This window comes from Fusarium phalaenopsidis (assembly GCF_050370095.1).
Source record: "Fusarium phalaenopsidis strain FUZ10S chromosome Unknown contig_32302, whole genome shotgun sequence".
In the NCBI taxonomy this organism is placed as follows: Eukaryota; Fungi; Ascomycota; class Sordariomycetes; order Hypocreales; family Nectriaceae; genus Fusarium; species Fusarium phalaenopsidis.
In genome coordinates this window covers 442,591-686,383 of record NW_028145405.1, presented here as the reverse complement: position 1 = coordinate 686,383, position 243,793 = coordinate 442,591, and the positions used below count along the sequence as shown (strand labels likewise).

At 53.3% G+C, this 243,793-nt stretch overlaps 74 protein-coding genes and 7 non-coding genes across 81 annotated transcripts; 37 read left to right on the top strand and 44 right to left on the bottom strand.

Moving 5' to 3' along the window:
• Positions 1-2,211: 2,211 nt before the first annotated feature.
• On the bottom strand, positions 2,212-3,289 carry LRP88_07603 (GPR1/FUN34/yaaH family-domain-containing protein; the record flags this gene model as incomplete). Its single annotated transcript, XM_083244125.1, has 5 exons — positions 2,212-2,364; positions 2,415-2,599; positions 2,654-2,880; positions 2,933-3,022; positions 3,075-3,289. 5 exons carry the CDS (start codon positions 3,287-3,289, stop codon positions 2,212-2,214), a joined length of 870 nt encoding a protein of 289 aa, XP_083098619.1.
• Positions 3,290-5,586: 2,297 nt separating this feature from the next.
• Positions 5,587-6,321, top strand: LRP88_07602 (uncharacterized protein; the record flags this gene model as incomplete). The annotated part of the gene is made up of 3 exons (XM_083244124.1): positions 5,587-5,942; positions 6,034-6,111; positions 6,174-6,321. The coding sequence occupies 3 exons, from the start codon at positions 5,587-5,589 to the stop codon at positions 6,319-6,321; spliced, it is 582 nt and encodes a 193-aa protein (XP_083098618.1).
• A 602-nt stretch (positions 6,322-6,923) lies between these two features.
• Positions 6,924-8,141, bottom strand: LRP88_07601 (uncharacterized protein; the record flags this gene model as incomplete). Its single annotated transcript, XM_083244123.1, has 3 exons — positions 6,924-7,131; positions 7,179-7,284; positions 7,430-8,141. 3 exons carry the CDS (start codon positions 8,139-8,141, stop codon positions 6,924-6,926), a joined length of 1,026 nt encoding a protein of 341 aa, XP_083098617.1.
• Positions 8,142-9,268: 1,127 nt separating this feature from the next.
• Positions 9,269-13,151, bottom strand: LRP88_07600 (RNA dependent RNA polymerase-domain-containing protein; the record flags this gene model as incomplete). The annotated part of the gene is made up of 3 exons (XM_083244122.1): positions 9,269-9,779; positions 9,831-10,148; positions 10,198-13,151. 3 exons carry the CDS (start codon positions 13,149-13,151, stop codon positions 9,269-9,271), a joined length of 3,783 nt encoding a protein of 1,260 aa, XP_083098616.1.
• An 881-nt stretch (positions 13,152-14,032) lies between these two features.
• On the top strand, positions 14,033-15,646 carry LRP88_07599 (Alpha/Beta hydrolase protein; the record flags this gene model as incomplete). Its single annotated transcript, XM_083244121.1, has 1 exon — positions 14,033-15,646. The coding sequence occupies one exon, from the start codon at positions 14,033-14,035 to the stop codon at positions 15,644-15,646; it is 1,614 nt and encodes a 537-aa protein (XP_083098615.1).
• A 284-nt stretch (positions 15,647-15,930) lies between these two features.
• On the bottom strand, positions 15,931-17,756 carry LRP88_07598 (major facilitator superfamily domain-containing protein; the record flags this gene model as incomplete). Its single annotated transcript, XM_083244120.1, has 3 exons — positions 15,931-17,013; positions 17,061-17,382; positions 17,434-17,756. The coding sequence occupies 3 exons, from the start codon at positions 17,754-17,756 to the stop codon at positions 15,931-15,933; spliced, it is 1,728 nt and encodes a 575-aa protein (XP_083098614.1).
• Positions 17,757-18,415: 659 nt separating this feature from the next.
• On the bottom strand, positions 18,416-18,497 carry LRP88_07597. Its single transcript has one exon. It is a non-coding gene; the product is annotated as a tRNA-Ser (tRNA).
• Positions 18,498-19,507: 1,010 nt separating this feature from the next.
• On the top strand, positions 19,508-20,782 carry LRP88_07596 (uncharacterized protein; the record flags this gene model as incomplete). The annotated part of the gene is made up of 1 exon (XM_083244119.1): positions 19,508-20,782. One exon carries the CDS (start codon positions 19,508-19,510, stop codon positions 20,780-20,782), a length of 1,275 nt encoding a protein of 424 aa, XP_083098613.1.
• Positions 20,783-21,052: 270 nt separating this feature from the next.
• Positions 21,053-22,252, top strand: LRP88_07595 (Zn(II)2Cys6 transcription factor domain-containing protein; the record flags this gene model as incomplete). Its single annotated transcript, XM_083244118.1, has 1 exon — positions 21,053-22,252. One exon carries the CDS (start codon positions 21,053-21,055, stop codon positions 22,250-22,252), a length of 1,200 nt encoding a protein of 399 aa, XP_083098612.1.
• A 298-nt stretch (positions 22,253-22,550) lies between these two features.
• LRP88_07594 (2EXR domain-containing protein) lies at positions 22,551-23,863 on the bottom strand (the record flags this gene model as incomplete). Its single annotated transcript, XM_083244117.1, has 2 exons — positions 22,551-22,993; positions 23,047-23,863. 2 exons carry the CDS (start codon positions 23,861-23,863, stop codon positions 22,551-22,553), a joined length of 1,260 nt encoding a protein of 419 aa, XP_083098611.1.
• Positions 23,864-28,041: 4,178 nt separating this feature from the next.
• LRP88_07593 (uncharacterized protein) lies at positions 28,042-28,414 on the top strand (the record flags this gene model as incomplete). The annotated part of the gene is made up of 2 exons (XM_083244116.1): positions 28,042-28,094; positions 28,147-28,414. The coding sequence occupies 2 exons, from the start codon at positions 28,042-28,044 to the stop codon at positions 28,412-28,414; spliced, it is 321 nt and encodes a 106-aa protein (XP_083098610.1).
• A 1,153-nt stretch (positions 28,415-29,567) lies between these two features.
• Positions 29,568-30,715, top strand: LRP88_07592 (uncharacterized protein; the record flags this gene model as incomplete). Its single annotated transcript, XM_083244115.1, has 4 exons — positions 29,568-30,041; positions 30,155-30,350; positions 30,407-30,520; positions 30,573-30,715. The coding sequence occupies 4 exons, from the start codon at positions 29,568-29,570 to the stop codon at positions 30,713-30,715; spliced, it is 927 nt and encodes a 308-aa protein (XP_083098609.1).
• Positions 30,716-30,989: 274 nt separating this feature from the next.
• LRP88_07591 (ankyrin repeat domain-containing protein) lies at positions 30,990-33,247 on the bottom strand (the record flags this gene model as incomplete). The annotated part of the gene is made up of 2 exons (XM_083244114.1): positions 30,990-32,976; positions 33,039-33,247. The coding sequence occupies 2 exons, from the start codon at positions 33,245-33,247 to the stop codon at positions 30,990-30,992; spliced, it is 2,196 nt and encodes a 731-aa protein (XP_083098608.1).
• Positions 33,248-35,847: 2,600 nt separating this feature from the next.
• On the bottom strand, positions 35,848-38,757 carry LRP88_07590 (uncharacterized protein; the record flags this gene model as incomplete). Its single annotated transcript, XM_083244113.1, has 1 exon — positions 35,848-38,757. One exon carries the CDS (start codon positions 38,755-38,757, stop codon positions 35,848-35,850), a length of 2,910 nt encoding a protein of 969 aa, XP_083098607.1.
• Positions 38,758-43,697: 4,940 nt separating this feature from the next.
• Positions 43,698-45,141, bottom strand: LRP88_07589 (NADP-dependent alcohol dehydrogenase; the record flags this gene model as incomplete). Its single annotated transcript, XM_083244112.1, has 4 exons — positions 43,698-43,793; positions 43,845-44,123; positions 44,306-44,914; positions 44,968-45,141. 4 exons carry the CDS (start codon positions 45,139-45,141, stop codon positions 43,698-43,700), a joined length of 1,158 nt encoding a protein of 385 aa, XP_083098606.1.
• A 3,538-nt stretch (positions 45,142-48,679) lies between these two features.
• On the top strand, positions 48,680-48,969 carry LRP88_07588 (uncharacterized protein; the record flags this gene model as incomplete). Its single annotated transcript, XM_083244111.1, has 2 exons — positions 48,680-48,702; positions 48,765-48,969. The coding sequence occupies 2 exons, from the start codon at positions 48,680-48,682 to the stop codon at positions 48,967-48,969; spliced, it is 228 nt and encodes a 75-aa protein (XP_083098605.1).
• Positions 48,970-49,636: 667 nt separating this feature from the next.
• LRP88_07587 (ankyrin repeat-containing domain protein) lies at positions 49,637-55,939 on the top strand (the record flags this gene model as incomplete). The annotated part of the gene is made up of 1 exon (XM_083244110.1): positions 49,637-55,939. One exon carries the CDS (start codon positions 49,637-49,639, stop codon positions 55,937-55,939), a length of 6,303 nt encoding a protein of 2,100 aa, XP_083098604.1.
• Positions 55,940-58,406: 2,467 nt separating this feature from the next.
• LRP88_07586 (mitochondrial carrier domain-containing protein) lies at positions 58,407-59,661 on the top strand (the record flags this gene model as incomplete). Its single annotated transcript, XM_083244109.1, has 4 exons — positions 58,407-58,576; positions 58,750-59,169; positions 59,223-59,568; positions 59,623-59,661. 4 exons carry the CDS (start codon positions 58,407-58,409, stop codon positions 59,659-59,661), a joined length of 975 nt encoding a protein of 324 aa, XP_083098603.1.
• Positions 59,662-62,660: 2,999 nt separating this feature from the next.
• LRP88_07585 (tRNA (adenine(58)-N(1))-methyltransferase non-catalytic subunit TRM6) lies at positions 62,661-64,460 on the bottom strand (the record flags this gene model as incomplete). Its single annotated transcript, XM_083244108.1, has 2 exons — positions 62,661-64,317; positions 64,372-64,460. 2 exons carry the CDS (start codon positions 64,458-64,460, stop codon positions 62,661-62,663), a joined length of 1,746 nt encoding a protein of 581 aa, XP_083098602.1.
• Positions 64,461-64,888: 428 nt separating this feature from the next.
• LRP88_07584 (uncharacterized protein) lies at positions 64,889-66,979 on the bottom strand (the record flags this gene model as incomplete). Its single annotated transcript, XM_083244107.1, has 6 exons — positions 64,889-65,043; positions 65,097-65,498; positions 65,546-65,923; positions 65,995-66,220; positions 66,317-66,760; positions 66,815-66,979. 6 exons carry the CDS (start codon positions 66,977-66,979, stop codon positions 64,889-64,891), a joined length of 1,770 nt encoding a protein of 589 aa, XP_083098601.1.
• A 2,229-nt stretch (positions 66,980-69,208) lies between these two features.
• On the top strand, positions 69,209-70,856 carry LRP88_07583 (uncharacterized protein; the record flags this gene model as incomplete). Its single annotated transcript, XM_083244106.1, has 3 exons — positions 69,209-69,843; positions 69,891-69,998; positions 70,073-70,856. 3 exons carry the CDS (start codon positions 69,209-69,211, stop codon positions 70,854-70,856), a joined length of 1,527 nt encoding a protein of 508 aa, XP_083098600.1.
• A 45-nt stretch (positions 70,857-70,901) lies between these two features.
• Positions 70,902-73,900, top strand: LRP88_07582 (uncharacterized protein; the record flags this gene model as incomplete). The annotated part of the gene is made up of 2 exons (XM_083244105.1): positions 70,902-72,005; positions 72,074-73,900. The coding sequence occupies 2 exons, from the start codon at positions 70,902-70,904 to the stop codon at positions 73,898-73,900; spliced, it is 2,931 nt and encodes a 976-aa protein (XP_083098599.1).
• Positions 73,901-74,407: 507 nt separating this feature from the next.
• LRP88_07581 (phosphate transporter) lies at positions 74,408-76,245 on the bottom strand (the record flags this gene model as incomplete). The annotated part of the gene is made up of 3 exons (XM_083244104.1): positions 74,408-74,601; positions 74,656-75,724; positions 75,781-76,245. The coding sequence occupies 3 exons, from the start codon at positions 76,243-76,245 to the stop codon at positions 74,408-74,410; spliced, it is 1,728 nt and encodes a 575-aa protein (XP_083098598.1).
• Positions 76,246-81,882: 5,637 nt separating this feature from the next.
• Positions 81,883-81,964, top strand: LRP88_07580. Its single transcript has one exon. It is a non-coding gene; the product is annotated as a tRNA-Gly (tRNA).
• Positions 81,965-81,989: 25 nt separating this feature from the next.
• LRP88_07579 lies at positions 81,990-82,071 on the top strand. The gene has a single exon. It is a non-coding gene; the product is annotated as a tRNA-Gly (tRNA).
• A 93-nt stretch (positions 82,072-82,164) lies between these two features.
• LRP88_07578 (major facilitator superfamily domain-containing protein) lies at positions 82,165-83,706 on the bottom strand (the record flags this gene model as incomplete). The annotated part of the gene is made up of 4 exons (XM_083244103.1): positions 82,165-82,883; positions 82,933-83,160; positions 83,306-83,424; positions 83,474-83,706. The coding sequence occupies 4 exons, from the start codon at positions 83,704-83,706 to the stop codon at positions 82,165-82,167; spliced, it is 1,299 nt and encodes a 432-aa protein (XP_083098597.1).
• A 2,699-nt stretch (positions 83,707-86,405) lies between these two features.
• Positions 86,406-88,734, bottom strand: LRP88_07577 (SDA1-domain-containing protein; the record flags this gene model as incomplete). Its single annotated transcript, XM_083244102.1, has 3 exons — positions 86,406-88,548; positions 88,602-88,637; positions 88,688-88,734. 3 exons carry the CDS (start codon positions 88,732-88,734, stop codon positions 86,406-86,408), a joined length of 2,226 nt encoding a protein of 741 aa, XP_083098596.1.
• An 837-nt stretch (positions 88,735-89,571) lies between these two features.
• Positions 89,572-89,961, bottom strand: LRP88_07576 (uncharacterized protein; the record flags this gene model as incomplete). Its single annotated transcript, XM_083244101.1, has 1 exon — positions 89,572-89,961. One exon carries the CDS (start codon positions 89,959-89,961, stop codon positions 89,572-89,574), a length of 390 nt encoding a protein of 129 aa, XP_083098595.1.
• Positions 89,962-90,381: 420 nt separating this feature from the next.
• LRP88_07575 (actin-related protein 2/3 complex subunit 3) lies at positions 90,382-91,164 on the bottom strand (the record flags this gene model as incomplete). Its single annotated transcript, XM_083244100.1, has 3 exons — positions 90,382-90,558; positions 90,627-91,022; positions 91,159-91,164. 3 exons carry the CDS (start codon positions 91,162-91,164, stop codon positions 90,382-90,384), a joined length of 579 nt encoding a protein of 192 aa, XP_083098594.1.
• Positions 91,165-92,250: 1,086 nt separating this feature from the next.
• Positions 92,251-93,609, top strand: LRP88_07574 (uncharacterized protein; the record flags this gene model as incomplete). The annotated part of the gene is made up of 1 exon (XM_083244099.1): positions 92,251-93,609. The coding sequence occupies one exon, from the start codon at positions 92,251-92,253 to the stop codon at positions 93,607-93,609; it is 1,359 nt and encodes a 452-aa protein (XP_083098593.1).
• A 2,338-nt stretch (positions 93,610-95,947) lies between these two features.
• LRP88_07573 (Alpha/Beta hydrolase protein) lies at positions 95,948-97,687 on the top strand (the record flags this gene model as incomplete). The annotated part of the gene is made up of 1 exon (XM_083244098.1): positions 95,948-97,687. One exon carries the CDS (start codon positions 95,948-95,950, stop codon positions 97,685-97,687), a length of 1,740 nt encoding a protein of 579 aa, XP_083098592.1.
• Positions 97,688-98,290: 603 nt separating this feature from the next.
• Positions 98,291-101,685, top strand: LRP88_07572 (peptidase family M1-domain-containing protein; the record flags this gene model as incomplete). Its single annotated transcript, XM_083244097.1, has 4 exons — positions 98,291-98,547; positions 98,875-99,045; positions 99,099-101,027; positions 101,076-101,685. The coding sequence occupies 4 exons, from the start codon at positions 98,291-98,293 to the stop codon at positions 101,683-101,685; spliced, it is 2,967 nt and encodes a 988-aa protein (XP_083098591.1).
• A 491-nt stretch (positions 101,686-102,176) lies between these two features.
• On the top strand, positions 102,177-102,268 carry LRP88_07571. The gene has a single exon. It is a non-coding gene; the product is annotated as a tRNA-Pro (tRNA).
• A 624-nt stretch (positions 102,269-102,892) lies between these two features.
• LRP88_07570 (T-complex protein 11-domain-containing protein) lies at positions 102,893-105,898 on the bottom strand (the record flags this gene model as incomplete). Its single annotated transcript, XM_083244096.1, has 1 exon — positions 102,893-105,898. One exon carries the CDS (start codon positions 105,896-105,898, stop codon positions 102,893-102,895), a length of 3,006 nt encoding a protein of 1,001 aa, XP_083098590.1.
• A 2,081-nt stretch (positions 105,899-107,979) lies between these two features.
• Positions 107,980-110,882, bottom strand: LRP88_07569 (uncharacterized protein; the record flags this gene model as incomplete). Its single annotated transcript, XM_083244095.1, has 2 exons — positions 107,980-109,002; positions 109,050-110,882. 2 exons carry the CDS (start codon positions 110,880-110,882, stop codon positions 107,980-107,982), a joined length of 2,856 nt encoding a protein of 951 aa, XP_083098589.1.
• A 6,894-nt stretch (positions 110,883-117,776) lies between these two features.
• On the bottom strand, positions 117,777-118,999 carry LRP88_07568 (proteasome regulatory particle base subunit RPT6; the record flags this gene model as incomplete). Its single annotated transcript, XM_083244094.1, has 2 exons — positions 117,777-118,711; positions 118,765-118,999. The coding sequence occupies 2 exons, from the start codon at positions 118,997-118,999 to the stop codon at positions 117,777-117,779; spliced, it is 1,170 nt and encodes a 389-aa protein (XP_083098588.1).
• Positions 119,000-120,413: 1,414 nt separating this feature from the next.
• On the top strand, positions 120,414-123,862 carry LRP88_07567 (calcium:hydrogen antiporter; the record flags this gene model as incomplete). Its single annotated transcript, XM_083244093.1, has 3 exons — positions 120,414-120,597; positions 120,650-123,381; positions 123,434-123,862. The coding sequence occupies 3 exons, from the start codon at positions 120,414-120,416 to the stop codon at positions 123,860-123,862; spliced, it is 3,345 nt and encodes a 1,114-aa protein (XP_083098587.1).
• A 497-nt stretch (positions 123,863-124,359) lies between these two features.
• LRP88_07566 (pectin lyase fold/virulence factor) lies at positions 124,360-125,490 on the bottom strand (the record flags this gene model as incomplete). The annotated part of the gene is made up of 1 exon (XM_083244092.1): positions 124,360-125,490. One exon carries the CDS (start codon positions 125,488-125,490, stop codon positions 124,360-124,362), a length of 1,131 nt encoding a protein of 376 aa, XP_083098586.1.
• An 867-nt stretch (positions 125,491-126,357) lies between these two features.
• Positions 126,358-127,899, top strand: LRP88_07565 (uncharacterized protein; the record flags this gene model as incomplete). Its single annotated transcript, XM_083244091.1, has 1 exon — positions 126,358-127,899. One exon carries the CDS (start codon positions 126,358-126,360, stop codon positions 127,897-127,899), a length of 1,542 nt encoding a protein of 513 aa, XP_083098585.1.
• Positions 127,900-128,703: 804 nt separating this feature from the next.
• On the top strand, positions 128,704-130,143 carry LRP88_07564 (uncharacterized protein; the record flags this gene model as incomplete). Its single annotated transcript, XM_083244090.1, has 2 exons — positions 128,704-129,092; positions 129,141-130,143. The coding sequence occupies 2 exons, from the start codon at positions 128,704-128,706 to the stop codon at positions 130,141-130,143; spliced, it is 1,392 nt and encodes a 463-aa protein (XP_083098584.1).
• A 1,259-nt stretch (positions 130,144-131,402) lies between these two features.
• On the top strand, positions 131,403-133,121 carry LRP88_07563 (uncharacterized protein; the record flags this gene model as incomplete). Its single annotated transcript, XM_083244089.1, has 1 exon — positions 131,403-133,121. One exon carries the CDS (start codon positions 131,403-131,405, stop codon positions 133,119-133,121), a length of 1,719 nt encoding a protein of 572 aa, XP_083098583.1.
• Positions 133,122-133,800: 679 nt separating this feature from the next.
• Positions 133,801-135,218, top strand: LRP88_07562 (S-adenosyl-L-methionine-dependent methyltransferase; the record flags this gene model as incomplete). Its single annotated transcript, XM_083244088.1, has 6 exons — positions 133,801-133,950; positions 134,027-134,070; positions 134,122-134,329; positions 134,386-134,426; positions 134,475-134,916; positions 134,982-135,218. The coding sequence occupies 6 exons, from the start codon at positions 133,801-133,803 to the stop codon at positions 135,216-135,218; spliced, it is 1,122 nt and encodes a 373-aa protein (XP_083098582.1).
• A 1,866-nt stretch (positions 135,219-137,084) lies between these two features.
• Positions 137,085-137,872, bottom strand: LRP88_07561 (nicotinamide-nucleotide adenylyltransferase; the record flags this gene model as incomplete). Its single annotated transcript, XM_083244087.1, has 2 exons — positions 137,085-137,092; positions 137,173-137,872. 2 exons carry the CDS (start codon positions 137,870-137,872, stop codon positions 137,085-137,087), a joined length of 708 nt encoding a protein of 235 aa, XP_083098581.1.
• A 286-nt stretch (positions 137,873-138,158) lies between these two features.
• On the bottom strand, positions 138,159-141,444 carry LRP88_07560 (VPS11 family protein; the record flags this gene model as incomplete). Its single annotated transcript, XM_083244086.1, has 7 exons — positions 138,159-139,478; positions 139,546-139,881; positions 139,939-140,160; positions 140,209-140,856; positions 140,909-141,046; positions 141,099-141,350; positions 141,433-141,444. The coding sequence occupies 7 exons, from the start codon at positions 141,442-141,444 to the stop codon at positions 138,159-138,161; spliced, it is 2,928 nt and encodes a 975-aa protein (XP_083098580.1).
• A 594-nt stretch (positions 141,445-142,038) lies between these two features.
• LRP88_07559 (uncharacterized protein) lies at positions 142,039-143,555 on the bottom strand (the record flags this gene model as incomplete). Its single annotated transcript, XM_083244085.1, has 3 exons — positions 142,039-143,165; positions 143,270-143,440; positions 143,528-143,555. 3 exons carry the CDS (start codon positions 143,553-143,555, stop codon positions 142,039-142,041), a joined length of 1,326 nt encoding a protein of 441 aa, XP_083098579.1.
• Positions 143,556-144,039: 484 nt separating this feature from the next.
• Positions 144,040-146,683, top strand: LRP88_07558 (uncharacterized protein; the record flags this gene model as incomplete). The annotated part of the gene is made up of 3 exons (XM_083244084.1): positions 144,040-144,190; positions 144,318-146,423; positions 146,472-146,683. 3 exons carry the CDS (start codon positions 144,040-144,042, stop codon positions 146,681-146,683), a joined length of 2,469 nt encoding a protein of 822 aa, XP_083098578.1.
• A 485-nt stretch (positions 146,684-147,168) lies between these two features.
• LRP88_07557 (LicD family-domain-containing protein) lies at positions 147,169-148,166 on the bottom strand (the record flags this gene model as incomplete). The annotated part of the gene is made up of 2 exons (XM_083244083.1): positions 147,169-147,304; positions 147,409-148,166. The coding sequence occupies 2 exons, from the start codon at positions 148,164-148,166 to the stop codon at positions 147,169-147,171; spliced, it is 894 nt and encodes a 297-aa protein (XP_083098577.1).
• Positions 148,167-149,566: 1,400 nt separating this feature from the next.
• Positions 149,567-149,648, bottom strand: LRP88_07556. The gene has a single exon. It is a non-coding gene; the product is annotated as a tRNA-Asp (tRNA).
• A 152-nt stretch (positions 149,649-149,800) lies between these two features.
• Positions 149,801-149,872, bottom strand: LRP88_07555. Its single transcript has one exon. It is a non-coding gene; the product is annotated as a tRNA-Asp (tRNA).
• A 951-nt stretch (positions 149,873-150,823) lies between these two features.
• On the top strand, positions 150,824-150,895 carry LRP88_07554. The gene has a single exon. It is a non-coding gene; the product is annotated as a tRNA-Asp (tRNA).
• Positions 150,896-151,310: 415 nt separating this feature from the next.
• On the bottom strand, positions 151,311-153,896 carry LRP88_07553 (WD40-repeat-containing domain protein; the record flags this gene model as incomplete). The annotated part of the gene is made up of 3 exons (XM_083244082.1): positions 151,311-151,570; positions 151,622-153,460; positions 153,518-153,896. The coding sequence occupies 3 exons, from the start codon at positions 153,894-153,896 to the stop codon at positions 151,311-151,313; spliced, it is 2,478 nt and encodes an 825-aa protein (XP_083098576.1).
• An 886-nt stretch (positions 153,897-154,782) lies between these two features.
• LRP88_07552 (DNA repair protein RAD14) lies at positions 154,783-156,042 on the bottom strand (the record flags this gene model as incomplete). The annotated part of the gene is made up of 3 exons (XM_083244081.1): positions 154,783-155,198; positions 155,251-155,899; positions 155,959-156,042. 3 exons carry the CDS (start codon positions 156,040-156,042, stop codon positions 154,783-154,785), a joined length of 1,149 nt encoding a protein of 382 aa, XP_083098575.1.
• Positions 156,043-156,592: 550 nt separating this feature from the next.
• LRP88_07551 (inorganic phosphate transporter Pho88) lies at positions 156,593-157,331 on the bottom strand (the record flags this gene model as incomplete). Its single annotated transcript, XM_083244080.1, has 3 exons — positions 156,593-156,987; positions 157,056-157,216; positions 157,312-157,331. The coding sequence occupies 3 exons, from the start codon at positions 157,329-157,331 to the stop codon at positions 156,593-156,595; spliced, it is 576 nt and encodes a 191-aa protein (XP_083098574.1).
• A 1,064-nt stretch (positions 157,332-158,395) lies between these two features.
• On the top strand, positions 158,396-159,232 carry LRP88_07550 (uncharacterized protein; the record flags this gene model as incomplete). The annotated part of the gene is made up of 1 exon (XM_083244079.1): positions 158,396-159,232. The coding sequence occupies one exon, from the start codon at positions 158,396-158,398 to the stop codon at positions 159,230-159,232; it is 837 nt and encodes a 278-aa protein (XP_083098573.1).
• A 1,658-nt stretch (positions 159,233-160,890) lies between these two features.
• On the top strand, positions 160,891-161,643 carry LRP88_07549 (Zn(II)2Cys6 transcription factor domain-containing protein; the record flags this gene model as incomplete). The annotated part of the gene is made up of 2 exons (XM_083244078.1): positions 160,891-161,013; positions 161,140-161,643. 2 exons carry the CDS (start codon positions 160,891-160,893, stop codon positions 161,641-161,643), a joined length of 627 nt encoding a protein of 208 aa, XP_083098572.1.
• A 720-nt stretch (positions 161,644-162,363) lies between these two features.
• Positions 162,364-162,924, top strand: LRP88_07548 (uncharacterized protein; the record flags this gene model as incomplete). The annotated part of the gene is made up of 2 exons (XM_083244077.1): positions 162,364-162,424; positions 162,563-162,924. The coding sequence occupies 2 exons, from the start codon at positions 162,364-162,366 to the stop codon at positions 162,922-162,924; spliced, it is 423 nt and encodes a 140-aa protein (XP_083098571.1).
• A 2,252-nt stretch (positions 162,925-165,176) lies between these two features.
• On the bottom strand, positions 165,177-166,196 carry LRP88_07547 (tyrosine phosphatase family-domain-containing protein; the record flags this gene model as incomplete). Its single annotated transcript, XM_083244076.1, has 4 exons — positions 165,177-165,672; positions 165,723-165,735; positions 165,794-165,848; positions 165,918-166,196. 4 exons carry the CDS (start codon positions 166,194-166,196, stop codon positions 165,177-165,179), a joined length of 843 nt encoding a protein of 280 aa, XP_083098570.1.
• Positions 166,197-171,921: 5,725 nt separating this feature from the next.
• Positions 171,922-173,045, top strand: LRP88_07546 (NMT1/THI5 like-domain-containing protein; the record flags this gene model as incomplete). The annotated part of the gene is made up of 3 exons (XM_083244075.1): positions 171,922-171,949; positions 172,001-172,101; positions 172,152-173,045. 3 exons carry the CDS (start codon positions 171,922-171,924, stop codon positions 173,043-173,045), a joined length of 1,023 nt encoding a protein of 340 aa, XP_083098569.1.
• A 705-nt stretch (positions 173,046-173,750) lies between these two features.
• Positions 173,751-174,857, bottom strand: LRP88_07545 (oxidase ustYa family protein; the record flags this gene model as incomplete). Its single annotated transcript, XM_083244074.1, has 6 exons — positions 173,751-173,828; positions 173,883-174,049; positions 174,098-174,197; positions 174,248-174,378; positions 174,434-174,556; positions 174,611-174,857. The coding sequence occupies 6 exons, from the start codon at positions 174,855-174,857 to the stop codon at positions 173,751-173,753; spliced, it is 846 nt and encodes a 281-aa protein (XP_083098568.1).
• Positions 174,858-176,785: 1,928 nt separating this feature from the next.
• LRP88_07544 (uncharacterized protein) lies at positions 176,786-177,679 on the top strand (the record flags this gene model as incomplete). Its single annotated transcript, XM_083244073.1, has 3 exons — positions 176,786-177,047; positions 177,256-177,549; positions 177,603-177,679. 3 exons carry the CDS (start codon positions 176,786-176,788, stop codon positions 177,677-177,679), a joined length of 633 nt encoding a protein of 210 aa, XP_083098567.1.
• A 1,724-nt stretch (positions 177,680-179,403) lies between these two features.
• LRP88_07543 (uncharacterized protein) lies at positions 179,404-180,210 on the top strand (the record flags this gene model as incomplete). The annotated part of the gene is made up of 2 exons (XM_083244072.1): positions 179,404-179,808; positions 179,860-180,210. The coding sequence occupies 2 exons, from the start codon at positions 179,404-179,406 to the stop codon at positions 180,208-180,210; spliced, it is 756 nt and encodes a 251-aa protein (XP_083098566.1).
• A 1,025-nt stretch (positions 180,211-181,235) lies between these two features.
• LRP88_07542 (uncharacterized protein) lies at positions 181,236-183,491 on the bottom strand (the record flags this gene model as incomplete). The annotated part of the gene is made up of 1 exon (XM_083244071.1): positions 181,236-183,491. One exon carries the CDS (start codon positions 183,489-183,491, stop codon positions 181,236-181,238), a length of 2,256 nt encoding a protein of 751 aa, XP_083098565.1.
• Positions 183,492-184,222: 731 nt separating this feature from the next.
• LRP88_07541 (Alpha/Beta hydrolase protein) lies at positions 184,223-185,208 on the bottom strand (the record flags this gene model as incomplete). The annotated part of the gene is made up of 3 exons (XM_083244070.1): positions 184,223-184,410; positions 184,459-185,045; positions 185,093-185,208. The coding sequence occupies 3 exons, from the start codon at positions 185,206-185,208 to the stop codon at positions 184,223-184,225; spliced, it is 891 nt and encodes a 296-aa protein (XP_083098564.1).
• Positions 185,209-185,592: 384 nt separating this feature from the next.
• LRP88_07540 (major facilitator superfamily domain-containing protein) lies at positions 185,593-187,578 on the bottom strand (the record flags this gene model as incomplete). Its single annotated transcript, XM_083244069.1, has 6 exons — positions 185,593-186,304; positions 186,356-186,541; positions 186,590-186,754; positions 186,803-186,996; positions 187,052-187,099; positions 187,303-187,578. 6 exons carry the CDS (start codon positions 187,576-187,578, stop codon positions 185,593-185,595), a joined length of 1,581 nt encoding a protein of 526 aa, XP_083098563.1.
• Positions 187,579-188,962: 1,384 nt separating this feature from the next.
• Positions 188,963-190,202, top strand: LRP88_07539 (TauD/TfdA dioxygenase family protein; the record flags this gene model as incomplete). The annotated part of the gene is made up of 3 exons (XM_083244068.1): positions 188,963-189,124; positions 189,174-189,906; positions 189,955-190,202. 3 exons carry the CDS (start codon positions 188,963-188,965, stop codon positions 190,200-190,202), a joined length of 1,143 nt encoding a protein of 380 aa, XP_083098562.1.
• A 314-nt stretch (positions 190,203-190,516) lies between these two features.
• On the bottom strand, positions 190,517-192,695 carry LRP88_07538 (Ima1 N-terminal domain-containing protein; the record flags this gene model as incomplete). The annotated part of the gene is made up of 3 exons (XM_083244067.1): positions 190,517-191,347; positions 191,697-192,518; positions 192,567-192,695. 3 exons carry the CDS (start codon positions 192,693-192,695, stop codon positions 190,517-190,519), a joined length of 1,782 nt encoding a protein of 593 aa, XP_083098561.1.
• A 399-nt stretch (positions 192,696-193,094) lies between these two features.
• On the top strand, positions 193,095-193,937 carry LRP88_07537 (DUF2407 C-terminal domain-containing protein; the record flags this gene model as incomplete). Its single annotated transcript, XM_083244066.1, has 1 exon — positions 193,095-193,937. One exon carries the CDS (start codon positions 193,095-193,097, stop codon positions 193,935-193,937), a length of 843 nt encoding a protein of 280 aa, XP_083098560.1.
• A 313-nt stretch (positions 193,938-194,250) lies between these two features.
• Positions 194,251-197,570, bottom strand: LRP88_07536 (ATP-dependent RNA helicase MTR4; the record flags this gene model as incomplete). The annotated part of the gene is made up of 2 exons (XM_083244065.1): positions 194,251-194,431; positions 194,479-197,570. 2 exons carry the CDS (start codon positions 197,568-197,570, stop codon positions 194,251-194,253), a joined length of 3,273 nt encoding a protein of 1,090 aa, XP_083098559.1.
• A 469-nt stretch (positions 197,571-198,039) lies between these two features.
• On the top strand, positions 198,040-198,493 carry LRP88_07535 (cytochrome c oxidase subunit VIII; the record flags this gene model as incomplete). The annotated part of the gene is made up of 2 exons (XM_083244064.1): positions 198,040-198,406; positions 198,468-198,493. 2 exons carry the CDS (start codon positions 198,040-198,042, stop codon positions 198,491-198,493), a joined length of 393 nt encoding a protein of 130 aa, XP_083098558.1.
• A 303-nt stretch (positions 198,494-198,796) lies between these two features.
• On the bottom strand, positions 198,797-200,605 carry LRP88_07534 (uncharacterized protein; the record flags this gene model as incomplete). Its single annotated transcript, XM_083244063.1, has 2 exons — positions 198,797-200,291; positions 200,436-200,605. 2 exons carry the CDS (start codon positions 200,603-200,605, stop codon positions 198,797-198,799), a joined length of 1,665 nt encoding a protein of 554 aa, XP_083098557.1.
• Positions 200,606-201,016: 411 nt separating this feature from the next.
• On the top strand, positions 201,017-201,813 carry LRP88_07533 (mitochondrial 37S ribosomal protein mS23; the record flags this gene model as incomplete). Its single annotated transcript, XM_083244062.1, has 2 exons — positions 201,017-201,396; positions 201,450-201,813. The coding sequence occupies 2 exons, from the start codon at positions 201,017-201,019 to the stop codon at positions 201,811-201,813; spliced, it is 744 nt and encodes a 247-aa protein (XP_083098556.1).
• Positions 201,814-202,004: 191 nt separating this feature from the next.
• Positions 202,005-202,924, bottom strand: LRP88_07532 (N-acetylglucosaminyldiphosphodolichol N-acetylglucosaminyltransferase anchoring subunit ALG14; the record flags this gene model as incomplete). The annotated part of the gene is made up of 2 exons (XM_083244061.1): positions 202,005-202,712; positions 202,775-202,924. The coding sequence occupies 2 exons, from the start codon at positions 202,922-202,924 to the stop codon at positions 202,005-202,007; spliced, it is 858 nt and encodes a 285-aa protein (XP_083098555.1).
• Positions 202,925-204,311: 1,387 nt separating this feature from the next.
• Positions 204,312-204,778, bottom strand: LRP88_07531 (P-loop containing nucleoside triphosphate hydrolase protein; the record flags this gene model as incomplete). The annotated part of the gene is made up of 2 exons (XM_083244060.1): positions 204,312-204,599; positions 204,653-204,778. 2 exons carry the CDS (start codon positions 204,776-204,778, stop codon positions 204,312-204,314), a joined length of 414 nt encoding a protein of 137 aa, XP_083098554.1.
• A 291-nt stretch (positions 204,779-205,069) lies between these two features.
• On the bottom strand, positions 205,070-206,645 carry LRP88_07530 (FAD dependent oxidoreductase-domain-containing protein; the record flags this gene model as incomplete). The annotated part of the gene is made up of 2 exons (XM_083244059.1): positions 205,070-205,966; positions 206,016-206,645. 2 exons carry the CDS (start codon positions 206,643-206,645, stop codon positions 205,070-205,072), a joined length of 1,527 nt encoding a protein of 508 aa, XP_083098553.1.
• Positions 206,646-207,567: 922 nt separating this feature from the next.
• On the bottom strand, positions 207,568-212,112 carry LRP88_07529 (inositol polyphosphate kinase KCS1; the record flags this gene model as incomplete). Its single annotated transcript, XM_083244058.1, has 2 exons — positions 207,568-209,527; positions 209,621-212,112. 2 exons carry the CDS (start codon positions 212,110-212,112, stop codon positions 207,568-207,570), a joined length of 4,452 nt encoding a protein of 1,483 aa, XP_083098552.1.
• Positions 212,113-218,157: 6,045 nt separating this feature from the next.
• Positions 218,158-221,580, bottom strand: LRP88_07528 (uncharacterized protein; the record flags this gene model as incomplete). Its single annotated transcript, XM_083244057.1, has 1 exon — positions 218,158-221,580. The coding sequence occupies one exon, from the start codon at positions 221,578-221,580 to the stop codon at positions 218,158-218,160; it is 3,423 nt and encodes a 1,140-aa protein (XP_083098551.1).
• A 1,013-nt stretch (positions 221,581-222,593) lies between these two features.
• LRP88_07527 (leucine-rich repeat domain-containing protein) lies at positions 222,594-228,080 on the top strand (the record flags this gene model as incomplete). Its single annotated transcript, XM_083244056.1, has 1 exon — positions 222,594-228,080. The coding sequence occupies one exon, from the start codon at positions 222,594-222,596 to the stop codon at positions 228,078-228,080; it is 5,487 nt and encodes a 1,828-aa protein (XP_083098550.1).
• Positions 228,081-229,986: 1,906 nt separating this feature from the next.
• On the top strand, positions 229,987-233,163 carry LRP88_07526 (rab-GTPase-TBC domain-containing protein; the record flags this gene model as incomplete). Its single annotated transcript, XM_083244055.1, has 1 exon — positions 229,987-233,163. The coding sequence occupies one exon, from the start codon at positions 229,987-229,989 to the stop codon at positions 233,161-233,163; it is 3,177 nt and encodes a 1,058-aa protein (XP_083098549.1).
• Positions 233,164-233,543: 380 nt separating this feature from the next.
• Positions 233,544-234,409, bottom strand: LRP88_07525 (ClpP/crotonase-like domain-containing protein; the record flags this gene model as incomplete). Its single annotated transcript, XM_083244054.1, has 2 exons — positions 233,544-234,054; positions 234,102-234,409. The coding sequence occupies 2 exons, from the start codon at positions 234,407-234,409 to the stop codon at positions 233,544-233,546; spliced, it is 819 nt and encodes a 272-aa protein (XP_083098548.1).
• Positions 234,410-234,924: 515 nt separating this feature from the next.
• On the top strand, positions 234,925-236,413 carry LRP88_07524 (GDP-Man:Man(1)GlcNAc(2)-PP-dolichol alpha-1,3-mannosyltransferase; the record flags this gene model as incomplete). Its single annotated transcript, XM_083244053.1, has 3 exons — positions 234,925-235,096; positions 235,150-235,758; positions 235,806-236,413. 3 exons carry the CDS (start codon positions 234,925-234,927, stop codon positions 236,411-236,413), a joined length of 1,389 nt encoding a protein of 462 aa, XP_083098547.1.
• A 1,103-nt stretch (positions 236,414-237,516) lies between these two features.
• On the bottom strand, positions 237,517-241,477 carry LRP88_07523 (uncharacterized protein; the record flags this gene model as incomplete). The annotated part of the gene is made up of 3 exons (XM_083244052.1): positions 237,517-238,245; positions 238,300-240,979; positions 241,140-241,477. 3 exons carry the CDS (start codon positions 241,475-241,477, stop codon positions 237,517-237,519), a joined length of 3,747 nt encoding a protein of 1,248 aa, XP_083098546.1.
• Positions 241,478-243,793: the final 2,316 nt, after the last annotated feature.

Sequence of the window (243,793 nt, the reverse complement as noted above, 5' to 3'; positions counted from 1 at the left end):
AGCGAAATCGTCGAAATTTCTCGCTTCTCGCATTGAAAATCAGTTGACACTGCTGGTGAAGTATTTGTTGACAGCTCCTGTGCAATATCTGCTCGCGGATAGACCAGTTCTGAGGCCAATCCGGTGGCATGTAAGCGACTTTTATCCACGCTCATTGATAGACCACTATGGTGAAATATAATTAGACGCAATTATCTATGCATAGTCAATTTCCATCTCCAGGTTAAGTGTCTACAAATATCACTAACCTCATTACTCTCGAGCCATTCAGGGCAGGTGTTGTGATACGCACTAGGAGATGAATCTAACGGACGTTTCTTTTCATATACAGACAAGAAAATGCGTGTTCATGTCATGTAGAAGCTCAGTCACTCGCTTTTGGATTGCAGCCACGCAAGTTGCTGGATAACAGCACGCGGATTCCCCCCTACCCCTGTCAAGGCGCCGCCAGGACACAGCGTGCAGAACAAGACTACAGTATCACGTTCGCCTACCAGCACTCAAATTATTCCAAACCTCTGAAAGCCTTGAACACCAGTGAAGAGATTTTCCGTCCCCCACGCCGAAGCCCCTTTTCTCTGGTGAGGCCTTCAGTGGGCGGTGGTGTGTTGTGGCCCCCAACACATAATTAAACTAGTACTTCAGCCGAGACCGAATAGATTCAGTGGATGAATATGTGGGCTTTGGGTCTCGTTTTAATATGGGATGAACTTGCTGCTGACGCGGAATTAGTTGAACATGCAGCTAGTGTTATTGCCAGGGATACCAGCACATGATATCAGCCACGTCAGGGGGCAACGAAAAGAATTGAACTCGTATTGTATATCAGGTTGAAAATAATGTGTCGGTATTGCCGTTGTGTCGAAATAAGTAAAGCTCCGTTATTTCCAGTCAAATGTGGTCATGTACGAGGAGTCGGTGATAGATTGTCCGTGAATCACACGGTCGCGCACTCTTATGTCCGAAACAACGCGACACAACGTGATATTCCCGTCAACTGCTTCTCCAACGTTTCAACGGGCTTAGATAAATCTAATAAATCCGGTAGTCTCGATGATCAAAGCTTATCTCCCTGATAAGCATCGCGCAACGGTCCAAGGTGATATTTCCGCGGGACTAAACACGCGTTGAAGCCCTCTTTTTCTCCAACCTTGAACAACCGCGTAGCAAACTGCGGGGGAAACGCGTGTTATTGGTTTCATTGTGGATCTGACATTCGGAGTTATCAAGAGATGTTGGCAGGTTCGCTTATCTCGTGTTGGTAGTAAAGAGGCAAATACGGCGCGCCAGCCAAACCTGAATCTGATGCTTTCTGCGTCACCAGTTTGCTGGCATCTCCCCCGCCTTTTTTGCAAGATCAGGATCCCATGAGAAGAGACAAGATGTTGGGTTGCGGATCCGGGGCAGACGGGGATAGTCCTTGCGCGTCGTGTGCCCAAAGCGGCCAACCCCGATCTCAGGGTTCAGGGGGTTGGCATGTTTTCTCTGTGCGGGGAAGAATGGCCAGTTTGTGCACCATCCAGAACACGAAGCCGGGGATCCGGAGGAGGAGATCTGCAGATGCCCAGCCGCCGTCTGCGCCCGCAGCGTCGAGCATTGAGTGTGGTTGCCTTGAAGGATGGGGTTTGCGCATACAATTCTTCTTGTCCAGTCGTGTTGACATCCAGCCCAGTTGTTTGCCCCCCTTACGTTCTCGAAGCCGTAAGCGATGGGTGCAACCTGCATGCACAAGCTAGCAACACATGGGGGACGGCCTAGACCGCCCAACACGTGTTGCAACGAGGTTAATGCTTGCTGTACAAAGCATCTCTGGCGCATTGGCTCTATGTGCAGCGTGGCTGGTTCAGTCTGTTCGTCCCGTGTGCACATCTCAGTCTCTCACCTCCGCCAGACACGCAATGAAAATTCCACACCAAGAAGAGAATAGTAATTAGAGCAAACACATCTGGGGACGTCCCTGATGCCGACTAGATTTTGTCCGCTGCAAGTAAAAGCTACATTGGTCAATGCCAAGTATCCGATAATCAAATATAGTTCAAACAGAAGCTCGCTAATGCCTCTGTTTCCCCAAGAGGCCCGAGATTCCCAACAACAATAAACCACCCAATCCAACCGTTGACTGGAGCAACGCCTTCGACAACGCCACAAGGAAACAGGCTCTCGTGGAGCCTCCCTTCACCTCCTTTTCGTCTTGTTCAGAGTGTAGTGTAATTAAGCCTGGCGCTCCTTCTCGCTCTTGCCCTTGATGACGGTCGACAGGTCGCCGACGGGGATCTGAATGGGGAAGTCGACGATGGCGAAGAGGACGGCGATGAGGATGTACCAGCCAGCCATGCAGGTGACGAAACCACAAGCACCACCAGCCTGTGACAAGTTAGTTTCTATTCTATCCATTAGAGTAGAGGGGCACGTACAATAGTCAGCTTCTGAGCAAGCTTGGCCTTGCCAGTAAAGTCCTGAGCCAGAGTCCAGAAAGCAGCAGTCAGGAGCATGAAGCAGAACCACAGGCTGAAGAAGATGGCGACGAAGACGAGGTTGGTTCGGAGCGAGCAGATGAGGAAGACAAAGGTCAAGACACCCATGAACAGCAGCCAGAAACCTTGAATCCTGTCAGTACACACTCGATAACAGTTTGATTTCTGCAGAAGCTTACCGAGACTAGCATTGAAGCCCGTGGTGGTGAGGCCCTCGGCGGCAGACTCAGCATCGGCGGGAGCATACGCGGCGTAGGTGCCAAAGGCAGGGATGAGGGTACCGCCATAGGAGAACCAGAAGCCACCGAAGGAGCAGAAGACGCAGGCGGGGAAGCTGTTTCCGAGAACCCACTCGAGGATACCGCCGACGAGCATGAGGAGACCGCCCATGAAGACGTAGACGGCGCTGGTGATGTTGTTAGTATGGTATATAGGAGAGGTGGAGGTGTAAGGCTCACTTGTCGGAAGCACCGCTGCCGCCGGCGCCTCGCCAGCCCATGAGACAGCAGGTCAGGGGAGTGAAGGCGAGAAGGAAGCCAACGAGGGCGCTGTATCTTTGTCAGTGACTTGATGCCATAATGGGAGCTCGATTGGGCGTACATGGGAGTAGGGTTGCCAAAGGTCTGTCGAAGGTTTCCCTTGACCTCGTTCATGGGCGAGAGGTAGAGCTTCTCGAACAGCTCAGGGCTCATCTGGACGCTGGCCGCGGAGCGGAACTGCTTGAGGGCATCCATGCGCTGGGCCTCGGGGTCATAGCTGCCGTTCATGCCGTTGTGCTTCTCGTGGAGCTGCTCGGTGTGCTCGGTGGTGGCCATTGTGGTGATGGTATCCAGAGTGATGGACCTCTCGTGGGTGAGGAAAAGGGACAAGAGAAAAGGGGAGGCGTCAAGAATCGATTTCCTCTTGGACGGGGATGGGTATCTTGATGTTGCTCGAGAAGAAGAAGAAAGAAGTTGATGAAACCAGTCAATGTCGAGACTCAATTCGAGAATGTCGAGGAGGAGGAACGAGGTGAACCCCAGACTTATATCAGGCCATTGGCATCTGCAGAAGAAAAGCCCTTCCAAGGACCAGGTCCCCCAGATTGGCACGGAACAAGGGGCGCCACCCTTTGATCCGGTCCCCCCCATGCATTAACAGGCCAGTCTTACTGACTCTCTGTGTGCTTTTTCCCCAGTTCTCATGGTGGTACCAAGAAAAAGCTAAGCCAGATCTCCACCACTAGGGGAAGAGGAGCCAAGACGATCTCTTGTGTCTCCTCCCCCAAGCGCCGCCTGTCCGTTCAGGCGTACTGTAACCATACAGCTTGCTACAAGGTGGCGCCGCCGGTCCAACCGTAACGAGTCAAGGGCAGCATGTGCCGGCCTGAGTCCAGTGTCTAGGATTCATCAGGGCAACGGACAGGGGGATACAGACTAACGATCTTCTCCATGAAAGGTACGTGCAGACTGTGTGGACCAACGCCTCTTCTTCCTCTGGTTGCGGGGGACGAACACTAGTCAAAAGTTGGAGTCCCCAGGAAATTCCCCACACGATCCCTTCGCCCGACGAGGATTCGACCAAGCAGAGGAGGTTAAACAGCCCTAAAGCCTCACCGTCGTTCTGGATGCGGAGGGGGGGAACAGGTTGCATGGTGGCCCATTGTTGGGGATCTGTCGTATGTGCAGAGAAGGAAAGGCGGAATCCATCCTCCGGCCAACCGAGAGCCTGGTCGTCTACACTACGCGCCGTTGATGGGGCTTTTCTGTGAGGGGATGTACAATGTGGAGGAGACATTCTAGACGTGGAGGAAGCCAAGAGAGAAGGACGCTTGCTTGGTGAAGCAGCTGACCTCGAAGCATGACCCCTTCAACAGCTCTAGATCAAAGGGGGGTCGCATCTGGGGAAGAGGATCTCCAGAAGACAAGACCAACCCCATGTTTTCTTGGGTCGTTGATCGGGGCCCCGGACTGATGCCAATTCCCCGGGCTTTTGATGTGGACATGGTGTTCCGTGGTCATGGTTGGCTCTCAACCAGAAGCAAACCTTCGGATCCGCATCTCGTTTTGTGGATATACATACACATTGAGAATCTCCTCGTGTGTGTACTACGTACGACGTGGCAGAGCTTCACTCTCTTGGAAAGATGTGCGTTGATGGGTCGATCATGGCGCGTGCCGGTTGCAGATTGATATGGGTAGCATTTGCGTGTACAGCCTCTCCAAATGGCTTGGAGCTTCTTCAATACGCCCGCCTGTAAATGAGATGCCAAGCCAAGACTGCACTTTACGTACTGGAAATACGCCTTCTCCAAATTCTCGACGGCCCGTTTTAGCACAAGCATGCCAGGGTATGTTTTGTTTTTCCTTCAGCCCTTCAAGGCCTTGACAGTATTAATACGAGAATTCGAAAGTTGTTAGCGTCCTCTATTCAAGAAACAAGTCTGCTTCCCATTCTGGAATCCCCATGACTTCACAATGAAGATCATGACCATCTTTCAACAACATCCTCAACTCCGTTTTCCCCATGCTTCTTGACCTCCCCTGCAAAACAGCCTAATGCACCAAGTGAGATGAGGGGAAAAAAAGAACCACCGTGCATTAGCTTGCGGCTCCGAAGCACCCGCTAGTATCCGCCAAAACGCGGCTCCGCCTTTTAGCACTGCAACCGGGGGGAATGCATGCATGAGAGTAGAACCAATGAGGTGCTTGCTCGGTACTTGCTTCTCCAAGGCCGGAGTAAAGAAGGACCGAGTCTCATCAAGGGTCTGGTCGAGCCGTCATGGATATTCGAGATGAGCATGTTCACCATGGGAACTCGATCAGAAGATGAACGGTTTAATCGCAATTTAACGCTCTCATCGTAATTACAATTTTTAAATGACTTGTTATTCACTTGAAGTTGAAAGAAACAACTAGGAAATCGGCTTATTGTCCGTTCCTGACGTTGCTGTTTCTGGGCCTGACTTACACGTCGATGTTGTCATGATGAGTAGACGACTCTATCGAAGACGTCACGAACAGAAGCAGTAGAAAACCTTTGAATATTCAGTCATGTCTAATTCTTGTTCTATCTGCTAAATCTCACAGTTCTAACAGTTCTAATAATTACTATAATCTCACCTATCTACATCATGAAGCAGGTCTTTGGCGCAAGCCAGCAACGTTCCGCCGCCGTCCCCATCGGCGCAGGAGTAGCCCTCCTCGGCGCCGGCATCTACTACAAGTCCAGGAGCAAGCCCCAGGTCAGCGAGGAGCAGGCGCGCAGGGACCGAGCCCAGGCCAAGAGGGACGAGGGCCTCTCGGGCGCCGGCGTCGGGGGTAACGCCGTAACTGGCGGCCACGAGCTGAGCCACGTCAACCCCCAGAGGAGTGAAGGGTCTACCGCGCCCCTGGAGAAGCTTCCCAGCGGGGGAGTAGGCGGGGGCGTCGGCGCCGGAGGTGCAAACGTCCGCTCCATCGAGATGACGGCTAAGCAGCGCGGGGGCACGTCGCCGAGCGGTGCATCCGGCAGTGCCATCCTGGGCAGCATATTTGGCACGGGGGCGACTGCAGAGTCGGGCACCGGGGACGAGACCAAGGACACGCGGGTGGCGAGCAACTATGACGGGACGCCCACGAGGAGGAACGCGACGCACCACGATCAGCACCAGCCTCGAGTGCCCAAGTCCGGCAACGCCGCCGGCAGTCAGGGGCACGACGATGGTGGTCAAGACGGCAGAAGCGGCCAGAGCTTGTCGCAGACTTTGCAGGGTGCCTTTGGTCAAGGAGGGAAGAGAGCTGCTGAGCCGGATGATCAGAACGCTGACTTTCACAACACCAAGATTGCGAGCAACCACGCTGAGACGCCAACCAAGAGGGCAGCCTAGGGGGGTGAGGTATCGATGCCTTGATGCCTTGTACGAGACACAAAAAGCCCGTAAAAGCAAACAAGATTGAACAGAGAGTTATCCAAAGCTGTTAATCTCCTCTTGTCCAAGGGTGCCCGAGATTGGACGCGCCTCGAGTGAAACAGCACCGCGCGTGAAGCTAAAGCACTTTGTTGAGTTCTGTGCTCTCGGCCTTACTGGACAGAGCAATCCTCAGCTCAGCAGGACGGAGATCAATCTCCCCTTGGGACGCCATAGTGTGTTGAGCTGAAGCTGACGGGGGAGAAAATCCTCCTAGCAACTTCCTTCCCACGAGTAGTGTTGCATTCCCAGGTTTTGCTAGATCTGATCCGTGCATTACCCCCTTGAATCCGAGATTCAGAGAGACTTGAAAGGAGATCCAAGATGTGCTGACAAGAGATTCGACTGTGATATGTCAGTTGGTTCCTCGAGCCAATCGACTCTCTGCTCAGCTTGGCCCTCCATGTCTCCGGCCACTACCCCAGAATCTCTCCCCCCTCCCCCTTGTCCAACATGCAAGATCTGCGTGTTCGGTCAACCCCCGGATTTTGTGACAGTTCTTTTCTCCGCTTAGTGTTTGATCAAACCTGCTGCAGCTCTCGCCTCGTCAACCACCATTTCCCCGGATACTTTTGCTCCACGCTCTGCGGGTACGTCCAGAAGACCAAGATGGCGGCCGTCTTGTTCAGGGCCCGTTGCACCAGCGACTGGTTCGGCCGGTGGCGCCGCCAGAGCTTGTACTCGGACATAAGGATTGCGTTGCCAAGGACGTTGACGACGCGGAACATGCTGTTCACAGGTTGGTACTTCTTCACAAGTTCCCAGCTTTGACTTACATGTTGCTGACGACAAAAAAGATGGTTGCGACGTCAGCTGGACACGGTCTCCCTGGTCTGTTCTGAGCACTCCCGAGTATCGTGAGCAGGGGAGGAATCCAGAGTCCTAGGATTCCAAGCTCTAGTATCAAGGTCCAGTGGTACGTCCTCAGCTCTACGTTTCTCAACAGCGTCAGGCAGAATACCCAAGACGCCATAAAGAAATTGACCTACTCCCGTCAGCACAACCTCTTGAAACAGAAGAAACCTACTTACAATCGTAGGCGCCAGAACCATCTTCTCCTTGTTATAAAAGCCCCAACACAGCGCCGACCCTATGATCGTAACGAAACCCTGCGCAATCCCCACGAGGAAAAAGTAAAAGAGCATCCAGTGAAACCTCCTGTAGCACACGCGGTGAAACTCTGGCTCGTTCCACGCCGCCCCGGATGTGACGGGATACCCGCAGTACCGGCACACCCAGACGCTCGCCCACGTCCCGAGGGTGTACCTGCGTCCGACCATGAAGCCTCCCCTCGCAGCGACGCAGTCGAGGCACTCGCTGGCCAAGGGATACCGGGCGTCCGACTCGTCGGCCCGGATGAGCGTATCCCTCAGAGGGTCGTAGCAGAGGCACCGGTAGCAAGTCGACAGGAGCTCAAACTTGATGCCCGGAAACACCTCGCGGATGACGGGCTTACTGATGCGGCCTCGGAGGGCTCGGCATGTCCGTCGCAGGGACTCAACCTGTCCAAAGGTAAGGTGTTCCATTATCATCATATGGAGCTCCGTCGGGAGCTTGATGAGGCCGTTGTTGGCATTGGCGACTGTCCACCGATGTGACAGATCCTCAGTTGCTGTGTGTCCAACCGCCCTCTTCTCGGGTTTTGTTGAGTCCGACCTCAACGCAGCCTCATCGTCGATGAGCACCGCGTCCCCAAATAACTGTTGACGTATTCGATGTATTGTCCTAAAAGACGGCATTGTTGATAATTCAAAACCTCGGTAGTTGTCCATGATTGCAAAAACAAAGTTAAAGAGACCAAGCGGTCGTTATATCAAGAGCAGACACTCTCTTGGCCTTGGCTCACGGGGCCTCATCTTTTGACCTTGTATACCCCAACCAACAAATCATACGAGCTCCTGTTGAGGCTCGCAAAAAAATAAAAAATAAAAAAAGGAATTGAACCTCGGGATGACGAAATGCGTTCCAGGTACACGGAAATGGCAAAATGTCTGCTCAAACATCCAACGCAGGCACAGTCAGACGACCTTTATCCAATGGGGACATGTCAAAGTGGTGTTGGAATTCGCTGGCAGGACCCATCTTTCCCAGGCCATGTAGCGCTGATGGGAAGCTTATTACTTCTAAAGAGAATTGCCAAGAAGCATGTGCAAGTAGAGGCTGAAACGACTTCACGTGGGAAAACAATGGGCGGTCAAATTGGGCGCGGGCTTGGACCTGCGAAAGATACGAACGAGGTAAAATCCCCGACGGAGAGTTGACCAAAAGGGGTTGCTCAATGCGCTTCTAGACCTAGACCCAATCGCCACGCGGCTCCCAGGCTGACTCGCTGACATGTAGGGTAAGGCTGACTGCTTGATTCAGGACCCTGAATATTGTAAAGGGAATAAAAGAGGATGATGCATCTGCATTGTAAGCCTTCGGTCCGAATATGTTGTTGCTGTTGTTAAAGACGCTGTGATGGAGTCGTTGTAAAGGGGGAGATTGGAAATGTCGTTACCTAGGCACCTGACTGAATCACTCACTTACAAACACCGTGACCAGCCACTTGCAACTTACGATGATTCGTAACATGACATTTTAAGAAAACGAGATAAGGATATTAATATGGATACGATTTTCCCTCTGCACGAGGCCAATCAGGCAATTTTACTTTGCCTTCAGCCCTACGAATAAGCATAATTCCGTCACCTGTTCATGTACTGATCTCTGCTAAAGGCATTGCCTTGACAACCTGAATTCACATGTCAACTTCTACCTGACAGGGTAACAAGACTCTTCCAGAAGCTGCATCCTTGCTTGTCCAAACTCCGATAGATAGAACATTCCCACTGTAAAATCATCGCTCTCCCATGAATAGTCTCAATCATCGCAGCGGAAGCGTCATCCGCTTACCGCCTCGTCCACCCCGTCCAACACCGACAAATCCCCCTCCGGAGCTAGCATCCATCTTGCTGGCTAGATTGTTCAGTTCCTTAAGAAGACAACACGCCGCCACCACGCGGAAACTCTGCAGCTGCCCAGTCCCGTGATACACAAACGGAGCATCTTCCTTTTTGATACAAGCAACGGCGACGCACGCCCAGCAAAGCTCCACCACGTCCTCTCTCCACCGGTTCGGAGCCGCGGCAGACGCCTCGGTAGCCGTGCTCAGGGTCTCGGCATCGTTACCAACGCCACGGTCGCGGATTTGCTTGACGATGAACGTCATGATGCGGTCGATTTCCTCCTTTAGCTTGATGGATGAGTCGCGTTGCCGTCGCGTCTGGCCACCTCTCTTGTTCAGGATGAATCCGCAAAAGACTTCAACCTCGGACAGACATGAGCGCGCATTCTCTGAAAAGCGCCACATGGTGTCAGAAATAGTCGACTCATAACTGGCGAGTCAGTCAGTATGGTTCATTTCCAGGCGCGTACTCACAACTTACACGTTGCGAATCTTCCAAGCCTCCTCAGTCCTGCGTTTCCAATCGATATCGAGCTTGAACTTGACAATCTCGTTCTCGACAATGGTCAGTAGCTGATCCCAAACCGATGGCCCACCCGTTTCAATCTTGCGATGAATATTCTCATGCCAGATTTTATTCTCATCAACGCTCCGGTATAGATGGCCGAGGATCTTTGTCGACTTGTAGTACTTTGGCTTCGCTCGAGCCATCATGTCATCCTCGTCGTACTCCTCAGGGTCTCCAATATGATCAATCTGGCCGAGGTCATAGAGCTTCAGTGGTGGCGCCACCGCCAGACTGGTGTCCTAGTTAGCAGGTGTGCCAATTGCTTCAACACTGCACTTACAAATCGGGCCGAAAGCGTGGTGGCTTTGGCAACTTCTTGACATCCACTGGGATACCCGTTTTTGAGAAATCGACAGCCGTGGAATGCATCTCTGCTAGTGAAACACACTCAGGATGAAGCGTTCCCAAGTCGTGAGAGTCGGCCAACATGACATGGCGTGTTGCAATCATGCCCAAGATGTCGGTTCTCATGAAATTGATGAAGAAATCGGCAATGTCCTTTGGAGTTACTGTGCGATCCAGTGGCTTAGGCGTGACTCGTGGATAGTCGGCTGGAGCAAAGACCTTCTCCGGCATGGCCCGTTCATCCCAGATGATATTGTACAAATCTCCATCGAGGTCGCCTCCGCTCAGTTGACTCGGTAGGTCGCGATCGCCCTTCTGACTGAAAACAATACAGTTTTGGAGGTTCGTGAGGGGATGCCCTTTGGGAGGCGTCACCATCTGGACGACTTGGATATCTCCTGGGTGTAGAGCTGGCGAGCGAGTGACCAAGATGATCCCATCCTCAAGCGTAGCGTTAATACGCCTGCCATTCTCCACACCATACGTCTTGTCGTAAGTGACATAGACTTGGCGCTCCTTGAGGAAACCCGTCTCATCCATGACACCAAAGAGAGTCACGCCCTTCTCAACCGGAATACGGGCCTTGTGCTTGAGAAGTCTCAGCTCCCGTAGGACGACATGCTCAACAGCCGATCTGAGAAACTTGTCCCTGCGGTAATCGATGCCCATCCTGTCCAGCTGTTTCACAAGCTTGGGAAGGCCCATGTTGACGCCAACCGTCTGGTATTCCAGGAATGTACTGGTGTTGTGCGCGCTCGCTGTGACGCCACGCAGCACGTTGAGCGCCTTGTTCTGCAAGTCAACGAACCAATCATTCTGGGTCCCCATGTCTTCTAGAATTTTGATCATTTGACGATTCAAGACAAGCCGCAGGGGTTTCGACGATGTATCACAGATTCCAAGCTCCGCCAGGTCGTTGCTTGGAAACTTCATCATCGATTCCTTTCGAATACAGAACGTCTTGCCCTCAAGCCTGGTGTCCAGCGAGAGCATCCCCTTGCAGCCGCCCCAGCGGATTTGAAGACAGGTTGGTGTGGCAGAGCGCATGGGAAGATACATCCAAACATCTTCCAGAGCGTCCTGGGAAATTGTCCCAACGCCGTCACTGAACACTCGTAAGCCATCGGCGGTCTTGATGTCTGGGATTTGTCGAGTCGTGATGCTGTTTTCGAAGAGCGGCACTGCGTATGGGGTCTCCGAGAACGCCTGGCCAATTCGTGCCGCGCACTTGGCTGGGACTCGAATATCCTGGAAGTCTCCTAGAGCCTCCAAAATCACAGAGATGGTCTGGCTCTGGTAGTTTCCATCGACAAAAGGAGACGCGAACCAAGCCGAGTGGGAACGCAACGATGAATGGGAGAACCCGAGAAAGGTATACTTCCTCCCGACAATGTCGATACCATCATTCATGACTTTTCGGTACCGACTGAAAGTGTCCTCGTTGTCGATGCGGGGGTTAAAATTCAAATCCTGACCATCCTCCTCGCAGAATATGACCCGTAGAAACGAGTCATTGTTTTCCGGAAACATTCTCAGCACTCTGTTCTTGCTCTCAGCATCGGGGCCGTGGAGAAGCACTCGTGTGGGCGTGACTAAAGCCTTGAGGACCCAAACCTGGTGATCTGGTAGTTTAGATCCGTAGATTCTGTCTCTCTGAGGATTCTCCTCCCGATACCCGTACTCTGCTTCCATGATCTCTGTCATGATGCTCACCACATCCAGCTCTGAAGGGTCGGTACCAGGACAAGGGTAAGGGATTCGTTGGAACAGCGTCTCCATCGCATCAGTCGTAACAGGAGTGGCAACCTTCTTCTCCTTGGCGTCGATTGCAACCTGTTCTAGAATATCGCAAAGCTGTATTCCACTAGAGGGGTTGATGTAGTTGTTCCATACGAGAGCCTGGACCTGGAACAAGATGGGGAACGGCACAAGTCCAGTTGAGAGAAGGCGCTTGGCCCTTTCGATCAGCTGATGTCTTCCTCGCACCGCGTCGATGCTCGCGTCTTCCATATAGCTCCATTGAACTGATGGAAGTTCATGGTTGGTGACGGCCAGGATGTCTCGTGATTTGATCAAGCGCAAAATGTTGTCAAAGTCGCCCGCATGCATCAAATAGACGCGATAGACGAGACAACTTGACGAGTACGCATGAAACAAGCCCCAATCGTTCATCTCCTGAGCTCGCTTCCACTTGACGTTCTTGTTGTCTGGTGCACTATGGGGGCGGTAGATACGAGGTGGTTCCTGTAGAACCAACGTGAATGAATTGTCACTGCGGCTGGCGATGAGATCCTGGATCGAGTCATTGTGAAAATCCAAGCGAGCACCAAAATCCACTTCGATAGTGAGCCACTGTGGTGTGAACTTGCCCTCGGTGAGACTGGGCAAGGTTAAGGCTGCCTGTTCAACAAAGGTGAGTGTCTTTGCAGGACCACGAAATGCATTGCCGCCGCAGCTGAGACCTGCAACCCAGAAGGCTTGTGTAGGTGCTTTCGGATCCCTCGCAGTCGACCGTGCTTTCTGTTCGCTATCATGTTTAAGGTGCGCGATAACATGCTTGTCAATAGGCCGAGTGCTCTTTTCCACATACACGGCGGTTTTGAGGATGTAGAGGCGGGCAATAGCGCGCGGCTTGATCCTTGGACGCAGTGGATTTCCTGGGGGCTCGTTCTCTTTTTGCTGATCTGCCTCGGCCATGTACTTACCATGCTTGTTCAAGAACTTCTGGCCGTCTGTGGCGCGGAGAAACTTGATCCAGCCTAGAGGTCTTCGTTTGGCTTTGTCGCATGTCCAGTCTGAGATGTTCAGGGCCGTCATAAAAGGAGTCAACTCCCGCTTGAAGCTCTCTTCTGACAAGTCCTGTGGGACACTTTTGCAGAAAAGTTCCATCTTGGCTGCTGAGGTTTTGAGCACGAAGCGCTCAGCTATGTGATGGTACTTTTAATGGTCTGACCACTCTGCCAAGTTGAAGAGTCACGTTGAATAGAGTCGTCAGGCCCCGATACTTGTAGGTCAAGAAGACCAGATCCCGCTCGAGGGCATCAAGTTGGGTGCATTTTCTGTATTTGGGTCAGTGCAGAGCTCTGCTTTTGACTGCGATAGCTTGCTCACTACAGCTTCTCTTCCAAAACGCTAAGCAGCAGAAATGACCCCTCTTCCACGTCAGCTGAGGCGGCACCTTGCAGACTGTGACGCCGCAAGACAGAAACAGATTGGGCGAGCGGGAAGCTTCATGCGGGAGGCCGACCGCGACGAGAGCCTGACATGTGCCGAATTAACACGGGAGGGAGATGAGAGGAGGAACCAGTAGAGAACAGGAGGTGTTGAAAGGGGAAAGCTCCAGAGAATGACAAAAATCAACTTCTCCCCTCTATCAACAGTAGACCACAATCTGTCACTGTCAAGACAGATGCATCTCCGCATGCACCCGTACTGCACGTACCTTCCAACGGCCCATTTGCAGGGGCCCTCGATCGGTATTTCGGTCAGCGGCCAAGGGTCCCTCTGTAGACCCCTGCAATTCTCGGTGAGTCTCGGTGGGCTCGGTGAGCTGCGGGGTAAACGTTTACACATTCCGCATCGACCACATCCCGATTCATTTGCCGAAGCCGAATCGCGTCGTTGCCGACGATACTCCACCTGCCGTCATGTAAATCACTCTTCCGGAGGCGCTGAAGGCGCTGTTATATGTATCGCGAATTCCCTTCCTCGGGCATTGACATCCTAGACCACGCTCCTTACCACTTCCCGCACCATCAAACCTAGCCACCATGTCGACGCCTGGTATGCTCTACGTTACCATGCAGCCCAAGCCGGGGCTGTCTCTGGATCAATTCCACGAGTGGTATAATAACGAGCACGGACCGACCCGCCTCCGTCTCCCCCAGATCTTCTCCAACGGTCTCCGATACAAGGCGACCGACGGCTTGGAGCCAACCTTTCTCGCCGCATACGACGTGACGTCAATGTCGCACCTCGAGACCGAGACCTACTTGACGTTGCGCGCGAACCGTTCCCCCAGAGAGGCCGAGACAATTGGTCAGGTGGATGTGAAGCGATACTTTTTTGATCTGGTGCATACCAAGGAGTCGCCGGACTTTGTCCCCCTCGAAAAGCTGTCTGATAAAGAGGCAGAGGGTATACAGACAACCGCCGTCGATATTCAGCTGAAAGACGTTGAAGAAGCTGGTGAACAATACGAAAAGTGGGTCATTGAGGAGCACATCGAGATGCTAGCCAAGGTCCCGGGTTGGTTGCGCTCGCGCATCTTCAAGACGTCTTATCTCGAGGGGGAGGGCAAGACGAGCTACTATGCGCTACACGACTATGCCAAGGTGAACGGCCAGGGTGGGAAGGAACACAAGGCGTCGATGGACACTCCCTGGCGCACTGAAGTCTTTGACAAGTATGTCGCTTCCAAGGGCCGCCGGACTTACTCGCTCTTCTACGTCTTTGGTCCGGCTCCCCGAGAGTTGTCTTCGCTTTCGAAGCTTCCTTCAACAGCTGCATTTATCTCTTCCGACTCCAAGACCAAGACAACACCTGGCCCCAATGCTGTTGTTGAGTCTTACATTACTACTTCTGACTCCCTCACTATTCCTTATCGACTAGAGGGAAACCCGGATCCCCATGCTCCAACAGTCGCTTTCAGCAACTCCCTGCTGACATCTCTGCACATGTGGGATCCCTTCATTGAGATTCTCAAGCGTGAGAGACCCGATCTTCGCATCCTGCGATATGATACCCGTGGTCGACATTCAGTACCTCAGCCTCCTGTTGCTGCCACCCTGGATAACCTGGCCGACGATCTTCTCACGGTGCTCGATGCCCTGCGCATCACCAAGCTTGACATCCTCATTGGAGTTTCCATGGGCGGAGCCACGACGCTCAACTTTGCCATCAAATACCCCGAGCGTGTTGGAAAGTTTGTCGCCTGTGACTTCAACACCACCTCAAGCCCCGCAAACACTCAAGCTTGGAAGGATCGCACAGCGATTGCCGAAGAGGACAATGGCAAGGGAATCAACAAGCTTGCCGGGCAGACCGTTTCACGATGGTTCCATCCTGCGACCGTGGAGAATAAGACCGAGACTGTCAAGTGGATGACAGACCTCGTGGCCACCAACAGCGTCGAGGGCTTCAAGTACAGCTGCACTGCGCTCTGGGACTACGATCTGAAGCCTAAGATGGGAGGCTGCAAGGTGCCTGGGTTGTTCGTCGTGGGCGAAGGTGACGCTAATGGTGCCTTAGTCAAGGCGATGGATGGGTTCAAGGGGTTGCTTGGTGATAAGGGAGCCAAACTCAACATTGTCCCCCAAACGGGCCATCTCCCCATGAGCGAAGATCCACAGGCCTTCTGGGAAGCCGTTAGAGAATTCCTGTAGATATTACATAGAGTTTCAAAAGAAATTAGAATGGGTTTCCCTCCGATACTTACGCGTGAACTTTCCTGTTCAACAGTTCAGACAATGCTGCCTCGTTATTAGTAGGCCTCTATCTAAACCTTCAAAGATTAAGAATAGATTGAATTATGTCTACCCAAAATTAGGACTAAGTGTTAGACAGAACTACCTAATTCTTGAGTGTAGAGTTAACCCACTACTGTATGATGCGAGGACCAAGATTCATCTAGGTGCCCATAATCAACAGACCTTCAGCGTATGAACACTCACTCTTTGCCCTTCAAATCATCCGGCGCCTTTTCCTCCAAGCCGTATTGCGTATCCAAGTCCTTGCGCAGAGGAATATCCTTCTCAAACAGAGCAAGCAAAAAGGCCAGTCCCCCAAATGCCACAGAGATGACATAGACCTTTCGGAGAGCTAGCATAAAAACGTGACGGATCTGGCCCCTGATGGGTTCCTCGAACTGCATAACAAAGGCCCTGGTCGCGCTGGCATATGCATCTCCGGAGCTGAGCACCTCCCGGGCCACTTCACTATCGATCATGTGCGCATACTGCTTCGTGTACGAATTGAACACGGTACCCGCGATGGCAACACCCCAAATCGTACCAAAGGTGCGCATAAAACACCAAGTTCCTGTCGCTGCGGCCTGGTCGATCTCATCCGCTGAGGCTTGGAAGGCAGGGAGCAGCGTGTTGAGCAAGAAGCCAGAACCGATGGCGGGGAGGAACTGGATGAGAATCCACGCTGCATCGGGGCTGTCCTCCTTGAGAATCGCAAGGAGGCCTACGCCGAGAGTCATGAGGAAGAAGCCGGCTATGTGTAGCGTCCTATATTTACCCCATTTTGAGAGCATAAAGGCAGATAGTGCGGCGCCGGGGATCGCAATGAGGGCCACAGGGAGCATCTGCACTCCGGATCGAGAAGGGGTGGACATTTGTACGGCCTGAAAGTACAGAGGTAGAAAGAAGTAGCACCAAAAGATCAGAACCATGTTGAGAAAGGTGTTGATGTAGATGATACGAGATGTGCGGTTAGGGAACAGCCGGATGGGCATGACGGGCTCGGAAGGGAAACCTGAACCTTCATAGACGACGAACCCAAGTAATCCAAACAGTCCAACGACCAACGGGACTAGGATACGAGCGTCGGACCAAGGGTAGACTGGGCCAGCCCAGGTGAGTGCTATCAGAATCGAGATGCTCGCCGCGATGAGGATAGCGTTGCCAATGTAATCGATACGACGGAGCTTGGCCATTGTAGACTCTTGACGGTTCCACTGCAAGTTGAGGAAGAGGTAACTGACAAGAATTGCAAGGCCCCCGATGGGAAGGTTGAGATAAAACACCTAGTAGGTGTTAGCAGAGCCGTTGGGAACATCTGGAGGACACTTACCCATCTCCAAGTAGTATTCTCAACAATCATACCGCCCAAGAAAGGCCCAACAGCAAATCCGATGGTTGCGACAAGCATAAGCATAGCAATGTAGTTTCCTCTGTATCGCAGGGGCACCAGGTCGGAGATGATGACATCGGCCGCCATGGTCACGCCGCCGCTGCCGATGCCTTGGATAGCACGGCCGGCGATGAGCATGGCGCCTCCATTAGCACCACCAGCAATGCCACTTCCAACAGTGTACGCTGAAAATATGAAGATCATGACCCTCTTGCGACCCCAGAGATTGCAGAGCTGGCCGAAGAGAGGCTGAACACAAGCACTGAAGGGAGTTAGGATAATGGGGCTAACTTTAGTTAAGCACCAGACTCACCTTGTCAGAAAGAAAATATTGGTAACCCAGATGTAGCTGCTTCCGAGGTGAAGATTCTCGACAATGGTAGGCAGAGAAGTAATGACGACAGTTGACTCGAGGGATGCGAGGAGAGTGGAAATGACGAGGGTAAGCATGATCATCCAGAACCGGTAGTCTCTGTTGAACGCCAGATCATCTCTTGGAGGCTCTGCTGCAGCATCCTGGGCTTCCTCATCGCTCTTTGGTCTAGCTGAAAGACTGGAAGAGTCAGGGGATGTGGTCGTCTGGTTGTCAGAGGGCCCAGACGGAGCCGTTTCGTCTTTGACTTGTTCAATAGCCATGCTGGATTAAGCTCAAGTTTCTCAAGTAAGTCAACGAAAAGTAACACCAAAGTAGTAGTTCCACATGGTGGACCAACGCAGACAATTATAACTTGACAAGAACAAGGCATCAAGAGCTTGGTCACCAGGGTGGAGATGACCATCGGAGGATTTGACCTGGTGAGACGACGAAAGCACACCTGCCTGGCCGACCCGGGAACCAAAATGCTTTCCGTAACCGAAACTCCGCAAATCCTTCAGACAAGAGTTTTATGCCAGTTTGGATGTTGCAAGGGTGAGGTCGCAGCATGTGGCTCCTTTGGTCTGGGCCGACCTAGTCAACTAGTTGAATCATCCCATCTTGTCGGAGGCGGGCTAAACTGATAGAGCGGAGGCTTACAGAAATGGTACATTAGGGTGGTGTTCCCAATTTTGCGAGCTCGCATTCGCATACGTTTATTGGGAAGAATACTACATCAGCACCCACGGAGGATTTCTCGAGTTGCGCACAACGCCAGCGCTCACAAATCGCCCAAGGAGCCCGCACTAACTGATGAATAGGGACAAAAAGCTGACATCTGGCTGAGGGATAATCAGCTTGTAAGCCTGCTCTCTCCATGCCCAGAGATGAGATAGCAAAAAGGAACTCAGATGGAAATCCGACAAAAAGAAATACCAATCGACGTGGGCCTGATTCGAACAGACGCCTCCGAAGAGAATAGATTTCTAGTCTATCGCATTAGACCACTCTGCCACCACGCCTTGTAATTGGATGGAAGAGATGACTCCAATTACACACTAGGGATGGTTGGCATGTGGGTGGAGTTGTTGACCAACACTTAGATCCTGGGCTGGCTTTGCCCATTCTCGGGGAACTCACAAGCAATTACCAGTATTTCTCCAGAGATCGATACGAAATAAGTTACTGGGGTGGGTGGTGTAAGTGGTTGAGTTAGCAACAGTCTGTTGCTCAATTTGTGAGAACCAACATATTAATCAACACTCTCACGCACAGCCAGTGTGAGTATGCTGTGTACTAGAATCATCACTTCAGCGCCTCCGCAGACACTAAAATCATCCATCTGATTCAAATTTCAGCTAAATACCTACTAAATATCAAGAGGGCCGTCACACATCGAGTCATGGCGGGTGCACCATCAAGAGTAGATCATAACTCCCACGATACAGGGTGAGCAGAGAACTGCTGTCTCTCAGCACTTACATCGCCGCATCCATCGAATTTAGATCATGATTCATCTGTTTGAGACGGTGGCTTACTCTAAGGCCGTAACTGCACCATAGGACGCGGATCTTTTGATTGGCAATATGCGATGGCTTTCACCCTCAGTCTCATGGAGAGCGATACCCGTATACGGATTTCTACTTCTTGAATTCCCCTCGACCCTGAGCTTCGTATGATCTAACTCATATTATCTCATTTATTTGTCTGCGGCTCTTTGTGTTGATTTGGTCGGGACCCACTGATGCACTCTCAACTCTTGGTCGCAAAGATGCACTGAGAGCCTCCTTCTCAAAAAATGTCAAGACGGCGCATAATAATGCAACAAGTTGAGCAAGGCAGAAAGATCAAGTGATTTAGATAATAATCATGGAAGGGATGACCGACCGGCATCCTTAGCAAGATCCTGCAATTTCAAGAGCCAACGCTTCATCTCAAGATTCCTCTCCAAGTATTATTCCACGTCTTGTTCTACCAACAGCTTAACCATTCAATACATCCATATGGGCAGTCGCAACGCTTCAATGAATCCATGGATCCCTTTATATCACTCTCGTCGGAGACCCGGACTCAGATTCTCATCCTGCTCCGTTCCGAGGATGACATGGGTCGACTGTGTCAGGCATCGCCCGTCATGCTGGAGCATTTTCTTCACTACAAAGCATACATTTCACGGGAACAGCTATCCACCGATCTCGACAATGACCTCCTTCAAGATGCCATGGCTATCGTTCACTTTCCTACGACCCGTGCCCCCCCTCACGACGAGTACGAGACTGCGGTTGCTCTCCACATGGCAAAGTGGTCGCGCAGACAATTCCCCAACCCCCTCGTGACTGAGAATAGGAAAGACATTGTCAAACTTGGCGGCCTCTTTCGTCGACTACACAAGTACATGAGCGACTACATGTCCAAGGCAACATCATCCAGTATCCCGAGAGCATACCTCTGCCTCGACAACGTGTCGAAAGGACGGAGTCATTCCAGATATACCCATAAGCCATTCAACTTGAGCAGGCTCAATTACGATGAAAAGAAGAGGCTCTTACAGGCGTTTCTGAGGTATGAGCTATTCTACAAGGTCGAACACCCGCGAGTCAAGGCAGAGGGTGTCACGAAAAGAAGCAGGTTTCTCGCGGTAAAAGGAGGCAACCGGCTACAGAAATGGGATTTGGAAGGAATACGTTGTGTTCACGAGTATGTCAGGTCTCTCTATGGAGCCGTGTTGGCGCACTGTAGCGGCGTCCATCGACCTGAGCCTGAGGTGCAGATTGCCACCCGAGCAAGTCACTGGCATTTCAACGCCGACCTGTATGGTTCTGACCTCGAGCTCCCTACAATGTACACTCACAACACGCCAATGCTGGCCGACTTTGGCTTCGAGCTCATCTCGACCTTGATCCATGTAGCGACTCGAGGGGAGAAGGGACGTCAAAAGGCGATAAAATGGTTCAAGTTGTTTGTCAATGAGACTGGACCTACGTTGAAAAGATCAATACCGTTTCCTGGAGGCTTGGCTCTTAATTTCGATCGCCCACGTACTCGAGAAAAGGACTTTGAAAAGACTCCCGGCGTGTGTCAGAAGCTCTTCGCTGCCATACGAAGCCAGGAGTGGCTTGGCTCCGCGTACGAACCCTCCGAGGCGGCCCTCCGTCGATCTGTGTTCCGGCAGCGAGCCTGGTTTCTATTGGATGATTCTCGTCTGTACCCACGACCTCGTCTCTCACATTTCCCTTTGAAGCAACATATGAAGAATCACAGCAGAAAGAAGTCGCTGTGCACCCAGTTCTCCCAGACACGGCTCTGACGTTTCCTCCGGTCCGCAAGGGGCGGGGAGATGGATACCCCGACCGATAACATGCCGCACATCCACTTACTTTAGCGCCAAAACCCGGAGCTCCGGCCTCGAATCCATACCGGCCGGCGAGCCTCCACTGGGAAACCTTCCGAGACCGCCCCACAAAAGCCTCCGAACGGACCAAGCCACCGGGACCCATCAATCTCCTCACCCTTCAGCCTCCGTTACCGCGATCTAACATTCCACTCTTACACACAACAAAGCTAATCACCTCAAACGATGCATCCGTCTCCCCATCCAAACCAGATCCGCTCCGCTTGTGAGCGATGTCGTCGCCAGAAGCTACGCTGCGCGCGTCCCGTCGGCCCATCAGCTTCATGCGCGCGCTGCACACGTCTCGATCTGCCGTGTCAGCCCGGCCTACAGCGGCGCGTCGGGAGGCCCCCCAAGAAAGACCTCGTGCTAGGGAAACCCTCCGAGGTTGCATTGAACCCGGTGGATTCCCGCAGCCAAGACCACTCTTCAGAGGATATGCAGTTCTTGCAGGGCCTACTCGACGATCCCATGTCTGGCTTCAACTGGAACCTCGACTCGTTTTGCTCCTACGACCCTGAGAATCTACCCTTTCCCATGGAGAACTGGCCTGCAGTGCGTCAACTTGATCCTCCAGGTATCGAGCAGCGCATCATTGTGCCGACCAAGCTACACTTTGAGACACTGTCAAAGCTCAACGTGGAGATTCACAAGGGCTGGGACCATGTGACGCACGTCAGGGAAAACACGCCCTTTGATGAATTTATCTGCGATTCCTATGCCTCCATCAGCGGTTATGAGAATCTTCAAATGGTTATGAAATCAGCCCAAGAGTTTCTCGTCGTCATCAAAGCGTTGCATCGACAACTTGGTACCCGAACAGTAACCCATCGAGGTCGCACAACACGTTCAGACTTGACAGCGCTGGTAATTGACCCTGCTCTATCTGGAACAACGTCGCCTTCATCAACTGGGTCGCCTCCTGGTGCAGCTGGCACTACACCCTGTCCCCCTCCTGTCTTTGACTCACCCACTATGTTCCTCGTCATATCCTGTTACGTCCAGCTCATCAAGCACTTTGAGTTTATCCTCAAGTGCATCTACGACTCTATAAGCGACACAAACCAGGATCTCATCCGGCCTGCCCCAATGGAATACGCACGCGTCCCTATTGTCGAAGCATCGACCCAGTTCATTCTCTTTTCCGAACTCGTGCGCCACGTCCTCAGTCAGATCAACATTGTTCTGGGCTTGCCGAGTATCTGGTCAAACCGCAGTGCATGGACTGGCCTGTTGACATGCCAACGGTACAGGGACATGGTAAACGTGGAGCTAGGGGCTATGGAAGGGATGTGGACAGCACGACCAGGCAGACTGATAGAGATGACGAGGTTGATCAAGGAGATGTTTGTTGAGTTTTCCATGATGGGCATTGATGCTTCGTGATGGAGAGGAGTGAAAGACCCCGGCAGCGAATTTCCCGAGCATAGCGTAAAACGGAATTCTAATTAGGAGTCATGAGGTCTTGAGAGTCTTGTTTGTGAATTGGGATAACTCTACTCTTCTAAGAGCGATTTAATACTGATTCCAATCCATCAGTTCGATTCATGCAGCTGCCAATACAGCCGAGGCTGCTTCGTCATTAAGAGAAAAAGCACGCCGAAATATCCTTAACTCCCTTTCCCTTTCCTTTCTTTCCCTACCAACTCCTCGCAATCGTAAAGGCCAAAGCGTCTCAAGGTCATTATAGGGGAATCGAAATCGTAAAGTCAAACTCATTGCTCGCCTCCTCCCGTGCGCCAAAAACAAATGCGAACCCGCGCGTCGCCTCCTGGGGCAGGTTCTGAGGTGGAGTGGCTGAAGCCCGTTGGATATTCAGACGTCGACTCCTCGACGGGCTGTGGTCCTCCGATAGTCTCCTCTTGTTGTGACCCTTCTTGACCGGTGTTATCGGTCCTCTCGTTGCCTCTGTTGGTGGCCCGACGGTCCATTCGCAGGCCAGAACTCCAAACTGGACCTTTTCGGGGTTTCGGTGCTTGCTGAGCTTGCTGGTTTTTGCGTACTTGACGAATTGTTCTTGCAGCCAGGATTTCATGTCCCAGACTACAGGTCGGACGTTCCAGTCATGGTCGTTGACTTCACAGTAGGTCCTGTTTCCGCCCTGAAATGTGCGCGACTGGGGATTCGCTGTTCCAGGGTCAGCCTCATTCAGCCACCATCTGTGTTCTGGTGTCACCTACCTCGAGGCTTTACCCCCAAGTCGTTGCCTTCCCCGGTAGGTTGTGTTGCAGTGTCGGTTTTTCGCAGGATAAAGTAGTCCACAAAGTAGAATTGCTCGAGGTTGGGGAGATATTGGGCCAGGAACCGGTAAATGTGGTTTGGGTGCTTGACGACATCTGGGGACGGGTGAAGCTGACCGCAATTTGGGCATCGCCGAGGCGTCCGCTGCTCGTTCCACTTGTGGCAGTACCGAACCGCAACTTTTCGAATCTGATCGAGGCCCTCGCAGTGAAGCGATCTGAAGAAGCGGAAACCACTCTCAAAAACATCAGGCGGAACATACTCAAGGTAGATGACGTCCGAAGAGCAGCCCAGGCTGATGATGCGACCGTTGTCTAGGCGGAATGTGTCGGATCGACCTGCCAGGCTCTTTGCAATAGCAGCAGCCTCGTTGCAGGTGACTGACAGTTTGGCAAGCTGTTGATGCAGGCTGGTGTAGTAGGAGATGTCGGCTTGGCGAGTAGGATAAAGCGGTCTCAGCGAGCCATACTGTACCGAAATCGGCCGTGACTCCCTCTTCACCTCGATCGCAACGGGGTCGGCATTCTCATCATCATCGTCCTCGATGATATCATGAGGAGAAGAAAAGTCTCTAATCCACCACCTCCCACGACCAGAAGATGGCTCATACTCGGTGTCAACCTTGAGGAAGTGCATCCCGGGCGTCGTCAAAGTAGCCTCCCATATCTGATGGCGGAGCTCCGGTGGAAGACGGGGGAAAGGCGAAAACGTGCGGCAGTTGTCGGGTATCTCGAATTTGATGGGAGGTTCCTCCATTCTCTCCGAAAAGACCTCTGCATCCACCGGTGGAGAGGCGGGAATCTGAAACGCGATGCCGTGCTGGGCGTCGTTATCACGGTCGGTCGTCGCCATGATATGACGTGGGGCACGAGCGTTATCGGTATCTCGTGATCATGAATGAGGGGGAGAAAACGAAAGAGACGCAACAGCAAGAGCAGCTGGGGGGAGGCGACCGAGGATCCAGAGAGCGAAGGAGGACCTGAAGATACAGAGAATGGATGGAGTTGGAGGTTTAAAGGCAAAAAAGAGAGGGTGAGGTCGGAGAAGGTAAACGACCCCGAAAGCCTCCCGGCGTGCATGTATGGCGGGGAAGCTCGCAGGCAGCGGGGTCACAGTGGCTGTGTGCCTAAGGAAGGTCCCCTGGAAGGACAAGCTTGAGCCGCCAAACAGGCAGCTCAGCGCCACGATAGCCACTATCCGCACCGGCTGGGCTGAATGGAGGACGTTCACAACGGCTACGTGATTCAGGCACAGTATTGATGATTTACGAACGGGGTATCCTTGTAATAGCTTCATTTTACACGAAATTTCTCGGCCAAGTAAATCTTCGTCCGTTATTATTCCGAAAATGCTGTGAGAGTTTACAATGACCCTTGTGAATTGCTTCCCAGGCAGCCACGTTTGCTCACGACAATCCTAACTTGCCCACACGTGGGCTCAGACGTACCTAATAAATATGCTCATAATTATGATGATAATTATGGTGAAATTACTTTAAATTTCACGTAATAGTTCTCCTATTACACCTAAATTTTACACATCTTTTGTCCTTATTTATTGACACATCTTCCAAAACTCGGGCAAAGGATGGTCAAGTTACCTCAATCTTAGACCGCCTCCATGCATCGGGTAGCCACGTCGACGCGCCCACCTCGGTACCTATCCTTGGAGCACGTCTTGCCACGAGGACAAATGAGTTGTGATGGGATTGATCTAGTCTTAGGTCGAACATGATATCCGGAGTAGATGTGACGTGACGTAGGCACCTGACTTGTTTGCGACTAACCTCACAATGCTTCAAACGGACTGGAAGTGACGACTGGCGGCTTTCTCGTTTGTTAGGTCCCTGCCAACTTCCGGCTCATGAGTGTTCGAGCGGGTAGAAATTGACGGGTGTGCTTGTTTTGTTGATGTATTTGGAGATTAGATTTAACTCCTCGGATGAGTAGTCGTTTATACTAACGAGGTGCCGAACATCCTCCATGAAGAATGCTGTTGCTTCCAGGAACCTGGCGCCAGTTGGTCACCTCAAGGGTGACCCAGATCGAGATGTTAGCATCTATCCCGGAGCCACACTATGGCTCCTCTTAGGAACCTGAAGTCTCGTCATGGTCGGAGTAGGTAGAACTCGGTGATAATTCTCGTGGAGCTTCCTAGAATGGATTGAATCTAGTCGCGAATGCGAGCATGCACATTGAAGAGTGCCTGAGAGTGGGATGCCGGCATCCTGGAGGGGACCTGCAACTCTTTTGAGCAATTTGAACTCTTGCCATGTTCGGAGCAGGTTGAGGTGAGTTGAGGTTGACAATGGCTGCCGCAGAAGTTCTCAGCTTGTCATGTTAAAAGAGCCGAAAGGTCATGGGCTTCGCAATGATGGATGGCGCGAGAGATAGGTCAAAGGTGAGGTGTGATGCCATGAATTCGGTAAAGTTGGCAGGACTCCTGGTTAAAGCAAATTCGAAGATGATATGGCGATGGGTTTGGGCTAAATAGTCTTGGTGGATGGCGTTGGAGTTGGCCATTTCAGCTGAGAACCGAACCCTCGAACTAGGTACCATCCGACATTAGTAACCTTGATATGGAGATGACTTGAGCACACAACTCTCCGTGAACCCGTGATTAGTAATTGATTCCTCTCACAAATGGATCAAGACATCCATTTGCGGATCGGTTGACTCGACATGGGACTCGGTGATTTCGTAGGGAGAGCGTGTTGTTCCTCTCTCGCAGAGATAGCCTTCCAAGAGCCTGCCCCCTCACAGACACCAAACACGAATCCAGCCCTTGAGAAAGATATGAATTAAACTAACCGCATTTTCCTAATTGCAAACTGTTTGTACTAATCTTTTCTCTTTCATTCACAACCAATTCGGCGTGAAGTGCCCTTTACTTAACCAGCAGTCTATCCATGTAAATTACCACACCGCATCGAATTTTCTCTCTCCGTCAGTCAACCTTCAACACCCCACGAGAACTCACTGGCACAAGAAACCTCCACTAGCAACGTGAGATGCGCAAGTGAAAACTTCACTCACCTCTTCTGCGCGGGTGCGTTTGCTGATCGACTTGGACACCTCCTTGCCACAGTACTGTCATACTCATCACCAGCAACTGCCTCTCAAAGACCTAGCCATGGATCCTGGTCGAAGCGCAAGAACCATTTGATCTGATCTTGATGGGTCCGGAGCGCTAAGGGGGGCCCGACATAAGCATCACAACAGTGGCTATGCTAAGCCTTAGTAAATATTAAAAGAGGCTGTCTAACAATTCTAACCAGCCTTATATACTCTTCAATATATCTTTGTATTACAATTAGATAGTTAAGATATGGAGATACTAAAGGTCTCGTAGTAATTGCCCGAGGGCTTGTGCTGGACAATTTGCCTCATCTCAGCTCCAAGATCGTCCTCTACTCCAGCATTCAGCCTGAGCTCAATGTCGTGTAACCCTGTGCAAGACTCATTTTTCAGGCCAGACGAAGAACTCGGGGCCTGGTTCATTGCATGAAGGTAGACAATGCCACATCCACACTGTGCTTCAAGCGAGCCGGAATGCCCAGCGGGAGAAGAGGGAACCCCGGTTAACAACTATATGCACGATTGACTTAGAGAAAAGCGCGTCTGAAAAGAAAGGCAACCAAGCGCCGATCACCGTGTTCAGCTTTTTCCCAAGAGGCTGCATCCAACTTGAGATGCTGACTCTTGCGCTTGCGCAGTGCCGCGCGGCAGTCGCTTACTGCATTCACACAAGGCGGACTCGACGCCGAGAGAATCCCATGATTGGGCGTCTCTGCCGCCAAAGGATTCCTGTGAGAGCCTGCCCGAAAAGATCGACGTCATCAGCAGTAGTCTGGGCTTGCACATTGGGCAGGGGCATTTCCAAGTTGAATGGCCCCTTGGGTTAGTGTGCGTTGGAGGCCGCGTGCCCCAGTGTCTGGCACATCGTCATCCCCCGAAAAAGGCCGCGGTCTAGACCTGCAGATCAGGGTCTTTGATCGGGGTTTGTGAGGGAATTCTATCTCGATGATCAATCTAGGGTCTCTTGGCCGTTGTTGTCACTATTCTCATTGGCCAATCTTGTTGATCAAGGGCATTCAACTCCGTCTCACAATCTCGAGTCCTGGACAACTCGGCAACTCAGTCCCACAGTGAGATTGAATGCACCGTGCGTATTCCGTAGGACTTGGACTCGAGATGAGACAAACCATCAACCAATATTCGACACATCAACACGGCTTCATCCGGCGAGGCCCAAAATCGTTAGAAAGTGACATCATTCCTCTCTACTGTAGAATGCCATCGTCAATGTGGTTGAAAGGAGAAGGGCACTTTCTGAATTGAGCCGTCAAAAGTCAGCCTAGCGGTCCCCCAGACACGAGCCGCCCCGTCGGCTACAAGCCAGTGACGTCATTCAGGACCCTGATTCGTATCCTTGCCCACACCACCCATGAGGCATACCGAACGGTGCGACTGCGTCCTTGGGGTCTAGAACGCATGATCTTCTCTGAGCGTTAGGGGCATGCGGCTGAAGTGAGCTTGTTGGGGCAAAGGGCGAACGCCTGTGTAGCTCCGTCATGTCATTGCTCTTGAGGAGTTGGGCTGTCAGCTCTCACTTTCTTTAAAAGAGGGCTGAATCCTTCTAATGTCTTCGATTCTTGGACCCTATTTTCCTCATCATCTCAATTGTTAGAACTTGTTTCTCTCTATTTCCTGCTCTGGAAATCCCCAAGACGGGATCTTCACTGATCTCCCCTTTCCGGGATTTCGGTTTTCAGGGTCCTTTCTTCAACAGCCGCACTCAGCCAATCACCGCTCTCACCCACTGTGGGATCAACACGCCGACCTTGTATCCTGGGTTTTGCACTTGTACCCGTCGCTTTATTCAATGGAAGCACCGTTTTCTGTTGAGCTAGTCGTACAAAAACCCTCGATATTATGGCGTCCAATACTTCGTCTACGGATGCTGTGTGCTACTTGAACCTCTCAGAGTGAGACATCCGCCAAGGTTTGGGAGGAAGTCACTAACACGAATCCACTCAGAAAAGCAGCATCGAACAACTCATCAACCAACGGCAATAATCACGATGCCGTTGCCCTTCCGGTAACCGTCCCAGAAGATCGCCAGTACTGCCTAAGCCGTTACCTCGCTCGATCGGACCAGCTCGCCCCAGACCACCCCGAGTATCGTCTCCGCGCTCCGATGGCCTTCAAACCTCAGGTCAGCAACCGAGAAAGCCGACGACAGAACAAGCGACGCATGGAAGCCATCCTGCACGCCGTCGAATCCAAGCTCAATTCCTCTGGATGAACGTCTTTCGTCTTTGACTTTGTACGGATTAACGATACGACACATGTCTACCTACCTGTGGTAAGTGACCTAGCTTCTCCGTCCAAGATGTTACTAATTGTTCCAAGACTGCTCCTCTAAACTCAGCGGACAGCAACACTTGTCTCATCAACAATATTTCACCCCATTTCTCCACGAATTTCAAAGATCCTCGCTCCCTACGATATCTCACACTCGACCATCAGCGTCGATTTGAGTTTACGATCGCCCCAAGCTAGCACCCACAGCGGGCTCCGTCCACTAAAAGCCTGCGCCAATAGCAACCTGGTCAGCAGCCTGATTTGGCAATGGCCTCTGACAGATGATCCAGGCGTGTTTCCTTGGGGTGAGGCTCACCTATTCTCATTTGTCCTTTTATACAAGGGTTTCCTATCATTTGGGTCCTTCCTATCCTTTCTTCACTGCTTGCGGTTTTGGGTGGCTGGCAAGCCATGGTGTTGTTCAGCACAGTCTTTTCAGCAGCCTTGTTAACGCGCTGCTTGTTTTCTAGAGTCGTTTTCGCGGGCGGATGGTTTCGGCAGCTTTATTCTTTGTCACTCTCTATTATACCCGCCTCCCTCATTCAAAAGGCGCTTCCTTTGTCTACTCTCGCCGTCCATCTCCTGTCCTCGCGAACCGTGCCATGCCGACTCGGAACGGCGAAATGTGGGTCATCCGATCGACCCCGTTGACTTGAACAATCATGCCCCGATGTGTCCTCCCCATCCTTGAAGATTGATGGTAAGTCCCATTATGACTCGAATGAACTCGCCCAACCCGTTCAAACAGTATTCTCGCTGTTTTCGGCCCCAATACTTACTTCCATGACGTGTTTCGGCGTTAACAAGGCTCCTTTAGACCTGACGCGATCACGGCCCCACAAAACCGGGTTTGGCTGACGCCAGCATCGCGACTTACACCAAAGGTTGCTGGCGTCAGCAAGAAACCATGAGTTTATCCACGAGGATCGAGTTTCGGACTTTAGAAATGGAGTCAAGTATAAAGATTTCAGGTCCTGCTCGCTTGATAATGCCAATCAACAAATTCTCAACCACATCTCACTTGATCCCAACACATCACAATCTCATCGCAACTCGGTCTTTGATCCATCTCCATCTCATCCAGAGCAATCACAATGGCCCCTTACACTTCTTCCACCCCCATCAGCGAGCTCGTCGCCGACTACGCCTCCATCATCAAGGGCAAAACAATCCTCACAACAGGCGTAACCCCCAAGGGCCTCGGCGCAACCTTTGTCGAAGCCACCGCCGCCGCATCCCCCGAACTCCTCATCCTCGCCGGCCGCACCGCCTCCAAGCTCCAAGAGCTCTCCGAGACCATCAGCGCAACTCATCCAGGTATCAAGACTCGTCACTTGATCGTCGACTTGAGCTCCATGGACTCGGTGCGCAAGGCTGCTGAAGAGGTCAATGGCTGGGGCGACGTGCCCGAGATTGATGTTGTTGTTAATAATGCGGGTGTCATGGCTATTCCTTATTCTGTGACGGCGGATGGATTTGAGACGCAGTTTGCTGCTGATCACCTTGGACACTTTCTCTTGACAAACCTCATCATGGACAAGATTCTCGCCTCCAAGTCTCCACGCGTCGTCAACGTTTCTAGCAACGGTCACAGCTTCAGCCCCGTCCGTCACTACGATCCTCACTTTAGCGCAAGTCCCCCCAACGACCGTCATCCAGCATGTCAGCTAACTTGACACAGAAGGGCGAGACGTATGACAGGTGGGCGGCTTACGGACAGGCCAAGACGGCAAACATGCTCTTCTCGCTATCCCTGGCTCAGAAGCTGGGAAGTCGAGGTCTCCAGGCGTACAGCGTGCACCCTGGCCTCATCATGACGACCAACTTGGGAAACCACCTGGACTTTGCATCCCCTGATAAGGATCTCAAGAGTTTTCGTATGTCTTTTTTTTCTCAATCCATCCCCAGAACGCCAATACTAACTGGCCTCTAGTCGAAGCCCATCGCTCGCGCGGCCACTCTGAAGGTTGGGAGTTCTTTGAAGCCGTCCCTGTAGAGGTCGGAGCAGCTACGCATGCCTTTGCTGCATTCGACCCCAACATCAAGGGTGAGCAAGCCTCTTTTTCAAAAAGTCTTGACACTGTACTAACTCTGAATAGCGAGCAACGGCGCTTACCTCCTTGAGTCCCGCGTCTCCGACCCCTACGTCGACACGGTCAAAGCCTGGGCGAGGGACACCATCGAGGCGGACAAGACGTGGAAGCTTAGCGAGGAGCTTGTCAAGCAAAAGTTTAGCTACTGAGAGAATGCTGATAGAGGGAACTGATTTAACACACAAACTTGTCTTTCCATAGATAGATCCAGGATTAAAGGAGGAGTAATTGGCCAATAGGATATACAACGCATGTTTTGCATGGATCAAATTGAAGAGATGATATTTCCAAGTCTATAACCACTACTTTTGCCTCTGAGATATACGTGGATATCCACCTCTAATCCAAAACGCCATAAATCAAGCACCCCTTCCCTACCCAGACCAGGAAACGTATATATACATCAACTCATCTATTCATCTCTCATGCCATAGTGACTCCCCACTCCTGCATCACCGTCGGGTTCTGCACAGCCTTGCCCGTCTGTCCGCTCAGCCACGCCCGGCAAGCCTCGAGGTGAGCATACTGCTCCGTGTCTTGTCCGCCCAGGCCTTTCATCTTGACGTCGGCCACGTCCAGAACACTTCTACCTGCCGCATCCCGGGCATGAACCGAAGCGCCGTCTTCGACGAGTTGCTTCACCGCGAGCTTCCGACCGCAGCGGACAGCCACGTGCAGTGCTGTCTCGCCAGACCGGTTGCGAGCGTTGATGTCTGCACCAGCTTCCACGAGCTTGTGCAAAATCTTGCCCCCGACCTTATAATCGTCGTCCTCTGGGAGCTGTGCGGCGAATGCCATAAGTGGAGTGTAGCCGTGGATATCGTAATGGTTCGGGTCAGCCTGCGCTTCGAGGAGACCTTCTAAAAGGCTTAGACGCAGGTTGTATCGCTCGGTGCAAGAATCCAGGTCCTTGGGCGCCCTGTCCTTTCTCCGTGGGCGATCGCTAGGCTCTCCCTGCTCATCCAGACCATGCTTGTGAAGGACGCTGGATTTGCTAAGCGTCGCTGCGGCGAGACAGTGCAATCCATTGCGGCCTTCTGAATCCTCTAAACTAGGATTGAGGGAGGCTTTGCCGATAAACTCGAGCAGCCGAGCCTCTTGTGTAACAGCACTAACATGGTACGGCTCAGCATCGTCATCCTCTTCAGGCACAGAGGCCGGTACCGGAGGGTCGAGGTCCATCGCTTGGGTGTAAGCCCTGTTGATGCCGGGCGTAGGCTCAGGCCGAAGGGCAAACGTGGGCGTCACGTTGAAGGCGTCCCTCTTAGTGCAGTTGTCACTCTGACAAATCCGAAGAAAAAAGTTGCGCACTTCAGGAGAAACATCCCTAGCGAGGAGGATGTGCGAAAAGGAACGTCCATAGTGATCGCGGGCGCCAAAGTCAAAGTTCCTCTGGGCCAGACTGCGCAGCAGCTCGCACAAAAAGGTCTCGTTGTCGAACCAGCTGCGGTGGAGGACATGCAGCAGAGTCTGGCCAGCCGTGTTTTGTGCGTTGAGAATGTGAGGGCTCGGGTTCAGCAGGATAGCCTGGAAAAGGTGGTCCTTCAATATCAAGCCTCGTGCCGCCATGAAATGAAGAATTGTGTTGCCAAAGGGGTCGCGATCTTCGACCTTCATACCCTCGTTGCTGTACTGGAGCATTCTGTGGACGCTGTTGGATACCTCGTGCACTGTCACCCAGGCCGGCTCTTGAATCTCTTCGTTGGGACGACACAAGCATGACTTCTTGATGTGCTGCTCCGTCTCTTTGAAGCACGGCGGCTGTTGTCCGAAAAGCTCATCGAGAAGTAGAAAGTCGCCGGGGAGATGATCAGGGCCGTTGGGCAGAGGAGGCGGCGAGTCGGGGTCGTTCATCCAGGTTGAATGAAAAGGCTCGTCGTCCGAGATGGGTGAAAGACTCGCTCCTCGATAATTGATGGGCGCGGTGTATCTCTTGACGAGCCTCTTGACGCTCTTGACGTATGCGTCAGAGTAGTCGTTGAGCAGACGGTGCAGGGTCCCAGTGGTGCGGTCTGTGGATGCCGACATGAAACTTGTGCTTCGGAGGAATCGCTGAAAGACACCATCATTGTTTTGTTGCTGATTCGGCGCCGCCCTAGCCTGCTGGAGAGGAACAGATCTATTCGGCGTATGTTGTTGAGTAGGAAATTGATTGAAAGGAGGAACCTCGAGCGTAGGGCTGGTGCCATTGTTCCTCATGAGATGCGGCGTGGGGTTCGGGTTGAGCGAGGGTATCGAGTTGTTAGGGATGCGAGCCTGCGAATTGATCGAGTTCCAACTAGAAGTCGTGCGAGTGGGTGATAGCGCGAGCTCGTCCAATCGTCGACCCATATCCTCCTCGTTTCGCGGGTGCAACCATCGAGGCTGCTTGTTGAGCAACGAATTGAGCTTCTTGTTGGCGGATTCAATACTGTGACGTCTCATCAGCACCAAAGTCTCACGAAGCTAGGCAGGCGGGGGAGGCAAACGCACCCAGGAACAGGATCGGGGGACTTGGCATGGACTACGGCCATGATCTTGTCGAGCGAGAGCGTCGTGTAGAGGTAAAGCCGCGACACCTTTCGCTGGGAAGAAGGCGTCCATAGCTGCGGTCGTCCAGTCGTGGTATTGTTGGAGCCGCTGGGCGAGGCAGACGACACTGGGGGTCTGAGACCCGAAGGCGATGCCCCGCCAAAATTCATCGTGTCGGCGATGGGTGCTGTACTGTAGATGCAAGGCAGATGCTTTTTGGAGGGGGAAGTTGTTTGCTGATCAGTTGAAATAGATCAAATTCGCAGCCTCGTGTGGATTTATGTCAAGAAGCAGACAAGGCGCCCATTATGCAGTCATCAGGGAAGCACACAAGCTTATAAGGCGGCGTCCTCATTGAATTGGGTCGCAAAAGACGGTCGCAGGGGGGAGGCGGAAGCTAGGATACGCGATGGCAGTGAGTAGATAGATAAAAAAGAGAGATGGCCAACACCAAAAGACCGTCTTTCCACTCTGGCCCCCAAAAACCAGGCCAGGGTGGGCATGAGATCCCAGTTATCCTTCCGGAAAGGGGTGCACACCACCATCTCAGCTGGCGGTTTGTCCGTAGGCAGAGTAGTGGAATGGACTGAGTTGGAGGTGGCATTCGGATGCCGCCTGTGGAGGTTGAAGCTGCTGCGCCTCGTGATCGCACAGGAGGCCTACTAGGCGAGGGTCATAGCCAGCCAATGCTCGTGTGAGACAAGATGCTGCACAACTGGATAATGGTGCAGCCATTAGGAGCTTGGTAGAAGCAAGAAATGCCGTGTGCCGGACGCTTTGACTGAATTGATCAAGATTGATCTGATTCATCTCGCCTTACTCTTATTACTGTCTCGCTGCAAGTTTGACAGCGGCTATTCCAGCCCACAGCGTTAACCGCCCAGCTACTGCACCATCACGATTCAATCACACTCTAGTCAACACTTTTCTGTCCAAAACTACTCAATCAAAGACTCGATTCCTTTTTCATTCAACTGCTCTCAATCACATCATTGACCAACTTCTCCAGCCCAGGAGGGAGCTCACATCGCTTGTCCGGCACACAGGTGGGAATGCAAACCGAGGCGCAGAGGGCTGTGCAAGATGTGGCTGACCACGCCAGGCACAACATGGGGCTGTGCCCACAAGGCACAGAACTAGGCTGGATTTTCAACATGGTGATCTGAACCAATCCCTCTGCTGCCTCTTTTCTCTTATGCGAGCCCTGGGCTATTGTCTCAATAGCTCACAAAAGATCCGTCGGACAACAGAAGACAGGTTTCTCCCTACCAACGGTGTCAATGCGAGATGCCTCTCAACCCCGCACTCTCAGACGAGGGACAGCCGCGCGGGGTTAACAGTGAGCCTCTTGGTTCTAGACTCGGATTCCTAGTAGACATAAAGCCACATGAGAACATCCAAAGCCTAGTTGTCATACTAAACAGATCTTTGGTTTCCAAGAAATCATCCAGCGCCTACCTCAGCCTGCCTATTCCGGCATCTTCAGTCTTCAGTTGTGAGTGCTAAACCCACATGCACGTCATTGGCCCTGGCATCCACAATCAGCCACTTTCCTGTGAAACACTCCGCCAACGTCCTCGTGCTCCCTCGACCGTTGTGCAATCCAGATTGTACTCGGTGGCAACAAAGAACAGCGCCAACTAAATCATCAATTCAGGAGGTGAAATCTATAAGGCGGTGAGAACCGTTGCGATTCTGGATCATCTCATCTCAGGGCTGGGAAAAAAAGCACGACGCCATCGGCGACACCACGTGAAGGTCAAGACATGACCAGCGGCGGTACGTACCTCCGAGATTATGTCATTGTCCGAATGCCGGCCTTGCCCTTGCATCCCGTCCGGGTTCCGCTGGACTTCCACAACATGGGATCAGGGAACGGAGAGGCGAGACATTTCAGCTGATTTCCACATGTGCATCCCTAGTGCCGCTGCTGTTTCTCTTTGTTTGTGATTAGTCTGCCAATCAAAGCTTGCTCTTCCGAGCTTTCCGGTTATTGTCCCCTGCAACCTTCAAGCCTGCCAACCTTGATCGCCAACCTCACGTCGAAACATATACCATCACCAGAAACTTCAACTTGATATTTACAACAATCCAACGTCTCTCTCCTCTTCCTTTCACCGACAATCAACCCTCACCGCAACAAAAGCCACATACCCCATCGTAGACGCCCCTAATCTTCCAGAACCCCCTTCCCGCATTCCAGTCTCTCTCAACGGCCTCTCCCCTTTTTTTACTTTCGTTTCTTTGACTTCCCGAGAACTTTCCAACAGCCCGGATCAAACGGTCCCCATTCACACACCCCTTCGTTCTAGCGTGTTTCAAAAAATTACAACGCCTTCTATCCCGTATTGAGCAGTGTTTCCTTTATTCACCCGCCCACATGGGAAATGAAAGAGGGAATAGAGTTTGGGGCCAGGACGAAATCCCACCTTGGGTTCCATAGCAGCCACAAGGGACCATGGAAGGGCCAGTGGATCTAAGTCAACGTCCTGTGACAGATTGACGAGAAGATAACCCAAGTGGAAGGGCGAACGCTACGTTCAGGGACAGTCAGGACAAGCATCAAAGTCACATGAGAAACACATCAAAGCTAGACAGATATGAAATTGGTATCTCTCAACAGTTAAGAAAAATACACAGTATTAACCAGAACTCGTAACCATTCTACACTATGGGCAGGGCCAAAGTCGTCTAATTCATACTATGTACATAGTGAAGCGTATTATGTTTGTAAGAATTAACAGCCAAGGAAAGTTTTTCCGAGATGCATTTACAGAAGGACGGCAAAGACACCGATGGCAGCGACGGCCATGGAGACACCAGCACGGCCAGCACCAGCGGTGACGGGGGTGATGGGAGCCTCACCAGTCTCGGTGGGCTGGCTGTAGGGGAGAGTGGCAGAGGGCTGGCCCTTGGAAGGCTCCTCGGGGCAGTTCTCACCACCAGGGCAGACGGGCTTGGAAGGCTCCTCGTGCTCAGGCTTGGCGGGAGTCTCGTAGCCAGGCTTAGAAGGAGTCTCGTAGCCGGGCTTAGCGGGCTGCTCGGGCTTGGAGGGAGTCTCGGGAGTCTCAGGGGTCTCAGGGGCCTCAGGAGTCTCGGGGGTCTCATAGCCGGGCTTGGAAGGCTGCTCGTGGCCGGGCTTCTCACCACCAGGAACAATGACAGTGGTGTAAGAAGGAACCTCAGCAGTGCCAGTGGGGTAGCAGGTGGTGGTGACCTTGCCGGGGTAGCAGTCCTCATCATCACCGACACACTTGGTGATAGTGTAGGTCTGGGTCTTGTAGAGAGTGGTGGCACCCTTGGGAGGAGAGTAGACGGTAGGCTTGGCGGGGTGCTCCTCGGTCACGGGGCAAACGGTGGTAGAGACAGGGACAGTCTCAGTAGTGACATAAGGACCGTTGGGGCCGTTGGGGCAGTCAGTGACGTAGGCAGGGCACTTGGTGATGGTGTAGACCTTGGTGCTGTAGATGGTCTTGGTGGTGTACTTCTCAGGGGGAGAGTAAGCAGTGGGCTTGGCAGGGTGCTCCTCAGTGATGGGGCAGACGGTGGTAGAGACGGGGTAGGTCTTGGTGGTGGTGTAAGGACCGTTGGGACCGTTGGGGCAGTCAGTGACATAGGCAGGGCACTTGGTAAGAGTGTAAACCTTGGTGCTGTAGATGGTCTTGGTGGTGTACTGCTCCTCGACAGGGCAGACAGTGGTGGAAACAGCAATGGTCTCAGTGGTGGTGTAGGGACCGTGAGGACCGTTGGGGCAGTCAGTGACGTAGGCGGGGCACTTGGTGTAGGTGTGAGTCTGAGTGGTGTAGATGGTCTTGGTGGTGTAAGGAGGCTCATAAGGGGTAGTCTGGGCCTTGGTGGGCTTGGACTCAGTCTCAGTGGTGCAAGTGGTGGTGGTGTGGCCCTTGCCAGTCTCAGTGGTCTTGCCGGTCTCAGTGCCAGTGGGCTCGGTAGCAGTGCCGGTAGGCTCAGTGGCAGTTCCGGTAGGCTCAGTAGCAGTGCCAGTGGGCTCGGTACCGGTCTCGGTGGAGGCAGTCTCGGTACCAGTGGGCTCAGTAGCGGTCTCAGTGCCAGTGGATGCGGTCTCAGTACCAGTGGGCTCAGTAGCGGTCTCGGTACCGGTGGAAGCGGTCTCGGTGCCAGTGGGCTCAGTGGCAGTCTCGGTACCAGTGGTCTGAGTGCCGGTCTCCGTAGAGGCAGTCTCGGTACCAGTGGGCTCAGTAGCGGTCTCAGTGCCAGTGGATGCGGTCTCAGTACCAGTGGGCTCAGTAGCGGTCTCGGTACCGGTGGAAGCGGTCTCGGTGCCAGTGGGCTCAGTGGCAGTCTCGGTACCAGTGGTCTGAGTGCCGGTCTCCGTAGAGGCAGTCTCGGTACCAGTGGGCTCAGTAGCGGTCTCAGTGCCAGTGGAGGCGGTCTCAGTACCGGTAGGCTCGGTAGCGGTCTCAGTACCGGTGGAGGCAGTCTCGGTGCCAGTGGGCTCAGTAGCAGTCTCAGTGCCGGTAGAGGCAGTCTCGGTACCAGTGGGCTCAGTAGCAGTCTCGGTGCCAGTGGATGCGGTCTCAGTACCAGTGGGCTCAGTAGCGGTCTCGGTACCGGTGGAAGCGGTCTCGGTGCCAGTGGGCTCAGTGGCAGTCTCGGTACCAGTGGTCTGAGTGCCGGTCTCCGTAGAGGCAGTCTCGGTACCAGTGGGCTCAGTAGCGGTCTCAGTGCCAGTGGAGGCGGTCTCAGTACCGGTAGGCTCGGTAGCGGTCTCAGTACCGGTGGAGGCAGTCTCGGTGCCAGTGGGCTCAGTGGCAGTCTCGGTACCAGTGGTCTGAGTGCCGGTCTCCGTAGAGGCGGTCTCAGTACCGGTAGGCTCAGTAGCAGTCTCGGTGCCGGTGCTCTGAGAAGCAGTCTCGGAGGTGGAACCGGAAGCGGAGGCAGTCTCGGTGGTGGAGACGGACTCGCTCACGGAAGCAGTGGCGGAGGTGGTAGCGGACTGAGTGGGAGCGGTGGTGGTCTTGGAGGTGCGGCAGTCACAAGCGTAGACAGCATCAACCTGGCTGTCGCAAGCATCGTTCAGGACGGAGAGATCGGCACCGGGCTGCTCAAGGGTGGCGCAGAACTCAGCGGCGGAGTCACCAAGACCAATAACAGCGACGACACACTTGTCCTCGTAGTCGCAGTCGCAGTCCTCAGTAGCGGTGCTGGTAGGGGCAGACTCGGTAGTGGAGGCAGAGCCAGTGACGGAGCCGGTAGTGGAAGCAGTCTCGGTGGTGGAAGCAGAGCCGGTGGCAGTCTCAGAAGTGGAGGCGGAGGCTGTCTCGGTGGTGGAAGCGGAAGCTGTCTCGGTGGTGGAAGCGGAAGCAGTCTCGGTGGTGGAAGCGGAGGCAGTCTCAGAAGTAGACTGGCTCACGGAGACGGTGCTGGAGGCAGTCTCGGAGGCAGAGGTGGTGCTGGCAGTCTCCTGGGGCACGCAGTCGCAGGCGTTCAGGGCATCTTGTCGGCTGCCGCAAACATCCTCGACGGGGGAGAGGTCGCAGCTGGGGAACTCGATCGAAGCGCAGAACGCGGCGCGGTCAGCGAGGTTCTTGACGCGAAGGTAGCAGGCATCGGTGAAATCGCAGATGCATTCCTCGGGGTTGGTTGGGGGGTAGGCGGTGACCACGGAGGCGACCGCAGCCAGAATGTACACGCTCTTCATGTTTATAAACGACAATGCAGGATATGTATTAACGAATGGCTGCGGAATGTACTCGCAAGAGTCACTTATAATCCGCCAAGTACTGGTTGAAGAGGGATATCGAGAAAGGAAGGTAAAGAAAACGATTCAAGCAGGTTGGATATGGCTGCTTAAATGTACAACGGGATGGGACGAGACGACCTCCGCTTGGAGGTCCCCTGCGTCTCCCTGTCTGCCTCTTGATCCGCTGCTGCTCATCCACTCTGCAGCCCTCTCGGGCGTGCGTTGTCGGGCGTGGGCCATGATACCTGGGGGTGTCCAAGATGCAGCGCCTGGGAGAACGTTAGCCTGGTGCGCTATCGATCGAGCCAGCCAAGCCCAAAGCGATGGCTCTAAACCGCAACGGGACAATAGGAGAGCTGTAAATAAACCGGTCTGTGCCGTGAGGCCGAGCAGGACCGCCCATCGCAACGGTAGGTTAGGTTGTTGTTGTTGGCTGTTGGTGCTGTGGTGGTGTTGGAAGTGAAAGGAAGCGCTGGTGGGTCGAGTGAAAAAAGACGTAGCCACTTGGCGCATGCTCGTTTAGCTCCCCACCCCCGAAAGCCCCTGGCCCCCCTGACTAGTCTATTAGCCTGCTTACCTATTCGGGTAGTAAGCGGGATCAGCTAGCGGGGTTACTGGCCACCTAGAAGCCGCCCAGCGAGACCAGCGCAGAATGGCACCCGCCGAGGCTGCAGCGGGCTTGCTGGGATTACCGGTCACTAGAGCGTGAATAGTCTCGCTCTCGCCTACGGTGCGCCTCAATATTCCGCTACTGCTACTGTTATCCATGCGAGCGAGATCAAGCATCCGGCGCCAACAGCCAGGAGAGTCGATCTTGGCTGGCGAGCTGGCTCTCGACGGGGCGCTCTAGCAGTTTGTCGGTTGCCGCACCAAGCCAAACCTGTCGCTGTGCTTGCTCCATACGGGCATCGGCCACTCTTGATCAGGTCCCACCTCAGCTGGGCTGCTGCGCTGTGGAGTTTTCCCAATGTTATCTCTGCTCTGTGCTCTGTGCGAGTTCATCCTTGCTCAGTAGCCAGGGCCAGAGCCAATCTGCTCCGGACTGCCCTGCCTTGTGGGCGGATGGTCGGCAATCCCAGCGTGTTGCTGGGGGTTCTGCCTTCTGGCGCACAATGACAACAGATGCGGACGCTCCAATGTGCATCTCAATCTCCGGTTTGCGGTCCCGACGTATTTCCCATCAGAGAAGATTCTCTGACCCGTATCTTTGATTATCTTTTTGTTCTAGGCTCATATTGCTTGCGTAGGGCTCTGTTTATTTTTAGAGATGCTTCACTTTCGGGGGTTTTTTCTGGCGGTTTGGTTTGCATCTCGATGGAGATTCGGGAGATTAAACGGGGACGGCAAATAAGTGGACAAGATGCCTCGTTGAGAGACATCTCCAGAACAAAAAGTTCCCGAAGCGTAAACTCACATGGCGATGGAGACGTTTTCTCTCGGATCTCCCGGCTTGCCGTTCTTGAAACAGACAATGATCGTCGTCTGTATCGTGAATGAATCACATCTACATCGATCGTCATCGATGTCCGAGAGTCTTTGACATCGTCAGCTAGTGTCTAGTGCCGCTTGGTTCCTTGATTTACAATGGAGACGTCAAAGAAGATGAGATCTCCCTCACGTCGACCTTGACGCCTCCAAGAGATGCTTCACGCCGCCAACGACTTCTGTGACGTACGGGGGTCCAGTGTTAAGGGTCGTTGATGGGACTCTTTGAGCCTTGTCTTTGTTACATCCATTCGCCCTGTTTTCTCCTCGTACCCGCATCTTGAGGATGTTTAAGGTTCATTCCTTTGACCGTTGGTCGTCTGTCATCCTTACGAAGCATATTGATCTTGCTCATTGGTTCCACATCTCGTGTTTCTCAGCAGCATTCCACTTCGGTACCTGCATCAAGCATGTGGTCATGTCTTCAACCCGACTCACCTTGGACACCGCCATTGGGCAACCCTCTGCAAACCCGCATTCACCTCGTAAAGCGTAATTAAAGCGCCGTGTCTCGCCGTCTTTTGCTCTGGCCAATCCCAAGCTCAGGCTTCTTCGGGTTCCTGCGTCGCTGGGCTGACACACGATTGACATGGCTTGCGGAGAACGCCTCAACAATGGGGACGCGAAAAAAAAAAATGGGACTGCAAATGATAATGCCCAATTGAAAATGCAGAGCGTCATCGTAAGAGGGGAATCTTTTTTGGTGTGTGAATACGTGTGCGCCTAAGCCAAGAGAAGAGGGCTCAACGGCAGAAAGAAGGGGGGAAATTAACACAGGGGTGCACATGAGAAGTCAATCGCCACGAAAAAAAACGGCAGCTGATGGGCCCGAGAAAATGGTCAAACAAGCGTGGCTTGCGCTACAAAGAAAAGGAAGCCCAGCGCCATTCGCCTTGTAATTTTGGAACAAACACGCTGTGGCGTCTTCTAAAGGCTTGGGCGTTGTCTGGCTCCATCCACTTGGGCTGAGTCAATCCTTTCTTCTCCCCCACTGGCTGTGCAAGAGTCATCACCTCATGGGCGGGCTCCATCCTCAACGGCTCCAGCGCCTGCGTCTGGGAGATGAACCACGGATGCTGCCTGTCCGCCTTTTTACGGGAGACGGGTCTTTCTGTATGCCTTCAGGGGTAAAAGGGGTTTATCGGTTTTGACAGAGGCTAGTGATTGAAATCTGTTGATGTCTACCAGCTACCCGGGAGACAGACAATAACAACATCACGGTTGTCAATTGTTGTGTTGTCAGGCAAAGTAAACTCTCTTAACAGACATCAGATATGATCCTCCCGCTCCTCTATAATGCCGCACTCTACAGGGCACCCTCGTTGACAACCAACGTCTTTTCCTCAGATAAAGCAAAATGCAACTGTCACGTTGTATCTCTCCCCCGCCTGCTCCCAGTCCAAAACGTGTGAACGAACCTTCAATGCCTCCACAGCCTTCGGAGTTTTGCCCAGGCTGTGTTCTTTTGGCCTCCGATCCTTGTAAACAAGTCATCTCATTGGTTGTATACGGTCCTCCTCTCCATTCTGCTGCTGTTATCCCTGCCCCTGATCACTGCCTTTCTCGTTCTTTGCCGAGAGGATCGCAAAATGCTAGGGCACAGAGACTCCAATGCCCTGGCTCGCCAGGCTCGTGCCGGCTGTGCCTCATTCCTCAAACAAGCTAACAGAGGAAAAAATGACAGGGACCTGAAGGTAACATCCCGTTTGTCGTGTTGCTGTCAGGTCCCCCTCAGCCTCCAAAAAAGCCCATTCACCACAGCCACCAACGCACGTCGAATTGCCGTGTTACCCTCTCTCCTCAATTGAAATTGATTCAGCGAACCCCAAGCCACTCCCACTGGTCTCTCCTCTCCCGCTCCGAGACAAGACATTGATTGAGAACGGATCACTGCATCCAAGACACGGCATGGCCCAACTTGCACATGGGGGACCATCCTTGCCCTGTCCCGCCATGGGGCCGGGCTCTATTAACTCACTAACTTGTAATTTATTTATTTTATCAATTCTTTTTATTCTCCCTGCCCACTTTTTTGTTTCTTGCTCTGCTCTGCCTTCTGCCAATGTCATCTCTTCCACCGTAGACGGTCTTGTTAGCGCATCTCGAATGTCGATAGTTCCATGCGGGCTTATCACTCCTCATCCGCGCCCGGCCATGTTTGCCGCCCGTCTCTGGGCTTTCCCTCTCCTGGAGACTCGTATGTCTTTGATTACCCAACTGGACGACAGACGCGTCCATCGTCTACCCCATTTTACTGAGGTCAACGACGTCCGAGTGTTTGCAGGCCATGATATCATCTAGTTGTAAACTATTGGGCTTCTACTGCCAATGCTTTGCCAGCACCGACCATACAGGCCTGGCATCCTTTCGGTCCAAACAAGCACCGCTCTTTGCATCGTGCTCCTCTTTCCCCTTGCAAGATGTATGCACTCAATAGCCCACAATCCAGGGCTGAGAGCAGTGGCAGACGGCCGCTCCTTGCCAACATCAGCCCATGATTGTCATCGCCGACCATCAAAGGCAAAGCAAGATCTGTGCCTGGACGCTTTCGCCCGGGTCCTTGCCACAACTGGAGCCGGACCTGGAGCTTTCTCGCCGGCGCGTCTTCTCCCCTGTCACTTCTGTTGATCCCCCTGGCCCATCGCCAGCTTCACCCCTGTTGCCTGCCTGGCCCCTGACTTGCTCGCCGATGGTCCCCGTCCGCTTAATCATCTCTCTCCTCACGGCCAGGTCCTCGGGTTGTGGGACAGCTGGCAAATCTTTGTTTCCTCCTCTCCCCCCATGTTGGTCCAGGCCCGGCCTGGGCCGAGCTGAGAACAAGGATTGGCTACCCTACGAGCTGAGCTATTGATCTTGGTTTTGATAGTTCTCAAGGCTACTGTTTTGGGCGCTTGCCTCTAGCTACAATCTCCTCTTCCTTTCCCAGCCATTTCCTTGAGTTAATGCACACCCTCAATGCTGGCGACAGCACTACTTTTGGAAAGCGGATATGATGCCACGAGATTAGAATATTCGTAAAAGGAGTTGATGGTGGGAGAGTGACAGCTTGTCTTTGTCATAGACTTTTGATGTGGGTGGTGATGTCAACAATAAAGAAGCTCTCTAGTCCATGATAACCCAAGAGTTGCTATCCTCCCTCTTGGTGGCACTACGGTTCAACAATGCCCAGAACTTGTCGTCAAAACGCGTGTGTATCTTTCCTTTATCTATTGACTATCATCGCCGATCTAGGAGTCCTCCAATTGCGCCCAGGAAATCCTCTGGTGGTCTATGCTATTGTTACACGCAAGTGTGTTGGCCCTGGGCTGAGCAACACTGTCGTTGGTTTCTGGACACCACCCAGGAAACGAGCCAAGAATGAAACAAAGAGTAAACGCCGCCCAACGCCTAGCTATCCCGTCCTTCAAGCAAGTTTATTCCTCGTCCTTGACCTTTTCGTCATCCTTCTCCTCGGACTTCTCTTCAGGCTTCTCTTCTGGCTCTTCGGTCTTCTCCTCAGCTTCGGCCTCCTTCTCGGGCTCTTGGACCTCGGTCTCCTTGGCGTCGTCAAAATGGTTGACGAGCACGTAGCGGAATCGGGGCTTGCCAGCTTCCATGTCGACAATGGCCTGGTTGGCATCAGACATGGGACGCTTCTCAACCCACGGGATGATGTGCTTGTCGGCAGCGAGCTGGAAGAGCTCCTCAATCTCCTTGGGGCTGCCGATCAGAGATCCGGCCAGCCTGCGTCGTGCGGGTACGAGCGCCCACGCACTCACGGGGATGGGCTCTTCCGGAATGCCCACCTGCACAAGTGTGCCGTCGAGGCCGAGCATGTCAAAGTACTCTTGCAGGGGCATCTGCGAGAGCATCATGTTAGCCATGTGATCCTGGATGCACAGAAGAGATTGGGTCCAGAGAATGGGCTGCGGCAAGCTCGGCATGTCCAGTGTAAGCAATGCTGTTGGTCATTGCTATGCTGCACGCCTTGACGCAGGTCCTCACGCATGATGAATCACAGGAACTGGAAATAACAACGTACCTTTGGTGATGAGACAGTGCAGATGATGAGGTCGAGGGTTCCAGCGTGCTTTTGAGACCAGTTCTCATCTTCGGCAGTTGCGATATACTCATCAGCTCCCAGTGCCAGGGCCTCTTCCCTCTTGTCTGATCGTCGAGAGATACCGATAACCTTGTCCGCGCCCATGGCCTTGGCGATCAGAACCGCAAAGTGACCGAGACCACCGACACCGACAACACCAACCCTCTTTCCGGGACCAGCACCGAAGACCTTGAGCGGGGAGTAGACGGTGACACCGCCGCAAAGCATCGGCGCCGCATGCTCCGGGAGCAGGCCATCGGGAATCTTGATGACAAAGTGCGAGGGACTTCGGTGGTAGAGGGCATATCCTCCGTAGGCCTTGCCTCCATTCCGGTATGAAGTGTTGTATGTCAGGTGCATATCATGGCAGTAGTTCTCGAGGTGAGTCTCGCAGGCCTGGCAAGGTCCATCGCGGGATCGGCACGAGTCCGTCTGAGCGCCGACACCGACCAGGTCGCCGACCTTGATGTTTCCCTCCGCCTCGGATCCGACTCGAACTGCGACACCGACGATTTCGTGGCCGACGACGCAGGGGAAGTCGGTTGGGCCCTATTGATGGTTAGTATGTGAGGTGTATCAGGAAGTCCCTGAGGAAAACGTACCCAGCCAGCTCGGAGGGTGTGGATGTCTGAGCCGCAGATGCCCGAGTGGGTGATTCTGATATCGACATCTGACTCTTCCCAAGGCTTGGGCTCGTACTCCTTCCAGACCATGTGGCCTTCAGCTGCTCTTGGGTCTTCACCCATCCAGCCTTCAAACTTGTAATCGGTCGCCATGTTGATGCTTCTCAGGGGGTATCGTTGTATGGAAGTTGTATGCAGTGTAATTGATGTGAGTGTATCCAATATTGGTTGTTGATGTCGGATTGTCTGGTTCTTCCATCTCTCATTTTGGGTATCATGGCTCCTTTATATATCTCCTTTCCCAGCATCTCCCGAATCCTCCGTCTCTATTTCCAGCCCATTTGGCAGACCACTGACTCCTGGAAACCGCATCGACTCCCCTTGCCCGTATCACAACGCAACCGCCCAACCGGCAGCGGACCGGCCTCCCGATCATGATACTGCCAAAACATGACAACTCCACTGGTCGATATGGCCCCTTCACCTTTGCTCACCTCACACCACACCATGTGGGACCAGAGACCCGGCAGAGCCTCCGTTTGCTGGCTCCCACCCCGGCGGCCGGGATGATCCACCGTGGTAAGGAGCTTCTAGGTGAGGGTAACGTCACCCGCCGATAGGACGTCTCGGTGAGCTCGTGGGGGTTCGATGGGTTATCGGCCGGTTGTCATTCGGTCGACGTTGCTTGTGGACCAGGGGTCAGATAGGGTTTCCATTCTTTCTAGAAGGTGGCTTGCGGCCGTTGGAATGCTGAGGCTCAAGTGCCGGTGCCATGTCGCCGAGGGTTTGAGGCTTCTGTAGTTTCCGCTTGAGGCTCTGCCATGACTCGTAGACGTCTTGGAGGATTAGCCTCGACAGCATTGATTCCCCATCGTCAACATCAGACTAAGATAATCGAGACCGAGATAGTAATCCATGAGTTGCATGCCCTGCCAGCTCATGGGCAGTTTTGGGAAACCCATGTCTCGGTAACTGTCCGATAGTTTTGTCCCATACGGAGAGGCCCCGTTCCAAACGTTCCTGCGGTGATCCGCTTCTCTCGGCTTGAGGTGAGACGGTGCCGAAGCCATTCGCAGACCGGGACTCTGGGCCGTGGAGTCGAGAACGGGCCGTGGTGAGGCATCAAGAATCCAGGCATGGGGGCTTGGAGCGACACCGCCCTGGACCTCACCTTTGGAGTGAGTCGATGGGCAGGTATATGAGTCGGTGAATCCCGTGATTCTCGGGCAAGTAATCTTCTTTCACCGACGACCTTCTCGGCGCTTCCGCATGAGAAGAAAAGGATGATCTGCAGCCAGCCCTATCTAGGGTGAGAAGGGGAGGCGAATGTCAGTAAGACCTCTCCCTTGTTTGACAACGTGGTTTGAGGTTCCAGAATAGGAGGAACTGCGCGTTTACCGGGACCGGATTCGTCGGGCCTCACAGGCCACCGCCCCTTGACGATGGAGCATAAGATGGCCCACGAAGATAAGCATTGTCGCGTGATTCTGCATTTGGCGTGCTCTGGTGTAGGGTAAGGGTTTGAGATGGAGGAGGTTGCATTTTCTGGAGGCAATTGGATCGGTCACATTGTTATAGGCTAGAAGCAAGATCTAGCGTCTGATAGACTCACGGTAAACCATCTCTCCTTGGTCAATTGATGCGTCTATCTGTTTGTTGCTGCGTTCTCATCCATTGCGATAATATCATCCACCCCACACATTGGGCACTGCTCAATCAAGTGCCATAGACGATAGTAGTATTGAAATTGTAACAAGAACAGACCAACTCGGGCCGGCAGCAAATCACATACTCCCAACCAGGCCCGTGAAGAGAGGTCCGTGTGAGGCATGGGCATCTAGGTGAAGCCGGGAACCGAGAAGCAGGGACCACGGCCTCAAGGATCACTCACCGATCAAACAGAAAAGAGGTTGACGGCGTAGCCTTCCGGTTCTTTTTCGTCGTATAGAAGAGGAAGCTGAGAGATCGGATCAAGTCGGAATGCAGCCCGGTGTAGAGCTTTGGCGTTGATGTCGTTGGAGTTGGTGAAGTTGAGGCCCTGGGCAAGCATCGTGACATCACGTGATACACATGAAGGGGGGAGAGATGGTGGCATGTTTGGATTGTGTTGGTTCTTTTGATGGGCAGACAGTCATGGAATCGAAAACTTCCTTGTCAGAGCCCAACTTGTCCCTGAAATTTTCAGCCTCCCTCACAGCAGACTTTTCACAGCAAAATGTGCGGACTGTCCTCTTCTGTGATGGTTGCACACTACAAGTTGGCTGCCTCACGAGCTGAACTGTCAGGCTGACAACCTGCCCTCCTCCCTCGTGTTTAGTTAGGTACTGCACATACTTGGTTGGTCTGGAATCTCAGCCGAAACATTAGAAAAGGCTTTGCTGTTTATTTCTACTTTTTCTCGCCTCATTTTTGAGGGAGGGAGATTGATCGTCCCTCATGTGTGTGACGTGCCTCCATGGTGACCGCCATGAAGTTGTGGCTGTTATCACGGCTGTGGAGATGGCCTGAGACAAGACCATCTTACACGGCCACACTTTTAATTTCACTCTTTCAACTCTTCTTCCCTGATTCTTGTGGCCTCACTAGACATGCAAGTATCGTCTTGATTTAAGGAACCATATTGGTTGTCCGAGCCACAATTGATTATTATCTTGCTTCCTGTCGTGATCGCCAACCCTTGGCATCGTGGCGCAGAAGGGTACCCGGCAAAGGCATGCCGGGGGGACTTTGGAACCGGGGAACAAAGAAAGGCTAAGCCAAAATCCAAAAAACCCTCGGCTGAGTATCCGTAAAACAAACAAGCATCGCCTCGATCAAGTTCGCTCGTTAAATTAGTCTGATCGATCAAGGCCAGGGCGGTCCGCAGCCACCATCACCGTTGAATCTCTAAAAAGGCGCAGATTGGCTCCAAATGGCGACAACGGCCAACGGTAGGCCCCGTCATCGTCTCCACGATCGGGTGCAAGCAATTGCACTTTTCACGATGAGTCAAGTCTTGGGTTGTCTTGGCTTTCGATGAGAGTGGCTTGTTCCTGCAGGGGATCTCCCCTTTGCGCATCCTCAATTGCGCTTGACACTCGATTCGCATCCGCGATCTTGAGGTTTCTCTAGTTTCCAGGCTATCCCGCGGCCGCAGTTCTAGCTTCGCCTCCGCCAAATGTCCACGGCGGTGGACCATCGAACATCACCGTCGTGGTCCATCACAGGTTTCAGACCACAGATGGGGGCGCCCCCAAAGATCCCAATCCCGCAGTTGGCAGCGGCCTCAATTCAACGGTGGCTGTCTTCCCACTCTCCGATGTGCTATCCAAAGTCCCATTGGCCTGGGGCCTTCGTTGCCTACCTCAACTGTGTGCAATGCTGGGGGCCATGAGTTGTTTCGCGCAGCGCGCATTGTCTGGAGCTTGATGTGCACCGTTGTGTGTTTTTCCAGTTTCCAGTTTGCTGTAGTCTCGTCTGCGAATCTGGCATGTTGAAAATATGTTTTAGAGGCTATTTAAATGCTTGATCTCCCATATTTGAAGCCATCTTGATCTTCTCTATCATCATCTGCATCTGCCTCTACACTCAAGATACCCATCACAGCCAACCATCGCCAACCCACGCAACACTGGTTCAAGCAAAGACGGACCAACACCAGCAATTCGCAAACCAACTGTCCAATAATCACAAACCAACAACAAGAACAAAAATGTCTTCTCCTGCCAGTGCCCAGTAAGAAGCCTTTCCGTCACTTCTCACGATGAGTTGGCCGCTAACAATGACCGCTCTCACAGGTTCAGCAGCTCCAGTGGCTCGGGTTCCGTTTACACGGGTGGCCAGGCCACATCCACTAACAGCACCATGCTCAGCCAGTGGGCCGCCACACCAGACCGATCTGAGCGCTTCTGGGCCACAGGAGAGAGGACGAGGAGGAGCGCGATGGAGAAGGCTGACACGATTGTGGCTTTCGACAGAGCCTTTACCGGAACGAGATCCTAGAGAGAGGATCTGATTGTGGCTGCGAATTATCTACCCATGGAAGCACGGCGTTTTGGTGTTGCGATTGGCTGGGGCCTCATTTGAGGCCTTGTACAACAGATGGATAACTATGGGTTGGGCATCATTTACCTCAGCATTTCCCCCTCGATTACTTTAGTATACGGATACGGATATCTGAATTGCAAACGAATTCTACAAAGTCATCAGACAAGCTGCAGCGCTACCAAGTGCCATTGTGATCTTCATGTACTCCGCAAGCTGGGTATTGGTTGGTTCAGCTGTGGCTGGCCCTGTGAGACTTGAAACGTGAGCAAACAGCTCAGCTCTTCGACCTGACCGCATCCTCGACTTTTCCATCTTACATTACTCGTTCCTTGGCGTTATCCATCGAAATTTAACCTCATTGCATCTTTTTCAAGAGAATCTATCATCAACCCTTGGACTGCGCCGCACGGACCCTGGCTGTTGCCTGCCAAACTTCTTGGCAGCTGGAGCTGAACAGAACATCCGGTATTCATTTCCGGCCGTTCACTTCTAGATTTCTTCATCATCTTTTAGAAGGAAGCATTCGTTGTGCTGTCTTTACTTTGACCGACAGTGTCTGGCAGACTAGACTTGTCTTGTTCGCCAGCTTTCATCGCATCAACGAACTTCCTACACATCCGGCATGCCTGGTCACGACGCTCCATCGTCGAGCGACGACAACAACGTCGTGGTTGTTGGCCGTGATGATGTCAGTAACTACAATCCCGACAATATCCTTCCTGAATCTGAAGACACCATTGCCAAGATCAGACAGTGGCTGCGGCCTACCGAGTATAATCTCGATGGCAGCGAGTATCGCAAGCATCTCGCCTCGCACCTTGCAAACACTGGAGAGTGGTTGACGCGCCTAGACAGATATAAAACCTGGCACAACAGTCCAGATAATGGCCTCTTGTGGATCAGGGGTGTTCCGGGTTCTGGCAAGTCTGTGATTGCTGCCACATTGGCACACAGGCTTTCTCAGGAAGATGTTCCAGTGCTCTACTTCTTCTTTCGTCAGATCATTGATGCCAATCACCGGCCTATCAATCTGCTCAGAGACTGGCTCGACCAAATTCTCCTCTACAGCCCTCCCTTGCAAGCAACCCTCAAGGAATACATCGACACCGATCGATCTCTGGACAGTGTTTCTATGGATGAGCTATGGCGCCATCTCCGTATGGCCCTGGCTTCGATACCACTGACCTATTGTGTTGTCGACGCACTGGACGAGATGGACCAATACAATGACGGCTTTGTCCGTTCTCTAGCTGACCTTGGCCATTGGCGCCCATCCAGTGTCAAGGTACTCATGACGAGCCGACCGGTTGTGAGTATTGAGACCCCCATGAGGGGCATCGGCTACATTGATATTCGGATGGAAGAGGATCTCATTGATATTGACATCGCAACCTATGTCAGGCATTGCCTGGATGGCACTTCCATCTCGGAGGATGACCGACAACGAATCAAGCAGGCTGTTCCAGGCCGAGCAAATGGACTGTTTCTCTACGCAAAGCTGGCCATGAAGGCGTTCCTGGAACCAAACGTCAACGTCTCCACCGCTCTGGAGATGCTACCACTCGACATGGAGGCCATGTATGTTAATCTTCTCCAAGAGCACGCCACGCGGTCTGGCATCTCCGAAACAACCCAGGTGCTCATCCTGCGATGGGTGACGCACGCAACCCGCCCTCTTAGACTCCTGGAGCTTGCCGACATGCTCAAATATGTGCTGGGCGGACAATCGACCGGCCTCAAAGATAACAAGAATCTTGTTCGGGCTGCCTGTGGGCCCTTGTTGGAGATTCTCCCCGATGAAACCGTCAGCGTTATTCATCACTCCCTGACCGAGTTTCTCACGGGGACCAAGAGACCAGTGCACTCTGTTTATCCTGTTTTGGACCAGATCTCATCCCACAGCCAACTTGCCGAGGTCTGCCTCAAGTATCTCCAATCTGGATGCTTGCAATGCACAAGTCCAGATTCGAAACGCTTCAATCAAAACCTCATGAACTTGAACTTCCCCTTCGCAGAATATGCCATCGACAATTGGCACGTTCATGTTGCCAGATCCGAATGGAATGGTCTTCCCGGGAACCCGATATCCCAGCAGCTGGAGTCTTTCTTATCTGATGACTCTACAAAGAACACGTGGTTGAGGATGTGTCTGGAAGAATCTCAGGGGATAATCGATGACGAGTACCTTGGCTCATTCTTAGATCTCCATGTGGCTGCGATATGTGGCCTTGACTCCTATATCACGACTCTGATCGACCAGAACAATCAGGCAAAGATCGACCAGGGAGACCTGGAGGAGCGAACACCATTGTGGTGGGCTGCTGACCGAGGACATGCCGGAGCCGTTCGAGTATTGTTACAAGCTGGGGCAGCACCTAACCAACCTGACCTAGGGGGTCAGAAGCCACTTCACAAAGCTGCCATGTTCGACCGTTTTGAGGTAGTCCAATTGCTTCTCGAGGAAGGAGTTGATCCATTGACACAAAAGGGCCGGGACGACACATATTCTGGAACGGGGTCACATCCTCGCCTTCTGACACCCGTGGAAATTGCCTGTTCTCACGGCCATCTGCGGAGCGTGGAAGCATTTCTCCCTTTCATCGATGCAGACACAAAGCAACTTGCTCTGTCCTGGGCAGCAGGAGGTGCTCAATCTCATATCCTCAAGCGACTTCTCCAGGAGCCTGGTATTGACCCCAATGCCAGGCATTTGGACGAAACGCCCCTGTCAGCTGCAGCCGCAATGGGAAATGTAGATGCGATGGAGGTTCTTATCGATGCTGGTGCTGATGCTTCGATCACATCCAAGGCTCGCGCTTGGGATGAGCCTATGATCGGTCACGTGGAGTTGTGGCGGACGCCGCTTGCCAGCTTTTGCCGCAGACAAGATCATACCCCAGCTCTGCGGTTTTATCAACGCCATGGCCACTATCGGCCTGGAAAAAATGCCCCCAAAACCAACAGAACGGATGACTTTCGGCGAGGTCTGTCACTCTTGGTCAGAGCTGGAGCCGACGTGAACGAGAGAGACTCACTTGGACGTGCTGGCATTCACGTTACCGGGGATCCTGAGGTAGTCAGGATCCTACTTGACGCTGGTGCCGATCCAAATGCGGAAACTCTATTGGGTGAAACCGTCCTTCATTCTTTACCGAGAGGAGCCGACGAGAAGTATCTACAACTTCTGGTCGAGGATGGAGGCGCTGACATCAACAAGAGAGAATTTCGAAGGGGGCAGACACCCCTGATGTCTGCTATTGTACGAGACTTGGATATTGCTCTCCGCATTCTCGATTACAGCCCAGACCTCGATGCCGTCGATAATGCAGGAAACGGGCCTCTTCACTATGCCGTATCCCAGTATGGCAAACCGTTATTTGATGAGCCCTTTGTTGAAAATGAGGAGTCAAAAAAGAGCAGTAGGCTACATATCTTGTTGTCGGCGCTGCTGGAGGCTGGCGCCGACCCAAGCTTGGCCAACGAAGAAGGACAGACACCCTTGCATCTGTTTGACGTGAGGTCCCTGTTACAATATCCAGAGTTGATTGAACTCCTGGTCAAGTCTGGCGCGAGCACCGAGGATCGAGACTTCATGGGCTACACTCCGCTGTTTCGCCAGATAGGCAGAGCACAGGACCTCCTGGAACAACACCGACTCATCAAGGTCTTCAGGAAAGCCTCTGCGCGCCTCCACGCCCGCGATAACAGGGGCCGTACCCTCCTCCATGAGGTTATTCGACGCGTTGACAAGTTCAACCGTGAGCAATGCAGCATCACCTCGGCGTTTCAAGAACTTATTGATGCGGGAGTATCGCCTTTTATAGTGGATTTCCAAGGCAACACGTTGTGCCATGAACTGGTCAAGGGCCCGAACCCCAGCTTCACCTCGGATCTTCTCGCTGCATTCTGGCCACTTTTTGAAAAGCTTGGGCTGGACACTGACCAGCCCGACTTTGAGGGGAGAACTCCCCTGCATCTTGCGTGCTTGCTAAACTTCCCTGATGAGCCTAGAGACCGGGGCGAACATGCGGCCCGGTGCGTTGAATGGTTCCTGGACCACTCATCCAACCCCAACGCCGAAGACAAGCAAGGGGTGCGGCCCATCCACCTCGCTGCCTCTACGTCAGACTATGCTGTTGATCAGTTGATAAGGGCTGGGGCGGACCCCTTTGCCTCGACTAACCAAGGTCTCAATGCTCTGTCAATCGCCTCACGCTGTAGGTTGAGTAATACGCTCGGTTTGGTGCTTGAGCGCATGAAGGATTTGGATCCTCAAGCCATGCTGAAGGCGGCAAACGCAAAGGACATAAGCCAACTCACGCCTCTTCACTACGCCAGTCGCTCTGGACGAATTGAATCGGTCTCGCTGCTGCTCGAGGCAGGGGCCGATGTTAACCCAACGTTCGATGCGTCATTCCTGTCAGAGGATGCGGAGCCTTGGTACCCTCCAGTGCTTCAGTGTGTCTTCTTCAAGCAAGAGAATGCCCTTTGGAGACAAGACGATCCACCGAGAGTTTCTGGAGGATATTCAAATCCGTTGTCCATAAGGAGTCGATTCGATAATGACGACCGTGGCAGGCCAGCTGCTGTGGCTTTTACGATTGAAGACACCAACCGCCCACGACCGAGATATCCCTCCTCGCCTCCTTCGAAGGTCTTTGATTCAGTCCTTGGTACTATACGGTATGATGAAATCGTCAAGACCTTGCTGGCGGCGGGCGCAAAAATGTACGACAATAGCCACTGGGATCACTCGGCGTTGTACAGTGCCATGCGATTTGCGGCACGCGAATGGGATGACTACGTCGTAAACCTCCTCTGGACTTTCCATGAAGAAATTGAAGGCCCAGAACTGCCGGAGGCCATCAAAGTCGCCGTCACCATGAGTAGGGCTCGGCGTCAGATGGACACGAAACTACTCGGCGAGGCAATCTTGCCATGCTCCAAGGAGGTGACGTGGGAGACGATCGAGGAACTGCTTAGTGACCGCGAATACTCGCTGATTCTCGAACTCCACAAGGCTGGTGCTGATTTCATGTCGGCTAGCCCCTCTGGACAATCCATTCTGCAGGAATTTGTCAAGCTTGGATTTGCCCAGCTGGTCGACGGCTGCTGCTCATCAGAGGAGGCATTGCGGTTCGACGATCCCGAGTGGCGTCAAGAACAAGAGGGCCGTCCTTCGGCTGACCCATTCGAACCCTTGGCTATCACGGCGTGTCTGCGTGTTGCTCCCAACATGGATGTGCTGCAGGTCTTGGTTGAGAAGAAGGGCGTCGACATCAATGCGCCCAGCACCATTCACCGCACCGGAATGTGTGCCCTTCATGCTGTTGCTGAGGGTGGTTCCTGGTGGCAAGTTGCCCAGGCAATGCCATACCTGGTGTCCAAGGGGGCCGACCTGGAAGCCCGCGACTACAAAGGCAACACACCGCTCCACTGTGCCCTTGCAAAGCACAATCCATTCCATGTAGCTGCAGCAAAGACTCTGATTGAACTCGGCGCCGATGTCAACGCGGTCGATTCGGCGGGCGAAGGGTGTCTTGAGAAAGCAGCCCATAGCCAAGACCTTGTTCGTCTCTTGGTCAACCATGGTGTGGAAGTCAGCCCGGCCGCCATCTCATCTGCAGCTAGGAACAAGGACCTGGGTGTTTTGAAGGCACTTCTATCTTCCGAAAAGACGCCTGCCCTCGTCAAGTGCTGGAACTTGGGCTTGAACGATGTAAGAGGATTGGATCCTAGCTCGCCCGAGGCCCGGATAGCTCGCCAGGGACATCCCTTGTATGTCGCGGGTACGATACTACCATTGAGAAGGACTTCTGAAGACACCGACGTCGGCGAAATGCGTGCTAAGAAGATGATGGAAGCGCTCCTGGAGGCAGGCGTGAGCCCTTACGACACACTCCTGATCCAGAGTGATTTCAGAGACAGGTCCAGAAGGCCCTCGTTACCGATGACTGTGGCGAATAGGAGATGGAGAACGGAGGATAAAGAGTCTGAGAAGATACCATTCCTCGAGGACAGCGAAGATGGGCTTGTGCCGGCTCTCCTGGCCGATAGACTGGTTTTCCACCAGCTACTGGCAGATCATGGCGTCTACGAGCCTATCCTCAAGCTGCCAGGACTTGACCTGGAGCGTCGAAACGCATCTGGCCAAACCCCCTTGTTGGCGGCTTGTCGGGGAGGGGCAGCTGCGTCGCCCCTCTATTACAAGCCAGTTCTGAAGGATCTGCTGGATAGAGGAGCGGACCCAACTGTCCTAGATGACTACGGCCGGAACTGCCTGCATCATTGTCTTAACCGCCACTCAACCATAGTGGTGATGAAGCAGCTGCAAGAGCTCGGCGACGCTGTCCCGGCGCTCGTCAACCAACCCGACACTTACGGTTACCACCCAATACATTATCGCTTGGCGGCGCTCGCGCAGGGAGTCTTCGGACCGCAAACTGACGAATGGCTGGACTACCTCATCGCGCAGGGGATGGACGTAACAGCTACAGATGGTGATGGGAACGGCCCTCTTCATTTTCTCGCTTCTGGTTTATTGTCTTCTTCAAGCCATCTGGACGCTGGTCGGCGTCTCTTCAAAAGATTTGTGGAGTTTGGGCTGGATGTGAATGCTCGCAACAAGGCAGGAGAAACACCGGTGTTTTCCCTCCATTCTACAGGCTTTGTCTTCGGGCAAGAGAATGAGGTGTTGGAGATGCTGGACGAGATGGGAGTTGACTGGCTGGTGAGGGATGACAAGGGGAGAACAGTGCTGCACGGGGTAGCGGTAGAATGTGATGGCGTCTTCAAGGGCATTATGGATAGGGGTGTTGATCCGCTACTGGAGGATGCTGATGGGCGGACCAGTCTGGATCTGGCAGCGGCGTACGGCAACGTTGGAGTGATGCGCCTGTTTGACAAGAAGAATGAAGGGGATTGAAATGTAGTTGTGGAAGATGGGGGTTGATCTCTTGCTTGTTTGACGGATGTAGCTCTGGCGATGGGTATACGAGTCCTGGCAGGTTTTGGAGATGAATGTACACTGCAACTCACGTACAAGCTCTCAGGGGTTTGATGGCATTTGGAGAGCAGGTCATGTCTTGCACTATTATTCTGATAATTGCATGCACACGACGTCAAGGCGCGAAAGGACCCGCAATGAGTCCCCATTGTCAAGATCTTTCTCTCAATCAACAACTATTACCACCTCATCAACTCGTCTCCATGTCAGGAGACATCTCGATAGGGCAGACACAGCCCCGGATACAGGTCCTGTCTGACCTGCATCTCGAGTTCGGGCAGCAGTATTCCTCTTACAGCTTCCCCGCGACAGCGCCTTATCTGCTCCTAGGGGGAGACGTAGGGCGGTTGATCGACTACGATGGATACTTATGTTTTATGGAGAAGCAGGCTTCCCGGTTTGAGAGGGTGTTTTTGGTGCTGGGCAACCATGAATTTTACGGCCTGGACTATGAAGCTGGGGTTGACATGGCTGGACGTCTCGTGTCTGAGGCTTCTCTGGCTGGCAGGGTTGTTCTGCTACATAGAACCAGATGGGATGATCCCAAGTCTGAGTTTACGATACTTGGTTGCACGCTGTGGTCTGCGATTCCAAAACAGGCGTATGATGTCGTGCAATCTAAGGTCAAGGACTTCAAAAACATCAAGCAGTGGAGCGTCGAGAAGCACAACACGCTCCACGCAGAAGAGCACCTCTGGTTTCGTGAGCAAGTCGCACAGGCAAGCACAAGACAGATACTAGTGGCAACACACCATGCGCCGCGGGTCGAGGGCACGTCAAGGCCGCAGCACGTTGGGAACCCGTGGACGTGCGCGTTTGCGACCGACTTGATGGATCAAACGTGGGACGGTGTAATGATCTGGGTTTTTGGGCATACACATTACTCGACCGAGGTTGTGCTTGAGAGCGGGATAAGATTGTTGGCGAACCAGAGGGGGTATGTGATGCCGGAGAGTGAGGGATCAAGAGGGAAGAGCGGTGATGGACATGTTTTTGACGATGGCTTGGCTATTTCCACGTCTTGGGAGGTTGAGAGGAGTAAATGATGGGTATAGACAGAGGTGGTGGCTCCGGAGTTGAGGTTTGACATGGGATATCGCGGCTATGAAGTCGAGTGCATGATAATGACGACAACTGAGCAACGGCCTCTGTTTGGCCAATGGCTCACAGCCCAGATCTAGCAGCTGTTGGCCGATATGATCTGAGATGAGCCAGGGTCCAAAGTGTGGGTTGCATTTGTCAGGGCCACGAGGCGTCCCGAGCTTGGCTGTCGGCAAAAGAAACGAGGCCGACAGCGTAGATATGGGTTGAGAGTAAGCAAGGCAGTTGTATGCGGTAATCGGGTTAAGCTGAGGGTAGATCATCAGTATCAGCTTCTTCTGTTCAAGCATTGAGCCAATTGACCGCTGTCTTGAAGTTAGGTGCGTGATAAAACATCAAGGCTCGCTAGCTCGGTCGTAGAGCCCGAGAGGCCGGTGGGAAGGGGGTTTGCTTATCAGGCACCAACCATTGGCCGAGCCGGCAATAAGAAACAAGAGAGACAAAAACAAGCACGCAAAGAAGAGAAGAAAAGACGGGCTTGGCCGTCGCCACCGTTAAAAAGAGAAAGATTCTCTTCCAGCCAATACCGCCACGTTGACGAGCGACGGTTGGTGAGTGGTGGGGCATGCCGAGGAAATCCCGGACAGTGTGAACCATGAGTGAAATGCAAGATCTGGCATTTGTTGGTGAGTGAGATGCGAGATTTGACCAGTTGCAAGGAATGGAAAGTTGCTGATAGTGGGACAGGCTGTTTCTACTGTATCAGGATAATGTCAGGTTATAGATTAACAATTCTCGACATGACCTGTAGCTATAGAGACTCTCGTTCAAAGAGTGAACCTCTATCTATCGCAAAGATATCTCCCCGAGATACGTACGTCACTCTGCTTGCTTCTTTGGCGGCTAACAAGGTCCATCCATCGCTACCCCGGGCTTCCCAGACGTCGGAGGAGCACCCGTAGTCAGTGGATATCCGCCACTGTAATCCGTACAGTAGACACCCTGTAATCTGTGAGGTCAAGCCTGTAACAGACCTGTTTTAAGCCCGGCTTTTACGTACTGTCCCCCGGCTTCTCTCCCCTTGGCCCGGTCCGTGCGGCGGTCGGCGCCGATTATCCGAGTCTTTCCGACCAAGCAGTGGGCGGCGGGCAGGAGGCATTATTTTTCCCCGGGGGGGGACCAGCCAAAACAAAAAAAAGATCTCAAGGCTCAAGTTTTTTTCCCTCCTCCTCCTTCTCACCTCAAGCTTCCTACTTCCCTCACCAGACCCCGTCCTAACAGCTCGGGCTCTTCCATCTCCTCTCAGTCCTTTGTTTGTCTGAATCCCCATACAACATCTTCCGCAATGGCTTCCGGCGCTGCTTCCACCGGCTCGACCAAGGTCGACGCCGTCGTCCAGACCATCAAGGCTGAGGAGCCCAAGAAGCTCACCGGCTTCGCCCTCTACTCGCGATTCGCCCTCGCCGGTGCTGCCTGCTGCTCCATCACCCACGGTGGTCTTACTCCCGTCGACGTGTACGTTTCTACCGCAAGCCTCTCGCTGTCAATTGCGCCTTTTGCTGCTCTGCTGCGAGCGGTTATCCCGGGGTCCTCAATTGGCCCGAGGCTGCCGCTCCGCCGTGTCGCAATTCCGAGCCTCAATGGCAGCGATACTCTCCTGAATCTCTAAAGCTAACACTCCCTCACAGCGTCAAGACCCGTATCCAGCTCGACCCCGTCACCTACAACCGCGGTCTGGTCGGTGGCTTCCGCCAGGTCGTCCAGAACGAGGGTGCTGGCGCTCTCCTCACCGGTGCCGGCCCCACCTTTGCCGGTTACTTCCTCCAGGGCGCCCTCAAGTTCGGAGGTTACGAGTTCTTCAAGCAGCAGTGGATTGACCAGCTCGGCTACGAGACTGCCTCCAGGAACCGCACTGCCGTCTACCTCGCCTCTTCTGCCACCGCCGAGTTCTTCGCCGATATTGCTCTCTGCCCCCTTGAGGCCACCCGTATCCGTCTCGTCTCTGAGCCTACCTACGCCAGCGGTCTCATCTCTGGTTTCGGCAAGATGCTCAAGAACGAGGGTATCGGTGCTTTCTACGCTGGTTTCGGTCCCATCCTCTTCAAGCAGTAAGTACCTCAGTTATCATGGGCCTTTCTTGGCAATATACTCACAACACCAGGATCCCCTACACCATGGCCAAGTTCGTCGTCTACGAGAAGGTTGCCGAGGCTGTCTACCGCCAGTTCCCCAAGAAGGACATGTCCGACGGCATGCAGACCGTTGTCAACCTGGGCTCTGGTCTGACCGCCGGTTTCGCCGCCGCCATTGTCTCTCAGCCCGCCGACACCATGCTCTCCAAGATCAACAAGACCAAGGGTCTCCCCGGTGAGGGCACTACCTCTCGTCTCATCAAGATCGGCAAGGAGCTCGGTCTCCGTGGCTCTTACACCGGTATCGGTGCTCGTCTCTTCATGGTCGGTACTCTCACCGCCGGTCAGTTCGCCATCTACGGTGACCTGAAGAAGGTATGTAAAGCCCAGTCCTCAGAAGTCTGATATATCAACTAACAACTCAACTAGGCCCTCGGCGCCGTCGGTGGTGTCGAGATCGCTGCTTAAACGATCCGCGATGTCGAAATGAAAAGGGGAAGCGAGGGAAAGTGTACGAGCTGTCTGGGAACCGTGGCCTGAGCAGTGCCCAAGAGCTGGGCCTGCTTTGAAACGCTCGCTGCTGTTTCTTTTACATGGATACCTTATCAATGGAAGTAAGGGGGCTGCACAAGGCTTGCGGTCAGCAGGCTCCTCGTCCAAGGAGGGACAAGAACGGGGAAGGGAAACAAAAAGTGAATCCTTTGGAAAAAGGGGGGTTACTCGTTTTTCGTCTCATGTGTGCTTATGATACCTCGAGCATAGAGTGGGTAGACGGGTGGTACCCTGCCGAAGGGTTGTATAATAGTCCTTTTTTTACGCTTCAATCATAGACTGGGAGTTTTTGGACTCTTCATCTGACTTCTCTAGCATCTCTGAATTACACTGTGAAACGAGATTGAACTTAACAATGTCACAACTTGAATGTCTATGAATGGCTATGGAATGTTCCTCAACAATCTTCCCTTGCCTACTATGTATAAGTGTGTAGAGGGGGTGAGTATCTTGTAAAGATAGCTAGCTGGCTTACATACAGTCTGGTAAACCTGCTCAAGTGTTTCTAGATACAATAGACGTCTTTAGTCGAACATGACCCGACGCCGCTGAGCCAGGGACTCAATCATGAGTGCTCTGTGTAAGTATCATTCTGCCTGTTCGCAATCTAGCCACCCACGTGCGTCCGCTCTTTGTGTCCTTTTGGTCCACCTGAGTGTCTAGGTCCGTTTTGAACTTTTCCTCCATAAACACGAAAGAGGAAAAGAAAAAAACTACGACCAGGTCGTCGTTTATGCTCTAGTGTCGCCATCCGCCGCCGGGATATTCTGCCAATGGTTCGTCAACGAACTCCCCTTGCGCGATAGATTGCTCTCCATTGCTTTCTCCTATGGCCTGGGAAACGCCCCGTACAATCAGCAGTCGTCGAGTCGGGCATCTTGAGCGTCTTTTGCTCGCTTGGCACCAATATATAGGCGACGATAGTGGAAGCAAGGCTTCGAGTGCCGCCCTTCCTTCTCGCCGAGGTCCTTATGTTCTGTATGTTGATCGGCTCTTAGCCTCTCGTCCGTGGGGGGCCGATGCTGCCCGATTTATATACATACCCCTCGTTTGAAGAAGAACAATGTGTGAGTTGACAATGCTGTGCTATTCAACTCTTGAAGGGCCGAATAGCACGGGCGAGGCGTTGGAAGGGACGTGTGTACACTCGCTTGAACGATCCTGTCTGGGTGAATCTCGGGGCCTTGCTCATGTACATGCAAGAATAACGGTGTCCCACCCCATTGTTGGTATATATCAATGATCCAAGTATAGTGGAATGAGATGAGAGATATTGCTCTCTGAAGGTGCCAGCTCGCACGATAGGAAAAGGCGAAAAGTGAGAGCAGTCGCCTCGTTGAGTGTTGTATCGCCAGGAGAAGCGACTTGACGCAGTCGTACCCTGTGCTTTGTGAATAGGCACCAAGGGATGATCCATGTGTAATGTATCGAGATGACAGCTGTCGCTCTTTGGAGGTGCCAGCTCGTGGCTGGGAGCGGTGAAAGCGACTTGACCGTCTGAGGTACTCCCGCGCGAGCGACTCCCAGGCGCACCCACCGAGTCACAAAGGGAAAGATTAAGCGCTTGCGTAAATATATGTTTCTATCCAAGAGGGATGAAGTCCCGTGCTCTTGGTCATTGGGAGCGCTGGTCTTCGAGACCACATAGGACTATACGGGCCGAGGTTGGTGAGGGAGAAGACGTGAGTGGGAGGCATCAGCCTGGTCGAGCGCTGAATTCTGGGTGGATTGACTTGACTCTGCGGTGTTCTGTGCCATTTGAAAACATCATCCCGATATATACTCCCCAAGGGATGATCCATGTATAGTGGACTGAGATGAATCCCTGTTGCCACCTTGGCTGGGAGCAAAGCTTGCCGCCAGGGCTGTAGTCTGGTATCCAGTGAGGGTAGTATATCATGAATATCTCATCGATACCTCCAGGACCGGGACTATCAGTGCTCTCCTCAAGCCGTCGTATATATTTGTATCTGTCCCCTGGCCCAGAAGCCGAAAGTCCACGGCCGGACCCTCCTTTGCCACCGCCGGTAGTGCTTCGGCGCAGAAGACCGATGCAAAGGCTCCTGAGATGTTGTGGAAAAACCCCCTCTTTGTCGATGCCCGTGTTGTCTTTGGCTTGGCGTCATGTGTATATAAGTTCGATGTATCTACTCCCCAAGGAACAGAAGGATATTTGTGCCAGTCTGCTGTTTTGTCCTACACTCTTCGGACTGGTTGGAAGGGTGGACGGGGGAATCCATTCAGAAGAAGATGATATTTCACTCCATCCATCAGCCAGTCTAGTCCAAACATCTGTTCGGACTCAGACAGCTCTTTCTGGAGGGCGTGTCACCAACACACTCTTGGCGGGAATGGAGGGCCGTTCCCGAAGACGTGCGTCGTCTTGGTGCTATGTACCAGCAGCCAACCTGGTTGATGTCAGTTACCTTTTTTAAAGCCAGGCCAATCATCAGCAGAACAAGTTATGCTTACCTCATGGGGGCTACCGCCCGCTCACCAAGACGGTGAATTGTGATGCCGCTCCCCCCCAAACCTGCAAGAAGGCGATGGTACCGCAAGAGCTGACCTGGCAGAACAAGGGCGGAGCGTTGCATCGATACGGAACTCGGTCAATCGAGACGCGTTATATATATGCCTTGAATATAGAACGGAGAAAGAGTGTTTGGATGTCAAGGACTTGCTGGAAAGATGGGAGGAGATGGGAATATTTATAGTAGTTCAAGATATGTTTGTGTCCAGCCCAGCTTGACTTCTGACAAGCACGAACACAAGCAAATGCTGTTCATAGAGAGGCAAATATGTCCAATTACGAATAGTGATTCCAAAGTCCAACGAGTTTGAAGCCAGGCTCATGGTGATTTTATTCCTAATAAGCTATCGCGCAATCCTGCTTGTGCAAAACTCCTTTTCCCCAATCAAGACGCCTCCATCTTTCTCCGCTTAAACTTGCCCCTAGCCTCGATCTTGCCCTCCACCGGCACCGCTCTCCAAGCCGTAAGCAAGAACCCGTCCGCTCCGCCTCGTCCCATCATGAACGGATGCGTGCGTCCGGGGAGGACCTGCCACCTCCGCGCCCTGCTGCTCTGGACCGTCACGCCCAGGAGCAGCGTCGGGTTCAGGGGGAACTCGGGTGTGCCCTCCCAGCGCTCGAGCTCGGAGACTGTCTTGCCTTCGATCTCGGGTGGCGGCGTTGATACCCATGCCGCACGGCGGGCCACGCTGAAGCAGTCGGCAAGCTGCGTTAGGGGCTCTACTGTGGGGGAGTAAATGGCGATGGGAGCGCCGCCTGCCAGTAGGGGCACAGCGTTACGGACGATCGAGATGGGATCCATGGTGCTCGCGACTGCGAGGCCGGAGAAGCCGCCGGCGCGTGTTGCGTCCACTACGTGCCGGATACGCGCCCACCTCCGTCGCTTGCGGTGGTAGTTACCTCGGCGATTCGTCTTCCATGAGGATATCTCCTCAGGTGTAGCCTCGGGCGGCCGGTTGTTGTAGGCATCGTCGTCTTCAGGGGCTAGGAGCTGTAACCATGAGATGGGCATGAGGTTGGTAGCAAGGGGGTGGTAAGGGTAGGTCGGGTTGGGGTTGGTGGCGTCATAGTTGAAGTACCGGAGGAGAGAGAGGTTGGGCTGGGTCTGGCCGTGGATCAGGGTGAGGGTATTTGTGTTGACGTAGGGGACGTCGAAGTCGCTTCGTCGAGGGTGTCGCTTCTTATGCGCCTTGGGCGACGAGGGAGCTTCTGTAGTTTCTGATGTTGCTTGAGGCTGGTCTGGTTGCGCTTCTGTCGTATCAGTGCTGGCCTCGGCGGTATTCGAAGCTGAAGGATCGCTGGTATGTATTGGCAGCTCTTCCGTCTTCTCCTCCTCGGGCTTTTGGTGAAGTATACCCATCCTCTCAGCCATTGAAGCAACCAGCAGACCACCAGTATCATCCACGACCAACCACCTCCCACCCTGATTCCCAGTGGCATCTTCAGAAGATACACCGCCAAAATGAACATCGGCCCAGCATCCTACCAGCGCCATCATCTCCGGCCTCATCTCAAAAATCTTTGACGGATCGCGGTCCTCGAGCAGCCACTGTGCAAGCATTGGGACGTCCAGAGGGAGGACAGTGAATCGCCGGATGTACTTTTTCGTCTTGAGGAGCTTGTACTTGGCGAGCGAGTACGCCGTCTTCTGGTCGATGGCAGTGTGCGAGAGGAGCAGCTTCGCGATCAGCTCCTTGCCCGCCGAAGCGCCCTTGCGCTTGAGCTCCTCAATCTCTTCGGCTGTAAGCGTCTGCCGCGCCGAGTCGTCAATGATCTCTCGATTCGATCGCACCAAGACCTTTCCGCTCTCGTCGACGAGCGTCAGCTCCTCTCCGTCGGCGGGGGCGATCACGTCCTCGCCCTCTGTCGCTTCTGCGCTGGTGTCGGCCATGTGGTCGGCGTTGAGCTCCTTAGCGGGGACGACGCGCAGGCGCGCAAAGTTCTCGCCCTCTCTCTTGTCCTGGACCTCATATGTGAGGTGGAACGGCCGACCAATAACGAGGTTCGAGGGGAATGAGCCATACTTGCCCAGCGAGATGGTTCTGTCGCAAAAGAGGTCAGTCAGTCGCAGAGCGCAAGAGTGAATGTTTGCTTACGTGTTGGGCACAACTTCCAAGATGCGAAAGGTTTCATTAGGAAGCCTCAAGGCGACCCATTGATTGGGCTGGACCGTTTCATCGGACATTTTGCACTTTGTGAGGGCGAGAGGAATCGTTTGGCATCTCCAGCCTTTGGAAAAAACTAAGGCTTGAGGTTCACCGAGCTCACCGTGGTGAGCCCCGCCACGGCCCCCACTCGCCGGCCCTCACCGAACCCAAGTGCCTGGACCCACTTCGAGATCGAACGAACACTCTTCATGCGATAAGCCCCAGGGTTCGATGATAAATGGTCGTACATTGATATACACTATACATATAATTACACAGCGGTATCGTCTTCTTGATCCCTCCAGGCTGTCACACCTCACCCATGCCAAACCAGCATCATCTTTCAACTGGTAATTCCATCGCCTCAGGGAGGTTAGCCTGTCGCTCGATCAAGGCCGACCTGGTCTGATCCCATCATAGATTCGCTTGAATCGAACACATTTGTGAAGATAGTAAGATGAATTATTCAAGCCGAACCCTCCCCCAAAGTCCCGGCGGAAGGCTTCTTGTTGGATCGGCGTCCGAAACCGGAAACGAGGTCGCATAGGCCAAACCAAGCATACAACATCATGCTCAAGGATCCAAATATGAACATAGGTACGAGAGTGTAAGTTGTCAAATCTATCGCAGGTTAGTCTGGGGTTTGAAAGGACATCATTTGAGTGGCCACTTACAGACGTAACCGCCGGAACGCTTGACAACGTTGAAGAGTTCGTTGCGCATGATCTCCTCAGCACCTCGTTCCCACTTCCATGGGCCTACCAGATGGAACTTCGTGTTGAAGTTGGACCCCATGGCCCAGGTGAAGAAGATCTTCCAGCCCTTCTTGAAAACGTGGGTAGCGGTGGGTGCAGCGCCCATGTCGAGAGCAAGCTGGTAGGCGTAGCTCTCATGGTCAACAGCCCGCTTCGTCTCGTAGAAGCTGTAACCGCCGCGAGGGTGAATTTGGTAGTCCAGGTCGTAGGTAGGGAGAGCATTGGGACTAATCCGACGGGGAACCTCCTTAGGGAACTGGTCTTGAAGCAGTCGAAGAACCCAGAATTGGGCTTGGAGTTCCGCCAAGGGGGGGATCGCACCTGCATACTGTTAGTCGAGGCTTGAGCTGTGAAACTTTGTTACTCACCAATCGCCGGTCGAACAAAACCGATGAACCCCAGCGTCACATCTCCGTCCTTGTAGATGCCTCGGACATTGGTTTGAGCGACGCACGGGTAATCGCTGCTCAGAAATGGAAACTCCCGAGTGTACCCCGTGGCGAATACCATCACATCTGGCTTGAGTTGATGATCCGGAAGAACTGAGTCCGTTGGGAGCTTCTTGTCGAATACCATGAGACCATCCTCATTGATGCCCTTAGGCCAGGTCACAACATCAATCTTCTTCCCATCATTCTCGCGGATTGGCACGTTTATGATCCGGGAACGCAAGCGGTTGACCCAAGAATCAGATCGCTTTCCGACGTTCATGTATGGGAGTGCCTTATCAGACTTGCAAAGAAGAACTAAATTGTTAACACATCGCCATGAGCGGTTTCAGTCGACTTACTGGAGTCTATATACTTTCGAGACGCACTCATCTGACCGACCCACTGGTCAGGGCCCTCTTCGGTCCCCGAGATGAGCCAGTGCATTCTCTTGATCCATCGGTCATAGTAGGTCCATAGAACTTGGCTCTTCTGCAGCTTCGGGTGGACATAGGCCGTATCGAAGAGGCTGGCCACGGATGCGTCAACAGGCTTGTTCGGGCGATCATTAGGATCCGCCTTTAAACGACCCATGACTTGGGGGATCGGGATGATCTGCATCTCTTGTTAGTGCTGGTTCTTGAAGACAAAAGTCAGGCGAGAACTTGCCTTGGGGGCACAGAAGAACCCGTCCCTGTGACAGAGAGTGACAGACTTGGCCTTGGACGTGATGGCAAGGTACGCCAGGTCCATGCCAGTTTCGCCAGCACCCATAATATACACATTGGTATCCTCACCAAACTGAGCTCGGGTCTTGAGCTGAGAGGAGTGGAGGATGGAGGGCACCCGTTCAACTCCCTTGATCTCAGGGATCACGGGGTTGACGTTGATTCCAGTGCACACGGCAACGGCATCGCATGCCCAGTGAGTGAGCTTACCCGTATCCTTGCAATGCAGGCTTACGATGTGACCGACTCCGTTTGGTCCGCGGCGGATTTGATCAACCTGGGTGTGCAGCTCGATCATGGGCCAAAGCTCAAAGGCAGTGGCGTAGGCTTTGAGATATCTGACATAAATTGCGGGAGTGACGAAGTCAGGGGCATCCTCTGGGAGACGAAAGTCCGAAAAGGCTGTCAGATACTTTGAAGACACCAGCTAAAGCAACCACGGTTAGAGATGAAGTGACTTCGCAGCGCCAAGGGAACTGACCTCGGCATCTTCGTATACGCGGTAGGAAAATGTGCCTCCGATGTCCTTCTCTGCTTCAAAAAGACGGACTTCGATGGGCGAAAGGGGAAAGTAATCGTGGGCATGTGCGAGAAACCTGAGGGTCGCCAGGCCAGCAGGGCCGCCGCCGATGACTGCGACCTTCATGTCGCTTTCTACAGCAGTGGCAAGTGCTAATATAGAACGAGTCAAAGAGAGTGTGAATGAGGACACGAAATCTGATACAAGACAGCCTGCGAAAGCTTTGTGCGTGTGCGAAAGGAAGGTTGAAGTGGAAGTTCGAGGTGACTTGCGAAGATTGTTTTGGAATGGCCAGTGTAAATCACGAACGGAGTCATCAAGGTAAGCAAACTACGATCAGTGCTGGCAGCTGCCGACAGCTGTCAGACCCATTTTGACGCTGGATGTCTAGATTTTGACCAAAAGCTTTATACACTGACAGCCGAGCTCGTCTCGGCCGTTGCAAGCTGGCGGTGTTCCTACTCATGGTCATAGAAGGGAGGAGCTCAATCATTATTAAATATCCAAAGGTGAGGGCAAGTAAGAGCCCCTGTTTCCGGGGCATAAAAGTGAAGCTGTTATTTGTTCAACAATAGCTTGGTGTTTCCCTCGCCTAGGAGCTTGCGGAGAGTTTGCTAATAGTTTGCTCAGTCTATGAAACAAGCCGAGGACACAAAGAAGGGCACCCCAGCCCTTCACAACCCTGCCAGGCCTCCAATACAAAGACCGGCATTTCACATGTAATCTCCTTTGATTGCTTTCATTTTTCATGACGCAATTTTTTCCATCTTGTTTACCTAAGCTCTACCAACCGGATTGCTCAGGTGTCTGCGGACGGGCTCGGGGCTGGGCCGCCTGGAGAGGAGTCTGGAGAGGAGTCTGGATCTGGAGATGAGGCCGGAGAGGATCGTAGGTCCGAGACCGCTGGCGAGCTGTCTCTGGCTCCTGAGACCAAGGCATCTGGCCTACCTAGGTTGGTGGATGTGAGCGTAGATGCCCATGTTCCTTACCTAAAGCATCTCTGGCGCGCCAACCCCACATTCACTTCCTCCGACAGCACCTCCTTCTTCTTACTTCCATCAACACCACCCCCGATCGCGAGCTTCAACAACTTGCATTACCTTTGGCCATCTAACCTTCGGGTATTTGCCTTCTCTCTCGCCCACATGCAAAATCACAGGAACAGCCTCCACAAGATGCAAGCCTTGATCCATCGTCGCGCCGCGCACCCCCAGCAGGTCATCTCGAGACTGACGACATATCCTCTGACCTGAGCTACGCGAGCACCAATTGGGCTCTACCGAGCATAACCGAATAGATATGGCTTCTCTCTTGGTTATGCTTCTCGCCGTCACTCCTTGATCTCTTACGCGCTGATTGTTCAATATATTGCGAATTCATCACGATGCGTTTGGCAGACGAGTGTCCTCGGGCAGGCCGAGCCAGCCATTTCAGCCTCCTTTGTTGCCATCGGATCATCTAAACCTCGCCACGATGTCGTGCAGAAGCATTCATATGCTCAAGGTCGAAAACCTGCTCGTCGAAATCAGCCAACAAGCGTTACCGTCACCTAGAGATGCTGCCCCTGATCTTCAGCCATCACTGCTTCACATGCCTTCGGGCTTGTCCCGATTACCTGGGAGACCCTTGTGGAATCAATCCTCGTCAAAACTCAATTCAACTACGAGAAGCTTGTTCGTCGCTACCCAAGCAGAATACCTCACGGCTTAGGGCGTAATGCGAGTAAACGTCAACCAATATGCACCCCAGCTAAAGCAACGATTTTGCTGTGCTCTCTTGGAAGCCCTCATGTGAAGACTGCATGAAACTATCTGTCCTGATTGTTTGCATGCAGTATGTGGACTTCACAGGTAGCATGGCATCAATTGAGTATCGACAACCTCACACTCCTCTGTCTTGTCCCCTTCCTTCGCTGGCGGCCATATTTTCTCGCGTTTCATTTCCTCATAGATACAAGAATGGCTTTTGGCAGTCTCTACCCTTCTACTTTACGTGCCAATTTGTGTCAACTATTCATTGTTGCACGCCACCATTTCGTTTCCTGCATCTCAATATTCCCCCCTTTCTCGCCATTAGAGTTCATGTCTACTCATCATCCAAGGAGCTCGTTGAGCCACTGCATAGTCTCTCTCCACAACTCCTCATCGGCCGAGCCCGCAAGCTCACCATCGCCGCCATGGCGCAAATCCTCACGGCCAGCCCCCTCTTACACGAGGCCGTCCCGATTTCATGCTCACGGCTCACCTTGTGATTTTGGACCTCTTGGGTTTAAAAAGGCGAAGGTGTTCTCTAGGAATCAATCATCTCAAACAGATCAAGTTCGCTATTCATTCGTTCCTCTCTCTTCTTCTCAGGATGAAGATGAGAACGTCCCTCTTTTGTGCCCTTCAGGGCCTCGGGGTCGTAGCCCACGAATCCCTTGCCTACTTCAAAGCTGATCACTCCAAGGGAGGCCACCGGTATCTCGACGGATGTGGAAAGGCTGGCAAGGGTAATTGGGTTCCCGACCCAGCGACCTTTGTCTTACCGCAGAACGACTTCAAACCCAGTGACCACTGGGGTCTCTGTGCTGACGGACACGACTGCGCCCCTCACGAGGCGACGGGCAAGGTCTACTTCGACTTCCAGGACGATGGGTTAGTCTTCAACTTTGAGGGCATCGATCACTACAAGTACGAAGACGTCAGCATCTACGTCGAGCGAGCCCGCCCCCCGCATGCTCACTCGACCAAGTATAACAAGGACAGCGACCACTGCAAGGCCAAGAACAACTACAAGGAGGTCAAATGCCATATCCCGTACTTCTCTCTGACCGATGGCGGTTCCTACGACAAGATGTGCCCCCTCAAGGGTGAGGGTGGCTGGCGCTTCTACATCAGGATCAAGGCTACGATTGTTCACGGCGATAAGCGATATGAGCTTTACAACCGCGAGTCCACCAACGGCGAAAAGTACTTTGCTCTCAGCTACACCTGTGCCAAGTGCAAGCAGTAAGTCTGCCCACTTTCTGTTGTCATTCACTGCTAACGTCGACAAGCCACAAGCACGATCCTAAGATCGAGCTGATCAACGCTGCCAGCCGCCGCGACGAGGGCTCCGAGCATAAGCACTATGAGCATAAGCACCATGACGGCCACCACGATGGGTACGCGGACAGTCCAACTCTTGCAAGCAGTGAATGCTAATCATCTTTTCAGGCACCATGGCCACCATCACAAGGAGCACCATGATCACAAGGAGCACCATGGCCACAAGCATGGACATTATCACAAGGAGCATCATGACCACAAGGAGCATCACGACCACAAGCACGGCCACGATCACAAGGAGCACCACCTCCACAAGGAGCACCATGGACACAAGCACCATCATGAGGAGCATCACCACCACAAAGAGCATCATGATCACAAGCATGGTCACGGCCATCATCACGGTCACAAGCACAAGGAGATCCACCATGCCGAGCATCATCATGAGCACCACCACAAGCATCATCATGATCATGGCCACCGCCATTCTCACGGCCACAAGCACGGTCACGGTCATCACCACGGTCATCATCACGGTCATCACCATGGTCATGTTCACGATCATAAGGAGCACCACGGCCACCATCACGGCCACCACCATGGTCATCATCACGGACATCACCACGGTCATGAGCATCACAATAAGCATCATCACGGCCACCATCACGGTCACGATCATGGTCATCACCACGGCCACAAGCATGGTCACGATCACGGTCATCATCATGGCCATCACCATGGCCATCATCACGGCCATAAGCACGGTCATGAGCATCATAACAAGCATCATCACGGCCACCACCATGGCCATGGCCACGAGCATGGTCACCACCACGGCCACAAGCATGGACATCATCACGGTCATCATCATGATAACAAGCATGGTCATCACCACGAGGGTTACCACCACGGCCACCACCACCATGGAGGCCTTCACCAGCGCGATGCCGGCTTTTCTCACAACTATGGTCTGAAGAACTTCTTTGATGGTCACCACCACGGCCACCATCACGGACATCATGATGGACATAACCACGGACATCATGGCCACCACTTTGGCCATCATCACGGTCATCATCACGGTCACCACGGTCACCATTTTGGTCATCACGATGGTCATCATCACGGACATCACTTTGGTCACCGCCATGATGGACACCACTCTGGCGATCTCAACCACTTCTTTGATGGGCATCACCATGGCCACCACCACGGCCATCATCACGGTCATCATCATGGTCATCACCACGGTCACGAGCATCACAACAGCCATCTGCACGGCCATCGTCACGGCCACCACCACGGTCATCATCACGGTCATGGGCATCAACACGGTCATCTGCACGGCCACGGCCACGGCCACGAGCATCACCACGGTCATCACCATGGACATCACCATGGCCATCATCATGGTCACCACCACGGTCACGAGCATCACCACGGCCACCTTCACGGACATAATCACGGTCATGAGCATCATCACGGTCATGAGCATCATCACGGTCATCATCACCTGGGTCATCACGGCCATCATCACGGCCATCATCATGGTCACTCCCATCATGCCCGCGGCCTGGAGAATGGTCACAAGCATAAGCACCACGGACATCATAACCACGATGAGCACCATAGGCATCGCCATCACGAGCTCCACGGCCACCGCCACGGTCATGGACACCGTCACGGCCATCTTCACAATGAGCTCCATGGCCATCGCCACGGACATCACCACGGCCACCACCACAACGAGCACCACAGGCACGGTCACGGGCATCATCACGGTCATTACCACGATGAGCTCCATAGGCACCGCCATGGACACCACCACGGCCATCATCACGAGGAGCATCACAGGCATCACAACCACCATAACCACCGCCACGGCCACCATCACGGCCACCATCACGAGCATGATCATGACCACCATCACAGGCACCGCCATACTCACTCTGAGTATCATCACCACGGCCACCACCATGGTCATCACCACGGTCACCACCACGGTCATCATCATGGTCACCACCATGGTCATCATCACGGCCATCATCACGGCCATCATCACGGTCATCACCACGGCCATCATCACGGTCATCACGGCCACCACTTTGGTCACCATCAACATGGTGATCACTTCTATCACCACGGCCACCACGGTTACAAGCGATCCGATGTCTCGCATCACCACAAGAAGCCCCACTACGATGTCGTGTATAACGAGCGTGTTGAGAACATCAAGGCTACTGCTAGCAAGGTGACCCTGGATAAGCTCTTCAAGGGTGACAGCAAGCACCACCACGGCCACCACGACCACCACAACAAGCATCACGGCCACGTCCACCATTCTCATTACGGTAAGCACCACGATCATCATGACAAGCATCACGAGCATCACGGCAAACACTACGAGCATCACGGTAAGCATCATGAGCACGGCAAGCACCACGAGCACCATGGCAAGCATCACCACCATGACAAGCACTACGGTCACCACCACCACGACACCACCAAGATCGAGGACCTCGACAATGCTGCCAGCAGGCTGCTGAAGCTTTTCCGGGGAGAGCATAACAAGCACCACCACGGCCACCATGATCACCACAAGCATCACGGCCATCACGCTCACCACAACAAGCACCACAACAAGCATCACGACCACCATGACCATAAGCACCACGGACACCACCTCGAACATGCTCACCTCGCCGATCTTGCCAACCACCACCACGGTCATCACGATCATCATGGTAAGCATCACGAGCATCACGGCCACCACGGTTATCATCACGGTCACCATGGTCACCACGATCATCACAAGCACCATAACCACCACGCTCATCACTATGGTCACCACGATCATCATGGTAAGCATCACGAGCATCACGGTCATCACGGTCATCACTATGGTCACCACAGCAAGCGCAACACTCTTCGCAACGCTCTCAAGGCTAACGCCAACGAGCTCGCCGGTGTCACCAGCGTCAACGACCCCAAGCTTGACAGGTATGTCCAGAGGGCTGAGGAGGCCGTTGGTCAGACCATCAGGAAGGCTGTCGATGAGCTTGACGACCCCAGCGATGCCAGGGTTGACAAGTACGTTGAGAGGGCTGAGGCTGCTGTCGGTAACAGCATCAGGAAGGCCGTCGTTGATATCTTCAGTGACCCCAAGAAGGTCAAGGCTGCTCTGACTGCCGCCTCTGCCCAGGCTGCCGATCCCGTTGTTGTTGACCTCAACGATGTCGCCACTGGAACCGGCCGCCGCAACAAGAAGATCAAGCATGTCAAGATCGACAAGCGTGAGCCTAGCTCCAGCTCTGTCTACAGCGATGCCAAGGTCGAGAAGACTGTTGAGAAGGCTGTCGAGCAGGCCGCTGCCAAGATTGTTGAGAACCTGGATGGAACCCACGGCCACAAGTCGCAATCCCACCACACTCATCATCACCCCAAGCGAAGCGTCAAGTTCTACAATGGCTACCAGCGCGACTGCGAGGGCAAGCTCAAGAAGGCTTACGCTATTGACGGCCGCTATGCTCACCCCCTGAGGAAGCTCTCCTACAACTCGCACCCCAACACTTGCCACAAGCACGATGGCCACTACCTCCGCTACCAGTATGAGGATCTCAAGTCGTCCGTCTCTGGCAAGCTGATTGGCGGTCACGACTACGACAAGCACGACAGCCACCACAAGTACGGCAAGTACTACATCGAGCTCGTCAAGAAGGAGCATCACAACGAGATCATCGTCTCTCTCGATCTCAAGGACAACTACGAGTACACCGCCACCAAGGCCGCCGTCTTTGTCGGCTGCGACGGCGGATACGACTCTTATGACGGTCACAACATCTGCCACCACAAGAGCTATCCTTACCAGGCTATCGAGGAGAAGGGCCTCAACGAGTTTTCGTTTGCCATCAAGGACAAGTACCAGTGCCGTGGCGACTACTACATCGGCATCTATGTCGAGCTTTGCGACAAGAAGGGCGACTGCCACTCTTGCAGCAAGGGCCGATACAACTACTAAGCTTGTGTGAACGAGCTTGGATACGCATAATGTCCATCTTTGGGATATTGGTGCGCAAAAAAGTAAAAGTCTCGACGGACAGTCTAGGTGCCATTCCTTTGGAAGAGCGTCAATCGTACTGCGGATTCGACGGGGGATTAGATACATTCCATCTTTTTAGATAGTCAATCCTTAGTAAGCTTTCCCTCTAAACTGATCCAAACTTGTATGTGTAACAGATGTGTGAACAGATGGTTTGACTGACCATTTCTACTAACAATCACTGAAGACTAGGTAACCTACAGACATAACCATTGATCACTAACACTAGCTTAACTAGCAGTCACATGCCACTTCAGATATTTGCAAAGAATGTCATTATAGTCTATCGGGTATAATATCTATCAAGCAATGTCCCAGCCACCGCTTCGTTGTCCTTCCATTGGGGGACACCACCACATCCCGGTATGCTCACGTTTGTGCGTAAAGGTCAAATCATCAAGGCAAAGCAGATGCTTCCAAACCCTCTTAATTCCAGTTGGGGGCGTTGGTGATAAAGGCCATGAGGATACCCGAGATGAGACCAGCAGTGGGCACCGTGATGAACCAACCCATGTAGATCCAGCCAACCATGCGCCAGTTGATGGATCGCCAGTCGCCGTTGCAGAGACCGACACCGACGATGGCGCCAGTAATGCACTGAGTGGTAGAGACGGGCAGTTCTGTTGAAGTAGTTAGCAAGGGTGTATAGTCAAAAGATTCAGGGGAATACATACTAAGACGGGTGGCCAGGATGATGGTGATAACCGAGCCAAGCTCCATAGAGAAGCCACGGGCAGGAGACATGAGAGTGACACGGTTACCCAGGTTGCGCATGATGTTGTAACCATAAGTCCAGAGACCAAGGACAATACCGGCACCACCAAAGGCGAGAATCCAGAGAGGAACCTGAGCCTTCTTGCCGGGAACCTCACCAGACTGCCAGATCTGGTAGATGGAGGCATAAGGGCCAACAGCGTTGGCAACATCGTTGGCACCGTGAACAAAAGAGGCAGAAGCGGCAGTCATGATCTGGAGGAAGGTGTAGAGGAACTCGGCGCGGTTGTCGTAGTGAGCAGCGCGGGCGTGAATCTCCTCGACATCGCCAGCGACGACAGACTTTTCGCTCTGAGAGCTGACGATATCCTTATCAACACCGTGCAGGATGGCAAACTTGACAGCCCACCACAGGAAAGCACCAGTGTACCAGGGGCCATCAGGCTTGGGACCGACAAGAGACTTGTGCTGGAAGGTGTTGGTAGGCTGGGGTGTCTCCTCAGAAGTGTTGTCGGTGGCAACCTTCTTCTCGTGGTTGGCCTCAAGATCCTCGTTGACCTCGGAAGCACGCTGGGCGCGACGGGCCTCAAGCTCCTCACGAGTGAGATGTCCCTCGTAAAAGTTGCGAACAACTCCCTGGAAGTTCTCAGGGGCAGGAGGAACGGGGCCACGGCGGAGGAGGAGGGGACCGAGGAAAATGTGGTAGGCCTTAAGCTGCCAATCCTCCTTGATGACGACACGGTACAGCCAGGGAACAAGAGTGAGAGCCATGAGAAGACCCCAACCGGCACCAGCAGCGACGATGACGCCGGGAATCTGGGCCTCGGTAAGGTTGACCTCGTAGGAGCCACCCTTCCAGATGAGAAGCATGACAATCAGGGAGGCAGTGAGCCAGAAGTAGAAGGGGACGAGGATGAGACCCTTCATGGCGGGGTTATTGCGGAGGAGGACGCCGTACTTGGTGAAGAGGAAGATGAGAGAGCCAAAGACACCGGAAAGCATGGGAGCGATGATCCAGGCGAGGAATACCTATAGAGGTTGCATTAGCGATACTGCGGGGGAGGAGATATTGGGGATTTACTAACCTGAACGACACCCTGCTGGATATCGACAGAACCGTTCTCCTTGTAGCCAATCCAGGTGATACCAGAGCCACCAAGGGCGCCAACACCCATACCCAGGACACCGCCAAGGATAGAGTGAGTAGTAGAAACGGGGAAACCAAAGCGGGTAGCAAAAGTGAGGTAGCTAGCAGAGGCAATGACGGCGCAAACCATGCCCAGCATGAGAAGAGCAGGGCTCTCATCAAAGGCCTCGACGTCGACGACCTTTGTTCGGATAGTATCAGCAACTCGGCCACCGACGCCGAGGGCGCCGCTGAACTCCATGATGCTGGCGCCAATCATGGCCTGGAAGTAGCTGATGGAACGGGAGGAAACCGACGAGGCCCACGAGTTGGCCACGTCGTTGGCACCGATGTTCCAGGCATCGAGGAAGGCAAAGATTGTGCCTACCGCGAAGAGGTAGTCGTACTGAGCGAACACGGCCATAACTGCGGTGTTCTGAGAGTGAAGATGGGAGGGAAAGAGGAGGGAGGAGCTTGATAGAAGCCACCAGGCGGTTTAAACCGTGGGTGGTATCTTTACTTTGCCAAAGGCAGAAGAGAGAAGTGAGGAGGATGAGGAGGGAAGTGGGTGAGTGAGTGACCTGGATAGACAAGATTGAGGGAGGAAGAGGAGGAGAATATATACTATATGTGTAAAGTGGGAAGCCAAGGCGAAAAACCTCGAGAGTATTCTCGGAAGCGAGAGAAGCGTGGGTTCAGAGAGTAGCATCTGCCCACACGCCCCATCCATCTCTCCAAGACGATTCTCGAGACCGGGGGCGAGGCGGACGCCTTCGACAGACAGACAGAACCCTAGCATCTTGGCATTTTTTCATCGTGGATCCTCAAAACGCCAAGAGTGGGAACGACAGTCCAGTCGTGAGCAATTCCCCAAAACAGACGCCTCGGTCGAGCAGAGGGATCTTGGGGGGGCGTAGAATGATGATCCAACCGATGCTGACCACCCAGCCAAGCCCATCTCTCTTCTTTTTTCCGCACCATATCTCTTGGTATTCGGTGGATCTCTTCACCAATTCCATTTTCTAAATATTACTCCGAAAAAGGTTGATGGAAACGCTCTGGCGTCTTTCCGTCTGTGAACGGACCTTGGGTGGAATTAAGCTTAGCAGTAGAGCGTGAACATGTGAGCCCACGCATTAACCTTGTTTCCATGCATAATTCCACAAACAACCTAACCTGAGATCAGTATCAAGAGTCGCGGATAAATTGAAGGAGAGGGAAAAACACCGCAAGGGAAGCACGCGACACAACTCCCAATCCGTCACCGGGAGATGCAGCAGTGATGCAGATGGCGGTCCCAACGACCGGGGTCCGCCTGCGTGTGCTTGAGGAAGCCGGTACGCCACTTGGACATGGGTTTGATGTTGATGGATGGTTAGCAGCGGGAACGTCAGCTTTGCCTCTCTCTCCCCTCTTCCGAAAGCCTTGAGAAGATGGGATTTTTTTACTTGTGATCCACTGCTCGTAAGAGCATGGCCAAGAATTAAACAGTAGTGAAATGGTCAAGTCTATTAATTGCGGGTATTGTCGGTGGTCTGTTCCTTGGTATCGGTGAAAAAACGAGGACAAGAGATGCTAGAGCCTTTCGCCGAGCCCTCGTGGGAGCTCTGCGCAACCTCATCGGCCAGACAGCAGATCTCCACCTTTGCTTGGCCGTGGCACGCGCACGATTTCCCGACCGGGAGAGTCAAGGGGAGCATCAAAGAGATCTGGAGCAAGAGGAGAAGCACGCGACTCGTGCCCTCTTTCGGCCAAGAGACCTTAGACGAAACGCCAGTCGGATGGAAAGCGAACCAATGGGGACTGCACCATATATTGGATCTCAGTGCCCTTATGGAGAAGTGGCAGGGGAACGGCTTTGCAACCATGGACAAAGACCGAAGAATCTTTGTTGGTGGTGGAGAAAAATGTGAGGAGACCAACTCTATCACGGATAAAGCCAAGACGCTTGTCTAATTTGGGACTAGACCAGGGTGGCTTGCGGATAGAATGCACGGACCATACCTTCTTTCCAACAATGCGGATTGTCACTCTTGACCAATGAGAGATGAGGATCTCTCCCACGTGTAGAAGATTGATGAAAGATTGGCTACTGGGGCCTTGAGGGGCTCAAAATGCGCATGGAGTCGAGGCCCCATTCCTCGTACTCTCACACTCACTGCTGTCATTCCACTAACAGAATCACACCAAAGCTAAGTGACGCCATGATACGGTCGCATCCTGCTTGGAGACGAAAATACCTACGGATCCCGGAGACGGGCTCAACCACCCAGATTGCGCGTCTCGAGCACGTTGCGGCAACGACAACTGCTACGCTTTCATCAGCTCCCCGTGCTTTTTCTCCCCGCTGGAGCTCCATCAAGAGCGATTCATGACACCTTACCGTATAGGAAGTCTAGGCGTTTATCCTTCCCATCTGCCGAAACCACTAGAACCGCAAAACAAGCGGTGATGAGAAACTTTAGATCTCGAAATAGAACGGCTGGACGGGAAAAAGGTTTGAGAATGGTTCAACTGCTACGTCCTGCCTGCGACATGTCGTCGCAACAAACATTGTCAGAGGCCCTCGAATGCAACCCACCGCCCACATCTCTTCCCCCAGCTGAAGCTTTCTCCACCATCGCGGAGCACACTCGTTTGCCCTGTTTTCTCGTTGCATCATCTCTTCCTCGGCCGACTTGTCGGTATCCAAAAGTAGCATAGCGCTCTAATCACTACACACACCTCTGATATCACACCCCCTTTTGTCCAGAACATCTGTGTTCTCGTCGATTATCTTTATGCGAAAAACGCAATTCTCTCCTCTTGATGCATCTGCCGATCAATGAAGACATGAGACGTTGACCCAAGATAGTCGAGACGCGGCAAAAAGCTTTGTGGGGGGCGCGCAAGCTGTTTACGTGGTGATCGACACGGCCGCGTTTCGAGATGTCGGAAGAAGAGTGTTCCTAAAGGTTGATGATCCTTTTTTAGTGACACCTTCTCGAAACCGCATTGGAATACAGTTAAAAAAGACGCGCAATCGAGGTTACACTGTGAATGTCCATTTTCCAAGGATGATGCTTTAAGGTGTCAAACACTTGTTTCGTCAGCTCGTCGATCAATAACTCCTGAGGAAACTCCCTCGCCTTGACTTCCCTCGCGGCATTTTCGTATAGGAGATTGGCAAGAGGTCAGCTCACTATCCAGAGCTATAACGAAAACGCTCACCGGGGAAGCATCCTCAACGCGGGTAGGCAGGCTGAAAGGGCCCGCCCGCTTCGGTGAGCCGCTTCCCGAGAAAGACATCTCGACTGGGAAATGGCTCGCATGATCACCCCCAACGCTGTGGTCCTTCAGCCCGTTTATTACGCGCAGGTTTAGCGAGCGGGATCCCCGCTGTCGTCCGGGAATGAGCAGGAAGAAGCAGAGGGTCTTTGTTCTAGGGCTTGGGGTGCAGGAGGCGAGTATTGAAGCTATCAAAGCCCACGTGCGCCTGTCATTGGCTGAGACTCACTCATAGAAAGTCAAGGATGGAGAACCATAAGTGGCAAGGCTGCCTTGGAGCGAGTTCAATAGTCCTTTACCTCTGTCGGGTTATCGGACATGTCCTGTTTGAATCATTTTAGCCGTCTCGAACGATATCTGTTCCTTCAAGCAACTTGGGACTACACGCCACTCCCACGTGCTGGATATCGAAGTATCAGCTCGAGATGATTCTTCCAAATGTCTAGTATCAGTCCCTTGGCGCCCAGAAGATTTTATTTGCCTTTGGTCTTCCCGTGGAATTCTCGCCAGCAGTCCAGAGTCCAGATGAGTGTCTTTGGATCCTTCGGTCTCTTGGTTTGATTCGAGACCAAGACGAGTCGACGCCTTCCCCTGCCGGCAAGGCACACTCCCAGACGCTCAAAAGCCTTCCTTCACACGAAAACACGGTTCGAATCCTATTGTCGAGACTCAGGGGCAGTGTTCAAACCTCTGTGGCCCTGTCAACAACTGAATCGGCAACCGTACCTCGAACATATGGATATCCCATCTCCAGCCCGCGCCCCTCAAAATCCATTCTCGACCGATAATCCATCGAGACACATTATAATAGCTAAGAGTGTGCATATCGGAGCTTTGACAAGCTGGCAGAGAAGAGGTACGCAGAGCCCTGGAGAGGAAGCCCGTTTTCACCTGCAGGGTGAAAGCCACCAGAATGCCATTTCATCTTCAGGTCCCTCGAAGCCATGGCTACTTATAAATGGCGACTTCTTGAATGAACAGGCCCTCCACCAGAAATTTCCATCGGGATCAAGTTGCCGCTAACCCAAGACTTGCTCGAGGTTGAGGTAACTCGACCCCCGAATTATATGGCGTTGAGATACGTCAGTCTGCATCGAGCTTCTCACTACCAGTTGATGTGTTCTGTACATGTTGAAAATGGTGTCGAAAATGGGCCAGGGCCATCGAACATGGCCAATCCGAGGGTTTATGACCAAGTTCGCTGTTCATCGGAACTCTGAGATTGGTGGTCTAAAAAGGTGGTTATTGTAACAAGCGAATCCTTTTCGACGGAGTTTGATGGCTCGCTCCATCGACAGCTATGTATCGATCGGCGTCGAAAAACGCTGTCTTCATGATCATCCAGTTTCATCGACAATATTCTCGACCCATTGCCATCAAGCTGCTGATCGTCGAGGGTAGTCGAGGCTAACGCCAGATAGGATCGCAGGCCTCTCGAAGGAATAAAATGAACGCTCAGTCAGTGATTCAGAGCCATATCGTTGTCCTTTGTATGAAGGCTTTCAAATGCAGCCAATGTTGCAAGACGCCATGTTGTCATTCGTCGAACAGGCAAGCCGTCTCCGCACAGCCGGCTTTATCCTATTTAATTTTTCCTGTTCTACTAGTCAGTTTAGCAACAGCCAAGCGGTTAACCTGCCTCGTAGGCATCTATGCCGCACACAGCGCAGGCCCACGTGCTCTCCTGCTGGTCTTGGAGTGTATCCCGGTTCTTCAAGTCGGCGACTCCTGTCCCTAATGCCTTGCAATCTTGGCGATTCATCTGCCAAGAAAGCTAGGTCCGTTCCTGCGTCTTGGGATGCGGCCATGACAGGGTCTATGTAGTGCTTGCCTGGGCAGAAAAGCGACCCCTGTGAATGCGGATATCTCGGCGCAGAAGACGGGAGGTTTGACCAGTAACAGGATCAGTTCAAAGAACGTGGCCATCGAGCATGGAAGTCATCTCGAGCCTCGGTATGCAAAACATGCAAGTCATTACAAAGGCCGGTGTGACCCCTGAGTGGCAGACACTTCTCCGGTACATGTCGAATGTCTCATAGCACCGTTTTTCAACCTAACCAAGCAACTCCTCAGAATGAGATTATCTACCCTAGATATTCAATACTTAGCATTCCATCAAGCTATTATGATTGTGTGGTGTTGAACACAAGGCTGGTGATGGATTCTCTGTTCTATAGGGTAAGAGAGGCGACAACCACAATTCGCGATGCAAAATTGCGAAATCTGTAATTGCTATCAAATTATCGCAATAGGGATAATAAAATAGTCGTCATTGTTTATGTTAGGGTTACGTTTGTTATAACTAGAGCGATGATGATAGAATGAACCTTGGTGAAGAACACATTTTGTTCCATTAACTGAAAGCAGACACAGACACGAGGACCGGTTGTGTTATCGCTCGTCACATGTTTCGCCCATACAAAATATCTAAATATCTAAATAAGTGTACTAGAGGCATTGAAAAGCAATACATCAACTGAAATCTCCAAGAGTACAGGTTTCGCTGTTTTATCCAAGAGTGTCACTCGAGTAGGCATAATTCCTACAAATCTCCCAGCCAATTGACACTGTACGGTACGGAGTACTTGCACACTTCCCTCACCCGCTCTCCGTACAAGCCCCGATCGGACAGTTTACATGCCGGTGATTGGCTCGTTTATTTAGCGGCCGCCTAGGCACATGCTCTGCCGACAACCACATCGCGCTAAACACCAAAAACTCTTCCAACTCCACCAAGTATCCCCATCACCATAGACCCCATTTCGAAGCCGACGTCTCAACAAACAACCACAGCGCGTGATTGGTTTAGTGGTAAAATTCTCCGTTGCCATTCGTGTAACGTCGGGGAGCCCTGGGTTCGATTCCCAGATCACGCATTGCTCTCGCAGCAGAGCATCTCTAGCGTAATTGGTTTAGTGGTAAAATTCTCCGTTGCCATTCGAGCAGCGTCGGGGAGCCCTGGGTTCGATTCCCAGATTACGCATTGAGAGACGCGGAGACGCGTCTATAACCTTTTGCAATCCATTCTTTTTGTTCCTATCGTGTTCTGAACGTGATACGTGACATGATACGCCCCTCAGGCAATGGTTGTGGCAGTCTCCTTCTCCTCCACACCACCCTGAATCTTCTCCTCATCTAGTGATCGACCGTGAAGACCGATGTCAGCTTCGTAAAACGAGTCGACAACCTTCTTGTAATTCGGAACAAAGTTGACGCAGATGGGATAGGACCAAGCCGCAACGAAGAACATCATGGGGACTACCAGGCAGATGCCAATTCCATGCTTGTCTGCAACTGCTCCCGTCAATGGGGGAACGCAGGCACCGCCGACAACACCAGCAACGATGAAGCCACTTCCTCGTTTGGTGTGTCGTCCAAGACCCCTCATGCCAAGAGCAACGATGGTGGGGAAGCAGATGGACTCGAAGAATAGGACGACATATAAGAAGGCGACACCTGCGTCCTGGTGATGAACGATGGGAGGACCAATGAAGACGATACACATGGTCAGGAACACAAAGAAGATCATCCTTGGTTTGTAGTACTTCATGAGGAAGCTGCCAAAGAATCGACCAACTGCGAAGCCTGCCTGGGCACCAGCAAAGAACTTGGCACCATCCGAATCGGTCGTGCCAGGACGAGTTTCGACGGCGTAGTTGATGAAGAAGCTGGCGATGGCGACTTGAGCGCCAGTGTAGCAGAACTGGGCAAACGACGCGTGAAACAGCTTGTACTGTTTGATGAAGGGCTTCGAGTCTGCCTCCGAGTTTGTCTCCTGAGCCTGGAACGCCATGTCTGACGGGTGTTAGCTGACTTCACAAACTGTAATTCGATATTGACATACCCGCATCAGTGATCTCAGGAATCTTGGACAAAAGGAAGCAAACAGCTAGGATTAGCACGAATGCGGCGATGGATATGTAGACCCATTGCACATTGGCCAATGCCTTTTCATCGTCCAGGTTGTTGAAGAAGACGTATGAGCCGAGCACAGGGGCGATGACAGTACCGATTCCATTGAAGGCCTGGGAGATGTTGATGCGGATTTCGGAGTATCGAGGCGGGCCGCAGACTTCAGATGTCAGATGAGTATGAAAAGAAGATCATGATAAACGTACCAGTGATGAAAGGGTTCGCGGCCGTCTCCAGAGAGCCGAGGCCGTTTCCGATGATGAAGATTGATGCGCAAAAGCCGCCAAACGACTTTGCCTTGATACAAGGAATAGCAATCAAGGCGCCAACAGCATACAAGCACAGCCCCCAGATAAAGACAGCCTTGTACGAGTAGTGTCGGAGAATCCACGCCGCATGGCCCAGCGATGCCAGCGGGTAAGCCCTGATCAAGTCAGTTATGAGAATCATTCCCCCGAAAATACTCTACCTACCCAAAGTATGCTGCTTGCAGTCCAGCTGAACGAGCACGGTTGATGTCCAGAGTCACCTGGAAGTGTTTGTTGAGAGTGTCGAGGAGGCCATAACTGAAACCCCACAGGAAGAAGAGGGTAGTGACGAGTGAGATGGGCCAGATTGATTCTCGTAGGGAGAGCTCAGCGGCCTTGGTCACTCGATCATCAGAGACCTTGAGTGAACGGTCCTTGATGAACTTTTTGAAGCCCATGGTGAAACTCGTGACCGGTACACTTTGCAGCGCAGTTCACCGAATGTTGAGGAATAAAACCAACGGGCGAAAACAAGCAAACGGCAAGCGGGACGGGGCGGTTATTTCATCAAACCCCCAACTCAGCGCAACCGTTTTAAGCATGACCTTCGCGTGTCTCGGCAGGTGCAGACCCGAACTTCGGGCAATCTTTCGGTCAATTTGGCCGGCCCATGTTGGCGATACTCGAAGGCGGAACCGCAAGGGCCAGTCTCAAGGAGGAGGATGGTGGCATCAAGGTGAGGAGGGGGCCCACGGGGTGCACCCCATGGGGAAAGAGAAACGTCACTCGGGTGTATGAGGACTCCACATCCCGATGCCCCGAAATCGTTTGTTTGACTCGCGAAAGAAGCCTGTTGGAGAAAAAACCTGGGGGAGCGGAGCGCTTGCTGCGGGGTGAGGAGGGCGAGTCAGGGTGGTTGATTGGTGAGAGGCACGGGCTATTTGAAGTTTCAAGGATGTGGCTAACTTGCTCGATGCAATGATAGCCCGAGTAGGATGTGTAGAACCTTGGAAGTGACAGACATCGAGAGTTTGCGGGGTGATTTCGATTTGGGGATACCTCGTCAACATGTGGCGCCATGTTGTGGGTGAGAAGGAGGCGTTGCCTGCTCTCGCTTGGAGAGTCGATTGTGTGTAGTCGGGATATATCTTGGGCCATTATCGAACCGTCGGGTATTATTGCTTTAAACCGGGATACGACTCAGGACCTTTGTTAGACCCAACTCAAAGCGAGTAAGCTATGCTGCATGCAGCGCGTATCATGTAGATCAGCAACAGACCTCGGCAGTTTCCATTTCTCTCTGTTTTCTGGAATGCGGGGATAAGAATCGCCAAACACTTGGGAGAACGATCCCCCGCAGGTTCTCTTCCTCAAGCTCGTCTCGTGATACAAACCTCCAAGTCTAGGGCACGTTGCATGCGGCTGTTTACCCTTCCTGGTGGTCAACGCCCGGGTGGTCGTGTAGAAGATCTTCATCATTCGACCTTATTTAACCGGATGGCTTCCTTGCCCGGGACAAGACCTTGTGCATGTCTCGTTCCTCGCATAATCCATGTCGATTCGGCCACGCGGCATAAATTATTCGCACCAGTCTTGCCTAACCGCGTACTGTCAAATGCCGTGAGATAGCGAGGGGAAGAAGACGTCATAGGCTCTCTACCAATTGTTGTTGGCATTTACTTCTGTCTCCGGGATAGGCTTCATGAAGCGCGGTGTCTGTCATTGAGATGATAAGCGAAACACGTGAGGGGGATACATTGTGGTGCAAAGAGATATTGTACTAAGGCGTCAATCGCAACAAAGTACAGCCGATGTGACCGTGACAAATCGGAGGTTAGTGATAGGTTAACGTCACTTCAATGAATCTGAACATCATAGTAGAATCCACTGGTCTATAAACCTTGGCTTCACCGTGGTCCTCCGATGAATCGGATCAGTATACCTCTCACCTTGTCATTATTGCAGAGGAGTTTGGTTCCTCGTAGCTTGAGGAGAGCATCCCTTGTCCAGGATCTGCAATACAATGCATGTCAGCATGCTCGTCTCTCAACAACATCCAAAGATGGCAGGTCGCGACAGAAGACCTCCGTGACAGTTGAGCCGAAGGAGCCTTGCCAAGACGATCAATATAGCAAAAAATTCTCCTTCGGTGAAAGCTTCCTACAAGCGCTTGGTCAGGTTTATCAAGACACCAATGAAACACAGCTATCACCAAATCAACTGCAAGAGATCGAAACCGAAGCTATCAACATTATGAAGGAGGTTGGCGATCCTGGAGGCTCCCCCTCTCGCACCATCAACTACGAGTTCATGGCATACATGGTAGCGCCATACCGCGTCTTCAAAGCTAGTGGCACTTCTTTGCACCAAATCCGTCGCCTCCTGGAAGAACCACTCCAACGAACCTTGGCCTGGTCATCGCAAATAGTTCGCGAGCAGCTCGACTCTTCACCCGACGCATTTAAAAGCCTCGTGCAAGAGTCCAAGGACAAGGAACAGAATTTCTACCAGGAACCTGATTTCAGGCTTCGACGAGCTCGAGACGAACCAGATTCTTACAGCCTGGAGGTGCATAAATGCTGGTATATGGATACTTTACAGCGTCTTGATGCGAGAGAGATCGGTCCTAGTTTCTGTTCTTTTGATAGGAGCTGGTATGATCCCATTGATCCTGATCGGCATGGCGTCAAGTTTACGAGGCCAAGCACTATCGCTGAAGGTGCTGATCGATGTAGGTTCAACATTGATCGTATAAAGAACTAGTAAAGTGATTCTGTTGTTCGGGGCGTATGGTTTTACTGCAAGGAGACTGGAAAGTGAGCTTATATGTATGTGTATTGTGTAAGTTGTGTAGTTTCCGACATCTCCTACTCAGTTCATTTGGCTTTTTAGGTTTGGGAAAATCTGATCAAATATGGCTGCGCTAGGAAGGGATGCCATCCACATTGCTTCTTAAATTACTTTCCTTGTACAATAAGAACCTCCCTATTCCACATACCATCATCATCACAGGACCCAGGATCCCCAACTTTGATAGAACTCAACTGAATCAACAAGACCGAGATCGAATGCAGAGAAAAAGAAACAAGCAGTTGATATCGTCTTCGAAACAAGCGCTTCATACCTGACTCTATGTCTACCAACCCGAACCCCCTTTTTATGTTCCGTTCCTCCTGCGACCTCCCCTGGTACTCCTCTCCACGTGCCCTCTGAGCACCTTTCTCGTCTCCACCAGACTCCTCTTGTGCTTGCTCTTGGCCTTGCCCATGGTCATAAAGATGTTCTTCTTGCGCTCCTTCTCCCTGTTGCTTGTACTCTTGCCCGAAGCCTGCAGCTTGGACTTGCGGATCGCCTGTGTGCTCTTGTGCTCGTCGCGGTCTGGCTTGCCTTCCTTAGCGAGAGCAACGCGCTCCTCCTTGGTCAGCTTGCGCAGACGGGCGGGTGCCTCGATCTGCTCGGCCGTCAGACCGTCGTCACGATGTCGCTGCTCCACCTCCTGACGCTTCTTTCGGTTGCCCAATGCCTTGTCAAGGGCGGCGGATGTTCGAAGCTCCTGAAGCTTGGCCAGATCGGCGGGTGTGAGGATGGTTGTTGTCGCGAGCTTCGAGATGCGCTCAATCTCAGCCTCCTTCTCCTTCTTATCTTCGTCATCGTCCTCATCGTCCTCATCATCATCATCACCCGTCTTTTGCTTCTTCGACGCAGGCTCATCCTCCTCCTCATCTGAAGAGTGATGGACATCAATCCAGCCACCCGAGTCGCTGCTGTCATCAGAGTCAACCTCCCACTCATCAGACTTGAAGCCATCGTCCTCTTCGTCCTCATCGCTTCCAGCCTTCTCGGGAAGACCCTTAGCGACTCGCTTGCGAATCTTTTCCTCTTCCTTCCACTTCGCCAGGAGCTCCAGGCCCTCGATACCACCAGCATCCTCCTCGCCATACTTGCGTTGAGCCTGGATGCCAGCCTTGAGGTTGATGGTAGCGTCCTTGCCACGGTCCCGCTTCTTCAGAAGCTCAGCACCGACTTCTCGGTAAAGTGAAAGAAGACCCTTGGCAGCCATCATGACACCCTTGTCCTTACTCTTGCGGTACTGAACCAAATCTTGTAGTAGGGTTTCGGTCATGGCTAGGGGTTGCCGAGCACAGATTTCGCGAATTGAGTTGAGACCAGCGGCTGCGACCTCTGCGGCAGAGGCTTCCGAGACAAATTCGTTCGCAATCTTCTGAATAAGCGGCTCCAGGACATCAGGAGGCACCAGGTTGTGCACTGCCTGAGCTAAGGAGGCCAGGAATGATGTGACAGACTGTTGCCGGGGAGTAAGGAACTTGATGAACCAGGAGTAGAGGGACACAATCGTGAGCTTGTGTAGACCGACGAGTCGTGTCACCAACTGGGTGACTAATAGCTTCGTATCCAGGGACAGCTTTGCCTTGGTGTTTTGTAGGTGCTTCGAGAAGAGCTGCTCGGCAAAGGCCTGGGGGTCGTGGAGAAGGTGAAGAGCAGAGAAGTTGAGCGGATGAGGCTTGTTCTTCTTGCGCTCAGCACGCTTCACCTTGTCAACAGCCCTTTCGTAAGCCTTTTTCGTCTTCTTGGTCTTCTTGTTGATTCCTATTTGATGCCTGACCTGGCTGAGGTCGATATCTTCGTCACTGCTCTCGTCCTCAAGCTCTTCTCGCTCCTTGTCTCCGCCGAGGAAGAAGCGCGTCGCACCAACTACGACCTTCTCATTGTCGGACAAGCACGCTTCCTTCATAACATCGACGGGCTTTGAATCAGTCCAGAATTGCCGCTTCCACATCTCACGGGTGATCTTAATAGCCCAGATAGCTTGGGGGGAGGATCGATCGGCGGTAACAAGGTTGTAGAGGACGGTTTGGATGGTACGGTTAAGAGGATGGTTGATGGACTTGGTGTTGGAGTTTCGCAGATCGCTTAGAATCTTCTGAAACAACACCTCGCGCAGGGTCTTGCTCGGCGACGACACGAGAATCGGGAAGAGCGTGGTGAGGACGCTAGTCGAGTCGATAACCTCTTTCCGTCGGAGAAGCACCAAGCTTCCCACGACCTTTTCCCGCAGCTCAGGGTGCAGAATTACATGATGCTGAGTTAGAATGGCCTTGAGATCGTCGGCGAAAGTCGCCGTCTCCTCCTTGTAGCAATCGGCGACGTGGGCGATCAGGTCGATAATGTTGTGAAAGGACTCGACCGAGTCGGCGGTTGCGGTCCCGGGAGACACGAGAAAGATCTCGCGCTGCGCCTCATACTGTTCCCATTGCTTCAGAAACTCCTCCTTGTACGATCTGGTATCTCAAGTCAGCGACAATGACCATCTCACGGGAACTTGGTGACCGACTTGGGATCGCGACGGATCTTCTGCTGCAGACTCGCGCTGCGATTTGTTAGCTAAGAAACTGCGGAGAAGATACTTCTTCAACATACAAGTCAGCGTCGAGCTTCTCGAGGGCAGCGACCTTGCGTTTGACCATGGCGAAGTCGGGCGCAATGATTTGGTCGTTGCTGTTGTCTTGATGCAGCAGCTACTCAGTGGGGGAACCTTTTGCAGGAAGAAATTTTGGGAATTTCCTGGCTGATAAGATAAGCATTTCTTGGCGCGGAATTTGGCCGCGATTTGAACGACTTCACCTCCAGTCTTGGATTCTTATAAAACGAGAGCACGCAATTAATCTGATTGAAATAAATTAGAATTTTATCCAGTATCTTCCAAGTCTATGTCAATTTCTTCCCAAAAATTGTTGCAAAGAGATAATTGTTGGCGACGTTTGACGAGATCCATTGAAGCCAAGCTTGATGTTCATTCAGACGAGACGCCAAAACATTCAAGAGGGTTACCTAACTCCCCTCAAGAATGAGAATTAAATTTATATAAAATAATCAAGCATGAAGGTAATATTCTAGAGATTCTTTGCCTATCCTCATTATACTTTATTTAAAGGAGGATAAGCTAAAGGGTTTATTGTACTCTACTGGCGTCTCTTTTCCTCGACTCGGATGGCATGACAGGAATCATTTTCGGGAACTTGTGCAAGAAACGTCATTGTAGACATCGATGCGATTGAGCTTTAGTAGACGACTCTAGTGCTTTTAAACAGGCCATGATCCCTCATCCATCCATGAGTCCATCCATTTCACCTGATTCCACGCCCATTTCCCTCCCTCAAGTTGAACATCCTTCACCCAGTCCCAGGGCCACAATCTAGAAGATCAAGTTGAGTCGAGAACGTCGTATTGCCTTTCCATATCTTGAGCCGTAAGGGGTTTCTAGGTTGTTTAGGTCTTCTGTGTTCGTCAGTAAGATAGTCATCTTAGAGGAAGACTGGGCGGGTGAACTGTACCTGGACGGTCTTCTCCATGAGAATGATGGTATTTTCAGGATCCAGTTCCTCGATAGCATCTCTCAGTAGCGGTTCTACATCACGAGCGTTGTCCGGGCCTTGCTCGAAGTCGACCACAGTCTGGAGCCGGTCGTACAAAGCAGACAGGGCGGGCATCTCCTCCTTGATGTGGTTTAGAGTTGCGGGTCGATGAGGAGCTGGCTGCGCAGCAGCCTTGATTTCCTCTGGGCTTCTCATGACATCTTCGGCGGAGAGACCGGCGCGTTTGCGAGCGCTGACGAGGCCCTTGTACATGGAGACCATGAGCTTCAGGAGGCCCTGCTCATCGGTCTTGACCCAGCCTCCCTGAAATCCAAGCATTTCGGCTGATTTTGTGTTGAATATTCGCTGTTTGCTATGTGTTTGAGTGAGAGTCGGATGTTATGAGAAGAGTGCATCATCAAGTCAAGGGACGAGACGCTGTTTGATATCCTGTTGGTTGGGACATAATCAGCGCTTGCTGGAAACAGTTAATTGACATCAACAATGGGGCACTGAATGGGACATGGACAATAGAATATCAACAATAGAATATCACTGCATGTTGCCCCTCAATAGAACCAGGACCTGCATTGGCCCGGTTCAAGAGAAACTTCCCATCTAGGCATGCAAAGCAGAAAGCGAAATAAACGATTGGCTCACATGGGAAAAGATATCTTTTGCAAGGTGCCAGCTCTTCAACTTGTGTGCGCAATTGCACCCTTCTAATATTCAACCCCTACGCCCTCCTGTATCCTCCCTTTACAGAGACTTGCCCATGAACTTTCTCTTGGTGAAGCTCAACCACCACTTGCTGGGCTTGGTCTCGTCCTCATCATATACCCGGGCGAGTAACCGGACGGCCAGCTCCTGTCGAACCTGCGACAGGTACTGCTTCAGCTGCTCGGCCTCTTGCCTATCCCGAGGCGGCTCGTACATCTACGATAACACGTCAGCATTCAAATACCTCCTGAGAACCGGAGCCCTTCTCCGCTCTTGCCACCCACCTGGTTAAGGGGCCATCCGGGGTCACCGGGAATGGCAAAGTTAAGGTCGAGAGCCAAGTTCATAACATCCTTCTGGGCATCACGCAGAGACGCCTGAGGTCGGATCTTGGTCAGGCAGTCGCTAATGAACCAGATGCCATAGACAAGCAGGCGGTCGGCGGGACCCTGGATCTCAAAGTTACGGAAAAAGGTGTTTGCTCGGAAGAGGGCGATGACCTCGTCGAGGATATCGTAGCTCTCACTGTCCGGGTCGGGCGACTCGTTGGCCGGGAGAGGCGGCGAGGGAATCGGGAGGGTGTAGGCAGGACCGCGGGTCTTGGTGCGGAGGGGGAGGAGGGGGAAGTTGCCGATTAGGCGGGGGACGTTTGGGTCGGAGTTGAAGACGGAGTTGTATGCCTAGAGGAGCAGCATAGTTAGCTTTGACGCCTTGGGTTGATATCGCGGGATGCGGAGACAGGAGGCGGAGGAGACGGGACGGCGGTGCGCATTCGTATTGGAGCTTGGGGGAAGCAATGCGAGCTTAGAGACGTACGGGCATCTTGAACAGCAATGGAGCTAATACGCTCAGTAAATGGGAGCTGTTTCTTTACAAGTTACTCGAGTTGGCGCAAGTTGTAAGAATGCGCTTCGTCACTGGCGGGGCTGCATCAAGCTGCTTGCTTGCTCACGAAGCTGTCGTCAATGGTGTGGGGCCGAGAGGTTGGCGCAGCCAAGTTGATGCCTTACCGAACTGCCAGCTCTCCCACTCATCAGATCAGGCCACAAGTCATAACCGTGGCGCAGCCTGTCCACCGCCACGTCTCCCAAGTCTTAGTCACACCTCGGGACCCATTTTAGATGGCTGCCTAGTACTTTTGCGATTGCTCACGTGCACCCGTGCCTCATTCGCGCCGAGTCTACCCGCGTAAAGCACGGTGGCGACGCGCTTTTCCCTCCCCCCGCGTGCACACACAATTTTTTTCTTACTGTACTCTTGGTGTATTGGGTGGGTACCACGTTGGGCCAGCCTTGGATCGAGCAGGGAAAAACGTGAGACGCTTTTGATGCAGCCTATTTCAGGGCTTGTTCACGCTCCCACGAGAAAAGGCAGCGCGGCCCGCCCATCGCGATTTGAGTGTCATCGATTTTCTCTTTCCCTCACTTCTCTCCTCCCTCCCCTCGCCCTGCACTTTCTCCCGGCAGCATAGGGAAATCACTGTCAGCCTTTGATTGCCTATTTTTGCACAATCTCTTTTCTTATTGGACGCCGCGCCCTTCGCCTCAACCCCCCTTTTTTGCTTTTGTCACTGTTTGACAAGGGAGGCGCCCGTGCCAGCCGCTAGTGATAGCTTGTCACTGGATATAAACAGGGAATCACTTTACGGCGCGTCGGTCGCGGGCAGAGGAGGACAGAAAGATCTGGTTCAGGCAACCAAAAAGGAAAGAGTCATCAAAGTCAAGCCAAGGGCGCAAATAGTCACCGTCAATCGATGCTACCGTTTGAGTAAGTACGCGTCTCGCCCTTTCCTTTTACTTTCCCCAAGTGCACAACTACAAAGCCTGTTCGCGAACTCCGCTCACCCCGCGCCATAGTTCCCTCTTCGGCAACAGCAGCTTCGTACATCAGCTGCGCTTTTTGGTGGACATGGCGACCTCAGGATCCTCGACGTCGTCGTCTTTTCTGTCGCGCAACGGCTCTTCTCCCGACTCGACGCCGTGCACGTCGCAAGCGCCTGTCGCAGCCGCGACCCCAAGGAAGAGGCGCCCGCATCGCATCTATCGACCGGCGAAGAACTCGCTTTACGACATCCTGCACCAACACTCCGGCACATCGCTATTTGTGCGCCCCATCTGCTGGACCGATCAACATGCGCGACTCCTCGGCGCACGATGGGAGGAACTGCCTCCATGCGATACGCCTCAGCCTGTCGTGTCCCCAGGCACGCCACCCTCGCGAGGGCATCTGAGCCCATCCAACACCATCATCACGCTCAGCAACGCGCTCACGCAGATCCTTCTACCCGACTCGATGCATCCTATCCTCTCCTCCAATGCGGTCAAAACAGTTTTGATGACTTTATGGCCTGAGGCCTTCAGCAAGCCGCATTATCTACCTGAACTGCACCTTTGCTTTGGTGGTCGTGTCTACCGGGATGCTGTGCGCGCACAGATGATGTGGAATTTCCCCTCTGAGGAGTACAAGTCATCATACTCTTCCTTTAAATCAGTATCGACGCGACCAGCCGAATCCTTCAATATCTCGACACAGTCTAGTCCAACACACAGCTCGGCCAATCTGCCGATGATCTGCTATATCGGCAAAAGCCAACTCGCGTCGGTCCGGAGCAACCTTTTTCGCGTCGCATCAGGTCCCGGAAGATCATGGAATGAGCCAGTGTACCGTCTGCAGCAACTGAGGGCTCGCTTTCTCGTTCCGTCGAACTCCGATCATGACGCGCATTTCGTGGGCATCTTCCTCGGCATGGCGCAAAAGTACTTCTACCCGAGTCCCCCTATGACTGGCAGGAGAGACTCGCGACTATCTCCTGGGAAAGGCATCCCGCCCTGCCCCAACTTCCGAGATCTCAAGTTGCGAATTCTCACCCACGACACGGACACTTCGGAGTTTATCGTTTACACGGGCTACGTGACAAAGGACTTTTTGGAAAAGTTCCACGATCCATTCAAGGCACCACCTGATGATGATGATGCGGAGGTTACAGGGATCAAGATCGAGTACACACGGGTTCCTATTTGGCCCATTCTAGGCCTACGAGAAAGACTTGGCAAGGCTTTGGGCCAAGATGTTGTCGGCGCTTTCAATCCTGACGAGATAGAGACTTGGGAGAAAGATCCGGAGAAGCAATCTGGCGGCAAGCGCAAGCGGGAAGTCCTCTCAGAAGTTATTAACAGCAGCTTCGAGGATGATTCTGATGGTGAACCAAACTTGGTTTCAAAGAAGCGCTGTCTGAGCGAGGGCACACCAGTAGGGGTGGTCATGTAAGATCAGGCTTTGACAACAACAACAACAACACGGCGAGAGATGAATCATCCTCGGTTGGGTTTAACGGGAATATGGGGCATGGGCGGTACACTATGCATCGGGCGAAACGGTTTGCTTTACAACAAGACTATGCCTCACAGGCACTTGCATCGGTCGGCAACGGCGTGAGGAGAAGGCGGTCATTAGGTTACGAGCGTCACCATTGATTACAGGTTGGGTTATGGCATGGTTATTACACGATCATGGAACGAACTGGTCCAGGGATGGACGGATGGACGAATGGTATGGAATGTTCAAGACATGTAGATATTATGCTTCTCTGCCAATGTTTTTTGCAACACCTTATGGAGATGGATGGTCAAGGACCTTACGATGAATTCACTAACATATTGACACTAACACCTTGTGTGCCCGCTCCCTCGGCTCTTCGGTGTGACTCCGATTCCGTTGACCTAACCTGATATTAAGAAGCCAAGAGTAAAAGGGCGCAACAAATCACTTTCTGTCCTCCGCACCCATGTTAGTAGATATTCAATAGTCCCATCCCCGCTTCTCGACTCGGCAAAGCGTTGTGATATCCATCACAACTAACTCCTTTGGACCGTTTTGACAGCTCTCCGTGTATAACTAGACTGTCTATTCGATTGACAACCACGTGTTTATTCTTCCTGAGCAGTTCCACTCAACCTCGGGATGCTCCCTTATCACACCCATTCTTTCTTACTCTGTGGAGATTTCTTACGAGTCCCCGATGTAAGCATCGGCAGCTTCATGGCGCCATATCCACACCCTCTTGACTTTCTCTGCAGGTGATGAAGTGGTTTCCCGTCAAGGATGCCATCGGACTGGCGGAATGAGTCGACTTCCGCGTCGCTGCGATGGGGAAAGAGGTTAGCGCTGCGGGGAATGAAGAGTGTCGATCGTGATGTTTAATGCGGTGACAGTCGCGACTGTTGCCTCTTTTGTGTTATTGATGGGTAGATCGAAAGGAGATAATCGGATTTCGCTTTCGCTTTCATTCCCGTACAGGGGAGAGAGAGAGGATGGCACAGACCCAATACTACCGAATGCTGCGCTGGAGGTAAGGCTGAGGCAACTCTACGTATCTGTTCTACGAGGGCAACTTGCGTTATTTTTACCTGACATTGAAGGACAAGGTTGTTTTCCGCTACCGCTCGGTTGGTTCGGGACAAGGGTTGTCGAGTTTGACGGTTTATAACAACGTTTCCATGAAACAAGATCTTCTCAGAGATTCTCATATTTTCCACCACAAGCATATCTCATGAGCTATTTCATCCGCTCTAAAGCTTCAATCATAGTAATACCTTTTCTCATAAGATTGCTGTGGATGCCCGGAGGTCAGTTGAGCTTCTCAGCACCCCGCCTTTCGGCTGCTGGTGTGGGTCTCCGGAGCCGGTGGTGGGTTGGGGAAGGAACCAGGGGCCGGGGTCCTGGTCGGCAGGTGCCCACTCCCTCCGTCCAACCCTTCCAATTCTCTTCCAACTTCGTCCCTCCCACCAACCTTTTCCAATGGAACCCTCTTGACCCTCCACCAACCAAATCACATTGCCGCGCGCCGTCCAGGTGATCATCGGTCCTCCGCAATCGTTCGTCGAGTGACGGGCTTCACCCACCCTCCACGAGCTCCCGTCGACCTCACCAACTCAGCTCTCCACGTGCCCAAGATGCCTGCCCGTACATGCACCAGCTCCCAAAGGATTGAGCTCTTCAGAGCTCGTGCCTCGGCCGATTGTCAACTTGAAAGTTAAAAAGCTGTCTGGTAGCTGCTCTTTACTTTCATGTGCTCTCCCGCTCGGCGCCCAACCCCGATCTACCCCGTGGGGAAGCGGGGACTCAACGGCATCTCATCGGCCTTGGACCTCGTTTTGGACTCGATGCCCCGTCCTAAGTCGTGATGGCTTCGCGCGGCCGCGGTAATGGCTTCCTGATTCGACAATTGAGCTGCGGAGACGCTCCGTGGAAATTGGACGATATGGCGGTGGGAGTTGAGGTTGTCCAGGGTTGAAGCTCCAAGATGTGGTGGAGCAATACGAAAGACGACTTTCAAGTGAAGACCGGGGAGAAATGGACTATCCAGGTACAGTCGTCGACGAGTTCAAATTGAGCTCGATTCCCTCCCTCGGGTTGTTCCACAGGGCCTCTGAGCTACCGGAAAGCATCGTCGCTTCATCGACCTCTTGCCTGTCAGCAGACTCATTCTGACCTGTCCTCGCGGCTGCTCCCTCAAGTAGTGCCGTGGCCGGTTTATCTTTCACTGCCTATTGTGCTCATCCCAAGTCCTGAGCTTTGGATTACCTCCCAAGCTTCAACCATCAGGATGAAGTTTCATAGCCTCTTCGGTTTCGGCCTCATCACTGGCAGCTTGGCCGCTCCGGCTGCTGTGCCTGTTCCCCATCCCGTTCCTCAACCTGCTACTCCTGCCACTCTAGAGGAACGTGCCGCCAAGGTCACCGTTGCTGTTCCTTCCGGTACCGTCATCGGCTCCAGCTTGGGCAAGGTTGAGTCTTTCAGGGGCATCCCATTTGCGGACCCCCCTACTGGTTCTCTCCGTCTCAAACCCCCGAAGAAGCTGTCAAAGCCCCTGGGCAATTTTGATGCCTCCGGTCTTGTTGGCCCATCATGCCCTCAGATGTTTATCTCTACTGGAGCTGAGGATGTCATCTCAAAGTTCCTCTCCGACTTTCTGAGCATCCCCTTCCTCCAGGTCGTTACCGGACAAGAGGATTGTCTCACCATGTCTGTTCAACGGCCTGTGGGCACCAAGGCTGGGGACAAGCTGCCTGTTCTATTTTGGATCTTTGGCGGCGGCTTTGAGCTCGGCTCCAGTGCCATGTATGATGGCACTAGCCTTCTGGGTACTGGCATTGACCAGAAGCAACCCTTTATTTTCGTTGCTGTCAACTATCGTGTTGCCGGATTTGGCTTCATGCCCGGCGCCGAGCTTGCCAATGAAGGTAGCACCAACCTGGGCTTGCTCGATCAGCGCATGGGACTCGAGTGGGTTGCAGATAACATTGCGGCCTTTGGAGGTGACCCTGACAAGGTTACCATCTGGGGAGAGTCTGCTGGAGCAATTTCTGTGCTTGATCAGATGACTCTGTTCGGTGGTGATGCTGACTACAAGGGCAAGCCCCTTTTCCGTGGCGCCATCATGAACTCGGGCAGTGTCGTCCCGGCAGAGCCAGTGGACAGCCCCAAGGCTCAGGAGATTTTCGATACTGTTGTACAGAATGCCGGCTGCTCCAGTGCCTCCAACAGCCTCGACTGTCTTCGAGGTCTCCCCTATGACGAGTTTTTGGACGCCGCCAACTCCGTGCCGGGACTCCTTTCGTATAACTCGCTGGCCCTCTCCTATCTTCCTCGTCCAGATGGACACGTGCTTCCCGATAGTCCTGAAGCACTCATCGCGGCGGGGCGTTACCATGCGGTCCCCATGATCAACGGCGACCAAGAGGATGAGGGTACGCTATTTGCCCTTTTCCAGCCGAACCTGACCACGACGGAGAAGCTTGTCGACTACCTGCAAGAGTTCTACTTCGCTGCCGCCAGCAAGACGCAACTGACGAACCTCGTCAACTCGTATTCAAGCTCCATCACTGCAGGCAGCCCCTTTCGTACCGGCATCCTCAACGAGATCTTCCCAGGCTTCAAGCGACGTGCTGCCATCTTTGGCGATCTCGTCTTCACGCTTACTCGCCGACTCTTCCTTCAGACTGCCACGGATACCAACCCGGATGTCCCTGCGTGGTCTTACCTGGCAAGCTACGACTACGGAACCCCCGTTCTGGGCACTTTGCACGGCTCGGATCTTCTCCAGGTCTTCTTTGGCATTCTGCCCAACAACGCCATGAGGAGCATCCGGACGTACTACTACAACTTTTTGTACAACCTTGACCCTAATGTTGGCGTTACAAAGTATGCCAACTGGCCTGAGTGGAAGGAGAGCAAGAAGCTCATGTGGTTCAAGTCTGCGAATGGAAATGACATTTTGAATGATGATTTTAGGCAAAACTCGTACAATTGGATTGCAAGCAATGTTGGTGTGTTGCGGGTTTGAGAAATGATTGGGACTAGTGGATATGTCGGCGTACTTATCCCGTTAGGATACTCTTGATATGAAGTGATGAATGAATGAGCAGCAAATTGGATTATTTCACTCTCCCTGGACGTGTTTATGGCTGAGTGAATAGTTGAGGTGGATGTGATGTGTCGCCGCCCCATGGATGGACAAGGTTGTAAGTGAGTTGCCCTCTCATAGCTGAGGTAGCCTCATTCCGTTTCTAACGGTTGCTAATGAAACGCACTACGCCATATCCATCTTGTCTTAATCCCAGACCCATCCGCTCTTTATCGTCCCATGATGCACAGTGTAATAGCGTAGTCATGACACAATGCACACGGACCCCACCGTCTCGCTTGTCGCCGGCAACGCGGCTCTTGGGACCTCACGTTGACCCGAAAATTTCCAACGCCCGCGACATTTCGAACGATACGGGACGGGCAACTACAAAAGTGCCATCAATGGGGGTCCCCCCAGTGACTAAGAGCACGGCGAACACGACAAGGAAGGATTTTCATCACCGAAGCCCCCCCCCCCCCCCCCTTCTCTCATCAAGAGTGAACCCCGACCTGCCCAATTTGCGACGACAGTGCGGCCACAATGTCGTCGTCCAAGGGCCTTTTGCGACAGCTGGCTCAACGACAGGCCCTGTGGAGCAGCCCACTATCACTGGCCTTTACACGACAGACGGCGGGTCACACGGGCGTATTGTCCCCTTTTTCCTCAGTCTTCAATTCCATCTGGAACACCGGTAATTCGCGAGCATTGGCGTCGGTTGCAAGCAACAGCAGCCAATCCGTCAAGGACTTTCGAAACCGCCGTGAAAATGTTCGGGCGATGCCGATCGGCGCCCGGAGGTACGTTTCAGCGCCCGCAGCCGCAGCCGTAGGAGTCGTCGGTGCCCCTCACCGCAGCTGGGCGACCCCGCGGTGGGGTGGGCCGTCCCTGCCGCATCACGCTGTTGCCCGTGGCACCTTCCCTTCCCTCCACCTCCCGCCTCACCTTAGCTCCTTCTTATCACGTCACCCTTTCTCATCGACATAAAATCTTATCTCTTACTCCTCAATTCTCCCCTTTCCTGTTTCTCCCAAGGGGCCTCTTTTCTCCAGAATCTTGGATTCATCCTTCTCAGTCCAGCCTGGATAGCTCTGGAGCTACAGCTGCTAACTCGTCTTCGCGTCAAGCTCTCTTCTCTCTCAGATTCCCAACCGCTTCTGTTCTGGCCACGCCAGACTCAACCGTAACGTGAAAATGACCGACCGCGATGTTCTCCCCGACAATGTCAAGCCCAAGCACTACAACCTCTCCCTGAGGGACCTCGAGTTCACCAACTGGACCTACAAGGGAACCGTTACGTATGTCTCAGCTCTACCCCTCACCCTAGCAGCAAGCTCTAACAGCTGTCCAGCATCGACTCGGAAATCACAAAGCCCACCAAGGAAGTTATCGTCAACACTCTTGACCTCAAGCTCTCCCATGCCAAGGTCTCCATCGACTCCAAGACGGTGGAATCCACCAGCTTCAACTATGACGAAAAGGCCCAGCGTTCCACCATCACCTTCGACGAGGAGCTCCCCGTTGCTTCCAAGGCTTCCATCATCATCGAGTTCGAGGGTATCATGAACAACGAGATGGCTGGTTTCTACCGCAGCAAGTACAAGCCCGCCGAGACCCCCGCCGCCTCTGTTCCCCGCGACGACGAATGGCACTACATGCTCAGCACCCAGTTTGAGGCTTGTGATGCTCGCCGAGCTTTCCCCTGCTTCGACGAGCCCAACCTCAAGGCTACCTTTGACTTTGACATTGAGATCCCTTCGGACCAGGTTGCTCTTAGCAACATGCCTGTTAAGGAGACCCGACCTTCTAAGGATGGCTGGAACATCGTCTCCTTTGAGACCTCTCCTGTCATGAGCACCTACCTCCTGGCCTGGGCTGTTGGTGACTTTGAGTACATCGAGGCTTTGACTGACCGCGAATACAACGGCAAGAAGATTCCCGTCCGTGTCTACACCACCCGTGGCCTCAAGGAGCAGGGTCGATGGGCTCTTCAGCACGCCCCCAAGATCATTGACTACTTCTCCGAGATCTTCGATATCGACTACCCTCTTCCCAAGTCCGATCTGATCGCCGTCCACGAGTTCACCCACGGTGCTATGGAGAACTGGGGTCTTGTTACTTACCGTACTACCCAGGTTCTCTACGACGAGAAGACTTCGGACCCCCGATTCAAGAACGCTGTCGCTTACGTCGTCGCCCACGAGCTTGCTCACCAATGGTTCGGTAACCTTGTCACCATGGACTGGTGGGATGAGCTCTGGCTCAACGAGGGTTTCGCTACCTGGGTTGGCTGGCACGCCGTGGACCACCTTCACCCCGACTGGCAAGTGTGGGCTCAGTTCGTCAACGAGGGTATGGAGGCTGCTTTCAGCCTTGACGGTATCCGCGCTAGCCACCCCATCCATGTCCCCGTCCGCGACGCTCTCGACATCAACCAGATCTTTGACTCTATCAGCTACCTCAAGGGCTGCTCTGCCATCCGCATGCTTGCCAACCACCTTGGCGTTGAGACCTTCCTCAAGGGTGTCTCCAACTACCTTAAGAGCCACGCATACGGAAATGCCAAGACCACTGCTCTGTGGGATGCTCTCAGCCAGGCGTCTGGTAAGAACGTGACTGAGCTCATGAACCCATGGATCTCCAAGATTGGTCACCCTGTTGTGACTGTTGCCGAGGAGCCTGGTCAGATCTCGATCAAGCAGTCTCGCTTCCTGTCGACCGGCGATGTCAAGCCCGAGGATGATACCACCACCTGGTGGGTGCCCCTGGGCCTGGAGGGCAAGAAGGACCAGGCTGGTATTGCCTCGCTGTCCCTGACCACCAAGGAGGACACCATCCGTGACATCGACGATGACTTCTACAAGCTCAACAGCGGCGCCACCGGCTTCTACCGCGTCAACTACCCCCCTGAGCGTCTCGCTAAGCTCAGCCAGCAGCTCGACAAGCTCAGCACTGAGGACAAGATCTCCATCATTGGTTCCACCGCTCACCTTGCCTTTGCTGGCAACGGCACAACCCCTGCGCTGCTTACCTTCCTCCAGGGTTTCGGCAAGGAGACACACCCTCTTGTCTGGCGACAGGTTCTTGACTCTATTGCTGGAGTCAAGTCTGTCTTTAAGGAGGACCCAGTTATCAAGAAGGCCCTTGACAACTTCAGCCTGAAGCTCGTCGACGAGAAGATTGCCGAGGTTGGCTGGGACTTCCCTGAGGGTGAGGACTACCTCACTGGTCTTTTGCGAAAGGATATAATTGGTGTTGCTGTTGCTGGCGGCCACCCTGGGTAAGCCACGTTTATATCCGTTTTCTGATTCAATACTAACATACCTAGTGTTACCGAGGAGGCTCTGAAGCGCTTCGAGGCCTGGGTTAAGGACCCTGAGGCCAACCCCATCCCCGCTCCCCTCCGAGTTGCTGTCTGGCGCGCTGCCATCATGAAGGACCCCGCCCGCACTGTTGAGATTCTCAAGAAGGAGTGGTTTAACACCAAGTCTATCGATGGCAAGCTCCTGTCCCTCAGCGTCCTTGGCAGTGTGGAGGATGCCGATCTCCTCACCAAGGAGATTATCCCCTTCAACTTCAACCAGTCTCCCCCCTCCAACGCCGTTCCCAGCGGAGACATGCACGTCCTGGGCAACTCGGTTGCCTCCAACATCATTGGTCGCCCTCTCCAGTGGGAGTTCATGAAGACCAACTGGGACGCCGTTATTGCTAAGCTCGGCAACCCCGTTGTAGTTGACCGATACATCAAGATCAGCCTGGGTGCCTTTACTGATGTTTCCGTCGTGGACGACATTGAGAAGTTCATGGCCGACAAGGATACCAAGAGCTTTGACCGTACACTTGGCACTGTCAAGGACAAGATTCGCGGCCGTGCTGCGTACCGCGAGCGCGATGCTGCGTCGCTCAAGGAGTGGTTGGGCGCAAACGGATATGCGTGACTTTGTAAACTATAGATGATGAGGTGTTGAGCGTATCGGGGGGTGATACCATATTTGGAGTCAGGGCATTGGGTAGATGTCATGCCCTAGTTCCTAAAAGAAGTAATAGGTCATTACAAGGCCCGAATGAAAAATCGTTATGCCCTGAATTTGTGTGACTGCCTCAGCAACATGGATCTTGTTTCAATGTGATAAGCTGGCACGGCCATCCAACTACGGGGGTGAGAGTAAGTGAGACTGTTCTCAACGCCGGCCTTTTTTCATCCCATTGTCGTCAAGGTGAAAAGGGCTCTACGGATGGTAGACTTGATACAAATAACTTGAAACCTTCAAGCAACTGTGTATGCCAACGAGTTTGTCCGTCAAGTTGCTTCTCCAAATACGGTTTCTGAACTCCGCCGTCAAAGGGCAAACATTTCTGCTTTACCTTATAATATGGCTTTGCAATGGTTCTTCCAACAACCACTCAACAAGCTCAACAGAGTTTGATCGGTCTGGTGGTCTAGTGGTATGATTCTCGCTTAGGGCAAACCCTACAGCATCAGCTTGCGAGAGGTCCCGGGTTCAATCCCCGGCCAGACCCTTTCTTTTTCTGTGTTGTTACGACGACACATGTTTACTTTTTGCTCTTCTACCTAAGGAACGGTAGTGGATCATGCTTAAGAGCTTATGGGAGACAATAAACGGCATGGTTACAGACGGACAGCTGAGAGAGAGGCTGAGCCTTGCTTGGTGCTGCTACTGCTGACAGTTATCCCCCTATTTGCAAAAACCTCGCAGAAACCTCCTTTTCACACCATATCACATCAGACATAAAACAGACCATCATGTAAAAGGCATTTGCATGGCAGCTGACATTCTCTTCATTCTATCGCTAACCCAAAAAAACGCAGAAAAAACCCAAGGCTACCCATTGTATGTTGGATGCTTCTCATGAAATGAACCCAGACCATCAACGCTTTGCCTCCTCTCCCGACGAGAGGCCGCTACGTCTATGATGATCAAAATATTCCCATGCCAATGAATCAGTGGTGAGCCATATCGGCTGCCCCATTCCAGTACGCCTTGCAAAACGAATCAAGAAACACAGATCCCAGCATCGCTTCCCAGTGAAAAAACACAAATCCCAGTCCCTCAAAACAAACGTGTAACCTCCCAGCATTCATGCATCCATCCATATTGCTCATCATGCATCCTTCGTCCTTCTCTATGTTGACATGTCTTCTTGTTCAACCTTTGTCGCAACTGCATCCCACCACGGTCCGTGGGCTGCCCTGTCGACAGTTCCCACCTTCTCCAGTAGAGCCGAAATCTCTCGAACTCGCTCCACGAACTCGGACAGTCCGAGACTGGCGAGCTTCTCACCGGCTGTGTTGGTCGCCTTGACCTTCTCGCTCGCTGACCCGGCAGCCAGACGAGTGAGGATGTTGCCGCGTAGACGGGTAAGAAGGAGACGCAGGACGGGCTCACTAGGCTCGCGTCCCCGCTCCGCCATCTCCTGGCTGGCAGTCAAGACCTTGGTGACAAGGGCGCGGAGGTGGCCTTTAGTCGCTGCTGGCATCGACCGTCCAGATTCCAGAGCGGCCATGACACCATCCACTGTGGTGTCCAGAGGATGGCCTGCCTCAATCACCGCCATAATGCGAGACGCCTCCGTCTTCCATGCCGACCGGACATCCCGCTTGAGCAGATTCTTGCACTGAAGCAACACCGCACCAGCAGTAATGATCCGTTGAATCATGGTCGAGACCTGGCTGATACGGCCATGGTCAAGACGAAGCATCTCAGGAACCTCCTCGATAGGGGTAGGCGAGATCTTGGTAAAGATGTCGACAAGCATCTGTGCGTAGAAACGACTCGCCGTAGGTCGCGACTTGGGGTGGTTGATACCCTCGGGGTCTCTCTTCTGCACCTCAGCCATGACCTTAGATCGGGCTGCTCTCCAGCTTGCCTCGGCCGCTGCAAGGCCCAGCTGACCCTTCTCCACGTCCTCGGCAAACCTCTTGGCCTCATACGGGGCGGCAGACTCAATCAGTTGAGGTGCAGCGATCTTCATCAGATAGTTGATGTAATCGCAAAGCATGAGGTCAATGAATCCATTGAGAGCCTCAACACGGTCGATGATGTTGCCGTCGGCTAACTTGTTTTGGATCAGGTCCTTAACCTCCTCGTCGCGGAAAGGTGCGCACAGCTTGGGAAGCAGTGACGCCATGGCAGTAAAGAATCTCTCATAGGAAAAGTTACCCAGAGCAAACTGCCGTTCCGCCATGTCGGGGTCCAGGATCTCCCCAATGAGGTTGTACATGCTGTTGCCAGGCTTCAAGAGGCGCTGGAGCTTGTCCTTGATGTTGCTCGCCACCACGGCAAAGAACCTAAAGTTGGCTGCGTGGTCCGAGTCGTCCATGATGGTCCTCATCTGCTCGTACAGGGGCTGAGCGCGCTCTGCCTGCTGCTCCCTGTATTCGTCAGGAGAAAGCTGGTACTCCTTGTTGATGGCCAACTCGTGAACGACAACCCTGTTATTAGGTAGGAGGCCGTTGAGGCCAGTCTTGGGGGCAGAGGCCTTGGCCTGAGCCTTGCTAGCCGGAGTGGCAGGAGGAGTGAGTGTCTGAGATTCCGATGAAACCAAGCTGTTGGCCGTCTCGTGTGCTTCCCCAGCAGCATTGTCAGCCACACGGGGCTTTGTGTCGCCAGTCTTCTTCTTCTTTGCGCGAGCCCTCCTGGCCTCGCCGACAGCATCAAAGATGAGCTTCTTGCCCCTCTCTTGACCTGCCAGCTTCTTAATTCGCACAATCAGCATAAGCTGGTTATCCTGAATGCTCTTCTTGTACAACGCCGTCGCCGCGTCGTCGGTAGTGTCCTTGACGGTGTGGTAGATTGCGTCGAGCTCGACAAACTGCATGAGCATGACCTCGATCAAGGCATCCGAGTCTCGTGACTTCCATGCAATAAAGGCATTGTAAAAGGTGGCGTATGCCTCGGGGAGTGTGTTCTTCAGTGTCGGGGGCGTGGTGTATGCATTCGCAGACGTCAAGCGAGAAAGGATGTTCTCGAACGATATCAGCAAGTCTCGTGCCTTGCCAACCAAATCTTGTAGTTGCGGGTTGGCAAGGTCCCCAGAGGGAAGTCGGTGGGCCGTCAGCACATCCACGACTTCTTCTTCGCCGTTGTCGTTCTTGGTGTTGAGAACTTGGTTGGGGTGGCCAAGAATAAGGAATGCACTCAGAAATGTGCGAACTGCCGCCATCTCTTCCACTGATCCGGCATCGCCCTCTTGGAGGCCGCATAGCCGGAGCAACCGTGCTGTGATGACAAGCACTCTGTCCTGCGCGAGCAGTTCCACAACAGTGTCAAAATGCGTGTCTCTAATGCCGTCCACGGTCAAGCCCAGCTCGTTGAACTCGCGAATCATCCGCTTTCGGAGGCATCCACGCCACCACCATTGAATTCTGGCTGCGGCATCTTCATCTGTGAGCTTGCAAGCTTCTTCCTCAACCGCCTCAGGCACGGCCTCGATGGGCTTCCTGGTCATAACACTCTGACCCCGGCTTCGCCTCGAGGCATTCTTTGTTCGTAGTTCCTCCCTCCGTCTCTCGGCCTCGGCCATTCTCTCTTCGATCTGAGCCTTCATTCGGGCAATATCCTGCTCCCGCTTCTCCTTCATGAATTCAGCCACCTGCTTAGCCTTCTTAACTTCTTCTGCGCAGTTGGCCACAATTTCAGCCAGATTGCGCTCTCTGGCTTGTTGTGCAGCGATGGCGCGCTCTTCTGACAGGGTGGTATCTCGCTGGGTCGCCTTAGCTAGTGCTGCCCGAAGGCGGACCTTTTCGGCATGGGCGGCTCTGTCGGCAAGGCGCGCCCTGCGGTCCTCAAGGAATGAGGCACGTCGTAGATGTTGGGCCACATATTTGCTCTGCTGGCCGCCATGGTGGCTGGATGGCTGAATAGAAGAGCATCGGGAGTGGGCTGACGAGATTGAGTTTCGGCGCGACGAGGCCGCCGAATCTCTGCGACGAGCTTGGGATGGTCGGTAGAAACGGGCGGCGATGCGGGGAGGTGGTGTGTAGATCCTCGGGTCCTCTTCTAGGACGTCGTCTTCGACGGGGGGCATGGAGAGATCAATGTCTTCGTCCATGTTTTCGTCTGAAGGGGCTTCATTGGCTTCTTCGATTGTTCGCGACGGCTCCGTCAGGTCGAGTGAGGGGCGCCGCATCGTGTCGGCGGCTGATGGCAGTTGTGACATGGCGACAACAGCAGTCGAGTCGATACCCGTATCTTCCGAGCGGGAGGAAGATGTAAAGATTAAAGGTCGAAGGAGAGCGCGCGCGATCCCGGAATGGGAGGAGTCACGTCCTTGTGCGTAAACACTCCGAGGGTCAGGTCGGTTGCGCGCGCGCTGAAAGCGTAAACGAGACCAAGGAAGGCCGGTTCGGTTCAGTCCTGTCTTGTCCAGGCAACTCGGGGTGGCGCAGTGAGATCCGTGAGGTGAGGTGAGTGCGCGCGCGGGTGGTTTTCTGAATCAGCGAGCGAAACAAGTCAAAACGAGCCTGGCTGAAGAAGGGCCGCTAAACGAGTCCACCAAAAACTGGCACTGGCTGCGACGGATTTGGATTTGGAGAAATGAAGGACTGCGCAATGGCCCCCAAGGGTAGGTTGTTTGTAAAAAGAAGGGATCCGGTCAAAGGGCGAAGGAGATTAGAATAAAATAGTAGGCGGCGCAATCGGCGCGGCGATGATTACACAAGAGCCGTTGAAAAAGCCTTGGGGGCCCGACAAGACGGCAAGGTTTTGGGGGAAGAAAAGAAGTGGATGTTGTGGAATGGAAGATGCTGGAGGTGGAGGGAAGACGAATGGAAGTGGTGGGTGCAAGCACAGCAAGTGCCCAATAAACTGTAAATCCTTATCGCCGGGTGCAGGTGCAGTCCAAGTCCAGGCTGCCGCTCTTTCCACAGTCTGCTTCTGTTTCTGTCTGTTTGCAAGAATAAAAAAAGGAAGCAAGGCATCCCATGCGAGGTGGGGGTGGGCACTCTCTTCTATATAATAAAACCTGTCTGCCTATAATACCATGCTCACCCTCAAGGCACTTACCGATTGATGACAAGGGCGTAAGGGAATGTTCCAGTGAGGAAAGGGAAAGGGCAGAAAAGCATTGACGTTTGGTTGTTGATACCCACGCCTTGCTTGACTTGACTGTGAAACTCTGGTGCCCCCCCGGATGGATTCTGACACATCCTTTTTCTTGCCGGAGGCGGGCTGCCACAGCGGCTAGAGCCTGGCTTATAGCGGAATTAGTAGGGCACTCCTCAGCTGAAGCCAAGCCAAGAGATGGAATCCCCCAGAAACAGCCCCTCTGATTATCAAGCCTCCATGCCCCCAGACAAGAAATCACATCAGATCACATCAGTCTTGATCACTTCATCTTTTTTCGATCAAGTCCATGTCCCTCCTGAAACCGCGCTTCGGGCCTCACGGATTACTTACCCCCCCCCCCCCCCCCGGGGCTCGTTATCTATCTTTGGTAACCCGTCCCATCCCAAAAATTCATGCATCTCGATGCGACGTCATCACACGTGCCCCCCTCATGACGCTCTCCCCAGTAGAGATGGCGCATTCGCCCGCGATTCGATGCGACTCCCCCCCTGCTGACCAGCCTCCAAGCGGCGACCTGCCTACTATGGCACGCCACCTTGCATTCTCTCTCTGGACGGGACGAATCCATTATCAAGAGCTGAGGAAACAAACAAGGGCTCGAGGTCGCCAATTACAAGTCCGGCATGCATCGTGACTTGTCACCTGCACAGAGCAATCAAATCAAATCCAGTAGTCACTTGTACTTTGAGTAGTGTGTGTATGCAATTGTATCTCTCTCGTCCCGCCTCGACTACCCATGCAAGTTCCATGTTTCCAAGTTTGCATCCCCTTTGCCTCCTTTTATTCTACTATACAGAAAGAAAAAAAGACCAAGAGAACCTCCAAAACCCACTCACTAAGGGAGGCTATCCAACCAAGGTCCTCATCCTCTTCCCCCCCCCGTGGCGTTTTTTTGTATTTCCTTTCGTAAGCATCGCGCGCTCGCTGTGGTGTTGTGCCATTCTGGCAGAACAGAACCGCCATAAAAGACAAGACGCGTCAAGTCGTTGCAAATCAAGTCAAACCGAACCAAACCAAACCAGTAAACGCCTGCCTGTAACCACCGCCTGTCCATTCCTGGTTGTTGCCTTGCCCACCGTTTCCGTATGCAATTATGCTCCTGATGCCGCTGTCCGATCATGATGCATCCTCCAATCACCTCCCTCAGTGCCGGAGGCTCCCGCTTCGTCCTCTCCCGTTGGGAGCACTTGCTCCTCGCTCATTCATCCTCGTCACCCATTCAAGCACCGTCTCGTAGCAGAGCACATATTGTCTCAGACTCTGCACCATGCTCAGTCTCTGTTCTCGGAAATCCTCCACCGTCTTCTGAATCAGATCCACGCTGTCGTCGTACAACCAGCTCGTGTCAATGGCTGAGGCGCCACGTGCCACTCTCCTCTCCATGCTGGATCTTTGACCGGGGGTGTAAAAGTTAAAGTTTCTAACAGATCGAGGAGACACATCTCCTGTCTCTCCCATGGGAACGTCGCCCTCTGGGTCTCGTCCTCGCACTGCCGCAACCTTGGCTTGTCTCTGACGTTTCAACATGTCGATTACGCTGTCCACCGTGCAAAACGTTCCTGTGCGTCCACATCCGGCCGAGCAGTGAACCAGCATCGGCCGCGCGCGCGAATCCAGCTCAGGCTCATCGTACCAGGTGATGGGCAGCTCGATCGGTGAGGACTTGGATCCCACCACCGATTGCGTCTCGATGGGAAGAGCGGACCGCTGCATGACGTTGGCCAGCTCAATAAGCGCCAACAGGTGAGATGGCTGCGCCGGAGTGCCAAAGTCGGGCCACGATGGGAAGTGAAGATGCGTGATCTCCCGAATCGGGTCGAAAGGATGGGCGTTGTGCGACAGGGCAAACTTTCGAACAATGACGTACGGAGTTTCTGTTTGGCCCTGCAGAGGCTTCGGTGTCGGCGTGGCGGACTCTAGAGTAGTCGTCGTGTTTGCGCGTCTTCTTCCCTGTTCGCCCATCGAGGCAGACGGAGTAGCGTGCGAATCGGATCTATGCTTATCAATATCAAGGGACACCTTCTTCTCAGAAAGCGGCTTAAGCCTGATGGCTCCAAAGTCTCTGCCCTTCCAGTAGGGGTGGCACTTAAGCTGGCCCCCCTCCGACTCGGCAGTCAACATGACAATGACACGCACATCCTGCTCCCAGATAACAGACCAGAAGTCCTGGACATTGTTAGCAAGGCACAACTTGAGGCTCAGAATGAACATACCTCGAATGTAGCAGGGAGCGGGCCCTGGGTGGCAATGTACCGCTTGTTACTCCGCGAAGCCCTGAGGTGGCTGGCGTTGATGTAATCACATGAGCCTTCCGGCTTCTCCTGAAGCTTGACTCGGGCGTGCTCAAAGGGTAGAATGTCCTTGTATCGGTTTTTGCCACCCTTCTCAACACCACATAGCTGAACTGGTGCGCGCTTCTCCTTGTTGCTAGGGTTGAAAGCAGCATATGCCGCCTTCATACGGGACTGTTCGTCAACCTCGATGTGCAGGAACTTGTCAGACACCTTCTTTCCGTGATCCGGCTTGGATGCCGCGTCTCGCAGCCACCTAGGCAAAGAAGGCGAATCCAAAGCAGAAGGTCGAGAGACATCAAGTTGACCAACACCGTCTGCAAGGTCCATGTTTTGTCGAATATTGGCGAAGAAGGGGTTGACATCGTTGGTGGAGGTAGGAAGCATCACTCCGCCAATGACAGGAGCAATACCTCCGTGGCCAGGCTTTCCAGGGGAGCCAGTCGCGCATTGATGGTCGACAAAATCCGGGTAATGTTCCTGGAAGGAGTTGAACCCGCCCTTGAGAATACAGGTACCGCCTGAGAATCCTTCGTTGGTGAACTTCTTGATCATGTTCTGGGCAGTGACGGCATCCCGCTTGTCAGATGAGTGAGCATCGTAGACCACAATATAGTCCATGTCTCTCCACCTGGAGAATTTACTTGACTCAGATCCTCCCTGGAATGTCTGCTGGAGTTTCTGAATGTTAAAGGTAGCCCGCTTTAGAAGGGTGGTCGGGATACAGAGGTTAAGACCACCCTGGATTCTAGCATGGGCGTAGTTTTGCGATGAGCGAAGATCGAGGATAAGGAGCCGGTCTTCCTGAACAGTTCGAAGCAGATCCTTGAGCTGCGCACCGGTAATCATGTGAGGCTGTCCTGGCTCCAGGGTTGCAGGTACCGTCTCGGACCGTCGAATATCTCGAGCATCGGGGGGTTCGACACGGTGCTCCATTACTGACAACCGCGGATCGCGGTCCTCTGATCGAGTTAAACTCGTACGGTGCTGCGGGGGGTCCATTGGCCGCGGCGATTCGAACCGGGGTAGATTAAGAGTGGGGAAATGGTTATGAAGAGACGATTCCGAGTTGCGTTTCGACTCGGACGAAACATATGCTGAATCCTGTAGGCTTTCCTGGTCAACATCCATTCGACTTGCGGGTCGAATGCTGGCAGCACTGAGACCGCGACCAAATGGAGACTCTGCGCCGGTTTCGCTCCCATGAGTGTGCCATCGCGGCGGTCGAGGTCGCACGGGGGCAACTCCGGACGACGAGACGGAGGGAATGGCGTAATGGCTAGTTGATAGAGCAAAGGACTTGCCCCGGTTAAGGTCCGCCTGTCTCTTGAAAGCCTCGAATTCAGGGTTTGCGTCAAGAGGAACCTGCTTTGGAATGGCTGCGGCGAAAGACTTTACTGAGGATGATGGGCTCCAGGTATCCTTAGGGAGACCAGAGGAAGAGTCTCCTCGCTCATTGCCCGACTCGACAATGAGGCCAAAGTAATTAGGACTAGGTGCTCTCGCATCTGGAATGACGCGCGGTGAGAGCTTGGGGGGGTGGTTCTGGCCCACCGAGTAGGGCATTCGTGGAGATTGGAGGGGAGTCGAGGATTTTGTCTGCTTGGATCGCAGCGACTGAGAATGCGAGATTGTGTACGAATTTGAGCGTGAATGAGAAGTCGGGACACCAGAGGCGACGGGAGAATGGCGAGCAGGTGTTTTCATGGTATAATGAAGACTTGGTGTACGGTCGCCGGTCCGAGAGTCATGCATGGCGAAGGCGGTGATGGGAGTAGTCGACGTCATCTCCAGAGAAGCAGGGGGTTAAGGAGGCTGAGCGAGGCTTCTCATAAGGCCATGGCGACAGAGGCTGAGGAGGGAATCGAACAAAAAAGTAGAAACTCAAGATGAGCCTTGCTAGGCTTAGAGGACGAGGGTTCAAGGGCGAGGAGCCGTCCACCAAAAGAGGTGAGGGATGTGGTAGATTTGAATAGAGATGGATGGGAGACGGGAGGTGAAGAAGCGGGCGGATGGTGGGGTCTTGAATCCCTGGAACACTTGGAAACAGGCCAAGAAGGGGGGCGTTTAGTCGGGGGGGGATGGAAGGGTCGCCAGGGGGGGAAGAGACCTGAAGCCAGAGGGCTCGATAGAGGCTACGGCTGCTCAGACGGTAACCGAATTAGACAGGCTCTGACGTGACGGATGGACGAGGAACGGTAGGTAGCTTATACATGGAGGGTGAGGGGTAGATTTATAATAGGCGAGGAGTGCTTCGAGCGAAGGAGGGACGAAAAGGCGTGAAAGACGTAGAGGGCGCAAGAGGGCGGGTAGACGGTGGCGATAGAAATTGGGGGGGCAGCCCAAAAGACGCCGTTACCGTGGGATGGCGACGGTGGCGTCTGACGGCCGATGACGCGGGGTGGAGCAGGGGGGATCAGTGCAGCAGTCGGTAGAAGGCTGCTTTGTCACGAACGGATTTGAGAGAAGGGAATTGACACGTTTAAGATGTTGGATAGATTTGAAATAGATTCGTGGCAATTGTTGAGGCAGTGAATAATCGAGAAGCTGAGGTATGAGCAGGAAAAGTCATCTACCAGCTACCTACCTAATTACAGACAGCCGCGCGCAAGAAAGCCGAGTCTACTGACTGCTCGTCAGCAATACCAAGCGAGGAAACACAGAAAGACGCAACAGCGGGGAGGTGCCTGCTTAAGGAAGAATCCCTCGAAGCTGTCAAGGGAAACCCTATCTTGCCTATGCTGCCTGTGCTCGACTCCCAGCGTGGGATGCGATGGAAGGGCGTGGACGCGGGGTGGTGGGTGGACGAGGATTCGGGAATGCAGTTGCAGGCATTTCGCGATGGATGATTCCATTTTAATTTAATCAATCAAGCTTACTGTCACGGGTTGTTTTACCCCGATGGCTTTTTCTTCAGATGCATCAAGGGACCTGAGCTAGACAAGCAGCTGTGAGATCTGCCCTCCCATTCAACCCTCAAGCTTTTCCAATGCTTCAAGAATTGCACAGAAGCTTCTGAATGGTTACCGACGTCGATCATGATTGTCCTCTTGCGCAGAATAACCCCGCTTGCGGTCTTCGTGTTTATTCTAACCTGTCGATCTCATGATGATAAGTTTCTGGTGGTGGCGTGCGGGACAATAGCACTTGCGAAAAAGGGTCCATAACCAACGGTTTCCCGGTGAGGACGGTCGTTGGGGTCACATCGATGAAAGGATGAGGCTGCTAGGGGGAGGGGTCAGGTTTGGGATCGCGTGTAGTAAAGATCGTCGCCTAATTGCTTGCTTGCTTGCTTGCTGCTCTCTCTTTCTCTCCGGTCCGGCTTTGCGATGCACCACCACCTTGGAACATGGACGGGTTGGACCCCTTGAAATCGGTAGGTTCGCACTCGCACACACCCACATTGTCTTGTTCTCCCCTTTATCTCTTTGCTGCTTCTATTGGATGCTGGCTGTCTAGCGGTGGGAGCATGTCGTGCTACTGTAATTACTGCACGGGGACTAGTTTTCCAGCCGCAACCCGAGAAGAACAAAATAACCCCAGTTGCGCCGTTTACTACCTAATTAACCCAGATTTTTAAGCGGTGGGTGGCCCTACGGATGGCCCTGAGAGAGAGAAACTTGAACTTCTAGTGATTGTTCTTGAGGCTTGAACCCCTTGGCCGTCCACCCCCTTGGCTTCACCACCCATCCACACCTCTTTTTTTCCAGACTAACATGACTTTTTAAACTTTGGACTGAGCACACGGGATGCCATCATTCTGCTTTGTTCCCCCCTCTCTCCTCCATGAAGATCCTTCTTTGTTAATGCCTCTCTTTCTCTCTCTTCAAAAAGAGTCGAGAATTTCAACCCCCTACCTCCCCCCCTGTCCTCGTCCCCATGCTGTCACTCAAACTCGCTCTCCCCCCTGGCCATTATATCGTCATTGCGGCGTCAGGGTCCACCGGAAAAAGAGGATCCCCCCTGTCAAACCCAGGAGCGTGCATCTGGTCCGTTTTTCCCTTTGAGAGCCTTGGGTCCAACCAGAAAAACGCGTGGCGCCTTTACCAACGTCACCGGCCCGCATTCACACTTTTTTTCTTCCATTGTCAATCGAACTCGGAAGCGCATTTTGCCCATGACGCTCTGGAAAACTCCGCCTTTTTCGTCTTGTCCGCTCTCCGATAGAAAAACACAAATCTGCCCACTCAAGTCCCCCCCTCCGCTTGGCTATGCACCCAACCCCCCGGAAGCTTGCTCTCGGGGTACAGTAGCAGAATGCTATCCGGGGCCCGGCAGAGTCTAGAACAGACGGGTTTTCCTTCTTTTTAGGCCATGATCCTCGCTGCAGATAGACTAGACTCACTCTCTCGCGCGCGCGCGTCACACCTTGTAGAACCTTTTTTGGTGTTGGCCAACCTTGAACCTCCGAACCCCTTGTTGACTCTTCTTCTTGTTCAACCTCACAGCGGCAGCTGTTCTGACGGTCTGGACCCGGGTCTTGCATATGAGTATGGGGATACGGGGCTTCGGCATGACGTAGATACTGAGACAACACCTGATGGGAGATTTGCCCTTGCAACTGTTTCACGACATCAAGCAATCTCGGTCATCTTGAAAGTTCCATGCTTCAGAGCAGAAAGCTGAATCGTGGGACGGGTCTTCTTCAGCTCCTGTCAAAAACGCCTGACGCTTCCGCTAGACCAGCCTTTCTGACTAGGTTCTGTTTCAAGGCTTGTGCTCTGGCGTCCAGGGCTGAGGCAAGCCAGGATCTTGGCGGGCTGGTGGTACACGGCATGTTCCAGATCGTGAGCCTTTTGATCCAGAGGATGATCAAGGACTGAAGCTCCATCACGAGCTGAATCTTTGCTGACGTGCTGCCTTGTCCTAGGGGTTCTTGACAGCAAGTTCTCGACTCTTCGTGACAACTCTCTTGCGTGTAACTGGTCTCTGTAGAGGCTTCGGTGAATTGATCACTCCGAACCCTCTCTGCATTGTCCCTCGGACGACTCATGTAATGCTTGTGACATGCTTCCTTCTTAGACCTTGTTAAGCAATTGAGCCATTGGCTTTCCGTCGACCGAATTCGTCCGTTCCCCATCCCACACGCGATATCGAACCAGACCTGACCTGGGGCTAGAGCCGACAGCCTCGTCCGGAGATGGGCTTGCCGTTTCACCCACGTCCATTCTTACGGTTCCCGATTAGGCTGTCCCCCTCCAGCGTTAAGCGCACACCCTTTCTTTTTTCCCTTCCCTTGCCGGACGGAGCAAGCACACACACACTCACACATCGCTTCACCGTCATCCACATCGAAGGGCCTGGACCCTGAGATCATCGCCCCCCCTTGAACGTGATTATCAAATCAGCCTGGGGTGTCGCACGCGAGTTTGTCGGCGAACGGATCAGCGGCGCCTGCTCGCTCAGCTTGTGCTGCTTTCTAAGCTGCCACTCTGCGAGAGCCTCCTTCTGACGGGTGGTAATTCAAGGCTTTGTACAACACGGGTACGCGCATGATTACTTCAAGACGAAAAAGACAAGAAAAATCATCGCGGAACCGCTCAAGTGGGAACTCCTTCATAGTTGGCCGGGGACTCGGGTCAAACATCCCTGGAAACCAACAGCCCCCCTCCCCCGTCCCGCGCGCGCTGCTGGTGGCCCTTTACCGCCAGTTTCCAAGAAACCTCCGGCCCAGAAACGATGGCGTTGATTCCAAGCTTTTGGTCCTTTTTGCCCTCTCTCTTCCCATACTTCTAGACTTGGTGCCACGAGACGCCGCCTCGCGGGCCCAACGTAGCCACGCCAGGTCCAGCCCTAGCAAGGCGGACCCTGGAAATCTTGTCTTGGATCTGGGAGCGGGAGGGGCACGAGGGTCAAGAGAACAGCCTGTTTTGTCTGTTAATGCTTGGGGTCATGGTGAATTACCAGGTCAAGGTCTTCTTAGACGCGCCTATTCCTCTACGCATGATTTCTGGATTCTCTCTTGTCCCCCCCACGCGGAGGGATTTTTACCACATGGCATTCTACATCGTCCGGAAGACCCTACCGAAGCCAGGCGACCCCTCATAGCCCCAAGCCCTGCCTACCTCAATGACGTAGGTTGGACCGTTCTAGATGCTGACGGGGTATGCTCTAGCTGAAGAGACAACGCATCAGACAAGAAAAGAGATGCCCGCGGCTTGTTGAACATGACATATTCAACTCACACTCAGCCTCTTGAGAGTTGCCTCGTCGGGCGGTTTTTCCTCCAATATCCCTGGTCCTGGTGGTTGCCAGCCACGCCGATCATGCAAGCCCTCTCACAACACCACGAGGGTAGTTCCCCCCCATCCCATTCCCGCAAGGCGGAACGGGGACAGGCGAGGGTTCACCTTGCAGGATGATTTGATTCCTGATCGAGTAAGCGGGGGAGAAGAGAGGACTCCAACCTCGCATGACTAGCTGACGGTTTTCGCAACCTCCGTTGCCGTTCGGTAGTCCCTTGATGATGCGATAGTCCTAAACCTAGTTCTCAGCTCATCGCGGAGCCAAGTCATCGGGCCTGGAGGTCAAAGTGTCAGCTTTCGTAGGGGAGCTTCAGCTTGCGAGATAGACATAAGAGCACGACGGGAGCTCTCGGACGCAGCTCAACGTCATCAATATTGTCCCGTCGGTATAGTAGTCATAATCGCCGAGTTAAAATCCGAGACTTGTGCCCTCCACCTTCTAAAGCTGAGTGATGCTCTCGTATTGTAGCCTCTGAGAACTCTCTGTGTAGCAACCCGACTATCTAAAACACACTCGGCAACTTGTTACAGTCATATACGGTAAAGCTCGGTTATTGTAATTATTCGACTTCCCTTTCAGACAATTATCTCATCATTGACATACCCGAGAGTTTACTAGTTAGTCAAGTGGCTGGGAGATCTATCTCACCCAACTACAGTACGAGATCTAGTTTTAATTACCTCTCCGCTATAAGATCAGCTCATATGCATGCTACGCAGAAACTCTCTTGCCAGAATATGCGTCCCTCCCAACGGACGGCCGTTTCAAAAACGCCCAACGGCCGATGCATCATGCGGGCCCTGAGTGCATTATCAACCAGGCACTCAATAGTCCCGATTCGAGGCACATGTGCTCAGTCATGATGAGCACATCACTCTTATAATTAGCTTGTATCTCTCTGTTCTCCGCCTCCCCGATCTTTTTTACACACCGCCAGGTTTGTTTCTGGCTTAGATACACCAACACCGGGGACAGCCCGGCCGTAGACATGCGGGTCCAGGGAGGGCTCAGTTGACTTGGGTCATGACCTGGCTCGAGGCACGTGCCGGCAGTCCGGCAACTCTGCATCAAGACGGGGACAACACATGGCTCTATCGTCGTCTATCGTTAGACTCCAGCCGGGAAGGAATGCGGCAGAACCTAGCGTCAGATGCACGACTCGTGAGGAAAAGGAAGAAAAAACTTCTGAAACCAGCGGGTATCGGGGCACCCGAGTGGGATAGGATAACTTCATCCTTAGCCGGTTGGCGTTTTGACGGGAAGGGGATCTGGTTAGTCTGGCAGGCTAGACCCCGACGCCGTGGCTTGCTTTGGCCGAGTCAATGACGCTCAAGAGTCAAACGGTTTGAGCTTTTTCGTAGCATGAAGCCCACAAGCGGAAAACCTAAGGTGATGGTATTTCCGGTGGCTTTTATTCAACAAGAAATGCTTCATACGGCTAGGGCTTAGGAGGCGCTGACAACTCACTCCTGGTTAAGGAAAGGTTCGAACAACGGACTACACGTGGCTTGCGCATTGTCCCTTTGAACCATCTGGCTAGAGCTTCCACGGGGTCTAGGACTCAGATGTCAGCGGAGCGATCTCTCCGGACCCTGAGGGGATCTAGACATGTTGGGTGAAACCTGCACAAAAGTCAATGGAGCAGCTGATGCGGAATAAGACAATGCCATGGCTCTCTTTGGTTATTTGGGATATGGGCTTTTAGAATATATTGTTTTCGTGCCAGCTGCGAGTGTCACTCACACGGATCAAGGAATAAATGAGACATCAAGAGGGCTAGTTACCTAGCTCCCCTCAAGCAGAACAATCAGCTAGAGATAGATTCTAATAAAGGTAAAGCTTTAGAGCTCCTTTGCCTATCCTTATTATACTCTATCTATTATCTTTAGGGGATAATAAGGTAAAGGGTTTATCTAAGCATCTCTCTTTTTCCTCGTCCCGGGTGTCACTCATGAACAAAAACATATTCCCCCTTCGTATTCATCAAGAGCTGAGGAGTGCTTACCGGAACAGTCCTAGGTATCATTGACTTTCAAGTACAGGTAGCTCGGACTTCTGGTATGGTCTCAAACTCGCTCGCGGCTACTCTTGTCATCGGCGTGTTACTTATCGTGAGACAATCTTATAAACCTCAAGCTGAGCTGACATCTTTGGACAATGACCCCATGTCTCAGCAAGCTGACAGCAACCAGTCACTCAATCATGCACGCAAGGAATCGCGAATGCGCTTGGCTATCATTGTTTCCGCTGGTACAATTGATTATCCTTACAACTCCCTCCCGCTGCCATGTCCCAACCCATCTATGAATAACCAGATCCCATCGCGGACCCGGCAGATGTACCACCAGCAGAGACAGAATAGCGATAGATCGATAGAAAAAGGCGCCTCCTCTTGCGTTTTCTTTACTTCCAGAGCTTGCCCAGCGACACCTCCTTGTCGTCGTGCTTGTTGAGGATCTTTGCTGTGGCAAGCTCAAAGTCCTCCTGCGTGACGTGGACTCTCCTCTCACGGAGAGCGTACATACCAGCCTCCGTACACACACCCTTAAGCTCAGCACCAGAGCAGCCGTTCATCTTCTCGGCAATCTTGGTGAGGTTGATGCCACGGGTCAGGTTCATCTTGCGGCTGTGGATTCGGAGAATGTCGGCACGAGCCTCAACGCTGGGCGGGGGGAACTCGATCTTGCGGTCGATACGTCCTGGTCGAAGGAGGGCGGGGTCAAGAATGTCGAGTCGGTTGGTGGCCATGATGACCTTGATGTTCTTAGTGGGCTCGAAGCCGTCGAGCTGGTTCAGTAGCTCAAGCATGGTTCGCTGCACTTCCGAGTCGCCTCCGGAAGAGCCCTCTACTCGCGAAGAACCAATGCTGTCAATCTCATCCATGAAGATGATGGAAGGAGCATGCTCTCGGGCCATGACGAAGAGTTCTCGCACCATTCGGCTACCCTCTCCAATGTACTTTTGTACCAGCTCGGAACCTGACACTCGAATAAACTTGCAGGCAGTGTGGTGGGCGACGGCTCGTGCCAGCAGTGTCTTTCCGGTACCGGGAGGACCGTAGAGCAGAACTCCCTTGGGCTGTGCAATACCGAGCGACTCGAAAAGCTCGGGGTGCTTGAGACCAAGCTCGATAACTTCCTTGATCTCCTTGATCTGTTGGTCCAGACCACCAATCATGTCGTATGTGCTGTCTGGAACCTTCTCCACCATCATGAGGGAGACGAGAGGGTCGACCGAAGATGGAAGCATCTTCTCGAGTTTGTAGCTGTCAGACAAAAGAGTGACTCGTTTTCCGGGTGTGAGCTTTCCGATATCGACACTATCCGATACATCGACGACTGGACAAACTGTAAGCATTATCGATTGGGCGAGGGGTATGGAGTAAACGTACCATATTTGCCTTCTGGGTGCACCTTGACGAGAACCTTCTTAGTACTCATCACCTTGACAACCTCGCCGACATAAGATCCGGGCTGTTGCAGCAGACCCAGCTCTTCTCTCAACAATCGTACGCGGGAGTTGTAGTCGTTTCTCTGGGCCTCGAGGCGACGAAGTGCAGCTTGACCCTTGAGGATCTCGAGCTTCATAGCCTCGATCTTGTTGTGGTAGTACGCGTCCAGCGCCATCTTGGCGGAGCTCCCTTGACGTCAGGGAAACGATGTCGAAGTAGATAATTCGTAGAGCGAGGATAGGGTGTTCGCGTGGTTTGCGCAGGGGGCGGGATGGGAGTGAAGGCGGAGGATATGATGGAAATCGGAGACTGGGTCGGTTGCGATGAGGTTGGAGCTCGATGACAAGGCTACAGCTTGTCTCGTAAGCCCCAGGCGAATGCACAGGCCAGCTTGAGCGCAAGCAGCTGCATGTGGTCGGGATTATGTTGAGCCGAGCTCCGGGTGGGGTGGTCTAGGGTAGGCAGGCAGGGAAGCAAGGCACCCACCTCTTGGCCGGGGGGCACGGCACCCACGCCCAGCATGCCCAGCCCAGCACTCCAACTCCAAGTCTGAGGTGCAGGCGATACCCCACCACCTGAACCTTGTCGATCGAGACACCAACGATATCTAGACATGGTCACATCATGATAGCCTTGATCGGCGGCTCGGTAATGGCGGCTCTTTCTATGCTTGGCTGCTCTGCTATTCTACTTGGGCATCCTCCAATTCTTCTGGCACAGCTTTGAGCCCTCTCAATCTCCTCCTCGATCAATCCGCATCAACAGCTGCACGACAGCGTCTGTGCCAACCAAGCTCCTGGAGTTGCAAAATGACGTTGCCTCCACTGGACCAGGGCGCACGCGCAATGGACAGCCAGACACGCTAGGCTATCCTGGGTAAGCTAGCTGATCACGAGCAGCAAGGTTGGCCAGTAGTGGGTCAAGCAGAGGAACCTATGCTAGGTGCAGTAGGTTTTGGGGATTGACATTGTGTACGTTTGATTTGTGTGGTGTTGTGCAGGTAAACATCCGACCTCTCCTCCCTTGCCTTGGGCAGGATAGCGGCGCTGATACTTTGTGCCATAGCTCGACCCGCCTTCAGCTGTTCATTCTCTCTTTCCCATCATCAGCTTCGAGCACCCTCCTGCTCGTCGTAACTCTTTGTTCCCTGTGGTGGTTTTTTGGCAGGTTCCTCGCAGTCTCAGACAGCAGCCAACACCGAGACCAGTTTTCTCACCCGGCGACGCCGTCTATCGTTTCCTCTTTTTTTTTAATAATACCCTCACGTTGGGCAAAAAACAAAGCAAAGCCCCGACATCTCAGCTCATTTAAATCACCAGACCCAACGCAACCCAACTCGACCCGGATCTTCGTCGCTTGGGCATCGCATCCTCCGGTATCTCGGCGCTGCATCGTAACATTGGCATGCTCGGCATTCCCACTTCCATTCGTCGTTCAAGGACAGGCATAACCTTGATCTGAAATTCTTTTGCAACTCGTGCTCGATCTCTGTTTGCCTCCTCCGTCCTACAAAAAAGCACGCGAGGCCATCGTGACAACCTCGTGTATCCTTCAGTCGACCTGCGCTGGCCCCAGTGTCACCATTCACCATGGATCCCTCGAGGCGAGAAAGCTCGTCAGCTGCGCGCCCAGGCGACTCGTCTGGTGCGACGTCTCCGGCAGACACGCGCAATCCTCCTACTCGAACCGAGTCTACAACTCGTGCCGAGGACGATGGCTTGTCCGAGAGCTTCCAGTCCACTGACACAATGCGACGGAGGCCTGAGGGTTATGGTAGGTTTCTCGCCAAATATGAAGGGACCCAGGAGTAATCTTAGCTTCCCAGGTTCGATAAGCGGACCGGCTGCCTCCAGCTCTAATCCTCAACCCACCGAATCATCCCAAGAACGCACATCATCTCGACCCTCTCAATCATCGCGTGCCTCCAAGGGCCCTGAACGAGTGCGATCCGTCACCCGACTTCGAAAGCCCCCTATGCCTCGACGCCCATCCTCTACGCCCCATCGCGGCGGCGTCTACTCTGTTGACGACGAGGCGCACGAGGTCGAGGCCGACGCTGCTGAGCGCCAGCAGACATACCGTCGCAGACCACAGCTCCCGACACAGCTGTCTCGCGTCCACTCGCGCCAAGACGACAACGATGATAACGAAGACGATAATATCAATGAAGATACCGAAGATCCCTCCGATAGCGCCGCCGACAACGAAGAACCCCATGCAGAAGAGCTTGACCTAGAAGACCATGTCGACTGCGAGTCTGATGGCGAGGTTAGTGAGGCCGAAAGCTTCACCCTCAAGGATCGACAGCAGGCCATCAACCAGACCCATCCTTTCGGTATCCGTGTATGGAAGCCTGCACTGTACAAGAAGGATCGTTCGATTCAAAAGTTTGCCCAAGCCGATATTCACTCGGCTCCGGGTGGCAGAGTGAGCAACTGGCTCCTTGCCTTCAACCTGTTCTGGACTCTCCTGTTCGGTTGGTGGATGGCCTCTCTGGCAGCTCTGGGCGCCATAACCTGTCTGCTTTTCTCTGCTGCTCCTAGTGGGAGAGAGTATGGAAGAGTCCTCTGGGGTCTTGCAGGATACCTGTTTTACCCATTTGGCAAGTTTGTGCGTCTGGAGAAGGACGAGGCCTACATGGATGAGGATCAAGATGAAGGCCGCAGCATTTCAGAGTACGAGCAATGGCAGAGCGGAGACCTCGAGTACGGACGACTCTTTTTCGGACCTGATCGCAATCGCTCGATTATAGGGCGCTCGAGGAGAAGCATTGATTCTGAGCCCAGTGAGACTGAGAGCCTGCTCGGTCGCGGTCGACGCGGTGAGAGTTCCGAGCTGCCTCCTCGAATCAAGCGGAGACTGTTCGGTCGTGGCCAGTGGAACATTGGCCGAGTCATCTTCTTCGTCTTCTTCTACTGTCTGATCTCACCCTCGCTCATCATCGTGTCTGGCATCTGTTGGTTCTTGGTGTTCTGGATTCCTATGGGTAAGGCGACATTCCTGCTCTTCGACCACCTACGACGACACCCTCTGGCATTGTCCTTTGAGACGGACATTAGATATGTGCGATCCGATGATGCCACAACGTCCTCGATCCTACTTTGCACCTACCGTGCCGTGGGCTCCAGATACTGGAAGTATACGGTGGACGGAACCAACATCTTCCTCATCAACCTCATGGTGGTAGTTGGCTTCGTTATTCTCGACTGGCTCGTTCTCGAGGGTGTGTTCCACGTGGAGGGCTTCATTACGTCGCCCGCCTTTTTGTTCGTTGCTGGTCTTTTGTCCATTATTCCTCTGGCCTACTTCATTGGACAGGCCGTTGCCTCCATTTCAGCCCAATCCTCGATGGGTGTGGGTGCCGCTATCAACGCCTTCTTCGCAACTGTGGTCGAGGTCTTCCTGTACTGTGTTGCCCTGACCCAAGGCAAGGGCCAGCTTGTCGAGGGAAGTATCGTGGGCAGTATCTTTGCCGGTATCCTCTTCCTGCCTGGTATCTCGATGTGTTTTGGTGCCCTCAAGCGAAAGACGCAACGATTCAACGCCCGGTCTGCCGGTGTTACGTCTACTATGTTGTTGTTTGCTGTGGTTGGTGCTTTTGGTCCAACTCTGTTCTACCAGATCTACGGAACTCACGAGCTTAACTGCACTGAATGCGAGGACTACGGCTCTGGGGATAACGGCCGAGACTGTCGTCGTTGCTACTTTTCGCAGGCTCCTTCGCTTAGCGACAGGTTCTATCTTGAGGCAGTTCGCCCTTACTGCTATATGGCTGCTGCGATGCTGTTCTTCTCGTACCTCATTGGTCTCTGGTTCACTCTTCGAACGCACGCGGCTGTCATTTGGAACGCCGAGATTGACGAGAAGCGACACGAGGAGCACATGCACTCAATGCATTCATCCAGCGTTCGACCTTCTCAGGCTCATGCTCCGGTCGTCGCTGATGCCAGTGGAAACGATGTGCGCGATTCTCACCTCTACAAGCGCATCCTTGGCCAGTCCTTGAAGCAGTCTGGACTGCCCGAAGAACTGTCTCGCCAAGGCTCTACTGCCACGCAGGTGCTGTCTACTTCCAACGGTTCTACCTCGACTCCACACGTTGTCCCCCCGAAGTCCAGCGGCGGCGAGCCTGCTCGCTCCGCCCTTCACGTTCCTGGTCTCAGCGATGCCGACAACAAGCTCCTCGCCCGCGAGGTGGCTGAGATTGCCGCAACTGCTGCTACTATTGCCTCCCGTGAGCGTATCTCGAGGCGGCCATCTGCTCTTCCTGTAGCCCACGGTGCAGGCTCTCGTCCCCAGGCTGCCACGCGTCCACCTCACCATGAGGCCGAGACAGAACCTCCTGCCACTGAAGCCCATGCCAGCCATGGCCACGATGCCCCCAACTGGAGTCGTACCAAGAGTTCCGTGATCCTCCTCGGAGCCACTGTTTTGTACGCCATCATTGCTGAGATTTTGGTTGATACCGTGGATGTTGTCCTGGAGAGCTTCTCGATTGATCAAAAGTTCCTTGGTATTACCCTGTTTGCTCTTGTGCCCAACACGACTGAGTTTTTGGTAAGATCCCGGCCCATTTATGATCTTATTAACAGTCACTAACCATGTCTAGAACGCCATCTCGTTCGCTATGAACGGAAACATCGCCTTGTCCATGGAAATCGGTTCAGCCTACGCTCTGCAGGTGTGCCTGCTTCAGATCCCCGCGCTCGTCTTTTACTCTGCGTTCTGGCCAGGTGTTCCTACCGGCGGTGATCCGGCATTGTATACCTTCTCCCTCCTGTTCCCTCAGTGGGATATGGTGACGGTTATCCTGTGCGTGTTCTTGTTGAGCTACATGTACGGAGAAGGAAAGAGCAACTACTTCAAGGGCAGCATCCTAATGCTGACCTATCTTGTTGTTGTTATCGGCTACTACTTTAGCGGCTTCACCTCCGATTCTATGGGTATGCAGAGGTTCGACGTCATGGGAGCCGATGGTCAGTATCAGAGTTACAAAACGATTGGCAGATCGACGAATGGAAGGGCATTCCAGGTTTGAATGCGATGACTTGTGGGGAGTGAGGGATGGTTGACATAGGAGAGAGAGGGAGGACTGGTTGTTGTCTGACTTTAATATCGCACATACACTACATACATTGAGATGCCTGTTTCATGGATGATGGCGTTCTCTTCAGGTTATTAGCTGTCAATACTGGCAGTTTGGCTTGGGAGGTGGCTAGCACGAAGTGTCATTGCATTGGGCTTGTTGGAGTTGCCTGTGTTACCAGGCTTTAGCATGGGTTCGGTCGTTACAAGGTGTTGGATGGCATATTGTTTTAGTTCCGTAAATTGTTTCATAGGAGCATTTTATCACATAGCAATCACGCAGCGTGGGACTCATTGAGATTTGAAATTTGTTTAACCACTGTCTTTCAAGACAGCTGAGGTATGTACTGGTATTGACAAGGCCACCATATGGGCCACATGGGTAACGTGTATGTACAAAGAAGGTCTATGCTGTTTCTCTAACTCCCCCAACCCCTATTTTGGAACCGTTTAAGCCTTGCCGAAGCCAGCGGTGTTGACGACGTTCTTGGCATCGTTAAAGCTGGAAGCCTTGGCAATGGTCTTGCCCTTGAAGTTGCCGAGGAAGCTGGTGTCAGTGCCACCAAGAGCACCGGAGCTGCCGAAGCCGTTGAGCTCGCAGTTGCGGCCGAGGCTGGCGGCGCAAGCGGTGTTGGAGCTGGTGGTGGTGCTGCCGAAGAGCTTGCCCTTGTAGCCGGCAACGACGGGGTTCTTGACGTTCTGGAAGATGTTACCCTCGGCGAGGACGCTGCCGGAGTCGATCTCGAAAGCGTGGTCGGGGACGTCGTAGAAGTAGTTGTTGACGGCGTGGAGGAGGGTGTTGCCAGAGACCTTGGGGGCACGGCCGGAGCTGTGATAGATGTAGTTGTTCTTGAAGGTGATCAAGTCGTTGGCACCGGCAAAGTAGATGCCCCAGTAGTGGTAGGTGTTGCAGCTGGCGGACCAGGAGCTGGTGCCATCGATCTTGGAGTTGGAGATGGTGACACGGTTGCAGGCCTTGTTGCCGAGAACAATGTGCTGGCGGCCGACGAGCGAGGTGGTGACATGGTCGATCCAGACCAGATCGGCGTCGTCGACGGTGATGGCATCACCGCCCCAGACGAGGCTGGGGTTGAGGTTGGTGACATGAACGTTCTGGATGATGACGTTCTTGGCTCCAACGATGCGCAGGCCCTTGCCCTTGATGACACCCTTGTTTCCAACACCGATCAGACTCTTGTTAGAGCCGACCTTGATGCCCAGCATACCGGCCTTGTCGTATTTGACGGTGACCTTCTTGGCGTTGGGCTGGTAGTTGCCGCACCAGTTGTCCTTGTTGATAGACAACTGGCACTGGGAGCCGGTTCCCCAGGGGGCGCATCCCGTCTCGGTGGCGGTACCCTCGGTGCCGGTGAAGTCGATGGTGCGGTCGAGGTAGATGACGCGCGCCTGAGAGTCGCCAAGATAAGAGACCAGCTCCGAGGCGCTCTTGGGGTAGACGGCAGAAGCAGAACCACCGCCAGTGGTACCCGAGGCGAAACCCTCGGGCTTGGTGGGGAGAGCACCAAAGGCGGCGGGGACGAGAGCCGTGACGGCGAGGAGGGTCTTGAAGAGGGAGGGCATGTTGAAGGTGTTGAGGTGTAGAAACAGAATCAGTTGTCGTTCACCATGGTCCTTCTATATATCCCAACAGCTCGGTCCTTGCCGAGAGTTCTCGTCTGCTTGGCACACGGCACTCACGGCAGCAGACTCAACTCCCAGCCCTACTTCGTACCAACCCCTTCATCGGGTCAGGGCCGGGAACGGGGCCCGGGGTGGGTTGCCGGATCGGGCAAGGCGGCGGCCTCTGATTCGTGGGCGGTCGGAATCCCGTTGTTTCGCCCCGGTGGGCAATCCCCTGAAATATTAAGCTCGACCCGTTCATTCGGACGTGGCGTGAGCTGTTGCTCTGGAACAACGTTTCTAAGACAGGGCTTGCGAACTATTGGTGTTTTTGCGCGTATCGCTCGGACCGAGATGTATCATATTAGTTGATTAAGGGTATCCGTGCCTCCATAGTGCCACGACTAGCTTCCTAGTAAAGGAAGGATATTGAGGCTATGATAAGCTTAAGTATCACAAGCGCTCGACTAACGATAGCGTATACCAACTTGATTATCAATGTTCTGGCTAAAAACATGCCCGCCAGTGTCAGTGTTTAAGGTGTTCTTTGTTCATGCTCCATCACTGCTGAGGAGTCCTACGTATGTATGAATGTATGCAAGAACAAGACAAAATTTCACACAATTTCCTTGTCTCCATGAGCAATTCCTCAAGGTTAAAAAATGCCATAAATAACCTGGTCGAGACAGGGAAGTAGTTGAAGTATAAGCTGTGGAGTTGCAAATCCAAACTCGACATCGCACGATTACGGAGAAAAGGATATTGCACGAAACAAACGAGAACTCGTCATATTTTCTTTTATTAGCGGAAAGTATAACCAGCATCATCATGTCTGTCTCTCAGGGATTGAATGTCGGTGAGGGAGAGCCTGAAGGAGAGGTCACCGCCTCACCCCAGCCGGGAGATGCTGAAGCCCCAGTTGCTTCGCTCGAGGAGCTTTCCGTCTCGAATGGATCTACCAACGCCAATCTCGCCAGGTTACCTGACGAAATTGTCCTCTTCATCATAAAGGACTTGCGCCGGGCGAGCTTGAAGAGCCTGGCCCTGACGTGTGCTAACCTATGCCGCATCGTGCGTCCTGACTTCTATCGTAGTGGGAAGTACAAGACTTTTCGTCTGGCCTTGAGGACGGGAGATCTAGGTATGGTACAGCGGTGTGCTCTATATGACGCTGCCCCTATTAATGGAGTCTGGAAGGTCGGGTTCCGAGAGGACGGTCATGTCAAGGAGTGTGAGTGCAGCACCTTGTTCTCGCATCTTGTCCACCGCCCGGTCCATTTTCTGACTCTAGGCCTCAACAAGGACGAAACGACGGCCGATCAGTGCTTCGAGGTGCTTCAGTGGCTCGTCGACCAGGGCTCTGATATCACCGCTGCGTCCATTGATGACCGGGGCTGGGACGACATAGAGGCCGATGCCCAGATCGACTTCGTCAGGAGAATGAAGCACATGCCGTGCTCCTTCCTCCAGACCTTCAAGATGTCTACAGACAGGGACAAGCTCGACGGCGTCGCCAAGATTGTATGTCACCTATCATCTCAGGACTTCAACTTCCCGCGATTGGTACGGGGTGTAGGGTCAACCCTCAGAAGCAAGGAGGAGTACACAGAGTTTACTCCTCTCAGCTTCGACTCGCCCTTTCTCGTCACGATGCTGATGAGGTCGGCCTGTCCGCCCTCGCTGCTCGAGGCCTTCCTGAAGCAGCTTAAGCGTCAAGGTGTCAAACTGACTTGCCCTCGCGACAGTTGTCCGCCTGAATTCAAGTACGGTGAGCTTGTAGATGACCACGACGCGGACTTTGACCCGCCGCCGGCCATTCTAACTCAGGTGTGGGAGTTGGTGGCCGAGCTGTATAACGATCTCTTTGATCCGCAGAGGTGGAAGCCGCTTTATATCGGCGAGGTAGGGGACATCTGGGTAGAAAAGGTGAGACTATTAGATGAATACGAAGGTATCAACGATGTAGAGAGACTATTCCTCGTCTCTATTCTATCTGCCCTGCGAAAGATCGAAGCCAGAGCCCAGGCCTCAGGCAGCTTAGACATCAAGCGAGACGCCAAGGCCTGCTGGTACGAGCTCTCCATGACCTTTGAAAGCTTCTTTGACGACGACCAGCTCCTAGACTCCCAGTACCGGCACCCAGAGGGCAGGATGCACAGGTTCGCCCTCTGGGCCAGCTGGGATCCGCAGAAGCTCTGGGCCAAGAGCCTCAAGAAGGCTCCGTGCGGTAAGTTTTTCAAGAACCGGCACCGTGTCGATGGGCCGGTGAATGTTATGAGTGATTGGCCGCAGGAGTGGCGCTGGGCAGATGCCGGTTGGCTAATTGACAAAGATCCCGACTGGTGTAAGATCCCTTTGAAGGAGTGGTAAGTCAGAGGTGCCTTGCTGAGGCTAGAGTTGTGCTTGGAGAGTGATGCGCTTAAATGATTTGCCTCTTGAATACTTTCGGCGTCATCTTGGTATGAATAAATGACAGGATTTCTCTGAATTGACTTGCCCCCGTGATTGTGCCATTTTCTAAAGGCCTTCAAATAAGGGCACACTATCTTCTCGACTTCACTATTACATACGATTAGTACCGGTAGATAGCTTCAAAAGATTCACCGGACGGCTCTCATGGCTGACTTCTCTCGTGACACTCGGTGAAGAAATACTTCTGGCTTGAATACGGACACGTAGAAGGCAGAGGCGAGTCCCTCATGGAGCCTAAAAGACTAAGGCCATTGTGGGTTCTACCTGGGCACTACCATCCGATAGAGCATGGTCTCCAAGTAACTATGCGAGAAAAGAATCAAAAGTCTTGCCATCCCCTGAGTGCTGATATGTCCTTTGTTGATGCTCAGCCAGTGATAGGCGGTCTCGCATGCTAGTGGGTAACTCTTCTTTCATGTCTGTAATAGTGAAAGGGCTTTCAGCAGCCGTTGAGAGCAAAGTATTTTTTGTTGGGGTTTCTTTGTTGTCTTTTCATCATAACAAGGAAATGTAGGACAGAGAAAGTTGTTGGGTGGGACATCAGTTGAAGCATATAAGAAGATATTAAGATGCTTCTCTCTAGATGAAACAAGTTCACTATTCAAACATCACACAGTTCCTGAACACAACATTACAACCAACATATACAACACCTGCATCAACCCACCAGCTTTCTCTGTGAGAAATCAAACCACCATCAACATGTCTGACCCGCAAGGATCCAAGACCACCGAAATCGAGTGTGAAGGCGACAGTGCCGCCTCATGCCAGACGCCTACAAACGATCAAGGACCAGACAACCACGAGGCTCCAGTGGAGAGGCTTCCGGTCCAGATCGAGCAACCTAGCAATGCTTATCTTGTCAAGATGCCCAGCGAAATCATTCTCTCTATCACGGAGCATATGGATCGGCAGAACTTGAGAAGCCTGGCCTTGACATCGTCTAGGCTGCACCACACCGTGCGTGATGAGTTCTATCGAAGCTCCAACTATGAGACGTTCCACCTAGCCTTGGAAGCGGGCGATTTCGCAGCGATCAAACGATGTATCGAGCGCAAGGTTGCCTCTGCGGACGCCGTCTGGCGGTGGGAGTATTCAGGGGGGAAGAACACCGGCTAGCACTGGTCTTTTGACCACAGGCCAATTAACTACCTGATGCCTGCCTTTGAAAAGGACAAGATGACGGCAGACCAATGCTTCTATGTACTGCGGTGGCTCGTGAGGAACGGCGGTGACCTGGCCACAGCCTGCACTAACTTTAAACCGGGAAGCATGGACAAACAGGCCCAATTCGCCAGAACCCTGAGGCACATGCCGCACTTGTTCCTCCGTGCCTTTGGGGTAGAAGCCGACAAGACTAAGCTCGAGGGCGCTGCCAACATTATTTGCTACCTGTTAGCCCAAGGCTTCACCTTGCCGCGAGAGGTACAATTCGTGGATTACGGATCCATGCGCATCACTAAAGATTTGGAATACAGAGATTCAATCCCGGGGTTTGTGCCTCTCACGTTCCATTCCCACAGTCCCATGGCGTGGATCATGAGGTCGGCCTGCCCGCCCTCGGTTCTCGAGGCCTTTCTGGAGCAGCTGCAACGACAAGGTGCAACGCTGACTTCCCCTATTGAGCAATGCCCAGAGAGCCTCCGATGCGCCCAAGACTGGGGCTTTGTTGGACAGGTCTATGAACCAAAAACAGTCAAATATGACACCTTGACAACCGAGTTTTGGGGGTTAGTAATGGGGCTATTCAATGACCTCCTTGATCCACTGATATGGAAGCCGGTCTATGATGGCGAGGTTGGTGATATATGGGAGGCAAAGTTGAAGCTGCTGGACACGCACCAAGGGCTCGATGACTTTGAGAAGCGCCATTTTCTCTCAATCCTAGCAGCTTTGCGAAAAATTGAGGTCAAAATCCGGGCCGAGGGGGGCTTGGACATCGAACGTGATGAAGAAGCCTGCTGGCGGGAGCTCTGGTCGGCTCTCCCCGACTTTGCGGGTGAGTCCGAGGTCCTAAAGTTCGATGACGGCGGCCGCTGCCCGGCTGACAGGGTCCATCGGTTCGGCTTCAGGCGCATCATCAACCCCGTGAGCTACTGGGACAACAGAGGCTCAATAGTCCGGTGGGGAGTTGACTATTAGTCTATTAATGAATGAATCGGGACCCCTCCTCACCCTTTTGTTGAAAAGTTGCCAGTTGGAGAGGAGCCTTGGCAGGACTTTTGATTGTACTATTATGAATGGTATATTTACGCCGGAGCTTTTCTGATTAATACTGCTTAAATACACTTGTTTTGATCTAGTTGTGTATTCCGTACTCATAATAGGATGCTTGCAAATACCACCACTGCCTCCGTTTCCTGAATATCTTCCAAGGGTAAATGCCCCAGTATCTTTTTGGCCTCAAGTATGGCTCCCTTAATCTTTGGGGTTGGTGAGGAATGGCTGCATGGGAATTGACACCAGTGGAATCCATTTCTCAACAACCCATTGCCCCAAACAAAGCTCGTAGCCTTGCCTAAATCCTAACCCTCATAAAACGTACCGAAGGAACTCCTTCAAGTGTAACTATCTTGTATAGGCAAGGTACAAAGGTTCTTAGAGCTTACATCTGCATGCATATCTATACCTCGAGCCCTTTACCTTACCTAGACGAGCCATTGAGGCTGTCGTTCCACACGTTTCGCAGGATATACTGGTCACCCGTGATGTCTTTCGCGCCAAAAGAATTGGATGAGTAAGAACCCAGTCTAGGGGTGTAACGAGTAGAAGCGCAGGCCAGCTCGTGTGGAGGTTGGCAAGGCAGATTTGGCCCCAGGCCAATCTATATAGAGATGATACTTTGTCTATCGATGTGCAACCAGGGCGTATCGGTGGCAGTATGGGGCAACATGCCCAGATTGTATCGCCCATGGCTTCTCATGAGAGCTCGTGCTCATGGCTGAACCTCTTCCTACTCGGCTTTATTTCCTTTCTTTTACTTTTAACCAGCGCACTTGTTTGTCAAATTTCCTTCTGAGTAATACCATCTTTGTCTACAAAGCTAGTCGAGTTTCTTGACTAGGCCAAAGAAACAAAGAAAGACAGCTTGTATTCAAGTTCGACTCAAAGGGCCCAGATTTGTCCATGTTTCAGAGCACAAACTAGTGCAAGGCAGCCACAAATCAACATGTTCTTTCATCCCCATTCAAGGATCCATCATGTTAATCAAGTTTAAAGGAATGAAGCTATTAATAGTTTGTGTTTCATTGCCGGCTTGAAGGTGAGTTAGGAAGCATGTATTTAGTCTTCGCATATTACCGATAGATCAGGTTTATCAGAAACAACCAGCATTCATCACTACCTAAACAACTAAGCTAAGACAACAACCTCAACATTCATTTACTAACCTCTCATAAACCATGGACGGCCTCAGCCGTTTGGATTCGTCGCTCCCTGATAAGCCGCCTCGCCCTGTCCAGCATGGCGCGCTGGCTCTTCTGCCGTTGGAGGTGTTAATTCAGATCTTCAATCACCTACTAGATACCGGGGACTCAGGGCGGGCTCTGGCACTGTCATCTTGCTCAATACGCCTTGCCGTCATCCAGGACTTCTATCGCCACAATGGCAAGGCCATCTTCTTGCTGGGTCTCCAGACTGCTGACGTGGCCATGCTACAACGTTGCGAGAATTTTGGCGTAGCATCCACTGAGTACGTCTGGGAGGTATCCCTTTGTCCCTTCCAGAGAACGAATCTTGAAGATACTCCGTATCCTGGGTCCATCTGGCACGAAGGTAGAAAAGGAGCTATCTATCACCGTCCCGTCGACCGCCTATTGGAGAGCGCCTTTGCGGGAGATCAAATTGAACAGAAGCATCACAACGCTCTAAAGTGGTTGGTAGAGAGGGGCCACGACGTGAGCAGCAGCAACGAGCTTTCGCCTGGAAAGCACATGGTCAGGTCCTTACCAAGCCAACTGCAGAAGGTGAGAGACAGAAAGTCGATGGTGCGTCTTTCCAGAATGCTTCAGCTCCTCAGCACTCGGGGATTCCCAACCCCTTGCACCAAGTTTGCACTGGACAAGCTACCAGGGATCGGATCGGAGATCCCCAGTTACCTCATCAGTAGCGGGGACTATCGTAGCAAGCACATAGATTTCGACGATGTTAGTGGGAACTTGGTGTCCCTTTCGATGAGTTCTCACTGTCCCTCTTCAGTCCTGCGGGTCGTCCTTCAAGACTATAAGAACCGAGGCGTCGAGCTCAAAAACGAGTATCTGGATCCCCCTGTCGGAATCCAAGAGTACGATGACGCGCGCGACTCGGATCCCCCTGACCATCTCAGGAAGGAAGGGTTCTCTACCTGGGATGCCACCCTCTGGTGGCATACCAGCAGGATGGAGGATCTGCTGGGAATTCTGCACGGCGACCGGTTTGGACTGTGGGGTTGGGAAGAGGCATACCCGGGAGAGGTGACGGATATCTTTACCGAGAAGCTTGAGCTTCTGGTCGACTACAAAACCCTCACGGAGGAGGAGGAGGGCATACTCGCGACGATCCAGGAGGCTATGGAGGACATTGACAACATGCAGCAGGAGGGCTCGCTCACCGGGCTTGCGCTCCAGGAGGCTGCGTGGGAGAAGCTGTGGACGGCTGTGGGCCCTTACGCCAGGAAGGCCCGCGTAATGGGCTTCTCAGGCGAGTATATGGGTGTAGATCGTCTCAGAAAGGTGAGGCTGCATAAGTTCGCCTTCTACCGCTCACAGCCGTCATACAACCCGTGGGCATCGTGGCACGCGCAAGAAGAGCTTCAGAAGCGCCTTGAGGCGTGGGGTCCCATGTCGGTTAGTGACTTTGAGCAGGCGCTGACGAAGGATAGGGACTGGCAGCACATGTGGAAGATGTTTTTGTGGGCTGTGATGGTCAAAAAACCGGGTGAAGGCTGCGACCCGTGGTATCAGGTAGGCATAGACGAGTGGCTAAGCAGCCTCAAGAGGAAATGCCCTCTGAAGCTACCAGGGGAGGGCGAGTGTGTCGAGGTTTTTAAGGGTGACGAAGGCTGGTCAGGGTTTTCGACTTTTATGACAATTTCGGCAGATGCATTCTTTAGCTCAAAATTTGTGTGTTTGTTGTTTGGTTAATTGATGCATGCATTTAGTTATTCCTCTGTCCCTTCCTTCTCGTGATTCCCTCCCAAACGTAAATACCCCACAGCCGTTGCGCTACCCCGAAGCTATTCCCACATCAGCAAACTATTCCCCCCATGCCCGTGCCTTGTCTTTCGCGGGAAATGCTTGCGGAGAGCCCAGCCTTTTCTTTGGTCGGTCGCGCTGACGTGGACCCATCGTATCATGATCATGACTTTCCCCCTCCTTCTCTAGCACCCCAAGCTAATGGCGCATCTCCCGTCTCCCGTCCGCCAGGTTGCCGGCGCCATCCTTGCCGTGGAGGGGCAGCTGCCAGACGAACACCACCAGATTGGTGCTATAGATGTCTATTGGAGAAAGTCTGCTGCAAGGATGGAGATCTAGAGGTGCAGGAATGGAACTACCCCCGCTATGCCCAGCCCGTCTCTGTTCTAGGCCTCTCTTCCGACCTCCCGCGTCTGGAGATTGAGGAACTGCGATCCATCTATGGATCCATGGCTGCTTGGAAAGGGCAGTAGTACCACGTCAAGAGAGGAAGGAGCCATTCCTATCCATAGTCAGACCCAGTATATCCCCCATCCACTCCTCAATCCAATTCTTCCCCAGACACAACCTCATTCTGTACAACAAACACTTTCACCATCCTCGCACACCCAAAAAAGCCTCCGTCATCATGGCCAACGAGAACGAAGAACGGGCTGCCACTCCCGCCGCCGCTCCCGCTCCCGCTACCAAGTCACCCACCAAATCCCCTAGCCCCGCACCCCTCGCGTCCTCCTCCCCGCCCCGAGGCGAGCCGATCATCGCCGCCGCCGACGACGCGGTATGTCGTGATAGCTTTCATGCGCTTTGCGCCATCATAAATGACAGATCGTTGACGCATCCATGTTTCGCTGTAGGGTGACGACTTTGACGATGCCGATTCAGCCCTTGGATCTGATGCGTACGTGCAACCAAGCTCCCCAATAAAGCACAGCATTAACACGTCGGACAGCGCAAGCTCTACAGCTTCAGTGACAGCCAGCATCCTCGAGTACCGAACCATTCAGGGCCGAACCTTTCACAGCGACCGCCATTCTACCGAGTACTTTACTCCCAATGACGACCAGCAGCTCCAGTCGCAGGACATCACCCACCACTACCTCACCGTCCTCCTCGGCGACAAGCTATTCCTTGCACCAATTCCTACTGATGATGTCAAGGTTAGTCTTGACAACACCCCCACTTGCTCGCCAATTGCTAAAATCTCGCCAAACAGAAAGTCCTCGATGTCGGTACCGGCTCTGGTATCTGGGCCATGTACGGTTCTCTTGCCCTTCTCATCATGCTCTAAATTGACCACCCCAGTGACTTCGCCGACAAGTACCCCCAGGCTGAAGTGATCGGCTCCGACCTCTCCCCCTGCCAGCCATCATGGGTGCCCCCCAACGTCCAGTTCGAGGTTGACGATGCCACCGAGCCCTGGACCTGGAAGGACAACGACTTCGACTTCATCCACATCCGCTACCTGTTTGGCGCCATCGCCGACTGGAATGCCATCTTCAAGCAGGCCTATCGCTGCTGTGCCCCTGGCGGCTGGGTTCAATCCTGCGAGGCCGATGTGCACTTCTTCTGCGATGACGACACCGCCGACGACCCCCAAGTTGCGCCTTACCTTAAGACGTGGGCCAAGCTGTACGAGGCCGGCGGAGCGGCGACCAAGAGACCATTCTTTGTGCAGCAGGAAAATCTTCAGGAGAAGGGCATTGAGGCGGCTGGTTTCACTGACATGAAGGTTGTCGACTACAAGGTAAGACATACACGCCATATGGCCTCAATCTCGTCACCGTGCCGTATTGCTAACGATGTCAACAGCTCCCTGTCGGCGGGTGGCCCAAAGACCCCAAGCTCGCCGAGGTGGGTCGCTTCGTGAAGCTGACCATGGAGAACGACATCGAAGGCTACACGCTCTTTATGTGGCACAATGTGCTCAAGTGGCCAGCAGACGAGTATCAGATCTTCCTTATGGGCATGCGCAAGATTCTGGCCAACCGCAAGGTCCACGCCTACATGATGGTCCGCTATGTCTATGCCCGGAAGCCCGAGGCTTAGATGAGAGAAGGGAGACACTTGAGGTAGCTTGTAGACCTGCCATAAGTAGTTACGATTGATGAGCGGCATGTTGTTATTTACATTGTTGGCGAGGTTGGCGAAAAAGAGGTGGGAGTGGTGGCAAGGTACGAGAGGCAGTCATGAATTAGCCTGAAAAGCAAGTGATATCATATCGGATGGAGAGCATAGCAATCTAGATCTCTATTATTACCTTCTGGTGCAGCTTGGCCGACATGGCACGTCCAGGCTGGCATGAGGACCCGACTGGTTCTGGCATTCCATAACACATATTCCGGACTGACGACCCTGCGGCACTCTTCTCCAGATGCAGATGCGCTCGACGAGCAAGAGGGCTCCAGTGGAGAAAAGCTTCTTCACTTCCAGGGCAAGCCCCAGGCAGCAATGAAAAGAAAAAAGGAAACACGCCTGTCAGACGTCCATCAACACCCATCCCGACCGCGCGCCCGAAGGCAAGACCGCAGAGGGGATCGAGATCATCAAGAGAAAAACACTCTCTATACAGCAGCTGCAAGGCAACAACCGCCGTCCTTGCGGACAGTGCGAGAGGACCAAAGTATTCACTCTAGGGTGTCGAGGATATGCACTCATCAACCAGGGTGGGATCTGTGGCTCTTTTGGAGAACCAAGAGAAGGTCGAATACTATAGAAATGATTCTCCTGGGGTGATGGATTAGCAAACTGCCAAGTAGAAAGCAAAAGTGTAGATCGCCAAGCTAAAGCACTTTCAAAGATGCAAAGATTGTTTGCAAGCTTGGAGAGCGCTTCAGAGTGGAGAGTGCTACTGTAGGGGTAGACTTACTGAAGTATTGTCGACATGAAGAAGAAAAGAAGAAAAGTCCAAATGGTGCGAGGGAAGCTGAGGTTTTATACACGGTGTGTGGGGCTGCCAATCAGTCACCCTCACCGCCTAAAAGTTTTTCTGCCCGGCAGAATTTTTGCGTGCCTGAATTTTTCAGTGGAGACGTGCAGGCGGTGACACACGGTTGCTTCACAGAGTGGATTTTACGATGGAGCTTTTTTCTTTGTTTCGGCGGTTTGAGTCGTGTTGAGCCGTCGGTGAGGCGGACGGAGATGAAGGGACCCATTAGATCTCCATTTTTGAGGTTGAAAAGAGAGGCTGGACGAATCGTTTGCTCTGGGTTGGAGATGCGGCTCCGGATAGCGACCTTGGTGCTCGGCTTGCGATGCTTGGCGACAGACATGAGGACGGCTGTCGGTGGCATCTAGTTTGGGACGCCTCTTGGAAGAATCTGCCCTGTTAGCTTGGATGAGTTTCTTGTGCATCAGGTACTTTGTGCAGGCTGATGGGTTGTGTTTACGATTCATGGGCGATCTGCCAGTTGAATTATGCATGTACTCCAAAGTCTCAACCAGCATGAGCTGTTGAAGCCAAGATACCGTTACCAACGGAAGACCCTCCGTTTTCTCTTAATCCCCATGACAGAGTACAAGGTCGCATCGTAAATGCCACTCGCTTCAATCGCATGTAACTGCATGTCATCCTCGCTAAGTCTCCCAGCTTCAAATCCGATGTTGCATCATAACCGTCCATGGCAGCTACCCTGAAGATGCCCAGGTTCACAATGATTTGTGGAAACTATCGAATATCGGGTTTCGGCCCTGGTTGATATTTAGCATGTCTAGTATAATTTATTCCTTTATGGCACGGGCTATGAGCTTTTTGGCTTGGTCCTGGGCGTTAGGGTAGGCTATGTAGAATGCTTCACTTGCTCTTCTCAATCATCTCGCCATCACCATTCTGTGCGACACTTCTATACCAAAGCAACACCTCACAAACTAGCATCCTTGACCTCACGATACAATCCTTGCTTCTCAATCCACCCTTTAATCTCCTCACTAACCAACTCATTCAACTCCCCAACATCACCACTCTTCACAACCTCCCTCACCCTTGAGCTACTCACACTTTCACCACCCTCATCGCCCTCCACAATCTCAACCCTCCCAACCCACGCATCATCTCCCCCAACCTCCCCCAGCTTTGTCCCTGTCAACCAAGCCCTCTGCTCCTCGACACCTCCCCACGTCTCATCCGGCCTCGTAGTCACCCTCACCTTTGCAGTGTCAAAGAACGGACCCAGCGCAAGTCGCATTCCTCCTTCGCCGTAGTACTTTGGGTTGAATATGCGCACCAGCGTGTCGAACCCAGCGAGGAACGTCTGCGTCGCCTCCCCGTAGAACCCCGACTGAACAATCTCCCTCGCCTTGTCGTGGAAAAATGGCATCGTAGTGACAGCAACGTCAACCTCCAACCCCCCAACCTCACTCACCAACTCCCTCCCCAAAGCCTCCATCATGCCCAACCTGATCGGAAAACTCGCCGGCTTGGGCGCCTTATCCGCATTATTCACAGACAGCAAAAGCATGAGCCTGCTACTCCCGTGGGCCTGTAGCGCAGACCGCGCCATGCCAGCGTGGGCCAGCGTGGGCGGGTTGAAGCTCGAGTCGAGGATGATGAGGTCCCGGACGGGGTGGGACGGCCGGCGCGGCGCGGGGGTGTTGGAGACGTGGGGCAGGGTGCAGAGGATGCGGAGGGCGTCTGGGGAGGATTGGAAGGACGTGAGAGCCCGGGAGAAGGTGGGGACGAGGGAATTGGGATGTGGAAGAGGCATGTTGACTGTTTGCGTTGAATCTGTAGTTGTGCTCATGATGTTGTATCGAGGTGAGTTAATAATCAAGGAGAAAGTGAGGTTCAAGGATAAAGCCAGACGTGGGGCATACAGGAACCACCATTAACCATGAAGCTGCAACCACCATAACCGCTTATTCATATTAAAACATCCCAACACCTATATCTCATCTCTTCAAGTTCCATATAAAAGAGAATTCAAGTCGCGAGACAAGAAGAACCCAAAAAACTCCTCTAGACACCAGCAGTCTCGTCACCTACGAATACAATCATTCAGCACTCTGCCCATCCATCACGCCCCTGGAGAACCACTCCGCCACCGTGCTGAACCGGTCATCGCTGTTCTCCAGATCGCCCTTGAACAGTTCGTGCTTGTTTGCCCTCTCCCTCTGGCCCTCGCGCATTTTGCGGATCATGTCGTTCTCTCCCGCGCACTTGGGACACTCGGCCTCGCCATCCTTGCCGCTGTTTCGTACGCATCGCTGGTGGAAGCTGTGCTTACACAGGAAGTGGACAGCGGGGAGGTCCAGTCTCTGGCTACAGTCTGAACACCATGTGGCCTGGAATACGGCTGGCTTGGATCCGAGATCGGCCAGCTCCTCTCGACGCTTCTCCGTATCTCCCCTCAGCGTGTTGATCCGATGTCGGTTGGAGGCGATCTCCTTGCGTTCCCTCGTGATTGTCTCATGAAGATAGGGCTTGATCATGCCCATGGTAGCCACACCACCACCTGAAGATTGTCCCACCAGCGTCTGGATCACCTGCAGAGGCGCCATCAGTCCGTCCTTGTCAATCTTGGTTAGGATATGAGACAGCTCATCCGGCCCAGCTTCCTCCAACACACGTGGGTCTGAAGTTAGATATGCTAACGCAGCTGGGTAAAGCTGCGGCTCTTCAGGCCCGTACTTCCTCAAGGCCTTGATCGCTCCTCGAGTATCCTTGGCCGATGTGTAAGACCTGAAGATGTCAAAGAGAAGACCCGCCTGCTCCTTCACAAGCACTGTTCCATCCCTGAAATCCGCAAGATGCGACAGGAGCAAAACGTTTGAGCTCTCCATGGGGACGTGATCACCCTCGATAAGCTTCTTCGCCTTTGCCTCCCACTCTTCCTTGTGATGCTGGCCCTTCTTCTCGCCTGCCTTGTACAAATACATTTCGAAAAGGGTGGTATATAGGTCGGTTCGGTCACTGTCTTCGAGGTCTTCTTCCTCCAAGCATGCCTCGAGAAAGACAATAAACTCATCGGGATGGTCGATAAAAGATGAGAAAGCGGTTCGTGGAGGAGGAGGGGTATACTTTGGTGCAGGGGCATCGTCATCAACGAGGAGGTTGCTGTCGCTCACGACAGCCTTGGTATTGCCAGGTGTCCCTGGAGATGCGATCGTTGAAGTGTTCATGTATGGTAAGGGAAGAAGGCTGGACAGGTTCTGAACCGCACTGGCAGCACCAGCTGCAAAGCCTCCGCTAGTGGGCGTATCGGTCGCATTCTGCACCACCACTGTACGCCTGGGCCGGTAGTTGCCTGTGTAGTAATCCACAAAGAGTTTTGTAGCATCTTGAGGGCAGTTCTCAATGAGCACTCGGGCGTACTTTTGAAGACAGGGGTAGGCCTGGATATGTTAGCAAGCGCTCCTCTTGATATCCCGATAAACGTACTATATCTGGGTCCTGGCGCCAGATAAAGTCAAGCGCTTCCGAGTAGTTCTTGGAGTCCTCAATCAGGATATCGACCACAAGATCGGTCTCGCCATGCTGCTTGGCAAGGTATGCCGCCTGTTCATAATAACCGCCTTGCCGGCACATAGCGATTGCGGTATCAAGATCAAACTTGAGGTCACCCGGGGACTTGATGAACTTTTCTAGCTTGTTGATATCCTTGAGCTTGGCATAGCAGTTGAGGAGGAGGGTGGTGTGGTCAGCCGTCGCCTTTCTGTGCTCATGGAGCTGTTCCAAGTACTGGATGAGATTGTGGATGCGTTGTGTGTCGAGGAACTGCCCAAGTTAGCTTATACAGTGCATCAAGGCAAGCCTGCTCACCTTGCGAATGACTTGCGATGGCTCAGTTGTGTCGATTGCTCGAATATACTGAACCATGGCGCCGTCATAGTCCGCTTTTTGGTAAAGGTGATCGCCAAATCGGCGATAGATGAGGCTTTGTTGCTCAGCATCCAACCCAGACTTTTGCGCAAGCTCGATAGCCAAGGGAAACATGTTTCTCTGGTACAGCATTTCCAGCCTTTGCTGTAGGCTCTTTTCGTGGTATCGGTAGATCTGAGATGGTCAGAATTGAGCTTCACCATAGCTATTGGAATGCCCTACCTTGCCATCTTGTGCAATAGTATAAAAGTCTCCCCAGATGTCGACAAAGAATCCCACGGGCGACATCAACGTCTCGGTGTGGCCAATCACCCGAAGATCCATATCCAACATCACAAAAGACGACGCATTGAAGAGGGAATTAGCCGTGCTGCTTCCAAAGCGCCGTCTCATGGCCTCGGAGTCTTTGCCGCTGTGACTTGCTGGCGGACAAGCAAGAGCCACGTACTCGTGGTAGATGTTGATCTTGCTCTTTGGCGACTCGTATGCCCTGGGTGGTCCACGGCCTTCCAATGTGTAGGTGTATATGGCATCGTCCCGCGCAACCACGACGCCGTCTGTATTCGGATCCTGCGTCATACAGCCAACTGCGCATCCGGTATCCTCGACAGTTTTAGGGGGGAGTCCCTGGCCCTTCTTGGACAGGCCCAGCTTCAGTATCCTTGAGGTCGTTGAGACGAAAAGGTTTGTGAGTTTGAGTTTCATGTCGGTTGTAAGCTGTACACCGGTGACGGGCTCCTCGGACTCGAAGACTATTCGCTGTTTCGTTCCGAGATCATGGATAAGTTCGCCTCTGATGACCGTGACGGAGCCATTCGTGAATCCTACGGCGATCTGGGTGAGGTCGTCGGTAGCCGCGAATGCGGAAATCTGTATGTGTTAGTCTTTTGGTGATCGTAAGAGACTATAGGGGAGACCTCACGGGAAATTGCCGGCGGTTGTTGTTGATGGACACGGTGCTCAAGCATGTGGGCATGTTGGTCTTCTTGACCAGCTTGTCAAGCGCCCACACCTTCAACACAGGCTCGCTGCTCATGTCCTCCTTTGGTCCCATCAGCATCTATTCATTAAAGCTCAAGGTCGTCTCCTTGGCCCGGCGCATCCAGACTCACCGCAACCGTCAACAACAGACTCGTTCCCTCAACCTGGCGCATATGCGTGATGCTCCCCGCCTCGTAGGCCTGGAAGCGCTTTATGATCTTCCATGCCTTGCCGATGATGCTCACATATCCATCAAAAGATCCGATAAACAGGCTGTCGGAGCCTGCGCATACGCTCGCGATCTCGTTGCCTTCGAAGAGTTGTCGGGTTTCATCGTCGGCGAGGTTGATTTGGGTGACGTCGAAGAAGTCAAACGACTTCCACTGTGATGCGGCGTTAGCAGATTATCAGGGACGGCGCTCCAATGCTGGAGAGCTAGTGAGCGCGCGACGAAGGCGTCCTTACCGAGATGGCCATCTTGATGCATCTGGGAGGTCCTGGGTTGGGGAGAATGGATGCTCCGCGGCCGCGCGATGACGATGGTGGGACCTGGGAGCTTGGAGCTTGCCTAGCGCCACAGTGGCTGCAAGGCTCCACAGGCAGCTATCCTCATGAACTCACCCATCAAATTCTTGTTGCCTAGGTACCTAAGTATCGTAATCTTATAGGAATACAAAAAGATAATGTTTAGAGAGGAAAGGTAGATTATCAGTTCTCGAGCCCTTGCGACTATGCGGAACCAAGAGGTCTACAGTATTGGTAGCCTTGTCAATGGATGTCACATACTGCTCTCAGACACCCCTTGTAAGCATCTCCTTGGGCACAGCTCAACTCCAGCACCAAGATATCAGACTGGTAGGGAGATTATATGATACGAAACATTCTCAGGGTATCATAGATGGTGTATTATAGGACCCAATGTCCCAGACTGCCTATAAGTAAGTGCTGAAATAGGACTCTATCCGCAAACCAAAAACACAAAAACGCTCCGTCTCGCCCAGATCCCCAACCGAACCCAAGCCGTCCCAAGATAAACAAAGCATCAATCATTTATAAACACAGACAAAACAATTACTCCTCCTTGGTAGCTGGAGTCGTGGGGGTATTCTCCTTCTCCTCCTTCTCATTCTTCTCGCCAAGCACCTCTCGTGGAGTAATCAGAGGGCTGCTCAAGCCACCGATGCTCCCGCTCACACTGTCGGCTCGTCCATGTCCTAACAAGCCGCTTCTCACGCTGGCACCGTCTCCTTGCTTGGCGTAGAAACTGTTCCGGTCACTAGAAATCGCTGGCCCAACACCTGTAGCCGAGTAAATGCTGGTGCGTTCAGTACCCATGCGTGGCCCGCCATGAAGCCCAGGCGTCGGTGGCATGCCTGTGGCATCAATGTTGGCGCTCAAAACACTGAGAGGCAAGCTTTCACGACTACCACCCCAGAGGGATGAAGGAGCAAGAGCTCGTACAGAGGCATCCGTATCCAGAGACCGTCGTCGACGTCGCTTGCTCGATGATGCTAGCGTAAGGATGGATGCGTTGTCGGTCAGAAGGTTATTAGCAGTAGCCGAGGTATACGTTGTTGGGTTGCCGGTCGGGGCCAGATGGGCTGGGATCGCGGATGCTGGCGTTGCAGTCGTGGGGAAGGGCTGGCTGAACTGGATAGACTGGGTGGTGCTCTGGTTCTGGGCATTGCCATTGTTATGGCCTTGCCCAGCACCGTTGGGTGCCATCGATTGGATCGTGGTCAAGGTCGTCGTCAAAGATCGCACTGATGGCGCGGGACTTGAAAACGTGCTGTCTCCCCCCCTCCTGGATTCAACCCCTCCGCCAACGGTACGGCTCGTCCCAGCCAAGGAGCTTGCGCCGTGGCTGGGCGCCGTGATGGATCGCGACGCCTCATGGTCCGTCAACACGGTGCCCGCTAAGCTCCTCCTCCCTACCGTTGGCGGAGCCTGATTCTCCGTCGAAACTCGGGCCGAGGCGTTTACACTGGTGTTACTTGTGCCGGTGTGGGTGGTGGTGAAGGTGCAGGCGCTCGTTCCGTCAGGGACGTCATTGCCAACATGGCCAGATTCCGGGTACGGGTTGTTCTTCTTGTGTGCGCGCTTCTTGTGCCGCTTGTGGCGCTCGCCGTCGGATGATTTGAAGTTGGTGAGCTTCTTCACCCATGTCGTGAAGGGTCTCCTACGCTGACCTTGACGGTCTGGGGGAGGTTAGCTTCAACTTGCTGATGGAACGTCGCCTAGTGGTGACATGGATCAAGGAGATGGACCGGCGCCTAATGGATTTTCTAGGCGAGACACTCACCATGCTCCTGAGATATCGCGTCGGTCGTCGCCATGGAGTTCGAGAAGTGTTTCGGCGAATCCGAAATATTGAAGTCGAAGGCTGGGCAGCGGTGTTGGGCAGCGGACGGAGGTGGGGAGACAATGACAGTAGAAAAGAGAAGAGAATATCGAAATGTAAGAGGAAAATGTACTCGTGACACAATCTGTGATGAAGGACGGATGAAAGAGGGGAAAGGACCTAAGAAAGGAGGTTGGCAGAGGACGTTCGTCTAGCAACGCAGGCGCAGTTGGAGCAGCATGGACATGGACGTGGGAGGGACGGCTGGATGCGGCGAAGCATGATGGCGGGATGGAGGGAGGAGAGATCACGTGACGAAACTGGTGAGGGAGGCAAAGGGGCTCACAAGCCACCCTGGGGTCGGCTTTTCTATTTTTGAAGCGTGAACTGAAACGAGCAAACAACGTGGAGATTGCTGCATCAGACCTTTCGTCGTCTCTTTCAGGGGACATCAAACGAACGTCTGGTGGCTTCTCCCCATTAATTGCCAGTGACGGCCTCCTCCAATCCACAGCGCTAAGATGCATCGCTCTTGGCGCCACTTTCACCACGTGGGACCCTGAATTTGGGGACGTCACCCACTGTCGGGTGCCTTAATTAGGTGGCCCCAAGTCAGGCCAAGACCTGGACCAGGCACCCCAGCTTCAACCTCCAGCATCCATCTCTCGCCCGACGTCATCGTCAACAAACCGCCCATCATCGAGAGCAGAATGATAGATACTCGGTAGAGTATGACCATCCGACAGCTTCCTCAGGATGTCGTCGACAAGATCAAGTCATCGGTCAACATCACCTCCCTGAACGGGGTTGCCTGTGGTCTCCTCGCCAACTCGCTGGATGCGGGTGCCTTCAAAGTCAACATCTCGATCGACTACGGCCGGGGTAATTGCACTGTTGAAGACGACGGTTCGGGGATTCCTCCTGATGAGTTTAAAGATGCGGGGGGACTAGGGAAGCTCCACCGTGAGTGATACCGTTAATCTACCCAACCAATGCTAATTCATCGTAGACACATCCAAGTTCCCTTCTCGGTCTTCTATCTATGGGAAACATGGCAATTTCCTGGCATCACTGGCCACGTTGTCATTGCTATCTATCACCTCCCACCATCAGAGCCGTATCTCGCACAACTCCATCACCATTCACAACTCCAAGGTCCTGGCCAGGCATCTTCCGTCACCCCCTGAGTCGAGGCTTGTTAGCTTTGACCATGGAACCCGTGTCACAGTCCGAGACCTCTTTGGGTCTATGCCCGTTAGAGTCAAGCAGAGAGCTTCACTGACTGAGAGACCTGCTCTCGACAAGGAATGGTCAAAGCTTGTTCGAGAAGTCTTGGCCATGTTGCTGGCTTGGCCATCAGGTGTCCATGTATCGATCAAAAATACAGCCGCGCAGCGTGAACTTCGATTTCGCCCATCAGACAAGACGGACATCGTGTTCAAAACCTCAAGACTACTCATGCAGGCATCTCTGACCGACTCGAGCGATGTCGACTGCTGGGTCCCTATCTCAGCATCCTGCGGATCAGTCTCGGTCAAGGGCTGCATCTGTACAAATCCTGTTGCGACACGGCGGTCTCAGTTTATCAGTCTGGGCATTCACCCAATCATGAACGAGTTTGGCACGGACGTTCTGTATGAAGAGATTAACAGGGTCTTCAGCAACTCCAGCTTTGGTGTCGTTGATGGCGACGAGAACAAGAGACCTGAGGACTCGCCGAAGCTTGAAGGTTTCTCAAGCAAAGAGCTGCGAAGTCGAAAAGCTATCGAGCGATGGCCAATGTTTTATTTGAAAATCACTACCCCGGATTTCGATGATGTTGATGGCACTGATCGGCTTGAGAGTCAAGGCCAGACGTTGTCGGCGATTCTGGATCTTTTAAAGGCGACCTGCTATGGTTTCCTCAAAAAGCACCACTTTCGACCTCGAAAAGTCCGACTTTCCCCTGATGACTCAGTATTTTCGACATCAAGGACACTCAGTCGATCGAGGAAGTCTTCTAAGAGGCAGTCGGCCTCGTCTTCGAGTAGTTCAAGGGCTGGTTCCGCCACACCTGTGTCCAGAGATGCTTTTGGGCCGAGAGCAGATAGCCCATTTCATGGATGGCATCGCGTCAAAATTGGAACGGGCACGTCGGGTAGTACTAGCTCGAAGGCGAATGACATTCAATCGAATTTGCCAGAGCAGACTCTTGCCCGTCCGCTCATTGGCGAAGGTGGGAAACTGTTGCGCAAGCCTTTCGACGAACCCTCGCCCGAGCCGGAAGAGATCCCGACTTCTAAAGCATCAAACACCACTGCAGCGATGTCTGCTCTAGACGGGGATACGACTACTTCAGCTACACGGCCCCGAAAACGAAGCAAGTGGCTACAAGAGGTTATTGACTCGTGGGAGAATCCCGTCTTTGAAAACGTCCAGCCCGCAATACCATCGATTGACGACACAAACCTCCCCCCTGCGCCTGGACTATCACATAGCTGTGGCAGGAGCGGCCATGCGAATATCATATTTGACGCCGGGTCCATGAGCCTCAGCAGCCGAATCTCACGCCAAGCGCTCACAGAAGCCACTGTGATCTCGCAGGTCGATCGCAAATTCATACTCGTCAAACTTCCCCTGAAGGACGCCGCGCCTGGCAAGCAGAGCTCTGCTCTTGCCGTGCTTGATCAGCACGCTGTTGATGAGCGATGCCGCCTTGAAGACCTCATGGCAGACTACTTTGTTCGAGACGGATCGATAAAACAAGTCTTGCCTGTTACAGAGCCTCTTGATCGGCCCCTTATATTTGAAGTACCGCTGAAGGAGCATTCCCTTCTGGATCAGCACCGAGACCGCTTTGCTGCTTGGGGCATCGTGTACCAAACTCCCACCCCGAGATCCCCCTCACAACCAAAGAAAGTCATCGTCACAGCCCTTCCACCAAGCATCATGGAGCGTTGTCGCCTCGAGCCCCGTCTCCTGATTGATCTTCTCCGCACCGAGGTCTGGCGTAGCGTCGATGAAGGTGTCCCCCTTTCGCAGCCACCGGACTCGAACTGTAACAAGTCGTGGGTATCACGGTTCCACGGCTGTCCAAGGGGCATCCTGGAGATGCTGCACTCCAGGGCTTGCAGAAGTAAGCACAACTATACTCTCACCCAAGTGTTCCTTGCTAATCTTCTAGGCGCAATCATGTTCAACGACGTCCTCAGCGTTGAGGAGTGCGAGCAGCTCATATCTCGTCTCTCGCGTTGCGTCTTCCCCTTTCAATGCGCTCATGGCCGGCCGAGCATGGCGCCGTTGGTTGACCTTGGAGCCGGAGCCAAGTTTGGCGGGTGGCAGGAGAGGGAGAAGCAGGCCAAAGTACGATGGAAGAATTGGATTGAGGAGTTATGATGGGCTGCTTGAACTATTTACCGATACCCCGGGCGCACTGTCTTATTCTGCCGAGAAATTCAATGGTGATATTCGTCATTCCATCCCGATATTAGACAACTATGGTACATTGATCCGCTGAATGTACAAAAACATACAGCCTGATATCCATCCACGATGTAAAGAATGCCATTGCACCTCTTGATGAGACTATCTTGCAGACTCGGCCAGGATATCCAATAATGCAAATAGCACAAGGATCCAGAGTCCCCAACGCCAATAGCTTGCCACCGTGGCAAGCGCGATATGATGCTTCATGTCCTCCAACGCCAATCTTCCTTCACCAACGCCAAGCATGCTGTAATATAATAGGGGGATCTAAAATCCAAGGGGGTGTGAGAAGAGGTATGAGTTTTTGGGAAAGATGGTATCCCAAGAACCAATGAATCGTTCATGGAACGCACAGGTTATTCAGGTGAGAGAGAGAGAGAGAGAGGCTGAGACAGCTATGTTGCAGCCTGACTCTCAGCCGCCTCAGCCGCAAGTTCTGCGTTATGACGCTCGAGAGCTTCGAGCTTGCGCTGCTCAGCCTCTTCGTCGCTCTCCTGGACCCAAACCTTGGTATCATGGTTCCAACGGTGGCTGCAAGAATCGACGTTAGCAAATGCAACATGCATGCAATACGCAAAGACGAAACAAGGTTGCATTGGGGCGTCTTTGACAATGCATAAAGGGGAGCAACGTACCCTGACCAATTCTCAGTCACCAAACTCTTGGTGTCGTACTCGTCAATGAGGATCTTGTTAAAGTTGAAAGGTATACGGGCCTTGACGCCCTCAAATTCGGAGATTCGCATGGGCCATAGGTCCTGGCTGTTGTAACGATGTTTATTCTTACAACTCCAGACACCCGGGCGCTCAGGCTCACGTTCTCGCAGGCCGGTGATGTCGATGTACATGCCGTTCTGCATATCAATCCAGCGGCCGTCAATGATATTCCTTCCGTCGCCACGGTCAATCTCGACGTGGTGGGGGTTGATGTCGAGCAGGTACTTCTTGGAGATCAGGTTCCCTGTGGCGGTATCTGTGTAATTGTAGACGTGTTCGGTGCGATTGAGTGTGTCGCCTATCCACTGCAGAGTGTGGTTTGCAACCTGAACGTCGAGGTCGTAATCCCAAGGCATGATCTGGCCGTTCCACCACCAGCCCAGGAGAGTACCATGGGCAATCCAAGTCTCGGCGCCGTAGCTATCCATTGCGGAGAGGTAGCTTCGAATGAGGTCGCGGAGGACGAAACGGTGCTCTTCGTAGGGGACTTTGTCTTGGAAGTAGCGGCGGTCGTAATGGCCAAGCTCGAGATTTCCACCGGCTTCCCTGAAGTATTTTGGTGTCTTCTCTTGTTCGCGTGAGGCTAGACCTGAGTCCTGCTTTTGGGGGAGCGCGAGGGCGGCGGGTGTAGAGATCGAGGCGAGGCCCCAGAGGAGTAATGTTTTGACGGAGCGCATGTCTGCTGTTGCGCGACAGAGTCGCGAGGGCGGAGGAGTATTTGGAGAGTAATATTTGAGGCGATCGAGGGAGCGGATATGCCGTAGATAAGGAGGGGACGAGGTTCAAGGTCGAGGTTGGGTGATTCAACGTTGATGCGTCGCAAATCGCAGTGAAGAGGAAACGGGTATAACAATGCTTTGACGGAAGAGTAGGAGGTAAAGGCGCCGCGAGTCCCACAGACTCTTTGTATGCGAGGGTCGCCTGTTGATTAAAATGCGGAGATGTAGGAAGAAGAGCAGCGGGCGTCACCCAACGTCAAGATGAATGACGGAAGCAGTGGACACTCGAGGAGCGCCTTGACAGGGGAAAAAGGGTTCGGGAGGTGGGCGGGCGCCGGGCAATCGCAGGGCAGGGGTCAAGGGCACGCGCCTCCTTGCCTAGCATGGAGACGGATTTTTGCGAGACGGTATCGAGTACAAGTGCAACACGGGAGGCATTGGCGTCAGACATTGTACAATCAATCAATCCCAAAAGGAGTCTCCAGCAACAAACTCAACAATAGATTGTTCCTTGTGAGCCACCGAAACGCCATACGTTCCCCTTTCCGGCGCCCTCTTGATCTGGAGCATCTCGCCTGTCAGCACTCAAATGCCCTCCCTACGCGTAAGCTCCTCCCCCACGGCAATCAGCATCCGTGCCCCGACTGTTCTGAGTGGTACGTGGACATTCCCAGCGACGAGGCTTTGGCGCCCTGCCCTGTCTTTCATCTTTTTTTCGTCTTGGCCGTTTCATTATGTGCAGCGCCAATGCTTACCGCAGAGCAGACGCGGCGACGAGGGAGACGTAGACCCCGGCCATGCCAAGCATCAGACCCCTCCAGCAGTGGCGCAGTCCCGTCGGCGCTAGGCCCTTCGCAGGAAGCAGTCGTGTGCTAAATGGCCTCTGTTGACAGTTGATCGTCATCACTGTGGAACTACCCCAGCGCCATGAAATGAGGCCAAGTCTTTGTCTCTGTTCCAAGACATCTCGAGGTTGGTAGAGGTACGAAGTCTCCCACTGATGAGATCACATCCTGCAGGATTACGGTTGTCCCGATGCATAACAACAGAGTTCAGCATGGCAACTCGCTCAAGGTTCAACCAACCGGTCCACGGCATGCCATGGCTGACATACGGCAAAACGGCATCCTCCATCGGTAGCCCCATCGAGCCTGGACTTGGCCAGCAAAAAGAGCGTCGTCATCACCCTCCAGTTTAGGATTTTCGACTGGCGAAAAGATCCGAGCGGCCGGTAACTATGCGCCCACCGCGAGACGATAAGCCAGGATTCCTGATGCAACCTTGTCGCAACACAACATCACGACAAAAAGGTCAACAACACCAAAAAGATGATACACGAGCTGCTGCTCGTGTGGCGTCTCTCCCGCCGGGAATTGAACCCGGGTCTCAAGCGTATTGTTTTATGACAAGCTTGCATACTGACCACTATACTACGGAAGATTGGTGGTTGTGGACAACCACTGTAGTGAGAGTTCGATGTCACGTGGTCGACGATATCTTGTTTATAACCTCTCGCAACCCCCCGACTTAGCAAAAGAGAACCCAGCCCTTCGTTTGGCAAAAAAGGATCGCGCCTTGTAGACGCTGGCGATCTCTCCCGCCGGGAATTGAACCCGGGTCTCAAGCGTGACAAGCTTGCATACTGACCACTATACTACGGAAGATGATGGTTGTTGAGCAACCATTGTAGCGGATTCGATGCCTGTCGACTTGCCAGAGTCCCTTATACGCCGGCGTCGATTCGTCTTGGATTGATGGCGTAGGGCTGATGAAGGAAGCGAGCTCACGCATCAGAGTCGCGGAGTTGATCGAGAGGCTCTGGTATTGTGGGGAGTTTGGGTTAGCCGAGCCTCCAATGCGGGTTGAGATCCTGGAGCGCAACCGAAACTCAATCAGTCAGCATTGCCCTGAGGAGGCAGGTGCGAGGGTCGAGAACAGAACGAAAATGGAAGGCATCAACTTACCCTCCCCTGGGTAAGGATAGCTAAGAAAGCATGATAACAATAATCAAATAATGGAAAAAAAAGAGACACGAGCTCTTTCCATTTACTAGGATACTTCTTTTCTAATCTTAATGCTCTGAGGTTGGACACATAAGTGGTGGCTTGAGTCTTCTCTAGCTGGGGATGTCTGCATGTGGTGTCCCAGCATTTCTACACAATAGATGTCTGGCATATGCTGTTTGGCAGTAGCATGGAATACCTTCGTGTTACCGCGTCGAAAATCATGTTTATCGCATGTCCGTAGTCGCCTGCTCAGATGTGCCTGCCTTATCCGTCCACAGTCGTGCTTTCCCTGGCTTGGTGGTCTTGTATTATTCCCAGTCTTCAATCCATGCACCGCTTCACAACAACTGCCGACTTCATTCCCCTTAATTACCTCCCAAACTCTCACAAGATAAAGTTCACATCGGCTACACTGCAAATCCCTACAGCGCCGTTGGAAGCACGTTTTATGCATGTTTCACGGCCGTCCCCGAACCATACCTAACCCCTGCATAAGGCACCTCGTCAAATCTTCAACACCACAACCTATGACGTTGAGTCTCTTGAAGCGAATTTTGGAATTCTCCGTCAACCAGCCCCCTCACTACAACAGGCGCTCAACGCCTGTCATCTTCCGTAGTATAGTGGTCAGTATGCAAGCTTGTCACGCTTGAGACCCGGGTTCAATTCCCGGCGGGAGAGTTATCCGGCCACCTGCGATACGCAGGATCTTCTTTTTGTCTTTCACGAATGCTGTCTTTTTGCTTCGCAAGTCATGAACAAAGATGCAGTTATGCAAATTCGCCAGTGTCCAAAATGCTACTAGAGTACAAAACCCATCCATCATCCATCATCAAGTCCCAAACCCAACCCAACACGAGACAGACATAACCACAACGTGCCGGGTATCGACGAGTAGTATAAAATAAGAATCTCCCTCAGAAAAACAAAAGGCACACACACACAAATACTATAACACAGGTTCGTCGTTGCTGAGCCCAGCTTCATCCAACTACTACAACACGTTATATGCCCCGCCCCAGCAACAATGCACCCTCCAACCCGCCATAAGTAAGAAAATCCCTTTCTCTCCTCTAACATAAACAAATGCTGCCCGCTACCGCGCGAATACCTTGACAACACCGTCGCCGCCCGCGCTTACCACCCACTTCCCGTCTTGGCTCCACACGCACGAGCAGATGCCCTCACCGCGCATTACCCGGTGACTCGTCACCTCCTGTGTGCACGTCCTCTTCTCGAGGCTCCAGAATCGGAGTGAGGCGTCGTGGCCAGCGCTGACAAGTTCGCGTCCGTCGGGGCTGAGCGACAGGCTCGAGATGGCATCTGGGTGGGCAATCATGTTATATGTACATTGACCTGGCTGCGAGTTAGTCTTAAGCTGCTGAACATGTTGAGCAAGCAACGTACCGCTGTTGGCGTCAAAGAACCGAATGAAGCGGTCTTCGTGACCCGAAATAATGGTTCCCTCCACTCCTGAGCCTGCGTTTGATCGGCCGCCACCAGTGGCTCCGGCACTGGCATCTTCCTCGCCCATATTGCCGGCGTGGTGCTGACTGGCCTGGTCCAGTCCCATTGTCGTTGCGACAACCGCGTTGACGCTGGTCTTGTTCGTCTGGTCGTATGTCTCCAAGCTGTCCATATGGCCGATCTGTTCACCAGTTCTAGTGTCGTAGACAAGAATGGCAGCATCTGAGTACGCAACAACGAAGGATTCGCCGGAGCTGCCTAGAGGTGTTATGCATGTCGGACTAGCCGTGGAGCCGTCCGACCTAGAGATGTTATGTACAAGGGTATGGTTGAAGGGCGAGTTTGAAGCTATCGTGGGTTGGGGTGAGTTGGAGAAGCCGCTGCCGGAGCTCATCGAGTTGCCACGGACTCGGCCTCCCCGGCCTGTCATGGCTCGGTTCGTTCCCGGCTGTGGCGAGCTCAACTGCGGCGGCGCACTTACAGACCACAGACGGACACTGCCATCTGCCGCACCTGATACGACAAGGATTCTATCAGTGCTGCCGTAGGGACTCGAGGTTCCAAAGACTGAGCCAAGGGTTGTGGGAAGAACACACAGAGCCCAGACGGCATCTGTGTGTCCCTCGAGAGTCGCCTTGGGGTCAACTCTTCCACGCTCCCAAACTCGGATAGTCGCATCCTGGCCACCGGAGAATATCCAGCCGTCGCCTTGTGCACGACCACCAGTCGAGAAGTTTGGTGAAGGGGACCATGATGTCAGACAGAGAACTGCTCCAGAGTGACCTCGGTGTGTAAAGTTGGCCGTAACATCAAGGTCTGATGCTGTATGCGGACCATCTAACCTGGGGATATGGAAGCGCTTGATCATGCCGTCATCTCCACCAGTGCAGATCTCAGGCTCTCCTGGGCTGCCGCCTCCGGAAAAGATGACTGTTCGGACAGTATCGAGATGACCCCGGAGCCCGAATCTTAGCTTGAAGTTGCCGCTCTCAGCCTTCTGAGCTGCCAGGGCTAGTTCGTGATCTGCGCTCCGTCTTCTCGACATGGACCCCTTCCTTCGGTGAGAGCTGTCCCGTCGACCCGGGGATTTAGGGAGATTCTCTGCGGTAGGAAAGGCATCGGTGTCTGGGCGGTTCGGTAGAGACTGGTTCGGTTGAGAGTTTCCAGGTTCAGGGAATGTGCCCTCAGGGAATTCCCATCCATCAGACTCGGGTGGAACCGAGTGCTTCTCTCTGAGCTCTGCAGGGTCTTCCATTCCGCCTAGAACTTCTGCGGCATGGTTCGCTTGGGGTACGTGTTCTTCAATAGGTCTGGAACTGACAGACACAGGCGTCGGCCAGTCGTTAGAGTTCTGATATCTACCGGATTGATGTTCTGCAGGCGTCTGCATCATGGGCTGTGGCGGTATCTCTTGCTTTTGAGAAAAGTGTGACTGCGGTGGCTGCATAGGGGGCGCATGGTTCTGCTGAGGTATTCTCGAGTTCATCTCCTGGACATGGTTCTGGGCAGCTCTCGTTGGCAACTGAAACTGTCGCTCCATGGGTTGAGGAGCTGGCATTCCGTATGCCTCGACTTCTCTCAGATCCTCCATGATAGGTAGCGGGGGAGACTCTCGTGGCGGTTGCGGGTTCGCGGGAGTAATCATCAGATACATAAATTCGGACTGGCACTGATCGAGGAAGGATTTGAGATCCTGTCGCTGAGCGTCCTCGTCACTTCGGTCGATCTTTTCGTAGTCGACACCGTCCACACCAGGAACGGGCATACTCTCGAGGGAAGCTATATCGGTATCTGGTCAGCACGTGGCAGCTGGCATGAACATGGGACTAGTCTCACATCTGAGCTTCTCCTGTATCTTGGCGGCACGATCATTCTTTGCGGCGGTGGCAGCGTCAACAGCAGGCTGCCCCTTGATCTGGGCGGCCTGCTCCTTGACCTTGCGCTCCAGCATGGTGACGTACTTCCTAAGGACACGCTGGGTGGCATCGGCCCTCCGCGCCTGTCCCTCCAGATTGGCGATGCGGCCCTTCATCTCCTGCTTCTCAATCTCCCACGAGTTCCTGTCGCGCTCATGTCGATGCCACTCAGTCTGCAGGAAGCGCATGACACCCTGCAGGGTGTACTCGGTGGCCTGGGGGATGTTGGAGCCGTTGCCCTGCATCATGGGCCCCATCTCCAGGCCTCCTCCCACGCCGTTGCCAGCATTCGGGCCCATCGCGGCGCGCCTCTGTCAATTGGGCGGGTGCATGGAGATCGAGGATGGAAGGCGAAAAAGAGCGACGGCGGCGAGCGTGTGCCGTTGCGGACGTCGGACAAGCTCGGTGCGATGAGGATGGGGGGAGAGAGGATTGGATGGCGGACAGCTGCGCGACGAGCTGAGCACGTGTTGTCTTGTCGGTCGCGACGAGGATTCTGACAATGTCGACGTATATCTCGGTATCTGTCTGCCGCTGTTGGACGTCGAAAACCTGGGAGGCGTGTGCTGCGTGGGAAAAAAGCTTCCAGTCCAGCCCAGGTGTTTGGTTTGGAGGTGCAGTCTGCTGTGCTGTCGGGTGCTGTGCTGTGCTGTGCTGTCCGTCCCGTGTGCTGCCCTGTACTTCCCTGCCGCCAGTTGGTGCCGCGCCTTCTCTGGCTTGACGCTTTGCCGCTGAAATTTCGACCAATCACGACCGGCTGAGCTGCCGGTGAGGCTGTCAGGCATCAACTTTTTGGAGGACCCCTGGAAGAGGAGATGTGATTGAGACCAGAGACGCCAACCAACATGATTTCACGAGAAGTGACAAATCAAACAGCCAATCTATTTGTGATAAGAAGCGGAGAATGTAGAGGATACGGGGACGTTTTGTGAGCTGACAAAGTATTGCTTTGCCTTACAGTCGAGTCCACAGCTGTATTGACAACCACAATGATTTACCATCTGCCAGCTCAGACAGTGGGCGACCAACACTCAGACAATATGATCTGAGCGATCGCTAATCTCAAATCGAAAGATCAAATCGAAACACGCCCAAACTCCTGGAGCTAACACATTGAGCAAATATGACCCCGATCCCCTCACCACCAAAACCTCTGCCAACGCCAACCCAAGCCAACACGAAGCACTAAAACTCCAGCTCTTCCACCTCCATTCCACATTCAACACACGTCTTGACCGTCATCCCATCCTCATTCTCCACCGTTCTCCCCCACTCGTGAACATGCTTGCCACCCCCTATCGCATCTCCAAACTTGCTCGCCCCTGACTTGCTCAGTGTACCAGCCTGTCTGCGGAACGCATCTGTTCGCGTCTTGCGCTTGAGGTCCATCAGCTTCTCCTTGAACTTGGCCTCTTTGCGAGCCTTCTTTTGTGTCTCACGCCGCTCATACTCGGCGTCCAAAGCCTCTGCCGAACCCCATTTTGTCTTGATGGCGTACTCTTCAACTTGACACCGGAGGAAGAGCATCATGTCGTGCCAATGTGACTTGTGGGGGTTTGGCTTGGAAAGATGAGGTAGTAATTCGGGATCTCGTAGTTCGGCTGTACTATATTAGTGATGCGCAATCCAAAATGCTTCCCAGACAAGACTCACGATCTGTAAGAAGATAGTCCTCCTTGCACTCCGTCTTTGTCAACAACGAGTACTTTTCTGGATACTTCTCCTTGCACTTGTTGCAGACGCAGATGTGAAACACCTCTTCCCACACAAAGTCAATCTCCAAGCTCTTGCAATCCTGGCACCTCTTTCGATTCTCCTCATCATCAAGAACGCTCAGTCCGGGTTCGAAAGGTCCTGCCTTGAGCCTCTTTAGGTTGCGAATCACCTGTAACCTCTCCCATTCTTGAACGCTCATGTGCTTCGGCCGCTGCTCGTCATCTGCCTGCCCTGGCTTCTTGCCGCCAAGGGCATAATTATGAGGGTCGTCTTCGGTCGTCAAGAAACCACCTTTCGTATCGGTCATAGCACTCATGTTGTAATCGACAAACTTGGTGAACTTGCGTGCCGGCCGTAGCGCCTCCTCTTCGCCCTTGTTGCGTCCATCACGATTCGTCCCCTTAGAAGACTCGCCCGTTGATATGGAGCTGTATGGCCGTTTCCCGTTGGCAGTTTTCGAAATGTGGACATCATCTGTTGGAACGAAGCCACCGGAACTCTTTGGTATTTCGGGCGCATTGCCGGATGCCCGCAGTTCTGCTTCTCGTTGGTCTCGGATCGCCTTTGCGCGGAGTCGGTTTTCTTCCTAGATAAGATGGTCAGAGAGCCGAGCGCAATGAGCCGAACATCCTGGATATAGCTTACTATTCGCTTTGTGACTTCAGGCGTAGGCGGCGAGACGGCCGGCGCAGGCTTTGTCGATCGGGGTGGAGTGGATGGACGCCCCATGACGACCGATATCGATAGGGAGGCAGAGTCGGAAGAGAATCGCACAATTACCACAGGGTTTGGCTTGATCAAAAACGTAGAAGCGAAAGGGAAGAATCAAGAGAATGCAGGCATCGATTATGACAAATGTGAAAGTGTCAGTGGTGGAGGGGCACCATCGCGATCTAGATACCCTGGTTATGTCACCAATTAACGCGAGAAAACGTGACCGAGGGGTGAACTTGATGCCTTCGGCGCAAGGCAAATTTCCCATGCTGACGCTCATATAAAGAGATTTCGCAATAGTGATTCATGTTCCTATACACGGTTTTTGATCCCAGAATCTATCTCCAAGAAATCCATGTACACCCTTACCCTTGCCAGGGCTGTTTGACCAAATCGCCAGTTCACCTTGAACAGATTACCCTTGCGCACTATTCGTGACAACCATGTTGCTCATATTATTTAGTGATACAACCAAGGTCTACAAAAACCCCGGATACAAGAGCCTTGGTATACAAAGACCACAGAGGCTTCTATGCCCAAGCAATCCTTCCAAAGACCATCCACTTTACTCCTCCTTGGCGCCACCACGGCCAGCACGCTCGGCGGCCTCGACAGCCTTCTTGTCGCTCTGGGCAGGGCCACCCTGCATGGCGCTCATGAAGCCCTGGGGCTGCTTGAAGGGGCGCTTGAGGTCGCCGGCAGCGGGCTGGCCAAAGATGTGGATCTTGACAATGTTGCTCTCGAGGGCGCTCTTGACGGGGATGATGCTCTGGATGAGCAGGGGGTTGGTGTACTTGAGGTACACGTGCATGAAAGCCATCATGGCGATACCCATGGCCTGGCCGCGGAAGGCGGTGCGGATCTGCTGGTTGTCGTAGGCGTGGATGGTGGTGGTGACGAGCTTGCCCTCCTCGGAGGAGCCCATGGGAGCAGGCTCAACATACTTGAGGGTCGTCAGGTCTGGAGAAGCTTATGTTAGTATCGAATCGTTTGGAATGGCTTCGTGAGGAGTTGAGGGGTCGTCGTACCCTTCTTCTTGTTAATCTTGAGCTGGGTGAAGAAGTAGAGACCGGCAATGAGAACGTTGCTGGCGAGGTAGATGGCTCGGACAACGTTGAGCACGAAAGGATCATCGAAGGGGACGCGCTTCGAGACCTGCATCATACCCAGGATGATGATCAGGTTGGTGCTATCGCGAAAAAGTTAGCATTGGCGGTTCCCCCTCGGCCCAAGTTGCGCCACCAAGACATTTGCGCGACGAGCTGTCGCGTAAGGGTAGCTTACATCTGAGGAGAGAGAGCCATTTTGCCGGTTGTCAAAGGAATTCCCAAATAATGAAGGAGAAAATAGAAGAAGAAACCCAACGCGTGGTGTGAAGAGGAAAGGATGGAAAGTTTGCGGTGCGGGATGGACGGGAGGAGGAAGACGAGTCGGGGTTCAATGGTATTGTCTTTGCTGGCCTTTTGGAAGTCGCCCCCAGTCTGGTGGCTTCTCCCGCCGCACGCACCCTAGCCCCTTTAGCCAACGCCCACCCATTGTGGGGAAAATCTCCTTCCTTCTTCAGGTGCTTTGCGCCGGCAGGATTGGTTATTCCGGGGACGAACCCGCTGTTGGTCTTGCTCTGAGCCACTGGAAACCCCACTGGAAACCCCACTGAAGCTCTCGGGCGCTGATGAGCCCCGATAACGATGGAACCTTCACCCCAACTGCGCGTCTTGGCTCGAGCTATGGCGCCATTCTTTCTCTCATCTTCCTACTGCTTCCATCGTGAGATTGATTCATGTCGACCTGCCATCTTGAGGGATCCTCAGTCCCATTTCTTTGATTAAAGCTTGGTTACCAAGTTGATAGATGGACAATGATAGAGTTACAAAACTCTGCTCATCTTTGTTTTTACCATCATCGTGAGCTACCAACAAGTGTTGGGACAAAGAATTGGCTCTCTTTGAAGCTTCAACTGGCTGAATGCTGTTGTTCACCATCACACCAAGAGAGATGGCTTTCTCTTTCACAGCCTTTCTAAACATACAATGATGTTCATTGTCACACCTGTTGCTTTGAGCTCCGACTAAGTCCATATGCAGGGACAGGTAGGCTGAGTTGGATATGGCTCAACCTCTGGTCCCGGAGCTCGTAGGGCTTCGAAGCTCCTTTGAGTTGCATGCAGCGTCTTTGAGTCTCATAGTTGCGCCTGGCCAACTCAAGGCAAGTCGGCATAGAGTCACAAGATCATATATCTCGAGAGGTCTTCTTGGTGAACTGAATATGAACACCAAGTCAATCAACAACCCCAAGACTCGCTCAGCCATTCTACCAACCCACAAACACAAGACAGTGCGGATTAGTATAGACCAAAACTGATTTGAAAATGCCTTACTCTCGTTCCGCCTACAACTCCCACCCCCAGTCACCAGGGAGCTATTCGGGCAGCAACTCGGGCTCAAGGAGTCATCGTCATCAGCGCGGTGCCCGATCCCATGACGGCCGTTCCTCCTTCCGGCAGCCAAGCCCCTTCCCGGAGTCGAGGAGATCCGAAGGGAACAGGGTTCCCCACGGCCGTGAGGCGCCACGGACTCCGCGCTCAACATACGGCACTTACATCTTGCCCTTGGAGGCGCAAGGTCAGTACTGGACCATGGATCCGACAAAGTGTGGCTGTAACTGTTGCCCGCATCCTACGAGCGTATCGGGAGGTCATGAACATCGGTACCAGGAGACGCCCAACTCGCGGTCTTCGGTGCGGCCTTCGTCTAACGGACATCAGCGATCAAGCTCATCCCGCTATCGTAGCAGTGACAACCACAACAACTACGATAGCTATAACCACCACAACCATGACAACGACAACGACAACGACAACCGCGACTACCACGACAGCCACAGCAGAAGCAGTACCAACAGCCTGCCAAATTTCTCACGCAAGCGTCGAAACTCACAGGGCAGGTACCTCGTCGACGTCGTGGATAAGTCAAGCGGCTCGCTGAACCGGGAGTACGGCCGCTTCTACCCCATCTCCCTCAACCAGCACTCGACCAGCGCAAGTGTCGAAGCCTTCTTGGTGCCCGACGGGCGCCGCGCCAAGGTTATCGTCCACTGGGGCAACGGGCAGACGGAGCGGCTCGGGAGCGGGATCCCGATGCAGGAGCTGCTGCGGCACGCAGACTACCTTGAAGTCAAGGACAAGAAGCAGGTGCACTGGGCATAGGATAGGCGTGTGAGTCTTCCCCGTGGGAAGAGTTGAGGCCCCCCCGCCGCGGGTGAGGCTTGTATCGAGTGATACCCAAGGCGGAGGAAGTGACAGGAGGGAAAGGGTGACCCTGTATGAAGTTCTGTTGGTTAATAGAGAGCAATCCTAGATCCATATACGAGATGATTGCTTTGATGTTACCTTCGTGTCTATCCTGTGATGCCGAATCGAAGCATCACAGACTTCATAGCCTCCACAATCTGCCTAAATGCACACCACCACCGTTTGCGGTCCCACCACTGGGAATACGTGCCGCACGAGGCTGAATATAGTCGGGCGTCAATGAAGCGTTGAAGAGAGAAGACAAGAAGCTCTGCCACCCCCATCGACTCACCGGAACAACCCTTGACAACCTGTTCACGTGCCCCTCCCTGCCTGTTCCGATATGCAACCACTTAAACAGAGTTCCACTGTCAAGGACACCCAACCGCTGAGACCAGGAATAAAAATACCTAGTTTCATATTAAAAAGTCACTCGATCCGAGTGAGTCAGCTTTTCTCCCTCGGTTCAGAATGACATGATAGATAGGGTTATGACGTCCCCAGGGATCGGTAGCCGGCAAGGAGTGGAGGCTTTTGCCTAAAAATCTGGCCTCTCCGACCAACAGTCTCCTCGCTGTGTGTAATTACCGTGGTAATCCCTACCGGCGCTCACACACACACACACACCTCCAACATCATGGTGCCGTAGATCTTGCTTGCGGGAAGGAGGAATGCAAGGCACGTCCAGAGGGTTGGGAGATGTTACTATGCTGCAGATGATCTTGTATAAACTGGATGAATGGATGAATAGGTACAAGCCCTGCTGCTGACTGTTATAACCCTGGTAAGGCACTATAACCTCCCACTTACACCACCCCCTCGTCCAATGCCATCTTGATGATTTTCATTACACAGCCCCGGGCAAAAAAGAAGTCTCGAATAGGTAATTAGTCCCAGATGTTGGTTATTCTCTTGATGGTGTATATCCCAGCCTCCTCCAGGCAAAGGTGGAGTTGGACCACTCATGTCACCGGGGTGCTCCCGAACTCCCCCACGGCACGGACCCCTTCATGATAGAACTCGAGTAGATGTCCTACTACTCGGCATGTCCTGAAGGAATTTGACTTCATCTATCAACAGGCAGCCTCGTGAGGGGGTGTCTAAAAAGGGAAAGCAAGAAGCTGTGCTTGCTGGCCCGGAGAATCATGGCCCGGCGGGATGTGGAGAATCAGGACCCCATAGATCGGAAGTGATGACAGGGATCCCGGTGCCATGATGGACACCATCCATGGGCGGGAGCCTGGGCAGTGCGGCTCGGCGCGTAGATGGGGTCTTGAAGTCTCGCCGAGGGTCCTCTCAACATCGTTGGATGCCCGTTGTTGCCTACATGACAGTCATGGGGACGAGGCCAGATGAATCTACTTTAAAAACGCCACGGGGAAGCTTGCTCTCAGGCAGAAAACAACCAAAGTCCCAACGAGCAATAGGCAAGAACTCGACTTATACAGTTTTCCCCGGTTTACACTATCCACCTTTTTGCACACTAGCTGTGTTGATACTATTATCCTTACTCTTTTGCGTTCAAGGGTCAGATACCAAAGACTCATACGCCGAAACACCACACGCAGTCAGCAATGTTTGGAACTTGGAAGTACGATCCTGAGACCGACGAGGTCCAGAGCGTCCGGAACGGCTTCGACCCCGTCACGGCCCGCTCCAGTTCCCACCAGGCCTGCGATAGATGTCATGAGAAAAAGGTACGCCTGCGGAGACAGGTCTGACTAGTGGAGCGCCTCTATGCGCCAGGCCACGAACACCAGGCCGCAGATGTGGTCGACCCGTCCAACTGCAAGTAAAGCATGCTAACAACATGTTCAACACAGCTCCGTTGCAGTGGAGACAAGAACGGCTGTGAAAGATGCCGCAACAACAATCTTCGCTGCGAATACACTCGCTCCGGCTCCAAGTCATCACGCCGGGGGAAGAGCAGTCGCAAGTCTGCAGAGGGTGACAGCCCTTCAAGCTCAAGCTCCAAGCGAGGAGGCAGCTCATCAAAGCGGCCAGGGAAGCACCACAGCGGTTCTTCCCGAGCTGCAGCTTCAGCCGAGGAGGGTGACGGAGTGCTGGGTCAATTCGACTTCTCCACGCTCGGCCCCGAGGACGGCTTCGATCTGAGCATGCTGTCATCCGGGGCCGACCACGGAGCGGGCTACGCCACGGCTGGACCCTCGGGTCAGTATGCACAGAACTTTGACGGGAGCTACCAGCAGTGGGATCCGGCAGCCTATGCCGCAGCGTACGGGCAGCAGGGCTACACGGGCGAGGACTGGGGTCAGTATGACCAGGGCGACTATGCTCAAGACCCCCGGTACTACCAAGGGCACTAGACGACTTGCAGTGGCAGTGCTAAGTGTTTCGTTATGAGATCATGACATGAGAAGTTGGAGGTGGAAGGAGGTGTACGACTATTCCCTCTTCGCAACATTATACCCCTTAATCCTGTTTTTTACCCTGTTAGATTTTCTCTTGGTTTTCCTATTTCAACGTCTTTTCGACTTACATAGAGGTCTGGACCGACCATCGTCTTCTTTGATGGCAAGGCGCATTCATTAGTCGACAATTATCGAATGTTTTCCCTCTCTCGACGTTGCCCATCGCTGCATGACCTTGCCCTTTTCGACTGTGGCGGAGCTATAGCCAAGGCCCTCATCCCTCCCAGCTGAAACCCATGTTAATACATTTTAAAGTAGCAGTTTGGCGTCTGCAACGTCGCAGAGGATCTGATATACGAGAAAAAAAAAGAAGAATGACCCTTCTTCGTGGGGAACTTTTGACGCGGCGTTGAATCCTTCTTGACCCCGTAGGCTGACGAGGCCATAGTTGAAGTTGTTGACTTGTTGTAAGTCGATAAGTGGACGGGCCAGGCAGGTGACTCAGCCCTGGAAGGCACCAGCTTAGTCATCAGGCCGACGACGTCACACCGCGACAGGGGTAGCTGGGTCATCGGCGGCTGTATCCGACAAATCTTTTGAGAGCATCACGACCATCGAAGACGATTTGATTGATTGCAATTGCGACGGCCACGCTCCACTCAAGAGACTGAAATCATGGCTAGTCAAGAGTCTGAAAAGTCCAAGTCCGTGCTGGACTATCTTAACGACTGGGGATGTAAGTAATCACTCGATATGCGTGCCCTTTTATCTCGTCATTCTCACTGCATGGCTCACTTGATCTCACTCCTATGTGCTTTCTACTCAATCTCACACATATATACTATTAACCGCAAATGAACTAACCGTATCTCAGCTGCCTCGCTGCCTCCCTCTCTCCTCGCAACTCTAGTCACCGCCCTCCACGCCCGTCCCCCATCCCTCCCCCTCTTCATCTTCACCCCTCCCCTCCTCTTCTCCTCCTACCTCAACCTGTCCGGCTACCCGACGGGCAGCGCTGGACTCACTGCTGCCTGGTCGGGCCTCTACGCGCTGCTGGCGCTGCGTCGTCGTCAGCCCTTCCGCGGACGCTTCTCGATCCGTGGCATAGTGCGCGGCACAGCCGTTGGCCTTGGCACCGCGAACTGCATCGCCGGGGGGTGGGTGTACTTTAATGGCGACTTTGAGAAGGATGCCGAGGAGAGGGTGAAGCGGAACCGCTGGGGGAACAAGGATTAGAGGCTCTTGGTATGATGTGTATGATATGGATGCTGTATGATAGCGGGCATGAGGAATGGGCATTTGGAGTCAAGGATGAAAGACCAGGGCGGAGTCGAAGACAGGCATGTATGAGTTGGGAGGATATTTCCTACAAAATATAGATGACTGGTTCCCGTTCAATAGCTGACCTGAACTATGAGGGCGCAGTCTATGTTCGAGGCTAACCCAGCGGGTTTCTTGCAGTGAAAGAGAGTTATTCGCCAAGTAACAATATTGACCAGTATCCCATAGATCTATTCCTACCTTCTTAACAAGGTAAATAACATGCCCGCAAATGTTAAACTGTAAAGGCGCAGTGATTTCGAAGGGTTGTCCTGCCAAGGTCTCAGTTGGCAGAGTATACCTTGTACTACATGTCATCACAACGAAGACAGATGGGCTAGCCAAGAAGATTTACGCTTAATCAATCAAACCGATTGTCTCCTACTCCACTATGTATTTTCCGTTCAGTGATCTTCACTCTTGCCTGTATAGGTCAGTAACTCTAGCTTGCACCAGCACAGGCTGAGTAGTTAGGCATATCATGATAATCACGAGAACGTCAATGAGGACATAAATGCATCTACGGCGAAACGAGTTTCATACAAGAATGTATCAGACCTTGCATCACGTTGGTCGGCATTCGATACCGTGTGGGTTGTGCTTATTTCTACGCCCCCTCAATGCGCAGGATCCTACTACTCTAGGTAAGTAAACTACATGACGCCCGTGAAAGGTCGAGATAGTACAATAAGCACTCACTAAACAAGTACCGAAAGCTTTACATAAGCTCGGTTACCATTTAACTCAATGCCGGCTCTCATCAGCATTACGATGCCTGCTTCTATGTATGTAGACTAACATCGACGACACATATGACAGATGACAGTCCCACTAACAAGCACCCCCTATTATGTGTCCTTGATGCAGGTATCAAGACGAACCCCAACTAAGCTGCAGTTATAAGGAAAAATCCCTCATCAGGTAAACCAACCTGCATCTACGGTTACGTCGGCACGGGACGAAGCAGGGCGTTTCATTGCGAGGCGGACAATGGACGACCTATCGTTTCCCCCACGTCTTAAGTCATCTTCAAACGTCACGTTGCGGTCAGTAACTAGCGCGGTTGAGAGTCGTTTATTACTCAAATCGAGATTGATCATCGTCCATGTGACACTTTTTGCGGGCTCTGTTGACGAATACTCGATATGGAAGCGGTATAGAGGCAGAGAGAAGTCTATCAACCATTTTCACAAGGATGTCTATCCTCAGACTTGATTGATAAGATGGATAGCTAAAGGGAAAGGGTGTCCATATGTGAACGGCCCTCTTCCGGCCTCAACAAGGTTCAGGGCCGCTGTCTGATCCAACATCCTGCCACTCGGCCGCGATAGCCGCCGTTCCCGACTGACGCCGTCCATCACCTCGCAGCGCGCTAGGAATGATAGTGCAGTCATAGTCGGGTAGCTTCCCGAAGTCAAGCAGCCTCAAGCAGGCCTCATTTTGGTCAGACGTGATTGGCTCCATACGCACTGCACACCGTTGAAGATCTACACTCACGCCAAGTGAAACAGACCGCACAAATTGAAACATGGTGTTGCTTGATGCAAGATGTTGTTACACGTGTTCTAACCTAGTTCACAGCCTCCTTTTTTTGTTTTCGTAGTCGCTGCCAACTTCACCCAACGCCTTGTTTTCCAGGTATCAAGATTGGCTCTAATGCTACAGTTTCAACGCTGTATTCCAATGGCCCCTTTCTCCTTGAACACCTCACTATACACTGACAAAAAAAAGACTAAAATCAAGGAAGGAAGTAGCTGGTTTCCTCAAACGGGCATCACGGTGCCCCGTCACCTCTTTGAAAATAAAACGCCAATCCGGGAGACGGTCTCAGCCCTTGATGCGTCTCCAAAAACCCATACGGCCGTCCCGTAAAAAAGTGCATGTTGCGAGTCGTCAAAATGCGAATCCTCAAGCCAGTGAGGACTTGATCATCTCGGTGTCAAACTTTTGGGTCGTTTAAAGCTTGAGCGTGCTGTTGTTGCAGGTACTCGACATCTCGTGCGTCGTGTCCTTGGGGAATCGAGGGGTCGTAAGTTGTGCAAGGAAATGTTGAGAATTATCAATGGACACAAGGATGTCGTTAAGTGTCCTGTTGTAGTGTCGGCCAAGCAGCTGTGGTCGTTTGCGAGAGTGTGGAATCAATGCCACTCCTGGGACGGGTCATCCTTCTACAAGAGAAGGTGGTCGGGCCTTGAGGCGGCGGTGCTCAGCTTTGTCCCGGACAAAAGCCAGAGCAGGAGGACGAAGGTGGAAAATGTGAGGGTTCGAAAAAATGTGGTCATCTGGGAGCGGGTGTACTTAGGCCCTAGGGTATTTGAGGCGCAAAGAGTCGAGGTTTGAAAAGAGCTGAGATACTCGATGTCGCATTCGCGTGACTTGGGTTCGGCGTAGCTCTTGTACTCGGCGACGACGCTTTCAACATCCCAACCGGCAACCTTTCGGACAACTCCGACGACGCATCCAGTTCGGTGCTTGCCATGGTTGCAGTGGATCAGGAGAGGATAGTTCTCCTTGTTGAGAACGATGCTGAGGATCGACTTCATCGTCTTGAGGGGGATGGCCTCCTTCTTGGTACCCTTCATGTTAAAAACCACTTGTCGGATGCCTTCCTGAGCGACAAACATCTCGAGGTCATGATCAAACTCTTCCTTTTTGACGAGGGAGCTGCGACAGGTTAGCTAGAGTATTGCATGATAAAGCGAGGACACTTACACAATCGTCTTGAGCCTCAATCCCTTGATGTAGTCAAAGTCATGAGACTTGGGGAAGCTGCTTCGATAGACACCAGGAACGACGACACCAAAGTTGTGAGGTCGGCCATTGAGAGGCGCAGGTGGGTGCTCGGTATTTTGCGACTGGTAAGTCGACACGGATGAGACTGAGATGAGGTCAGCAATAGCTCGATCAGCTGGTGATGGTTGCGACTGACCACTCGATTCACTCGATACTGTCGAGACAGAGCTCTTTACGCTAATGGCAGAGACACTCTGGGGGCGGGCAATATTGATAGCATCGCGGATGGAGACTCCATTTGTGAGACCGTCCTCGGTTTCCTTGGCTTGCATATTGTCCTCCTTGGCGGAGTTGCGAGAGCTCGATCGGAATGGTGTGTTGATCTTTTGCTGCTTCTCCTGACTGGATGTAGATTCGTCGTCCACGAATACTCGTGAATTACGCTTCGAAGTCATATCGAGTGGTGTGCGATCCATGTGCTCGATGTTGGATACTCCTGACATTCGGTATAGGAGATCGAAGGTAAGAGGGATGTCGGATGACTAGGTGAGGAAGCCTAGTATCAAGTCGTAAACTTGTAAAGTAGAGGAGGTGAGGCTCGTTGATGAGTCGAAGCGAGGCTATCGTGAAGAGAAGAATTGGGTCGAGAGGAAGCCGGAATCGTGGTTCTTTTAGTCCAAGAAGCACCTAGGACCCAAATGCTCGCGCGTGGGAAGCAGAGGCTACAAGGTGGTGGGATTCATCTTGGCGACAGTGAGCTGAACCGGCAACCTGTGCAGCTTCTGGGGGGAGAACAGGAGAGGAAGTAGTCAGAAGCGTGGGGGATCCCAGTAGAATGTCCCGACAAGCGTCAGAGCTCGGTGAAGGAGAAGGGACAAGGCGAGAGAAGGCGAAGGTGGTGGAATGGGAAGAATGGGGCGAGAAGGACGATGTTTGAAAGGTCCGGGAGTAGGTAAGAGAGGCAGCAGAGGCACAAGCGTAAGTAGGTCGCAGCAAGGGTCTGCCGGATGTGATGTACCAGGACCAGGAAGCCCCGGCGTTGTTGGAAGCGGGCGGAGCGGAGAGACTGGAGAGACAGGACCAGGACAAGGCAGAGCGAGCAGAGGAAGAAATGGAGAGGTGGATGAATAGAGAGAGAGGAGTGTATTTAGCCAACCAAGTTGATGGCCAAGGGTCGAGAGGAAAAAGTGGTGAGGGACATGGGAGAGGCCGAGAGACAAAATAAAGACGAGCAGCGGAGGAAGATGACGGGCATATTGAGTGATTGGATCGGCTAGGAACGAGCTAGTCAACAAAAGGAAGAGCTCAACAAACTAAGCCGCGTCGGGCAGAAGCCATGTGCGCCGGGGGGCTTTACGGTGCACCCCCGCCTAGAACCTCACCAGCACCTCCACTAAACAAACTCCACTCAGAGCGAGAAGCGAGAGGCCCGGACTCGCTGTGTCTTCGGCCGTCGGAGATATCCTCGACGCCCATCCAGTTGCGGCTTATGAAGCTGGCATTTCTTACTGAGCATACATAATACGTGTGGCATTGTCAATCTGCGCATGTACGGCCTAGGGTTCGATCTGATGGCCTAGACTCATCCCGGCTAGAGCCAAGCCCAGGGCTTCTCTCGGTTGCACTGCAGACGTGGCCTGCAAGATGCCCGAAGGGTCTGGCGCTAGACAGCCTCGACTACGGGAGGGACATCTATTCACGGATGCGAATTGTCCTTGACGGAAACTGTTTGGCAACCTTTTCGACAGCAGCAGCTGTAAAGTCGGTCAAAAGTCTATTCACAAGACCATCTGTCATTGCACATGGCAACTAACATTAGTCTTGCTGCTCGCGTGAGGGGTTGGCCAGAAAGTTTTGTTGAAACCTGCGAGCCCTAACTCCCTCCAGCTTTCCAGTTCAACTAGGCGTTCTATTAGCTGAAAGCCCACAGGAGCTTCTAAACGAGATGGTCGTTGGAAGAGCGATTCAGTCGAGCAAGCCCACAACGTGGAGGACGGCCGCCTCCGCGCTTGGAGACGCAGCGACCCGGCTACCTGGAAACCCAAAAACAGCACCTTCAGTCGTCAGACCGAGAGTCTGTGTCTCAACATTTTGTCCTGCAGGGAGGTTCCCGGCCGTCTTAACAAACACACACATGAATTCCACACAAAACTTGAATAAAAGGCCCGGGTGTCGGTGCGATAATCGCAAATGGCCGAGTCCCAGTTGGCCGGCGGCTCAGCTGGGGCGGCGCGACCTGTAGGCGAAAATGGGCCACAGTCTCGACGTCTGGGCACATGTTGGAGACCCCCGAGCCGCACGCTGGGCTCCCCGTTCAAGTCACTGCCCATCCAAAAGGAGGGTTGGATGACGGATGCGTTGTGCAGGGGGCTTCCTGGGCAACAAGGGGGCTGATGGGGGGAATATCCCCGGATGAGGCGGCGAATCGAAGGGCGAGGCCAATACTGAATGACAGCATCAGCTCTCTCTTTTTTTTCTTTGGTCCCCGGCATCTTTTTTTTTTATGCTTTTCCATGCATGCGTCTTTGTGTGCGCTTCCTCGCGTTTTTTACTTCCTCGGCGCAAGGTTGGAGGGCCGACCGGACGGATATTCGGGATTACAAGACGATCAGCTTCTCCTTTTGAGTTTACTTCCTTCCCACAGGTCTGTCACAACGGTCCAAGATGATGCTCACCAAGCAAGGCACACTCTTAGTGGAGATCGACTGGTGGTGTTGCTTTCAGTGGAGTGGTTGGTGTGTGTGCCCCATTTGCTGTCCCCGTCCCGACGGGGGACGGGGATAGAGGCCAATGGGTGAGCCGTGAGCAACGCACCGACCGAGGACCCTATTTTCATCTGTTTGGTGCTCTTCGTTCAACCTGCTCTCTTTGGAGAAGGTGATTGCTCCTTTCGTCGTGGGTTGGTGTGTTGATCGCGCATCAGCTAAATGAGGGGTAAAAGCTGGCTGGTAACGAGAGCGAGTAATTCACAGTCCAAGCCAAGCTTACGGTTCAGTTCGCTCTGGGAATAGTAATCATGCTTGGCTGGCTTCTCTTTGTTGGATATTTCGCAGGATTCACAAAGTGATGTCAGTCAAGGTCCCTGGTGACAAAGAGAAAAAAGGAGAAAGAGTCGCCTCCGTTTTGTCGATCTTGTCATGCCCCGACCTGCATTTCCCGTACAACACACGTCGTCCATGAAACAGGGCGAAACGCAGCTGTCCCGACTGTCTCGGAATGACATCTAAAACATTGATCCAGGAATACTTCTTTGCTGTTGAGAACCCCACGAAGTCTAGCCAATGATTCGCGTCTCCAAGTCCTGTCTTGCAGCGAGCAAGTGTCACGAGCTCACAATAACGAAGGGGTGTTGGGTTTATTCTGTCACCCTGCCTCTACGTTTGTACCTCAAGCTACCGCCACCCTGATCATCAGTCGGTCGGTGGATTCGACCGCCACAGAGAGGGGACCTCGCGCGACCAACGTCCCTGGTTGACGATCCATTCCGCATCATAGCGTCGAATAGTCTTGTCCTCTATGGAAAGACATGGCAAGGGCAATTGCCGTAGAGTCGCGCGTTTGCGACGGGACGGATGACTACAGCTACACACGTATGAAGCGAGGCGTAGACATACGTGCATTGTCTGCGCATAACTGCGACTGACGTGTTTGTCCTGCATCGCCGCGTGCGTCGACTTGGAGGAGTTGCCGTGGAGAGGCTCTCCAAAAGCAGCTGGTCATTCAATCTGGTGGTTTCTTGGACGGTGGCGGATAGCGGGTACGACCGAACCACCGACCGGGGCGTAATTACGGCTCCCTCGGATATCTCGCTATATTTGACGGGCTTGTTCATTGTTACACCGGGGCTCGCTGTTGTGCAACTCCGTCCCTTATTAGCAAGATCGGATCTCGTCTCTTCTTCCCGTTCCGTTGGTATTACCAATTCGCCCTCCGCTATCCCCGACACTCACGAGATGGCCCAGTCCTGTGCACTTCCCACCCATCTTGGGGAATGCATGGCTTGCCGACGTCATCGCTGTCGAGGCTGACTTTGCTGACGACGAGCGAGACATGTTTCGCCTCAGCCTCGGGCATCAGCCTCAATGCCAGGGCAATTGATCTGATCTTTGCCCCGACTGGACTTCCATTCTTCTCTGATGTTGCTATATTCAGAAACTGGTAGGATTCTCCCCGGTTTTGTTTGTTCGAGGCGCGTTGAATCACCAACACCTGCGTTGTCATCGCCCGCTTACACGCAACGCACGCGCACGCGACGACGGCCTCAGAATGTAAGCGCATTACCTACACAGATCCAGCCTGCCGCCTTTCAATTGCGCCACAACTGAATCCCCTCTACGGCCCGTGGGCAGGCAATTATTGTTTCGCATCCTTACTGGAAGGTGCTCGCGTGTCGATCGTACCAGCGAGATCATTGTCAGCATGGATCCCAGGGAGGCAGACTTCCATCCCATCCATGGATGGTTGGGCGTGTGTCACCCCCAGTCATGGTTCTCCGTCTGGGGGAAGCTATGCGGATAGGTTCATGTCTTACATGATCCCCTGTACTGAAACTCTACCTGCCCGCGGGATGAAAAGGCTGGAATCCATCAGCTCAACTCACCGAGGTGTCTCGGTCGACCAGTTTGGGCTATGCCGACGATCTTAGACATCAAGTCTCGACGTGTCTCGTTGGGCTCCAACGGGCAAAAAGAACAACAAACCAGTTCGTCTTCATCCCACGTGAAGACCTACGCTTTTCGACACCGAGAGACTTGACGGGAGAAACATCCGCGACGTCTGGATCCCCAAATTGCCTATTCGGGACACCGAGATCCCACGGTCCTCAGCTCCACGCTTTCAGGGGAATCTCTGCCTCGCATGCCGGGAGCGTCTCCCCGGGCCAATCGAGCCTTGCGGGAGCATGGATCGAGTTTCGTCGGGGCAGGCATCTAGAAGCTCGATGCTCCTCTTTGGGCGCGAGACAGAGCTTGGGTGCTATGTGAGGTTCAACTCAGCCCTGTCGTCTAGACAGTGGGGGACGTGTCGCGCCTCCGGAGCCGACGCCGCGGTGGTAGAGGGGCCGGGGATGACGGCGGACGTCGGCCGATGAAATTCATCAATGGCTGGGTTCTCGTATTGGCCGAGTTCAAAGCTGGAACCCGGCAGTCTCTTGTCCCTTCCGGCTATCGTCGAGTGTTCATGCTCGTGATGCCTGTCTTGCTGTTTGTTAGCCGCACTGCATCAGATCATCTGCGAACTGGGTTTTCTTGCTCAGAGAAAGTGAAGAACCCACTTAAAATCTGCAACCGAGTTCCGATCTTGTTGAGCTGCGGTCGCGAGATAAAGTGCAGAAATCGCCAGACTGTGGACGAGGGTTGACGACTCGAGCCGAAGTTACTGGTATCTATGCAGAAGACGACACTTGTTTTCCTTGTACGGATGTGCCGCATGCTGACTTCAAGTTGTTTATGCATCACCATTGCTTTTGCCATCCATCACGACCTCATCTAATGCTCCTGATACGGCCGTTTCGCGCCCTACTGCTGTTAGCCCCCCACTGCTACGTAGAATTGAGCCGTTAACCGCTCAACTTGCTCACAATTCACAAACTTCCCCTCATCGCTGATAACCAACAACCAATAAAATAGACCATGACTGCGCACAATGTCCACTGTCATGACGTTGAGCGGCCGATGGGATTCCGATAACCCCTCAGCGGGGTTGTTGAGAATCCTATATCAAGCCGTGACATCCGCTGATGTCTTTACTGAGACTCTTTCTCTTCAACTCAGTTCTGTGAATTGAACCTCTTTGCAATCTCAACCGACTCCTATCACACACATATTTCGGTACGATGTGAAAACCGCATAGAGAAGGAGCAATGGCTCCCTTCGCAATGGTCACCAAGTATCAAGGTAACGTTTAAAAAGAACGCATCCGGGTGTTTGACTGTTTCTACTCTGTTTCCTCCCCTCTTGTCCACATAGACGGGCCACCGACGTTTCATTGATACATGGACGACGGCTTCGTCTGGGCTTGAGGACGGGCAGAGTAAGGCAGTTGATCTGAGAAATACCGGCGAACTTGATCTGGATAATACCAGCGAAAGGACATGCTTCTTTGAATCCCCCTCCCCTCTACGTCCGGTGTGACCGGGAAACTAACCCCGGCAGCGTCTCGCTTGATCTTTCAATATGTCGACTGACAAGATCACTTTCCTTACCAACTGGTACTGGACTAATCTGCAGGTTGATGAGAACATGTAGTTAACAGGAGTCAGGCACGCTACGCCGTACCACGCCCCGCTGTACCTGGCCCAGGCCAAGGGATATTTCAAGGAGGAGGGTATCAAGGTTGCTCTGCTCGAGCCCAACGACCCTAGCGTATGTTGTCTTGATACCTTGACTCTGTCCATTGCTAACTCTACTCAGGATGTTACCGAGATCATCGGTACCGGCAAGGTCGACCTTGGCTTCAAGGCCATGATCCACACCCTGGCTGCCAAGGCTCGCAACTTTCCCGTCCAGTCCATCGGCAGTCTCCTGGACGAGCCCTTCACCGGCGTCGTCTACCTCAAGGACTCTGGCATCACGACCGACTTCCGCACGCTCAAGGGCAAGCGGATCGGCTACGTGGGCGAGTTTGGCAAGATCCAGATCGACGAGCTCACCTCTCACTACGGCATGACGCCCGACGACTACACCGCGGTTCGCTGCGGCATGAACGTGTCCAAGGCCATCATCAAGGGCGAGATCGACGCCGGCATCGGCCTCGAGAACGTTCAGATGGTGGAGCTCGAGGAGTGGCTCGCCTCGCAGGGTCGCCCCAAGGACGACGTGCAGATGCTGCGCATCGACGAGCTCGCCGAGCTCGGCTGCTGCTGCTTCTGTACCATCCTGTACATCGGCAACGAGACCTTCCTAGCCGAGAACCCGGACAAGGTCAAGGCTTTCCTCCGGGCCGTCAAGCGTGCCACCGACTACGTGCTCGCGCAGCCCGAGGCGGCGTGGGCCGAGTACGTCGACTTCAAGCCCGTCATGGGCACGGCTCTGAACCGCAAGATCTTTGAGCGCAGCTTTGCCTACTTTAGCAAGGACCTCAAGAACGTCAAGCGCGACTGGGACAAGGTTACCAAGTACGGCAAGCGTCTCGGCGTCTTGGACGAGAGCTTCCAGCCCAACTACACCAACTCGTACCTCGAGTGGGCTCTCTCTGGCGAGTCGAGCGACCCCATCGGAGACCAGAAGCGCATTGCCAAGCTTCAGAAGGACGTTGCTGTGTCTGGCGGCTTCCACCGGCTTCAGGATGCCGAGGTCAAGGCTTGAGTGTGCATCGCCTTAAGCTGAGAATGGTTGAGGGATCATGGTTGGACCTAGTCCAGATGCTGTCTGATACACTCTTTGGTCCTGGAGGAACTGGAAGCTACTAGTCACTCATTTCACCTGGCTCTACCATAACAATAACAAGTTAAATTGCTGGATCAATAATTGTCTCTTTTGAGCCCCATGAACAATTGCAAAAGTGTTGTTAGCTGCATGGCTGTTGATATTCTCAAGTATAGGGTGGCCAAACTCAGCCGCACCTAGAATGCATTGCGGATCACATCTTCTCAACAGCTACCTAATCAGGAATTCTAGGTTTATTAGATAAAGTATAAATCCTAAACAGTAAACGAAGATCATGTCAGATTTTAGGGAATAAGGTTGTTGAGTGTTCTTGGCCGTTGTTATTCTCGTCAAGCATAACAATGGACCGGGTAAATCGGTTGTATGACATGGCAAATCCTTCAACGTCACATCACATCACACGTAACCCGATCAGGCTGAATTGACGCTCAAGACTCATGACCAATATGATATCATAATGAATGGCTTTGGGCCTGGTAGTATGTGTATGTACTGTGGTGCCATCTGGCATGCATCTAAATGAGAGTACCTCCATCCGCTTCATCAATGACCGCCGTAGTCTATCATGACTAAATTACCAAGACCAAAACTCCCATAAATCGTAGAATCATTGCCCATTCATTATTAAGGAGTATACTTCATAATGTCTTCCGGCTCGGGCATGAGCAAAAAGTCGTCCGGTAGCCCTTCCACCGGAGGAGCCTGTAACTTCATCATTAGTACCGGACCATAGTCTCGTGGCAATTCATGTCTCACCTGAAGCTTCAGCGCCCAGTCCTTCACGTGGTCGTAGTTCTTGCACTTGTGCTTGGTATTGAAGTCGGGGAAGGCAGTGGGATCCTCGGGGTTGGTCCAGACCTGGCCAAGAACGCCAGTGTCGACGTTGCACATGAGGACTTGACGGATGGTATCAAGGCAATGGGCTAACAGATTAGCATTTGGTAGTGGCAAGGGATATGAGTGTGACTTACTGACGTGCAGACGGAAGATCTCGCCGTCGTTCTTGAAGGCGTGCATCTTCATCTTCTTGTAGTAGTCGTAGTTGTACCACAGAGACTTGCGAACAAGGTTCTAGTCATTGTAAGCTGCTGCAGCGTTGTTGAAAACGGAAGGGGCCATACCAAGCAATGGAGGTGATGCATGCCCTCGACGTTCACGATGAAGCCGCCTCCATATTTGGGATTGCGCTGGACAAAGGAGCGATCCAGGCCACTGGCAATACCATCCTCGTACGAGATGACACCAGGTCGGGCTGTGCTAAGTTAGCAATTGTAGGAGGGCTCTCAAGAACGACATACCGTCAACACCTAATGATTCCCATGCAGCATCAACCTCTGGTGAGGCGTTCCTTCTAAATACGTTCTCATTCATGAATTTGCCATCAAACTCGACCGTCTTGTACGTGATCGCAACGTCGTCGAGGAGAGGTGCTAAGTCAATGTTAGGGACGGCCAATCTTATGTTTGAGGCGACTCCAGACTTACACCATTGAGTTGTATGGGCAGCACAGTTCTGGTCAATGTTGAGAAAGGCCATCGAGATCCAAGCCCCCGCAATGCCAGAGACAACAATGAGTGTCGTCAAGGCGAGCACCCACCCGAAGCATCTGCACGGGCTAAGACGTCGTCTTCTTGGTGGGACATAGTGAAAGGATTCGCCGTCAGTTTCAGAGGAGAGGTCTCCGTCAACGTCAGGGTTCAATGGGATTTCTTCTTGCTCCTTTGAAGACATGATTGCAAAAGTAATGAGAGAGGGTGATGGAGGAACAAGGCGAATGTACGTGCGCCTGGGGTAATAAGACACAAGAAGACTAGGAAAGAGACTAGAGAAGAGGAGGGACGGGAGATGACAGTCGAAAGGTCTGGCGCGAGACAAGACCAAAGAATTTTGAGATGCAAGTCGAAGCAAGGAGGTGGGAGGCTGGCTGGTGGCTGCCTACCCTTCTTTCCCGAGGCCGACTCTTCCGAGGCAGATACTACACAGTGACCGATGAGGCAAGAGGGCAAGATGTCATCGCAATCTTGGGTGATCGTGGGGTTCCCGAGTGAAAGGTTGACAGGGCTTTCGATAGTCTGGATCCGGAGCAGGGAATCGTATCGTTCGGAGCTGAAGCGAGCGAGGTGCAGCACATCACACCTTTCCAATTGCCGACAAGAGTGACGAAGCGGGCACCAATGGTGTCGTGATCAAGAGTGTGAGGATGGGTAGCAGACGTATAAGACGTTGTGCATGATGGCGTAGTAGTAGGATGCCGAGGAGGGGAGGCTGAGTATACGTAGTATGCGCGATCTCTGGCAGGGCTGGGGCTGGACAGGCTAATGCACATCAAGGAAGCTTCTTTGGAGGGTTCGCTCGCCGTTCGGCCGCTTCAGCCCGTGGTCTGGACGGTTGCAAGGCGTGTCTTTGCAGCCATGGCGTTCGCGGGGCTTGAGACTTGGAGGGTGGGAGGTTGGAGGTTGTGAGCTCAGCTGACAGCGTCGGCATAGACACTTTTGGCGATAGCTCCCCCATTAGGTTGCTGCTAAGGCGGGATGGGCGCGGATCCCAGCAGAGCTATACGAGGCTGGGCGAGTGTTTGACCTCTCAGCGTCTGAGAGGTTGTTGCTTTGCCCAGTAGAGGTTGAGAGCGGCCGATCACATCGTATCTCCACATTTAAAGTGAAGCTCTCAACATCACCGACAAGATTCGGCTCGTGGAAGCCATCACCATGCCTCATTGGATCAAACGAGAACTCCCCGTATGCACATCTGACATGATATGCAAAGCTTCTCGGGTCTTTGCCCCCACTAACATCTCGGATGACCCGCAATTGATAGATGTCATGTCTGAAGGCATCGCCAAGCTCGCAACATGACATCGTGAACCCCGCAGGAAGCTTCCTTACTCAAGGGCTGACCACCTCTTTTTCCCGTCGACACGATGGCTTCGGGGGGGCCCAATGTGGAAATTGCCAGTGTTGATTAGACCTTTTCAGCCCTCCCACTCTGGCGACCACGTTCTAGAGCAGGCTTATCGGCGACCATAAACGAGGTGAGGGTCTATTCAAGCCACCATCCACCGGCTCAAGGCAGGATGGCTGACACTTGTTTGTTGGTGGGAGTATAGTCTGCAGCGGAAATGATGCAACGCTTTTGCCCAACTACGCGATCATCGTTGGCAGATGGCGGAGAGAAGCTTGGTGATGGCTCTCCTCGGCTCGCCAAACGACACCAATGACAACCTGCCGGCATGACGATCCGGGCACACTCGATGCCCGAATGGGATGCTTACAGCCCTTTTGACACGAGGCGGAACAAGCAGGTGTTGTCATTGATGCGAAGCTGTGATGGGCTCAAGCAAGACTAGCTCAAGCCAAGAACTACAGTACCGATGGGATAATCTTTGCCCAGTCCCAAAGGGTCGACGCCGTCACCAGCCCTCTCAGAGTCTCGATCTGAGGTTATGGCGACAGCGAAAGGTGCCGGCTTCCGGGGAGTGAGAGTCTCATCCAAGCAGAGGGCATCGTCGTTGTTTAAAAGGCGTCTTCTCCCTCCCCGGTTCAGTTGTTGTCTCACCACTCTCTTCACTCAGCAACCTCTCGAGCTCCTTTCTCTCTCTTACACTCAACACACACTTCGCAACACACATTCTTTGGTCTCAACCACCAACAACTTCAAACATGAAGCTGTCCGCCATCACCTTCCTGGCCCTCGCCGCGGGTGCCATTGCCGCTCCTGCCCCGGCCCCCGAGGCTGACGTTGCTCCCCAGGAGGAGAAGCGAGAGGCATCTCCTGGATACGGGAGCTACGGTGACTACAAGGGAGCTGGCGAGAACTTGCCCAGCTATCCTAGCTATGGCACCTATGGTGCTAAGCCCAAGCCCAAGCCTAAGCCTAAGCCTGCTCCCAAGAAGCCCGCTCCTAAGAAGTACACCAACTATGGTAAGTCAGCTCTCTTTTGCCTTGGCGATGGGATGGGCATTCTCCAGTCAAGGGGTCACTTGTAAAGATGGGTGCCTTGATGGCCATCTTGTCTGCAAGTCTTCCTTTGGAGCTTGAACTTCTATCATACAAGCTGCCCCTGGCCTCTTGGGAACTCGCGAGTTCTCAAGATTCCACCAAAGAACACACCAAGCTAACAACCTCGTAGGAAGCTACAACTACAAGAAGTACGGCAGCTACGGCTCCTACAAGCGCGAGGAGGTCGAGAAGAGAGAGGCCGAGCCCGAGGTCGAAGTCGAGGTCGAGAAGCGAGAGGCCGAGCCTGAGGCCGAGGTCGAGGTTGACGTCGAGAAGAGAGAGGCTTCCCCCGGCTACACTACCTACGGCGACTACAAGGGCGCCGGCGAGAACCTCCCCAGCTATCCTAGCTACGGTACTTACGGTGCTAAGCCCAAGCCCAAGCCCAAGCCTAAGCCCGCCCCCAAGAAGTACACCACCTACGGTAAGTCATCTCCTCAAACGGGTGAAACTTGCAGATGCTGATTCATACTGCAGGAAGCTACAGCTACAAGAAGTACGGAAGCTACGGCGCCTACAAGCGCACCACCGACTGGATCAAGTCCTGGTTCTAAGCGACAGCTTTTGAAGCTCAAGGTGGAAGAAGGTGAAGACACTTGGTTCTTGACAGAACACGACGGCATAACGCACGAAACGTTCTACGAACGACTTACGAATCTCAACGAGAGAAGATATTTACATGCATTGCGGGGAAATTGGTTTAATCATTTTGGATCTCGGGTGTTGGGCATAACGGGATAAACTTCGTATACTCTCATTAATGATTTAATTGGTAATGCAATAAAAAACTGGGAGCCGGCAACGGTTCGAGTTGAGTTGTATAAACAATGCCCCTGTTCACAAGTGATGCGATGAGTGATATGATGAAGACTGCTCAGGTGTGCTTCATCTGAGCACATCTTCCACAAGTCGGTCACTGTCCAAGATGGTTACCTGAAACTAAACTCTGTAAGCACTTGTTAATCAAGCTTAGACACTCTAACACTGTCTAGCAGTTCAGCCGCACAGACGGTTTCCCCATGGTGTGGTTGAACCGGAACCCCCCCCCCCCCCATATTCTATTCCGAGCTTCACCACGTCACCGCACAGTAAAACCCCTGTCTTCTCCAGAGAGCTCTCGACCTTCAGGTGGCTTACTATAGCTTGTTTAAAAAGCAAGCTGATCACGATTGGCTCTTGTCGTCAATGGCTTGGACCTTGTGACCAGTTCAGATCTGCGAGTTCGATCCTTTTGCTTATCGAGAGATTTTTTCTTTTTGATCTCGAGTCTAGAGCATGCGAGGCATCATCGATGACTCAGCTCTGCAGGGCGAAGGTGTAACATCAACGATGGAGGGGAGCCATGAGGATGCACTCACCGCCAGCCCCATGAGATCACACTGACCGCAAAGATTTGAATTCAGGGTGGCCTCAACGGCATCGCATAGCCGTGTGTGCCAGGAACACGTCCCGCGGACTTGGGACATGGCTTTACACGATGGCTGAGGAACAACACAGGCAGAGTCGTTCTGTAGATTCATCACTGGCTTGATGATGCCCAAGCTTCAACTAGTGCCCGCCAAGAAAGACGCCGGATGGGTGCTCGCGCCGGACCTCGCGATTTGGGGGGGAGGGTCATTGCATTCCGCTCTGGGTTGACTATTGGTCTCTTCGGATTCGCTAACGCGGTAAGCAGCCCTACGATGGACCTGGGGAGAAGAGGGGAAGAGAGTCCAATTGTGGCGTTTTGGTCCTGGATCTGGTGCTAAGCATGTTAAGCCAGGGACGGAGGATGCCAAGAAGGGACAGTCCTTTTTAGCTCGGTCCTTGTAAAGCTGCGGTAGCATTTCACGACTCCAAATAAAGTGAGGCGACTTGAAACCTCACGATGCTTGCTTCAAGCCTCTTATATCAAGTAAACAGATTGCAGGGTCAGGCGGTAGTATCACCACAGCCAGTTGATGCTCGATGATGATGACAATGCGTAACATGGAGTTGCCGATTGGCATCGGCCGAATCATTCTAGACCCAGGCACTCGATCGTCTTGACTGGAATTCTGCCCAGAGGCCGTCCAAAGGCACCAGGGTCTGGGCTGGGATGGCTCAAACTTTGGGAAGAAGCCATCGTCATTTGAGTTTTGGATGCTGTGTATAAGAGACGGATGAGTTCTCCCTCAGGAACCCGTCCTTTGGTCAAACAAAGCAAAAAGTCCACTTCCATCCTTTACTTTTCGGCACGCTCTCGTTTATAAGAACATATAAAATATTTGCACTCCTTACAAAAAGGTCACTTCAAAATATGAAGACGACTGCCATTCTCTTCCTGGCTTGTGCCCTCTCAGCCAACGCCTCTCACCACCTCCGCCGCGAGAACGACGACTACCGGAACCAGCCCGACTATCCCAACTACGCCGACCTCCCCAAGTACGGCTACAACAAGTACGGAGGCAACGCCGAGCACCCAGAGACCAACCCTGTCATCAAGAAGCCCGCGGCCCCTGCCACAAACACCAAGACCACCGCCTCATCATCGGGTTGTCTCCCTCGTACCCAGATTGCGCCTCTCGTCGACAAGTACATTGCTACCTTTTCCGGCATCACGGACGGCGGTGCTGTTGCAAAGACGGTCTTTGATGAGAACTTTAAGCTCTACTCCCAGTCTATCTGGTGGGTGACGTCTCCAGACGTGATTGCCAAGCACGGAGCTGTAAGTCACCATTATTCTACTCTCGTGGGCATCAACTAACATTCATAGGCCGACGACTTCCCTCCCGTCTTCAATAACCGCGCCGAGCTCATCCGCGGCAACATCAAGAAGCAGAACAACCCCAGCGCCTTCATCAAGGGTCCTGTGGCCTACGGCTGCAACAGCTTCACCTTTTACTGGAAGGGCAACTTTGAGGTTCCCAAGGGAAACAAGCGCGGCCGCGGCAACGGCATCGATATGGTCTTCCTCAACCCCAAGACGGGCAAGGTCAACAAGGCCTACTCCGAGTACAACACCCTCAACCAGGTCTATAACTGGGGAGCCCACATCACCTGGGCCAAGGAGAGCGTTTGCTGCGACTGCCCCGTCGTGTTCAACCCCAAGTGTAAATGCAAGTAAGCTGCTGGCACACTCTGAGAACTGGTGTCTGGGTTGTCTTGGCTGTGATGGGATGAAAAGGAGTTTACGCATGTTGGAATCTGGATTTCTGTGAAACTTTCTCTTTCTAGATAATTGGCGTGCGATGCTGAGATTTTCGACCTCTGGCGGTCTGACTATACGAAATGAAATATTGCTCAATACTTCTGTCTGTTCCCCAAGTCCTGGACCTGATCCGGCGACCCAAACGCATCCGGCCATTGGCGAGAAATGTGAGTCAAAGGTTATCTCGCCAAGATTGCCAACACGTCCCTGAAACGCCCAACGCCACAATGAATAGCTTCTTATCATTAGAGACGCCACCTTCTGCGTGGAGGGTGTTATTGGTGAGGCGGTGTGATTGCCACTCTCACGGTGAACGCCACTGCGAGATCATGGACGTGCCCAGGGCCGTGGGTCGCCCCTGGGACGAAAGGATTGATTAGCAAGGACTGGAATGAGGTGAAAGGTTGTATTTACCTCGGTTACATGTTTTTGTTGGATAAATATTTGATCAGCAGAAATATGCTGGTCTAGAGCCATCATGTACGAGATGCTGCATCATACCTGAACCCTGGACTGCTATGTAAAGTGGATAACTACATGGATCTACTTAATGAGCCAATTCCTTTCTTTGAGTACTTGTGGAAGTATCTCCTGCTCGACTTGTGACGCTGCTATCGCCTGTACTGTCTTCCTCTGTATGGACGAGGACTCACCTGAGCCTATACCGGTCGACTCAAGCAGGCATGTTCGAACCATTAATGATAATAACAAGAAAACTGCTTCACATGCAGTCGAAGCTATAATTGCAAGCCTCTAACGAGCATGGTCCTCAGGGTTGCTCATAACCATGGCCAAACTCAATTGTTCTGGGGGATTCAATATCAATAGCATCTGAACTTAAACCTAGCGATGACAAGAGAAGACACATGTCGTAGTAGAGAACACTAATCTTCTAGTACCAAAATCGCTTTCTTCAACAAGTCTTGAAAGACAGGCTTCGACTATAGCAAAAGAGCAAACAGTACAGCAGCCAAGCCCACAGCAAAAGACACCGACTGCACAGTCGCACTCGCCGTAACAATAGCCGGCGTCGGATATGTACTAGGTGGAACATACGAAGGCCCTGAAGGAATAGCAGTCGCCGTGATAACATGCGTAGCCGTCGCATTGGGGAACTTGACAGTCGAGTTCTCAGCCACTACCACTGCGGGGAGCGCCCTCTGGTATGGGACGCCCTTATCATCCTCGCCCGAGACGTACACCAGAAGATTCCGGCGCTGGACTTTGATCGTAGCAAAGAAGGACGAGTTACGCGGAGAACCGCGCTCTCCAGAGCCGGCGGTGGCGTTGAGGCTGGACACCCGAGTAAAGTCGGGGGCTCGGAATGCAAAGTCGGCTGTCTTAAACCGGCCGTCTACCTCGGCGATTGCTCCGACGTCTTTACCGAACGGTGGCTGGCCGGCCATCGGGTACCAGCCCCGATGACCTGGTCGACCGCGGATGCTGGCAAAGTTGAAGGATGAGAGTTGAAGTGTCGAGACGCCGGAGCTGAGAAAGGTGAAGGTGCCCTTGCCTGAGATTGTGACTTTGTATGTGCCAGGTGGTGGTGAAGAGAGTGACAGATACGTGCTGTCTTCGAGAATAGTCTTGGTTATTCCTATTCCTTCAAGCTGAAGTGGCTTCCCGTCTGGTGTCGTAATCTCCAACTTGACGCCCGCTCCCAGGAGGGAAAACGTCACCTTTGTCATGTACGAATCAACAGGGACGTCAAACTCCTTGGCAGATCCATCAACCTTGTCCTGAACACGAATGATGGTACCGAGATTAGTCGTAATAACGTTCTCAATAAACGAGGTGACGTTGGCAACTTCTGATCTTGGGCCTGTGCGGTACAGTCCGCCTGTACCAGCACAGATTTGACCATAGGCATTGTCGGCTCTCTTGACTATGGTCGATCGCTTCATGGCACTGTCTTCACAGTCTGAGGCATATGTAAAGACACTGATGCTGATGCGCTTCTCCTGAGCCTTGGCCAGTAGCTGCGACATGAGATGTGAATCTTTGGCGTCTGCGTCTGTGAAGAGGAGAAGGCCTGAATCGACGTCCATGACATCCACAGCTGCCAGCATGCCTGTGAAGGCCAGCTCGGGACAGTCACCACCCCCAGCAGCACCAAGATTGCTGATTGCATCCTCAAAAGCAGCCAGATCCGTCGTCACGGTCAGCGGCCCCGTGCTGGGGTCGTTGAAAGGGGAGAGAACGTAGAGACCAGGCTCATTGTCTGTACCTGACAGACTTTCTGCGATTTGGAGGGCTTGAACACGGACAGCGTCGATGACATCGTCCATGCTACCAGTCGTGTCGATAGCAAAAGCCAGAGTTGGGACACCAAAGAGAAGACGCAACGCCTTGGGAGCACCGCTCGTGTCATCCTTGATATCATCAAAGAATTGCATCGTAGCTTGCATCGCCAACTCGGCAGCCTTGAAGTGCAGATCTGAGTGCGGTGACCACCAACAGTTGTTGCTATCCTTGTTGATGCCCGGATACGCCTTGTCGGCGAAGCCACCATGACGACACTTCCAGTCTCCCGGAATCAGAACGTCCTCGCCGGGATAGTAACCGCTCGTAAGTTTGGGAAAGCCATTGGTGTTTTCCTCACAGTGAATACCTTTGCAAGGAATAGGCCAGTCCGAGTCCCAGCCTGGAGGTTTGGGAGAGACATTGCAGGACCTGCAGCTTCGTTGATCAGGCGTGGACATGTACGATGCCATCGGTTTGTTGCGGATGAGGTCCGAGTTGGGCTCAGTATTTCCAAGCTCTACCCAGTTGCTGTGCGAGTAAAAGTCCTGAATCGTATGAAGCGCCTCGCCGACGGCCTTCCTAGCCTTGGCCACATCAGGGGGAAGAGCCAAAAGAGCCCCAATAGCCTCCTTCTTGAGATCCTGAATACGTGACTGTGCCTCAACGAACGACTCTCCATCACAGTGCTTATGAGCGTGGTCTTGGTCATCGTCGACGTCCATGTTTGCCTGCTGAATCTCCTTGCACGCCGCACGCATCTTGCTCGAGATTGTGGTGATAGATGGAAAGTAGAGATAGGCCCGATCTTCAAAGGCGACTCTCGTCATGTCTTCATGAGAGATGCCCCCGTTTCCGGCAAAGTCTTCTTTCCATTGTGCTGGGAAGAAGGCAATGACTGGCAGGATGTTGATGGCGATGAGAGAGGTGAGGATAAAGAGGTAGCGAGCGGCCATGTTGTGATGCTCTCCGAGTTGAGACTCGGGTTAACGATTGACTGTAAGCAAGTGTTTCAAAGAAAGTAGAATTAACCTTAATATTAAAACTCATCTTGGCACTGAATGCAGTGATAGTTATGTTATTGACGACTGTGTTGTTTGGATGTCCAGCTCCGCCCAATGACGGAGGTGTGTCAGCGTTGCTACTGCAACTCCCATCTCCCAACACCAGTCCGAAGCTTCAGCTGGGAATTTCAACCAGGTCACGCTGTTGCCTACAATAGTGCTATTTCAAGAAAAGCCCAGGACGAGACGTGATTCGTTTGCATGGGAATGAGTAGGCGAGCCACAGTGACGTAGGGATGTGGCATTCAGAGCTCGTATCATCTAGGACTCTTTGATACATATAAGGTAGCCTCCTGCAATGACTCCGACTTGGTCAAGTCTCCGTGGTACGGAGGAGGTAGGCAGATAAGGTGCCTGAAGGGCCGCCTTGACCCTTGAGCTAATGCAGCCTCAAGTTCTAGAACGAACTACAATAGGAAGCCTAGACCGGAACGGCTGAAGTAAACACTTGCTTGTCGCTATTACTGCTAAATATAGTGACAAAATAGGGCCTTGTTCTGTCTAGGAATTGCCAGCTGCCAGTTGAGTAGAAAACACCACTCAGCGGTTAGAAGCTGCGAGTTGGCGTATCTGATGATGGCATTAAAGCCCTATCGTTATAAGTACATCTGCCTTTAGTGCTATCAGAGCCGGCTTGAAATTCTTGGCTCATCGTCTAAGAAATCGTTGATAAGCTTAGAAAATTCGTCCGCATACTGCCACAAGAAGCCATGTCCAGAATCTGGAAACAGATGTAGCTGAGCCCCTGCATGTCTCAACTTCCTCCACATCACGTAGCTGTTTTCTTCCGGCAAGAGGAGATCCTCGCTTCCTGCGTACGCGTCAGTAACCAAGCTCATCAACGTGCAGCTCAACTCACCGTTTGCAATCAACACGGGCATCTTGAGCTCCTCGAACCTGTCGTACGACGCATCCTTGGCCTGCTTGCGATCCATAAACTTGGCAAAGGCAATACCTTGTCGGTGAGCGTTTGCTGGATCGACAGAGTTGCTCCTGTCCTTTCGTGCACCCGTGATCCTCTTCCAAGCAGCCTCGCCTGCCTTTCTGCTCTTTTCTGATGTGCGGAACATGCCAAAAAGGAAAGCCTCTTTGTGCTCCTCTTCTGTCTTGGCAGATTTGAGACGATTGAACGGTTCCAGTGAGGCGGCTGGCACAACACCCTCGCCTGTGCTGGGTGTCGTTCCGCAGAGGATGAGTCGACGGACTAGATCCGGTGCGTTGAGAGCAACGAGCTGCGCGACGCAACCGCCCATGGAGAAGCCCAGTACATCGGCCTTGGTGACTCCAATTGCGCGGAGGACGTCGATGTAGTACTGCGCCCACTTGGAGAAGACCTTGGGCACTTCACCTTCAGAGCGGCCGACACCGGCATTATCGATGAGAATGATGGGACGCTTGGCGGCGATTGGGTTCACCAACGCTGGATCCCAATGATCCATTGTGCCTCTGTAAGAATGAGCATCTCACCAAGTGCATGCTTGGAGGGTTCTCACCTAAAGTGCATGAGCAGCGCAAGAGGAACACCATGATCCCTACCAAACCGTCGATAGGCAAATTTGATGCCATCGACAGTGACAAACTGATCCTTTGCCGTTTCATAAGTCGCCATCTTGGACTGTTTCCTTTTTGATTATCAAAAGAGGAATTGAAACTTGTCAGCAGAAAGGGTATAAAAGGTTCAAGATGCCGAGGTACAGCGGCTATTGACGTCAGGTGATTATTCCAAAAGTTGGGGAACCCTGCGAAATATCTCCAACACTTGCCTATTTCGGCAGCTTTACCACATCAAGGGATTGCGGAGAAGCATAACCAGTAGTTGAGACTAGTTTACCCCAGGTTTCGAGACATCTTGACAAGATTTTAAGCATATAATAGTCGGTAGGCAGCGGGTCAAGGGATATTCATGTGTCTTTAGCTAACAACTTTTAGTCTCCAGTTGTACTTATATCCGTCTATCCAATCTTTTCTACCACATTTCACCCACACTCCTCCTCTAGTGAGCGAATCTAAAGTCCCAGCGCTGCTGACCCTCATCCGTGGTGTTGAGGATATAGTCCTCCTGCTGCTCCTTGGTAAGAGCATTCCATCTCCTGTCGCGCACCTTGTTTCTCCAGATGTAAAACGCCTTGACAATGTAGAACAGCACAATGTTGCCGCAGGTAATACCCAGGATGACCCTGTTGCCCCGACGGTAGAGAGGCTTGTCGTCGTCACGGAAGATGTTGGAGGCGGCAATGTTACCTGTCTGCACAAACATGTTGTACAAGGCGGCGCTGATGGCACGGGTGCGCACACTGTTGCTGTTCTTGGCGTTCCAGCCTACCAGGATGGCGTGGCAGTATGGGTAGCTCAGAAGACCTGAGATAAGAGCGTATCGCACCCAGGGGGACATGTCGGCGGGAAGGACAACGAGGGCGAGAACCCAAGGGAAGATCCAAATGTTGGAGAGGGACGAGAGCATGCCTCGTTCCTTGACGCGCTCAGATACCCATGTGATGATGAGGAGGTTGACGGCATAGAGGAACTGAGAGGGGATGGCGAGGAGATTGGCCTTGAAGACGGAGAAACCAATCTGGCGCAGGATGTAGGACAGGTAGGTGTTGAAGGGCGAAGGAGGGATGTAAACCATGAGGCCGATGATGTAGAGCGGCCACTGCTCCCAGTCCTTGATGGCCCTCCAGAGTCGGGGGAGGTTGACGGCTTGTCTGCCAGGGTATTAGCTTCTATATCACAGAGCTGTGCAAGTTGAAACCTACCGGTTGTTCATGTCACCCTTGCTGGGATCATCACGGAGAAGTCGGTTAACCATGATGTACTCCTCATGCTCAGTGAACCAACCGTCCTTGCCACGGAACCAACTCTTGGTCTGGCAGGGACCAGGAGGCATGAGCACCCAGGAGAAGAGACCGACGATGAAGGTGCCCGAAGCTTCAAGAATGAATCTGTGTGATGTGAGCTTCATTCGACAAAACTTGAGCTACCAGACTTACAGCCATCTCCAACCTCCCAATCCAGCAACGCCTCGCATCTGCAGGATACCGGAAGCAAGTAGCGAACCCACAATGTTGCTAGTGCTCAGGGCCGTCCAGAAAAAGGCCAGTCTGATGGGCAGCTCATTGGACTTGTAAAAGTACGTAAGCCAAAGAACGATATCCCTGAAACAGTTAGAACACGTTTCTCAGAAAAGCTTCTAGAAAACTCACGGAATGAATCCACCCATGAGAAGACCGAGCAGGGCCTTGAGGGCAAAGTAGGCCGACTTGCTATGCAGGGCAGCCTGCGAGCCTGCGACGAGGGACCAGGAGCAAATGAGGAAGGGGATCCATCTGTCGGCTCCGAGCTTCTTGCTGATCAAGCCACTGGGGAGTTCAGCTGAGAGGAAGGTAACAAGGAAGATCTAGAGGTCTCATGTTAGTCTTGGTGTGTGAGCAGGGGGGGGAGGGAACACGTACGGTCTGGCCGTAGTTGAAGTCGTTTGTGTCCATGCCAATCTCGGGAAGCTGTTACTGGTTAGCAAAGACTTGATATTGCCGTGATTGGGCTAGACTCGCCATATTATCCGAGATGGCGCGGTTAATGTTGCGCCGGTGAAAGTCGAGGGAGCAGAACATGACCCATGCCCAGAGAGTAATACGCCAATCGATCTGTGGCGGGACGATCCATGGTTAGCAAACAGTCTGACTTGGCGCATAGTACTACACACCTTTCTCACAAGCCTCTTTTCCTCTTCGGCAGTCCAAGTATAGTTGGGGTCGAACCGGTGACGGTTCTCATACTTGGCATTCTCGTAGACCTTGCGCCAGCGGTCGGCGACCTGAGGGTCAGAAAAGACATGCTCAACCGTCGAAGAAGCAGTCTCGTCGCCGCTGTCGGTCGGAGAATCGCTAGGAGATCGATCATTGACAAGAACCTCTTTAGTGTCCCTGTCGTTGACATAGACCTCCTTGTTGTCCCGGTTGGGACCGTCACTAGCAGCCATGGTGGACAAGAGTGTGTTCGAGTCCGCGGAGAAGTGAGGGAAGGCTTGGGGCCGCGGAGATGTCAAGAGTAGAACCTGCTTGTGATGGATGCATGGCCTGGCTTATAAAGGTCTGGCACCTCTCCCATGCCCTCGGGTTCGAACCATGATGCACGACAACCAACCTCAGGGGCGGGACACTAGCAATGTCGCGATGAGCCTCGATAATCACCTCAAGCTCGGTGAGACGACCTTTTTTGCCTCCAAGCGTCGATTATACCCTGGATATGCCCATCGAAAAAGCTACGCTGGGTAGGCCCAGACTCGAAAAGCTTGGATATCTCTGCAAAAAAAAGTTGGGGGTCACTTTCAATAACCTCCAACTAAAGCATTGAACCCCCGAGAGCCCGTGGCGACGGAGCGGTAGTTCGCCGACCAATCGAGACCCGGGGATAAGCATGCATCTGACCAAAACTAGAAAAGTGTCGGGTCCTCTGCGAACGTTGCAATGGCGAGGTCGTCATTGGAAGCATGTAGGTAGGGACTAACATGACTTGTGTTGGCGGAGCTTTGTCTAGAACAGGAGAATGACGTGCCCGGGGATGGGGAGTCGCCGGTCCAATCGCTGGGATGACCGACCGAGAGGCCGTAGATATGAGGGAGACTAAGGTTTTTTGATGGAGAAAATCTCGGAGGTGGTGGTGGTCTCGGGGAGTTGATCTGTGAAGCTGGGGTTGAGTATACCTTGAACAGTACGTACTATTCTGACATGGAATACTATTTCTCTACTATCTTGGAACTCTCAACTATAAAATACAACTCTAATACAACAACACCGAAAAAATCTAATTACATTCTTTGAATATTCAGTCATAATCGACCTCCCGAGCGATATCCCGTATTCTCGTCACAATCATATTGCGTGACCCTGCCCCAGAGATTGCGACACCACCATGGCGCGAGCGTTTCGTGATGGCGCAATCCTTATCCCATCGCCCCCGTCGCGGTCTAAACCCCTTGGCAAATGTCATGTTAGCAACGGCCCAAACAATTGCAGAAAACTCCATTGCGTGATTTCTCTCCCACTTGTCGAGCGTCGACTCGCGCCTCATTGATCGGCGGTCTTCTTACGCAATATGCCCTTCCGAAGTCGCTCAGAGTGATGCTTCCATCGCTTCCTGCAACATCGCTCGCGACGAATGAGACTCTTCAGGCTCCGTCGGTATTCTGCTTATTTCTTTTCCCCGCGTTGATGCCGGCATTCATGTGCTGGATCGCGATATCCGATGAGGGGAACAAGAGTTGCTGTGTAATACATATATAAGAGACGGCTTATCTGTCTCAGAGGAGACTCTAACCAAGACAAGTCGAAACTCGTAGATTCATCACTGTCTGTTTCTTCAAAATGGCTCCTTCAGCAACTACAACCACGGCCAGCTTGGTCACCGACGCCTCCAAGCTCAAGCTGTACCCCGGCCACGTCGAGGGTGTCTACAAGGAGCTGTCTCCTGTCGTGTACAAGAAGGAGGATGAGCTCAAGGGAACTGACGAGTATGCTGCGGCCAAGGTTAGCTTCTCATCACCTCATGGTAGACGCACAAACTAACACGACTCAGTATCCCAACTACCTCCCCACCTGGAACAAGGACCAGGTCTACCCTCCCCTCGAGCCCTTTGAGCACTACGACCACGGCCGCGACGCAGACCCTACTTTCCCCAACCTCATCACAAAGGACGCCAAGGTCTCGCACCTTACTCCGACCATCGGCACAGAGGTCGAGGGCGTCCAGCTGAGTAAGCTCTCCAAAGCCGGCAAGGACGAGCTCGCCCGGTACGTCGCCGAGCGCAAGGTCGTTGCCTTCCGAAACCAGGATTTCGCCGACCTTCCCATCTCCGAGGCTCTCGAGTTCGGAGGCTACTTTGGTCGTCACCATATTCATCCCACCTCTGGTTCTCCAGAGGGACATCCCGAGATTCACCTCGTGCACCGCGGTGCGGGAGACAAGTCCCATGAGACCTTCTTCAAGACTCGCGTGAGCTCCGTGGCGTGGCACTCGGATATTACCTACGAGCAGCAGCCCCCAGGAACGACCTTCCTGTACATCCTCGACACCCCCGATACCGGTGGTGACACTCTCTTTGCCAACACCGTCGAGGCCTACGAGCGTCTGTCCCCTGCTTTCCAGAAGCTGCTCCACGGCCTCAAGGCTACGCACTCTGGTATTGAGCAGGTCAACGCCAGCGTCAAGAAGGGTAGCATCAAGCGTCGTGAGCCTGTCGTTAACGAGCACCCCATTGTGCGAACACACCCCGTCACTGGCGAGAAGTCGCTGTTTGTCAACCCCCAGTGTAAGTCAAAATCCTCTCCCCGATATAAACCCATACTTACATCCACAGTCACCCGCGACATTGTCGGCCTCAAGAAGGAAGAGTCCGACGCCATCCTCAACTTCCTCTACGAGCACATCGCCTGGGGCGCCGACTTCCACGCCCGCGTCAAGTGGCAGGAGAAGACCGTCGTGGTCTGGGACAACCGATCCGTTCAGCACACTGCCCTTGTCGACTGGAAGTCTGGCCAGCGAAGGCATCTTGCCCGCATCACGCCCCAGGCTGAGCGGCCCTATGAGACCCCCTTTGAGGGTTAAGGTATAATGATAGCGTCTTGGTTAAATGTCCCGCGGGCAAAGATCCCAGCAGAGGGCCAAAATAAACAAATTGATATACAACAATCGTCTGTTGGTGAATGTCAGGCAGTGATGTGATGAAATATGTGAATAGTGGCCCATCGGGCTGGAACACAACAATCCTCTGTATGATGCTGACACTATCAAGTTACAGGGCCCATGTATGCCTCTATATGTACTCTCACAAACCAACTCTTGTGTATGCATTCCCCTATCCTCCCGTCCAACGCCAATGCTCATGTATCCCGCCAAAGCAACCCTCTATGCACAAAACATCAAACCACGCTACTCCAAACCTGGTGTCCGAGCATGACTGTCAAAACACCGATGCCATATTTGCCGGCATCCGCAGTTCCCTGCCAGACCTCCCACCCAAGCCAGCATACAGCTGCCAGCTCCATGACGCTCAACACAGAGCCCACATATGTCGCTGTGCTTGGGCCTTTCTCTTCCTTTGTTTCTTTACTAGCTTCGCCCGTCACCCGTAGTGCGATCGTCCCAGCTGCAGAAAGCAATGCCAGTTGCACCTCCCGACGGAAAGGGGTATGGATAGCCAATGTGAGTCCCCACACGACAAGCAGAGCGGCGAGAGCCATAAACTCGACGCCCAACTTGTCCATTCTGGGCCCTATAGGTACAGCAGGCTTTTCTTCGGTCCACCCAGATGGTCGTCGTGCCGAGGCATCACTCGGCTGGCTCTCCTGACTCAAGCTGAAACTCTGACTTAACATGTCAGCCAAGCTATTGGCCTCATCGTTGCTCCTCTGAGGCGCAAAGAAACTCGGCGGCTTGAAAGAAACGTCGCTCTCATCTTCCTGTTGCCTATGCGCTTGGGCCTTGGCGGCTCCCCGGAAAAAGATGCTCTCCTGCTCGACAGGCTTACCCCTCAAAACAGGTGCATTGGGCGGGTTCCGTAGTCGTTGGGATGGAGTCGTCGGTGCTGCGGGAACCTTGTACCAAAAAGGGCTCTGCTCATTGCCGACGGGCGATTCTCCAAAAGCCGGTCTCGGGCCGTTGGAGAGAGGCGCCTCGCGAAAGGCTCGGTGTTGTGACGGAACTGGAGACTCGGTAGGAGTCCAGTCCATCTCATCCGAGTATTGAACCTCCTGGTTCCTTTGTGGAGAGAGATTGAGGCTGTTAAATTGCGTACGAGGGCTCTCCGGGATCCTCACGGGGTTGCTGGGAGGGTATGGCCGCGGTAGTGGATTAACAAGTGGTTGACTGAATAGATCTCGCTGCTGAGGCGCAGGCGTCGATGAGTCCAGGGCCTCGTTCAACAACTCAGAAAATGTTTTTGGTTCCTCCTTTTTCCTTCTCATGATCTTGGGTTTCGGTGAAATGGTGGCGCTGGAGTTCCCAAAAAGGGGCGTGGTATCAACTCTGATGGACCTCCTTGCAAAAGAGTAGATCTAATCAAGTCAGCATTCGTTCACTTTCTCACACAGGCAAACGTACCATAATCATGACAACCGCCATGACCAGATGAGCGCTCAGCTGAGCACTCCTCGATTGCCCCCTACCTCCATTCATCTCAAGCACGCGGCGGAACAAGATGCGGAAAAAGATGATCAACCCCTGGAAGGAATACCACTGCGTAAATCCCAGGAGATGCCTCGTGAAGCCACGGCTGACCTGCACGAACTGGGGATTCCACCACGCAGATAGTATGCTCGCCGTAACCGCCCCGCTGATCAGTTTGTCGGCTGGTGGGAGAAATGCAACAGCCCATGATAGGGCGGCCACCGCCATGGTCGGCCAGCTCCTGTCATCTGGGTCATACATCCCCTCGTCTGGATGCTCCAGCACATATGATAGCGTCTTGATGTGCCAGAGCATCTGCATCGCCAGTCCTCCCCACCACAATCCCCTCCCCAAGCTGTTGGCCCAGTCCAGCGCCGTATTCCTTCCTGGATCAGCCCTCCTCCCTCGGCTCTTCTCCATCATCCGCCGTAGATGATCCGTCTTGGCAGTGTATCCCGCCCGACGAATCTGACCCTCCACCCGCTCGGCGCATTCATCACAGACCTGAGGGTATCGCTCTTCCAACCCCTTTCGGTATCGGTAGTAGTTTCGCTCGAGTTCGGGATAATCGGGATGATTCGGATCATCGGGGAGGTACTGAGCGAGTGAGGACGTAAATAGACGCTGATTCTTCAGGCATGTCGAGCAAAAGATACTATCCCTCGGTGACGACGGAGGCGACTGTCGTGGTACAGCGTATTGCGTTGCGGGAGCTTCTCGCTCGGTGGCTACTGGAGGATCCGTAATCTCTCCATTCTAAAATTCGTCAGCCAGAGGTCCAAAACGGGGGTTCGGCGCTCATACTTCATCGAGGTAGTTGGTCGCATCGCAGAATAGGCAGAGAAACTGGCTCGTGACGCCATCATATTTGGTGTTGGACCTCTTGCCGCAGTAGAAGCAACTCAGGTATCTCGTCCCTCGCAGGCGCGGCATGATGCCATGACCATTAATCAGATCCTAAGAGACAAGTAACGAGTGAGATGTGTTGAAGGTAAGAAAAAAAAAAAAACAGGATGGAATTTTTGATGTTTATTCCAGGTTGACATGGAAGCCCACTTTCTGGGGTTTCTGCCGGGCGGTCGACAGATTTTAGAGGCTCTCAAGCCCCTGCCGCGGGGCGTGCAGCACTGCGACCCCTGCAAGGCCCCTGTAGATTTACGGGAGGTCACGTCACACCAAATGGAGATCAGGACGACCTCAGCCTTCAACATCCATTGAATCAAGCCGTCTTTGACATTCCGTCGCCACAATAAAAAGCATTCACGTCGCCAACCAACAGAAAGAGCCTTTCTTCCTTGCATGCGCCATAGATAAAACAACAATGCCGCCATCATGACCACTCCACCCTCATCTTCAAGACCTCCTCTCCCTCCACCCCTCCACCTAACTATCCGCTTCTCAACCTCCCAGCCAGACCTCGAGCTCGACATCCCCTCGCCAAACGCAACAACCGTCCTCGCCCTCAAGCACCTCCTCCGCACACGTCTCTCCTCCCGCAGCCGACTGCGCCTCATCCACCAGGGCCGTCTACTCCCCGACTCGTCAGCCCTCAGCTCCGTACTCAAGGCGCCGCCGCCGCCTCCGCCGCCGAAGGAGGATGATCCCAAGGGAAAGGGGAAGGCTGTGGAGGGCGTGTCGCGCATCTATGTTAACTGCTCCATTGGTGATGAGTTGACGAGCGAGGAACTCAAGCAGGAGGAGGAGGAGGCCGCCAAGCCACCCAAAGACGCGACGCCTGAGGGATCCAAACCTACGGCGTCGACGAGACCGAGGCCAAGGGGATTCGACCGACTGCTCCAGTCTGGATTCACACAGTCCGAGATCTCGACGTTAAGAACCCAGTTCACGTCGATACACACTTCGCGCTTCACCCCAGATGCCATGCCATCGCCCGACACCCTGCGCAACATGGAGGACGCGTGGATCGACAATAACGCTGGCGGCATCCCGTCCGAATCAAACCCGCTCGAGGACGAGTACACGGGCATGGCTTCAGTACTAGAAATACTGTTCCGAGCCATGGTGGTCGGCTTTTTCTTTCCTTTAGGAAGCCTGACATGGCTGATGCGCGAAGAAGGGATCTGGAGTAAGAGATGGCAGATCTTTGTCGGCTTCGGCGTCGTGTTTAGTCTCTGCATTGGGTTCATCATGGGGATATCAGGGGACCGGCCTTAGTAGAGCCTTCCCCTAGATGATCAAGGACAGCAGCATTCTTTCTGGCGTCGGGCGTTTTTTTACATGGAGCGTACTACATACAATAGTCTACTACAACTACAGATGGCGAACAAGACGGGCTAGTATAGATTCCATTCCCAACATTTGGTCGGGACAACTCGAACCGCCCCGACAACCGACAAGACAACAACTATCTTTTTTACCGAGGCGCCCAAACTCCCCCAATCCCCGCGATGGTATAGCAAAATTATGGCCCAGCACATGCCAAAAAAACCCTTTTGAACTGCTCGTGAAACAGAAACAACTAAAGGCCTTACAGGTACAGACTCTGGGCGGCCACAATGTCTCTGCGGATCTTTGCCAGACTCTCTTCAAACTTCTTGGTCAGATCCTCGTTGCCCATAACCTTGGCGGCCTGGGCCATCTGTCGAAGGAGCTCTTCCAGACGGCGGAAGAGGCGGATGAGTGAGCCTTCGTACACGTTTGTCATTTTGCTACAGATTGTCAGTGATATTCTCTTCCAGTGTGGCATCACACTTACCAAATCTCAACAAACGGACGTCCCTGGGCCCACGTGTAGACCGTCTCCATTAGCTGCCACTTGAGCTTCTGCACATACTCCTCCTCATTGACGTCGAGCTTGCACTCCTGGCTGACCTTGGCAATGATTCTCGCCTTTGCCTGGACCTCGCGGAAGGGCTTCTGTAGCTCCTCCTTGAGAGCGGGAGCTTCCACCTTTTCGTCAAAGATGAAGATGCTCATGACGGCGGCACACATCTCAGGTGTCTGCTCGTTGAAGAATCTGTCGAAGAGTAGTTCTGAGAGGAGCAGCTCGTGGCCCTCGGTGGATGAGATCTCACACGCGACACGGGCCTTGAGCTGGACGACCTCGGCGTCGTTGATGAAACCGAGACGGCGGAGGACACGCTTGCGTGACTTGAGCTCGTCCATCTGAGCGATGCTATAAGCCTTGGCAATAGCCTTCTTGGTCTCCTTGACCTTGTCGGTCAGCTTGACCTTGGTGTGGTATTGCTCCCATAGTGAGGGCAGAAGAGGAGAGAGGTGCAGAGGGTTGGCAAGAAGCCTCGACTCCAAGACCTCAATCTTTCTCAGCAGCTTCTTGAACGACTCATCGGTGATCTCCATGTTCTCAATAGGATCCAAAATAGGCAGACCATCGGGGAATCGGCGCTTGACCTCCATCAAAGACTTGGTGAGCGTCTCCCTATCGCCATCCGTCTTCAACCCGTCCTTAGGGAGGAAAAGTCGGATCTGGCTGATGGCCTTGATGCAGGTGAGCAGGCATGGCACAGTGGCAAACTTGATATCGTCGTCGTCGGAGAACGGCTTCAAGCCAGGGGGCATCTCTCCAGCAGGCTGCCCGGGGGCAATTTCGGCGCTCTTCCTTGAGATGGGCAGGAGAACATCAATGACGTATGACTCCTGGGGGATGTGTTCGGGCTCGCCAAGCTTGGGCGCTCGGCGGGGAGTCTGGTTGACAATGACTCCCCATCCAAAATCGGTACCATTTCCAGCAACAGTCTCCTGGTCGTCCTTGGGGTTGTAAATCTGCACCAGACGGCCGGGCTGGAGATAGGAGATGCTATAGTTGGGATGCTGAATAACTGTCCGCATGTCCTTGGTGTAGGTGCTCAGTTGTTGACGAATCTGGTAGTAGTCCTTGACTGTCGCCTCATCAGGGATACTCATTGTATCGCGCTCCTGCTGTAGCGACATCAAGTCCTTCTCCAGAGACGGGACGCTAGCCGCATTTTGGAACTGATGGAAACATCGCTCCAGCATAAACTCTGGTGAGATGGCCTCAATTCGCAGCAGGTTCAGAATCATGTTGTAGCCGAGGTAGAAGGCCGAGTTGAGGCGATCCTGATGACCAGTAACAATCTCCTTGGCAGTGTCGGGCTCAAGCTTATCGTCAATCATCATGATGACAATACCTCGAGCATCGAGACCACGACGACCAGCACGACCAGCCATCTGAATGTACTCGGAAGAAGTGAGAGGACGTCTCTTGACACCATCCCACTTGGTAACCTGGGTGAAGACGACAGTCTTGGCAGGCATGTTCAAGCCGATAGAGAAGGTCTCAGTCGCGAAAAGAACCTTGATGAGAGACTCCTGGAACAGAATCTCAATAGTCTCCTTGAGAATAGGCAGCAGACCTGAATGATGCACACCGATACCTCGCTCCAACAGGGGCAGAAGGTTCACAATCTGAGGCAACTCCCTATCCTGCTCTGACAAGCTCTCAATGGCGCTGTGAAAGACCTTTTTAACCATGGCTTTTTCGGAATCGTCGTTGAAACTGAGGGATGAAATGTTCATGGCCATGTTCTCGCACTCTCGCTTGCTGAAGTTGAAGACGATGACAGGGTTGAACTTCTTCTTGATGGTCATCCGGATGATCTTGGCGATGTCTGAGCCGCTGTCCGCACCACCCTTGTTGGTCTTCTTGTTCTTGCCCTTTCCTTTTTGTCGTGCCGTAGGATCGTTGGGGTCAGCTCCCTTCTTCTCCTCTACCTCTTGCATAACCAGGTTGAAATTTTGCTCGTTGAAGTTGCTCTTCTCATCAACGATGAGTCTAGCACCACTACCACCAGCGGGGAAGAAGTAGTTCTGAAGAGGAGTCGGTCGGAAATCGGTGTAAACAACATGACAGGCCTGGTGATGGATCTTGGCGATCCACTCGGCGAACTGGAAAGCGTTGGGGATAGTGGCCGAGAGGAACACGTATCGGACCTTGTCGGGAAGCATAATGATGGTCTCCTCCCAAACGACACCTCTCGTCTTATCGCGCATGTAGTGAATCTCGTCAAAGACAACCCACGCAACTTCTCGCATAATCTCGGAACCTCGATACAACATGGATCGCAAAATCTCTGTCGTCATGACCAGACAACTAGCCGTGGGGTTGATGGTCACGTCACCAGTCATCAAGCCCACATCTCCAAAGATGGCCTCGAAATCTCGATATTTCTGGTTGCTCAGGGCCTTGATGGGACTCGTGTAGATGACTCTCTGGTTGCGCTTCAGACACTGTGCGACGGCGTACTCTGCGACGACTGTCTTTCCGGCAGAGGTGTGCGCAGACACGAGCACACTCTCCTCCCGCTCAATCGAAGCCACGGAAAGACTCTGGAAAGGATCGAGCTTGAAGTTCCACGTTCGCGCCGGCTCGTCGGGTGCCTTGTGCTCGGACAAGGGAACATACTCGTAATCCAGGTCCGGGGGTAGCGCAACTTGATGCTGAATGTTATGCGACAGGACCAGCGACGAGTCCTGAGGCACAAACGTAGATGCGCCAGCAACCTCTCTCGACTCTGCCGTCTGGAAAGTATCCGTCATGACGGGACCCGCGCCATCCTCCTTCTTCCTCCTCTTCTTATCCTGCTGGCTGGGGGTGTCCGAAGTGTCGTCGTCGTCGGAGTCCTCATCCTTGGAGGTCTCGGTCTTGTCGTCCATGTCGACATCCTCGGCCGCCTTGGCCGCGTTGCCGTTCATAGCTTCATCGGCCTTTCTCTTCTTGGTCTTGTCGCGCTTGCGGGGGACGCTCTCGTCTTCGCTCGCACTCGGGGCCTCCACCTTGCCCTCGAAAACATCAAACATGTCATCCATGTTTGGTGATGGTGTGTACCCGCGATCGGGGGCGATCGCTAGCTTTTTGGAGAAAGGGATCGAGATCGGAGTAGCTAGCTGCAAGGTCGCAATTCCCAGCGTGCTGAAGAAGGGTGAGGATCGAGAACAAAGAAACGAGGTCTCAAATAAGACCAAAAATAGTCACCTCGAAGGAAAAAAGAGCGTGACCTTGTCGTCCCGTACAACAACACAAAGGAATCGATCGGAGGTTCCCAATTCGTGGGACCTGGGCCATGCGATTAAAAAAAGTTGGTTGACCAGGAAGTGGGCTTGGCGGCAGAAAAAAGCGCCCCTGGCGAAACAAGCTGCGGGCGGTGAGGCATCGAGATCCACCGGTTGCTGCCGACGTCACGTACGACTCGGGATGTCAGCATTACCATTTGTATGTATCATGTGACTTTTCAGGTGACCGTGCTAAGCGTTTTCCCTTCAACCTCAGACCACCATCTTGACCTCGGCGCTACCCATCACGACGTTTGACACATACCCAAGCTCCCATCCCCAATCGCCACTCCACAACGTCAAGGTGCGTTCCCGTCTACGATTCGAAGCCATTGAGCCGCTCGACTCTTGTCTCCCGCCGCGCACGAACCGAATTGACCTCGCGCAGATGCTCTCCCGCGCCGCCGTCCGTACCACGACCTCTCTGGTCACCAAGCGAGGCTTCCAGACCACCCGCGCCCGCCTCTCTTCGCCTTACCACTACCCCGAGGGCGCCTACAGCAACATCCCCTTCAACCCCCGCAACAAGTGGTTCGGCGTTGGATACTGGACCTTCATGGCCACCGGCTTCTTCGCTCCCTTCGGCATTTCCGGTGCGTGGTTTCTCTCCCGTGCTCTCCCGGCCGGAGGCATCGATGCTAACTCGCCCTGCAGTCTGGCAGACCTACAAGCCTACCTAAGTCCGTGGTTAGCGGATTGGGTATGCTGCTCATCCATTGACAGATCAGGGAGCCTGTGGATGGATCGTTGTGTACATAACCGAAATAGACAACAGTCACTCTCGATCCTTGCACTCGAAATATTTCATTTGTCTGAGCAATAGTTTTGTCTCTGTGTGATTTGCAATGTGATTTGTGCTCATGATCAGCTCAATTCGTGCTCATGTCTCATACGAGAATCATCTAAGTACACAGAGCTATCCTGCTCTGGGGTATGCTCTAATATGGCGTAATATACAAATTGGTACAGAATATACTGTTACATCATAACCGCGTTCCATCTTTTTTATATCTCCGGTACGACGGGCCATCCCATTGACCCGTCGGCGACTTCATATCGCTGCCGTTGAGAACGTTGTCGAACAGGGACTGGATGAAGGGGATCCGGTCTGGTGCAATGTCCCAGCGCTTGGCCAGTTCATCGTAAACCCGGACGACGGCCTCATTGGAGGAGCACTTCTTGACTGCTCGCAGAGCCCAGATGACCAGCCACCGGTCAATGCGGAAACCTCGTACTCCCTCGTCCTTGGCCTGGTACATGGCCTTCAAGACTCCCTCAAGGCGCTGCTCACTCCACTCTGAGCTCGAATACCCTCCGTGAGAGTAGAAGCCCTTGAGCAGGGCCAGGAAGATGGTCGGGTGGATCGTGATCCGAAGAAACTTCATCTCATCCAGGTACTGAGCAACCTTTGCCAGGTCCCCAATCCGGGTGGAGTAGTGTTCCACAAAGAGCTTGTAGGTGTGAAGGTTCGGACTGAGCTCGATCTGCTTCTGCAAAGACTTGCCGAGCTCGGGGTGCTTCCGTCCAACTCTGCTGAACATCATCAACACCTTGGTTATGACCCGAGGCATCCCGTAGTTCCTATCAGGGAGATCCGGGGACATGGAATGGACATCCCTCATCTTCCGATACGTCTCTTCAGCCGCCACCTCCTCGCCGCATCTCAGAAGTCCCGATATGACACAGTTGAGCACAACAGTGTCAATCATCTCACCCGCCTCGACCATGTCCCTGTAGGCGGCCCGGATCCCTGCCGAGTCCATCTGCAGGCCAAAGTAGTGTATCACACTGACATGGTGATACCGGTTGTACGGAATCTCCCGGTTTTCCATCTCCCTATAAATCATCTCGGCCAGGGCATAATTGCCAACCTTGGAGGCGACGTCAAACAGAATGTTGAACGTCACTTCGTTCCCCTTGATACCAGCACCGCGCTCCATTTCCCTCCATATCCGCAGTGCAGTCTCCAATTCGGTGGACGTTGCGCGGCCCGCATACTTGGTAGCAAACGCCATAGCGAGGTTCCAATGGGTCCGACGCAGCGTCAAGCCAACGTTTCTCACATCGCCAAGCAGCGCAAAGTACCGCAACATTGACTCGGAATCGCGCTTCGGCGGCCTTCCCATGACCCTGAGAAACTTGTCTCGCCATTGCCATGTGAGGTGAAGCATTCGAGGTTCGGGGAGTTGGAGATAGATGTCGTATATCGGCTCAAGAGATGTGTAGTAGGGGCGACGGAGTTTTTGCGAGATGGCAGAACAGAGCTTAACAACTATTCGTTTCGTCTCGTCGTTGCCTTTACAGGTCTCTTCCTTGGTCGGATGCTCAAAGTCCCGCCGGTTATCTGATACCTCCAGCTTTTGCCCGTCGGGTTGGGCATACCGTCGACGGTATGGGTCTTGGTAGAATTGCAGGTGCTCCTCGACCGTGCTCGAGTCTTCTTGTCGGACAAAGGACATGAGGTGCTCTGGGTCTTGTCTATGCGTCGGATTGGCGCTGTGGCCCGAATGTCGCGCAGCCTCGGCGGCAGTTCCGTAGTTCTTTGCCGCATGTCGGGGTCGGTGGATTGGGAGGGTCCGTCGAAGCTCGGTCGCTGGTGTAAAAGTCTTGAGCAGCCATAGCGAGCTCCTCGCGCAAAAGAAATCGGCAGCAAGCCTCTTCCTGTGCGTTCCCCCGCCGCCATCTCTCACGGCGCAGAAGCTCCTCCTCACGGTCGGGGCGGCAAGCCTGGCCGACGGTCGGTTCGAGAGCACCGCACAGACGGAGCCGTCTACTCGACTGGAGATTTTCATGAGCTCCTCCTCATGATGGTGCGACCTCGGTGTGTAGCCGCGGCACTCGAGGCAGAGGAAGCCAGAAGGAAGGGAATGGGAAGCAGAGAAGGGGTGAGAGAAGGGACGTCGGCAATCCAATCTCTCTCGTGGTGGGATGAGAGGCTTGTTTCTTAGCGGGACCTTTTTCCGGGATGATTTTTTGCTAACAGATCGGGGGCGGATTCGCGCCAAGCTTGCCGGCATCCCGCATTATCGGCGTTAAGATTGGCCGATCTCCAAAATTTCCACCACCACACCACCACGCTGAGCATAGAGCCGCGACATCGCAACCCACTCCCGTTGTAGAGCGCCAATTGACCCTGTAAGTTGATGATGATGCATTTAATGACCTTGTATTTCACCTGCTAACCTAGATCCCAGAAATTGGCCATGGGAGGCAGACAGATCCGCCCCGCGAGGGTCTTCCAGACCGTCACTGAGGAGCTCAACCACAACCTCCTCGGCCAAAAGTCCATCGCTACGCCGCCATGGTATAACATCATGCAGACGGTCCCTCCCTCAGAGACCCTCGTCCGAACCATACCTCCCCGACACCGAGCACCCAACCCCAGAGCCACCAAGCCCAAGAACATCTTCCGCCCGCAACGGATAAGGTACCTTGAGGATGCGCTACGAACCACCTTCTACAAAGACCACCCCTGGGAGCTCGCAAGGCCTCGTATCATTATGGAGTTGGATGGAAAGGACTATCAGCATTGCGATTGGAGCAAGGGCTTGAAGCAGCCCGGCATCCCCTTGACAGGAGAGTGGTAGGTCGACAGACTATATACAACTCACGTTGGACAAGCTAACCCCGCCATAGCGTCGTTCAACGCCAGATGTGGCTCATGGAGAACGAAAACGTCAGCGAGCGCAAGGCCTACGATGTCACCCGTCGCGAGTTCTACCGCCTCCGCCAGGAGGAGGAGATCGAGAAGCGCGTGGCCGTCGAGGAGGCCCGACACGTGGGAGCTTACTTTGGCAAGACTCGCATCGACGTCTCGCACGGCCTCGAGGACCGTGAGTTTGAGAACTGGAAGCTCTGGGCAGGCAAGGAGACGGAGCGCACCGAGGCCCGCCGCAACTCGGAGATCGAGAGCTTCGGCCTCGAGGAGGAGGGCGCCGGCGGGGAGGACATTGCTGCCGAGGCGGATGCCACCGCCGAGACGGACAAGGTGGCGATTTGAGGTCGCTGATGCAGAGAGGGCGGATGATACCCGTCATGTACACAAACCATGTAAAAAATTACTGTCTATGTACGAGAATCAAGATTCACGCATGTTCCATGAACCCCTAGGTGCGAACCCTTCCCATTTTAGTCCTCTCCATCTCAGACCTTCCCATCTCGAAACCCCCTTGAGTACGACCCCCTTCCATCTCAGATATCAGGGCGCCGGGCGTTGAAAACCATCTCCCCAGCATTCTCAATCCCGTACTTGGCAGCAACCTCGGCGTGCTGCACAACCAGGACATCAGCGATGCCGGTGTAGTAGAAGAGCTTCCCGGTGAGGCTCAGGGTCGAGATGCGGGCCCACGACTCGATGTAGACAAACTTCATCGAGTCCTCGGGCACGACGTAAAACATCTTCAGAAGATTAACAACCAGTCCGACAAAGAAGCCGGTGGCGGGGCCGTTGGAGAAGATGCAGGTAGGGTATCGGAGCTTGGCGCCGACGTCGTTCTTGGGAGGCGTAAGAAGGGCGGGGATGATTTCCAGCATGCTGCGCAAGGCGGAAAAGGGAGTCGACCAAAGAGACTGATGAACGCGACGAGCGCGAGCGACGAATCGGCTGTCGGAGGTTCCAGCGTCCTTGCCCTCTCGGATGCACAAAAGTTCGACGTCAGTTTCGTACTCGGCAACTTGGTAGATGGAGTTAAGATCCCCAGCGGTAATCAGGTAGCGGCGGTGAAAGTTGGCAAAGTTGCAGAATCCATCATCCATCATCATGAGCATCTCCTTGGTGTGTCCACCAGAGCCGAGAACAAAGAGGTGATAGTCGACATCACGACGGCGAAGATGACCACGTCCAACCTGCTTGCCAGCAGCAGCGGCACGGCGACGGAGGGTGAGCTGAACGCTGCGAGCCTTGAATTCACTTGAGTCAGGGAACGCTCCGTGGTTCAGAAAAAGGTCAAGGAGAGGCTCACCGTGAGGAAGACGATGAGCCCGACGAAAAAGAGCAGATGAAGCAGGAACAGGACATTCTCGGCCGGGAAGCAGATCAAGAGGCCGATGCTGACGCCGAGGAGGGCGGCGACGATGGAGGCCAGGAGCTTCAGGGACTCGGTGGACATCATCTTGGCGAGATGCTACTGTCGTTGGCTGGTGGTGAGGTTATACCGGTTTGACTTATATGCGACTGTTGTTGGAGGACAAGTGGTCAGTACAAGGATCAAGGTTGAAGAAGAAAAGGACAAGTCAACAAGTCGAGAAAATGAAAAGAAATTTATACCTCATGGATTTCTCTGCACGAATATCCTCGAAAAGGGATCAAGAATAGATTTCCATTGTTCCAAGAAGGCAATGACACGATGTCTCCCGACTCAGCAAAAAGCATGTGCTCAGAGGAACAAAGTGAGGTCGAAAGTGGATTCATGTGGCTCAAGCACGGGCCAAAATGGGAAATGTAAGCCAAGTTCAGAGCTATTTGACTGGCTGAATGAACTTACCCTGAATTATTCAATTAAAGAGACCATTTAAGAGCAAGAATTGATTCTCAATCAGGTATTGAGACTATTTACTGTACATGGAAAACTCCCACAAGGAAGATACTAGTGCGTGAACCACTAAACATTCTTCCTTGCTGATGTGATACCTCCAACAATGCCAAGCTCTAATCATCAATGAAATATCAAGCTCAAAACCCAGTCTCTCATGATTTAGCACACTTGACCAACGCCCGCCTCAAAAGAATCGTCGTCTCTTCTTGGGCACAGCATTCTCTTCTTCCTGACACTCCTCTCCAAGAGCTCGTCTCGCCGCCTCTCTGGTCGAATCTTCAAACACCTCCCTCATGCCTTGACCAGTGGCAGCCGAGCACTCGAGATATCGGTACGCACCAATACGCTTCGCTTGCCAGTTTGCCTATCTCCAGTTAACCATCTCAACCCAACATGCCATCCAAGAAAGAAAGTCTAACCTCAGAGGAACAGACGCAGCATGTCGGATACGCCATCAGCCCCGAAGGCGAAAGTGCAGAACCGGTCCGGTGATCCTCGAGGAAGCACTGATCACGCAGATCCTTCTTCAAACCAACAAGATACAGCAACGGCTGAAACGTCTCGGTCTTTGCAAAAGCATCATGAGATGCGTGGTACCACTACATCCGTCAGCCTCATACAGCTCCACGACCAAACGCACTCACCCATTGCATGATGGTGTACATAGACACTTTGTCCGAGATGTTGAAACAGAGAAACACAGCGTCCCAAGAAATGTACGTCAACCTCTCGACTGTGTTGAGGTCTGGTACGCCCGAGGTATCCTACAGCTCAATGCGTACAGGGTGGTCGTTGTAGGTGCGCTCATTGACATAGGTTTCATACAAAGGCCGAGAAAAGGCGTCAGACTGTGGCATGTTAGCTCATGATCAATGTCGAGTTCCTTATAACTTGCATCAGGAAAATAGCCATAGCGAGCACGGCTACAAAAAGTCAGCGAAGAAACATACAGAAGATGAGCTTCTTACAATAGCAAAGATGTCTGTCCAGCAGACTTGCTGCCCACGAATAAAAAGTTTAGGTGGAGAGGTTGCCGTGGGATACTCTCCACCTCCGAGTCCCTACGCTTGCGCTTGCCGTTGAAAATCCCCAAAAGTCTCTTGCGTTTAGTCCCAACGGGGCGGTTCAGAAGACCCGAGGACGGGCGGCTAGACTCTGAGGTGGAAGGACGTCCAAAGAGAGGTGTGGCGGCGCGGAAGAAGCTGAGGCGGGTCGATGGACGACGCGCAGGGGGAGATGCCTCACGGAAGGTCTAACGGATATTCGTGAGCGAGAAGGAAATACAGATCGCTGAGAAAGACTCACAAGACGAGTTGAAGGGCGCTCCTCAAAGCCATCACCCTCAAACGGATCTCGTCGCTCTAGACGACTGGGCACACGCTGTCGCCACGAGTCGATGCGCTCGCTAGGCTTTATCGGGGTCAAAGGCATTTTGTGGTAAGAGACAAAGATGCTGACATGAGGCGATACAAGTCCGAAGTGAGATGATGAGGGTGAATGAGGACGCGGTGAAGTGAAGGATGATGAGTGTTGTTGCGAAGAAGAAAGCAGGCAGTGGTGATGCATGCCAGGTAATTATGGGTTGGCGGATGACGGCTGTCAACAGCTGGCAACCTGTGCCCGCCACCTCTCACCATATCTAACCAATGAAAATAAACACCGTCATTTAGGCATCATATATAATCTCTAGGCTGCTTATTTCGAAACCTATATCCAATAGCTTCAACTGACAAAGTCGGCCAGGTTCGCGACATCCGCCCTCCTCAACCTCCCCCCATCAACACCCAAAATCTCCCTCGGAAACCACTCATCTAACTTACCTCCAGGCCTTCCAACGCCCTCCCCTAGATTTTCCTCCTCCATACCAAGAACCATGATCGCCAGAGCTGTTCCGCTGAGCCAAGCCCAAACCATGCCCTCGCCATTGAACCCAGCTGCAACCCATTCTCCCGAGTTCTTGTCCTTTGAAGGACGAACTCGGCCGACTAAGGGCATCAAGTCTCCTGTAAAGCCCAAAATACCCGTCCAAGCCTTGACGAGTTTGCTCCCTTCTCCCCAATGAGGCTCGAATATGGCTGGCATAACACCCCGGACGTGCGTCAGCGGAAGGGCATGCACCTGGCTATCATCCCAAACTCCAACTTGATCCAGTCCCTGCTGGCGACTCCTAAAGAAACCCCCTCCAATCATCAAATCCCCAGGCGTGCCATCTTGATTATCCGGTCTCTGTGTCACATAATCAAAACCCGGGTTGTAGACAATAGACCACGACCGTCCTCCGTGTGACGACGGGAATGATGCTCCTGGGCGCTGAGCGGACATATGTGCCAAGGCGCCTGTGAGACACCCACGAAGCGACTGAACTAGATGAGGAGCGTATGCGTTGGTCGCATGTATCACATGTCGAGTCTTGAGTGTTCCGCGAGTTGTCTTGACCGTGTAAGCGTACGGCGACGATCCTAATTCGTGCGAGACACTCTCGACGGGTGTGTTGGTGTGGATGCTCAAGGTGGAAAATCGATCAAGGAGATCATTCCACACACCCGTAACAAGACGGTAGGGCCAGAGAGCGCCAGCTGAGTAGGATATTCCACCTACGATGAGATCGTTGACGCCAAACTTTACTGATCAGCAACTTGTCTCAAGACAATGAATCAGCTCAGCTCACCTCTTTTCTAGCCTCATCCGCCTCCAAGACAATGGCCTTTTCCTCCGGCATCCACACCTTCATCTCCTCAACCTCTCGTTGAGCCTTTTCGAAATCATCCTTCTCAGTAAACAGATCCACCGTTTGTACCTCTCTGACCTCACCCTGGGGCACCTTCTCTCCAACCTGTTTCAATATCTCCAGATGGCTCCTTTGAAATCTCGCCAGCTTGGCCGCCTTCTCCGGTCCCATCTTTGCGCGGAACATTCCAAGAACCTCGTATGGTGTGGACTTGATGTGTCCGCCATTCCTACCCGTAGCACCACTACACAGCTCTCTAGCCTCGCATACAACAACCCTCAGCTCCCCTGATAGCTCCAGAAGTGACTTGGCCACCGCTGCACCCGTGATACCGCTCCCAATAATGACGACATCTGCTTCCGCAGGCAACTCACTTTGAACGCTGCATAGCTGAGGAAAAGGCGGGTCGTCAAGCCAGTATGAACGGGTTGGTGCGGGGACGGGCAGGCTAGGTGGGGATGAGGCCCGAACGAGGAGGGATGAGAATTGAGTATGCAGAGCTGAGAAGGTTTTCAGGGCCGATGATACGGTTGAGACAGTTGACTGGATCGTGGAGATGATGGCGCCCATGGCTGAAGAGAGTGCGGTTAAGGTTAAGATATGGTTAGACAAGACAGTTGAGCGAGATGTTGAGGGTGAGACACTGAGACACTATCTCGATCGGCAAGCATGGGTTCAGTAACCGAGTGGTTTACATCCCTCTTATCAAGATAATGCATGTACTACATCGAGCACACCTATGAGACAGACGAATTTGGAGAACGACCGACATCACATCAAAACACCACGAATCAACGGCAACAATCATCTTGGCGATTCAATGGTAAAAGACATGAATGCTGGATCAGCGACCCTTCTAGTTGGCATTTTCTCTAACGCTCTAAGAATCCCTTCCCCAATTTCCCCAGTCCTTCCTGTCCATTATCTGCCGTTAAAGACGAAGAAGAGCACAAACCGCAGTGAAACAAACAAGACCGTCATCATTCTGGTTTCCCAATGCCCGCCCCCATAAACACCGCTGATTTCAAAAGAGTAAAAGAAAAAAACACACCTTCCTCGTGATAGACCTTTGCCTATACCCATCCGTTGCTCATTGTCCTCCAGCCCAGGTGAAGAAAAAAAGTCAAAAGAACAAAAATTGGGCTTTTGAAACTCCAGCTCCCTCCCCCCTCCGTGTCGCATTACGCCATAACCGATGCAGGGTATGTTTTTCAGAAAAAGTGAACCTGTCATGAGACGCACATCCTGTTCCTTTTGCCCTTTTTGGCATCCTCTCTGTCCCATGATTTCAGGGGCAGGCCCTTGTGAACGCCGAATCGACAGTCCATAGCAGACGAATGAAAGAGAAATAAAAAAGGGTCGTAGAAGAAAAGAAAAGGCTACAATAAAACAATCCTTGCGGCAAAGCTGCCCAAGGACAAAGGTGTGGGTATCAGACTCCCCATGTCAACTTACACCGCCGCTGCCAGCTCATGAACAACCATCGAGTCAATCAGATGCTGACCATTCCGTCATCGTCATAATCGCACTCCCTCGGATAGTCCACGGGACCCGAGAATCGGCCATTGGGGTCCAGGCCCAATTCCTGCCTCACATCCCTTTGGATCTGGAGGAAATACCTCCTCAGGCTCCGCAGACCCTTGAGGAATCCACCATCAGGTTCGTCGGGATGCTGCGGCGGGCAGGGCTTGTCCGTGATATCGTCGAACGGCGTGAGACTGTTGGCAAAGTCGGCAATCTTGAAATCAATCTCTCTCTTGTTCTTCTTCTTCCTCCGCGTCGTCTCTTCCGTGTCTGTTGCAAAGTCGGTAGTGGATTCGTACATCGTTTCGTAGTCGGGATCCTCCGACGTATCGCCATCATAAAACATGAGCAGACTTGCTGCATAGAATCGGTAGCCATGCAACTTGCTAACAATCTGCTCCAGTTGCCCAAGCTTCTTCAGAACCACCGGAATGTGCCGAAGGATACTGTGCAGGTCGAGGCCGTTGTAGAGGAACTTCTGAAGAGCGCCTTGGAACTCCTCACCGACTTTTAGCTTGCGCCCGTAGTATTTGTCCTGAAAGTCGTACGTCTGCGATCTGGCATTCCACACTTGCAGACCGCATATACGCACACCCAGTTCCGCAGACGTCGTGGTCCGGCACTTTTCCGTCTGGGACTTTTGCTTCTTTGGCGTAGCCTCCACGCCGTATTGGCGGGTACCCATCTTGAGATCCATCATGCAGGGTCTCTTCATACCCGCCGTCAAGTCTTCTAGGAGCAAAAAGTATTCGACTCGATCCTTCTGAGTCTTCGCTTCCTTGGGGTTGACAGGTCGAGGAATCTTCTTGAACTCGGCTGCAGGCTCAGGCGCAAGATCGGGTGTGCTGTCGGGCGCTGGTGTGGCAAGAGTCGAACTGACAGCGGAGTCATCCTCGGGTTGCTGGTCAACCATGTTTGGCGCATGCTCCTTGTTCCCATTAGTTGTCAGAGTGCCATGTCCATTAGCCATGGAGCAGTTCTTCGAATGTCGCTTTGGTTTTTCCTCGTTGTCTCCCTTGTATCCAGCATCGTCGGCCTCCTCAAAGTACTTCAAGTCTCCTCTAGATTCTCTCACGTCTTCGGGTTTTCGACGGAGTCCGCCAGCAGAGTATCTGCGCTTCTTCTTGGCGGTAAGTGGGTTGTCCTTGAGGGTCTCGGGTTCTGGTGCACTTGTTCCAGTCACGTCCTTCATCTCGCCCGGTGCTTGCTCAGGCTCAGACTGCACATACTCGTCCATATCAGGTACAGCCCGCTCAGGGCCGAGATCGCTATGTGAGTAGTGGTGGTGCGCAAGCTTCCTCTGAGAGTGAGCATGGTTGGTCGAGTTGTCGTCTCCATTCACATTGACAAAAGGCGAGTCGGCCTTGATCAGGGCAGGGTCCGAGTTTGTAGATCGGAGCAGGCGCTGAAGAGTCGGACGCGGAATCGATCGTTGATGGGGTCGACGATGACGGTGAACCTTGACGGGCTCCTTCAGGAACGCATCGTTGAATACCTCGTTCCGCAGCCGCTTGTTGATCATGGTAGCGCCCCAACTGTTAGGCCGCTCATCGAGTGGTGGACGGACCGCGGTCTTTGAGGTTGGCACTGTGGGGTCTGATACCGTCGACGTTGAAATGCTCTGCCGTCGGAACTCCTTTGGCAAGGGCATCGGTTGAAGCAAGTTTCGAGGTAGGATGTGCTTGTTGTCGTCGAATGTCACCGTGGGGATAGGGACGTTGGAGTTGGCCAGAGATTGGCTGATGACACGGCCCGTTGGTGGTCCAGCCTTGATGTGGTCCTTGTGTCCATTCTGCCCATTCTCCTGGCGGTTTACCTCGAGCTGCTCCTGAGCCTTCTTACGCTCAGCCGCTGCAGCCTCATCCTTTTTTGAGGTGCTCTTCCGGCGAGTTTGCTTGCGGAAAGTCACATTCAAGACGCCAATGTAGCTGCACAATAGTTAGCCTCCAATTTCAAAGCAATTCGCGCCAACGGAACAATCCGCCATTCAATCAGGAAATGACAAATGCGGTGGAACATACCGAGGAAGGAAAGGTAACAGGTCACGGTGGTATCTCTCAATAGTCTCGTAAAACTCATTTTCCCTATTGTTGAGTTGCTTACAGACGGCTCTTCGAGAGAACCGCCAGAGAGTGGTGTGACCACCGACTTGATGTTTATATGGAATGAGCTCAATGGCCTCAAGAGGCTCTTGAGGATCGTGCTGGTGGTCATGGATATGGTCCTCATAATGGCTCACGGGTTGGGGCGTTTTAAGAGGAGCGTCGTTCGTCACTGTAGTGTCTTCTTCAACGATAGCGCCGTCCTCAAACTTGTCAGGCACGAGGTCGCCGCGCTTCACAGCAAGGCGCTCGCGAGAAGGGAGGCGAGCGAGGCCGTAGGGAGGCTCATCCTTCTCCTGAATGATTTCAGGCTCAGGCTCATCCGCTTTGACGAGCCACGGATGTTGTTTACTCTGGGAGAGAGACCGCACCCGGAGACTACGGGCCGCGGTGCGGTCCTGGGGCTCACCTATGCAAGGTTCTTGCAGCTCCTGGTGGGGCAAGAAGACGGCAGATGAGATCTTCTCTTCCCCGGATTCATCGGCATCTCCCTCATCGTGAGATCCGACCTCGGTATTGACGCTGTCGCCTGATTTCCGTCTCGCCTCCACTCTTTCGGCTTCTCCGTCGGCATCAGCGGCCGGGGTCGGCCCCACAAGCTCAGCTGTCTCCACCGACTTGCCCTCTTCGTGCCCGTTCACGGGTCGAGATGCGGACTGTTGCACTCGCAACGGAGTCTTGCCTCCCGAGGTGAGCGAACCATTGACGGGCAGCGAAAAATAATCCTCATCGGGAGACGTGCTGAGAATGGGTTGCTCGTCGAGGACGTATTCGGAGTAGGGGGTCTTTGATGTAAGTAGAGGGACCCCTCCATCATCATGTCGCAAGCGAATGGCAGTTGATTCCTTGGAGGGAGTGGTGTGCGACTTCGCGTTCGAGCTCAATTCGTGATCCTCTTCGAGTGTTGGTGCCAATTTTTCTCTTGGGGCGTGCCTCGGGTCCCTGCGACGAGACTTGTCCTCTGGTGGGAGGCCTTCCTTGAAGAACCGCAAACTGTAACTTGACTTGCGACTTCGTGCATTGGGCTCCACGCCAGCCATCGCCTCGGTAATGGACTTTTCGACAAGGCCATCCTCCTCCTGGCCTTCAACTGAGCCAATGGACCAAATCTTTTCCGTCTTCTCAGGGCCCATTGCCATCCAATGCGGGGGGGCCTTGGCCCATTGTGCTGGTCTCTGATCGGTGTTCCTAGCATCCTCGTGTCGCGAAGTCGCAGGTGGTGTTTTGGTCCCCGGGCTATCGTCTTCGAATGGAAGGGGTGAATCACTGAAAGATGTCGTGTAGGTCGTCGTTCGGGGTTGGTAGTAATCAATGGTGCTTCTGTCTAGATCCAGCGAGGTCGATGCTCTGCCTCGGGGGACATCCCTCGCCTCACGGGGATCAGTAATGACATCGCGAAGGGTGGCGAGGGCCGAGTGGCTAAAGGACGAAGGAACGCTCGCAGCCTCTCGGGCGGCGAGTGAGGTCATGGTGGTGACGGCGGAGGCAGCCATGTTGGAAGACTCGGATGTGGCTCTCGTTAATGGCCTAGGAGCGGCGCATTTCGTGGAGACATTTTGGTGGAAAGGATCGGTAAAGATGGCAGCGCTGTCTCGGTCGGGTCGCGATGTCGAGTTCGCAGGTTCTGTAAGAGGACCGTCGAGTGTACGAGAAGTAGTCGAGTGCGGTGTGGGAGTAGTAGGTGTCGAGGTGTTCGCGGGTGAGGTTGCAATCTTATGGCCCGACTTAGACGATCGAACGGTGGTCGGCAGGGTTGTAGTAGGCGAATAGCTGGGGGAGGTGACAGTCGTGGGAGAGATGGTGGCTGTAGTTGTAGTAGAAGTAGACTGGGGTGAGAGCCTGGAGCTCTTAGGGTTGGTGATTCCACGGGCAGAAGCCAAGGCCTGGGTCAGCAAGGAAGGACCAGACTGCCTCGGCAGGGGCCCGGGGCCACGGGCCTTCTTATTACTGGAAGCACCGGGGGCATGGCCGTTGACGGGGGCGACGGGGCCTTGGACGGCGTCCCTGGCATTGGCATCACCACGGGGCACGTAATCAGGAACAGAATCAGGCACGTTGTCGGGCACCTTGTCTGCGGAGGAGGGTGGCGGCATGAAGGGAGAGATGGCAGCAGAGGGAGTGGGAGTAGTGTTGGAGGATGTGGGAGCAGCAGTAGCAGCAGCGATCAGCCCCGGGGGTTGAGCACGGCGGCCGAGACGGGCAGCATCATCATCATCATCATGGTCATGATCAAGGCCAGTAGCAGCGCGGGTGCCAGCGCCAGTGCCAGAAGCGACATGAGCATCAGGCGCAGCGCCCGCGGCAGCACCTGGAGCAGCATCTAGCAGGGCCTCGGGCGAACGACAGGGCTCAGGCTCGCTCACCGGTACGGCGCGTGCGGCATTTTCGGACGTGGGATGCGGACTGGACATGAGGAGGACATCTGGCGCAACACGCTCGTATGGTTGGCGAAGGGGGAAAAAGAGGGAAGAGTTGTGTTGTGAGTTTGAAGATGGGAGAGCGAGGGAGAGGGACGAGGATGTGGGCGTGGAGGAATGATTCGTAGATACGGAGCCCGGGGGCGGTAAGTGGTATCTGAGACCCGGTAGAAATAGCGAGGGGATGGCCCGGGCGTCAGTCGTCAGGCCCTTGTAATGGATGGGAAGCACTGAATGGAAGGCCCCGCGCCTGCCCTGCCCTCCGCTGGGCTCTGGGCACTGGGCACTGGGGGGAGGGTGCCCCGAGAGAAACTGAAAGGCCCGCCCCAGGCGAGGTACCCTTTTGTCTGACAAGTACCTGACCCTCTGTCCCAGAACTCAGCCCGGCAGATGCGCCGAGATTTGGCTGACTGGGGGAGCACAAAGTCGACGACATCCGTCCATGTCTGGCGGGGTGACGTCCATTTCCATGCCAGCCCATCCAGACCGTCTCGAACAAAGCTTCCATTCCCGAGCCAGCCCTGAGCCATTTCGCGGGGTTCCGGCCTCCTAGTGGCCGCCTGTCCGAACCTCGACGGCCACACCGCGTCCAAACCTCCCAGGTTTGCCTGTCAAGCAAACAGCAGCGCCCCCCCCGGTAAAGCTGAGATCCAATGCCACAGGCAGTCCGTGCTGTTCCCACTGCATCCATGGAGGCAGCCCAGTAGCTCTGTTGCAGAGCAGGATTCCAGGCCGCTGGATAGCGGTCACGCCTGTGGGGTCCGGCTACTGTACTGTCGTCCCCAAGCCTGCACCGGGGCGGCGGCCGAGGCGTCTGTTAATGCAGCCCAGAGTTGCAGGGAGCCTGGCTCTCCACCACGTGTAAAGACTGAAAGCGCTCCGTTATTTCTGTGACGGTTGGCAGTTTGGAAGTAGGGCGGGTGTCATGGACGGCATTGAGGAGGGGAGTGTTGGTTGAATGACAACGTCGCGGGAGAACCAAAAGGGTGTGTGGATGGCCTCTATCAAGCAACACCACCACGTCCATCTCATCAAAAATAGAGTGCTACCCCAACGTCAGGGACCTAATCAGAGATGTGAATTACTTGCATGTTGAGCAGCGATTGTCGTCTCTTTGTACCTGTGCCAGCGTGATTCACATGGAAGTTTGAACTGGATTGCGCCCGTGACTGGTCGTCCTATCGCATCTCATCCCATTCGCCGTCCAACTCTTCCCATAATCGACAACACGCGCATACATCAGTCCATGACCGCAGTTTGCCAATATTTTCCAATATCCTGCCAATGCCAATCAGGCAATGCTAATTGCTTCTCCAATCTGCACCGCCTACCGTCCAAGAGTCCCGCTGTAATAGGACACTCCGCTGCCATACCGTAGGTCTCCATGAAGCGTCAGATCCCCCATGCATGACCTTATCATCCAGTCCCAGGTGGCAGCCATTGGACGCCCTCACAACGCCTCTGGTCCCCTGTCTCAAATCTTCCGGGACCCGCCTTGGCTCCCAGTCCGCGGCTGCAGGCGTGAACAAGAGGCTGGAGCGTTGTGGAGGCTGCTGGGCTGCCCTGTCAGAGGGTGAAGGAATAAGACGAGACTCACGCCGCGATCTTGCTGAGAGAAACAGACACAGCAACTCTGACCAATGCTTGGTTACCGGTACCCGCAGTTATTTCCGAGTTCTTAATCAAAGACACAGTTCAGACAGGGCGCGGGAAATCGAGATAGAGTTCCATTGAGTGCCTCATGGAATGGAACTGACTGAAGAGGCCGAGGCTGACGTATTTTGTCACCTCTTGGCGGACCCGGACCCCGTCTTCGGCTTCGCCAGGATCATCTCTGGGTCATTCTTTGGTCATTTTTCTGGATTTTCCCTTGGGCCCCAAGGCAAGGTCGCGCTGCCCAACAGCAGGGAACGGCCCCGTCCCTATACCCAAGCCTGGGGCTCTGGATTTGCTCACCGGACACGGCGGACAAGGGAATACGGTGGCGATTTACGAGATTGATCTGATGAATTGGTTGTCATGATTGGCTAGATTTTTTTAGTAGCCGTCTTTTTTCTGAGCTGCTGACTTGGTAGAGAGGCATACGAGAGGTCATGACCCCGGGATAATAGCTTGTTTTCATGACGGTGCAAAAGCTTCAACAAGGGCCACGGGGAACAAGCGACGACGGGTGGCGCAGGGTTTCAGACCCCTTCCATCCATTACCGACTCCCTCGATGCATTTCTCCCTTTCAGCTCAGAGCTAGCCGCGCCTAAAAAAACGTCCCTCTCTCTCGGACTGCTCCGTTTTCGCGCCACGAAACGAGCAAACGCGCTGCAAGAGACGGACCACTCTCGACGCATCTCGTCATTTTCCCCCGTTATCGCACCGTCCCCACCAGGGCCCTCACCCTCAGGCTGGTGCTGGCTCGAATCTCGACCCCAGTCTGTTGCATCTAGTGGTCTGTGAGATGGGATGGATGTGTCTGTATGCGCGATTCAAACGGTGTCTCGATTCGATCTAGTGCGGGGCTCTCTTTCCGTTTGGCGGGCATTGGAAGCTGGGGGGTGTCATGTGATGCCCCAGGCCGCCCGCCAAGATCATGACATCTTGGGGCGGCTCTTGGTCAGTCGGCCCAACAGTGTGAGTTCTTCTTTGTGCACTTGAGAGTATCGTCCAACACCCAACAACCATCTTATCATTGCGACCTGCTGCCGAAAAAGCGATCGCCCGGCTGCCGTCTCCGGAGGACGGACGGATATCTCTCACCCTCTCTCGTGGCATCGTGGCACCATGACCCCCGTGGCATTCTTTGGCGGCATTTCCTGGGACGCACATGGCTTGGATTGGTTCATCCTCTCCCGGTCTGGAGCTTACACGTTCGCACAACATGTCACTTGCGACCATTAGAAGTCTCGCCCGGTGTCGCCTTGCCACGTCCAAAGCTTTCAGTCGCTGACCGAGCTTGAAGCTTCTGCCCACAAATGGCTCTGAGCCTCGTCATCTCATTCCATCATCATAGCCAACTCATCGCTCATCAGCTCTGTGTTATGACACAATGAAACCCTCGAGACACGTTTTCTCGCCGACCCTGTTGAATGGCTCGGTTCAGGGCTGGCTGGCTGGCGTGAGACGGGAGATGCGACACCCTTTCTTTTCCAACCCTCACCCATACGCCTCCGCACCGACCTCGTGCGCGCTTGATCTCGGGCTCATGCCCCCTGGATCGTGTATTGAGACGAGACGGCTGTCTGGCAACTTCCGCTTGGCTGTCGATCCATGATCCATCCATATCTTGCTACGTGCCATGGCCTCAAGCTTTGGATGAGGTAGGTACCCGGTACTGCACTGTATCCATCGCAGAGTACGGATAGGGTTGATTGGCGCGGGACGCTATCTCTGCTCCTTTCTTTTTCCTCTTCTGCATAACCTTCTTTGATTTAGGGGCGTGTTCTTAGATGCGGGAATCCACGAAGCAACCGTCGATATGCTCAGGCAGAATGCCATGCCATGCCCTGGCCCCGCCTAGATATGCGACCATGCGCGTGCTGCGAGACGATCCGCAAGAAACAGCCGGACCAAAACAGCAGGCTGGGAATTTATCCCAGCACAGCGCGGCTGTCAACGGCCCTGCAAGTGCTCTGCAGCAAGGCCATGAGGATGCTGCAACCTGTGAACGGTGGAATTGAGTTACCCGTCTCATGATCGATGCCCTTGATCCGACAGAGGGGGCGCAGGCATTGACCTTACCCTAGGACGCAGCGCATACATGGCATGGACATCACGGCGGCGTCGATTCAATGCTACATTGTTGGTCCGACTTCCCCGGCGGCCCGGACGGTGCAAGGGTTGCGGAAGGGCATGAGCATGGAACGAGATGAACTTTGTTTCGTTTCACGCACACAATTTTTCTGCAGAATTTTGTGCGCGAAACAACCAAGGCAAGGCCTCAACTTGCTTGGTTGCGGTAGAAGCGGGCTTTGATAAGCCATCCAACACCTCTCCACCACCAAGAACCCAGCTACTGGCGGCACGTCCCATCCCGCCGTCTCCTCCTCAACCTCCATCTTGCAAGACACCAGCGAACCAAGGCAGTTTCGCCCGGCCTTCCCTGCTCCATCCCGGCTGCCATTGTCCAATAAGTCGAGCCGCTGATCTACCCCGACTTTTAGCGAGACATTCCCTATCTTGTCAGAGGCATGTTCGCCTCCTTGGCCTGGAGATGTGCATATCGCCCGCCGAGCCGCAACCGGCCAATCGTCGCTCGTCTATCGACAACGTGCCTCGACTGCCCGCTCCATGGCGCTCCAAACTCAACCTCAAACCCCAGCCGGCCTTGATTGTTTGGGAGGCGCGAATCCCCCCGTTGCATTTAGAATGACGAGGCGAGCTAAATTGTCACGAGTGAGACAGGCTCTTGATCGTTGGGCCAACGCCAATTCAGGGGAAGGGGAAGCGAGAAGCTCTTTGGAACGATGATCACACGAGGTTGTCGTGTGCTGCCTCTACTTCTCGAAGCTAGTCTGGTCTGACAGCCATGTTCGCCATATGGGAAAGTTTAACCACATCTCCCACAGCCCGACACCCAGAGATTCAAATCTGGATATCCGCGGGAGTAGGGGCAAGGTCTCGATCATGCTCGAGTCCCAATGTTCCCCCACCCTCAACCTCTCCTCTATCTGATCCAGCACACACGGACTGCCCTCCCTGAGCAGATGAAGGTGGAACAGATGGGTACAAGCCCACAAAGCTGGATGTCGTCTGACTCTAGAAGATGGGGCTTGCTCTTGCAGCGACCACCCTAGTCGGAGTTGGTGACAGAGGAGACGAGAGACGACAACCCTAGTTACTGGCAAAGGGAACAGCAGGATTGCTACGAGATGCTGCGTGGGCCACGCCCTCTCGGATCCGACTAATAAGCTGTCTCCTCCAGCGCAGGCATCCCGTCCCGGGACCGGACTGGATGGGCAGAGTGCTCCACCCGTCGCTCCGCCGGCGTCGCCCCGAGATATTCAGCCCCGAGACGTCGTCAACCACTTGGCCTCATACCTTTCAACACGGAGGTCGAATCCCCCTGAACAGGATCATCTCCAGGGTACCCGTTTACCGGAATCATGGTACTGGGAACACTCTAGGCTTCGTTCCTCGCCGACGTTAATCTCCCTGCCACCCGGAACGTCCGCTGACGCTGGCCGAGCTTCACCGCACCCTCGATCGAGTACCATCGTCGATCCGCGACCCGGCCACAGAAGGCCTCCCTCGCAGCCATGTGCTCCCCGGGACCCCAGATGGCGGCGGCCCTGCACGCCTAGCCATGGTTTCCAAGGGGGGCGTGTGTCCAGGGCTGAGAGGTACTCCGACAGCTCTCCTTGTACCTTCTCCCCTTGTCTTGGCAGCTCGGGGAGATGTGTTGGAAAAGCGTATTACTCGGCTCATCAGTTCCTGGCATAATGTCTCGCGGCGTAGGTTCTGTTGGAAATAATACCCCGGGGAGCCATCTGGCGAATCAGCTACGGCACCGCGCACTCATGGGCTCTGACAGCCAACGTAGGGGGCACAGGATGCACGTTTCTGATGGCCCCCCTGAGACAGGAATAGGGTTTTTGCTTCTTCGTCATCATTGATATTACGAGAGAGCGGTGTCCCAAGGTTTCTTTTTACGTAGTTTCAAGATAATCGCAGGCTTGTAGTATCACGACCTTAGAGCTTCGACGATTCAACCACGTGAAGGCATAGACAGACTTTTCATCTTATGCAGCGTTTGAATATGAAACAAAAAATGTCTACTCGAGGTATCTTTGCATACAAACGCCCAACTGTTGGGTAAACACCCGTCCTCGTGTCATGCAATCGTGCCGTTCGTTGCTTTCCCCCTGAACTCCTTGACATGCTTGTCCTGACCGGTGTACCTAATACGTGAATAATAATTCATTCACAAAACCAAAAAAAAAAAAACATTCCAAATCCTTTCCCGTAGTATCTGTCCTTGCCGTAGCTTCCGAGAAAAACAAGGCTTTTCATAGCGCCTTTAAAAAAACGTGCATTTGTTGGTCGACCATTCACCAAGGGCTCTGTGGCCCCTGAGCGGGTTGGGGTGTCTTGGTGTTGTCCACATCCCACTTCTCCAGAAAGTCGCCAATCTCGCGGAAAACGTCCTCCACCATGTCCAGAGGATCCTGTGACTCATCCGTCTCGCGGTCGCTCTTAGTGTGATCCGCCAAGTGGTGCTTGTTGCTGTTGTGCTGCTGCTTCTGTCGGAGTTGGTCGGCCGTGAGGAACGTCTCCGCCATGGCGTCCGGTTCGGGACTTCCGACTGTGCGCTGCGATTCCGAGGGTAGTAGGCGCTGGTAGTAGGCGTTTCCATGGGCCATGTTGCTCCGGCGGGCCACAGCATTGAAGTGCTTGCGGAACTTGGCGTCCCCGGAGGTAGGGAGGTCCTCGATCGGGGTTGTGGGTGGAGGGGACGCTGCGCGGGCTGGGACTACCAAAGGCGTTGGGGTTGCCGGTATGCTTTCCTGTCCCTCGGTTTCATGAGGTAGAGGCGCCCATGACACACGACGCTGTGAACTGCTGCGCTCCCAGGGGTTCTTGGTCGCTGAGGCCAAAATGCCTTGTGTGCTGGGAAGACGAGAACCTGAGTCTCTCCAGCTGGCCCGTCTGACTTTACGAGGGCGGCTTTCCGGAGAAGACATGAACGAAGCGAATGACTTGACAGAAAACTGCGGTTCAGGCATAGCAGGTCGAGCGACCGGAGCTGGGGTGATAACCGGAGCCTCGTTCTGAACTTGTGCATTGGCATTCAATGCCATCTCAGGAGTATTTGACACATCCACTTCCATGTGATCTTCCTCGGAAATGGTGGGTATGTGTGTCTGCCCCGTCATGGGCATCCGGGTCGTCTCCTCTGTCCAGGGGGTCTGAGCTGCTGCAGATGTCATCGCGAAGGAGTCGTGCGTCTTGTTCAGCGGAGTAAATTCTTGAGCGCTGTCGATTAGAGGCAGTCGATCCATTGCCATTGATGCGTATTGGGATAGCTTGCTTTCCGCCCATGGACTCTGCTGTGAAAAGGGAACTGGCAAGTCTCCTTTGGGGTCTCGCTGGTCAACATCCATGGCATCGTGTGCCCTTGGAGCCGTTTGTTGAACTTCCAATTGGGGCGTCGTAGCTTCAATGGCATGAATACTAGTGGGGGACACGATTGAAGAGGGTGTTTGCCTCAATTCTGCAGCTTTGGGCCCGGGATTGGGACTCAACTCTGTTTGATGACCATTATCATCTCCATTGATGGGGCTTGACAGTTGCTTCTGCGAGGGAGGAACGCGTGCATTAGATCCAATCCGGCTCAATACTTTGTTTGTAATCGGAGTATTGGGCAATGGAGTATTGCCTTCTTTGCGCTGCAAACGGCGAGCAGTGGGTGATGCGAGAGGAGTCTCGGCAATGCGAGCGAACTTCGACCAAGAGCTCTGCGAAATGTGTTTCTTCACAGAGCTTTTCAGGAGGGAAGCTCCATAGGAAGGGCTAGCGATAGAGCTGTTGGCTTTAGGTGCTGTACATTGAACTGACGATGCCTTGCTCTGGTCTTTTTGAGGCGAAACTTGTAAAGACTTGTTGCCGGATGCCGTTGATGAATTCGCAGAATCTCCTTCCTCCTGATCGGTTGACTCCTCCGTCGTTTCGTCCTCGGAATCTGTGGTCTCTTCAACTCGGCTCGAATTGTCGTCTTCAACCGCAACGCAGATTTCCTCCCTTTGTGGTTCGGCATCCGGCTCTTCGGAGCCACTAGAAGACTCGGTATCGGCAATCTTGATTACCTCTTCCACTGGCGTAAGAGAAGACATTATCGCTGTATCTGAACCAGTCTCGGACGAATCGCTGGCAGTGTCTTCATCGCAAGGGTCGTCGGGTGTTTCTTCAGAGAGGTCGAACCCAGTAAACTCTTGACTGGCAATTGACGACAGATCACTTGACATTCCCGGCTTGTCCAAGTCCATCGGTTCGGTAACAGGGGCATCGGCCATATTGATATCCGGCCCCTCGGTGTTGTTAGGCTTGCCTCGAGGTGTATCGTCGTCCTGGGCGAGTACTCCAGAGGCTTCGTCCACAGACGATAAACCGGACCAAGATTCCTCCTCACTAACACTGGCCTGGGGATCTTCAGCAGATACTGATGTTGGCACAAGAGAACTTGTTTCGACGATTTCAGTGACTGCAATATGCTTCGGGCGCATCTTGAAGCAGAAGCTTTGATCTTCTTGTGTTTCAAAAGCCGGCGAGGGACTGGAAGATTTGTCGTCTTCCGAAGATATGGACAGATAAGACTCTGCATCATAGTTTTGTGAAGGTTGTTGACTGGGTGACGCTGGCTTGATTTGACTTTGTCGTTGCACGCTGTGTTGAGAATAATTGGTAGTTCGACCGGCGGCTGGCATGTGTTGTCTTTGCGATATCGGCGATGATAAAGTGGCGGCAGCCTGCATAGACGCAACATTATCGCGAGAAAGTTCATCTTCCGCATGCTTGGCCTCTTCGTCTTGGGCGCATTTCCCGAGATCGCGAACTGGTGAGATGCGCTTGACCAAGGGGTTGGAAGAAACAGCAGACGACCGACGATCTGGCTCAATCAGTTCATCCACGTCTGTTGCAGCTTGAGTACCCCCCTCCCAGTCACTAGTTTGGGACGGCGCAAAGAATCTGTTGGCAGCAAGAGCCGAGGAAGGTAGACGATCGGGGACGCTGTTGAAAGATGTAGTCGGCGCATCATCATAGTTATCCTGATCGTCGACAATGTTGATGAGATGCGTTCGTCGTGGGACAGGAGTGTTGACGGACCCGGATTCCATGATATCTGTACGTCGTCGTTTGGTGGCCAAATGCTTTAGCCATGATGACCCCTTCGCTTTCCTCTTTCTCGCCGACAATGATGACTGTGGTGTTGATGTCCAGAACCGATCTCTTACCGCATCTCCAGGTTCTATGGCTTCCCTCCACTCTTGGACCTTTGCTAGTTCATCTTCCTCCAAATACGCATGTCCTCCTGCAACTGAAGCCTGTTTGAGGCTCTCGGGGCTTGGCAAATGGCACTCTAGGCTGTCGCCCGGTGCTGTGAGGATCGTCTCCGGAATTGACACATTGCGCTTCACTTGTGCTGACCTCAATAATTTGCCTGGTGATGTCCGTACTCCTTGCGATGTCCCGGATGTGCGGTGTTTGGATCGCCACGGGTTCACCCAGCGGCCGGATTTTGAGTCGAACGGGCCCTTGAGTGATGCTGTAATAAGGAAAGGTGTCTTTCCGTCGAGGTATCGCTGCCCGGCTTCTTCGTATCGTAGTTTCCGCGAGATTGGGTTATCGTAATCCTCGTCGTCCGATCCCTCATACAAGACATCCTCGGGGGCGCATGTCGCTTCGCAGTAGATTGTATCCTCCCCCCATTCTAACGAAAGCTCATCGGCTGATGGATCGACGCGCTGCATCTGCATGATGTCGGCGTCAGAGGGTATCGCCCTCAATGTCAAAGGTCGTCGTCCTGAATAGGTACATAAATAAGTCGGTAGGGTTCCAGGAGGCGCAAAACGTCGTTATCTCGGTTGATCGGCCCGCATTTGTCGTCACCTGTGCGCTGTGGTGTATGCTTGGCCGTTGGTTGATTTTCACGCCGTCGCCAGGGGAGACGCGCCCCGCGTTTCTCACGTGAGAGCGCGTAAAGTGGTTTTATGAAAGCCGGCACGCGGCCTCGAAGACAGGCGAAAGAAGTCGAATGAAGTTGAATATGTCGTGGATGATGTCCTGAAGACTCAGAAAGGTGATGCTGAGACTTTTGCTGACCGTTTGCTCAGGCCGAATGCGTGCAGAGAGCTAGAAACAAAGAAATCGTGACCCAGCACGTGATCTGCAGGAGGAATGACACCTGCGATCCGCTCAGATAGCAGAGAGGGCTAACTTAATAACCTAACCATAAGCAAATAAGGGAATAAATAAGAGAAATAAAATATAATCACTTTCTAATATTATTGAATTACTTATGATAATTTTCTTAAAATTCTTAGGCCTTAAACTTAGCCTCTTTGCTATGATACTTGGAGAGGGTTAGTTTGGTGTGTCATGCTCTTGTACGACCGCGTGGTTGACACGGCAACCAACCGAACCCCAATCAACACCCCTGTCTTGTTTATTCGTTTATTCCAGACGGGACTCTAAGTTCAAGGATACGCGCAACATCGCCTCGCGATCTTGACTCCCACATGGTTCTTTCTGCTTGATATCTTGTTCAGACCTCATGGCTACCTCTTGAATCCCTACCATTCGCTCGTGTTTTAATACATCTTCATTTCACTATCCCGCTACCACCCTCTCGCCTGGTCGAGTATACACACGTCGCGACGCATAAACAACATCGAGCTTTGCGACCCCGCAGTCGATCGCATTTCTTCTTGTTTGGTTCATGGAGTCGCATTGACACTTCCTGCCTCCAATTACTCTTTTAGGCGTCGCCATGGAGCACGCTTGGTTGGACTCCCTGTCCGAGGACTGGCCCTCCCAGGTCGGATCCGACGCATCAGCTGTCCAACTTCCTCCTCTCAAAGACACCGACTCCCCCAAGATCAAGCCAAGAGAGACACCGAGTCGGATACCGCGTAGAACGTTTGGTCCGCGTCCTCAATTGGCACACCCCCACGACACCAGCGCCAATATCCTCAGCGAGCGAACCCCGAATGACATCAACATCTCGAGCCTTCGCATTACCAAGCCGTCGCAGGAGTTTAGGTTTTCGCGCGGAAGATACGCCAGCAGATCTGTTTCTGCCTCCACAAGTGGTTCTGTTGTTCATAACACGGTGCAACATAAGTCGTCACCTGGAAAGCCCCAGGATACACCAGAGTGGAAGCGACGTCTAGTGTACGGGGACGTCCAGTACGGAGAGCAGCGCGACCTGTTTTGCTCCGCTGCGACGGGTCTTCAAGACATGTTCAAACCACCATCGGTCCCCGAAGACCACGAAGATGACGAGGAGCAACCTGAAGCTGAGTCTTCAGTGATGCCGTCCAGCCCACCGTCCTACCCCCAACGTATCGCGAGCAACGACGTCAACACAGGACTGGATGCCTTGGATGAGCTGGATGAACTTGAGGACGAAGAGCCAGTATATCCGAACGAAGTTACACCAAGCCCAAGCCCCAGGAGGGCGAAGAGAGAAATCAAGTACAAGCTTAATGTGGAGGATTCCATGGCCTCGAGCCAAATCAGCCCAAGAGATGACGAGACACCCTCACGACAACGAGAGGATATTTACCGAGACGAAAGTTGCTTGAGCGCCTCTCAGGATGCGGATGGCAGTGTTCGGAAACTTAGTGGCCAGAGCGTGATTCGCAACGAGGACTTTAGCCCGATCCTCATCGGCAAGCAGAGCGACAAGGATGGCAAAATGGACTTTGCACCTATCGAATTGCCAGCCGACACATTGAAACAGAAGCTCGAGGCTCTACGCATCAACCAGATGTTGCTCGACCCGAATGTTGATCCCCAAACAGGATTCGATAAGACTGACGAGGGGGCATCTGGCTCTATGGAGGATACCGAGGAATACGCACGCAGGGGAGGCTTCCTGAATTTGCAGAGAGGAGGCCGATCTGGGGAGGGTTCCTTCCGCTATCGCGATCTGAGCCCGGGCCTGGGCGTTGATACGAGTGGAATGCTTCCCGAAGAGTCTCTGCAGGCCAGCACTCCTAAGCAGTTCCCTTCTGTCCGGACGGAAATCACCAACCCATACCAATCTGATTATTTTAACCTGAGCCCTTCGATGCCCCGGGCTCCTTTTCCCAGCCCCGATAAACGGGAGATTGCTCCTGGACACAGGCCGTCATCTGCTACAAGCCCTCTGAAGCTCTTCGGACCTTACGACACCTTTACCAACCAGACACTCCTCCGACGAATCAGCCAATTCGAGGAAGGGATGTCTGCAACCCCTTCCCGGCAGTCTCTTGGCTCTCCAGCTCATACAGATCAGGCCAGCTCTCCAGTCCACCAAGGGCCTGTGGCGGCCTCTAGTCCTGTCGCACAAGCTCACCAGACACCTGGCATGAGGTCGGTTAGCCAGTTTGGCGGAGGCGACCTCGAAGGATACGAATTCAGTGACGACATTTCCTATGTCTCACAGGCAGGATCCCCCTACTCGGATAAAGAGAATGCCGCTCCTCACCCTCTCTCGTCACACCCTGTCGAGCCATTATTTCAGTACCCAGAGTCCCCTGGAGAGGATTCTGAGCTTCTTGTTCGCAGGCGACGAAACAAGTCCATGTCTTCGTCCAGCAGCAAACACCACCGAACATTTTCGACTTCTAGTGTGATTCGAAAGAATCTCAGTCCAGCAAAGGGTGGCCCAGACAATGCCGGTACTCCCAAACGTGACTCTGGCTCAGAGGGCAAGAGGCCGCGGACCTCACCGTCTAAAGATCCTACGCCCAAGCGTCGACGCACACTTCACCGTTCCGACATCGCCTTTGGTCGCGAAGACTGGCTGGAAGGCGTAGAATCGGCATCTCGCGACATGCAATCGGCCATGGGGAAGAAGCGCAAGGATGCTCGACCTGGGGACTTCCAATTGGCGAACCCAAGTGTTCTTGCTATGAGAACTATTCTTCGACCTCGTAGCCCTACACCGAGTCGCGGGTCGTCACAACGCAGTGATCAAAGCCCAGTCGCCAATTCCGAAGACGGCGATACCCGCCATCTGCCGAAGAAGTCACCGATCCGGGCACTTCAGAACGAGAGCATGGCCAGCGATGCTCTTGGCGAGACAGACCGGAAGCCGTCGATTAGGACTCAGGACTTTGTTGACCAGGCGGCTCAGATCATGGCCATGATCCGCAACCAGGTGAAGCCGCCTGTCTTGTCAAGCGTGGAGGAATCGGAAGCCGAGCGTACACCCTCTGCTGAGGACCCTGACTCCTCTTACCAATCGACGGGGGAGCCTCTGTCTCGACCTCCCAGCCGCGAGGGCAGACCTGTGTCGAGACTTCCCCAGCGTCAGGAGGACCCTGAGCTCATCAATCGATTGAAAAAGTATCAAGAACTGAGCGATATGGGAGATATCATCTCCTCATCCATGCGATCTATGGGCCTCGCACAGGATGCGATCCGCGCTGCTTTGGAGATTGAACGCCAGATTGACGAGAACTCGCGCACCAGGTCAGATGTTCCATATACCACCGACGATGAGGCCATCAGCGACCCGCCTAACATTCGGTTGTCGTTCAATCCTGCTCACAACGGCACGCCTCCAAGCCCGTCACGAGACTACCATTCTCATTCCTCGGCGGCTTCCACCAACAGGACATATCCGACAGGATCTTCTCGTGGCTCTGACACGCGCAAGACCATTATGCCGGAAAGCGTGTCACATCTTATCCCAGATCGAGTTGGCAGTATGTATCTGGACAAGCAGAATAACATTTGGATCAAGAAGAAGGAAACACCAACTCGTCGCCGGTCCAGCAACATCCTGCCCTCAGACAGCGAGGATGACCCATTCGCCAGCATTCCGGATCTCTCTGTTGACCTAACCAGGGAGATGCAAAACCTGCAGTTGACCACAGCTAAGAAAACGGACGCAGCGGGCAGCCCAAGCCAGGCAAGGTCACCAGTCAGCCCTTCCAGGGCACCACGGCCTCGGTCTAGTCGAGGCTACACGACCTTGTCTCCTGATGGACAACTCAGCCCGAACGTGGCAAGCCTTGCTCGAGAAGAGTTTCAGAAACTGGATGCGCGCGTCATGGAGGATTCAGAGCTGGATATGAATGAGTCGGTTGAAGGCTCGACTGATATTCATTACGACCAGGCTAGCAACACGCCCTCAACGACCACGAAGAGACGCAACCTCACTATCACGTTTTCCTCGCCAGTGGCATCCGTCATCCAGGACGTGGTGGCAGAAGACTTGGACAATCTTGAGGACGACCCAGAGCTGCCCGAGGGACATCTCAGCTCCAATCCGACCCCGAAGAAATCGCCAGGTTATCCTAGCATTGGCAAGTCAGCTCTCAAGAACGGCGGCCAAGGATCAGTGCGCAGTAACCGTGTTGTATCACGAAGCGTTGCTTCTAGCGGCCCGGCTTTCATCCCGAGACCTGTGTCGCGCATCGACGAGCAGGATGAAGAGAGCACAATCGAAGTCCCAACTGAAGATCGACAGATCAGCATCATTGGTGAGACGAGCGTGGTCAGCCACAAGACACCCGATGGCCGTCGTGCCAGCCTCAGCTTCATCGTCAACCACACGCCGCGCAACAATCTGCTGTCAGTCCCGCCGGATGACAGTGCTCTTCTCGGGCAAAACGTTGGAAAGCTCTCCCTCAGCCCATTGTCTGAGTTCACTCTTAACAACTCGGACCAGTCGTTCGGCTTTGAGGTCAGCTATGTTATGGGACGTCGACATATGGCAACCGGTGATGGCTCTAAGAAGGTCATGTCTATGACGATACGGGAACTTGTGGACAAGCTTAGTGAGGTAGAGCCCTACGAGCCTTACTGGGAGGACATTACAGACTTGGATCTGCGTGAGAAGCGGCTGGGGAGCCTTCACATGCTTGATCAATTCTGCGGCAAGCTGGTGACTTTGGATGCTTCAAAGAACACGCTGGGACATCTGGATGGTGTGCCGTCAAGTGTGCGGCAGCTCAAGGTATCACAGAACATGCTCACTGAGCTGACGTCGTGGGATCACTTGATGAACCTTCAATACGTCGATATTTCCAGCAACGAGGTCAAGAGCCTGTCGGCACTCAAGGGTCTGGTACACTTGCGAAGCATCAAGGCTGACAACAACCAACTGACAAGCCTCGATGGACTTGATACCCATGATGGACTTCTTACTCTTCGAGCTCGGGATAACCTGATTGAGGAAGTCGACTTTGCACGAGTTAAGATGGAGCGCCTTACTGAGCTTGATCTGGGCGGCAACCAAATCTCGTCAGTTCGGAATCTGGAGCTTGCACCGGCACTGGTACGACTGAGGCTCCCCAAGAACAGGCTCGAAAGCTTCGCGGTGGCCACGGAGGTCAAGGGGGTTCGTCAATTGGATCTCAGCGACAACAGACTCACCTCTCTGGACATTAGCAGCCTGCCCAACTTGCACTCACTGCATGCTGATCGCAACCGCATTGTTGACCTGGCGGGCTTCAACCGAGCTCGACGACTTGACAGCCTGAGCCTCAGAGAGCAGTATGGTGAACAATCGCTTGATCTCAGCTTCTTGTCGGAAGCTTATGAAGTCCGAAAGCTCTTCCTTTCTGGGAACTACTTGGGCTCGTTTGAGCCGACGGTCGACTTCCTCAACCTTCAGCTTCTGGAGCTGGCAAACTGTGGACTCCAAGCATTGCCAGACAACCTGGGCCAGCTGATGCCCAACCTCCGGACGCTGAACATCAACTTCAACGCGATTCGTGACCTGGAGCCACTTCGCTTCATTCCCCGGTTGAAGAAGCTCTTGGTGGCCGGCAACCGACTTGCCGACTCGACCATGGTGACGGAGTTGCTCATCGAGTTCCCCCATCTCACACAACTCGACCTGAGAGATAACCCGGTAACAATCGGCTTCTACCCCACGATGCAGGTGATGGTTTCCAGGGACCGCAGCGAATCTGTAGATCCGTTCTTGCTTCCTGACGCCGAGGTTGAGCGGGACGAGCTGTTCGCTAAGCGGCTGGATGAGACAACCAAGTTGAGGCGAAGGTTGCACCAAATCGTGTTTGTGGCGAGCTGCAAGAGATTACGAAAGCTGGATGGCCTTGCCATCAACCGAGAGGTGGTTCTGGCCAAGGATGGGGTGTTTCAGACGCTGGTGGCCGAGGGCCTGCTACCAGACGAGACACTCGTCGGCGACGATGCTCCAAGCTGCAAGGATGCGGCGGTTGAACCTGAGACGAATCACGAGATTGACACGTTGAGGAGCAGCCGGTGGAACGCAGAAGACAGCTTTGCCTAAGGCAGAGCAAGTGCGTGCATGCATGCATGAGGATTCATTGCAATGTACGAGTGCGCATGATGAGGAGGACGTGTCCTAAGTTATGCATATTTGCGGCGTTTGTGGAATTTTGTGATCTTTTTTGATAGATGATAATGAAGCGAACCAAAGAGTGTCGAGCAAGGGAGAGGAAATTGGCAAAAGGAAACGGACACGGCATTACCAGGAGTAAGGAAAGGCAAGGCAAGGACAGGACACGGATAAATGGGTTTGGTTATTACGAGTAATTATGCTGCATGCCTGAGTTGTATGAATACAACAGACATGAGAGAGCATTCCATTGAGACGAGACGAGACGCGCGCGGGTTATCTTTCTAATTAATCGCATTGACAAGGGAGGTGTGTTATGCGGATGATGGCCAGGGCGACGACAGGCAGGGCAGGACATGACATGGATTGTAATGGACATGGATTGTAATGGACATGGACTGGCCGTAGGTGAGACTCAAGGGTACCGTGTGCAAGCACGTCCTCTGGCTGCAGGATGAAGTCACGCTGATCACGGAGCAGCCGCACCGACGTCAGAGATACGCAGTCGATCATTTGTTGAAGCTGGGGCTTTTGCATGAGATTGGATTGGATCCATGGATGACTGACTGGTGCCAATGGGTTGTATTGAAGGCTTGAACGGATACTGACAGCATCACGAAAAATTATCGCGTGACCACGAAAAAAATTGAACAAAAATTTGTGTTTCTTTTCTTTTTTATCCCTTGTAAGAATTTTGCATGAAAAAGTTTTTCTGGTTGTCCTTCGGCACTGGGTGAGACAGAAAACAAACCATTCGGGTTGTAGAGGGGAGGGGCGTGTGTAGCGAGTTCTGGAATCTTGCCGCAGAAGAAAAAAAAAGTCGACGTTTCTTTTGAGGATGGAATTCTCTCGCTGTTGGCCAGGCGTAACCCAGGGGGACACATTCGCAAGAGATGAACAAGAGATGAGCATCTCGGCCATAGATGGGGGACGGGATAGGAGACGGGGGATGCTGCTAGCCCTACCCAGCAACTATCCCTTCTTTTAGAACGGAGCTTCTTCATCAAGCTTCTAGGGCCGTGGGACTTGGCTTGGGGTGTGGTCCCCGTTGGGCGCGTGTCCCAAGCAGAAACCCAACCGTGGAGCCGGCGCCAGGCGAGCGGTACAGCACAGTAGGTACAGCACGGTAATAGCTCAGGGCGGGCAATTTCACAGGCTCTGGCAGGGGTCGCTAATCGCATTTTCTCGCCGTCCGTCGCAGGAGAGGTCGTCACGGGCCAACGCATTCCCCCATGCCTAAGCAAGAAAAAAACAAGACGAGGGCCAATCGCTAGGGCACAAACGCACTTTAAGAGGTACATACCTTGACGGACCGGGGTTTGTCGTGACTGACTCTTGCTTCATCTTGGGGTAATTTTACGACATGGACAAACCCAACAGAGTCCGAATGATGAGAGATTTTGCTGCTCTTGATGCTGCTTCTATTCCTAATAAAAATCTTTCTTGATTCAACTGCTTGCCGGACTTGAAACCTCTTCGCTTCTTACTTATTCGCTTCGTCTACGTTGTGCTATCAGAACAAAGTCATATCAGTCACAGGCTGACGCCTGCTACAATACAAACAGGAGGTACCTGCTGTACTTTCTACTTTCGGTACTTGCCTCTCGGTTGGTGGGTGGGAGCTCTCCCTCCGATCGCACACCCCCTCAAACCTCACACCCTTTGATTGATTGATTGATTGCTTGCCCTCGCTCGTTCTCTCTCGCTTCCTTTCTCCTCTCCTTCTCCTTCAACTTTACCCAACCTTGTTTACCAGCAGCAAAATCCCAATCGATCGATACAACTCTACATCGACACAAATTCACCGTCAGATACCGCTGACCCCCCCGGCCCAGCTATGGCGACGGCCATGGAAGCGGCCGACGCATCACCGCCGTCGCCCCTCCAGCGGTCCGTCTCCCAGCATAGTAGCACCTCGCTCGCATCCCATCGCAGCTCCCGCAGCAATCGCAGTGCCACCGTTCGAGGTCCCCGCGGCCGCAAGCGTCTTAGCCAGGCTGGCAGCTCTGCTAGCAGCATTGCTGCTAGTGACAAGTCGCTCACGAGCTTCCCCAGCTTCTCGCCCGAGACACCAAGCAACGACCGCTTCGAGGAGCCGACCTGGGCCAAGTCGACGAGCAAACCGCCCAGCACTGACGACACGCTTGCCCCGAAGGCCGTGCCTGCCTCTGGCCGCACCTCCATTGTTGACAACCTCACTGCAGACTCACGTGCGAGGAGCGCTTTATTCGAAGATGCCCCGCTGATGCGCAAGGTCCCCGGTTCCCTCCACCAAGCCGATGACGAACACATTCAACGCTTGATTTCCAGACACGGCGCCATTGGTCTGATTAGGCAGATTTCGGAGGATCTTGCTCAACGAGATGCCCAGATTTCCCATATGCGACGACGCGCCGATGAGCGAGAGCGTGCTCTGCGCAAGATAATTAGAGAATGCGGCCTCTCCAACCTGGATCTCGAGACGCGGCTGCGAGCCGTTGAAGCTGACCTGCGCGGCCCCGGAAAAGGTCTGCAGAAGGAGGATAGTGGCTTGAGCGACCTCATGAGCGATGCGATGCAGGATACAGTTGTCGCTACTGCCTACGGCGAGACAGGCACCAAGAGCTCCACCATCCGGGCCAGCAGCCAGTCGATCAGCAGCAACACCGAGAGCGGAAAAGGCACACTGAAGGGGTGGAAGGAATATCTCTGGGGCTCGGGGACCGCGAAACGAGCGAGCCGGACCAACAGCGTAAATGGCGAGGGGGTCAACCCGGCAACTGTGATACGATCACACTCTAGCATGGACCGACGACCAACACTTCAGGACGATCTCTTCAGCCCACCCGAGGCACAATCTGTGCGGACCCCTAGTCGGGCATCGAGCATCCAGTCTGGCACCCCCGGCGAGCGCAAAGCATCATCTTCGTTGGCAAGCATGGCCCTGCGGCTGGTAGCTGGCGGTGCCATAAGCGGGCGTGAGGCTGAGTCTCGAGGTCGCGCTGTGAGCACTTCTACCAATGCAGAGTCTCTCCGGGCTGCTTCTAGTGCTAGCAACCGGACTGGCCAGCCCCGAGCGGTGTCAGTCGCTGGAGGCCCCAAGGCGTTGATGGCGATGCGACGATCTACTCCTGCACCATCTGCCCAGGGAGCGAGGGGGCAGGCGCAGGACGGATGGGATAGCTTGCGCGGTAGTCCCCCAACTAACCTATCTTCGCGACAAGAGAGTTATGGACCTGTCGAGATGGACGCCATTCGATCCCCAGAGTCGCAGCCACCGACTCTTACGCATATTTACAACAACTTTCCAAACAGCGAATATCTGACAGATCGATTCGGTTTCATCTATGACCAGCGACGCAAGAAGCGACAGCGTGAAGCAGCTCAGACGGCGCGACACTTGCGCAAGGGCAGCCGCACTGAGATGTTACACAATGGTCGCACCGGCATCTCTCCTAGCTCTTTCGAGGACCTTCCTAGCCCCAAGCATAGTGTTTCAAGCGATGGACGCCCGGAGAGCCCAAGCAGTCTGGAGGAGCGGAATGCAGAGGATGGCAAGTCGAAGAGATGGCAGGATTACCTCAAGATCGCGACGTTTCCCACAGAACTACTGAGCCATACGCCAAGCATCGCCGTGTCACTAGAGGTTATGGAGGGAACCCAGACGCCCGAGCCACAGTCTCAGACTAGCGAACCCACCAAGCCAGCCATTGTTTCTACCGACTCTGGACTCATTCCTTCGGCTAGCACAACAACGGCTGTTGACAACGAAACGCCACAGGTGTCACAACCTGAGTCTTCAGTTGCCCTCGCCAAGGACGACACCGAGCCCGTCAAGCTTTTGCTACAGCAACTCAGCGAACTGCACGATTCGCTCCAGCGCGAAAAGACGGTGCGATGGAATGACTTTCTCCGAAAAGTGCGCGCTGAGCGTCGTCGCGACGGTGAAGCTGCAATTGCTGCCGCCAGATCTGCTGCCGAGGCTCGCTATGAACAGCCCGCCATGATTTTGCCCGAGACGCGCGTTGCAGACGGCGAGATGATTGGAGTCTCGGACCTGGGCAACAAGGGCAAGGTCGGAAGAGCCAAGTGGAACGAATTCAAGAACCTGGTGCTGGGTGGCATTCCCGTTGCCTATCGAGCCAAAGTGTGGTCCGAGTGCTCGGGAGCTGCGGCTCTACGTGTTCCTGGCTACTACGAAGACTTGGTGGCCCAAAGTGGCGAGGATGACGACGCTGTGGTTGTCAGCCAGATCAAGATGGACATCAACCGAACGCTGACGGACAACATTTTCTTCCGCAAGGGCCCGGGAGTCAAGAAGCTTAACGAGGTTCTTCTCGCGTATGCCAGGCGAAACAAGGATGTCGGTTACTGCCAAGGAATGAACCTCATTGCCGCCAACCTTTTGCTCATGATGCCGTCTGCCGAGGATGCGTTTTGGATTCTGGCGTCCATCATTGAGAACATTCTGCCACATGGATACTATGACCACTCACTTCTGGCTTCGCGTGCGGACCAGCAGGTTCTGCGACAGTATGTTGCGTCGGTGCTGCCCAAGCTCTCGGCGCATCTCGACTCGTTGTCTATTGAGCTCGAGGCGTTGACATTCCAGTGGTTCCTTTCCGTGTTTACAGACTGCCTGAGCGCCGAAGCTCTGTTCCGTTTGTGGGATGTGGTTCTCTGCACTAACGACGGCAGCACATTCCTCTTCCAGGTGGCCCTGGCACTACTCAAGCTCAACGAAGGGAATCTTTTGCAGTGTAACACTCCAGCCGGAGTGTACACGTACATCAGCCACCAGATGACGGAGCATGCTATCAGTATTGACGGGTTGATCCAAGCCAGCGAAGCGTTGCGAAAGGTAGTTCGACGAGACGACGTGGAGCAGCGGAGAGAAAAGGCGATCCAGGCGGAGAAGGATCTGCTAGCGGCAAGAGACGGTGATTCGGGGCGAAGCAAGCCCACTACAGCATCACTCGCCGAGACTGGGAGCGAGACGGCGGTAGAGACGCAGCCGAGTGAAGAACAGGCATGAAAGAAGGGATACAGAAAGTTGGACACATTGGATTGGACAAAGGACAGGATTTGGAGTTTGCGTCTCATAGGGCCATGATACCCACCCACTGGACGAGCTGTGTCATGTACACCTCGGCAGGGGAGTTGAAGCATTGCGGCGTTTACATATTTTGTCAATTTGGTATGGCAGGCAAGGGTCTGGGCTTTTTGAAAGGGAGGAAAGGCGTTTTTTCCTGCTCGAAGCGAGGTTGTCTCTTTTTTTGGCTTGAATAAAAGCGATGTCGTTTCTTAGCGGGCATACACGAACGGTATACACCAGAGATTCTATGCATCCTTTAGAGCAGAGGAATACAGAAAAATGATGAAAGATTCAACTCTATATGGTTACACTATAATCGTCTACAGCTTTGCCTTGGTCTCCTTGAGCCACTGCTCGTACCAGACCTTTCCAAATTCCTGTCTCTCGCCTTCACTTGCTTGGACGTCATCGAACCTATTCTCATGAGCTTCCCTGGTGGGACTCTTGAGGAACTCGATAAGCTCGCTGTGCATCTCTGCCTTGAGCACACCATAAACACCCGACTTGCACTTTGACACCAGATCCTTCTCCTTAACAAACGCCAGCACATCGTTCAACCCCGTCGCCACGCCGTCTGCGAGTCCGGCGGCCACGGCCTCCTCGGCAGTGAAGCGCTTTGCTTCGAGGACTAGGCTGCGGTAGGTAGTGGAGGGGACCTTGTGTCGGAAGAGGGCAGACATGGCGGGCTTGAGGGGAGCGCCGAAGAGGAGCTCGTTGACGCAGAGGAAGCCGCGCGGGGAGGGGGCCAGGCGGTAGTCTTGGGCTGTTGCGAGCATGAGGCCGCCTGCGAAGGCGTGGCCGTTGAGGAAAGCCACTGTTGGCATTGGGTATCTAGGCTTTGTTAGTTACGTGTTGTTGAGAGGAGGGGGGGTGCATACGTTAGGAAACGTCTCCAGACATCGTAGAGAAGATGCCAGAAGCCATCCGTAGCAACGGCATGTTCCAGGTCAAGACCATTGCTGTAGAATTTGGGGATTCCGGACGTGGTGATTACGACGCCGTGGGGATATCCAAACTCGAGGATATCAAGAGCGTTGAGAAACGCCTTGAGAACCGGCTCGGTGAGACGGTTGTCCGGCGGCGACGTCAGAGTTAAAAGGTACACGGCTGGCTCGGGCTCAGTGCATGTGAGCGTTCCGCCTACGTGAGGGCCGCATTTTGGGATTTGAAGTGTGAAGAGAGCCATTGTGATGAAAGAAGTTGATGAGGTTTGAGCTGTGAGAGGTGAGAAGTTGTTAGTTTCTATATATGGCTTGGAGTTCAAACATGGGGAACCTCGGCTCGAGGCTGGGGAACGGTACCTGGAGGCCGAGTCGGTGGTTGGATTTAGATCTCGGTTCGATATGGGTCATGTGCCAGATTTGGTTGAGGATTGAACTGTTATTAATCACGATGTATTTGTTACTCGGCAAGTATTTACTGTTTCCCATCTATCCCTGTTCTTTCTCGTGGTGTTTTGCTAGTTTGCATGTGAAAGACCATCATCAGCTGCCAAGATTGGATGGATCCTGGGGTAAACGAACCGAAGCTGCATCTCATGATGGAATTCCCCGCCCCACTTCCCATGACAGAAGAATACGTACCCCTTTGAGTGTCAGCCAATCACCACCTTCCTCCCCCACAGCTCTTTTTCATCTCCTAGCTGAAGCTCCTGAATAGCGTGTCCCCCCACCATCAACACATACATACACTCGTTCAAAGATGGCAGACCAGAAGAAGCCCGCCATCGTCTTTTTCCATCCTGATCTTGGTATCGGAGGCGCTGAGCGTCTTGTTGTCGATGCTGCGGTTGGACTCCAGGAACGGGGACATCGTGTTGTCATCTTTACGAATCACTGTGATCCTAAGCATTGCTTTGAAGAGTGTCGCGATGGTATCATGACCCTCACTCTTCCTCTTTGTTACAGGAGCTAATTTGTTTTCTAGGAACACTCGATGTTCGTGTTCGCGGCAATTGGTTGATCCCCATGTCCATCCTCTCCCGCCTTACAATCCTCTGCGCAATCCTCCGACATGTCCACCTCATCTTCCAAATCACACTCTCTGGCGAACTTCGCGACCTGAAGCCTCACACCATTATCGTCGATCAACTCTCTGCCGGCCTTCCACTCCTTCGCTACCTCGACCCGGCCGTCCCCATCCTCTTCTACTGCCACTTTCCCGATCTCCTCCTCGCCCGAGGCCGCGAGTCGTTTATCAAGCGTCTGTACCGTCGACCCTTCGATTGGATCGAAGAATGGTCTATGGGTTATTCCAGCGCAGTCGCCGTAAACTCGGGTTTCACAAAGGGCGTTGTCGAAAGGACGTGGCCGAACCTCAAGAAGCATGTTGAGACTGTGGTGGTGTACCCTTGCGTCGACGTAGAGGCCAAGGAGAAGGAGGATGCCGGTGAGGATGGGGGTGTTGTCTTTAAGGGCGAAAAGATTATTCTGAGTATTAATCGTTTCGAGAGGAAGAAGGATATTGGGCTTGCTATCAAGGCTTTTGCCGCTATTCCTGAGGCTGAGCGCAAGGGTTGCAGGCTCATCCTAGCAGGTATAGTCACCAACTACCCTTTACCATGTCCAATGCTGATATCTCAGGCGGCTACGATCATCGCGTCTCTGAAAACGTGCAGTACCACGCTGAACTCGAGGCTCTCGCTTCGTCCCTCTCGCTTCAACACCTCACGGCAAAGACTCTCATCACAGCCCTCTCAGCACCCGCCGACATCCCCGTCCTCTTCCTCCTCTCCATCCCGAGTTCACTCAAGAACGCTCTCCTCCGCTCCACCCGCGTTCTCCTCTACACACCTGCCAACGAGCATTTCGGCATCGTCCCTCTCGAGGCTATGTTGTCGAAAACTCCTGTCTTGGCCGCCAACTCGGGTGGTCCCGTTGAGACTGTTGTTGACGGCGAGACGGGCTGGCTGCGTTCGCCAGAGGATGTGGACGCCTGGGCAGAGGTCGTGCGCGAGGTGCTACGCATGGGCGACGATGAGGTGGCGGCCATGGGAGATAAGGGCGCTGCGAGGGTCAAGGAACTCTTTGGACGGGAGCAGATGTCCCAGCGACTCGATGAGATTGTGGACGAGATTGTCGCAAAGAAGCAACCCGCTCCTCCTACAGGGGCCGTCAACATCGTTGGGGCTTGCCTCGTGTGTAGTTTGGCTTTCGTTGTGGCGGGCGTCTTGTCAGTGATCAGCAAGTAATCGTTTCTCTTAGATACCAACACATTCAGGGTCAAGTTTCGACTTGACCCAAGTAATACATACAAACATGCACAAATACCTCCCGAGGCAGAGTGTCAACGTGGATGCATCTACAAAATCTATTTGTTGTCAAATCCTAGGCTGAAAGGCATTGAGCACGAGAGCTTCATGTTGACAACTGTACCACTCTTGCTAGGTTGCTGTGATCTATCATCTGGATGGGTATGGAATGGAAGAGGTTCAAAATGCCTCAACCATATCTATTCTAGAGATAATCAACCACGGACTGTAGAAAACACCACTTCACATCATAATGGAGGCCATATGTTGACAGTCAATTCGCTGTCGCTTCTTGATTCATCTTTGTAGTGATATCGCTTCCCACCATCTCCATCCCATCCCGCAAAAAGGGGGACAGGAGAGCAATCAGTAAAGAGACGCTACTCCTCCCAGTTCCTATGCAAATGCACCCAAGAGCTCCTTGCCAATCCCGTAGGAAAGGCAGGCCAACGCCCAAAGCCACTAACTAATGAATACCTAGCTAGCCCCAGCAAAGAAATGCTATCATTCTTTGTAATCCCGTTTATAACAAATAAAAGCCGCCCCTTGTGAATGACCTCGCATCAACCTTGAGCTTAGGCTCCCCGTTGGACACATGCCATCATCTGCTCATCTCCGTCGTTGAACCCAGCTCATGACCCATCATTATTCTCATCGAAGCTTCATCCACGTATCCGTCCATTGTCTTCAATCCACCAGAAGACTTCTCCAGACCCAGTACAAAAGGGGGTAATATGTCGAGAGCAACCGAACCGCCCGTGATATGTCAAAAAAAGAACAAGAGAAAAGAAATATGCAGCAAGTCCCTCTTTGGGATAACAGCCATGGTCTAGTAACAATAAGAAGAAGAAGAAAACACCTGATGCAATCGCAGGCTCGGTGTATGTATGTGTGTGTTGCATGCTTCCATGTCTCCAGTAACCAAAGGCCACAGATGCAACTTTGTCGATGACAACGTCTCGCAACGCTCATCCGGCGTCTGATAGTGTATGTGTGGCGACGAGAAAAACTTGGCAAATCTCGTTGCAGAGTGGGGAAGGGTATCATGATTCATAGTGCGACATCCACTCATCGCCGTGAACAGAGGCTGGTACCTTCTTGGCCGTCTCGGTGCTGGCAATGCTGATGTTGGTATCTCGTCTCCGAGGGTTAAAGGCTGGAGGACGAGGAACCCCAGACGACGATGGTACTGGCTTCTTCTTGGTCTTGGCCATCAATAGAATTCCATCATCACTGCCATCATCGTCAAAGTCGTCTTCCACAGGCCGGGCGACAGGGGTGCTTGTCACCGAGTCCCGGGTGCTTCCATCCAGGTGAACAGCCAGTGGGCCACTCTCCATAGCGGGAGCATTACCAAAAACCTGATCGATCGGGAAGCCAGCCGCGGGCTCCTTGTTAAGGGCCGGTGGTGTGAGGCTGTCGGTTGTCTCGAGCAGATTTGGGTGAGCGCTCACGATACCTGGCTTGCAAAGGAGTTCTGCCTCCATATCCGCCGACACGGAGCTAGCTCCACTGAGCAGGGCTGGCAGGGATGGGTCAGACTGGAACACCAGCATTCGCTCCGACGTGCTAGCAGTCGAAGGCTGCGCCGACACCGGGCTAGTCACCTCGCTTGGGCTGGTCGAAGGGGTACCCAGAGCCTCCATCGAGTCTACACTCGACGACTTGGTAGTGGGCATCGTCTCGGCACGGGGCAGAGACTGATTCCGGCTCCATTCTTCTTGAATTGGCGAGGGCGGGCACGAGAAGCTGACAGGGTCAGCCTTGGGCCGCTCAATTCGCCGCATGCAGAGCTCCTCTGAGTGGCGAGGCGGTGACGATCGAACTATCGGCGCACTGTCGACCCTCTGTGCTGCTGGGGGCCTTGTCTTGGTAGAAGGTCGGGCTTCACCGTAATAGCTGGGGTCAATCAGGGGTTGCCCATGTTGATACCCAGTGGCAGCCACAAGTGATGCAGAGAGCAGTGATGCCTCCAGCCGCTTGCTCTGTGCACCCTTGCCGAGGTCGACGGATTTGATGGGGCGTCCGTGACGAGATGGCTTGTGAACGCTGCCTGGAGCGACAGCCGTGCTTACGCCAACCTTGGCTTCGGCGCGCTTGTCATTGCTGGCAAAGAGTCCACGGTCGACCGAGCGTGATCGAGAGCTCTCGTCGGCAGAATCCATATCCCGCGTTTTTCGAATCGTCTCAGCCCCGGAATCATCAGGGTGATCGGATTGACAGGCAAAGTTGGGAGTGGTAGGCGTAGTCTGAGAGATGGGCATCGGAGGACCGAAGTGGAGGAAGTGATGGCTGGACCTGCTGTGGTGATGCCCGCTCTGGCCATGACTATGGGCATGACGATGAAAAGGCCATAGAGATGCCGCCGAGTTCGATTTCTCAGGTTCCCGCTGAGACTCACTTTCGCTATGCGCATGGGCATGTCCTCGAGGAGCCTCGTTTGAGGGAAGCACTGTGGCTAGGGGGTCATAGACGACAGATTCCGGCTGAGGGCTGATCGACTGGCTGACCGAGAGAGGGTGGTCCGAATTCGCAGTAGCTTCCCGAACGGCGTTGGCAAAGTAGTCGTCGGGGCGGATGCTTTTGCGTCGGTTGTCGCGATACTGTTGATGCGGAGTCGCCGGTGGCACGTTGTTGTACATGCTCATACTGTCACCGGCGGAGCTAGCGGCACTACTGTCGGCTCTTCGTCGAGTCTTGCTATCACTCCGCTCCACCAGGGGGTGTATTACCTTGCCAACGGCCTTCTTGACCACAGAGCGTGCTCGCTCGAGGAATGTGAGCGGTACAACCGCAGCTGACACATCCCTCTCGTCGACCTGAATTCGTCGACCAGACGAGGGCCGTGCAGGATCCGTGTCATCCAGCCAGCCGACGGGGTCGATAAGGTCCTGGACTACCCAGGGATGTCGCTTGATGTCTCGTAGCCGAATACGCTTCTCGGGATTCTTGGTGAGCATTTGGCGCAAGAGGTCGATGAGGAGATTGTCAACTTCCTCATATGCCAAATCGTTGTCGTCTCGATAGGGGTGCATGTTCTGACGCTTGTACAGGGATGTAGCAGTCGGCGATGTTGATGGATGAACCGGCATAAGACGCTTCCTGGGAATATACACCTCCTCTGTCGCAATCTTTCGGAACATCTGGAATTCATCTTCTGCCAGGAAGGGAATTCGGGCGTAGATGAGGCAGTAGAGGGTGACTCCAAGAGACCAAACATCAATCTGCTCCGAAACCTTGGGTTGTTCCTTGTCCAGGTCCGTATAGCAAAGTTCAGGGGCAAAGAAGGCTGGAGTGCCAACCGTCTTGGCGAGTTCGAGGTCGTCATCGAAGTCCTTAGCCTCTGACTCGGAAACAGTGTCGTCGGGCTCGCCATCACGGATGGGTCGACCAAAGTAGGACACACCAAAGTCGGAGATCTTCACGCGGTGCTCCTTGCTCCACAGGAGGTTCGCCGGCTTGATATCTCGATGAACAACGCCCTGATAATGCAAATATTCTAGACCCAAAACGGTATCTCTAAAGGTAGAGCGGGCTTGGTCGAAGGTGAAGCAAGGTACGTAGGAAAAGTCGTCTGAGAAGGGGTCGTGTGATTGAGGGTTGAAGTCAAGAGACGACATGTGGGAGATGATAGAGTCGGCCATGCTAGGAGAGCGGCCACGGAAGCCTTCGTCGACGTAGGGACCATACATGGTTCCGTCCAGAGCGACGCTTGATGTATGGTTGGATCGAAGAGCGCCGGGTGTCTCATTATCATCCTCCCACTGAAGGAACTCATCAGGATCCTCCACGGCTCGGGTTGAGGATACGACGGAACGGGATCGGGAGTGGGTTCTTGATTCGGCGTAAGAGGCTTGGCGAGAGATGGGTCTCGATGGCGGTTCGTCGCTGACTGCGAAGTCGTCCCTTGATGAGACGCGAGATTGGGCGCCCAGGCTGGTGCTGGGCTCTTCGACATCGCCGTGCTCGAAGCTCCAATAATTGGTCTGGCCGTGATAACCCAGTGCCGCCTTGGCTCGCTTTATTTGCTTGAGGGCTTGGCGGTTCTCGAGGAATTGTTCATAACGTTCCTCCTCGGGAGTCGGGGGTTCGCCTCGCATTTCTCGCTCGATGCGCCGTCGTTCGTACAGGCAGATGTGAGGGAGACCCTTCTTGCGCCAAACCACTTCACCCAGCTCCACATGCTCGAGAACCATGTAGATCTTCTTAAGCTCCGGATCATCGATGACCTCGAGCAGGGCTACCACATTCGGGTGACGAATCTTCTTGAGGATGGCGATTTCCTTTTTCGTCTTGTCTTGAGGTGACATGGCTGTGACTTTGCCGAGGCGGCGCTTCTTCGAAAAGCGCGGGATGATCTTGATGGCCACATTCTCGTTTGTTTCCAAGTTGCGGGCCAACTTGACTTTGCCGTGCATCCCACGACCAATTTCTTCGATCACCTCATATTGGTTGATGAGCTTCCGGCCCGTGAGGGTGTCTGAGTCGATAAGAGCTTTGTGCGTCCTATGATTGGCAAATGCGTTAGTATCTCGCAAATTAAGACCCCACGATAAGCTCCCTGCCCGTCCCACCCCGCTGCAGGCGAACAACCCAAGCGAGAGCGGGAGGGGTGGAATTGAGCATGACTGTGAAACAAAAATCCGTGGTAGTTCACGATGCTTACTCTCGAACTTTGTGCATTTGTAACGGATGCAACAGAGGGCTCTGGGTATACCCAGGAGGTGTGTTATTCTCGGAAACGGACGTGACGAGGTTTTGTCGCGAAGCCGAGGGGCTGAAAAGCCCAGGAGAAGACATGGGAGTGCTGTTGGCGGTCCTCAACGGCATGGAGGAGGAGGAAGGGAGGTGCGTGTGCAACGGCGGGGTCCCGCGGTTCGCCGTCGAGAGGGAGGTGGACGACTGCTGTTGCGACAGCGACTTGTGATGGTGGCGATGGGCGTGGTGGTGGTGGTGATGGTGGTGAGGGTGAGGGTGGTGGTGATGCTGCTGAGAGGGATCCATGGTGGGCGAGATTGTAAGATCGACTTTGGTCGACTCGACATGCTGGTGTGTAGAGGGCTCGCAGAGGCGGGCCAAGGAGTCGTTAAAGTCACAACGTCTGTGACTAGAAGCCTATAGTGCCATTGTCGGGTATAGAGCGCAAGGAGGATCGAGTGAGAGGATCGGAGGACCGATGGACGTTGGAAATGTAGGAGAGGTGAGAGGGACGAGAGATTTGATGAGGGAAGTTGAGATGGAGAACGGGTCAAACAACCTGGACAAAAGAGTCGAGGGAAGTGGAGCAGTAAAGAGCGAGAGAGAACAGGTCGTGTGTTTTGGGGGGTGGATTTTTTAGTTAGCTGGTGGGTTGGGACCGGGTCGGTGATGTATGGAGGTGGATTCTTCTGGGCGTGGATGGGGCAGCGGCGGCGGCGGCGACGGCGTGTGAGAGCGAGCGAGGAACGGAGCGGGCGGGCGAACGAAAGAGAACCAGCCCTTGGGCGGCCGGCCGACTCCGCAGCACAGGAGCAGAAGCAGCGCGGTGCAGACAGTCGAGAGTCACAGAGAGCCAGGCCAGGCCAGGGGGGGTTGGCGAGATGCAACCACCCCCTCCTCCCCTGGCATAGGCAGGCGAACGAGCGAGTCGGGCAAGGCGAGTCCAACTGGGAAGAGACGAGAGATAAGATGCGTGGTACTAACAGGGCGGTACCTTACAGTGTTGGGCTGGGAATGTCAAGCACAAAATCAGCTGTCAGCACGGGCTGCTGGTTTGTCGTTGAGACAGTAGAGTTTTGTCCCCTCTGCCTTGCCCTGCGCTGCGCTGCGGACGGCCGGGGAGCGGGAGCAGCCCAAGTTGCGAGTGCTTGATAGTGGAAGACGGGTGCGCGCTAAGGAGTTGGAGGTTGAAGATGGTGGTGTGGGTAAGGCAGGGCGTGAGAGTTGTGGTGTTTAGGACGGTGTGTGTGCATGAGGAGGCATCCTCTGTGCACTCTGCAGACAAGGGTTGAGGGAGATGGTGAGGGCGACTTGCGAGCAGGGTCGGGATGGGAATGGGAAGCATGGCGCCATGGCGTCGAAGCACAGACCCGTTTTCCCTGAGATCGGTCCTCGCACGGTAGAGACTTTCCATCTTGGTAGCCGTCTGAAGTGGCCACTGGCAGCGCCCAGTTGCCACTGCAAAAGCCTGCGAGAAAAAGCGAGACACTGATTCGGACAAAGCAGTGTATGCTTTTCAATGGATGGCGATAAAATCTGGTAACCATTAGGAAATAATATGCAACTTTTGACATGTTGTCTCTTCTCATGATAGCTCACTTTATACAATTTTTATATCTTTTTATGTAAATCTTATTCTCACAAAGCCATAGCCTTTGAGGGGAGTTTGAGTGCTTTGCTGTTCCTGCGCCCAGTGTCTCGTTTATTATTGACCCGTTTACCTGCAGAGGCACTGCAACTACAGCCTCGGGCCTCAAAAGATGCCGGGCACTGTGCAATGCCTCTGGTCCTCCAGCGCATTCAACGTGCCTTGAATGCCCTGGCGCTTCTCCAGAGGACGACATGAGATTACCTTGAAACCACAGTCTCGATCAGGCCCATCATTCGATATCATCTCTCACCGTCAGATCAATGCTTGCGAAAGGTGAGAGCTATGGGCACCAACAACGAGCTCAACAGACAAGGGAGCACAGCACAGCACAAGGGCTCGCACAAGCACTGAGCAAGTCCTGGCCCTGCCCGGCGAGAGCCTTGGCAACGCTCGGGCTGGGATGGCTTGGCGATGTGATTTGCAGCGCGGTGTCTGGTGAGTGTCACAGAGATTGACATGGAAGAAATAACCCGGTTTGTCCAACAAGATCCCAGTCGCAACTATGACGACTCGGCAAGCGTGGCGACGCGACATGTCAACCTTGGGGATTCTTGGCGATGGTTGAATTCAACATGATGCTCAGCACCTTCTGGGCACTCACACTCGGGCACTGAAAACGATATCTCCAAGGCGTCGTCGATAGCTGACGCAATGGGGAGAGTCAATGAGCTTCAGCGAACCAGTGAGCGGCTGCGGGCCATGGTGCGGGAGGCGGTGATGTTGTAACAGATGTGGACACTCAAACACCTACCCTTGCCTTATCGTTGTCGTCTGATTCGCTCTTGGATGCTGTGCCCTGCAGCAGCACAACAGGCCCTGGACACGTCCTGTCTGGAGCATCTGCTCTGGCTGAGATTCACTGTGCTCATCATGCCGTACATCGACAGCTCTCGGTGGAGCAGCGTTCCGTTCAAGACGGGAACCTGCCTTGCCAGGCCATGATGGCTCCTGCAGCCGCCTTGGATAAACCC